This window comes from Neodiprion lecontei, chromosome 1 (assembly GCF_021901455.1).
Source record: "Neodiprion lecontei isolate iyNeoLeco1 chromosome 1, iyNeoLeco1.1, whole genome shotgun sequence".
Taxonomy (NCBI): Eukaryota; Metazoa; Arthropoda; class Insecta; order Hymenoptera; family Diprionidae; genus Neodiprion; species Neodiprion lecontei.
In genome coordinates this window covers 2,485,112-2,773,469 of record NC_060260.1, presented here as the reverse complement: position 1 = coordinate 2,773,469, position 288,358 = coordinate 2,485,112, and the positions used below count along the sequence as shown (strand labels likewise).

Genomic DNA, 288,358 nt, shown 5'->3' with positions numbered 1-288,358 from the left:
TGAGTAACGATGTACGAATAACTGAAAAGCTTATGCGTTTCGATTTTGAACTTCCTTTTGCAGTATATATAACTCGCCGCGGTTTATTAAAATGACAGAATTTACGAATGCGTGAGAAATTTCGAATGTTACAAAAATGCAGAAACAAAAATAACTGGGTTAAAAATCGAATGATTTCTTCCTCGCGTTTATAATTCAATCTTATTCATCGACGATTCATATTGCAACGCTTGCGCTTGCTTTGGCACTAATTTTAACAACATTATACGAGTATACATATATCTTATTATTGCACTTCGATATTGTATGTAATTAGGTATAGTATATGTATGTATAATAGGAATTAATAACTGTTTAACCACAGTATAACAATACCGTACCTGAATATTTTAAGCTAATTATAAAAAATTAACAGAAAATACGTAACATACGAAGTAAAAGGATCAAAATATTAAAACTGAAATAATTATTATTTTTTTGTTTCTATTTCAAACATAACAAACCGAGATCACACGTGAAATATCGTTATTTTATCTAATTTAAAATTTTATATTTCCTCTCTGCAGAAATAAACCGATTATCGTGTAATAATGAAATCTTGACCACAAATCAACAGATCTGTGTATAAATTTCAAAGATGAGAATGGCACAGAAAAAACTAAGTACGTATCATTGCAGTTTTTTTATTATTGTAATTAGTACGATTGTTCACTTCGTGAAAAGAATGAATATATATAGAGGAAAACCGAATCGACGATTAATATCTTGAAAATTTCTTTATACTTGACTGGTTTTAACCAGGAGTTGTTAGACATTTTTAAAAAATACGAGGAAGATGATGCAGCTAGCTAATAAATCTCTTACATTTTTTTCATTCCGTCAATGTTTTTTTTTTTTAATGTCGTTTTGATTTTTTCTCATGCCCTTTGCCACTGGATTCTATAATCAGTCATCTTTAATCAGCTGCGTGGTGTCGAATTATACAGTGTAACAAAAATGCTAACTAATTGTAAGCGAATCGCGGTACGTATTAATTGGGCGATAAATGATGAAAAATAATGTAATGAAAAAAAAAAAAAAAAAAAAATTGCTGCGAAATTACGCGGGATGTTAAAATGCACACGTTTCTTATTTGCCCGGCCTTGACCGAAGTTCCATTACATACCTAATATTCCTTTTTACCGGTAAATTCGAATTTCTAGAGGGTTTGCCCCCGCGAGCTTTGGACTTTATGTAACTTCTATAGCGTTCTAATATTATTCATGTATAGTACATTACATGCTACGTCTAGCTTGAAATATTAGCTCATAATAATTAGATTATTGTACATACATTATCAATAAGCGACATTGACGGTGACGAGGGTTCAAGGACTTGGATTTGGATTTGGATTTGGATTTGGATTCCGATGCCTCGTTGATGTTGTCTTCGTGTTTTTTCATAATATTTCAAAGTGATACATCATCGAGAATGGAGAAGCGTCTTTGCGGTGATGGAGTTGGTGACTACACACCGGTATATCATAAAACGTCTCACAGAGCACTGATCGAGTTAATTATGTACACATTTAATAACATTATATTCTTTTTTTAATCCTCTTTGCATTGGGTTTTTTTTTTTCTTCGCATCCCTTCTTTACGACTGGATTATACTTTCATAATAATAGTAATAATAATAATAATAATAAAAAGAATAATAATAATAATAATGATAATAAGGTGATGGAGTTATACATTATACAGAACAACACACAATAAAAACAATAATAATATAATATCAACGTGACGCTCACAATAATAATGCTTTTAATAATAATGATAACCTTAATAATCATAATCTCCGATACAATGCGATACAATAATAATGACAGTAATAATAATAATAATAATAATAATAATAAGAAGAAGAAGAACAACCAACGCTTACAATTTTCTTAAACATTTTCGATTCCTGCGAAGTTGAAATTTTATTTCGTCAATTTTGGTCAGCATGATTTGAGTGTTGACTGTTTTTTTTTTTTATTTTTTGTCTAACGTAATCACTAATTATCATTACTACAGTTGTAATTTCCCTCGAAATTTGTTTCCCCTTCTTTCCTCGCAATTCTCGGATCATAAACAAACTGCGTTTATAGATATATTATTATTAGCATCATTATTATTATTATTATTACATAATAGTTATTACATCATTCATACACACTTCGGTACCGTGACGGAATTGTACAGTTACGCTGGAGGAACCGAGTGCAGAGCTCATCTTTCCACCTTGCTCCTATTCGTTCTCTCTCACACCCTTTCTCTCACAAGTGAACGAACATAATCACGCGTGCTTACTTCTCCTCGGCTCCTCGGCGGTCTTGAAGAAAATAAATTGCCGATAGAAACGCCGTTTCAACGTCTTTAAACTGTGCCGATTTAACGAAGGTGCGGCAATTGATGCGGATTCTAATTGATTGGAAAAATTGAATCTATTTCACACGTCGTATGTTCGCAAATATTTATTTAATATATTTACTCTTCTTTTGTCCCTTCGTCTTCGTCAGGAGTCATGTGTAATTAATTCAAAAATCAATTACCTACTTGTCAGTTAAACCAACCGAAATACCATCCGCTTAATTTTGAAAATTATACCTTCGTATAAAAATTATGTTCATTTAATAATTCAACAAATATACGCATATGAAAATTTTTCATTTCAGAGCAATGAATTTCACCCGTAACTGATAACGTAACGTACGTGGGGGGAAAAAAACGCCGATTTCTAAATGCACGTTGCTGTATTATACATGTACATAATTATAAATAGCTATGACGTTTCGGTTAATTGTATAATATAATAATAGCTAATAACTCTGCAAAATAAATTTCGATGTCATGTTAATTACCTCGAATTTAGAACGATCGGTTTTATTTTTCATTATGTTTTCTATGTCGCTATTGCTATTGCTATTACTATTGTTATTATTATTATTATTATTGTTATTATTATCATCATACTATTATTATTACTATTATGATTGGGGTTACGTGTATCAGAGAATGACTTTGCATAGGGTTAAATTTAGTCTAAATTTTTTATTTTTTTTTTTTTGTTTCTTCGCGTCTCTTCTCTTATTCTCTTTCCTCGTTTTTCTTTCATTTAATTTTATTACATAATATAATTATAAGAATCATAGGTAGGTACGATAGTTGCGATCCTTGGTAGGCAATGAGTACGACTTTTTTTTTTTTTTTTACTTTTTCGCGGATACTGCAGCAGGAGCTATAACGAATAATATATCTCCGTATTTGTTTGTTGCTTATTTTTTTCTTTTCTTTCTTTTTCCTCTCCATCCAACGATTAATCCTGATTTTACATTATTTTATTTTACTTTTCTTTATTCTACACCTTATCTCTTTCATCCCATACTTTATTATCACTAAGAAAAAAAAGAATTTCTCTCCAACTCTGCACACATTCGCTTGCACGTCCTTACGATTTTCAATCAATAGTTTGTTATCATTACTATCATTAATCTATCAAACACGCGACTTACTTCCGGATCTCTCGAGTCTCAGAGGTTTGACGTTTTCCCAGAAATCACACGAATTTTAAATTCACCGGGACAATTATTACGAACAAGCACGCGGCAAAATTATATTTAAAATAATTCCGTGTCTATATCAGATCAAATCACATTTCGCAAGATATTCGAAGGTAATTTTCAAGCGAAGCCAATGCGCGGGATTTTTTTTTTTTTTTTGTCCTTTCTTAATTTGGAAACAGTTCTTTCAATCTTCGTCTGTTGTAATAAAAAAAAAAAAAAAAATCAAAAATCTGTTCGAAACACGAGCTCGTCAATTTCTCATTCTCGAAGATCCGTTCGTAAATCGACGCAACGTGAAACTCAACAACAAAGCGTACTTGGGGTAATATTACACAATAACAACAATAATAATAATAATAATAATAATAATAATATCGTTTAACCTGCCGTGCAGGGCTGAATTTATTTCTTGTCTGTCTTTCTTGCCCCTAAAAGCCGCGAAAATATAGGCTCGTGATCCTTGATCACAAGGTACATCATGTAGACCCTGCATATACGCCGAAGAAGAAAAATGGGGATGTGGGTGGAGGATTTGCCCGACCGGAAGTTGCCTAATTAATTACAGATAATACACGAGAATGGTTAAGAAACACTAATTAATCACACTAATTACTTAATGCAATAAATTTTTCTTTCTCGTCGTACAGGATATTATAAAGACCGAAGGAACTACTACTCCTATATATGTACGAATTGTATATGCATCATATACAAATATTTACGGATTGGACAGATTGCTTCGTGATTCTTGTTAAACTTTTTTTTCTTTCTTTCTTTCTTTCTTACTTTTTTTGTTCATACTCCTTCCCGCACTCTCACTCTCGCGCACGCACTAAAACATTATTCGCCCTATGTATGATACATATACACATTCACGCAAACACAATCGCACATTATCGGTGTATTGTTATATTTATACATATAGTTGCTTACACATCATTTTCGCAGAGGCGTATATTGTACGCGCGCACACACACACACACGCACGCAAACGCAGAAATATACATGTTACACATTATTACACGTACATTCAACATCCGCGCATGCGTATCCAAAATACACGCTCGATTTTTCACATACAGTCGCGTAGTCGGTTGGCGATATATATGTAAGCGTACAATTTTCTTGTACATATCGCGAGGCGTATTAAATCAGCAGTATTGAAATCTTCTAACTATTCCATTAACTTTTTAATCGCAAGACATTGCGACGCGTGTAGGTATATAACATTACCGTTAGCATAATCATATTATCATTATTATCCGTACAATCGCCTATATAATATATGTATATGTATATATATACAATATATAATATACAATATATGTATATATATATATACATATAATTAGTAAATTACCGTTAAAATTATCGTTACAATATATAATCGTTATCGTTTTATACATATACACAGATACATATTTTTATTGCATATATATGTATGTATGTATGTATGTATGTATGTATGTATATATGTATGCACGTGTGTACGTAATATCGCAATTTGTCAATTAACATACGCGCACTTTGCACACAATAACATCGACAGTCCTATAATTCACCGCTGTCTCTGAGTATATATATATATTATATATAATTACATATACACACACGTATATTATATATATGTATACGTATGTGTATAAATTATCTACCGCAGGTTTGAAAAATGGTCAACGTTCTCCGCGATAGTAAAAACTGCGTCACGCGAGTAGACAGAAAAGTGCCGATTAAATAGAGAATCGTGAGGAAGAAATGACGAAAAGAAAAAGAGAAAAAAAAGAAAAAAGAAAAAAAAAAATCAAACGGTCAAATCGCGTATCGACAAGTACATTTATTAACGGGGTATCAATTCTCTGGGGTTGATTCGGCGTTTTGAAAACAGTGAATCCAAGGTGAAAAAATAATACGTCGTTAAGCCTGATACAGGAGGCGCACCACTTCACACCCTGAGACACCCTTTGCGGTATAAAGTTTGAGCTTGAATTTCACGCGGCGAGTCCGTGGGAAGTCTGATGAAGCAAGTGCTGCTGAGCGGCGTGAGCCGCGTGAGCAAGCTGATGATTCCGCGAGTGTATCGCCGCCGCGGCGGCGGCGGTCGATGCCGAATGGGCCCCGATCTGGGCCTGACCAACGCCGTGGAGTCCGTGTCCGGGGACGTGGGCCCCTCCGCCCCCCGGTATCAGGCCGTGGCCGTGAACGCCGACGCCCCCGTGGACGCCGGGCGCCGCTGCGGCGTGGCCGTGAGGGTGGTGGTGGTCGAATACAACCCCGGAGTAGGCCACGGGTCACTGATGATGCTTGGCGGGTCCGTTCGCGTGGTGCGCCTGCGCAACTACGTGGTGACCGGAAGGCGGATGGCCGCCAGGGTGGTGGTGGCTTCCGGCGGCCCCGTGGTGATTCGCGTTGTTCGCGTTGCTGTTGTTGTTGTTATTATTTTGCTGCTGCGACTGCCGCTGGCTGTTCTTCTTGTTCTTCATCCGCCTGTTCTGGAACCAGATCTTGACCTGCCGCTCGGAGAGGTTCAGGTTCCGGGCGAGCTCCCACCGCTTCTGCTTCGACACGTAAGCGTTGAACAGGAACTCCTTCTCCAGCTCCAGCGTCTGGTACTTCGAGTAGGGTTTGCGCTTCTTGCGCACCGTCACTTGGCCCGTCCATTCCAGGGGATTCCCACCGCCGCAACCGACCCCCATTCCTCCGACGCCGACGCTCACGCCGACGCCCGCCAGTGATGCTGCGGGAAACAACGAGGATGGGGAGGAACCCCACATCACTTAACACAATTAGTTTGCCTGATAGAGGTTTCTTTTGCGGGGGAGGGGGGAGGGGTGGGTTTGCACACATTCACGATTACTTGAATCGGTAACCCTGGAACGGTAACCTCGTTATTTTATTTTGTTGTTTTTTTTACCTATTTCAGTAACGGGGGGTGCAAAAAAAAAAAAAAAACAATCCAATTTTGTAGATTTCATCATATCGTCGAGGGTCCCCTGTAGGAGGATCTCATTTTCTTCGTTTTCTTACAAAGAATCACGTGGGTAAAAAAAACTTGTCTACTCTCGGATAATGAAATTGAATTTTGGTCGGTGTCTCGAGTCGGAAAGTTGAGTTGTTCTCCCGTAGCGAGAAATTTAACTTAACGGGGGGGTTGTTTTTTCACCCCCACCGTTACCGTTCCAGAGTTAGTCGAGTTGAGAATGATTTTTGGATATATTTTACTCGACCAGGGGATCAACGAAGATATCCGTATTCACATATCTCGTCCGATAACTTCGTTAGATTGGATTAATAGACACGCCGATTCCCTGGCGCGTTTATCCACCGCATCAAGTGTAGGTAGGTATCTATTACAAGGGTCTGATGACTTTTTGTGAAAGTTACGGGCTGGAGTGCTGGGTGGATATTGTAAAGCTGCGACTTCTTTGTGATTTTTTTTAGAAAGTCGAGATTTTCGATAAAACCGATATCTTCGAGGCATTTTCTATTTTTAATTTTTTTCCTTCTCATTTCTGTTATCCAATTTTTTTGTTTCATAAAACCACAGTGTTGTTAAAAGAATTTTATAGACTTTCCAAGTATAATGATGCAGGTAGAGAGATAAAAGTGAGAACTTATAAATTGTTCGCTCTCACGGCTAGAGGCATTCAAAGTAAAAGTGAAGCTATTGAACTTATTGAGAATATAATAGACCGCGGAGTTATTTACCGAGGAGATAATATAAATATGGCAGCTATATTCCATCTCGCGTACATTAGGTGATATTTGAAAAGTATAGTTGTTAATTAACGTAGTATCTGCGTGCATAAATTGATGCTGATAAGTTTGTATTTCATTCCTTCGTCTCCGTGATATAATTGGCCAATATTCGTTTCAGAATCATGAAATCGTCTCTGCGAGAAAACTAAATGAATATCGTTTTATTTATTCTTACATACTCGAACAAAATTACACTGAGATGAAATATTGATTCACAAATTGCAAATAGTCGATACCGGGAAAGTGTGTATCTACGAAAAATCCAATTCTCACTCGGTCCAAATACAGGAAAATATATGCGTGAATATTAATCACTGCCCAGCCCGTGATTCTCACGAGTTATTCAAATTCCGTAACAGATACAAATCGTTCTACATATATAATGTGAAATTAACAGTTTTACCGTGATCAGGGAAATGGATAGAATTTTCTTAATAACCGTTCGAAAACAGCAGAAGAAATATGCCAAGAAATAAGTAGAGAAAAAATATACAGCTCAACAACTGCTATTCTTAATTGCACGATAACCGTCTGGCGAAAAAAAAACAAAAATAAAAATAGAATTGCATTTTTACATGCAACTATAAAAAAATTAAAAAACAAAATACCTGTGTGCAAGAAGATGGAAAGACAAAAAAAAAAAACGGTAAAAAAAAAATTCATAAAGTGAAACGTAGATTTTGCGAGAAATTTTTGATTAAAAAATTGAAGAGAAGGTCTCTCGATATTTGGCTTCCGTTTCATCTTATAATAAGGCAAAGAGGATCTCTGTTGCGTAATTAATTTCCCACGGCACAGAATTATACGTACGTATGTATGCGTGTATGTAGATAGATACAAGATGCGTGAAATACATGTATAGGCATAATTCCGCGTAATTAGAAAAATATTGAAAACAGTTAGGTAAGTCGGGATTGCATGCAACGGGATAATATGACAGCGAAATATGCGGAAAGAGTTGCTTTGACGTAATTATTCGATTCGGCGTGGTCGGTGTGTCATGCAGGCCTCGGCGTACCCAATATTAAAGTTAAATAAAATTTTAATAATAAATTAACGACCGTCCCGCGTGCCGTTAAGTCGATCCACCGTCGTTCGGTTGCAAGAAATAACGATTACAATATTAGTATTTCTATTTTTTTTTTTTTGTTTTTGCTTTTTTTACATTTCTCAGTTACTTTTCTCCCTCGTTTGCACGCTACTTAATTAATTTTTTACTTCAAACATACGGTTATTCGATTCTTGCCGATCTCTTGTTCCTTTCTTTATTCGTTTTTTCTGTTTTCTTTCTCATCGATTTTTCTCTTTCTCTTTTTCATCGTATTCCTTAATTTTGTCTCATTCTCGGCCTCATTCATCGATATATGTATATATATATATATATACGCACATATATATCCATCCGTATAACGTACCGCAGGACGTAATTAGCCATTTCAAATTTATAACCACCGCGCATTACGTTTACATGTATATATAATACATGCGTATGTAATGTAGATACATATTTACACACTTCTGTGTAAATCGTTATTTATAGTGAAATTAGCCGCCTGACCGTGTCGAACAAAATTTCTACGTGTATATATTTGTATTATTATGTATAATATAAATACACGCACATGTATATCCTAGATGCAGGTAATATCGGTGCCTGTATAACCCAAGAGTGTGTGTCGCTGTAAGTCCCCCCCCCCCTCTCTCTCTCTCTCGCTCTCTCTCTCTCTCTCTCTCTCGCCGAGGAGATGCTGCGCCGTGTGGACCACGTTGGGATGGAAACGATATAATTGGACCAACGGCCTACTGAACGGCTCGGTAAAGGTATTTCGACCGGAATACGCCGGGACGGTTAGTATAATAATCGACGATGCAGGAAGACGCGTAGGCAGAAATCCAGTCGAACTTACCGCGTGATGCATATATTTGGAAAGGCGGCGGAGTGTGTAAGGTATTTCAATGATATTAACGGATATTAAATTCCGCGTGATGCGCGCTCGATTCCTTGACGAAATTGTCGAGGGGGGCGATTATAACCGATCGAACGAGTACCAGAAACGGTAGAATCGCCGTCAGGTGCAGCGTTAACCGATTATCGAACGTATGTAATATCTTTATACCGTGCAACATATTTTTTCCATCCTTTTTCGTCGCTCTTTTTTTTTCTTTTTTTTTTGTTTTTTTTACTTCTCTATATATAAATATTAATAAATAAGTAATATATCCCGTATAGCGGTTTCTCTCGGTTATTAGTGGATATTTAGCGTTAAGCAACGCTTTCGATGATATATTTTATGTCCTATCGCTTATGCACGCACACCCTGACACCGTGTGGTATATACGTAGAACTGTGATACGTGAATTTATGAAATCCGTTACAAATTGTGAAACAGCGTGTCTGAGCCCTGTAATAATTTTACAAAGTTGCCTTATTCGGTGTTTCAGGTCATAATTATATGCTCCGAGCTACGCGTGTATTCTCTCATCACTTGCAATTAACGCGTAAATAATATAGTTGTAATATCGGTGTCCGCATATTAATTTCGCAAAAAAATCACTGCCTTTGATTTGAAGTAAAAACTGGAGTGGTGTAATTAATCTAGAATCGCAAATTAGTTGGAACTGCTTTCAAATTCCTACGTGTAAATATATACAAAATTATACCGCACAGGCAACGCATACCTCGTATTTTTCCTTGTTTATCGATACATCTCACAATCAGTGAGGCTCGGCAAAGATTATACTGATCTTGGGATAAGCACGTATGCAAATCCGGATACCAATTAGCGTGAAAATTAAACCTCTCTCTCTCGGTCTTTATATCCTTATTCAACATTTTCGTCAAGTTTTGCGTTTCTTTTTTTATTTTTCATTTCAACGCAAATACCTTCACGCGTAACGATTAATTAGACGAACAAAGAGAACAACGATACAAAGAAGGAAAATACGATCCAGGTTATATCTGGATATATTCTGAAGCAAATCCTACAGACAACCGCAATATCGTTTGTAACGTGAAAATATTTTGGTATTCGTGCAATTCGTTTCGACGATTATTGCATGGGTCACGAAGTCCCGATAATTGTTGCCGGAACTCTCGAATGCTTGAATAAAGGAGAGAAAAAGGAAAAGAAAATGATAAAAGATGAGAAAAAACAGAGTGGAATTACGAGTGAAAAATTTTTAAGTAAATAAAATAAAAATTTATTAATCGAGTACGTCGCGCGAGGTTTTGTATCAGCCTTGGTTTGTAATATATATATATACAGATATACCGCGTGTATGAGAGCGTGCCTGGAATAACTTCTGACGTAAATCGATCGTTGTTGCTGTTGCTGCTGCTGCTGCGTGAAATCCGCAATTTTACAGAGAAATCCTGAGGCTTCAAAGCCTGGCTCTACACATGTGATAATATAGAAAACAATAAGCTGGCAAATTGATCGATGTGTCAACTCGTTAATTACGTATGATGAATTTTAATTACTCATCAGTTATCAATTGATATTCGTGTGAGTAACAATTGAACGATGAAAAGAATAAAAACCCATCGCGATAAGTAAAATATCATATCCATACCTGGAGCGTTAGAAATTTCTATTTTTCTTCTTTTTTATTTATTTCTTTATTTTTTTATTCCATATCTTCGTACAATAAATTCCACTAGGACTACGAAATATCCTAGAAGTATCGACGAGTTGTGTAGAAATTGCCAGGAAAACTAAACCAAGATGAAACTGAGGAGAGCAAAAGGATGAAAAGGGTTGCGAGGAGGGGGATGAGAACGGAGAGTGTGGTGGTAGTAGTAGGAGGGGGGGAGGAGGAGGAGGAGGAGGAGGAGGAGAAGGAGGTGGATGTGGGTGCGGAGGGAGGGGGAGGTATTTGAGACGAGAACAAGTTCGCCACGTCGGGAATTTACTTTTGGTTAGATATAGGAGAATAGAAGCTCGAGTGCTCGACTGGCATGATGATAGCCGAAAGATAAAGAGGGAAATGTAGCTGCGCGGCGCACTAACAAAGTGAGAGAGAGAGAGAGAGAGACGCACATACCGCACAAATACGAACAAAAAAGCAGATAGGCAGGGTAAGCGAGTAGAACACAGGGGTTGGAGTCTCGCGTGTGACGAGGGAGTCAGCTTCGAGCTTTTCGGGTAAGTCGATATTGTCCGCATTATTGAGGCTGATTTACTGTAATCTGGTTGGTACCTACTTTCCATTTCCGGAAATGGAAAACTTACGTAAAACCGTGAAAATCGTTCCTGCGAGAAGATCCATCCACCTCTCGTCTATTTACACGCGTTACGTAATAAAAATTCTAATTTCTTTACCCTAATTTTTCTTATTCAACCTACAACGATTTCTTAAACTGTTCGATAAGAATTTCTAAAAAGTAATATTATATACCTAAGTACACATAAAAAAAAAAAAAAAAAAAAATCCTGATCCAGACACAAGCGTTTGAAAAAAAAATTTTCGGCTTGAAATTTTTAGCAAACGCAATGTTGTTTTTTTTTTTCCAGCTCCTGATGCATTCTATGAAATAATTCTGTGGTTCGGAGCGGTGAGGAAATAGAAGGACAGATGATACCGCGGAGTTGTTGCAAGCAAACGGCAAAAGTGAACGGAGGAAAGCTGCGAGAGATAATACAGCTGCCATCTGTCGGCCGGCGTTTGTATCATTCCACGCGCATCCGCTACTTTGAAATGCGCGGCTGCCGCGTTATGCGTTGCATGTGATATGTTTGTCCCATATATCGCGGCGAAGAGTAAGAGAGAGAGAGAGACAGAGAGATTTGTAGAAGTAGAGAAAGCGAGAGAGAAAAAGAAGAGTCGGCGCTCTTTGGATATATATTGATAATAATAATGGTAACATCAATAATAACAAGTTACCGTTTAATTATATCGTATAGACTGGCTTACGGATGACGTAAACTCGAAAATTACACGCGAAGTGAGCCGTCCGCGTATCCTCACGATCAGATTTCTTCGACTGTTACAAGGTGAATCGTCGTATCGGTTCTTATTTCGATTGAGTCTTCTTCCTCTTCATCTTCTTCCTTTATTATTGCCGACGGATCACGAACGACGATTTGCAAGATCTCTCTCGATCTCTTTCGGCTTTATACAGGTCGACGAAACGATACTATAAAGAGATGCAAAAGTACGCCTCGAGGTACGACGGTGGTTACATTTTTGACGACTTTGAGCGAAGATCTACTTGTAATTAACCGCCGATTTAAAAAAAAAAAAAGACGATTTTGATTTTCCTTTTTTTTTTTCCGAGGTACGTATCACGCACGTGCATATAGAGTTGTAAAATATTGGCAATCACGAAATATGAATATAATATTGTTGATCGAAGCGATAATCGATGGAAAGTTTTTGCCTCTATACGCGTGTAATTTCGTTAATTATATAGTAATATCACGGTGTCCGATATTCGGCAATGATATTTATTGTTTATAATAACATATGCACCAGAATTATTCACATCGTCTTCTTTTTTTCCTATATTTTAGGATCGTTTTTTATTCAACCACCGCGGTTTTTCATTTTGACCTTTCTTTTTTTTTTTAGTTATGTTTTCATCTATCTTTTTTTCGACAGATTAAGCAATCGATAGGACGCGGAGTTGTAGGTACCTGAGCGTGAAACGGTGCCGGTTAGCTGAGGAAAAGACCGGTTTCTAAAATTAATAATGTTGCTTCTTCGTTTTTTCCTTCTCTCTCTTCTCACTAATGAATCATTTTTGAGTCACGCATATCTTGTTCACGGTTCTTCACAGAATATGAAAAAAATAAAAAAGTTAAATAAAAATTACAGATCTTCGACACGAACGTCTCGAAGCATATTTCGCAAACCGGGGATTGGAATAGCTAAATACAGAAATAAGACCTCAGAGGAGAATAAAAATAAAAACATAACATTGGTTAATTGACTTGTAAAACGTTATCGATTCTTTTAACGCTTTAGCTGTACAGCGACTAAATGATTTTATTGTTTCTTTTCAATTATGATTATAATCGTCTCCCCTTCCTCGTTCAAGTTAATAACTTTTCCACAGTTATCAACGATTGAGTTTAATAAATAAATTAACCGACCGACCAGTTGTCCTATTGTATAATACACGGATCTTGATATCAGCCGATCGTAAAACTCTCGTATATCATCACAAGATCCTTGCAGAGTGATAAAATAATCGCTTCACGTGTTCCATTGGTAAAAAATAGGGCACGAGGACAAGAAACAAAAACTAGACAACAACAACGAAAAAGTAAGTGAAAAGAAAATACAAAAAAAAACAAAAAAACCAACCTACACATGATCGACAGTAATTACTTTGTCGTAAAAATTTTTTTCTTTTTCGTTTGTTCGTCAGGACTATCGTAAACGTTAGAAAGTAAATACAATACAACCAGAACATTAAAGCAGCTACACGTTATACGGAATAAAAAAAAAAAAACTATTAAAAATGTAATCATAATTATAACATATCGTACGTGTATGTATATCATTCGGGCTGAGAAGAGAATCACGTTGTGAATTCATGCGGTCAAATATTTGCTATCGGACTGAAGTTTTTGATCGGATCGTGGATATGTCGAAACGGGGTCTTAAAAACTACCGGAGAGAAAAATAGAGAGAGAAAAAGAGAGAGAGAAAGGGAAAGCAATATAAATAATACGAACACAAGCCTTGGCTAACGATAATACGAATTAGCGTGCGTGAAAAAGGAGTACGTTGAACGATGAAGAGCAGAGGAACCGACTCCGAGAGAGAAAGAGAAAGAGGGAAGGAGAGAGAGAGAGAGAGAGAGTCAGCGTATACGGAGTAAAGGAAGGCAGACGACGGACCAGCGGGTCGAGGAACGAGGCAGATCAGCTGATCGGAGGCGCGCGCCAGGGTTTACGAGTTACGGCCGCCAATAAACTCACCACGGGCCGTTGTTCGCTGCGACGTTTCACGGTTCGTAGGGGGACGAAACGGTGGGGGGGTAGAGGGAGAAGGGTGCGAGGGAAAACGCGTTCGAGCTCTCTTCACCTACGTACGCACACGTACGCGTACCTAGGTGTACCGGTCTATACAGGCGTGAACGCGAAGAACGCATGAATGAACGAACGACTCTCACACACGTATACTTTTACGTCGTGCGTCGATCCCACTCGGCGTTCGTAAGCGTACACGCACACGCGTGCATTACGCTGCAAAACACGTGGAACACGACGTTCCGCAGACGTCGAGCAACTCTTTTCGCGATCAACGAAACGACGGGAATGACGAAAGTGTAAGGTCGCGGGGGTGGCTCGAAATCGGCATCGATGCTTACCTGGAGGCGGATAAGGGCTGGAGGTGACCGGTTCCGGTGCCCCGTAGTTCCTGAGACTCCCGTATCCGTCGTGAGGAAAGGCCCCCTCGGCGGCGACCATGGCGGCGGCGGTCCTTCCCCGATCGTCAGCCGCCGAGGGTGTGAGGTAGGGTATACCGGCCTGGGAGTGGGGGTGGTGATGACCGGCGGTGTCGACGGGATGATGATGCCTGGCCGTCGAGTAGGGGGAGTAGTTGCACCAGCTTGGGGAGAAGCTCTGGTGGCAGGAGACGGCGGGGTCGCCGGCCGAGCCGGAAGTCGATCCGCCCCCGCCGGCGGAGGAAGTCGCACCGGTGGCGCCCCCCGACGAGTTGTAAGACTTATAGTCAGCGGGGGTGGGTCCGCCGGCGCCCCCCGAGGAGGCCGTGGCCGCCGCCGGTGACCAGAAGCTGAGAGCGGCGGCGGCCTTTCGGCTGTCCCTCGAGGATCCCGTCGTCGAGCTCGGGTCGGCCGCCAGGTTGTAGTAGGTGGGGGGGTTCGCGCCCCCGTAAGCCTGGTGGTGGTTCAGCGGGTCCGCCGCGGGCCCCGAAGCCCCGTAGTGGGCAGGGTCCTGGGGGTGGTGAGGGCTGTAGCTCCAGCCGCCCTGAGAGCCGCCCGTCGAGGAGTGCGAGTGCCTTATCACGCCGCCCGCCCCCGCGCCCGCCGCCCCTGAGGGCTCGACGCAGGGAACCTCGCCGTAGGTCGAACCGCCCCCGGGGGTGGCGGTCAGCCGCTTCGCCGGTATGTGGAGAGGACCCGCCGCGCTGTTGCTCGCGACCGACGAGGCGCTCGGTGACGTCGAACTCGCGCTCGCCGTAGGCGGGGGTGGAACGGTGCCGGCCGATGCGGGGGCGCCCGGGGAAGTCGGTGTCGTCGCCTGCGGGTGAGAGCCTGGCGTCGAGTTCTGCTGCTGCTGCTGCTGCGGCTGCTGCTGCTGTTGCTGGATCGGCAGGAGAGAGGAGGTCGGCGGTACTGGCGGGGAGCTGTCCTCGTAGAAGCCGCTGTTCATGATGTTCCACCAGGTCGTCACCCCGGCGGAATTCCCCGCTCCGGCGGCTGCACCCATCGGCGTGACGGAGCCAGGGTGGCCCACGCCGGAACCGCACAAGGGTGCGGCGTGAACATTGTCGTACAGTGTCGCCGTCGAACAAGCCACGTGATCGGCGATGGTGCAGATGGTGACGGTTTATTGCCGGGGTTATAATGATCGTGGATGAATCAGGCAGCGGGTTTTCGGTGATACGGATTTCTCACAACACCGGATACGTCGGGACGAACCCGATTGGTGGTTTTTAGTTTTATTTTTAGATATATGTTTTGTCGTTTTTTTTTTGTTGGTATATTTTTTTTTTTGTTTGTTTTTTGTTCACGTCAAACCGTTCACCACGATGATGATGACGATGACGAGGATGAGGCGGCGAGGAGGTCGGCGTTCCCGTTCACGTTGCGGCACAGCATCGTCGTCGTCGTAGTTCGCGGTGTAAATAAAGGAGACAGTCGCGTGTTGACCGGATGACGTGGGGTGGGGTGAAGGAGCGGTGGAGGGGATGGGGTGGACGGGGGGTGGAGAAGGGGGGGGGGCAGAGACGACGCGGCAGACAGGTGGAGGGTGGCGGCCGTGGGGGAGAAGAGCGGGAGACAGACAGAGAGGGAGAAAAAGAGTGAGTGAGTGAGAGAGAGAGAGAGACAGAGAGAGAGAGAGAGAGAGAGAGAGAAGGACGTGTAGAGCGAGAGCGTGGGGAGGGTGGGAAGGTCGACGACCAAAATAAAAAAAGAGGAGAACCGTGGAAGAGAAGTCGAGTTAGAAAAAGGCCGTTGATAAGGATGCGGAAGGGTTATTGTTGTTTGTTTTATTTTTTGCGGTGGTGGGGGGGGGGGGGGGGGGGGGGGGAGGAGGTAATCAGATTTGCATCATCCAGCAGCGATCGACGACGAGTCGGTCCAGTTTTGTTGTAATTATATATTCGTAATTTCCAACGAAGCGAAGATTTTTAGATGAAACAGAAATAAGATACACACACGCGATTTAGTATGTTGATCGTGTGCAGGTATTATTATTATTATTATTATTATTATTATTATTATTATTATTATTATGAACGGTATATTTTATCGTCAACGAAGGGACTCGATCGTTGTTGTATCGAACAGTTTTCTCTGCTCTTTGAAACACTTGTCTGTTTTTTTCGTCGTCTCTTATTGTTTATCACGCACGGTTATATGGGAAAAATTTTACCCCCTGCATACATGTATACATATACGTATATGGATATATATATGTACACACACACATATATATGTATGTAATGTGCATGCATACGTATAAATCAGTCCGTCATTTCACAGGATCAACGAGACACTTGGCATGGAAAAAAAAATTACACCTGCTGTGGTGTACTATTTTGCAGAGAAGATGAGAAAAAACTACATATATACACACACATATATATATATATATATATATATATATATAAATATCACTCCGAGCTCTGCACGTACTTTTCCCCTAACAACTGGATAGTCGACGATCCCTGGCGATAAGCCGAAGTCGTACAATCATCACGGTGTCGTGTAATTTATGCAAAACTGTCACCCCGAACATCACAATCTTCTTGCCTCTCGTTTCAACGAGAATTAGCAACGTTATTTGTGTACAGTTTGTACGGAAAGTGAGAGCTAGAGTGAGAGAGACAGAGGTGAAAAGATAACGAGGAAAAAAGAAATGGTTAATCTTCGTCTCGTTGCAGTTTATTATTTTTCGTAAATCTTTATTTACGTTGATGCTTTTGCTTGTCGTAGTTTTTTTCTCGTTTTTTCTCTTCTCATCCGTAAGTCAAAAAATGCAACAATCGCACTCAACCCCCCCGACACTGCGTGCAGCAATTAAATATCCACTCAAACGCCGAGGAGCGCGCGCGCGCACGCCTTTTCTTTTTTTTTCTCTCCCTCTTTCTCCGTTGCTGCTGCTTCTTTTTTTTCTTTTTTTTTTCCTCCAACGCCTTTACAAGCGGAACACTGGGTGTCCAAAAGCTGGTCCCGAGTGTTCGGTCGAGTAGAAACGCTCCGTTACGATCAGACGGCCCAGGCGGTGACCGTCCGTCCGTCTGGCTCCGACGAAAATACAGCAGTAGTAGAAGAAGCGGCTCGCAGTCCTTTCTCCCCCCGAAGGGCTGAGCGCCGGGGTGACTGACTGATACTCCAGGTTTTCTCCCTCGCGTTATATCGCGCGATAAATTCTTTCCCCCGAGTTTGTCGGAGGGTCGAAGAAGGAAGGGTCGCTCTGGCTTGTAGGCGCGCACGGTTCCAAACCAACGTCAACACGAAAGGGAGCCCCTTTCTTCTCGCTTAGCCTCGCCGAGCCGTACTGAGCGCTCACTGAGCTCCGCCGGCGCGAACTCCCGACGAACTCGATGAGCGCCGACCGCGCGATCTGTCGGCGCGCCCGTCAACCGCTCTATTCTGTCGCCGCTCACCCCTCCGCCCCCCCAATCTCACGACGTCTCGCGCTCTCTTTATCTCAACGTCTCCTTCCCTCCCGCCCAAATTCTCGGCTAGCTTCTCTTCTCGCGAGATCCGCTACCGCTGCGGGGAGAATCTCGATTCCCTCTCCTTGCGCGAACGGCGATCACAAGATTCGGGTCGACTTGGACGGTTTTTTAATCACTTATTTATTTGAAGAAATTTCTTTTTACCCTCGTTTTAGGAAAAAAACGCGATCCGTAACCCCAGGAACAATTACGTTACAAGGATCACGCGTGCTACGAATTAAAAATCCTCCCCCCTCCAACGACGCCACGCGAAAGCTCTCCCCTACGAGCGGAGAAATTAAACTTGACCGAGTGAGCGAACGGCGTTTGACGGTAGCTTGCGGCAAAACCCCGTGGGGGCAAGGGAAAAGCACCAGCGTGCTCAGTGTACCGCAACAATACGTCGTTACGTCACGGTTCTACTGCAGTCTAAATCTCGGTACTTTTATGGGCAGTAAAGTAAAACGGTCCGACAACAATGCCTCTCGGTGGTTGATGTCGCTCTGTCCCGTGACTCCTCCGCGGCTTCGCACCGCCGGACCATACACGCGCCGTCACTACTTTGCAGCGATGCGCAAGACCGTTAATTTCTCGATATTACTCGTGTTGCGTGACGAAAATTTTGGCGAACCGTCGTTTCGGTTTTGGATTTGGACTCGAGTCTCGGCTACCGAATCATCATATTTTTGTAACGAAAACGGAGAGATTCGTTTCGACATGCCGAAAACTCGATACAAGATACAATTATTGCGGTCAATTTCTCTGTGCAGTTGATAAATCCGAGCGTCATGAGTGAATTTATGAGCCACGGATCGGAGAGAACGACTTCTGCAGGTATACGCGGCGTTGTTTGTTGTACACAGATCTGCGTTGGAGATCATGAATGGAGTTTATAGCGATCCGACTACCGCTAGGCAGGCGGTAGTAGGTTGTGTGTAGGTACGAGCGTCGCTCGCCTGCTACACGATTTAGTAGATATACGCTTCGCTATGACACCTTTATATCTCGTTACAATAAAATTCCCCCTAACATTTGCCCCTCGATCTCTCTCCTCGCCCAGCCATACAACAACCGCGAGGAATCTCTGCACCTATAGCGTATTTGCACGAGAATCAAACGAATCCGCGTAAAAGACAGTGCAAGAAATTCGATAAAACACAGACGCTGCAATTAACGATTCAAGTAACATTTCTTTGGCAATAGAAAAATGTTCGCGTATTCCTCGATGATAATGAATTCGATGAATTCACGTTGATCGCAAGACTCACACCTATGCTGCCGATAACTTCCTTGACGAGGAAGTCTGCCTACCCCTGCCATTAAACTACCGATCCGTGCGATTCAATCGAGCTTTTTTACAAAGCGCACAGTCTCGCCTGAACGCAGTTAGATCTCCGAATCCGTAGACTTGAAAAAGAAGAGATGCAGGGCAACCGATTACGCCTCCACGATCCCTTGAAGGTTGAAACGAGGCACAGGATATACTCGTATTCAACGGAGTCTCAGCCAGACTTGGCCACCGGAAACTGGTACATTTCGTTCTCCAGTGTTATTAGTATGCGCGACGTGCAAATCGTCCTCGATCACCGGTCTCCGTGAGAGTCGGTGTGCACGCGTAAGACGTTTTGACGATCATGGAGGCGGTGCGTGAGCCGGACGTCTTCGTCTGCCACCCGCTGGAACATCACCGCCTTAGTATCCGGTGGGCGCAGCCAGGCGGCCATTTTTTTCCAATAGGTGTTAACTCGGTGGTATTATGTTATTAACCTCCGAGTATTCTTCTCGACTTCGAAGCCTTGGATCATGAATTCGATCCACGCGTTTCCATTGATAGGTAAAAGTCAACCCAAGAGAATTGCAATCGAGTTGAGACAGTAGAATAGTTTTTGTAAAAATATTACGTGAATTAATAAGGAAAAATAGTTGGAATAATTTTGTATCTGATTATTCTAAGACGAAGGAAAAAATGATGGTTTTTAAGCTGTGACAAAACTTTTTGAACGTAAACATGTCGGTAGGTATATGTTCTTTTATCCGACCCTGATCTCGTGCCTCTACCTCTCTTTTTACAACAGATACCGAGAATCCTAACTACTATGCCAATTAGGGATGCAGCTGAAGTGAGCTTTATCTCTGTATACGGTTCCAACAAGCGTTGAAAAAATACTACCGTGCTACCGTAACCTTCCGAATTCTAGATCTCGGATTGACCCATTAGGATAACAATCAGTGATGGAGGACGCTCCAGTCTCCTTTTAACGGATCTGGATCAGAGGATCAAGGAAGTGTCGAACACTCCTCTTGCGCCTAACGTCCTGACCCTTACATTAAACGTCAGATAAAGTTTTGCCAAGTGTCTCGTGTACGGTAGGATGAAAATGACCCGACACACATATTCGGTAATCGATCGAGTCGCTTCGATGCTGATTTTCACGTCGAAACGGATATTCACTCACCTGGCAATCCGGCCACTGGTGCGGGAGGGAACACGTGGGAGAGCCTGAAACGTGACAAGAGAAAAGTTTAGTGAATCCGTGAGCTTGACCAGGTCGCTGGGCTTCTTCGGTCGATGTCAGGCGATTGTTGAGCTGCTCGACGTAACAACCGCGTACGGGGTTTCGGGGTAAAATTGTTGTCGGAAGGAGAAAATCGCAAAGAGAGCGATGCGTAGGCGGCAAAATTGCACGGGACAGTAAAAGGCCCGCGGCTCTCGATCGGTTCTCTCAATTCATTTTCCTCGCGGATTGGCGCGTGCAATGGGAACTTCCCTGAGTCCTCCTCCGTCGTTTCGACGTATCGCACCCAATAAGCTCGACACTCGGCTCCGGTGGTAATAAAAGGCTAAATTCGTCGGGAGCGGCTAAATGGTATCCAGGCTAAAGCAAAGGTAATCCACATCGAGAGAGGCTCAGGCACGTTTTCACGTAATATTCGAAATCACCAACCCTCGACAGCCATCGCGAACCCTCGACGACTAACGGGGGGCGTTGACGAATCTATTCCATCTTTTCTCCTCCGTTTTTCCCCGGCTCAATTATAACTCGCGACTGTTTTCAAAACGAGACACGTTCTTCGATTTCGATTGTACAATAAACGACAGTTTAGAATATATACGAAGGAAATAAAATCTCACCTGCGTAGCTCGTAAGAGTACGTGTTTTCCACGGTGCGGTACACTTTGAAGCCTTTTATTTGCCGCTTCTCGAGGGAAAAAATCAGCCTGAAACATAGAAACAGAAAAAAAAAATCACATCACGATAGAACTGGGCCAAGTGAGATGGAACGAAGCGCCTTTGCGCCCCGATATAACGTCGGTAATAATGTTCGCACTCTTGCGGGGTGGCGGTTTTATATACAGGGTATCGGAGGAGGGAGGAAGCATTCCTTATACGGCAGTTTGTGTCGCACCAGGTATAAAGACCCATGGCTTGTCCGGCCCTTAATGGCTGACACCCCAAACCAGGTTACAGCATAAATCGCTACCCAGACCTGGCGGAGCTGGAACGATTCGACCGGAATCTCTCACCCCGTAAATTGTGCCAGGAAAACAATATCCCGAGTTTAAAAAAAAGGGGTGGTTAAAGAATTTTCCACCCTGTTTTACGGCTGATATTTCCAAGGACTGTAAGAGGAACAAAAAAAGAAAAAAGACCAGATCGAGATCGGAAACTGGCTCGTCGTCAGCCGACTTAAAGATCGTGGACATCTGCATCTCGCGCAAAGTATCGATGGTGCTTCGGGGCAGCACCTCGTGATCCCGAAGGGATGTCGGCCGGGAGGGGCGAAGTTTATGGGGACATCTCGGTCGACGACCAAGAAGAAGACGTTACTCATTCGCGGCGTTGCGGGAAGTTCGCATGGTGCAGACCGTGTGATAAATTTGAAACAGCTTAAAAAAGAGTAATAACAATCCCCGGCTCGATTTCCTCCCCTCTGCGACTGGCTACAGGTGGATTCTTACGATCGGCGTTATTGCCGTTGTATTATAATTGTCACGGTTGTACGCAAACGCCGCGCCTGTTATATCCGGCGCCGTATTAAGCACAACGGCTGTGCAGTGCAAGCTTGCAAGCTGAAAGGGAGAGGGCGAAAAGTCGCCGGCTGCGGTCTCCGCATGGTTAAAGCGATTTATTACTCCGAAATGGCGCATAAACATCGCATATATTATACATACGCATATAGGTGTATATATGTATAGTACGCCGTTATTGTTATTGCAGCCACTGTTCCGCTGCCGCCTAAAGGCGTCCGATGACAACTCAGTCCTCGAGTATGAGGTACAAGTGATGAAAAATAATTTTCAAAAATTCTACACTTGCGTTGATCAGTCAACGATTCTCAAGCAGCGTGAAATTGAAAACCTTGGGAAATGAATACAGGGTGGGCGGTCGTGTATCTCTCCGCCTACTTAAATTTTTGCCCCGGATTTATCGATCGGCGGAAGCTCGCCACCCGTGTGATGCACCCCTTTGGCGAGCGGGGCTGAAAGGGGGACGGGGGTGGGGCGGAGGGAGAGCGGAGGAAAGTCAGAAGATTGCAAACTTTTTCGCATGGAGCGGAGCAGAGATTGGATTCCGCAGCTTGACGGTAGCCGGACACGAGAAAGCTTTTCCCCACTCCGCTTGTAACCCCTTCCCGTTAAATTCGCCCTCGCACCGAGCTTTTCCCGAGTACAGAAGGAACCCGTCTACCCATAAAGATATCTTCACTCTATCCGAACGTCTTGCAGAACCCGGAGTTTTGTACTCGTTAGAAAAATAAATGTCCGAAACTTGCAGCGTAAGCTTGAAGTGAGCGAATTGAAAAAGGAGGCGATATATTCTTCATCCCCCAACTCGTGATGTTTTCTGATCGTGCCGCTTTTTTCCTGCAATTAAACTGATGAAGGCATATATATGTGTATATATATATATATATATGTAGTCTGAGGTCTTACGAAGAGAGAAAACAGACAGTGACACCTTAGTCTCCTTATTTAGGTGTCTAACGGTTGTATAAGCTGCTGAACGGAGAGAGGGCGGATTTACTGCCGATAAAATCAATCATTAGTTTATGACCAGGTTACAGGTACACCTACATACACCGAATCACCCATCTATACAACTTGTTTTCCGAACGGTCCCAGCTTCTGGTTATACGATAAACGGCCCGCGGCTGCAGCGCTGATATCCTGCTGTATCGAAGATAAAAAAAAAAATCCCTTGAGCAACGTTAATTATGTAGCGCACGTTACACCGAGGAGAAAAGGATATAGAAATTTACTTATGGCGCAAATTGTTATTTTCTGCTCGTTTTCAATTATAATATAACGCGCAATAACGTGCAACGATCGATTATTAATTGACTCGATCGAGTGTGTAATTGATTTAGTTTCATTTCGCACGGCTCGGTAACTATTCGTGTTAATGTTGAACTAGGAATCTAGGCGATCTAGGATATTGGAAACACTTTGATAAATGACGGGACGTAGTTTAATCACACGACTCTGCTTCTTAGTCTCTACTTACGTTGCTTAAATTTTTCGTTTTTGCATTGCGGTATTTCGATCGTCAAAAACTGATACGAAATATATTTATGAGTTAAATAATAATCCCCAATAAATAACCCCGGCAGTTCTCATTACGTACAAAATGATTGTACAGAAACAAAGGATTGTTTCCTCTACAAATACGAAATCCCTAATATATATATATTTTCCATCTACCACAAAAATTTCCATAAAAAAGATAACGGATGTATTGTTTTTCCAGAGCTAGTATACACCGTTAAACACCGTACAACAGGATAACAAAGCCTAATGAAAACTGGGTAGATCTGCATTGATTAAAAATGCCAACCCTTCTCAGCTGCAGGAGGGGTTCCAAAAACTCGTCAGTGCCGGAATTAAAATGTATCTTGAGAAAACTACCTGTCTACTACAAAGAGGAAAATTTAGTTAGAGATGTATTATATGCGGAGGGAAAATGCATTGAGAGTCTGAGCGAGAGGAGAATAGCGTATTCGGATGGACTGGAGGAAGAGAGAAAAAGAGAGAGAGGCTTCGGACAGTCGTCGAAACGCGACGCGTGCCGTCTTTAGCGGACGTCGGGACGCCTCTCTTCGTCTCTCCCTCCCAGAACGGGACTCGCTGTCTCCGTCCCCCACTTTCGTTCTCTCCCTCGCTCCATCTCCTCGGCGCAATCTCTCTCGCTCCGACCAAAACCGGAAAGTAATGGCCGATGGACCAATGAGGCGGGCTTCTTCGGCGACGAACGCGGTGCTCGAATCCCCCGTCCAATATGGCAGAGACGCGCAGAGCAGAAGCGCCGAGAGTCCCGAAGCCGCGCATCGTACTCCGAATGAATTTCTTCCGCTCGATCCGGTCGGATAATTGGGCGCCAATTTTCGCCAAACTTTCATACGGGAAAAACAAACCAGAAAATTGGGTGCCAAGGAAGAAGAATAAAATGTGACGGAGATCGATTGCCAAGTTGCAAAAATATTCTCTGTTCAATCGTAAGGGCATTTAAATTTTTAGACAAGATACGGAGGATGAATTGAATATCTACTGTCGTATTTCATTGGACGTTGATTCTTTGATACTTTTGGCCGCTTTTTTTGATGTTCTCCAAGGACTTCTAATTACTCGAGAAAAACTGCTGGAATTCAATTACAAGAGAGAAAGTTTTTGAGCTCCAAAAATCGCGATTCAGACTTTAAAAAAACCAACTCAGGCTGGATGGTTTTGATTTTTCCCAGAATTTTGAACGATTTTGAAAAACACGAAGATTGAATTTTGCGTAGTTGTGCAATATAGGCGTATTTTTCAAAAAGAAAATGACGAAGAACAGTGATCAATAATTTGACGCATACAGCCAAAAAGCAAATATATCTTGTGGTATTTTCTCGTATATTGAGCCTAAAATGTTTTGGCTGCGTTTTTTTGCTACTGAATTGTAAATGCCGGTTAGTCGGGAAAGACGACGACAAATTCATTTGATTGGAAAGAAAGCAGTTTCCAAAAGTTTGCTTTTAGTGTTTCTCGATAAAATTATGCGATCTTTTGAGGTGGATAATTTCCGTCAAACAGAGAGCGCGGAGCACAGAGGGTGATAAGTTGGCCGTCGGGGTATACTCGAGCAATTACAAGAGAGAAAGCGCGAGACGAAGAGGTGATAACGAATTTCGGGTCGACGGACCCTGCATTATGAAACACGGAGGATGATATAATAAACGGAACGATGATCCGAGGGTGGGATATACAGCACGTGTTGATGTAGCGTCAGCTGTGCCGCATATGACAACCCTTAGCATAGCGGTGCCGAAGCAACGTGAGATATTCGAAGATCCGGGGCCGCTATGCCGGCGACGAAAGGGTTGAAAAGCGAGAGAAATCGAGGTGGAGAGAAAGCGAGGATGAGAGAGAGGCTTGAAAATGGAAAGGGGTTGTCCGCAGGCGGTCTCCGTGGCGCCATCCAGTCCAATGTCCACTCCTTTCTCTTCTCGTTGCATTCGCGCGTTTAATAAACGAAATATACGAGACGGGGGCGAGAAATATCAAACCGGAATTATTTAATCAAGCACGCGACCAGCGACAGCGAAGCTCAAACCATTTCAGTACGAATTTGTCCGCGGGTTAATGCTTCGCGTTTTGAACAAAGGGACGTGTAACCCCATTCTTTCAAAAATTTCGGTGTATGTAAACGCAACGCGAATTATTATACGCAGCGCAAAAACGGAGCAGAAGAAAAAAATTCCTCGAAAATCCCTTCGCCGTAAGATACGATTTAAAAAAAATTACTCAATTCCTGCGAGCCTTTTCTGGCTCCAGGTTATACCGAAGCTCTCGAATGGCACGCTAATATTCCCGCTGCAGAGGCTACAGCTGGGAAAAAGAAGAAGAAGAAGAAAAAGAAGAGGTGGAGGGTGGTGTATATACGCGAGTATACCGACGACGAGTGAGTATTGAGTCAAGGATGCGAGGAACGCGCTCTCGTCCTCCAGGGGTTGCGTTTCCATGGGAACCGTCGTCATTGGGCAAAGCCTCGGCTAGCTTCGCTTCCCCCTCGACCTCGCGCAACCCTCTGCCTAGATTCTGCCATCGCTTAGGCCCGACAGGCCTGTCGGTTGGTCTGTGTGCCATGGCATACGTCAAACTCTGGTTTACCTACGTGCACCTATACTTGTGCACGTATCGGGACAGGATCAGTAAACACAATGTATATCGATGTTTGCGTTCGCTGAAGTGAAGTGTGGGCGGTCGATCATTGCCGTCTTTCTCAAGCGAGGAATTCCGGGTCCCGAACTCGCCACTCGACACCCCTTCGTCGTTGCCCACATTCCGCCCTCTCTACACGTGAATCGACACGTAAATAGCTCCTCCAAAAACACCCTGGATATCAGAGGAAATGTAATAAATTTATGCGATTCGATTATTTTGCAGAGTGAAGACGAATCACAAAAGGCTATGGTAAGAATGGATACAATGTGTAATTAACATGTTTTGCCGGAAGTTTTCTATCATGAAAAATACATCGAAGATGTAGTCGAGAAATGTTTCGCCACCGGAATACAGGGGTATAAAAATCAGCCTTGCATCAAGGAACGATGTAGCTTCCCGATTCGCAAAAATAAGGAAATCGAGCCCCGGTTCACCGCGGTTGAATAACAGGAGAATCTGAGAGATGACGGGAAGGGTGGGAGAGAATTCCTGGCTCGTTTTCGCTGTCCTGTTTATCGCGATGATCGATGAAAGAAGTCGAAGATTACGAAGGTCGGCGTACCTCGGATATAGCGTAGGGGGAAAAGAACTCGGGGTGGAGAATCAAGGCGCGAGTTATCCTCCCCTTCCTCCTCCTCCTCCTCCTCCAGGTCGTCGTCGTTGCCGGGGTTTCGTCACTGCATGGTAAAGTGTGGGTGTAAAAATGGGGTTGATGGGGGTTGGGGTGGGTTGGAATAGATATACCTGGCGAAGATTACAACGGCAGAGTTGCCGAGGTGCAAGGAACCGGCCGTGGAGGATACTCGTTGAGCTGAGGCCATATCGCCCTCTGGGAAGCTCTCTATAAATAATTCAAACCGAAATAATATCATCCCTGGGCGCTGCTGCTGCTGCTGCTGCGTGAGCTCAATGCAGACGTCACCGCCTCCTCGGAAGACGGCGGCGTTTTTCTCTATTCCTTCTCAGCCCGCGCCCGCCTTCCGGCTGCTGTATATTTATGTTGCCCACGGCGTGCGACTAGCAAACAACACGCCGTGCGAGAGGTGACCAAAGCTGCACGGGCAATCCCGAATTCGAAGCTCTTTTCCTTCTTCTTCTTCGTCTCCGGAGCTTGCAGCATGAATTATAAATGAGAGAAGACATCGGGGACGCGTTTTGGAGTGTCGACTATAGCCGCGCGCTGCTTCTCTTGACGTTTTTTCTTTTTCTTTTTGTTTTTAAATCTCTTTCTTTATCTTTTTTCTTCTTTTTCCTCGTCTCGAGGTATGTAGACTTTTGCGATGGGGGCTCAAAAACTCGAGATCTCTGTTCTAAAATTCCGAGGGTTTCACGTACACGACCGGGATGGAGATTGACTGATCGCGGCGTAGGAGACGCCAAGATGTTTCCCATATCGTGAGCCGAATGCAGAAGAATCTAATCGAATTTATGATTATACCCCGAAACCCAGCCACCCCTGGAAAGAAGGCAGAATAAGAAAACGCGGCTAGTCATTGGCCGTAAAGCCGTGACTGAGACGCCGCGATCGATTCTCAGGCTTAGGTTCTTTCGACAAAAAACACACCCCCTCACATACATTTTTGGCCAGTCTACCCTCAAATGCGAGCGGTTAAATATTGAAGCCCTGGATGAAAAAAAAAGCGTAAATCGATTTGATTATACAACTGCTTGAATGTGAATCCTCATCAGAAAAGAAAAATCATCAGTCCCTCGTTTGCGAATCGCGGAAAAAATGTTAGGTACTGTTGGAATTTCAAATCTCCCGAAACCCCCACGGCGGTGGAAAGCTGAGATTTCAAAGTTTAATTACTGAATTCAACTTGTAGGGGAAAGTCTGAGCTATAGAGAGATCTAGAATAGGCGTAGAGTTTATCTCCGTAAAGTTTTCCAAGGGCGGGCAAAGTTCCCCCTGTTCTATTACACAGCTCAAGGAGATTAGAAGAGTTGGTATAACAGCTTCGGTCTCTTCTTCGATTTTTGTCCGTTCTTCTGTCCCTAAGTATAATACTTATACCCCATTATATCGTTACATCCTATTTCATCCTCGCTACAAGCGGCCGGTTTTTCTGACCGAACTTACGTACCCGCAGAAAAACAGCGAGCGGACTACAGAGATAGGAAAGTTTAAGTCTCAACGCTTCGACAGTCTCGATTATTTCTGCAAGGAACGGTTCTATCGAACCGCAACGCGCAATATTCCACTCGGTTAAACGCCGTGCCATCGCGGAACTCAACCGGCATCCCGCACCCTTCCAGCTTTCGTTCCAATTTTTTTTTCCCCTCGCATCTCCTCTCAATTTGTGAAAGTTTCCTCAGTTCGTATCCCTGCAGCAGCCTGACCTGGTTTTCAATGAAATTTTCCGTGGGCAATTTTTTTCTCGTCCGACCGCTGAGAGAAAGTTTCAGCCCCAAAGGATCGGGACCCGCCTGCTACTTTGCCGCAAAAACAATTTTTACCCTGCAATTCTCACTCTCTTTCTCTCTTTCTCTCTCTCTACGAAACTGCATTTCGACTCAGTCTCAGTTGGACGATGCGTGCGAGCCAACAAGCTTCCCCGTGATCCTCGAACGTGTTCGATTCTCGGACTTTGCTACGTTTTCCGCTGTTGTCCGGTTCCGATTCCGAACGCAAACCTGTGATCAGTGACGTTCTTTCCATCTCGCGACTGACGCAGAGGTTGCAATTACACTCAGTTTACGAGTGTTTTTTTTCTTCTTGGTCTTGAAGTGACTGTAATGAAAAGTGCTATTAACAATTATTACGGTGAAAGTGGTGATTGTTGTGCCGGAAGACAGTCGCGACGACTGAAAACGCGGAGGTATAAAGACGGGAAGAAAGGAGGAAAGAGAAGAAGTTCAACGCTTATTACCCGCAGGCTAATTTTTTCCAATTCCCTGTACCGTGGTACAGTTATACGGGACTTGGATGGATCCGGTCTGTTTATCTCCTCGATCGGTGCGAGACGAGCTCTGCGGGCCCAGGACAAAGCTGTTGTCGAGAGTATCGCGCTTGGCGGATGAGACGATGCGTCGCACGACGGAAAGGACGAGTGGCATGATGCACCTACGAAGAGGCACCGAGATGAGAAGTACGTGGGACTGCAGAGCCGAGGGCCAAGCACGAGAGGAGCGCGCGCGCGCTCCACCATAAAATGATCGTAAAAACTTAATTTTACGAGAGGCATAATATATTTGCCACCACCACCACCACCACAACCACTACCATAACCGTCACCATCACCAACGCCGCAAGAAAGTGTGGCACGAGTCGACGGATGTGCGCCAAGGGTGACGGCCTGCGGATCGTGTGTCCTGTAGCACCGGGTGTACCGTCTGGTCGTTATAATCGACCTGCACACCCCAAAACCGACGGGAGACTTGTTGTAACTCTGTTGAATTGTTCAAACGAGAAACCATCGGACCGTTTAACGGCGTGTTTGTAGAGTCACGGAGTGTAATTAGACGAAGAATCGAAGGAGGTAGAGGTTACGGGAATTAAAAGTACGGAGGGTCTTTCATTCCCGCTGTAATTCGTCGGCCAAACTTTTCTTCTCGGTGGGTACGTATGGTTTGTGGTAGTAGGCCAGAGTCTTTGGCTTGTCTCTCGGAAGCAATAGCGACAATTTTTCAGACCGAGAACTTGTAGAGGCAATTTTTGAAGGTTGGCTGGACCGTCGAGCGTCTGGCCAACCAAAGTATGTTGATTAGAAAAACTCCGTCCCGTTATCGAGACTAAAGGGGGTTTGGAAGCTGCAGGAACGATTGGAGTGTCGAGTAAAAACTGTGCATGGGTGGTCGGATGGATGAGGGAATGTTAACACAGGTTTTTCTGTTTTTTCGTCCTTTCCTTGTTCCTGGGACCGAGGATAAGGAGGAGGATGAGGAGGAGGAGAAAGCTGACGCGAGGCGAGAGAAATCCGAGGTTTCGGTACGTGGACATCCAAGTTAGGGCATAAGCTTTTGGGAATGACGGAACCAAAGAGCTGCGAACGGTCTTTCGACTGTTTACGAGGCCGCGCAACCTTGTATAGAATCGTGGCCGGCTGGTCGGAGCTCTTAAACGCGCTGACGAGGCGTTTAAAGTCTACGTTAAGAACAGAAAGACCCATTAATGGAGGACAGATGAGGACAGATGAGACCGATAACTTATACCGCTCGTATAACCTCAAACAGTAGATTCATTCACGTCGTATACCAATGTCAACGAGTTTGTACGCTTTCACTATCTACCGCAGGACAGTCGACCAGGCACGTACCATCGCGCGTTCTCAAATTTTTCACCTCAGACGTCATCGTCTCTTTCCCCTCCCCATATCCAACCGTACGAACTGAAACAATCTCATCGCCGAGAGTCGTTGAGTAAAGTCGAACAACGTGAGAGAAGAACGCAGATTTGGTTACAACGAATATTGTAAAGTGTTAGAAAAAACTAGCGTTCCAAAGACCATTAGGCACGTCACACTAACGACAGAAAGTCACGCGCACAAATTCCAATTGCGATTCCATCCTCGAGCATTAAACCGTATTGCGGGAAAGATCGTTCAGGCAGCGATGAACTGTGTGTATTTCGGAGGTGTTTACAATGTCGGTTATGACGGCGATGTTAAAATGGCATGTCGCGTGTCGCGCGCCCCCGCAAAACGTTGTGTAGTGGAACACCCCGTTATAGGCGCAAACAGGATAGTCTGGGCCGTTGGTGCAATTACTTTAACGACGCATATTAATTGGCACAATAAAGCTAAGGAATTACGAGGGTTTAATTATAATATTGAATTACGAGTGACGTTTATTCTTGTCAGGCAATATTAACGGGTTTGTTGCTGCGGCCTGGTGTACACGTAAAACTGAATCCCGATCGCTCTGTGATTCCATCGACGTTCGCATAACGGAAACCCCAACGATGCTCTTTGGGGTAAAAGTGTCTTTAGCCGAACGTCATATCGCCGCTTACCCTGCGCACTAGTCGATAAACCGTCTACACGCTGTACAAAGCTTTTCGTTCAATGTACGCGTGCCGTTAAATCTTAACCGTGAAGCGTGCAAGGGCTGCTGCACAAGACAGGCGAGGAGCGCATCGAGGATGGAAAAGACCGACCGACACGTTTGCACGCCGCGCTTCTCCGCAAAGGACATCGGGTGCTGCCGTACCGCACAGTTTTGCACGGAAGCTCACTTAAACATTTTACGAGGTGGTCGGCGTAATTTGATGGCCCATAAAAATGCCTAGTCTAGTTTTTCCCGAGCCTCGACCCGTCATCGTTCACCCGCCAGACCGCGGCACGCAACAACCCTCGATCTTCCCATACTTTCTGATTCATCGAACTGTGATGAAAACTATCCAAACGAATTCGTAATTGCTGTACCCGATGAGGGGTTCGATATTTTAACACGCGTCTTTCATCCTCTGTGCTTACTTCGTCCCTCCAGAACTCGCGGATCGGCGATTCATCGGCTTCCGTGTCGATTTTCGCGAGGACTCGGAACGGCCGAACCGTTTATACGGTCCAATCTAAGAGTTAAGAATCTCCTTAGGTTGATAGATTGTATCTACGTCACGTTCGGAGAACTTAAGGACGAGGGACGCGCGCCGAGGGAGAATCGGGGTTATCAATCGGTCGTTGGGAGTATCGTAGCCAGCTGCCGGAGAAGAGCTGCGAACGGGAAACGCGGTGGAAATTGAAAACGTAATAGACGATGACGTCCAGGACCTCCGGGATGTACGCTCCAGATCGCCTGGCGCCCGGGTCCTCGCTCGGGTGCGCAAAACCTGCGGAAATTACTGAACCAACCCTCCTCTTCGACCCTTTGGCACTTCTCGTCACGTCCCTCGACTTTCCTGATTGGTTCGCTGGTCGGCCGCCACCGTCGAGCGACGGAAATCTATTTCAGGTAAACTCGCGCTACTCTCCGGAATAACTACGGTGCTGCAAAATCCGTGCAGAAGGTCTGGATCATCGCTGCATTGCCGAATGATCGACGTCCAAGTTCGAACATCTACCAAGTCTCAACGCTGGATAAATTGGATCGGTTCCTTAATTTTTTTAACCATTAGTTCTCTACTTTGAACCTGATTCCCGAAGAAATTCCCGTTTCTTTTATTTTAGGTCAAGCTTGAAAGGTCGATTTTCCCAGACGAAGATCCCTCGAGGCGAGTCTGAGGTACTTTTGCGAGCCCTTGAAAATATGAGATCTGAACTTGTATTCTCGCCAGACAGAATAGGTAGTTTCGAAGATTAGGGGATGATTTACGCGTTCATGATCGTAACGCGTCACCCGTTAGACACAACACGGGTATACGTATCGCCCGGTTTATGCACGCGACGAAATATCAGCGTGCAGGTTATGTTTATGGCTAAATATGTATGCATAGAGTCCGGCTGAGCTCCGAGAACTCATTACCTAGCGCCTGGAGAGAATTACCATATTGAGAGAGAGAGAGGAGAGGAGGAGAGAGAGGAGCAGTTTCTCCGAGCTCATGCCGGTGGAGTTTCCCGGTGGCGAACGACCCTGCCAGATCCCGATTTCCATTTTTCACCATTGCACGGGACAGTTTTATTGTTGTTTTCACTATACGTATACCTATATACACATACTGTATTTATCAACTCCCGTTTTTCCCTCTTACACGCTACTATGTAATACAATCGTGTATACATATATGTACCGAATTTTCAACCCCTGCAGGTAGAATACACGCGCATTAACGGGTATCTGGTTCGCCGTAGATACTCAGACCCGCCGCAGACAGGCTCAGGGATAGAAAATGGAGACATTTTCGACTCCCCCAAAGTTTGAGCATACCGTAACCGTTGGGGGTCGGGTTCCCTTAACGGTAAACAAAGTCGATAAATCTGTGACGTAATCTTTGAGTTGAGAAAAATCCCAGCAGCCGAAGCTGCGATACCGGAGGTATTCTTTAAGATTGAATTCTTCGCTTCTCAATCTCTTCTGTTCAAACATAAAATACCATTCCTGAGTCTTGCGGTGATTCGGGGTAAAAAAAAAAAAAAAAAAAAAACAAAAGAAAATCTGAGAGGCAAACGGCGACGGTGTTTGCAGAGTAAATTACACCGTACCCTCATGAATAATTCACGATACGCTGCAGCACTGTAAATTTTAAATGGCAACGTTAAAAAAATGATTAAAACGAGGACGTAATTCCATTGTTCAAGATCGGGGTACCAGCTTCCATTATTTCCCTGCAGCCGACGACGACGGAGAGAAAGAGAGAGAAAGGCCGAGAGCCGAATGACCGGAGACGGGATCTCGAATAAGGAGCTTGATATCGCCCGAAGCACTTCGCGCCGCAGCGGGGATTTTGGAGTAGGAAAACTCCGGGGGGTACGATGCGGAAACGCCTCGAAGCTTCTCGGGACGCGGAAAGGACATTCCGGAACACCGCGATCCCCGCGGGGAGCTTATAAAAGCCCATTATCACCGTCCGCAAGGGTGGCTTTTCTTCATTATGCAGAGTGTGGGTCCGGCCATCCAAGTTGGAAGGAATTCGAGTTTCCCTTCCGCTTGCCAAAACGGACTCCGACGTCTGCACTGAGAAGCCTGAAGGCGTTGGCGATCATCGCGATATCTAAACTTTCCCATCGCTCGGGGGTGTGCAGGTCGCATCTCAAACCCACTTATGGATATAAATTTCTACTGCTCAGAGTCGTAGTAGGTATAACGTAAGAGGCGTCGCAGCGATTAGGTTCAGGCTGGTTTTGATTCGGGGTAAAAGTTAACGTCCCGTAAGTTTATTATATAATTTCATACGTTTCAGGGTTTCGGGATAAGAAAGGGGCACGTCGCTTGGGCGCCGGGGGTTGAAACGGATGTGCAGAGGTAAAGAGGTGCAGGGATCAGCCGCGCCCGGCGTTCCCGGCTCCTCCCTCCGCGGATTCGTGACGCCCGGAGGGCGGAAGGCACGAAGGAAGGAAGGAAGGAAGTAAGGAAGGGAGGAAGGGCGGGAAGGAGGGTAAGTAATTAAGGAAGCTCATCCTGGGAGACAATTTAACTTAATGAGAGGCAACCAGTTCCACCCCGGGTTTCGCCCCTCGCTCCACCCCCGCGTTGCCCTCTAGGCGTAGTGTCTTTTATGTACCTCGTCTACCCTTCTCCGCCCGGGTTGGTCGGTGTATGTATAACGTGTCTAGTACATGGGGCATGTGCCTGCGATATTACATAAATCCACCTCGCACCTTATATACAAACCGGCGAGGCTCGAGCGGCGGCTCTGCGCTAGAAATATCACTCCCGAGATGATGATAGGCTGGGGGTATTTAATCGGTCCCCCTGAACTTGCCCCGACGCTCTCTAATCTTTTCATCTTCCCCTCTTTTTTCTCTCCTTCTTTTTTTTTTTTTTTGTTTTTTTTTTTTTCTTTGTTAATTTAGACCCGGGGGAGAGATTTTTTCCTTCAGAAAATATCTTTGCCTCTGCATGATTACGCGTTATTTCGTAACGGATGATCGGACCGCAAGACGAAAAGGTAAAGCGAAGCTGTAAAAATAATATACACACATATTCGCGTGTAAAGCAAAGTATAATCTGATAAATCTAAAAATCGTTATATCTGTGAATGAAATTTGTTCTTTTTTTTTTTATTTTATACTTGAAACGAGGTAAACAATTACAGAGCAAGGTTGGTAAAAAATTTATCACTACAGTCAATCCAATTTGAAAAAAACATGTTAGCTGTACCGACGTTTCTTTTTCGAATAAAAACCTGCAGAGCGTGAGAGAAGTGGTTTTGGAATGTCTGTGTGGAACGGCGATAAATACGCTGTAATATCATAACACGCGGCGTTGAGATATATATATATATATATATGACATACTGGATACAGAGAGAATTTTTATACATTCCTTCAGAGCGGTTTCGTGGCGATGGTTTATTGCCGTCACTTGTTGCTGGATTAGTGGAGAACCTTTGGAGGGGTTCGCGATGACGGCGATTAATTAGGTCGGACTGTAATAAAGGGTAGGCTGGAAACTTTGCCCGGCGTTCGTATTTCTTTACTTTTTTATTCTCCTTTCAAGTATCGGACGATGCGCGGTAATCGCGAGGCACTAAACCGAAGAGTAGAATTTCCAACGTAAACGATACTTGAGTTGTTTCGAGCGACGAGTGCGAGGATAAAAGATGCGTCGGATGGACGAGAAGGATCGTTCTTGTGGCGCTAAGTCAGTTCAAAGATTTTTCCGTCCACGTACGGAGGGTGCTTTTCATTTCCAGTGAACCCCACACCACTCCTCTTACCATTCGGTCGCATCGGGTGGGTAATTTTCCTTTTTTTTTTTTTTTTATGACACTTCGTATAAACAGAGCCAAACAAACGCCTGGAACACGCTATAACGTTGTATAAAGCCACCCCCGTTCACCACATATTATATATACAAGCGCGAAAAACGAATCTCGCAAACGTGTCGGTGTATACTTTAATACACTTCGTATCTCGCTTTATCCTTCTCTTCTACCTCGTTTTTTTCCCCTCCATCTCTCTCCCGTCGTTCCAACGTTCTCTCGTCTTACCCTCAAACCGCGTCTAAATTACACCGAGGAATTCCCTTCGGGGGTTGCGTTACGTATCTGCCTTGTCGTGCATAAATACCGCGTAATAATTCATCCCGTCGGAATGCACTCGGCATGTCGGAATCTGCTATTCGTGAAAAACTACCCAAATACGTCGCCCCGTAACGCGTTACACATTTTTTCCCTCCCCTTTCCGTCTTCTTTTCTCTATTTTATTGTACATAACTCCCGATCGTCCGCACCTAATATCCACGCCGTTTCATACCAATAATCGCGGAATAAATTCTTTACGAATCGAGCAGCTTTTTACTTCCCGCTTTTCAACTGGGGTAGGCACAGACTTGGAAACCAGCCTATGATTATCTAATCGAAAAAGAGGGAACGAAAAAATTGATCATCGTATTACTGAGTGTAACAGTGGGTCTCGTTGTCGGTCAATCTGAATATAAAATTTCGTTACACAGTGCAGGACGAGGGATTACGACACTCTGGTCTATTTCCTATTTTGCGTTTGGGTATGTTAGATGTGGATGAGAGCTGGAACGTGGGCGTGGGCGTGAAAAGTAGAGTGAGCTAGACGGAGATGGAAGGAGGAATAGGAAGAGAGAGAGAGAGAGAGAGAGAGAGAGTCGGATATATTTGGGATGGAAACAGAGTGACCCTTGTATTACGAGTCTCGCAGCAGCCATCTCATCCCGTCTGGTTAGCTCTCGCTCCATCGAACTTTGTGACGGTAACCAGACACTGAACAGATTACCGAAAGGCTGGCCCGAAATGGTCGCCCTGTGCTCGTTTACTAACGACCCTTTTTCCTCGAGCCCTTCGCCCTCGCCCTGCTCCTCCTTCTCTCTCGTTTCCACAGTTCACTGCTCCGTATCATGGTTGCGGCATATATCGAGCACCCGGATTCAGTAGCCACATGACTCGTCGATCAGTTGACAGGTTCGGTTGTGTAGTGGGACATAAAATTCCAACGTAATATGAGGAGAAAAAAGAAGAGAAAACCAATTAAAAAAAAAAAAAAAACACTCCAACAACAACATTGAAATTAGTCGAAACCCTTGGAGAATGTAAATTATACGAGCTTTATATCGCATAAGCATTAAATATACGACCCCTCCTGGTCACAGCAAACAAGTGAAAGCCGTGCCGAATTTTTTCCAAGAAAAGGGCATACAGCATAACTCAAACCCCCGTCAAATTCGTGCTCGGAGAGAGAAAAACCCGCCTAACTTGGTTAGGAAATCTCTAGATCACACACCCGCACCATTCCGTGCAGAAGGCAAAAACGTTGAAGGAAATTCTATAAGTCTGTACGCGAGGCACGTGCGGCGTTAAAACTCTATGGCGACGGGGAGGATGGATTTGGCGCGCAAAGCACGCGGCCCGGGACGAAGGAACGGCGTTAAGGGTGAGAGAGTTTCAGCGGGCAAGTTTTGTTCGGGGTGGCTGCGAGGGTGGAGCCTCTTTGACGGCGCGGGTCCCGGGCTTTCGGGGGAAACATTCGTGAAGAGATGGCGAACAGGGTCGGGGGAGCGGTTTAGGGGTTGAGGTGGAGCCACGAGGGGTGGGGGAGCGATAAATAACGCCGAGAGGCAAACTTTGCATTTTTTTCCTTTCTTTGCTTTTCGCTTCCTTCTCTTATTCTTTTTTACCTTCTCTCTCTCGCTCCCGGGGAAAGGGGGAGGGATTTCTCTCGTTTCCTCCCTTCCGTTCCCCTCGACTTCCAGGACTTCTACCGCCAAGTTGCGAAACTCGAGCAAAAGGGGGGAGGGGGCGAAGGGACCAAGGACGCGTATCATTGTTACGGAAAATAGAAGCAGAGACCCCTTATACTGCTCCTACTGCCTTTTCTGCAGTAGCCCGCGATGAAATCTTTTTAAAGAAAGTAAATGGAACGGAGATGGAGACGAGGGTATAAAAATGAGACCTCCCCCCCTCCCCCTTCCGAGTTGGCGCACCGTACCCTGCGTCACTATATACATGTATACCTGAAATATACCTATATACCCGAACTTACATATATTTACCTACATTTATTTACATAGCGTATATACGGTGTATAAATTTTACATGTAAAGTTACGCCGCACAGATTTCACCCAGGAATGAAAGTTCGCAAGGTGAGAACTTTGATTTCCGTCGCTAATTCGTTTATCATCGAATATAAATACGCCATGACGATACATCTGTACTTTTTTCAATTTTAAGTAATTTTTTTCGATTTAAAATACTTTCTTTTCTCCCTTTTCCCAACCGAGCCTTGAAGATATTGGTACAGCGGAAGGCTTCGGATTAATTTATGAGACCTGCGACACTGATACAACTTATTTCCATAGTAAGTGCTGTGTGTTCGTAATTTGTTACAGCTGGGTTCTTACCAACAACAACCAGGAGCTTTCTCGGGACGAAACAAGGGGTTCTTTTAGCTCTGCACCCTCGCTCAACCGTTCGATGAGAGGGAGGCTTGACCGGTACTTGAATATTTAAAGGGTCTGGAAGGAGAAGAAACTCGCTTCTTTTCCTGCAGAGGATACGGGAGAAAAACAATCATCGTTTGGTTGGTACCGGCCATTATTTATATCGGGTCAAGTTTCTACCCCTAATTTGGCGATCGATCGTCTCAGAGACGTAGAAAAACTCGATTTGTACTATCGCCCGAAATTTGTCTTCCCAAAATTTCCCCCTTTCCCACGATAAATATTCCGTTGCATGTAATAGAAATTTATCGCCTGCATAAATCGGCAGAATCTTCTCTTATGCAAAGACACGCGTCGAGCGTAGATACAACTCGAAGGCTAATTTTACCAAGTGGAATATATACATGTACAAGTATAAGTGCGGTAGCTTTTGTCGAAAAGTAAATAAATCACACTCTCAGACTGTATCTCGATGTTAGATATGGTATACGGTATGCAAACGAGCCGGTATACTGTACGCCAACCAACAATACCCATTCTCCCATGGTGCACCGCTTATATATATGGGTGTGCGTATAGCGCCAATATCGAGGAGGTGTTATCAAGTTATTTATTTATTTTCTCCTTTTCTTTGCCGCAGGGTGAATTTCCATCAAGGGGAGTACGAGGACAAATAGAATAAGGGCGGCGCGGTGGGGGGGGGAGCAACCCCGTACGTATAAAGCCGCTGTCGCAAGGGGTTTGTTTCTTCGCCCCATCCCTTCACGCAGGAAACGCAAAATGGACTCGTTCGGTTTTTCCTTCGTCTATCTTCGGATGGAATGGGATTTTTTTTTTTTTTATTTTGATCCGAATCGTCGGTTGGAACTGTACATTGTATGGGAGAAAGAAAGAAGATGACAGAATTGTCAAGACGAAAACATACGAGTGAATAAATGTTGAATTCGTTCTTTGCAGAGTTTAATTTCGGAATGACTGTGTAATGGGCGTAATCTATGTGTTCGCAGAAAGAATGTCGTGGTGATGATTGTATATATATATATATATATATAATATATATATATACATATGTACGTAACGATTCAACGGGGTTTTATTGCTCACTCGAGGAAATATATCGCGTGTTTAGATACACATCTATCATTTCACCGCGAGATCAAAGAATTAGCCAGAGATAATAATTTACACCGCTGTTTGTCACCAACCATAACGTTTGATTTACGACGCGATAGAATTACCATTTCGCTCGCTCGCAATTAGCCCGCTACAACTTTCGAGTAGCTGCTGTTGCACACTCGTACCAACCTAATATTTTTTCACATACCGTGATTTTTACTGCCTTTTTATTTCCGCTCATTCAACGTCGCAGCAAATCGGATCGTACCGGAGTTTTTGTATATTTTGAGGATGGAAGAAAATTTTTATCTCGCGAGCGACTACAAATCCGGAAACTTCAACGGTATATCTTTCAATTCTCTGTAATTATCCGCGCTTCCGCTGCAGACAAATGGAGATAATTTGTACGAGATTTACAAGCGTTAGATTAGAACAGTATACGCCGATTTTTAATGTTATAAAATAAAAGAGTTTTAATGACTACGGTATCGTGAATAGTCTATAAATATAAAATTAACAAATCTTACAAGTATGTATGCCAGTGAATAAAATTTCGTAATTATTTTATCACACTTGGTATTTATACGTTCAGTGTGTAGGGCATAATTTATTATATCAAGTTCTTGAGTCCAAAAATATTAGTTTATAATAACCGAGCCTAGCAAGGCAAGTGGTATATAAAAAAAAATAAAATAAAAAAAAAAAAAATAAATAAATAAACGCTTAAAAATATGCTTTCAGGAGAAGATACTCGCTTCTGTTGAAACACTTATGTACCTCCGATATATAATACATGTATAATACGGCCAATGCCATTGGCGAGTGTGCGCCTAAATATTGATACGAAACCTGGTTTTCGGTCACGCCCAAAATTTATCTGTTAAAAAAATTTCCACTCGTGTATCTAAATAAAGCTTTTTATTTTCAAATCCAAGCATAGGTATAGGTATACAAATGTACCAGGATTAATTACAATTAAGGTATTATAAACTATTGATTGAAATGTTTGACACTAAATTCAAAGTGTGAAAAATTGTGAATTATTTTGAAACACGAATCGCTTAAAATTATTACCATTTTTCTTTAACCCGAGCTTGCGGAAAATTTTGGCGATATAATTCCTCGATTCGTACCACGGGCAGGACGAGGTGGCGAGCTTTTCACGGTGAAACGGCCAGAAGCTTTGATCGGCTCGGCAGAGGCGCCATCTAGTCGAAGAGCGTTAAAACCGGGAGCCGGAAGTCGGTAAAAAAGATATTTCCCGTAGTAAATGGTTGCGGGTAAGATAGAGCTAGCTCGATATTTGAAAGGTAGAAAGGCGCCGCTGCCTTGATATGTGCCGGTAGATGAATACGGCGGCACGTCAGAGGGTGAAATACATAGAGCCCCGTGTATAAAGAAGCGTATTCCGCGCTTCGCTTATTATGGAAATACATAGGTATGTACGTGTGTATGTATACATAGATAAGGAGGGTAGAGAGGGGGCGTATAAATAAGAGGGTGGCTCCACTATGAAGATGAAAAGTTATTCCCCGAGAAGAAAAGAAGTGGTCTCATAAATTCCGCTCGCCTCCGGTATAAACAAAGGGGTCGAGTCCCGAGTCGACTCGACTCGTTTAGTCGAGATTCACCGAGTCTCAAGACTCGAGAGTCGAGAGTTGAGATTGCATTAGCTAAACATGGCCGTGCGGTTCCTCGAGTGCCTTGATATTCTTCTTCCCCCGACCTTTTGCCCCCTCGGTGGATCATCTTCTTCTTAAGTATACGTCACGTCTCGAGTGGATTGCCTCGTTTCGAGGACCGATATAATTATGATACAGTAATGACGGTAATAACGCCTCTCGCCGAAGCACGAAAGCTCCGTTGATCGGCAAAAACGGAAAATCGAAAGGACGGACAACTGGGTGGCGAAACATTTTTTCGCCTGGAAATAAGTCGGAGCTTGCAGTACCGAGTCGAAGACTTCGTAGGTACGCTTTTCCTTGCATTCACCTCTAAAATATCCGGCAGCAGGTTGCGAAATGTGTTGCAAAATCGGGGTGACCTGGTGTTTGGATATAATCGCGAGCGAATCGCGCGTCGATTTGGTCGATGTGCTTGCAAGCCAGGCCGACGAAGAAGACGGGAACGTAGGTATAACGGCCAAGCGGAGGAAGTTGATACGAATCTATTCTTGCTCTACAAATAATCATCGCTGTGCAGCTTCTGCAGAGCGATGCAGAGAGAAACGGATGAGCGCCGTTTTCGTCCTTCACGATCGAACAAACTCAATTTTTGTATTTTCTCTCTCACTGTCGATCCAGCCGCAGATGACGCGATTTCCGTGTCGTTGAAAAATGCGCCAAGACTCGATCTCGACTCCGAAAAACTTCTCGATTGAACGCAATTTTGGAAAAGCTCGAGGCGAACTTTTTCCCGCTAACAGTCCACGCTTCGAATCATAGTTGGCATCGTGCTGGAGGCCGCGAGCCACTTCCGGGAGTAAAATTTTGTTTTAATAGCTCCGCAAGTATATTTCCGGCACAAAACGTCTATGTAACAAACACAGCGCGAGACGCAGGCTCAAAGTCTGCCGTTGGCGTATTATATATATTATTGACTAAAAGCGGTTTTGCATACCTACATACGTACGGCGTTTGAAAGAGGTCGGTGGAGGATATTCGCTAGGAGCGAAGTGTAACTCTTCCGCAAGAGATGTGGATATACGTACACGTAGCCGAAGGTTGGTATATATTTACATTACTTACGTATAAAATATATTTATACACAGCATCGCTGGCTGACCAAAGTCCCCCGTAAATCCCAACCCTCTAACGTCAGCGGCTCGTTACCCACGCGGCTTCCGTTCGCGGCTTAAGGAATGGACTATAGACCCGCGCTTTTTCTACCGCCGCAAATAATAATTTCGCAGCAAGCTCGGGCCGTTATCGCAAATAGGACGTGACAGCCGTGATTCATGCGCAAAATCCAAGAGCTTTTCCACGTTCGTCATATATATATTTTTCGAGCAATTTCACGTTCGCGCATCAAGGTTCGCAAAACTTGTAAAAATCATCGACGATCGTGAATAAAAGAGATTACACGGTGTTTTTTCAAGAGACGTACAATACCGGCAATGCCTAATCTCAACGATGTTTTCCAAAACCTCCGCGGATTCATATCAACCGAAGCTTTTTCTTCGGCGAATAAAACGTTATGGGAAAATGTATGGTAATAGTTTGGACCTGAATAACGTCAATAATTCGGATACCGTACTTTCGCGGATTGATCAATTCATGAATGAATTTATCCTCGCTGGTCTTGTGGACGAGTGTTTCAACGTAATGCCTTGCCGTTATTACTATTATCCTTTTTTCGCAGAGCAACGATGACCCAGTTCGATATAACGAACGGTGGATAAATCCTCAGTGAGCCTAAGATTCCTCTCGAGCTGTTGGATCTGAGCGCTACGTTTCAAGGATGGTAAAATGGCTGGGTGAATATTTCTGTAGGAACCGCAGCTCGCCGTTTTTCTCACGGTTTGCGAAGAGCTGGTAAGTTATAGAACATTTTCTTAGGCTGCGGGGATCGCCAAGCAATTTGCAGAAGTGAAAAAAAGGAAAGTTAAATTCCTCCGTTTTATTTTACGACAAGTTTTTTGCAAACCTAGGATTCTCGACCGAGTTTGCGTTGACAATTAACCGTGTCTTCTCTTATTCCCTGGGTATATCAATTCTCAAGCTTTGCAGCTCTTACTGACTGTAACTTATCGCCGAAGTTAACCTCTCGCAACCCTATCGCCGTTCAACGTATGTCCGAGCAGCTGGTACAGAAATGATTTATGATTTTTACCACGACACCGGGAGCCTTGAGTTTGTAAATATAAGAACAAATTCTCGCTGTTGGACAACGCTGGCTCGGTTTTGACGATGCCACGGACAAGAAACGCCAGCTGCGATTACGACAAATAAAATGCTGCTTGTATAATAACGTGGAAACGAATATGGAAAAGTATAATCGAGACACAACAACGGTATAATCTCGTCTATGCGTCTACAACTTGATACGAAGTGTATTACATTCTCGTCCGTAAACGATTGTATTATCGTTGCAACAAAGTTCAGCCTGCATTTTGTACCGCAGCAAATACTCGCGTGTCTCGCTAATTAAACCTTACCTCACTTTAATAACCGTACATTCGTTTAACAGCCGCAATCACAGACTGAAATCACCGCGTTGTGTATCTCTGCGTAAGATTATCGGCGTTTGTTAAGGATACACGTAACACGGTGTTGAATGGAGAACGGAACGAATAGTTTGTTACGTCATAAGGCGAACGCTTGTTCTTACATCGAGATCATTGTTTCGGTCATTGGAAGCGAAGGATGAATGTGTAAGATTCTCATTGTCTCGTTGACGCATCGTTTGACTTGTCGTTACGCGAAGAACAAACCCAAAGATACTGATTAGCGGACACAACGTATAGTATTCGCCGTTCATTCATTGTGTTGAATATTTTTTCCCCTCTCTCACTCTCTCACTCTCTCTTATTTTTACGAGGCATAACAGTAAACTGTCGTAACTCAACGGCTTTCAAATAAAAAAGTAAAACACAATGCCCGTCCGCCTTAACTGTATACGTATAGACTTAAGGGCCGATATGTGTATTATAAGTAGACCGTAAAGTTCTATTTACATAAAAGATCCCTAACGGCTTTCCCCAAAATTCAAAAACTTGATATAATAATTCTTCTCGAATAATCAAGACGGTATAAATGTAACATAAAACAGTATCTTAACGTTTAAATTTCTCAGGAAAAGTTATCTCCTTTTTTAAGAAAAAAAAATCCGAGCCTTCTTCCGACCGTCCCACGTAATGCAGCCTTTACAATCAAGCGACATTTCATTGGACTTCGATCAAGGCTCAGGGAGGAATCTATTTCCACATGAAACCACGTCACGAGTAAAAGTCGAAGCTAACTCAACGTGAGATCGGTTGATTGCAACGCTCACAAACTATATGCAATAATAATTAACGACATAAATTACAAGCTGACTATATAGTCGCAGCGACCTGAGCATGAAAGTATCGGAACCCGAGGTACTCGGGTATATTATAATTACGGAAAGAGGTATTTACGGTATCAGATCCAAGATTTATTACACGCTTGTTAGAGCAAACGGTTGCGCAATTCTTATACTCATTTAACATTCGACCCGATGCCAACAAGCTGAATATAGTTGCAGATATTCGAAAAATATCTGGAAGCGCGGTACGATCGGTTAGTTAGCCGCACGATCGCGGCTCGAGTTAAGTATAATGCAGGGTAGGAAAATTAGACAGAATAAAAAATCCTCAAACAGCCGACTAGTTTACGGCCAATTATTATCCTCTATATCTTGAGGATAAATTGCACTACAGAAACACGTACACCGCAGGTATATAACTCGCAGGTAAACTATCCTGTAGGCCAAGCGATCTCTCTTTCTCCTTCTCCGTCTCTGGCCCAAGACCAGCGTCTACGTATTTTCCAAAGTCTTGTGCCGCGGCGAATCCTGATCAGCGACCTTGCCAGCTTCCGGCTGAATCCTTCTCCCAGGATTTATTGGAGCAAAAAATTCTGGAGAATGTCCTTCGACCCTGAAAGCAGCTTACGTCTTTCCAAGGATTCTCCTCTAGCCTCGTCTAATTGATGTTGCGGGAACTTGGAAATCCTTTGAAACCGTTAACGGCAGTCCTTGAAGCCAACATCGTTGACGAATCGTAAGTGGAGTGACAAAAAAAAAAAAATTCTTCAGATCGTTTTTCGGAATGACCTGATCGACTGCCGTTGATTTATTAGACGGATTAGCGGGGACACGACGGTTGAGTGGATCACAAGAAGGTGTACCGACTTGTAATTATTCGCATTGTACGAAGTTTCTAGGGTCAAAACCGAAAACGGATATATTTATTGCACTCCGTATAATTTATGGCACCTGACGCGGGTTAAAGACGCTACATTATGGACCATTAACGTTTTATACGACCGCAAGTATCGGTGACTTGACTCGAACTGCTGCTGCTGCACAACCATGCGCGGTAGGTACACCTTCGAGTACTGCAACAACGGTACGATACGAGCAAAGCGTCATAGGACCAGGTTCTTGAATGGGCGCCGATCAGCTTCCCGTCCGCGTCCGACGGAGTGAGATATTTTTTCGTTATAGTAAAATAATTATCTCTGTTTTCCTTTTTCGTCGTTTCACATCGTTACATCAAGCATCCGTAAAGTCGTTCCAAAGACGCGAACCTTCCGCGTCTAAACTGTTCTACCGAAGCCGCGCATCGAGCGGTACCCGCGTTAAATTTGTACAAAAAGTCTCAATATCAGAAGCGAATACCCACACGTGCCTCCGCCAACCTAACATGTAGCTAAGAATAAAGAAATACGCGAGAAGACAGGGCGACAGATTTACGGTAAGCGATCGTCGTTCGCCGCACGACGTCCCGTTGAATTCTCAAGAAACGCTCGAGTAGACGAAGCGAAACCTGGCTGCAACATCAAGTATCAACAATATTGCCAGCAAGGGAGTGTCGGATTTTTTCTAACCATACGTGCAGGCATGAAACGCGCTTGGAAGTCTGAAGGAAATAAAACGACTTCTTCGAGAAATACCAGCGGGAGAAAAGAATCCACTGCATCAGCCTTGCCTTGCAAATACATGCATATAGGCTGGAGTTTGTAGAGGAATTCAAAATGGCTGAACTTTAAGCCGCAGAAAGTTTCTTCGGGATCTGACGTCACTTAGCTCGCCTGTACTCCAGTTGTATTTGCAGTTCACTCTCCGTGCTCGTATACCTATACATACACGTATACAGTACACAGTATACGGTATAAGCGTAATGTATCCAGTGTATAAACATACATCGGGATCACAGCTGCGGTACTTGCCGGACTCGCGTGCATGTGCATCGTGCACCGAGTAACATGCGACTCGTTATCAGAATCGTGGACCGTTTGAATCCATCGCGATAGCTGGCCGCGATTTTTTCATATTGAAACCGTTTACACAAGGTCCGTGTACCGATGATGTGGACCAAACTACCGATCCAACACTCCCCTACCTCCTATCAGTAGGCCAGTAAATATTCGTAATGATCCGAGCAGTGATTTTATTGCGGAACCGATTAATCCTTCTTCGACATTTTGTATAACTGTATTATTTTTCGTTTTGTTACTGGGATTCTCTATAAGTTCCTTATACCGTTCTTCTTTTCTTCTTCTTTTTTTTTTTTTTTCTTTTTTTACAACCCTAAACTGTATTGATTCGAGAATGAGATTTATCGGCAAGGTTTTTCTGGGATAATGTAGATACTGGTTAGATACTTTGGACACCGTGTTCAGCGCCTGGTAGAGTGTGAACGGTTACAGCCCACCTTCGAGATAGCCTCCAGACTCGGGCTACGTAATGGGCTATCCCAGGCGGGTTTATTCCGTTAACAAATCTGTATAACTGTACCGGAGATAAGAAAACTACTCGATCCGTCTATGGAGCTCTTGCATAAGCATCGGACGCTGTATACCATTTGTCCACGAACGAATACAAATGAGTCAAACCGCACAGTTTGTGTGCATGAATAAAATTATGATTCGTTAGAAAGCTCATATCGTTCCACACATAACAATCAATCGCTTTGTGGCTTACCCGCACGTCGATCGTCTCCGCGAAAAACCTTTGTAAAAAAAAAAAAAGAATAAAAAAGAACAAGAAAAACAAGAAAGAAAGTAATTCAGACTGTTAGGAAACCAAAAAATTTTCTCCAATACCGTTGCCGGTAAGAAGTGCCCGTCATCGCAGACCACCGTTTGTAACACCTGCCCAACCGTGATCGTCTACCTCGTTTGTAGCTAGGTGATGAGAAGTTTGTCGATGGTAGCTAGACCGGAGAAAGGATGGCGGATGAGACGGGACCACGGGGACGGGTGGGCGGGTGGGTTCAGCCACCCGGAGTTTCGAGGAGCTTTAGATTCAAGACGCGGCGAGCAACATGGCGGCCCTCCAAGCTTCAACGCAGCTCTCGGGTTAGCCTGGGTTGAGCAGGGTTCCATTTGGCTCGGCTGGTTCGGGTTGGGTTAGATCCAGCCGTTCCGGTCTGGCCGGGTTGTCTGGCTCTGCTCGGCAGGCGGGGCACGGCGACCGAGATCCCGATCCGCCCGCCCCATGCCCGTCGGCATCCATGCTTCGATCTCTGTGTAGTCCAAGCTTCGTCTGGATATTCCAGCGAGCAGCGCGTTGTTACAGTGTTTGATCGGTACGACGCTTTGATGAACAATCAAGGTCAAATTGAGAGATGGGGGAAATGCGACGTTGGATGGACGATGACGATGACGATGACGTAGGTAAGGAAAGTATCAATAACCATTGTGGGATAAGTACCCCGTGCGAGATGGAGTATCTTGTACCATATCGTCAAAAATAAAAGACATGTGTCTACGAGTACACGTGTGCAACACTGTCGGGTAAATCGAGGTAATTTCGTTGACTTGATAATGCGGCGTTAAACCCCAAGATAATTAACGGATGTTCCGATATGCTGTAAGATTGAGGGTTCGTATCCGTAGTCTAATTGACGTTATATACCTATAGACACTGAAATTATACGCGACGTGCCGCTGGAATTTCCTGCTGGTGCTAAACCTGACTCCAAATCGAGGTGAACCTGGTGCGTGGGAGAAGCGACCGGCAGGTATGGTAACTGGCTGGGGTCATTAACGATTGATTTATCAATCGTTTTACAGCCCTCGAAAGGCGCACCGCGTTCTCCGATTACCGTGTTGCAGGGTGTGGTCGTGACTGCTAGGAAAGCAGGCTGCGTGGAAACGAGCTTTGAACACGGAACGAAATTAAGGGTCAATCCAAACTGCACTCGCAATATTTGCGTGCGTACAAATTGCGCTTATATCAAGTGGAAACTATTTTTGCGAATAAAGTTAGAGTTTATCTAACGGCTAGAGCTTGATTAAAACAAGTCAACCACCTTGAACTGTGCTGGCATTTTTTTTTTAATTTCATATTGGAAAATGTATACGCTAACTGTGAGAGAGAAGAAAAAGAAGAAAATAAAGTTATACACCTACGCTCCCCTGAGCGATGAAAAAAGGGTTGAAAAAGAAAAAACGACGACAGATCCCTAAAGGCGTTATTTACAGTCCGCTTTGGAGTTTAATATTTGGTACCGGCGAAATGTGGACTTCGTTAGTAGTCCAACGGAATCCGTGGTATGTTCTCATTAGCCGTAACCCCCGAGTCGGCCGGTCTCATAGGATGCTGGAGCTTAAAAGCGAGAATCCGCGGCCCCTGCGGTATAATTTGTGCTTAGGGCATAACACAGATGTGGCGCACTCATACTCGGCGTCGCAACGACGAACAACGGCGATGCAAGTTCGTTGGCACCGTCGTCGGAGCACGCAGGCGAGTCGAGTCCCAGTTGGTCCCTGATGTTCGGTCCAATTTACGATCATCCTCCGGCATCTGAGCAGCAACAGCAGCAGCAGCAGCAGCAGCAGCAGCAGTGGAAGCATCGGCATGAGCTTTTCAGAGACGAGAGACCGAAACCACCAGGTTTCAAATTATTTCCTTCACTTTGTCGAGTCCACCAGAGAGGAAATCGGCGTCAGGACGACGACCGGACCTTAACCACCACGTAGCTGCATCTCTACGCTCGCACGGAATGAGTTGAAGATATAAAGTGTATAAAATAGCACCGCTATCTAAATTACCTCGGAGCTGATTATCGTGGATGCGTTGGAAGGCTAACGCTCATCTCGACGCGTTGCGCTTCCACATGTTTTTCTCACCGACGACGGCTCTCCGCATGCCCTTCGCTTACACGCACGCACGAATTTACGCGCGTATGTGTGCGCGTGCGTCTGTAGCCGAGAGGGATAAAGAAGACGCACGAAGAAGACGCGCGGGCGAACCGGTGCGGCGGCCCGAATAAAATTCAGAATTTATGTAAAACGAGGGAAGAGAGCGAACGGCTAGGGGGTGAGAAGAAGTCGGAGGGGGGTGAAAGAGGCGAAGGAGAAACGCGGTGGAAGCCGTAACGAGCGAACTGGGAGTGCCGGCTTGGTAGCAGCCAACGGGCATCTCCCGCAGGGCTTATTTTCTTATTTTCTTTTCATTTTTCTCTCCCCCGTTTTACTTTTTTCCTTTTTTCTTGTTGTGCTTCTTTTATTTTTCCTCCTCCTCGTTTCAGTTTTTTCTTGTCGTTTTTTTTTTTTTTTTTTTTCATCTTCTTACAACTCCCTGACCGTAGAATGAATTTGAATAAAAATGGAAACCGAAGAAAGAGAAACGCCTGTATCCTACCTGTACGTAGATCTCATGTACCGAAAATGCGGAATCTCTTACGCGCCTTTTATACGCCTTTCGGATTATATTCGTATACGTATGCAGATGCACATAAACGTTGGAATTTAATCCTGATTCACGCAACCAAGATATAACTGTGGGTAGTAATAAGACATCGGCATGTTATCGTTATAATACAATCCGCACACGTTCACTGACTATCGCGGATTTAAAACTTAAACCCGAGTTATGTACCGTATACGTTATTCGTACAAGTATTATACCGAGGTATCAGATGTATAAATGTATAATATTCTCGTCCAAACGGAAATAATGATTAATTTTTATTCATGCTTTTAAGAAATATTTTACGACGGAATTGTGTGTGTGTGTGTGTATGTTTTTTTTTTCTTTTGCTCACTTTTTGAGCTAATGCGTTATTTATATACGTATGTCATACGGACGTGTATTATACCTATGCTCGCCTAATCAGTTGACATCCATTACACCGAGGGACACTGCGAAGGGTTTGATTTACGATCAGGCAACGATATTATATCTGTTTACGCATTAATACTGCCACTTATCTCTGGCTGCAGGAACGAAAAATGAAAATAAATACATGGATTTGAAAAAACAGACGATGGAAACAAGTAATACTCGAGAATTCGTAAAGTCAGTCAGGTTCCATTCGATTCCTTATACGCGTCGTTAATGATCACGCGTTGAAACGCAGACTCTGTAGTCCACAATTGCTCAGTTATAATTGTCATTAGCATATTTGCAGAGGAGTGCAAACACGGCACGACACAAGCGCGAAAGCTCCGGTTTAAATAATGTCACCGTTTTCTCAGCGGGCATAAAGCTTAATTAAACGTATAAAATCTTTCGCGTGCGCTTTTCAATTTCTGCCTCCGTACGTAATCCGGCACAGCTCTTCTTTTTTTCATTACGCGCGCAAAACAGAGGTATAAATATTTCGAAATACCGATATTAGTTCAAGTTCGCAAGCATCGACTACCGAACCCGAGCAAAAGCACAAAAAAAAAAAAAAAATTACACCTCATTCGGAGATGAATGCTTCAGACTCCTGATAATCTTGTGACGCAATATGACATTGTTGAAAAATAAAATTCTGTACACACGACGCAGACTTTTCTTGCGGGTCAATTGTTCAACTGGAATGTACATACGACTTTTTAAAATATTTCAAAATTTATCGTGGAAGAAGAAGAAAATATTTCCGATAACTTTATCGTGTTACTGAAATAATTAATATACCGTAGAAAAAAATGCTGCACGTTATACAGTCTGCATAAAAATCCTTAATGTCATCGGGCGCATCAGCACGGCATATCGGTATGAAATGGAAGTAAAAAAAAAAAAAAGAAAAAAAAATACGTAGGTAGATATAAATATATTCAAAAATAGAAGCACGAAGGTTTTGGATCTGAATGTTAATTGAAAAATATTGCGTAATCGATAGGTCTCATCGCTCAGATATCCGGGATTGTTTGAGCACTTCCTACAAACACGGCGCCACCCGTAAGAGCCGGGGCTTTTTGTAAAGGAATAAACTTGGGAATACATCGACATTTAGATAACGATACGATTAGATGCCGAGGCTACCGTCGGGCAGCCTTGACGTCTAATTCCGGGTATATTCGATGCCGTCAACGATGGGATATACAGAAGTATTCCTCTACATGTGAATTTCTTTCGCAATAATACGAAGAATTGAGAAAACAAGTCGTCCAAGTCAGTCTGACCTAATTTTATGGGACAAAGGAATTTGTTCGCAATTGAGATTACTAGCAATAATTCCGGTCTCATAAAAATCATCCTATTTTCCTTTGTTCCACGTCTTAAAGATAGTTCAAAATTAATTAAAAAAAAAAAAAAAAAAAACATCAAGTTTACCATTGAAACCACAATTAATCACCAATGTCGCAAACGACTTCCACCACTTGTATTCTCAACCCTTCAATTATATCCACGGATCGTTCGGGAACTGCCAAGAACAAAATCGCAGGTCCACGCATACAAAGCGCGCAAATATGAGAATATACCTATTAAACAAGCACCGCGAATGCGTCGACTCACCTTGCGGCTGTTATGGCGTCGTGGAGGGCGTTGCGTCGCGGGGCAACGTCCAGGGGGTGAAGGGAGGTGGGGGTGATACCCTATTCCCTCTTGTCTGCGGGAGGGGTTGGTGAACCTGCGATGGCAGTAGCTAGTCCATGACGTCGGGTCCTTGAGCAGCTGTAACAGGAACGATTCACCGGGTCACAATCACAACTGGTTGCGGCGGAAGGATCGGCCTCACAGTCAGAGTAATTCGGCCTCATTTTTGGGTCCGTTCGACTCCCGTCGACGGCCTCGCGCGCACTGGTCCACGATCTTTAATCTTACACCGGCAAGGAATCGCGGGCAAACGACTAGCCGCGAACAGAGGTCAAAAAGCGTCTAACGTCCTGAGCGCGAAACTTGGTCGTTGCGGTGTATTTACGGCGATCAGCGGTAACGTATCCGAGCACGTGTGCCGGGGCTCTGGTTCTGGCCTAGACGCCCGGCTGTAATATCGCGTGGCCGCGGAACTCGGCTCTGTAGGTACAAACAAGACGTAGAAAATCGCGTCGGCGACGCGGGTTGCGAGGCGGTTCCGAGGGGAACCAGGTGGAACAGGCCAATCAGGCTTCAACGCCGCGTGTGTACGTCTACCTGCGGTCGACTTCGGACTTGCACCGGAGGCATTTCGATCGGCTTCGGCATCGCGGCAACCGTCTGTATTATGCCCATGGATACCAACCTTGGACTCGTCCGTCCGTCCAACGACGCCGCTGGACGTCGAACGTCGCGACGTCCGCTTGACTTTACTACTTTGTAAACGCGGAAAGAACGGAGGGAGTTCGGGAGGCGAAAAGTCGACGATGGATACGACGTTGCCGCACGAAAATTCATCCGGTTGTGTGAATTCAGCCTAGAAGGCTGGCGTTGTGTACAATTTTCCCTGGAACCACGCTGATTGAGTCACTGGACCGTTTTACCTGACCCAACTCGGTTCTAATGGACGGCCGTTGTTATACCCTTTCAACGCTTTTTTAATCTCGTTTTTAATTTTAATGACCGAGGGATTTCGCAAACCAGCTCTCGCCACGCTGGTCTCTTATCTTTTTCTCCTTCTTTTTCTTCAGGTTCCGCAGCGCAGTGACCAAGAAATTAAAGGTTTTCTGATGGACAATGGGAATCCTGCATGTATTACCAAGTATTTACATACCCAGACTGTCCCTGTGGAATCCGAAGTAGGAGAATTTTGGGAATTCGAGAAAACGACACGACACACCGTGTAGTACAACGTAATCTGTAAATTATAAAATATGTTTTTGGCACGATTTACAGTCACGATGTACGGTCGCGTGGCTGAACGCAATGGCGATGTTTCACCGACTTCGTATATACTCCAGTTGCAGCCCTCGGGAGTATAAATTCGTCGGGCGCATTTGCATGTTTTAATAAAGTTTATAGGCAGGCAATTGTTTGCTTGACAAGCAAGCCATTCGCCGGTACCTACTGTAGCAGAGTTTGTATACTGCAGTATATACATGCGAATGAAAACAAGGGCGTATACCACGGAAAGGGGAAGACGGAGAGAGTGTGTGTGTGTGTGTGTGTGCAAGAGAGAGAGAGAGCGAGAGAGAGGGAGGAAACGTGGGGGATAGACGAAGGGTGAAACACAGTTGCAGAGAAAATTTGAAGGAAAATCGGAGAGAGGGAAACGGTGAACGGAAGTCTAACCTCCGCGGAGGCTGCTTCATTGTTCGTCCTGAGTACGTACGACGGTGGAAATTGTAGACCGAATAAATTATAATTCGTACGCGTATATCTACAAGGGCGGCCTCCCTTCTTCTTTTTCCTCTTCCGCGATTTTGCACCGCTCGAGGATTCAAGGATCGTTGGGTTTCCTTCGCGACGCATAGATTGCAAAGCACCGCGATGATTTACGGCCCCGCATAAACAGCCCGACGTACGCGTATCGTCTTCGTATAATCCTATTTCATTTCGCCCCATCCTCCTCCGATATTTCGCGGGGGATTCAGCCGGATAAAATTCCCTTCCAATTTCGATACACGCAAGCCCCCCACGACAAATATGGATGAGACTGAAAAAACGAAAATTCGTTTCTTAGATAAAGAAGAAGTCAGAGGCAAAACTTATCACGCAGAAGATGGCGTTTTCACGACTTTGCCTATATATTTACATGGCCGCATTGCGAGATAGTGATAGAAATTTACGAGAGGTGCAGATTCGTCGGAAATTGAATAAAATCGTACTTTACGTGCCGTCCGAATTGTAACGATCGAATTTAACAGACAATGAATACATCGGTTGCACAATCCATAGCACAATGGCGACGTGCGGTGTTTTCTTCCAAGCTGAACGAAACCTTTTCGACGTCGCTGTTGCGAATGTCTGGAAACACGCCCGCGGACTGAAAGGTGAAAATCCACTCGTCTGTAACAAGCAAATGCTAAAGACAAGGCGAAGGTCTACAGTTTTATTGCTTGTTCGTGCAGTTTGAAATGCGAGCAAGAAAATGTCGCTGAAATACCAAAGATGAACGTTGTGCGCGAACATCGTTGAAAAATATTCATGTAATGCGAATTGCGCTTATTTTGAACCCCCGCAAGTTTTGTGTCCGTGAATTTTTTACGACCAGTTCGTATACAAGTGGTGAGAAATGGTCGATTTTGACACGCGAGTCGGGTACGAAATTAGTTTTCTATTTTTACCCGTATACGTACACAATAACGATACATATTTCCCCGTGTGCACGACGAAAAGATCGCTCAATGTGTATTTGTGTACCATGCGAACGTGGACACCGGATTGGGGGTAGGTGGCATTCAACCACTTACTGAAATTGCCCTCTGGGAAAAGACAATAAAACATTCATTGCTGGGCATCAAGGTTGATTGCAGCCGCGGTTAGCTGCCACCGCGACTCTCTGGCGTTTAAGCAAAACCCTATACGCACATGCATAGTCGGGTATGAGGTAGCAATTTGTCAATTTATACGCGCGAAATCAACCACGACAGACAACTAAGGAGAGTGATCGACGCGTATCGCCTATAACGTAGAGAGAACGACGATGATCGCGTTATTGAGTCGCGTGGCAGCGATTAAGATTTTATCGAATCTGTTTTCATAATTTTAATCAACCTGTAGCGGCTACCTAAACACGACGTCGAGGTATGTTAATAAACGCGCGTAAATTATTAACGCGAGTCTAAAGCAGTGTAAGCTGCGTGTAATAATCGGATCGCTAAAAATAACCGCTGCACAAACGGTTTTACAGCCCGTGTGCGTACACACACGTATATAAAACGCTTCGGTTATCGGTAATTCGTATTTTTGATTCTCCCTCCTCGAATTTTCTCATCTTCGTATCGTGTTTTTTACTTTACTTTTCTTTTTCTCCTTTCTTCATCACTACTCGAATTTACTCCCCACGGTAATAAAAATGTCGAACATCTTTAGTACACGGTCTGTATAACGTATTACACACGCTTACAGACGTGCGAGAAGCAAAGTTCGAGCGCATAATAAACGAATGAAATCCTCGTCTCACCGATGGTCGCAGACCAGGAAGACCCACACCAAGAAGACGCGAATAATTAACCTAACCGAACCGAAAATTTCAATTAAATGGCCTCTCGAGATTGGTCAGCGATTCGAAACTCGGCTGGATAAGCCGAGACAAGCTGCTCTTGCCGCCGCAACGAATATCTGGAAATATGACTGCGCCATCCCCGCAATTTGAGTACCGTTAATTTCCTCGATTGGTTGTTCGCTCGGCTGCCTTGTCCAGAAATATTCGGTCCAACCCACGAATTAAGAAACCCAGTCTGGGATGTCTTAATTGGTCGGGCTCCTTCTCTCCCCCTGTGGTTTTTCTCCCGTACAGCCGAACTTCTCCCCACTCGTTTCATTCGTGGCCAATGCCAGATACAGCTTCGCGTTCCGATAGTCTCGTTACTGTATTTCGGTTCAAGAACCGCGCCAACACATTACACATATATATATACAAACATATACCCATATGCATATGGGCTCAGGCTCATCGTCGCCAGAGTTTCAACGCATGAACACATCTAATAAATCTAAACACACGCTGCATTTCGAGAGTATAATTCAGCCCTTTGTCTGCCGCGACCCGTCAGTGTAATCAAAAGAGTTATTGTCGAGGGTGACGACGTTCTTCAACGAACTCACGCGAGTAAAATCAACGCTAGTTTTCGTTAAATATTAACGTTTGAAACGGGCCTCAATTCGAGTCTGAGGTCGAATCCAGTTGTAGAAACTGATTGTATCGACAGAAATAGAAGAAAGTGGTTGTATACAAGCCGTAATTAGACCCCGACAGTTTTACAATGTATGAAAAAGTGCAGGTTGGGCTTTAATGCGTTGGGAATTACAAGGGATCAAGAATATGGTATATACCTGAGGTGCGAAGTGCGTGAGGAAGAACACGAGCCTATCTTTATGCCTTGTACCTGTATAAACCGGCGCCATAACCGTGTACACAATGGTCTTTCACCTTTATGATTTTATAAGGGGTAATCTATCAGGAAACGAACGCTAAGTAGGCATTCGTAATTGTGAATACAATACCGTTTCAAGAGTCTCCGCGTCATGCAAACATCGAGTCACGGTCACAGCTCGAGGTTTAAGAGTAGTTGTAACGTTATTTCGAACTATATCATATCATTCGTCGGATGCTTTTCTAGAGGTTTTAAATTCGGGCCACATGGCTTTGGCATGTGACTATTTTAAACTGTTTTTCAAACGGATATCTCAACTACGTGTCTGCAAATCCACGATCCCTCTCCAAGCGTCGAAACCAAGCCTGATCAACGATTGCCTTTATGAAATCTTTGGGCAAAACGGGCATATTAAGTACGGACAAATGTCCGTTCGTATCCAAATACTGCCGCGGAGGTTTGACGTATCGAAATATAAACGTTCAAGAGAAGTAAAAAGCATTACAGCAAAGAGAATTGCAATAGCAGCTTCCTGCAGTTGAAGTTGAACAACTTTAGGTACCTACTTTGGCGAATGGGAAATGCATTGTTGTAGTAAGTTGATATAAACGAATGTTGATGGACGTACTACGGTTAGGTAGTTAGACAGGTAGGTACATAATAAAATGAGTGCCCATTGAGTGTTGAGTGTTATGTGTTTCGCAGCCACGAGTTAATAAAAATGCGAGAACGCTGCTTTCCATTCGTTGTAAAAACAAAGAAACAAAAAATAAAAAAATAAAAAAAACCACAATTACGATGATACAATTCTTGGATGTATGTATTTATCGTAATGTGCATTATACCTATGTACCGTCATATTTATCACCTACTTAACTCCTTACGCCGATTTGTCTTAGAGGTAACCTCCTTCCCTACCTCGACCCCTTCAACTTACCTACGTATAACGTTACTACGTTCACACTTCTCGCGGTCCCTCGAGCATGGTGCGGGAGAGCATATAAGAGCTCATAAATGTGAATTTAAGAGGCGCAATAAAAACACATTGAAATCGAGAGTGAGCGACCGTATGCAGAAGCCAGATTGATCGTTCCGCCTCCCTCACCTTCCGTTTTCCGTCTCTCACTCTCCTTCTCTTTCTCTCTTTTGCGAATATATTCGCGGGCTTGACTGCACCGGACGCATATATATAACCGAAGTGTTAACTCTTTTCACCGGTGAAAAATCAGGCCGGAAGGATAGGCCACGGCAACGTATTTCCGAAAATTTTTCAAGGACACTACCATCTATTCCGCGGGGACTTATACCTACCCCGAAACAACATTATATTCCTGTCAGCACGACCGGCGTTTATTTGGACTCAGACTTTACCGCCGTGACGGCGTTAAGCACGTCGTAAGCAAATGGGAGTCGAACGAATGGAGGTTACGGCAATTCTTAAATCTCACTTGCCAGACTTGCGCTTTCCATTTCATTTCTGAGGTTTTGCGCGCCAGGAGAAAATCGACCTACAGCGGCGAAAATTGGAGAAAATAAGTAAACAAAAAATATGTTTAACGCGCCGTGATTGTTCACCCCTTTCAGTCTTGTTGATACTCTCCAAACGAGATGTTTGTCCCAAAGACATTAGTCACAACGAGGTATTTTCTCACCGAGTCCTTGGGCCCTTCTTTTAGGGGCCTGAATACTGCTTCGGAGAATCGACCGAAACCAGCTGCGGGTCTTCCAAGCGTAAAGTTCAATTGGTATGATTTTAATTTTTTTACCGTCGACTGCGACGATACGTAAATGAAAGGCCTGGGGTCGAGCTGGCAGATATTCGAAGCTGAGACAGAGAGCGGCCATGATTTTCTCCGAGGTTATATGTACAAGTCTGGATCAGCTTTCGTCTAGCAATCTTTATTGTGCATATAACAGGCGTGCGTTTACATCTGTTGCACATCGGGTCTATGTACGTAAGTCGAAACGGCAATCAATTGATTTTTATCTATCGTATCCGTGACGTCGACTGTAGCGATACGGTATAAAATACGATAGACCAAGGTAAAAGGATAAAAATACGAGAAAAATCGAGATTCCGTAGGTAAATTTTCAATAATTATTCACAGTCTTGATGCTGAGAGAAGACGCAGGCCTTCCGAGATCGGACGAGCCACCGATTCTTGGACAGCAAAGCCAGAGCCCGGCTGTTTCTCCAGGCATAAATATCGACCGACACACCGACTCCGTGGACACGCAACAATATCGGACCAGCGAACCCAGCTCGCTGTCGGTTCTCCAGCTCTTTTCATCGATGAAGGGCAGCGACGTTAGTTCCCGATAACTTAACGTTCGTCCGACAAGAGCGTGAAACGTTTTTGAATAAAATTCAAATAAAACACCGGTGACGCTGTCGAGTCGTGGTAAGAAAACAAAATTCTGAAGCTATCAGCGTGGCACGTTATGGAAAGTGAATTTGAAAGATACCAGGACCCAAACCACACTTCCAATTCCATTCTCCAGCCCAGCTTGCACGCGGCATCGCATAACAGAATAGATAACACGGCGAAGTGAAGAAGTGAAGGGTTCGATTCACTGTCGGCGAGGCTGAACACGGATGGCTCGAACAGGGAGCACACGTATTGCGACCTGGTACACCTATACAAGTTTCCGTTCCGGCGTTCCGTGTCCGTGCTCACGAGCTGGAAGTAGCGGTGAGACCGGCGAACCTGGACGAAGTTATCTGGAAGGCGTGCATGAAGACCGCTCGCAGGTTGCCAATTACATGCAAATTCCTCGGCGAAGGGGTATAACTTTTTTCATCTAGCTGCCGCTGCCGCTGCCGCTGCTGCTGCCGCTGCCGCTCGGCTATAAAGCGCAGCAGAAACCTCGAGCCGATTGGCCCGCCGTCGAACCCTGACATGTGGGTATTATATTCACGGAGGAATCTCTCCACGTCAGCATCTGCATATTCCAGGCCTGTTTCCGTAATAACTTTCAGCCGCGTTCAATGGATAGGCGTGCATTGAAAATGACCAAGCCCCGAGTTTCCGTTTCACAATCAGCCCTTAGTGAGTACATCGCGCCACTTCCGTTGCGGAATTTGTTCCTCGCGTCACGGTATCGGGGCGTAATAAGCGGAATGGAAACGAGCGAGGCAGGCTGGAATGGACTGCGAAGCCGTCTGAAAGGGTATCGGCAGGTAGGTGAGTACTCGGATACTTAGAAACGACTGTTAGAACGTCTGAGAAAAATTTCCTTCTACCTCGTCATCGACGTCATCACAATTACAGATATTTACAACTTGTTCGGTGTGTACACAATGGGTGAAAAGTAATTTGGTAAATCACTCGTCAAACATGACCCCCGTAAACTTGTCTGAAATATTTCGGCTGCTGAGTCAACAAAGTGTCCGAAACAGGTATAAGTCGAGGGAATTGAACGAGCTTAACCGCATCAAGGAAAGTTTACAATACTGCGGTAGTTGTATTCAAGTTTCTCTACCGACGTACACGCGATGTCAGCAGTTCGGTTCGACCTGGCCATATTTGAGGTGAAGAAAAAAAAGCACACGGAACCTTGCGACTCGTTGTCCGAGCTTTCAAACCACACGGCAAATAATACATTGCCAATTACCGCATGGGGCAGGTGAGTATAATGATATGGTATTCATGCTCGGCACACATGCCTGGTCGTGTGGCGCACGGCATCCGTGTATTGTACGTGCCGGCAACGTTTCCCAAAGGTTATAACAACCGCCGTAAAACAATGAGCCCCGCGTCGCAGGTGTAGGCGGTCGTGTTTCGAGCTTGCAAATGTAGCGCCATCATAAACAAGGCGGAAGGTAGGTAGGTACACTGTAATGCAGGGTATGCATGCGGCTGACCACCACCTAACCCAAGACCCCCGTCACGCGGTCGCTAAGCACTCAGAAACCAAGCTCACTCAACATTAGACCCACGGGTAGGTGCATTACGGCGATACATGTCAAGTCGGATCGCAGCTCAAATCGGATCACGCACCTTGCATCTCGATGGCTGCTAATTGCGTTCAAATTTCAATACTGTGCCAGGTATACACCTTCGGATACTCCAAGTACTCGGTACCGACTCGCGTTGTCCGTACATTCATAATTGTGCCGAGCGAATCTCTTGGATGATCTGGATCACTTGCAATGGTGGGAAATGGACAGAGATACTTCGGTGATTATTAGTGCCGATGATTACCGTATACGTGTGAATAAGTACGCAATGGCGCGGCTCTGCTACTGCTGCACAGGACGAAGAGTTTACGGTCTCTCAACGTTATATTGCCTGTATATCGCTCACAATTCTCCGCTAATGCTTTACCCATTAGTTTAAATTGGTTGTCAAACTTTTGCTGCTACCCAGACCACGCGGCTGTATGTAACGGTGTCGGGTGATTAAAACGAGAATAGATGAACTTTTCGACGAAAAAATAATAAGACACCGATTCGCCAATTTCTAAATACACTCGTATCTATACTGCAGAAATTTTCTCATTACGGAGGTCATAAATATTCAAATATCTCTGCACCAGCACCACACGCGTTACGTTATATGAAAACGGATCGTAATTAGAGATATGAAGTCGAAACGGTTCAAGTCCCGAAATGAAGCCGTGTGGAGGATTACCCTGCAGGATCGTTGGTTAAATACAGGAGTTATTAAAAATGTATATCAGGATACCAGAGCGAACGGAGATTCGGACTCGTGAATTGCGGTACAGGGAGCCCAAAACGGTGCGGTGAGCATAACTCGGTGTTATTACATCCGTTAATCTCCAGGGTTGTTCCGGCGGCGTATAAGGGGTGAAATTGGTGAGGGTAGAGGGAAACTATAACCACGGGTCTGACAGGAATCGTACAGCCATTAGGCATGGTTAAAATATTCGAAAAATTCGTGTGAACAAAAAACAAATTCCTCCACCGAGGATTTCAGTCTAATCTCTTCTCGCGGACTAAAAGGGCTGCATAGACAACGGAGAGGGATGAAAAGTGAGGAAAAGAGGATAGGGGAAGACGAGCTGTAACGGTGAAATCATTTCTTGGAATTTCGAACCTTACGTAGGTTGCACAAATACGTGTTTAGGGTTTACGTAGGAAGCTAAATACACGCGGAGCCGGAGGATGAAGAGGATGAATAAGGAGGTGGGAAAGGCTGCATCCAGCCTAAGGTAAAGGGGGAGGCGGGGAGGGAGAAAGGGCAAAAGAAGCGAAGCATCTAATGGATGCGAATATATCGCAGCAATAAATTTCACAAAAAGCGGTGAGAGTGCTTCGGTGCACGGGGAGTGTTCGGGAACTTACTTCTTGTCGGACGAGAGGCGAAGCTGAGGGAAGAAAGGAAGGTAGGAAGGAAGGAAGGAAGGAAGGAAGGTGGAAAGGAAAGATGGCGCAAATCGAAGAAAAAGGAGAAAAACCGTGGAAAGCTAGTCGAGAGCGAGCCGGACTCCCCGTCACGTTCACGCTACGTGACGGCGGCCATCTTGGCTCGACGAGGCGACGACCAATCCTCGCGCCTTCCGTCTCTCGGCGGCAAAAGCGAAGCAGGGGTGCGCGGTGGGGCGGAATAAGGGTGGGAGCAGCCGCGGAGGGCGGAAGGGGGTGAGGGGCGAACAACCCCCGACGCGAAGCAACATCCCCGCCAACAGAACCACCCGGCAGCCACGATCAATACCGGCTATGCTCCACCCTCCACCCTCGCAACTGCCGCTGCAGGGGTTCAAGTCGTACGGAAGATACATTCTCTTAGAATCCAGGGGAACGTAAGTAACAAAATGACGCAACCAGGCGAATATATTTTACCCATACATATTGAACCCAGCTTCTGATATTATATGTACAAAGCACGCGTTGCTGATATTTGAAAATTTGAAATAAATTGAACAGAGAAATTCCAGACTTTATTCTTCGTCGTATTAAAGAAAAAGATGCGTTCTAGAAAAATTCTTTCTCTACTCAGAATTATTTTCAACTAAGCAATGATATTTTTCTCTCAAAATGGCAATTAGGTACCAAAAAAAAAAAAAGAAAAGAAAAGAAATTGATAATTCTTAAATGCGAAAAGTTTCTTCACAGCTTTATGAATATATTTATGAGATATGTACTGCGCAAAGGAATGGCGAATTCTGCGCGACAATGATCAAAATGGGTGCGGTCGTCGGTGGTTTTCAAATTCCTCGGTTTCTTTTCATCCTTTATTTTACTTCTTTCTTCAACTTTTTTTTTTTTTTACACGACCAGCCCCATTTTGCGACCGCAATAAAAAGGCTGATTTCTCGAGTGAGGTACCTATATCTCAATTAGAGAAGTAGGTAACTACCTGAACGAAGAAGATAATTTTGCGTCTCCGCTTTACGAGTGAGTCCGTGAGTTGGGTTGATCGTGGGCGATAGCCTGGGGTTTTTAAGATATCTGCAAGTTTCGTTTTTCTCCGTCCAGTTCCGACCATAAGATCGAAGAGAAAGAGTCTTGTGATCTTCTGCCTGGTTGTACATTCGCTTGTGAAAATTGCACCGCTGCGGTAAGAACGCTTGAATTATTCCGCGAGGTGGAAAAAATTAAAATTCGAACTCGGTACGGGCTCGTTCGGGAACGTCGCGAAGCTCTCTCGAGGGATTCCGCGAGCTCTTTGTAACCCGACCGCCTCGCAAGCTGCCGCGGTTGGGAGCCACGTACCTCGACATTCTGGCTCCCTGAACGAGCCTCGAAACAAAGGGGGTCGAGCTATTCCAACACTCTAAATACAATATGTAATGAAAAGTTTCCTCATCAACGAAAGTTACCCGACGTATAGCCCCCGCTGTTGTACTCGTGGTTACCCACTCCTCTCTTTCTCGTCACTTTGCAGTAACGGAAGAACAGGGAAATGCAGGACCGACACTACATTACGGGTGTATATACGGTATAGTTGTTGGGGGATGAGCTTGGCTGATGAAAAACGAGAATAAGGATGATAATATTAACGTCGCCGGTACTCTGGACGGCCACAAATGTCAGAGGGAAAAAGTCTCGGGGTTTAAGGTGAAATAGAGAAATTTCAGAGTCGTGAAAGTGTAAATTAAGATTTTTGTGAAGATCTCGGTGGAACGAAACGCGGACCAATCGCACCGGAGGAGGATTAACTGAGACGTAAAATGGGCGTAGTGGAATATAGCTGCGGGAATAACCCACACTGTTCTTCGGAACGTGTGTATATACCTACTTATGGAAAAAATCTGGTATATGGGAGCCGAGTAGAGCAGCTGAAGAATTACGAAGACGTGGAAAGCGGAATAAGGGTAAGAAGAAGAAGAGGAAGAGGAGCGTTGTGTGGATTATGCGTGAAGGTTGAACGGCACCGAGTTGCCTCTTCTTCGTCTTCTTCTTCTTCTTCTTCTGGCGGAGGGAACGAAGGAGAAATACGTCGAGGCTCTGCCCTCTGATTATATCCACTGGTGGTTCGTATAATAACAAGTTCATAAAGACGGTGAAGCGCATGCCCACCGCACTCACAAATGTTATGAATAATATTACCATTGCACGGGGCCCCCCGAAGCGGAGGCCGTGGCTCCTCCACCGCCGCTCGACGAGGGTCCAAGGATCCTCCGAAGGCAGCCGGCCTATCGTCGATCCTCAGGGCCGCGTGGGAGGAGGACGAGGATTCATCCGAAAAGGTTATATAGTAGGGACGGCCTCGAAGACGTCTTATTTGAAACAATGTTTCTAGTCGCGGAGCCGCTCCTCCAGGACCGTAGTAAATCCTCATTCGAATCCCCTTCCTTCTATCCCTCTCGGAACGCTCATGCCCGTATAAAAGGATGAAGAGAGAGAGAGAGAGAGGGAGGAAAAAAAGAAAAAGAAAAGAAAAGAGAAAATCTTCTCTCATCCGCGCATATAGTCCTTTATTTTATTCGCCGAGTCTTGACGTCGGTCAAGCTTTGATGTAGGTCTTCCAGTATGGGTGCCCGCATCTCACGCACGGAGTCCAATTCAACCGTCTGAACAGGCCGGGGAAATTACATCGAGCATCGGCGATACGGGATAAGCTACGAAATTCGTTTCTTCCTTCGTCTTGTTTCTGCTATCTTTTCTAAAGGATCGCTCTCTTTCGGCGTCACGATTCTGCTCTCGGCCACGCCCAGGCACCGTCGAATCCCGTTGGAACATGAGAACGGGACAAAGGGTGAAGCGCACGAGGTACCGAGTCCTGAATTAATTGTAAGACGAACTCTTGGCTCCGTTAACGATCACCTTAAAAGCTCGTACGACTAGGAGCTTTTTGGAACGAGGGTGATCCTACAGGTAGCCAAAAGTCGAATCACCTCGGCATATGGATCGCAGCTTTTACATATATCCAAAGTCGCACACGAGATAACTCGACGAGTAATAAATCAGATGGCAAGTCTGCACGACACGCGAGTCGTAATATTTAAGTTAATGGCTTCGTGATAATAAAGTTAATGGCTTTATGATAGTCGTTCGAGACACCGGCTTACGTGTGTATAAACTGTACGTAGAAATATGGAGGAGGTGTGCGCATTCGTACATGGATCACCTTCGCCACACCTGTCCGACGATATCCAGAAGCCGTCAAGTCCTGATTTCGACCTCGCGTTAACCAAGAACACGTGACCCATGCCCGGCATCCCGGACGAGGCACGGGACCCTCTTCCAAGGGGTGGTGAAGGATGAAAATGCTCTTCTTTTGAAAATTGGGCTAATTGAGCCACGCGTTGATCCGACGATGATCGTTTACGAACATTTATATCAAGAGTGGATCGAGTTTCTGATGGCAAATTTAACGCCAATCGGCGTCGCTCGTAAGGGGTGGATAACCTGGATGAGGATGGAACCGAATCGCGTGTCGAAGAGAAGTGACAAAAACGAGAAACACGAACGGAAGAAACTCGAGAGGAAAGCTCGCGAGTAAATTGCTCCCTTATGATGTTCGCGTAAGTATGGCTGTGGGTTAAATATTCACCACTCGAGTGGCGTGCGTTCTACGAGAGCGAAATTATGCCCCCACCTAACCCGGGCTTAGGTGCGTGGTAGGTACTACGGCGTTTCGCTTTGACGATTAAATCTAACTGCCACGGTTAATTAGTCCCTGAGCAAATTGACCGCGGTCAGTCGGACGGCTACTCCGAGTCGCAATTCTCGATAACTCGAAGCGTACTTTACCGCACGAACATCGAAACCATATTCAGCCGCATGAAAATGACCAGCCGTGGATTACGTTCCGGTAATTTGATAGCCAATCCGTTCGTCCGCGATAAACGAAAACGCGACGTTGGGACGGTTTTCCGTGAATAGATATAGATTCGGACCGTCGAGAGAAAAAATTATTTTCTATCTTTTCTGATTACCGTGTCCCAGCTAAGTGTTCCGACGATATTGTGGAGTTCATTGGAACCGCAGCGGGCATATCGGGAATGAAATTGACACATGGACAGGGGTTGAATATCGAGAGATGCCTAATTGAATCCAACAGCGATGGCTGCGGCACGGCTATATAGACGGGGAGAGATACGGCCGACCGTAAATAAGTTATTACGACTTCTGACAGTATTTACTAAATTGATCCAATAATCCCCCCAGCGCCACATAAAGCAACGTGGCAATATACCTGTAAGATATGTACATCTACGTATGTATTACATGCATAAAAATATATACCAAATCCGTATAATACCTTCATTATTTCTACACCGCTAATTAATTATGTATACAAGGGAGCCCGTTTCCTTGTTTCTATTTTTTCATTAGCTTTCAGCTTTCATACACCTTTTTGTCTGATGATAATTCCTGAAGATGAACGTTTGGATAAGTTACCAAGAGATACTACCGAGTTTCAGCTTAATTAATCCAGGCGAGGTATGTTAAGTGTGCATACATCCAGCTCTGCACCCACGTAAACACGATGAAACCGAACTTAACGTCGGTACAAAACTTGATAAGAATCTCGTTAGAGTCCCGGAGTGTAATTAACGTCTGCAGGTTGACCGAAGCCGATGGCGCAGAGCTTTATGCAAAGCTTCCTTGCGATGTGGTTGGAAGTGAGCAACTGTGGAACACATCGGAGGCCGCCATTTCCCACCTTCGGAATTCATTTTGGGGCAAAAAGTTCGCGCTGCTTTCGTCGCGTATGAAAACGGAGCTTACATGTAATCTGAATTTGTAATAGACCGAATGATTACATTTAGACGGATTGCGGCACATGAACCTTATATTCCTGCACTCCACTGTCCGCTGAGTGATTTATACATAAAGTTGTTTTTGCAACTCGCACGAGTCGGCGGAGTCAAAGAAATATCAAACATTTCTCAACAGGCGCGATTTATAACAAGACATGTGCTGCGTACATTCAGAAAAAGAAAAAGAAAGCTAAATATATATGTATAAATATAAACGAATAAATCAGGAAGAAAAACAAGGACTTTGGCATATCCTTGCTCACGTACAACCTGTCCTGCACTTTTTATTCCTACCAAGCGTACGGCAATTAAACGTTTAATTACCTTGCAATTTGCAGTCGTGAAAATTTCACGGAATGCACGGTTGTCGTAGCAGTCAAATGATCATAAACGCGAAAACTTAATGGGGGTGCGATGTTCGATTTCGACGTTGACGTAAATATCTCCAAATATCAAAGTTCACGTGTCTCAATAGCGAAAGAAGGCTTGACAGCCCCATTCTATACACAATTCTGAAGAAAAACACTCCAATGCTTTTTCATTTGACGCAGGAATAAAGAAATGGTGTAGATTCTACAAACTTAGTATCAGATCCATTGAACTAAGAATTGCGATTTCGTAGAATCCATGCCATTTATTTATTACTGCGTCCAAGGAAAACGTATTGGAATGTTTTTGTTCAGAGTTGCACATAGAATGGGACTGTTGGGCCCTTTTTCGCTTTTGAGACACGTGGACTTCGATATTTTGAGATACATGCGACAGGGACACTCGCTTGATTTCCACCGCAGTGATCGACGTGAAATTTCAGATCCTTCGAATAGACCTCCTCCTCGAATGACCTCTGTAACGATTTTCCGAACACCCGAAGTCTCGAAGGGTCGGTGGATGGATCGAGGATGCAAAATCGAGTTTCGGTTCGGTTCGCGTCGGCATCTGCACGCTGTTCGCGGTGGTATAACACGGCTTCGTATAAGTATTATTTTGTTGCGTTTAAATGAGCTGTTGGTCGCGGCCGGTTAACGCGTCTAATAAACATGAAATATTACGACAATAAAAGAATCATCATATAATGCCGAAGTACCGAAGTCCCGGTGCTCCCGCACGAGAGTCAACCTCTCTCCGCGCCTTGGTGCCAGGCCGTTCTCCATCTCTCTCGGCCTTTCGTTTTTGCACTCATTCCCTCTCTTTCTCTCTCTCCTCTGTTCTCCGCAAGCTTTATCTCACGCGTTATTCTCGTCGCTCAGGTATCCAGATTCGATTCGCCTCTCAACGTATCGTACTCGCTGTATAAGGAGCTTTTCGGGAATCGGGCGTGAAATTACGCTGTTCGCACCAATGCAGGTATAAACGAATTTTCGGATCAATAATCGTGGGAACGCGATTCAGCGCCGGTTCGTCTTGCGTAGGGGAAAAATCTTGATGGCCGATCTCATTAGTCGTCGTCGTTAGAACCCGCGTCGCGTATTGAAACGTCCAAAATACTCGACACTTGGACGCTCTTATTACCCGGGAGCGACGTTCCGCGTTATCGTCATCGTAAGTCACGATAAGAGAAACGTGGTGGCAGATTTATTCAAGCCAATAGTCGGACAAAAACGTCCGTTTGACATTGAAATTTAGAAAAATATCATCCACGCAGAAGGAGACTCCTCGTATTCGCGTAGAGAAGAAAAAGATCAGATTTTACTCGAATTTTCTGGAAAAGAAGGACACGTTAAAGCTTGTGGAAAAAAATACCCATGTCACCTATATTTTTCACTATAAATTTACCAGATTTTATTCTCCACACAGTGATTTTCACTACTATTTACCTCTAGAGTAAATTCTGTATTTTACGAATTATATTTGACCAAAGACCCGATGTGTTCTTCTTTTACTCCAGCTTGCGTAAAATCTGCTCTTTAATTCTCTCTGTGAATCATTCTATAAAAAATTTGCCTACTCACCTCTGATTTCGAGAGACCGTTGTTGCGGAGGGGAGCCAAGAGGGCGAATTCCTCGTCGCCGCATGAGGAATCCTGAAACAAAAAGCACGCAAAACGTCATTCGATTAAAATAATTTTCACGATTGTTCAGAAAGATTTCAATTGTAAAAATGAAACGGAATCAGTTCGATCCTACAAGTCAGATCGCGTTTTACACCAGTCACGAATTCGTTCCATTATAACTACGGAGTTGGCTGCCTCATCTAATTCGTGGATATTTCGGTGTTATTTTAAAGCTTCGCGGAGCTTACGTTCATGACTGCATATTCATGGCGAGGAAACAGCGTTTATCAACGACACAATGGCTCCGCTCAATGAGCAACAACGTCGTAAAGCTGCACGGTCCAACGCGCAGACTGCAACGCTTTGACAGAAGCCCCTCGCACCTATCCTAGCGATATGTGACATCCGGCATTGCGGCAGTCTGTAAACGCGTGCGATGCACCGCTATTTTATCTTTAAAATTCAGTCGCAACTACGACTTCCCTCCTGGCAGCTAACAGCAGAACGGAAACGGTGCCAAAAGTTTTTGCATCGCGTAAAAACCGAGTCCCAAAATATGCCGAGTGGTCTTCTGTGACACTAGCGACGGTTTGTCTCGCAGTACATCGAACTATTCACGCACCAAAATTGGTGAAAATAAATAAATTACGCGATTCGAAGTTCCGTCGCCATTATCTTGCGATTCATGCAAAAATCTTGAGAATATACGTTTTTTTTTATTTTTATACGTATTCATTCGCGTACTGCAAAGCCTGTCGACACTTTTCCGATGTTTAACCCGTGTCTTTTTTCCCTCGTCTGCAGTCTATGTATACACATATATGTGTATATTTGTGATATATTTATAAACTGGCTAGCACTTTTGAAGTGTAAAGTGAGCGCGTTGTGTATACGGAACGAAAAAAGATATGGAGTACAGAAGAGAGGAGTGAAAAATAGGAATATCCTACCCAGTGTCGTCGGAAGATGAGCGTCGGCCATTCCGCGGCCGTCGGGACGCCTCGAAGCGTCGATGCAAGATCCGTCGCTGGAAGAGCGTGGATATTTCGATCCGCAGCGCACATCCCGAGTCCACGAATCGTACCGAATCAAAAAATCCGTCAGTCTGAGACGGAGTCGTGACCAAGACTGGTCATTCCTGGGTCGAGGAAGGCAACGCGACGGATCGTTATGGGATGAAAAACCCGACAAATGGCGGAAGAGAGGCAGAAGCGAGTGTAGAGAAAAAAAAGATCAGAAAAAGAAAACAAAAAAGAAAGAAAAAAAAAGCAATAAAAGGGAAGAATGAAAGAATGGGACACGACGTTAAAGCGACCTTGGAACTCTATTAGCACCCTACTTAAGTGCGTCCAGTGCCGACCGGTACATGGGGGAAAAAAAATTGGAGTATTGACGGAAGACGAGAGGCCCATTTGCCGGCCTTGGAGAGGAGAGAGCCGGCCGAATCGAGGGCTCGCCATCCCTTTGTCGAGAAATTGGACCCGGCACCCCTTCCTCACAGCCAGACCGCGAAGAACCTTGTTTCCGGAAACCGGCGGATGGTTCACGACGTTTTCTCGCACCAAGTGCAGGGCATCTGCCGATATTTATAGCCTGATTTCGAGAAAACCGTCTCGTGAAAAGAGAACGAGGGAGAGAGAGGGAGAGGAAAATAGCGTAGCTTGAGAGCTTGCGGCAGAATGTTGTCAAATTAATTTATGCCCAGTTAAATGGTAGTGTATACGGTACCCTAAATGTCAACTGCAAGTTACAGAAGTGACGAATAGCTTCTCAAACACGCTTTCTTGCTCGCCTCGCGTTACATTTGGATTTTAAAAGCCACACTTCTCGTTTCCGAGATCCTTAAATCGTGATTTCAGTCCCGGAATATAAATTTGGGAATCGTAATTTGGGCGAATAGTTGAAGAGGGACGAAAATCGAAGAGAAAATCCTTTTCAAGGCTTAAATTTAAGAGCTAGAAGATTTTTCTATCCGCACCAAATGGACCTACACACAATTTTCTTCACGATCCTGGGACGTGTTCAAGAGAGCATTTGTTTTTCGGCGTAGGGTTGAAAATACTCCCTTAAATATATCGTCAACCTATTTCGAGCGATCTAAATTAGTTTTCGAGCGATTTTCCCACCCGATACAAATCTAAACAGCTACGGGAGACGCGTCGATGTCCGTGAATAAATTTATAGGCTAGACGATCGAAGTTCAGCGGGGTGTTTTTTGGTGGGTTTGCTAATTGGCCAATCAGCGTTTCTTTCACCCCTGGGTTAAGTCTTTAGTGTAAACATAAATAAATTCAACGATGCAGCGGGCAATTAACATAAGAGTTCGAGGGCAACCCAGCTGGAGATGTAAAAACAGCCGGCCAAAGATTTATAAATACGATTGTAGAGTCAATTACATCAAAGCAGCACATATAGGAAAAAGGAGATTACGATATTTTTCAAACGGCACGATAACAAATAGCGAGAACATCAAAACGACGTGGTTCATCTTCTTTAGGGTCCCTTCTGTCTCCCCTGTTGCAGATTAAAAAAACAAAAAAAAAAAAAAAAGAAAAGGCGACGGTTTCGAGCCGCGGGGGTAAATTTTTCTCTGGGACAAACACGGGAGGCGATCAAGCTCCTTCGGTTCGCACGAGTAAGCCGCCGCTAGTGTTGGCTGGCAAATGGGAATTCGCTGATATCACGGCACCGTGAGCTTGATGGGGGCCCGACCGGTTGATAAGGGTTGTTACTCGGCCATACGTGCAGGGCTGCGGCTGGAAACGAGTCCGACATCGTAGCTCGTCCGTCTTCGCCGCGTCTCGGCCTCTCCCCTCATCCAGAAAAGCAATCATCCTTCCGCGTGACGTCATAAATCGAAAGCCATAACGGCGATGCCGCGACGTTAGGTGGCGCCTGGCATCCCTTTGCCCTTTGCCCGGAACCCCTAAACCCAGCCGAAACCCAGCCAAGAGTAATTTCACCTCGCGGCGCTTGTCGCGGGTGAAAGATTTTCCGAACTTTCTTACGAAGGGTAAAACTCGCGCACCGTTCCACCGGTAACTTATTACACTGAATAAAAGATGAAATATATTAAATCAAAAAAGAGAAGGAGAACGAGTATAACAATAACTTGAGAGAGGAAAGAACTCTCGTCTGGCACCTGCAGGTTCGGTTGTATAAAAAAATTTATTCATTCGTTCTAATGAATGAGTAAACGTATAAAATCGTGAAAGCTGATGAGCTTGCGCTAATATTTCCTACAGCGGCTCTTCGCGCGTGGCAGGGTCGAAAACTTCCTTCAATAATTGGCACATCGATCAGGCACTAAAACCGAGAGACGGTAGCGGGAAAAAAGGGTGTTTGCTCGTTTGGGATCGCTCGGAGGGCGGAAGAAGCCCTGAGTCGGGTGGCCGGAAAAAGAGGGAGGGGTCGGAAAAGTAATCGGTAGCATTCGAGGCACGCCCGTGGGGATTTACCCGCGTACCTACGTTCTTGCTCTGTAATATACGACTTCCGTACGCTGATGGAATATTTGAAAAATCCTCAGTCAAGCCGGCGATAAAACTATACAAGGAGCGTCCCTTTCTCTCGACAGCTACGATCGGTATGGTAACATTTGTACGTCCACCTCAATTCCCGACGGCTCGGTCCACTTCGTTACGGATTCTGGACCCGGGCCACTTATATTCTCGTACAATGCTGCCGCGCACTTCTTCGCTCCAGGCTCCAGCATCGCGCCGAGATAAAGGACCAGACGCCTCGATCTTATCCCTTCGGATGGCATGTGCCTGGCAAATTTACAATACCGCTCTGTTCACCCTCGGCCGTGTTACCACGTATACGAATATCTGTATCAAGCGATCTCCTTCACTGTCACGGGGCAGCCAGGCCTAGTTCTCAGTGATAAATTCATAGACCAGGCCCTTGCCCAAGGATTTTCTCTATCTTTCAACTTTTGATGGATAATTCATGGCTTTATTTTTCAAATCTGTAGGGTGGGGAAACTGTAGGTATCTTCGTGGAAATCGAGCTTTAGGTCGTAAAGGTGAAAACAAAAACCATGCCAATTCACGAGACTCGTCAAATTCTACATCGGTTCACGTTGTTAATCTAGTTTCCATATCTTTCCAACATCGTCACGCGGTCCGGGATATCTAGCGACGAATCGGAGTTTCTTTTACGAAGCGATCGGTGTTCGGAAACGTTGAGTAATCGCGCGGCGTTGGAAATGAGCGTTATCCCGAGGTGAGTATACGTAGGCTCGTTATCGAAAAAAGCTGGAATATTATCTGCGGGGCGCAAAGTGCCTCGGCAACCGGGGAATGTTGGCAGGCATGTAATATTCACGAGCACTATAGCACAGAGTCCCGAAGCCGGAGGGCTGAGCACCGTCTGGATGGAATGTACGAGGCACTTTGGCCCCGCGTGCGAAGAGCGATCTCGAAGCGAACTCCGAGGTCCGTAGAAACCCGCCATCTCGGACCACCGAGGAGTGCGAGATAATCCGAGTGGAAGAGGATGAAATCTGAGTTACGTCCCACTGCAGCCCGTGCATAAGGATGGGGAGAATATTTTCCTCGTCCTGAATTCAGCTGCTCATTTTAAGGTCCTCCGTAGTCCGCGTAATCTTTCAAGCCATTCTCGTTATCCTCGGAACCAAGACGGAGTGAAAATATCTTTTATTTTTCTCTCAGTTGTCTTCGTTCGTATTTTTTTTTTCTACTTCTTCTTCTTCTTCTTCTTCGTTTCAAGCCGGAAACGTCACGCCGTATAAATTCTAGGGCTCAGCCCTCGCAGGGCGAGAGACGTAAACCGTGTTTCTGGGGTTAGTTTTGGTTGCTACGCCTAAGCCTCGACACGTGAACACAATTATTTTTCTCTCGGTATAAGGTATGGACTTAGCTCGAGTCGGGGAACCAAATGCTGGGCGTGTACGGTATATTACATATTCTAGAGTCTTAGAAGCCCTTATCCTAGAAAAATGGAGGCAAAGAGAAGAGAGAGGAGCTTTTTTCCGGCTGACGTGTTAAGCTGCTGCTGTGTGAGTAAATGTAGTCTGCACACATGAGTTTGTATCTGCAGGACGCTCCAGGACGAGGAGGTAGAAGACGTATAAGGTGGAGGATACATAAGAAGAAGAAGAAGAAGAAGAGCGGGAAAGACGCGAGTCGTAAAACGCTGTACCTACTCCCCAAAGAAAATACGAATTAAAGCAACGCGGACGACGCGAAGGGGCGACGGGAAGCAGGAAACTTTCGTATATAATCAAAGCCGGAGGGAAACTCCGAAGCTCGCTTGCCTCGCTGTCTTTCTCCCGGTACCTATGTATAAAAGTAGCTTCAGGGTATTCGCCGATATAGGTACATAAGCACCTCCGTCGAGCAGCTTTAACGCATAGACCGTTCCGGATCTAGCGAAAGACGGAAAGGAAAAAAAAGAGATGAAATAATAAAATGGAATGAAAGTAAAGAATCTGCCGAGTGAGCAATGCGTGAAATTGATCCGGCGATTCGCCGACGTAGCCTGTATTAACGATAACGCGTTCTTGTCTCTGTAACAGAGCTTGACGATGATGACGCCGATGACGATATAAAATCGAGAGAGCCCGGGGCCGGAAATTCGATCAATCGGAGTGCGGCGGGCGAGAATTGTAATCAGCTGGAGAGAGCGTTAAATTGACCAAACACGAAACAGACATTCCTGCAGGATCCGTGGCTGGTGTACACCTAGCAATAAAACGTAGTCCAGGGTGTACGGTAAACAACAGCCGTGACCAAATCCCCCTGATTGAGGACGCGGTAAAAGCAGAGGCAGGGGTTGCGAGGGGGAGCGAGGGAGGAGCTGCGGAAATGGCACTCATCCCGGCAGAAACCCGTTGCGTAAATGCGGGCGAGGTACACGCCGCCGTTTCGGGGGTAGATAACTCATCGAACCCTCCCCGGGGGTAGGTACGGGGGATGCGAAATGCGGTTTCCAACCCTTTCGCGAGGGGTGAAGAAGCCGAATAGTTATAGTGCGAGGCCCCTCCCAAACGCGACAATATAACTTTGGACCGTAGCGGGCGCCGTAAAGCCTCTGTATTTAATTTACTGAATAATTGGAATCAAGCTGCCTCATTTGTGTGCGGGCCACCCCCGTTCTCTTCTCTTTCCGCCTCTCTGCCCGGCAGCCACGGATCCTGCGGGAGCCTGATGAGGAGATTTGTGCGCGGCCGTAAAACCCACCCCCTTTCCACCCCGCCGCGGGAACGGGCTTCTCCTCCGGAGCCGGGGGGTGAATAAAGATGGCCAGATAATGGAACGCTTGCGACGGGTCGCGAGGCGCTGGGGCGGCGGTCGCTGGATTAAATAAGCCGCAAGGGCTTCCAGAGTCGCCATGCGCTTCGTCCCCGTAACGGTGCCTCGACACGCTGCAGCCTCGCCTCGCCTCGCCGTGAGCGGCGTACGTGACGCGAGCTTTCGGCCGGCTACGTCATCGGCGCAGAATTGTGTGCGCACTCCGAGCCGCCAATCAGGGGACTCCTGTAACGCGGCGCATCGTCTGCGCAGGCGCAAAACCTGTTCCGTAGGATCGATGGCCGCGATCACCGACTGCTCAGCGTGAGAGAGAGAGAGAGAGAGATAGAGGGGGAGAGAGAGATGCTGAGGAGCGGATTGCGAGCGGATTGGATGTGCCGAGATGGCCACGCTTTCCTCTCGCGATTCGGATCCCACGATTTTCACGCTGACAGCGGAAATTTATAAATTATTAGAAATTATCGATCGCGAAGAAATTGGCGTCACGATTCGGGTAATGGATAATTGATTATCTGATAGAATACGGTAATCTTTTCCGGAATTTTAAAATAGCTAAATATATATTAAGGTAGTATTTTTAACTGTAACATTGAATTATGGATTGAGAAAAGGAATTTTTGAAAGTTCGCGGAAATCTGCAGCAGACTTGAGAGGTAGAAAAACTGCGGGCAGAAATTAAAACCAATGAAATTCCGAGCATCCTATTTACTGTACATGTTCACGTAACGGAAATATTACGATTGCTTGTCGGAAGTAAGATCGACGATCGCTTGTGAGCTTCTATAAGCTCAATACTAACTCAAGACTGCCTCTATTTGCGTTGACTCTACTGTGTTCAGCCTTCTATGGATGTGGATGAAATAATTCGAAATGCCATTTGCCTTGTTAAAAACTAAACTGAACTGAAGGCGATATTCAAAACGATTGAAGTAAATTGACAGTTTAGTAAGACGCGTAGTGGTAAGCTGTAGCTTATATGCGATCACGTGTGAAATGAATGCTTGCGTCACTACAGGCATGACTGAGTTCTCTTTCAAAATTGTCGTTATATAAAAATTGTATCGCAAAATTGAATTCCAAACGATCGCCTCGCTCTATTTTCATTCTAAAATCTTTGGTATTTTCAGAGAAAAAGCATAGTGCAAAGATAGGGTAGAATGCCTGGCTGCCTGGCCGCTTGGAGAAAAGAAGCTTGGGTGGTCCCGATTTGAACGCAGGCGCGGGGAAGTCCCGGTCGAACATCCACCACACTCTCAAACACCTCATAGGTACAGTATATGCTGTATTCAGGGATTCAGAGGGAGCGGTAACTCCCACCCTGCACACCGGTGAACGAGGCCTGAGTGTGTAGAGCTTCGGGTTCAAGGGATACTGCGAAACACACCACCGTGAAGCTTGGCATGCAGGCATTGCAGCGAAAAGAAGAAGAAGAAGAAGAAGAAAAGGAAGCGAGATGCGTACGTTCGCTTGGCTACAAATTAACCTCGCGACTCACCAGCGGATTCCCCCCTTGCCACTCCCTTCCTCTTCCTTTTCCTCCTCCCTTTCCCTTCACCCTTCCGCAATAGCAGCTTAACCAGTCAGGCGAATGCCTGATAACGCTGCATTCAGCCCGCGGCGCTCTCCTTCCTTCCCTTCCCTTTCCTTCCCTTTTCTGCAGCCCATCCCGTAATTACTCGCGGGCCCTCGTTGCTCCCTCATGGCGTGGATAATGCCTGTACTGGGCGGACGACGAGGCGCCCGGGGGTAATGAAGTTACCTCTGCGTGATCCACGCGATTTTCATGTTCGCGGTGTATTTGCAGGGTACTCGATCGCACGCAACGTGCCAAATTTCTAGCCATTCACGCTCGGTAATCGGTGCGAAAAGCAGAAGGTGGGATGAGAAATGGCAGGATTATTACAGCTTATGGAACATATTCAGCTTGAAAATATTTAGAGAGATAATGGGGAGGAGAATTTGGAGGTGAAAAATAATTGCTTCATATGTTTCAGACCTTGTTTCTTGCTTTTCAAATTTCTTCTTCATTTTTAGCATCACTTAGTTAATTCCATCTCATTATTCGAATCGCTTGGAAATTAGCTACGTAAATATTCATACCAACTTCATTACAGGATTAAATAATTAATACAGAGGGTTTGAAAAATTATTCGATCCAAACAATTTAACGTCTAGTGATATTGAAAATCTGTTTTCCTTGCACCCATTTTATAATCAAATATATTCACGATCATCGCGATAAAATATAAATATGTTAGGGAATTGTTGAAGTTTTCAAGTAACGTTATGGATTGAAGTGCATTTCAAGGCTTGTCAATAATATTAATTTACGGTTTTTGAAAAATTGCAACAAGGTGACGAAAAAAAATTTTGGGAATCGTTGGAGGCGTTGGGAACCCGAGAAGCGAAAACCTCGTAGGATCGATATCGGGATACAGCGCGCTGCAGCATCCCAGGAGATGATGCAGCTGTATCCCAGTACCCTTCGCCCCAGGGAGTCGTGCCGACTCCCTACCTTACCGCCAGAATACGCCTTACTGACGCTAGGTAACCTCGAGGCGACGGGTATAGCAAGCAGTTTTTTTCCCTTAACGAGAACTGGTAAGCCAGGATCATTGTGTCGGTCGAACATTTATCCTCTTGACTAAAAACCCTCGGACAGAGATTAACAACGGCGGACAAACTGATCCCTCTAAGGAAAGGAAAGTTTTTTCACTAGTAGAAACAAAAAAACGATTAGTGTTACCAAAGACTTGAAACTAGAAAAAAAAATTCATAAATTATCCGACAACTGTGATTACAGGCAAAAATACGACCAAGGGTATCCCGGTTGTGACGAAGGTAAGAGTGTGATATTATCGTCCGAGTTTTAAGGTGTATGCCGAACATTTGTTACCGCAAAGATTTACGAACATAATAAAGGGTGTAAATTGGAACAATAAAGATCGTTCACGCGTGATGAATGTTGGCGAACGCGTGTCCGTCCCACGTGCTTATCAAAGAAATCACGGACGTAGGTGTCTCACTGCTCCGTTCATACAGTCGAAGCACCGGCAATGCAGCGTTCTACATTCTCATTTGCCTAGTGAAAATATCCCTGGTGGGTAAGACCGGCTGCATGTCGAAGCGGTTGAACGCGTGGGGTGATATTTAATTGCGAATGATTTATAAATCACGATAATTTATCACTTTAATGAGGGGAAATAACGGTGATAATGACGAATGAAAGAAAGACGAGAAGCAGTAGTTATAGACATGTCGAGACTAATGACGAAGTCCGATTACTCGCCATTAACGACGTGATATAATAGCAAGAGAAAATTCATGTTATGTAAATTAATCAACTGCTTAACTAATGTGTCTGTCGGAGTCAATACTCCTAGTACCAATAGTTACACAACGGCACGTGGCGTTCTTTGGTATTCCGATGGAAAAAAAAAAAGAAAAAAATTCTCGATCGGAGATGCCGAGTAATTAGAATCGCGAATTGCCGAAAGCGGAATGGAAAATTCGAGGAGATTGAACAAGTGTCAGTGAATACGAGAGAACGGCGATGAAGGGGAAAAAATTCAGCTTTAACGGATCGATCCTCGAGATTTCCCCGCAGCATCCCTTCGGCGTCACGGGTGGGGAAAAACGACGCAAGCTCGAATCTTGCGCACGCAATGTTACAGAATGATGGCCGCCGCGGTGCGTCTCGAGCTTTCAAAGCCGAAGAAGGGAAATTGTATGGGAGCCAAGGAGGGATAAGCGGCGGAGAGGCTTGGGACTTCATTGGCAGGAACCCCATGGGGCGAGGCGTTGCTACGTGCACCGGAGGTCGCAGCGGCCATCATGGATTCCAGTATGGCCGCCGAGGTAGTTGCTGCCAGCTGAAACCGCGCTGTGGAATATCAGTGTGTGGGCGAGGCGCGTGTGTGAGCTATGAGCAGGCCACACCGAGAAACGGGATAAGCAACCCGTTTCGGGTCTCGCGCCTGCAGCGATGGAGGGAATAAGGAAGACGGCGAGTAAGGAAGGAAGGAAGGAAGGAAGGAAGGAAGGTTTGTTTAGGGAACCGAGCGAGACGAACTGCGTTAATAAGGAGCTCATATTTGACGAGCTAGTTAAACTGTTGGTCCATAAAAGTTAAGATTATAAATAAATAAGTTTTTTAGTGGAATATAATAGCCGGGCAATTCATCAATCCAACACTTGACTTATCCTATACCTATTTAAGGTTGTAAAGCAACAAATATTAGCACAGCGTCGTTAAACAAACACTAAATTACCTTCTCCCTCACAGCAGCACAGACTCTTTATACACAGGTACCTACCATGCGGAATGATCGTTAATCTCGTGTCCAAGCTAGAAAGTACCAACGCACATATTTCTTGCAAAAATTTATTCCTCTCGCAATCAATGACGAGGAGATTTAAATTTGAACTTTACAAAATTTACGACAGACAAATTGCGGATACTCCTTTGGCAAATTTTTCAACATTGTTTGGAACAAGCTCGATTATCATTCTAAACAATTCGAGAATTATTTCAAATGCATTTTTTCAAATCGTCAATCTAGCGAGTTGATGCATTTACAATTCGTAATCGCATAAGAACGAATTAATGCCGCTCTCGTTTCGTAATCTTTACATTAGAGAGTAATTAGTAACCATACTAACTTACGGAGGGAATAAACGGGACCATTATCATCACAGCAGGGCGTATTATAGTTGAAATAAAAATAAAGCCTGTCAACTTGTCACTCTCTTGTTATTTAGCGTAAGGTGACTCAAGTTCAAGCTGCCCCCCGAAAAGAATAAATTATAACCTTTCCCCCGATCTGAAATAATGGCCACTATAACAACCGGATAAAGTTTTATTGCGGCGACCCGCACGATTATAATAAATCTTCTTTTTTTTTTGAAGAATGAGAAGAATAAAGAGTGCCTAAAATATACGATTTTGGAAATCGGAATCAACGACAGCCATAAAATCAGACCAAAATGTGAAATTCTCGCGTGCGAATTGCGTAGCTGGTACAAGGTACAATAATAACAGAAAGAAAACAACAGTCGAAATAATGGCCAGTTAGATTGTCTTCCTTTTCGTGGACATTAAATTGTATCGGATACAAGTAGAAGATATCTAAACAGCTAATCACATATTCATCAATAGCGTATTACTCACATTTGTCCAGTAGCAAAGATCGGTGCAAAACACGGCATAGATTTCCACCTTCAAGCTGCACCGCTCAGAAAACTCTGGAGCACCTCAGCTAATCTCGTACGACTCGTCTAATGGCTAGAATATGCTCACAACACAGCTCACACCGATCGCATTGAAACACCATTAGAGCAGAAGAAATACGGATTTGTTGGAAATGCTCTCGCAAAAGTGAAAATAGACGCGACTCGTGGGCGCCGGAGAAGTGAGTAGTACAAACTCGGGTGAGGTCGGACAAGCGGGGCGACGGCGAGGCGTCTTTGTTTACCTCGACACGCCAGTTTCGATTCGCAACCTTACCCGGGCGAATGACGTAAACGACACAACAAGTATCGATTCGAGGAAATTATCTGCGAGTCCGACCCCAACAGTCGCTACTACTTATCCCTCGGTGAGTAGAAGCGGACTGGCGACGCCGGCGTCGCATCGAAACGGATGTTTTCCCTGTTTACCTTGCGGGAGGTGATTTTCCGAGAGTTTTGATACGGTTCGGAGTGATTCATTAGTTTTTAGTGAGGTGAATTGTTAGCGGCGAAATTCTTCAACGATCGGCGACGCCCAGGGATCGAAACACGTGAGTATAACAGTGACCTTTTTCTCTCTCTCTCTCTCTCGTTCTCTGCGTACTTGGGTTCGAATAAACGGTAGGTCTGAATTCCTTCCATTGAAGAAAATATCGGCCATACAACCAACCGGCCGGTATACGTCGAAGCGACGGAGGGGCAATAATAATTCGCCGGCAATAAAGTCGCGTGAAGGCATTTTTACAGCTACGGTTTCATTACTATCATGTTTGTTATTATGGGATTGAAACGCCTCATAAATCTCTGTGTCCACGTGGCCGCGAGGCTCTGTATACTTTTACCGAGCCCTGCCTCCTCCACCTTATTGCCGATATTACAGTCTCTGGTACGAAGGAGATGCCACCCTTCGTACGTTTGCAGTCCAACTTTTTTCTACAAACACAAACTTTGCGATCCTGAACGTGTGTTTTTCTGTCCATTGTCAATAATCCGTTGCTTGAAAAATGTTCTAAATTAATTTTTGAACACAACTCATCTTATTTATCATTTTTGATTCTAGATTTTTTTTTTTTGTTAAATTTAATTCAATGCGCGAATGTTGACAACGGTTAAATTTACCCGCAATTTCGGGCAAATTTGCTTTCGAAATGGAATAACCCTTCAGGCTGCAAGTAATTTAGACTGCGTATACTTTACTCTTAACCCTTGATTAAATTTATGCCCGTCACGTTGCGTAGTAAACCGCTAGGCCTACTCAACCGATATCGAAGGTGAGCCAACCATGTTTATTGAGCTTTTACTCTCCGCGAACTTGCGTTACTTTTAAAAGTGAATTTATGTCGCGCCACTCCAAAACCTGTTACTTTTAAACTGAACATTATACGGAACACCAAATCTCTACGTTTTTATAGTGCGCAATCACGTTTAAAACAAATCCTGAAAAATCTTGGTATATTGAGAATTTACAATTATCGCAAGGTGCTAATCTGGTCATGGAATTACTGTCGCTGAAATCAATTTAATTCTTTTTCTCTCTTTCGCTGAGCCACGTAAAACAGATTTGAAACCAATTTTAATTCAGCTTGTTGATAAAAACCGGAAATTCGTACGATCGTCCGTACGTGAAACAAATACTTTAAGCACCGTTATCAACAGCCTATTCTGCCTCTAATTAACCCACCGCGTTTCCAATTTTTATTTTCCAACTGAAAGCAGCAATCATTTATACTCGCAGTGGCTTGATATCGTGATTGAATACATGGCTTGGCTAATTGTAAACAAGTTTCTTGACGGTACAACCTGCTCATTGCTTTGTATTATACGACGCGCAGTAATTTCCAGCTCGCTTATTTAATGCTAGACTGCAAAAACGTGAGCATTTTTTTTTTTTTATTTCTATGCAAATTGCATTCCAGTAGATCAAAACTAGCGAAATCATAGATAACATAATTGAATGTAAATGAGACCTTGTGAATACATTTGTTTTTTCAACCACAACGTAATTTTATACATAGTTTTGTATAAGTAATCGGTATGCACGGATTTGAATGAGTTAAAATCAACGTTGGAAGGTTATCCCGGAATCAAATACCATAAGTTGTTATAAAAATGGTGATTAACAAAACACGTTCGCGGTTGATTTTGAAAGTTTTGTATAAGACATTCGTCACGCGCGTACGCGCAGGTGTTTACGTGTAAAACAATTACCTGCAGGGAGCTTTATGGAGTTCAAGCAAGCGCCATGACATCCCTCGTAATTGCAATTATATTAAATCATCATCCGTGATTACGCAGCTGCTGGTAGAATTGCAGCGCTACGTTACCTTAAAAAACCACAATATTTTTATCCCGTTCGTACGGACGAGAAACAAAAATCTAGTCGTTAATTTTACGACGAAGATGCAGTTGTGCTACAAATTGTGTACAGATGTTAATTAGCGCTGAGATTGATGATACGTGGTGAAATAATATTTAAACGCAGCGCGCAGCGTAAATGCATTCATGTACGTTATACATGTACGAGATGAAAACGTTGTGTGAGAAACAGGAACTTGAATGAAAATGATTTATATTCACGACGCTCCGCGGCAAACAATGCTTCGGTAGTAAACTTTCATCCCATTTAATTCTACAATTTAATTTTCTGTTATACGCAAAGTGGATTAACACACTGCCCGCATTTAATTCTCCGCGAGCTATGTCACGTGAAATTGTATGTCTCGAAATTCATACCGTGGGATAGACAGTTTTCATCAACGAATAATTTCTCCTCGGCTAATATTATTCTGCATACCTTTCCGTATTCGCGTCTTGATGGTTAAAAAATTTCCGAGCGAGTTACAAAGTTGTGCAGACAATATCACCAAAGAACAATACGGCAGGCAGCACTTATCACTCGGAGGTTCTAATTGGCAATTTATTTTTACCACCCGAACGCTGTGCGTTAATTACTGAATCTCATGCCTGCATCCGTCTAATCGTCTTTTAAAATCAATTGCACAATCAAACTGACGCAGATAGCGTCCCAGATAATCTCTTTCAGCACCGACTGGCGCGTTCCGGACTTTTACGAGCACTGAGCACATGTGCTCGCGAAGATACCCGCGTACATCTTTGTTCGCACGAAAATTAATATTAGTAGGTGGGCGCGTCGTCGACATCTTCGAAGCTTGCGCTACCCTTTATCAGTCAATGTTAGGTCAGGATAGGTTGTAAAAGCTCGCAACGACGCTCGACGAAATCGGAACGAGCTGACGCAAATCGTGTCATTTTCAAGGGTAGATATTTAACACGCCATCGTGATGTGGCGTAGTACATTGTAATTTTAGTAACAAACAATGCTGAAATCGTACCTTTTTTGTCTTGGATGGATGCGTTGTGAGGAGCTGAGTTGAATCGATGAAATGTAAAAATAAAAATATATATATATATATGCAATAAATAAATAAACAAATATTGAACAATCGTCGAAACACTGGAGTTTAAACCACTGCAACTATAGATCACTGTCCGTGAAGAGGGTTTGGTGCGATTTACATTCACAGGTCGAAAGCACAGTCGAATATTTTCAAGCTTAGGTATACATATGCGAAACCGATATTAAGTAAAAAGTACCGAGACAAATTACGGGGATATTAATCCTGATCAGCACGTGGCGACTGCCTTCCGCGTTGTAAATGACAGCTGGATGTGAAAAGCTTCGGGCTCCCGCGTTTCGTTCGGGGTTGCGGTGATCACTACTCCTGGTGGCTGATCGCGACCAGCAATGGCGGCGCGGGCAAAGAAGGCGCGATCGGAGGGGTCTTGGTCCGCGCGAAGCCGTCGTCAGAAACGGACAAGGGAGAGGACGACGGGCCCCGTGGAATCGCGGTAGCGGACCAACAGCGCACCAATCCTCCTTGATGAAACAAGCCTGATCATGGTAAGCAAGCGAGATAGGAACGCCGTGCGCACTGAGACCGCCGTCGCGACGCGCGCCCCGGCGCCGACCCCCCACCCCTTTCTTCCCCTCATTCCCCCTACCCCCCCGCCCCACGGAGAGCTTGGTTCCTCCTCCGAGTCTCCCTCCTCCTCGGTTTCGTTCCAACTGCGCCTCCTCCGTCGGCTTCTCGGCGTCCCAGAGATCGCTGCCCTCCTCGTCTTTCTCTAACACCGCGAGGGTTACTCGGGGGTGTCTTAGGACCGGGGTGTGGCTTTCCGTGGTGCCCGTGCCGAGGTTCACTCGGGGCTTCTCCTTTTTAGCGAGCCGTTTAGCCCGCCAGCCTTTGTTATTTTTTCTAATGGCCAATTGGATCGGGTTCCCGGCCCGTTTTCACTCGTGTTCTTTTTTGTTGGACGGTTTTTGTACTTTTTCATCAACACCACCACCATTCCACCTTACGAACCACCGCGTAGGTACTGTTTTCTTCCCTACTTCGCCCAGTCTCTTGACCGTTAAAATCGTGTCGAGGACCATCCTTCGGTTAATGTAGGTACTTTACACTGCAGTTTAGATTCTCAGAACGATACAGGCGGATATGGGATCCCGCAAGATCGTGTTTTCACCTTGTCGCGAGGGTCGTTATGGTTACAAATCAATTCTTCAGACGCGCTGTGTGTGTCTGTATATATATATATATTACAAATCTAACTTGAATTATTGCCGCAGATCTGTGGATCTTTTTCTATTCGAAATATCTACTTAACTTGGATACAATTTTCGCCCTTTACGATCCACGCCACTCCTTGTTATGTCTTGTATATTGTCGTACATTGGCATTATGCTCACCCCGCGCTATTTCCTTGTGCTTTGCCAAAAGACCTCACAGGGCTTCGGCCCCGTCCGCATCTAGAATCTTGAATTTTCTCAACCGGGTTCATCGGAACATTTGTAGAAGTTCTTGAGAGAAAATAACGAAGACACGGATGAAGATATTTTTGTGAAGGTGAATTTCGCAGATTACGAACGTGAAATTCTCTTCGTTCGTAATTAAAAATTCATCCCCTATTATCACAAATCGATGTAAAATATTTTATAATCTTGAATCGTCGATAATGAACGAATTTTGCAAAGAATTTGCGAAAGTGAATTTTGAACGACGATCTAAATGCGTAGCCAGCTTGAATACAAGGCGTTCAATCAAGATTTTTACTGTCGAAAATAGCCACGGAGTAATAAAAGTTCGGCCGGATTGAGATTATCAAACCATATATATTATACATGTTTTTGATTATTTTTTTTTTTTTCTTTTTTTTACCATTCGAGAAGCTTTGCAGTATAATCTGTTTTTTTAATCCGAGTAAAACAAAAAAAAGCTGCCGCTCTGCCCGAATCCCTGGTCTCAACTCGATCTAAAGCCTCGCTTGCCGAGAATTGCTGTCGAAACGTTTTATCTCTCACGTACTTATCTGACCGTATTCCTTTTTATATTATTTTCGTCCCATATCCTTCTTCGAGTCCTTCCCTTTTTCTCTTGTTAAGTGTATTTCGAGAACAGGGCTGCGGCACTCTCACGCAGAGCCGAAGACAGTACATCCAACGCATCCAACCCAGACTGAACCGACCCACCGACCTGCCACTTGCACTAAAATACGAGCTGGTCGGTTCTGTCTCGTGTCACCGGCGAAGCCGGCCGCACCTACACCCATACACGACACCCAACCCCACATGTCGAGTCGTTGCAGGTACACGTGCGAGACCCGTTCGTCCATATGTCACAGCTCCAGCTCGCAGGTTTTCTTGTACCAACGAGATACGTTTCAACGGTCGTAACTCCGCGTCTTTTACCTACCCAAGGCCAAGTCACCTGGGTAACGATGATAGTTTATTACGATATTCCCGGAATAAATTGAACCCTTTCGATACTTTCTTGGCCCGCAAGGGCGTGAGATATTTTATACACCAAACGGCGGGTCGAAAGATGAAGATTTTTTAAAAAGACAGATGGCGCTGGCTCAACGACGTTTCTCGCTGACGATCGATCGCCGTTTTCAGGAACGTTGAACCGAATTTATTATTGTATAGAACGAGAAGCTGTTTGAGCTTGCGCAGCTCTCCACTTCCCTGCACCCCTGTCGAACCGCGAGGAAAAAGAGAGGAAATTCCTCGCCTGCTAGAGAAACGAGGGTGGCCGCTCGCGTCGTTGCAGGACGAGGAAGAGAAGCACAGAATCGATCACCCCGCCAAGGTCCAGGGCAAAGCCTCGTCTCGCCCGGGCTTTCTCGACTTCCTCTACACCCTCCGTTCTCCCGCTCTGCCACTCCTCTACATCCACCTCCCTCTCTCTCTCTTTTTCCGGATAACTCGAATCGCGGTCCGTCAAAGCGGAGCGCGTTGACGAAAGGTTTTAGAGTTTTAGAAAATCGCTATATTTTCACAATATAAAGTTCGAAGAATCCATCGAGTCAACGCTTCGATGAAACTCGATCGGGGAAGTGGAACCGATGAACGACGACCGCGTAGGCAATGGAATACGCAGAATCGTTTGATGGCGGTTTTTCAAGGCCCATGAATACGCGGTGCCTAGTCGAAACCCTTGACCGGGGTGATAATGGCCGCAGGGGCGGAGGGCTGGAACAAGGTGAATATAGCATCGCAGGGTGCAACGCAGCTAAGCGCAGGGCTAGGTAATATACGTGCAGCACGCCCGCGGGATGATCCTCCGTCAAGAGTTGTTATATTTATCGAGATACTCAAATACGCTTTACGATCTATTAAACACCATGCGAAATGCTCCGGTGCCGTTGGACACGGCCAATGTCTCACATCCCGAGTTCCATAAAGGTTTTTGTCTTGAATTTCCGGTGCTTGCGATCAAGCGCGTATCTCAGGCGGCCCTTTTCAGGCTGAACTTGAAATGAGGATCGATCCGTTATGACGTGGATACGTATAAACAACTTCTGCCCTGGGTATTGATTGGGTTGCTCTTTTTACTTGTGTACGGAAAAACAAAAGGGGATGAAAAAATGAGGCGGGATTCGAAAGGTGAGAGGCTGACATTTTTGCTACTCGCATTTTCTTTTCCGTCAATATTCCTGGGCCGGTCATTTGCGAAGCGTGAGCGTCTTTCTTGCTCGGATGGCAATTTCGAGGGTGAATAGACCGTCCATTGTTCCTCCTATACCGGCAGTATAACCTTTGGCGAGGGAAGCGATGCGGGCTTTGTCGTAGTGCGAAAGGGTAAAACAGCGTGACCGTAACGCGGATTTCGGACAAAGAATCGCGGTGAGAATGTTGCCGGAAATACGAGCTACCGGAGCTGAGTATCCGAATACGGGTCGAGAAAAAAAATTATGCAGCGAAAATCAGGCTGCTTGAAGGAATTGGAGAAATCTAGGTGAAGGTCGGAGGATCCGTTTCACCGTATTGCTGACAAAAGGGATTCGTCAAACTCGGACACTTCCGTGTTCCAAATTAGGGGTGAAAAACAAAAAAAAATTTACACCCCTCTGCCGGGCTACCGAAAAGTGAAACTCGGACGTTTTTCGTTTCGGAATAAAACTGTGTTTGTTCCTGCTGCTGCTGCTGCCTCAATAAAATCTTCGCCTCGTCGTCTTCGGGGCAGAAAAAATTTTGAAACGAGGTACAAGACCAGCTCCGTTTATTCTTTTCGGCGTCTAGTTAAACCGCGTGTTCAATTCACCTCACGTATTTCTTCCTTGTGTAACTTAATACGAGGAAAACCACGTGTTTGATTTTCGACAGTCTCGTTTGTGCCGCTTACGTCACTTTAACGCTGTAGAAGTTGAAAGGAATTGTAGATAGTAACGTTCATCGTGCGATATGGACATCAGAAACAGACTTTTTCAACAGTGGTAAAAACGCAACGCATTTCTTTTTTACACCGTTTTAATGCGGGCGTTTGGCCGCGCTAGCCATCCTCGATTACTACTTAAACAGATACCGAAGAGCCTGACCTACGAGAACGGGAAGTTTGCACCTGTTGGTCGCGTGATATTTAGCGGACCGTAATTACGGCTGAAAAATTATACCGGAAGAGAGGACCGGTTGAGGTTTGTTTGCGTGAGTGTGTCCGCGGAGTGAAATGTGGGTCGCTTTCGGTTCTCGCCTATAATCCGTTGTAACATCACCGCGCGGCAACCAATTTTTCACGAATAAATCCTTACTCTCGGATACTGCATACACGCAACGACCAATTAAACGGCGATCATTATGTTCAGGGTCAGCTGATACCGGCTCATTTAATAGTCTACTTCCACATTTACAAGCCATTGAACCAAACGGTTATACACGTAGACGTAGAATTGGTGCTACTGCGCAAAGTTATTGGCCCGGCATTGTAAAATTTAACCCCGTGTACCTTCCCTCAATTCCCGATCCATCGTTACCGGCTTTTCTAACTCAACTCTAAGGCCCGCGAAGCTCTTATATTTACTTACTTGCTCGTATTGTATATCACGTTTACCTTGTACAGTCTCCGGGTCGTCCGACACTCGACGATGTCAAATACAGACGTCGGGAGACGGAGGAAAATACAACCCGCCTCCTCCTCATTACCCTGCATACTCTGTTTGTACACGCTTAAACACCTGCCGTTACTTCCCGTCTCGTCTGACCGCGGCACCACTTCATTATCGAACCATAATCGTAACGCCGATTACAACCGCCATTTTATAACCCCTGTGACTAATTATTCGATCGTATAACTGACCAAGGGTCAATTAGCCATTCCGACCTCGGTGCCTACACGATTTGCGGCTCTTAACCATCCGACGGGTAGGAAATCGAGATGAAATTATATTTGCTTCCGCGAATCAATAGATTTAAAAACAAATTATAGTGTACGCTTGTCACGAGATATTTGTGCGATTAATTTGTGCAGCTATAATATAACAGCAATAAGGATGTTGAGAAATGTTGGAGAAATAATGTTAACGAAAATTGGAATCTGTGATATCAGTTCTATTTTATGTGGCACAGTCATGATAGCGAAAATTTCGACTATATTCAAAAAGCTTGTCTGAAAAGTTACATTTTTCTTCACGTAACTTGACAGTTTTGGAATTTAATTATACGCACAATGAGTTTATTGCCGAGTAATTTATGAACAGGTTTTTCCACTGTCAAAATCGTGTTTAACTGAGCTCCAGTTTATATACGGATTTGCAATTTAGATGCCCAATAAATATGTAACCCACTTATCAGGGTGACTGAGATTTTTAAAAATGTTTAAAATTCTGTACAGAAATGAAGGAAGACAATTTTAGAATTGATAGTCAGTCTTCAGACCGGCCTTGCCGAACGCTAAAACGAAGGTGATAAATGCAATACGACTGAATTGCACAATGTGAACACGTGGATAGCGTAGGTTGGTACATACATGAAGGTGTTCTTTGTTTGCCGCAGGTGAGCTTATCAGTTTTACGTACAAGGTGAGCGCACGTTGCAGTGCGGCATGGAGGAAAACGATAGCTGGTTGGATATGCCCACATTTCGCGTTATCTGAACCGCCATAACCGCAAGCGGTTAATCGACAATTGATACAAATATCGCCGAGATCGATTTGTTGCGGGCTAAAAAAGAGAACGCTGAATCCGACGGCGTTCGGCCGTCGAAAGCTCTTGACGAAATATCATTCGAGAATTTTTTTTTTACCAACTTTCGTAATTAACGATTCGATACAACCGGTGGCGGACGTTAAAAATCAGAGGGAAGAAGTAGGAAAAGAGGTGAGAAAATCGGGCTTTGTAGAAATCCGCCTGCGATAGACGCGACCAGATGTGCTCGGGAAGCGGTGTGTTTTTACTAACGACTAACGTTTCCTTCCAAGAAATACAGCAAAAACCAATCAACAGCCGCCCCAGAACTTCCCGAGAACTTTATTTTATTGTAATAGAAATTTCTCGTTCTTGGAATAACCGGTAGATCGATGTGTTTTTTTTTTTTTTCGTTTCTTTCCGCGCCCAATATCGCGTCGGTTATTTTTTTCTCACGGTAATAGGATGCATAATTTACCCATCTTACCGATTACATAATATTCGGTATCGAAAAAAGACCAGACAAAAGTTGAACACTTTATTCTGAAACTGAACCGAACACTCCGCGGAAATGATCGGGGTAAATTGTAGAGATATTATTAATCGATATCGGAGCAAATTCAACTCTGGATCCATCGATCATTCGTATGTTAACGAAAAGAGCGACGCGATGCTGATCAAATATGAGGCACAGAGTTCGGTAAAGCGTGTTAAAAAATTTCTTTGCAGTAAGTGCGGACCACGTTGCCAACTAGCCGTAAATTATTGACAGCTTAAAGTAATTCACTCACCGATTTGAATCGATGCGAGGGTTAAAATATCCGTGGAAGCGACTCGGTCGACGTCTTCGAGGTCTCGGGGCGAGATTAGAGGAGATCTTGCGAGGCGAGACCGAGCGATCTTCCTCCCAAGGCCGTCGGGAGCAGAGGGTGAAGTGCTTTGGTATAAGTAAAAGTGTTCCTCACATCCCCAATCGAACGCGACTCGCCGCGTGCTTCGCGTCGGCGTATCGTCGGCGCTCCTGCGCGCGCAAATATTCGCCACCCCTGATACGCCGTCATCCCTGATATCCCCAGCCTCCCTCTTCTCTCGCTCGAACCGCCTTCAAGGCGATTCTTCCCGGCGAGGGTGGTGGTGGAGATTCGCGCCCTTATCGGCCCGCTTTCCATCCCGCAGGGCCACTCCCTTGCTCCGAGAAGAATTGCCACTTTACCCGCGGCGCACCGAACCGCATGAAAATATTTTCGCGAATACCGGAGGAGGGGTGAGATTCAATTCACCGCTTGATTAAAGTTCGGCTTGCTTGAAAAATGTTCCTCGAGATTTCACTACACGTGCACCGATGACACAGGTGAACAAAAAAAAATTTTGCTTCTCTTTTTTTGGAGCTTATATTTGAACGAGTAAATTTTGATTCTACACGCCGAACGATAACTAAAATTTTCATTTAATATTTATAGGGTTCACTTTTGTCTTTTTTACGTTGATAAATATAACACCGGTCGAAACGATTTTTCAGTCTGAATTCTAGATGTCAAATCTTGATTTCTTTTAGGTATTAGTGAAAGAAAAAATAGTTTTGTTAGATAAAGTTCACTTTTGTTTAAGAAGAATAACAATTAAACACACCGTAGTTTCGCATCTAAATTTTTAAATAATATTGAATTGATAAGAACGTCAAGAAATCATAATTTGTCATCTAGAACCCAGACTCAAAATTCGTGTTGACCGTTCTAATACAGGTATAAAAAAATGTGCACATGTTTTTCTCTAAAATTCTCAAAGATTGTTCGACTGTGGAGCAACAATTTCATCCCCGTAACAAAATAATTACGGCAAAATGCGAGGAGGTTATTTTTTTCACTTTACTTTCTCTCGCGTTAAATTCTACTCGTTAGCTTGATGTTTATGTTATTTTACTTCCACCGTTGCGTTCCTTTATTTTTTCATCTTTTTCTTCTAATTGGACGTAATTGGCGAGAGGGTGATTACCCCGAAGTGGTGACAAGGAGCGATCGCTCAGCCGTCCGAGCGCGTGATTCGTTTATTTTTTAACAGCAGTCTCGGACTCGATATATTTCCGACATGTTAAGGAATCCGTCTTGTTTATTTCTCCAGTCTAAGGGTTAGCCGTCTATTTGTTGGGTCACCCGGAACCCGATTTATTTATATTACACGCCTCTGCCTCTGCATGCGTCGGCGGCTTGCGGAGAAGGTTTTGCAGGCATCACCAAAGCGCCGAGCTTTCTACCTATGCCGTTGTCTTCGAGAAAAAGTCCCGTCAGCCTATAAACCCTCTCAAAAAACGTAGAGAAGTTGACGCGTTCACGTATCGCGTCTGAAATCCGGAAAACTCGTTCAGATTCAAGGATCGGACAAGACCTGAAACTCTCACCCCCTGACGAAAATCGTTGTATCACACCCAGCGAAGCGTGGAATAATTTCGTGGTCATTTACTGTCGCACAAGCCGGTGTACGCGGTGTCGAAGAAAAATAAATAACCATCCTGATTTCAATTTCTTCACGAGGTAGAGAGCGTAAGGTGACGCTCTTTTACTGCCTCACACTGCTGGGATGCAGGGATGGGAATCGAGTACGCATCTCTCTTTGCTTCTATTCCACGTTCGTCTTGCTATACCTATAAAATTAACGTCTAACAGCTGAGGACAGATTTACAGCAGATGTTTTCGCGCTTGGTGACACGTGATCGTTCTCAAAGACTCAAATCTTCGCTCGTCGTTGACACGAACTTCGTAAGACACGCGAGCGCGTATGACGATCGTTGTTTGAAAGAAAGAAAATTCAGGATCAAGTTAATAAATTTAGGTCAAATATTTATCCAACGATTACTTTTTACATTTTTATACCAGACAGGGCAACGAAAAGTTAATAATCCCGAGCTTGTAAAAACAAAGTGAGCCAACAGTTACACTCACTCGAGTTGCGGTTGAACGGTATTATTTTAATGTGACCAAATGGAAATAAATTCAGAAGGATCGGTTAATGGGTTGCACCATTATAAGATATAACTGAGGTATAATATCCGTTGGGAAAATGGAAGACGGAGGATATATAGGATAAAGTAAAACGGTGTTGAGCGAGAAAAGAGCTGATGGAAAAAAAAACGTAAATAAAAAAAAAAAAAAAAAATATACTTTGGAGCGTCTCGAGACGTGTACGCAGGATGTTTTACGAAGGTAAATTACAGAGCTCTTTTTGCCGCCTCTACACTCGACCGTCGTGATTCTCGAACGTGCGGAACGCGTTGCGATCGGTGAGAGCTGCGGTATGCTTGAATTTTTCGAAATTTAACACACGCCAGCAGGGCAGCAGCCCTGCGTAATCTCTCTTTGCTCTTTTACAGCTCCTGCCGATAATTCGAGGGGTTTATGTAGCGGAGCAGTTAAGTGAATATTAAACGTCGCTCTAGTGCCTCGATATTCCTCGGGAAAAGAACACCTCGTACCCTCGATTTCCCTGCCCTTAAGGAGGAAACAAAAATTCGAACAAAAACGAAATTATCCTTCGACGAGGGCAGCAAAATGGCGGCCGGATCGCCCGCTCCGTTCCATTCTCCAGACAAACCTGCACCCTGGCCTTGGTTCTCTTCGTAGCATCTCGACGTACGTTTCCGCGTTTAATTAGCCCGGCTATAAGCCTGCGGAGTTTCGGTCCGCGGGGGATCCCGGAGATATTAAATTTACGAAGGGAATTGTGGGCCGCCTCGCCGCCTCGTCGGGTTGGTCTAGGTCTGCAATTCGGCTCCGCTCTTCGGCCCGGATCAATGTTTGCCATGGAACCGTTGAGGCCGTCAGACTCGCCGGAAATTAGGCGCAAGTCAAAACTAACGCGAGGCGAGGACGCGTTTCGCTTTGATGCGATCTGATCGATTGATTGCGCGTTGACGCTGAAAAGGGAGGAAATGTCGATGAATGAACCGTGGAAAAAGGGGTGAGCGGAAATTTACTCGAAACGATTTGTACCTCGTATTGAAGAAGATATTAGATTGCAAACTACGATAATGGTGACGAGGCTGTTTCGATGAAAGTGTCGGCACCGGACTGACCGGTCATTCCCGTTGACTGTCGAACTGTACCGCTTCATCCCACTGAGGTGTGGGTGCTCCGCTTCTCTCCGTTTCACTGGACAGCCACACTTTTCCCCGTATAACGACACATCCACCTGGATTTATCACGTCGTCAGGATTTCAAACGATTGTCTCCTTTACAAGACAAATACCCACTCACCTATATCTTATATATATGTATATGTATATATATATTCCTTATACCCGTTTCATTCGAAAATGTACGAAAGGACGCGAATCGAAGTCCAATTGAACGGAATATTTTTGATGGTGTATAAGAATAACGCAAAGTTGTCTGTTGCTTTTATTTATTTTTCTTGTGTCGCTATTTCACGCCACGAAAGAGTAAATTTTTTTAAGAGACAAGGTATATTGAGTTTTGTAACGACGTGCACTTTTACTACATCTGCACCGTTGATTAGCCTTTAAAAGTCAAGACCTGTCGTCTCTCACATTTGGATAAAGAGACAAGGGTAAAATTACATGTCGCAGTTTTTAATCAGGTCATCCACTTTGATTCGGTCTCGAGCGTTTTTGTCTTCAACCGAATAAACCTGAACCATCAGCCGAGCATGCGTATTTCGAAAATCACCGCGTAGAAGGTTTTCCGATGCATCCAAAACCCCATCTAACCACACGAAATCGTTCGATCAATCGTTGATAAGTCTAATTGAAATCAAATGTGATCTTAAACATACGCGAGACATTTTTCTTCCATTATCTAGCGCCAACGTAAATCCGTCGGAGAGTGATTCTCCGGGTTTATAAAAAAAAATCGTTGAATTTTTCCTACTTATACACGCGGCAAGTATGCGCCCGTGCTCCCGATAACGTAGGCGGAGGCTGGTCCCGGGTCGATGTTGTATTCAGCTCGGCGATGGTGTTATGGAGCGTAACGGAGCACAGGAACCATGATTGTGTTGAACGGCGGGTTGCGCGGGGGGGAGAGCAGGGGGATGGAACGAGAGAGGCCGCAGGGGTCGTGAGAAAGAAGGAGAGAGAATCTTTCTCGGAGGGCGGGTCCGGGCTGCAGGGCAGGGCCAGGAGAGAGGGAGCGGGAGATCCTCGCCCGGGCCGCCATCAGAGGGTGAATTGGGAGCCGAGGGCATAAATAACGGCACGTAACCACCCCTTTTGCCGGTGGCGGTGTTGCTGCCCGTGAGGGAAAGGCAGCGCTTTCCACACCGAGACGACGAGAGGGCGAGCTGTAAGCAAGGATCAACTTTTTTTCGGCTGACGTTTCCTCCCTGCGAAAGAAACGTACCAGAAACTGTGGTACCGAGTTAAGGGAGAAATTAGAAACACGCCAAGGACACGAAAGAGAGACCGGTTGGCTTCACCTTTAACTAACAGCCCCGGTGCTAAAGAAATTGAGAAACTCGGATTGGAGTTGCTGCTCCGGTGTTCAACCTTTGTCTCGAACCGCTGTTGTGGATGATTAAAGGTGAGTATCGTTTCGCAGTTTTTAGAAAATCTGTGGAGGGATTGGAATCTTCGGTCATTCGGTTTTTGGTGACGTTGATTCACCGGCGGAGTTTGAACAGGGAATTAGATGGGTCGGCGTACCTCACGCTCGGCCTGTACCGCTCGAGGCGTAGGCAGCGAGAGATCTTTAACTCTTTTTTGTGAGGGACCAGCCCCCGCATGGACCACGTCGTAAAGTAGCATTAATTGAAAATCGTGGCTTTGCCGTTGGACAAGAGAACGGAGCTGGGGAACCTGGCTCGTGAATAAGGCATGAGCTCCGGTTGAAAAATAAACCGTCGAAACTAAACGCGGGGGAGCTCGTAGGGAGGAGATAAAGGGGATAAAGAAGGAAGAAAGAAGGATAAATTCCGCCCTGTGGAACCGACGGACACCGCGCGGGGGTCCGAGATGTGGTTAAGTCACGAGCCGCCCCCGGTTTCTTCGTTTCGGCTGACAAGCCGGCTTACTGCCCCATCAAAGTGAAATATATGTATAAGGCAGCTACGAAGTTCTCAGCTCGAAATCCCGACGACGCAGACAGCTCGGGGCGTAAAAGCAGACCAGCGGACACCTTCGCGATATGGACAAAGTAGAAGTTCACCGCGATTCCGACAGACCGCAAGCCAAACTCGCCCTTCGTGCTCGGCATCCGCCGAAGCTGTGGTCTGGCGAGTGCGATGAGAAAATTTGCTGGACATTTTTTGTTTTGTTTCTTTTTCAGATGAGCTCGAAGCGCCTGGAGAAGCCAACAACGGATCGGCGTGGCTCTCGCGAACCTCAAGCATGTGTCCGTAATAAAATCTGGAGAGTCACCGTCCAACGGGGGTGTAAAACGAGAAATCGTTGTCTTCGCACTATTCAAATCCTGGTGATCGTTCAGGGACGCAAAGTGAGACTAACGATGAGCGACCGTGCAATTGATACCACGTACCCACAATGTACTACTTTCCTAATTTATAGTGCAGTCCATAATAAACTGCCGCCATCAAGTCGCGGTTCGCGCTCGAGTGATGGGCTTGAATGCAGAACCGGAGCCTCCGCCAGCGTTTCATTGGAAAATAAATATGGCCGAACGCTGCACCTTGGACGGATCCTGAATGTTGGGTATTGGAAGGAATTAAGTGCCCGACGGGTTATTCGCGAGCCGCGAATCCCAGGCCTCGGCGATCATCTGCCTATCGGCCGCGCTCCGGCTTCCAGCTCGTTTACATTGAGCCTCAAAGTACCTCGGAGGCTGCACCTTGTTATTTCTTTGTGCCGAGCCTCAAGGTCCGACGCCATCCTTGCACAGGTGAGCGAACTCTCTTCGGTCATACTTTTTTATACACTCTCCAGGTCGGCTGGTCAGTGTTTGGTACCTGGTAATGGCGAACGGCCGGATGGATCGAGGCGCAACGAAATCTCAATGAAAAGCTTTGCCCAATTATTATTATTGTTGTATTTATTATTATTATTATTATTATTATTATTATTATTACAGTGTGCATTACGGAGCGGAGTATTTGTTGTATATTATACCAATGCACAATGTTGAACTAACCGCGGAAAGTTACGAGATATTCAAATATTGACACTATAAACATAACACCTTCATAAAAGTTACCGCGCATAACGAGCTCGCGACAACTCACAAATACACCGGCAGCTGTCGCTGTTCAAGATACTCCAGTAATGAAACCAGCTGTATACACGTAGATGTGGTCGGAGGAGCATGATATGCCTGCAAATGATTTATCTCAAGTTCAAGACGGTTCGTTGAACACGATTATCAAGAAATTTGGAGAGTGCTTCACCCACATGATCTGTACCTAAAATAGTCTAGTTAAAATTCTTTGAAATGTCATCCAAAACCTAAATTAGTTGATTTACGTTCAAGTTATACTCGGAGCGATACCAGATTCATTTGTACCAGTGAACATTTGATCAAAGTCTCGAGAGCAGGGACAAGTTTTGGTAAAGAAGAATATCTTGGCCGGAGGAGGAGCTGGAGGACCAGAGTTGTTATCACGGGAGAGGAGGATCGGGAATAGATGCACTTCGATACGAGACGTTGGAATGTGTAGACCGGAGGCGAGAGGACCCCCTCCAGCCGCTTTGTGCGTGGAGGTGCAGTAGGTATCTGCGTTTTATACGACACCCTTCGTCCATAAATTACGTTAGTCGTTATTTTACGCTTCCAGAGCCATCTTAGATTCGGCTCGATACTTCCTCGCCGGTTCGTTCTTCGTCCGTCCTCTGCTGCCTGAACAATCGCGTCGAGTTCCCGCAGCCTGATCGCGAGTCCAACGGATGATCGAGGGGAATTCCTGAAGGAGTTCAGTTCGCCGATGAAGATGGAGGGCCGATTGAGTCGTAAGCCCCGATGACCGGTCTCGAAGCGAGATAAGTGATAATTGGCCGAGACGTGGGTGGTGGGTGTTTGTCGCTTCTTGGTTGTTATCCGGTTTTTTCCCCCCCCGTTCCGTCAATTAAACGCTCTGCACCACGATCCGGCGATTAGTTAGGCTAATCAAATTCCGGGCTGAGAGAATATGCACCCAGCTTATATCGTCCTCCATTTCGCTCGCGTTAATTGCTCCCCATCCTCACCCGACTCGACGCCACTTACGGGGATAAACGTTGACGCGACGTAGGCGTCGACCTGAGCCTCTTTATCTCGATCCTGGCGTGCTGGGAGCGGCCGCGCGGCTCTTCGGTCTATCTTTCGCGTTGAGTCACGCGAGGCAATCACCGAGAGTGTGTCGAGCGTGCGGAAAGCCATCCCCCACACCATCCACGATCCACCCTTTCCTCGATCATCCTGACTTGCACGAGTTTCGCGATGGAATTCGGTGTCGCGGATTCCTCGAGCCTGCTTCTTTGGACGACTTGAGAAAATATGTGCTTGCGCCGCCATTCTTCCCTCCCGGTACGCGTCGGAGACGTTTTTTCCTCGAGTGAAAGAAGAATACAGATGAAGTCGTAAATTTCTTTTCCTTTTCCCCCGTCAGCCACTGTGCACTCGTTCCAAGGGGGAAATTCAGAATTAACGACGTTACCGTCGTCATCGGTATGAATGCAAATGCGAAAGATAATATTCTCCGAGGAAAAGAGAAAAACTGAAGGGGGGATCCGAGCCGCCAGCTCCTCGGATCGAGTTCGCATCCCCTGTGCCGGAGGGATCCGCTCCGCACCGGACCCCATGATTCTATTAGCGATTGTGCGCATTAACGGCCTCGGGTTTATTATGCTGAACGGTCGGTTTTATAGCTATATCTTGAAATATATACCCTGGAATACATATACAGTCGGCCATCCGTACCCCACAGACTCGAGCTCTCGGCTTGGAGGGTGGTTGACACCAATTATGTCTATGATATAGATGTATCTGGTGATTTGTCTCCCGATTCAGGTCCACGCGTTCGTCTCGAAGACGCGCAAGCAAACCGTATCGCATTGTACTCCCCCCCGCCCCTAGTCACATTTTATCCCCTAAGTACATTGCGTTGGGTACCCGTCCTACATCTCGTTAAGAGTCTGCCTTTCCGCCTGTTCTGAATGCTGGCAAAATGGGGATTGGTTTAGGCTCTGTCTGAGGGTGGGATTTGTATATCCAAGAGTGATTCAGGACGAGATTCAATCCGCAGAAGGTTGCACAAAGTTTTACTCACAGATTTTAAGTTGTTCGATAATCTGATTGTGCTTGTGGCAGCTATGATGAAACCGTCGTGGTTGGGTACCTTATACACAATGTTTGAAATTGTTTGATCAATTTCATCAGCTTTCTTGCCGCTTATCAAAGACTTGAGAGTTGATTAGATAGACGGAGAGAATTCAAAGCAGATGAGAAATGTGGGACGTTTTTTTTTTTTTTACATCTATACGTTATCACGGGAACGTTACATTTGTCATCTGTCAACCTGAGGTTCGATGACTTGTGGACAAAATGGCTAAGTGACAACGTGACTCTTCTCGAAACGGAGAAGGAAAATGTTTCTGGTTTTGGAGGGTTGCTAGAGCGAGTAAAGAAGGGTCGCTCCCCCTGCAAGTTTCATCTCCGGGATCTACGAAGGGGATCTCCGGTTCTGCGAGCCGCGATGGCGGTTGTTTCCTGACGAGGGGGATGCGCGGAGGCCGAACGACGAGTCGAAGGGAAACGAGAAGGGAGAGAAGGGAAGAGGGTCGTAAAACAGCGGAAGTCGACTCGAGAGCCGGCGAAGCGCGCTGGCATCGCATCGCATCTCATCGCATCGCGTCGCGTCGCATCCCGCGCTTTGAGAGATCCGCGCTAAGCTCTGCGACTTTTGTGTTAGTCTATCCGCGGCCTCTACGACGACACACCGATCCTACGGCACTATACGGCGCAGTCGAGGCAACCCTCTTCCTTCACCCTCCGCCGATATAGGGCGATTCAAGTATAAGAGCCTCCGGAGAATACCGTCTTGGCAAACAAGTCCCAGGGGATGAATTGACGCCATTTTACCCCGGCCTTCCATCCGCCTGTTTTAACTGCCGACGCAGTTTGCGGTTGTAATTAGGGACACGCGGGGTGTAATTATTCCGGAAGCTCGATGCCTGCTCGACTTTCCCTATTTTTTTTATTTATTTTTATTCTTTTCTTCTCTTTGTTCGTAAGGAAATTAAACGAATAAATAAAATTGCCGCTGAATTCATTGAGTAATCTCTGTAATTATCGAGATTCTTATTTAAACTAAATCTACTAATCAAGGTCCAAATGTCGCGTGTGAAACGTGGTGTAGGAAGGGAGACGCCGCGTGACTATACGGCAAGAAGCCTTATCGTCGAGTGAATCCTTCGCGGAGCGGCCGTTAAAACTGAAACTACAGAGATAGTACAAACGGAATTTTAGAGAGGCGCTAGCGCAATTCCATTCTTTGAATACCACCCTCTCTTCTCCCCGTCTTCCCGTCTCTCTACCAAAGTCCCTCTCAGCGTCGTCTCCACCTCTTTCCTTCTCGTATACTCACTTCAGAATCTCTACGAAACGACCGCTCTGATTACACATTTGCATTCCGAGTCATGATCCACGCTGGCTCTGCTGATATATACGTATAATTCAAACGCGAAAGTTAACCTAAGGCTAAACGAAAATGCAAACTCATCTTCTCTGATGAGTTTGTGATCGGACAAAGTTTACCGATGAGGTTGGTGTGGTTTTTTTTTTTTGTCAGAATTGAACGTTCCACGCGAGAGTCAATTTCATTTTTCTTCTCAAAGAGGAATGATGCAAATTATCGGACACGGTTCAAACCAATTTGTATAAATCAACTTTGACAAATGCAGTAAGCTATCAAGACAATTAAAGTCCTTTCAATAAAATTTCAAGCTTTTCGAAACTCATTTCGCACAGTCAACGATCAGTCGGACTTATGCAAATATTATAATTCACTACTTCGAAAACTTGTCATTTGCTTATTCCTGTACAAATGTTACTTTCAGCAAGCCTGAATACTTTGCAATTACCGTTATTCATTTTTTTCATTACTTCAAGAAGTTGAGTTTCTTCGGTTTCAAACAATGTTATACTACAACCTGAGTCAATCTGTATTTTCTCTGTTTGGCAAACTTATTTTGCACTGATACTTTTATTGGGCCCAAAGAATTCTTTAAAATGTTCGTACTTATCTCTTTTTTCATTCACCGCGTTCTGAATATCGGTTATTCGTACTTACAGCGAGCCTTCTCCGGTGTAAATGTATATCCGAGTCCAGGGTGTGCGCTTTTTGTAACTACTTTAACGTTCTTGAACTTGCACTCGAATCCAGATCGACACATTCGGTGCAGATGGGGTTGCGAAGTGCAGTTGTTGTTTCGGTTAAGTGAAGTACTTCATGCCCTCTCGAATATCGGGGGCAGTGGAGTGACGTTTGCCAATTTGATGGGCAATACGACGTGACAAGAGCGTCCTTGCTTCGGCTTTCCTTTCCTTTCCTTTCCTTCCTTTCCGTTCCGTTCCTTCTCTGTCTCTCCTGTTAAACGATTATTTTTGTTGACGTCGTAAATCCCTTTAACCGCGCCACTTCGAGTGCTTCAATATCCCCGTGACTACCACCCCCAACTTCACCCCAGAGACTATCACGTCTCAATGATATCTCACTCCTTACCACGAACATTGCCGCACGCTAGTAGGTACCTGGTAATCTCTTTCCAAGTGTCGCTATGTCGTTCCTCCATGATTTCACCCGCGGCTGAATAAACCGTTCCGGAAAATAGCGCGATTCGTGGATGACGGCGTCCGGTCGAGACGACCGCGGACGAAAACTGCGAGTTTTCATTCCTCTCGGACCCCGAGACCCGGAAGTTCCAGTCTCTCTTCACCCACTCCCGGGCCGATTCTCCCTTTGACCTTAATTGCCGGTATTACAGCCTCAGGCGTCCCACGCAGGCTGCCAAACAAAGTTTTTTTTTTTCTACCCCAAGTTTCTAAACCTTCGCCGGAGTGAAATCCTTCCGGGTTCGTTATTCCTGACCGCCGCCGCTTATGCTTCCAGATTTCTCTCTGCGGTCGGTCAGGATTGTCGGTGCAGGTTAGGTATCCACGGGTTTATGATGCGGGGTACCGGGACAATGCGACCTGAGAACAAGGAATGCCGGGCGGACAGTCAAAATCGCTCATAAATGCCGTGCCTCGCGTTTTTTGCGGAAAGAAAGAGAAAAAACCTTTGTCTCTCATTGTCCCCTCCCTTACTCTTATAGAATCCGTACTAATTAGGACCGCCGGATGACGATTAATTAGACCCTGTCCGACGCAGCCGTCGACCTTATCTACTCGCTGTCGTCGCGACGGAATTCGGCCCAATCCAAGAGGGTGATTCACTCCACGAGATTTTGAAAACTCACTCTACCCGTTCCCTCCGCCATCGCTGTTTCGGCTTCTAGTTCCTGCGCAACCGTAAAGATAAAAAAATAGGGCCTGGAGGAGGCGACGAGATGAGAAAGGCCATTAAACTTGTCGAAAAGGAGACACGAATCCGTTACAGTCCGCTGCTCTACATCCTCGGGATTTTCTCCTAGAGATAAACTCGAGACGCCGTTCGAGTCTTCGACTACATCCCTATCAAATCTGGAGCCGCATTCGACTTTTTATCATCTCAAGTGGACCTGTTCACGTGTTGCCACGTCTATGGCCCAACTTCCGTTGCGCCAGTATTCTCATTTGTGCGTTTGAAGTCGTTGGAATTTTTCTCTGTTTTTCGTCGCGACGGTGTTCGTCGACAAAATTCACCCCAGATCTCCTTCGCCTGGACGAAGAAAACCGCAGCGACGGGATGGAGGCTGGATAAGCGGATGAATTTTGAAGCGACATCAATTTTACAACGAGCAGTATACCCCAGTGCAGCCAACTGCAATATATTTACACGTGTATTTATGGGCAGCCACTTTGGCTTATGGGCCTGGCCGCCGCGTTGCCGCATATTCTGCAGCTGTGTAGCTCGTTGCCCAGGGGCCAAGGAGCCTGAAACTTTTGCATTTAGCAGCTTAATGTCCGAGACGTATAGGCACAACTTAACTAAATTGCGCAGAGAATAATTTAACTCTCAGTCTCTCTCTCGCGAAGCTGCTGCCCAGCACTTAGCACGCTTGCTGACGTTTATTAGCCACACTTACCGTCCGACCAGTTCGCGCGCTCCAGGTTATTCTCCTGCTCTCTTTTCTCCTCTCGATTTACCCTCGCAGCCTGCCTCGCGAACCTCCTTGAACACATTTCAAAAAAGTTCCTCCCTGGATCAGACCCGAGGTTTATTATCGTTTATAGGTATATATTCTCGGGCTCGGTGAAAGGGGTCAGTATATCATATCTTTCAGGGGAGCTGATTTTGGTGGTGGTTTTTAATTCTTTTATTTTTCACTTCTAAATCACAGCCGCTCCTCGAATTCCGGCTAAAGATCAAGGAGCGGACTCCATCTCGAGAGGATGCCATCGGCCAAACGTGTTCGAAGATCGGGTCTCGCCACTCCCACGGATGCTGCATCGGTGGTCCGGAGGATTCTTAAAAAGCAGAAAATCCCACCCACTTGAGCCACCCGCGTATCTCGTTTCAAGGGGGAGGAATCGGAGCTCTCGGAGGAAACGAAAAAACAAAAATTAAACACGCACAAAGAGAGAAAAGGGAGAGGAATTTAAAAACCAGTTCTCCTCGCGGATACAAATCATGACCCTAAACTATAATACCCAGCCACACCTCTTCCCTTTCTCCCTCTCTTTCTCTTCTTCTCTTCGTCTCTTCTTCCCTTGCCGCCTCTCCCCTCTCGACTCTTTGTATAATGGACGACGACTTCAGCCTAGACTCCGACTTTTTGACTCCGTGATACTTTCGAGCTGTCAGCCTAGCTTCAAAGTCGATAAATTAAAAAACCATTTTTACATTCAGAGGCATATACACACTGCGTCGCTTATATATACCTGCCCGCGTTTAGTGCACTCTTAAAACCCCGAGAGTTTCTTTCCCAAAAGCGTGCCGCCGCGATCGAGTTATACTCCGAATTCCTTTCACATTCCTCTCGGACATCTTCATCCCTGAGACTGATTCGCAGGACGAATCGCTTCGCCTCACGAATAAAAAATCGCACCGAACACTCGATGGGGGGTGTGAATAAAAACCGATATCAACGGCACCAAGAACCTCGTTAAAATAAAACTCAGTATGTGAAAGCATGCTTCACAGTCTTGAGAAATATCGCGTTACTGAGAATCCGCAACGGTTTCAAGGCTTGTCAATTAAAATTAGCGCTGCAAGATCGCTGAGCTCGCTATCGGAGCTCGTTTTCCATCTTGGAAAAAGACGACGAGCGATGAGGTGCGCATTCACGACTCCACGACGACACGCGAAGAGGTACGGACATGCAGATGTGCTCGAAGAGCCTCCTGATAAAAGGAGAAAGAAGGAGCTCGCGTCGGGTTTCATTCGCGGCAGGACCGCGGCTGCGGGAAGAGACCGGGAATAAGCTCGAAAGGACGAGCCAGGCGATCGAGGAGAGCGGAGAGGGTCGTAAAACGATGAGTGCACCGCGCTCGACTCGAGATCCCGCACGCAGATAATTGTGTAAGTGGACCCTCTCGACGGTCCCCTGTTTTTCTCGACGGTGGTCGAGCCATCCATTGAAACTCCTTAGTCGCCTCCCAAAATCCGAGCACTTTTCCCAAAGAAGCCGAACCCGTCCACCAGGTCCCAATGTCCTCTGAACAACCGACTGAATTTTCAATTAACTGCGAACATCCTTCCGTTTTTGAGGCAATCAAATCAGCTGCATTTAACAAATTTTGCGTGAAACGCAATGATCGGCTCTAATTGTTTACTTTTATTTTTTCTTTTTTTAATTACGTTCTTCGAGTAAGAATATTTCCAAATTCAATCCTCTCGTCTGCAGAAATTGCAGGGCGTTGTTTTTCCGCAAGGGAATTAAACCTGAACTACTGTTACAAAGTAGAGGAATGCATCTTACGGTTGATCGAGACAAGACTAGGTGCGGAGAGTCGGGTTTAATCGCCGAAGTAATGTTGCAGGTTGGTGAAAATTCTTCACCGCATTCGCTTCCTGCGGGCTGCACCAGGCAATATTAAAGGCGAAGATGCCCCTCGTGCTTGCACGCATGGCGTAATGCCCCGCTACACCATAGCTGCAGAGTGCAGCACCGAAGGAAGAGCGTTTATGGCCGTTGCTAGCGTGAATATTTACGTCCCGACCATTATTGTCTACATAATAGCGGATAGGCACGCGGTGAAGTTGGGTATGGGTTGGGAAATGAGGATTAGCTCAGAGGTGATGCGACATCCTTATGCAGATTGCCGTTTATCCTGGAGGAAAAATTACCAAAGTCACAACCCGCGCGCGGCTGAATTCCCGGAATGAGTTAAATTTTTTGGGGGAATTTCCGGGCGATGGAATTCAGAAAATTTTGTTGCTTTTTTCCCCAAGAGAACGGTTCACCCCGAAGAGGGTGAATCGAATAATATACAAGACGGGGGAATTTCACTGCTCGGTATAAACAGGAGAGTTTGTTTTATTACAGTGAGCAAGGATTTATTTACACTGGGAGTAAATTTTACTTCATTTAAATGAATATTTATTCATCTTGGAGGATATTTAGTGAGCGATTAAAAAACTCCGTGCTGTGGGTTGAATGTTTTCAAACCATGCGCGGTACAGTGGCTTTGTAGCGTTGAGTTTAATAATTGTGAAGCTTGCTTACAAACGAATTAGAGAAAATACACTTCATGAAAATCAACCATTACGCAAATTTGAAGATCTATTAAAACGGTATCATTTTATTAGATGATTTATAACTCGAGAAAACCTCTTTGGTTCTATTCTTCAGGCTTTGAATACATCTTACTCCTTCGCTTCACATTCTTGTAATTAAAAAAAAAAATATGGAGGACCTTTTCGTTCTTAGAATATTCAAGGGAACGAATTCCAAGACCTGTTCTACAAGAACCAAAAGAAAGAAAAATAACCAGTCGGTTAAAAAACTTCGAAAAAGTTGGAACTGTTCCCGAACGTCAAAGTTCGTTCGTGCAATTAAGGTTAACATACTTCGTCCGAAGAACGGAAAGTAAAAAACATATCAGATCTACGAGTCAGTCGTTTTTATTTACGCGTTCTGGAGAGTCGGCATCGCGATCTTCGATAAACAAGCACAAATCTATCGAATTTTTAAGCAACGCATACCGCATATCTCTTTTTAAAGATAGTTACAAACAGACTCGATAATTCTGAAACGAAATTTTCCGCAGCCTGGTAATTATGCAATATACTAATAAATGATCATCCTCACGAGTGTTGTACAGATATAATTATGGTTCACTTATCTGTCGAACACTGACTGTGTTTATTTTTTATTTTTTTTGCATGGAAGAGATACGTGCGGAATGTAGAATATATAATTTCAGAGAGAGAAGATTCTGAGACGGATTTACGTAACGCGACAAAGCTAAGCGAACGTAAAAAGGCCGCCCGATAGTCAACGAATGTCGGTTTCTCTTCCTTATACCCACTCTTATCAATTCTCAGATAAACAACCCGAGGCTTTCGGCAAAAGAAAACGGCCTTCCGACTAATCTGCTATATTCTTTTCGTGAAAAGTCGATTGGGCGGAGGCGACTGACGTGTGTGCGAGGGTGTGTCTGCATGCGTGAGATCGATCGAGCCCTCGCCAAGGGGATGTTCTCGGGTCACCAACGGAAACTCTGTTACGGGGATAAAAAAATCCCCATGCAATTCTCAAGCTATCAAAACTTGATACCGAAAGTTTGCACTGCACTGAGAGAAATTTTTAGTTTTGATTACCGCTCAGTCCTTAACTATTTTCATCTTTTACCACAATCGAAAAATATAGTTCTAGGTAGAAAATGAAAATTAGTTCTTTAGCTAGTGTCCGTTACTATTCCTTCTCATTACGATCACTGTTACTGTATTTTCTTGTAACCGTTGCGAAAATTTAATGCTTGTGCAAGAATAAATTGACGTTAAAGCCTTATTTAACTAAAGAAGTACAGTCAACCTCACAAATTGATTTTGCTGTGCAATCACCAAAAAAGGATCGACAGTAGCGCAAAATGGTTACGCGCATCTCGTTTTTCGTAATTCCAACGATATTCAAACATTTTTTTTAACAATACCTGTTTTACTGAATATTTCTAGTTACTGTAACAAATGAAATTTTTCTATGCGTGCACTTAACGTGTATCAAAAATTTCGCATCACAGTGTCCAAAATTCTGTTTTGATTTGGCGATACGGTTTACGCCAAGTCCGAACATGCCGTAATGGAACCGTCTTGAAAAGTGCGAATGGAAATGTGCCTTGAAATTCAAAGAGTATACGTGTGTGTAAAAGTTCGCTTCCAACAAGTGTAGAAAATTTGGTAATTGTTGACTTTAATTTTTTTTCAGTTTCCTCGAAAGTTTTTTCTTTCTCTACAGCGTGTTTCCGACTGATTCTTTGCGACGCGAACGGCGTTGGTGCCATAAAAGTAATAATTGTTATTATTATTGTATACAGCTGACCGGACGAGTTGTGTTTGTGCAGGCTCTCCGGGCTGCTCGTCATCTCCGTAACTCCGGGTCCCGGGTCCAAAGGAATTTATTGCATCTTGCCCTCGTCGCGCAGCCCGAACCAGCTTCTCTCGCTTCTCAAAAATAGAAAATTCTCAACTGCAGCAAAAACCCTCGGCTCCGGAGACGCGAAGCGATGCAGGAGGAGCGATATTCGAGTTTGAAACGAAACAAGAACAAGGTACGACTCAACATTTTTCCATCCGATCAGTGAAATACGGCGGGTGCTTTGAGCAAGATAAATACAGCAAAGACGTGTATTTATTCCATCTCTCAATCTTTACGCTCTTTCGATATTATTTATCGCCATACCCTGCTCTGGAACGATACATACATACGTGCGCAACGGAGTCGTCTCTAGTTGAGCTTGGATCCCTGGACGAGTAACAAGCCTAACGCACCTGTAAATTACCCAGAGACACGTACGTGAATATCCTGCGGTGCGACACGAGACTCTCGGTGTGCGTCGGAGCGATCCGCAATGAGTAAATCGAATATCCGAGGTATCAATGGACTCGTGATCACCCAGGATCACTCCAACATCATAAATAGGGATCCTCGAACCGTTAACGCCGCGTTATAAGAACGGAACATTTTCGTTCTTAGAGCCGATTCGCCTCGTGCGTCAAAGAGAAAGAGAGAAAAAAAAAATAAAAAATAAAAATAACGACAACGACAAAAGAAACAGTATTAAATCAACAACGAGACGAACGACGATGACGTTATGCTCTCGACTCACCATAGAAGACACGGCATAACGACCAACCGCTGGCTCTTCGTCGAAGGTGCGCCATGCACTAGGACCAACTTCTAAGGACGAAAAGCGAAGCAAAGCTGATCCGTCGGGCGCCGAATCGCGCGAAGCTCCGAGCCGGGCAGCGGCGTCTTGTTTCACGTGTTAATAAATAGCCGGGTTATTACCCACAAGCTAATTTCTCAGCCTCTCTGTTCGTTTAACGGAGCCAATTATGACAGGCATAAATGTAAGCACTTAATTGTTGTGTACAGAGGCGCACGCGCTCTGCACCCCTGCACAAGGACGATCCTGACTCGCCGTTCCGTCGGTCAAGCCATTGCGAATCCACACCGCTGTTCCTCATTTTATCCAAAAATTTATCGCAAATCAACCCATTCGTCCGTCCGTCGCTGCTGCGCACTGCACTCCGAAACACTTTGATTCATCCGAACGAGCTTGCAAGCTTCTTTGGGTCAACCCACCTCCACCTTACAATTACGATCCGATCGGACACTTAACTTTGAACCACGTAACACCTCGATTAACACAGTTTTTCCTCGACCTCGAAACCCGCGTCTTTATTTTTATTAAATTTTTTCTTACTTGACACGTTTTTTTTTCCTTCAATTTTCCGCAAGCAAAAGTGAGGGCTGAATATGAGAAAGAATCCGCGGCGTTTGCGAGGCCGGAGGAGAAAAGACTGGATGTCGAGGTAGCCGACGACTCGCGGCGGGTTGAGCAATTTCTTCGCTTAATTGCCGACGTATAATATTTTTATTGTTCATTAATTCCGCGATTGTGGTTATGAAATCAATTTGCCCCGATACTCAGGCGTCGTAAAGTTACGTTTAACGTGGATTATAAAAACATGCTGTTGCAGCGGCAGGACAACCGCGACGTTGCCTCGACCCTTTTGTAGGTGCGCATCTCTCTTTACGTACACAAATCCCGGTTGTTCTTGCGGGTGGCTGTGTATCGTTGAACAAGACATTAACGGTCAGTGGTACTTTCCCCGTCACTCAGCGATCGCACCTACTTTATCGTGCATTCTTCAGCATTAATACTTCCCATACCATCGACACTTCACCCCCGGATAGTCTTCAATCCCGAAAGAGGATAAAACCCGAAGCTCAAAAATCTGATTTCTCCATTTTAAATCATCTCCACTCAAGCTTTGTTCAAATCAATTTTGTTCACCAGATTAAACCAGTTGCAGTCGTACTTCTTAGTTGGTCAAAATTTATTCAAATTACAAAAACTCCCGGGCTTTCGAAACCCTTGAACACGGTTTTCCGAGCTAACCCAATCGAGATCCCAAATCTTGATCCCACGACTTCCGGAATTGATGCGAAGCAACTGTTCCTCGAATTTCGAAAAGTAAAATACTTTGGGGCAGATGCAATCGAGCCGCACCTGCAGCTCGCGGCTTACTGTCCCGTCGAGAAATGGAAGGAAGACGTATCGTCGTCCCGACGGCCGTCGCATGATCGCGTCCGCCCCGCAAGTTTACACGTCTAATTATCACTTGTCCCTCTGTAAACAGCCGAGGAATTCCTCGACGTCGCGCGTTCTTCACGGGCCGAAACTCGGCTTCGAGCCGAGTTACTCGCAGCCGTCGCGTCGGCCAAAGGCTGCAAGCCTTACACACATCGACGGGAACTCGTCAAATAAAATATCGAAGAGTTTTTCAAGGACTTTGAAGAATCACCGCTAGCTTGACAACCGGACTCGCCGAGTTCAGTGTACCCTTCGAAGGATGTTGCATTGCCTTACTCCAACGATCATCTTCTGTACACTCAACGTTTCTGTTTGGCTTGCTACATCGCTCATATGTATCCACGTCGTGTTTGAACTCGAAACTCCATTTTACAAATATCGACCCTTCACGCCTGGCTCGCAAGCTCAATTTAGGTCTTCAGGTTATCCCCGAGATCAATTTTTACTTCGTATCGAACAATCTGAGGCCATGTAACGAATCTACGAATTTTATTCCTCGAGTCTTGAAATGCGATTGAATTTATCCGACAGCTTTGAGCTTCGAGACAAATTCTCAAACACGTTCAGACCAGAAACCAATGAAACGAAAGACATAGTAAATTAACCTCACGTTATTTCTGCAAAATTGCGGCATCGACCAATTTGCTCTATCGATGTACGAGGGTAGGTACTAAATTTTAATCGCTCGTTGATATTTTTCGGTAAATCAATTAACGTCGGGTTATATCGATGGGTACTTATATATTATACCTACTCGATCCCGGGGACCCACGGCGTGTTTATTACTGTGTCGCGGAGATTATCATTTATTGTGCCAATGTCGCTGATATTCTTGGCGATGGGAAATCGTTCGGTACGGATATGAAATATACATAAAGAGAGGTTGTGTCAATTAATAACAAAGAAGATTTGCTCCTTGAGCTGTTCGACCGATCGGTTTTCACCTTTTCGTGTACAATCATTCTGAAGTCCTTACAGACTAGATTCTCAAGCAAATTAACGATGTTTCAAATATTCACTAAGTCTGATTTGGCGACAGATTTATGAGGATACGGTTATTCGATACTTTATTATTAATATTGTAAGTATAATTAGAATTCCGAAAGACGCGTAAATATACTGAATATAATTTACCGCAAAAATATCAATTGAATTAATCTAGCAAAGTTGAGACTTTTCAATTCATCCACTGGTTCGTTTTTAAAATTTTTTCCCTGATCCGTTCTGATCCTACGCCATTTATCACATCGCATATGACAAACATAAAATCTCAATATTTACGGTGGGAAAACGTTAAAGCTGGCATTGTGGTGGGCGGAAAGTTTTGCATAAATTTGAAACATCTTCATGAATCTTACGATTCCTCAGAATACGTGGATGAATATATACATAGGCGTTAAACTATTTTCTATACCATAAGTACATTGGAAACATGCGGTTATACTGTACTCCTGTACTTGCTCAGAAATATCCACGCCACGATAAGTTAATACAATGATCGAAGACTCGGTGAGATTTTACATCCTCTTCTGGCTGAAGAAAAAAATTACGTTTTTTCTTATATTTTAACCTGTAAAAGAGTTTTTAACGTTGTAATTTTCGTATGTGAGCCGAGGATACTGGTCGGTAGAATCTCGCCGTTGACGGCTGGTCGCATCTTCTCAGTTTGTTTACACATACGGTGCTGGAGTCTTGGCTTCGAGACCTTTTTTCCCCGTTTTCTTCTTTTTTTGTTTTTTGCCTTGTTTCCTTTTTTTTCCTCTTTTGTCGGCTATTTCCACCCCGAGTCGAAACTCTCTTCATTGCCAGGGACAAAAGCACCGGGGAATAGCACTTGTTATTGTTATTATTACTATTATCATTATAATATAAAGCGGCGTGCGTTTTGTGCACCGCGTATAACGTCGAAAACCGCTTTGATTCGCCACCGGCTGCATTCTTTGAAGTTTCAAATTATAAATACCTACATCAAGTTGAAGAGATGAAAACGTCTAAATGCCATTCCTCAAAGATGAATCTAATAATAATACCCGAATGTTTTCAATATCACCTTCAACGCTGTCCAACCATTTCAATCCGCGTAATTAATACTGCCGAATTTTATCGATTCTCGCGATCTTTTCATCAGGTGTCACAAATTACACCTGGTTCGAATTACCATAGACACTAATTATTATCATCGTATTATATGATTCGCGTTATTATACCCATACCCACGCGGCTGATCCCACGCGTAAATAGATGATAATACCGCCACACCCACGTACCTTTCGATTTTCTCATTTTACGCCTTGGTTGATTTATACCGTCTCCTCCTAGTCTGATGCAAAATACTATTTTTTCATTTTCTTTGTTCGCATAATTTTTGCTCGTTGGTAATTTTGTACGCAGAATAATTTTATAAAATTGGTAAAATAAAATTTGAAATTAAACGAAGGCTTTTTTGAATTTCTCAAAGCTTGATGTGCACTGCTAAGTATTATTTTGTTGTAATAGAAGGTCCCTGTAAGCTGGCAATTCGAGTTACACCAAAGTGAATTCAACCATCAGTTTTCCGGTTTGTTGAGCATCGCCATCTATAGTTAATGCTGTTAGGATTGTATCCGAGTGGCAATATTGCTACGGTTGGTAAGGTCAAATCCTGTAGGTTTCCTATATCCTTACCTACCTTATACACTTACCATGCAAACTGTAGTTGTAGGTATGGACATGTAAAGAGACACCAGATACAGGCAAAGCAATGATGATCCCCTGTTAATGTGAACCCTGAACGGTGAAAAAGCTCACGTATCAAAATCTCGAAATTGTCATTTTACCACCATTTCACTGCAAAGCACGCCATATTTCACTTAAAATCTGATAAATAATCACAGCTTAATAAAAGAGAAAATTGATTGTATAAGAGAATGAAAATTGAACGGAAAAATCTATTTTGCAATAGATCATCTTGATCATTGCGGATCGAAAAAGGTGCGGCGATGATGAAGCGACAAGATTAGACCATAAAAAGGTTAAAATTACGAATTTTTAGAAAGCTTTGATAACGCAGAGACGATTGGAAAGATGTCATTTTTACGAAATTCCTCTATGGTGGTGGGGGTGGATTCGATGGGGTGCGTTTCTTTACGTGAAAAAGAATGCTCGACGAGAATGTGTAAGTTGGAGGAACCGACGTAGACGAAGGGTCCGACGAAACGTTGGCTGCGCGTGTTATTACCCTCTATAAAGTTTTACGAACCGAAAATATCAAGCATTACCCCCATAGATTGCATCCTCTACGGTCCACCTTCCTTTACTCAGGATATGTCTCTGTATTTCGCAAACTGATCCGAGTCCCCCGCGATCGAAAGTCCCTACGAAAAGCCCGATTATTTTTCATAACTTGACCCAACTGTCAGACTTTAAAACGACTGAATAACTTGGAGTGACTGCTAATCAGTTACACTTTGAAAAATAAAGATTTCGAACAATTCATCTTCAGTTATTTTATTTTCGCACGTTTGAAATTTCGATACATCGGTCATTCGAAATATTAACCCTTCCAAGTTTTCACCTCCATCCCTTGAAATTTGAAGTTTCCTCTCACCCAGCATTTTCATTAATGTTTTTTTTCTGTAAAAATCTGGATTTACGTCAAATTATCAAATAATGTCATGCAACTTTAGATCACATTTTGACAGATTATAGAAACGAATGATATCGATCGATCAAGAGGTCGAAAAAACCCACTTTTTAGAGAAAAATCCATTGGGCGTAGCTTCAAGTCGCGGCGATCATTTTCTGAACAGTTAAACCCGAAAAAACAGAAGAAATTTCGCAGCTATTTGTGCAAGGAAGTGAACTCGAAGTTTCTTTCAAGTTTCAGCAGGCGTCATTATTTGGAAAGGGATCCTGCAGACCAGTCTTGAAACTGAAAATTTGTTGGCTTCCAAAATTTGCAAAAAACTACCATGCTTTTCTTGCGACTTTAACACGACATTTTGGCAAATTCGGAAGAACAATGAAATCGGATATCATGTATCGAGTACCATTAATATTGATAATATTAATTTGCTTCCGGATGTCTATGATTAGTGTGTTCACTGATCACTTACTGAACGTTACGTGTCGTGCGTCTCTGAGTCATTACATCTCATTCGTTCGCATTCGATTGGCGAAAACATATCACAAGTCCATGTTGAAACTCGAGGCTTTAGTGCATAAAAGATTTCTGTAAGTAGTCGAGCAATTGCGTTAAGCATTGAATCAACGTTGTAAAATTATCAAAGTAACCGCATTAAAATCTGTCTGTTGTTGTTCAGAACAGTGCCACTGTACACTTTTCGAACTACGTGAAACTTCATGCTGTTTTGATCATTTTTTAAATTTATTCGTAGCGAGAGCTGATATTCCAGTAAGCTGAAATTTATACCGAACTGCTCAAATAATTTTGATTTTCATAGATTTACCGACGTTTGAAGCAGTCAAAATTTCTTATGAATTTAAGCTTTTTACCGACGTGTTAAGAAGATTTTGGAGCTTTGAACCTTGTTCAACGAAAAGTTGCAAAATGTTTTGAACTATTTTCAGTCGTTCACTTTTACGCAACGACATTTTCACTATCCAAGCCGCAGATGCTGACCCGCATATGAAATTGCGATATTGCACAGCGGAAAACTAGTTACATGTTTTAAATATGGTGCATCTACCGGAAGCGAGATTATACTGGTTAGAATTCTGCTTCTGCGGTGACGTCGTTGCGCAGTGGCTACGACAGCGAACTTTGCGTGGCTATTCGATGTTCATGAATTTCAAAATTTGTCGAAATTCAGCTATCTTGTTATCCTGGTAACATTCTGATCGCACTTGACGCTAATTACCGTGAATTATACCCGCGTTTGAACGGATGCCGGTATCCGTATCGACAGTTATTGCAAAATTCCGTTTCACTTTGAACAACGATGTATAATTTGCGAATTATTTTCACTCATCATTTCATGACACGGTTGGCTACGCAGCCCGAATAAATTATCAGGAATTGATAACGCTCCGCTTACGGTATTTCGCTTTGTTAGAATTAGCGGGCGCATATATAAAACGAACGCAATCCTGGCTCGGCTCACATTCCGTTCAAAATGTCCGGACTTTTACCGCTCTTAATTTCAATCGCCGTGATGTGGCTCCACGATTCGAATTGTAAGTTGATTTTCGTACTTTTCAATACACATTTGGCCAACAACTTTCCTTCTATCAAAATTTTTACTTATTACTTTGATCGAAATTCTTTATTTCTTTTATTGCTTGATTTGAGTTGAAACAAATTTTTCACCAGTTATTGGGAAGCTCTTGCTTAATATTCATCAACGATCCACCGCTGATTTCTGTGATTTCGTGATGCGCAGGTGCAAGTTTGCCCGAGAAATCGGAAAGCCGTGTAGCCGAGACGGAAGACGCGTTCCGCGAACTGGAGGATGAATTTATGCGAAAAATTATTGAACGATTGTTTGCCAAGTACACGAACGAAGAGTCATCCGGAAACGCGGGAAAAGCAGCCATCACTGATTCCCTGATACCGGAAGCGCTTCGAAATGCGGTTAAAAATTTCACGGAGAACGTAATTGACCGAGATCAATTAAGACTCGCCAGAGATTCTAACAGCGATCCAAAATTTTTCTCCGGCTGGGTCGACAAATTTTTTGAATTTGTATCAAACGAAGTTCCCCACGATCCGGTCGATTTCGAACGTCCAACAACTACGAACATTAATTTAAGCGGCGATGCGGAAAAAAATCAGCAAGTTTAGATAAAAACATGGCTGTGAAATCATCGAATGATTTGTTTTTATAATTCGTTTTTAAATATACCTGTAATCTGATATTTCATATTTCAAAGACGCAAGTATGTGCAATCAGGATTATAAATTTCGAATAAATTTCTTACCCATTCAATTATCGTTTACAAAATTAGTTGCAACCTAGAATCCAAACAGTCTAATCATCCTCTTCATTTTCTATTCCAATCAGGTAAAAACCACGTGCAATCTTATCGAACATTTTACCATAATTCCTTATGTATCCGCGACTCGCTCAGCGTGACTGATTTCGATTTTTCCTTTCCCAAATCGTGGGAACGCGAAAGCAGTGCGAAGTTGGGTATATAAGAAATCAGTGCAGAATCGAAGACTGCCAAATCCGCGTGAATATTTCGCAGACGAGAATGAATTTTCGTCAAAATATTTGCCTGTTACTGACTCTGCACGGCTTCGTCGTAGGTAAGTGATCACAAACGCAAATACAAATTTTTCCTCAGACTTGAGGGTAGGACGTACATCGAGAACAGGAATAAATTTCACGAGTCCTCTGGCAGGTTTATTTTGTGGCGACAATCTCGATTACTTTTACCAGTTGTATCAGAGCTGTTAACGTTATCCAATAATCGTCCATATTATTTACTGCGCCGTAGAAAAGTACTCGTATAATTTCACCTCCACGTGCTTCAGCACCACACTTCCAACGGCTCCAGATTCCGTGGCGTTTCCATTGCCAGAAATCATTTTCTTCTTCATTTTACATCATTCGACCTTAGCGAATCACTTTTTTTTTTAATCAACTTAAAAGTGTTTACTTTGCAAAGGCACTGAAACTTGAAACTTCAAATAATCTCGTGTGAAATTTTCAAAAAATGTTCAGGCATTGCGTCAGCGCCGACCAGCATAGATCTTGAGAAAAGTGAGAACACCCAGAAGCTGTCAGACGGTGAAACGGAACTAAAAGAAGAACCAAAATCGGATCCTCGAGCTTTGTCAGTCCCGTTTTTGTCCTCGAACGACTCGCCAGTATCAGGATCAGGGCTTTCTGGGCTTCCTGGTGTCGGCTCGATGACTTCCGGGGCGAAAATGTATCTTGGGGCTTTCCAGGTGATGGCAATGCCAATGCCGAACCTGAGCGAAATGGCCGGAATGCTCGGGAATCTCGCAAATCTTCCCGCGTCGATATCTAGCATCGGAAATCTCGGCGGACAGAGCAGCGGATTTTCGAATCAGGGATAAATATTACACAGGTGGTCAGAAAAAAATTTATTGCTTCGAGTTTTTATTCAGATGAATAAATTTCGATTCTATACATCGGATAATAACCAAAACCTTTATTTATTACTTGTAAAGTTTGGTTCCGTCTTTTTTACGGTGATAAATATGGCTTGAAGTTTTTGGTTGGTAGCTGATTGGTGCCTGTTCGGAAGAAAAGGGAAACCGCGTTTTCACCAAGATGCGATGGACTTTATCGTTATTAACGTTATTAGGGGAAGTTTAATGAGAGCGTGATGGAAGATTATGTTTGGGGTTTGATACGAGAAAGTCCGTACAATAATAGAAGTTCAAAAAATATTCATTTTTAAACTTTGTTTATCAATTCTTTTACATTTGCATTTCATTATTAGTTATTATTTCTGTATAACAGTGATTTAAGTCTGAAATTGAAGTTTGTTTAGTTGTTATTTGCAATAAGTGTTTGAGAAGCTAGGTCATTTTTCTTAAAATCTGAAACATCGTTCCGGTATCTAAAAAAACAAACCTTATCTAATAAAACTGTCTTTCCATTTATCATTTACATAGAAGAAATCGAAATTTGACATCTAGAACCCAGACTCAAAATTCGTGTTCACCGTTCTTACAAGTCCTCTGTAAACTGTATAAGCTTGAAATAAAAATACTGTTTGAAAAGCGAGTAGAATAGTTCCTCCAGTTTACGAGTCTACGCGAGTTGCGTGGCAATAAAATAAATAAAATCTGGGCCTGAAGCAGTTTACCGAAAAATCGGATCGGTACAAAACAGTTATTGGCTTCGACTCAGAGCGTGACTTTTTCGACGGGCGAAGCAAAACGGGCCGAAAAGGAAGGCACGACGTTTGAATGCGCACGTTTGCTTTTTTCGCTCTGCAGTTTTATCGTTATATTGCTCTTTTAACCCTTCGTGGTCGGGGCTTCCATTGTGCTGTTTGAGCCCGGTTTGGTCCAGACTGGCCGCAGCATCCGTCGCCCGATCCTCAACCGCGGTTTCTGAAAACTTCGCCGGTCTCGCAAAGCCGTGCGGTTTGGCTCGGCTCAGTATTCGGCGATCCTGCGGCGCGACGGGCGATTCTGAGCCCGATTTTTTCTCTTTTCACTCTTGCTCGTACGTGTATAATTCGTTTTTAGTCAGACTGCAGAAATGCGGGTACCGCGTTTCGCTTATCCGCACTCAACTTTGGCGCGAAATGCTGGCCGGAGGCGTTTCGCGCGTAAAAGTCCCTCGGAGAATTCGATCGAGCCTAATGTCCGACTTAATTATTCTGCACGTATTACGTAATAAAAAGAGTTAGTCAAAAAAATTAAAAGCCAGACAAATACACCGGTGATTTCCTACCGCGGTAATGTTGAATAAACATTATACGCGGCTGTTAAGATCTCGTAATGATAAGCCTCGGATACGCGATGCGATCTCGTCGTTTCACGCCGTAAACTATTTTCAAAAAAAAAAAAAAAAAAACCCTCGCCTTATCCTCGCGCGATTAAATTAAATGAGGACGATTAGATTCGAACCGAGCTGATGATTAGGCTGATTATAAATATATATTTACACTCTACGTATCTGAGACCCGGAATTTAAGTCCAAACTAAACAAGCTGCGAAATGTCAACTGAATTTGGCAAAGGCCATTCGGCCAGCCTGATGCTGATATGAACCATTGGATCTCGCGTCGTAACCGTTGGATCGATCCCACGCCCATAGGCATTATGGGAAGCAAGGTGTTGCCATGCCAACAACAGGGGAGATCGCTCGCATCCCTCTGTGACAGCCTGAAATTTATCCGAGGGTCAGGAAAGTAATGGCGTCCACTATCCAGGGGATATTGTCTCTGGAAGCTCAGTCAGCATCTTTGGTATTTCCCGTCTAATGCCCGGTGTATAATTTTGGGAAGGATTATGACGGCTACGTGTCTAGAATGTTCTTTACCCAGGTAGGTTAAGTACGAGAAAATTTTTAATGGACTCAACAAAACACCGAGAAGAGAATTTTTACCAAAGATAATGAGGCGGAAACAGCATCGTTGCAAGACAGTAGTGACTTGGATATATTTTCTTTTCTTTTAATTCAAACGATACTCAGCTAATTGATTCTTGTACTCCTTGATTGGTTTATGACCGACTTTTTGCCCGTATAATGAGACGCGCTAATTAAATTTATTGAAAAAATTCACTCACCTGTACCAATTAACCGGCAATACGGAGCGTCGTGAAATGAATTTGATGACTTATAAATTGATCCATCGCTAAAATGTTTTGACGTCTTCAGATATGCACTTACAGTTGTTTACTTTACTTTTTCTACCGGTCTGACAACTCTTGGACTGTGCATTAAGTACTAATCATATATGCCAATATCTAATCATCTTCTTTTGCGGTCAAAACGAGTTTTAGCAAAATAAACTCTGCATGGCTAATCATCGCCTAACGATGCGCTGCCGCAAGAAGTGAATGTATTTATAAAAGCCTATTACGGCAAAGCTTGACGGTTTAGAGGGACAAATCATAGTCGAGACTCTAAGAGTGGAATTTTTTTTATACCTGTTTACTTATTGCTCGGAATAATTAAGGCGAAAGATGAATATATGTTAAAGCTGTAGTACGTTGAAGTTTTTAAAACGTTGCGGAAACAGAACGTTTGATTTATGCATATAAGTCGCATATTCGTGTTTTGAATGTAGGTGATGCAAACAAAAAACGATGTGGATGAAATTTCTTTCATCGATAGAATTCAGTTAAAGGCTTAAAATACTCCAGAACTGAATGCTTGCATGGTTTTAATATTCCTTAAATTTGTCTGAAAAGTGTTTTTTGCACACGAACAGCTTTGGTGTGAAAAAATTTTCAAAAATAGGATAATAATGTTTCCGTTTTGTTTCATCAAGGAAAAACCTGCAGATTCTCATGCTTGGTAGAGTCGCAGCTTCTTTGAATGTATTGCGAATGTTTGACAAAAATGTAGTAACAATAGCTAGAACGTTTCGGTATTTCACACAACTAGATTCATCTTCAAACAGTTTTTAAGACGCCAGTTGAGGTCACAATTTTTAGTACCGATCTTTTTGCTAAAATCGCAACAACGCTTCACGGTTGGTTTAAAAATTGGATCCAAAGTGGAAGAGAAACTGATCTTTGAAATAAGCCAGGAAACAAACGCAGAATTTCGGTTCAAAGGTGACTAAATTTTGTCAAAATCCGGTAGCAAATAAAGTATACTGGTTACGGTTTTCGCGTCCAGCCTACCGCCCGTAAGGACTATATTAATAGGCCGAATAAGACGATCTTATCACCAAAGGAGAGGCCGGAGTCAGCGATCAATTTAACGAGATTAATTTAGGAGGAGTTAATATTTGACGATGGAAGCTTTACGAGGTCGGCGGGGTATCCATCTCGGGGTTCGTCCGGAATGCTCGCCATTACCGGGTCAAAGTTGGCTTGACGACCGCCTCCGAGGACCGGGTATCCCGGGGGCCGACGAGGCGATCCCTCATTGGCTCGGAACCGGGTTTACGAGGGAGCTTGATCACCCTGCGACGGTAGCACCCCGTGCGAAACGCGAGTTTATTGGACCGCCGGCCGTTCCGTCGAGGCCTCCCCGTCTCCCGTCTAATAAGCTCATCTTTACAAGTCTCCCCTGCCAATATCCTCCGGCGAAGGACGCACCCGGTCCCCGGATTTTATGCGCACACATGCAGCACTAAATTTACCGGGAAGCCCCGACAATACCCGCATATTGCCCGGTTTTACGCCCCTGCGAAAGCGCGCGGAAATGGAAGAGGGTTCGCTTCCTCTTCCGCTCACCCTTCTTCTTCTTCTTCTTCTTCTTCGTCTTCAACTTCTTCTTCTTATTTTGCTCCGACAGCATCTCCGAGCGTCTCGCCCCGTCCACTTTCAGATAGCGGACCGGTTTATAACCCCGGTTTTACAACCACCATCTGCGATGAACCTTTCAGGGAGAAATATGGGTGCCGGACCCGGCCGAACTCGGCACCCAAATTCTACTCGCCCTAGGCTTGAGTCATCCCGATCTGGTCCCACGGCTCCCGATGGACGACGGCGTTCTTCGGGACTCGGGTTACTGACCGACGACGCCGCTTTTTCCGGACCGTCAAGTTGACGCCCGAGAATACGTGTGAAGACTTTGGTGAGCAAGTAACAGAGGACTTCCTTATCGTCGAGGCAGCGATGATCGCACGAAATGGAACGGAATGATCAATGTCTGGCCTCGCCTCGAGCAGCGACCGCGTTTCGGTATTCCTGCATTGCCGAATGCTCGCGGTTGTGCCGCGGAAAGAAAGGACAAGCACGGATCGAAAACTGCTATTGCCGACTTTCAACAAAGAAGAACGACTCGAGGTTCGGCACTTGCTCGTTCCGAGTACAGTTTTTTTACGCTTGAACACGCACCGACTACCAAACAAGCAAAAATGGCTGACACGTGCGTCGTTTCTTGGCAGGTGGTTCAGCTTCGCCGGAGCTTTTCGCGCGATGTTCATCGTGGTTGTGCTTTTTGAGTGTGCAGAATCGGGAATCGGTCCTAGGAGCAGAGCTTTCGGTGAGTGACGCTTAGCTTTTAACACCTCGTTATAAAATCGTCGCAGCTAGCTTGCTTCGTATTTACTTCAATAGCCAATAATCAGCGTCTGACGTCTGTCAGCCGTCTTAACAACCGCAGATTTTCGATCAACACGAGTATAACTTGGAATTTCATTGCTGAAAACACTCGGTCGCTGATGTTTGCAATCTCGAAACATCTCGCTCAACCTGTCAAGCTTTGAAGTTTTTAAATTACAGCGCTAGTAGTCGACAGACGTCGACTTGTTATTCCCCCAAAGGCTGATCAGATTTCTACAACCTTTCATTGATCCTTGGAAAAAGTTTCTCGAATGAAGAAGCAAGCAGAGCACACCTCTGTTTTGATCCGTCGATGCTCGTTACCATGAATTAACAACGAATGCTGCTCAAGCACAGCTTGCGATGACAGTGGTGTACGTTCTCGATTCCAAGCCATTGCCATCCTTATCGGTGGTCGAGCATCAGACCCGCGGTCGGTCGAAAGGCTTGGAGTATTGAAACTACAACAGTTTCCGTCTTTAACACTGATTACTGTCACTCGTGGTCCCCGGCAAATACAGATGTCACCGAGACGGTGTTACGCGTTGGCTCACTCGGCGTAATCTCCGTCCTCTGTCAACCACTGCAATCGGTTTTGCCAGCGTATTGAACAGCCCAAGTACCTGCCGCAATAATCGATTGACATACAAGCCATAAACTTTATCGCCAATTGCGGATTTTCGTTGCTTGAGATCGAGAGAGGTGATCTATGATCCAAATTCCAAGAACATTGACAAACCAACCATTGTTGTTAGCCCATCTTTCCCAAAATCATCTTTGATATTGTACAAATCGGGCGTCTTCGATCAATTTCGTCGCTGGCACTGGATTGTACATTATCAACATTATTCGCGTGACGCCAAGTGACATTCGGACCGTCTTCGAATTGACGAAATCCAAATTTCGCCATGAAATTTTACTGCCCTGAAATTTGCCGACCGAATAACCCTTGGTGTTCGATCATTGCTCCAACACCGTGAAAAAGACGGTGTTAAACGTAACACCGAAAATATTCTATCAAAGTACAAGTCCGTCCCATTTGGCGTGAAAATACCAACCACCCATGGGTGTTATTTGGACAATTTCCTCCGATTGGATTTGAGTTTTGAACCAGAGGGTGTGGACTTTAACACAGACGCAGGAATTCTTCAAGCAGTGAATAATTGACAAAAATAGTCGTAATACGGAGGGTGATGAACGAGGGAACTCGTGCGCGTCTTATCAACGTTAGGACGTGTTTACACATTTCGGGTTAGGCGTACGTCGCTCGAGTCTATCTCTCAGCTCGTTTGGAGGCCTAGACATCGTCGGCTAGAAACTAGAAAGAATGAAAAGTCCGAGTTTATACCAGAGCAGTGGGCCCCGCGCATCATTCTTTATGCGACGGTCACTCCGCTATACGTGTGATTAGATAAGGCGGGGAAGGTTCATAGTGCGCCCAAGATGCAGAGCTCATAAGAAGCAGAGATTCGACCGGCTCGGTCTCAGTTTACCCGGTGTGTGCATGCCGACAAACAACGTTTATTTTCACCTTTCTTCGACAAAACTTATCTCTCTCCCCCTCTCTCTCATTCGCTCTCTCTCTCTCTCTCTTCTCCACACGTTATCACCGCCGCGTTGCCCGACCCTCTCAAGTGTGACACCCACATATTTATTGACTTAAGACAATAAGCACCGTTAATTGCGAGGAACGCTCGTTACTGTTTATTTTGTGCCCGTTTACTCTTGTGGCGAAGGGAGGCAAACGGAAAATCTGGACGATTGACGGCCTGAAACAACCGTCGCGGATGGACCGAAGAGGGCTTTTATTCGTGTATCCTGTCGAGGAAATTATCGGCAATTAAGTGTGATCTCCGATTCTAAGGAAGAAAAGGAACATCGATCGTCGGGTGAACCGTTCGAAAGAAGAGCCGAGCAGCAAAAATCTCGTCCGCAGGTATGAAGAACAAACCATCCGGCGTTTCGGAGTTTCGTCAACTTGTTAAACTCAGGTGATAGCTTGCACGTTTCAACGAAATTTAATGCCAGTTCGTTATCGCGGTTCAGAATCGATTTTCGCAGCTGAAATATTGACTCGCTTGAAGACTGTAGCTCGAGTGTTGAAAAAAAGTCAGCGATAAATATCAGACATGCCTTCTTGCGGCAGTGAGAACGTGTCGAGATTCTGGGGCTCGAGTCCCCCGATCTCAAGGCGGAACAGCACGGCCTCGTCTCCGTCACCTGGATCACCTCTGTCAACGTCGCCCCCCGACGTCTCCCCGATGCTGACGTTGAAGCGCTCGTCATCGACGGTCTCGAGCGCCTCGGTCTCCTCCACGATATCCAGCGCCTCGAGTACCCAGACGACGATTCTGACCTCGAAACGGCCCAACCGCCATCACCACCACCACCACCACCAGAACCAACAGCATCCGACGAGCCCGATCCAGGACCGCCGACGATCAGCGTCGAGGGAAATTCCGTCGACGAAGAGTCGCCCGTTTATCCTGACGAGCATCGGTCACTGGTACGCCGGTTTGGTGATCGGCGTTTTCACCGCCGCGTACAAAATCGCGAGCTGTATAATCTGGGCACCGGCATTGTGGGTCTCGGCGTGGGTCTGCATGCTATGGGCGATTCTGCAGCTGCCGTTGACGGCCCTCAAGTGGTTCCTGACCGCGCTCTACACCCCGGCCTCGGAGAGAGTCAGGCCCAAACGATGCGTCCTGATCAGCGGCGGTAGCACCGTGCAGGCCGTCCACCTAGCAAGGAACTTCTACAAGGCCGGTGCCCGCGTCGTGGTCTGCGAGGTGGAGGGCCTCTTTGGGCTGGCCCGTTTCTCAACCGCCTGTTCGCAGTTCCACACGCTTCCCATACCTGGCCCAGACTCCGCGGCCCAGTACGTCAAGGCCCTCCGCGACATCGTCCAGCGCGAAAAACCGTCCTACTACATACCGGTCAGCGCTTCGACGACCGCATACTACGACGCCCTGGCAAAGCCTCACCTCGAAGCCCTTGGATGCGAGTGCTTCGTACCCGGCGCCTCTGAGGTCACGGCCCTCGACGATCCGCTCGAGCTTTTGCGTCGATGCAGGTCTGTCGGGCTTCCGACTCCGTCTCACTTTGTCCTCCGGTCCTCGGCCGACGTGGCCAATCTTTACGAACGCGGCGTCCTCCGCACCGGAAGACACGTCATGCTGGCCGCCGGGCCCGCCGGGATGCGGGACCGTGCCAAAGTCGTGCTGCCCCCGACGGTCCGGGACTTTAGGAGCGAGAACTACGAGCACGAGATAAGCGACAAGCGGCCCTGGGTCGTGGTTCGCGATCCGGGTGGCGCCCATTTTCTCACCTGCACGACCGTCAAGGACTCGAAGGTCGTCGCCAACGTGACCTGTCGCGTCGACGAGCATCGGGGCCTCATACCCGAAGACAGACCCGACGTCTCCCGCTGGTTGGATCGCTTCTTCGCCCGATCACCGGGCCACAAGATGTCCGGTCACCTGAGCTTCCGGCTGGCCGAATCGGGCCTCGACAACGATCTCGTCTCCATCGGTTGTCGCGTCGGCGTCTCTTTCCCCTACGTCTGCCACACCGGCGTTCATCCCAGGCTCGTTTGGCGACCCTGCAGGCACTTTTCGAGACAGAATTCCGAGCATCTCGCGAACGGGGATCGCGGGCAGAATCTCAACGAGGCCGTCGCCAACGCCCTGAAGAGGCCTCCGACGGACGTCGCCTCCCATCTTCTCGGCACCGTTCTCGACAAGCGGGAGACCCTTTTCGTCTACTGGGACCCTCTGCCCTATTGCGCTTACTACCATCTGCAGCTGCCCTTCAGGCGCATCGCTGGCGTAATCAGGGCCCAGCCTGCCGGACAACACGCCCAGCCCTTGGCGCTGGTGCAGTAAAGGGAGGGTCGAAGAGGGTTCAAGGGTTTGGGAAGGATCGAAGGTCGATCAGCCGCAACGGTTAATCGGGTTCACACGAACATTCGGCGTGTATCGAATACCCTCGTGTTTCATGCGTATTAATTAATTTTATCAAATTGTAAATACAGACTCGTATATATGCGTACAGACTATACATTATATACGTACATTTAATGCTTTGATATAACTTTGATGGTAACACGATCATAAGATTCACATATACACAGATATACGACGTATAAGATATCTGAATAAAATTTTTGGATATAATTATATTTATACATATATGTATACGAGTATAACGTAAATTAATTTCGCAAAAGTCGTACGAAAGGTTGCTGAATGTATGGATATTTCGAGTTAATTATTAACTCGAACAAAGATTACGGTCTGTCGATATAAGGTATAATATATTTTACGAAACGTACATACGTATGCGTGTTTGTACGATAAGTATCCGCGCATACGTGTAAAATAACACGGTTGTAGAAAAATTAATCGAAAAAAATATTCACGACGAATCTGAACCTTAGATTACGTCGTCTCATAATGGAAATTATTGCACGGTATTATGCAACGCTTCGAAGATTATCGTCGTTACAAAATATTCCGCAATACGTGATTGATGTTCGTTTGAATTTTAATTTTTCATTTTCTAAAGTTTTCTCTTATTTTTATTTTATTTTTTATTTTTTTTCTTCTTGCTTTTTTGCGTTCGATGTTTTGTATTTTCGAATGAATCGATAAGAATTTATTCAGCTTACAGTTAGTTTGACTCAACGGTGCTGAAGTGTGAGAGAATATGTCATATATAAGTATAGATTTTTGCGAGATTCACTGAGCGCGACGGTAGACGCAAGTGTACAAATAATTTTAGGATCAATGCCCTACGAGTCGCCAAATGTTGTAACCATCATTATATACCAATTTTATCATAGTCGAGATAAAAGTACTCTGCTTATTTATAATAGACTTATATTGTGTTTCTCTTACTCACTCATATTGTATTTATATGTATATGTAATTATCATAGTATCGTGTGTTTGCAAGAATTTATAAAATAAGATTGTGTGTGGAGACTATGTTTTTTATAACAACGTTGACTAAGAAATTGTAATACGATCTAAATACTTGTTCTGTTCTTTAATCGCATATACATGCATGTATGTGTGGTACATGTACGTTTCTTAACATTATACCATAGATCTTGCTAAATCGAGAATATAACATATATAGTACATACATTATGTATACAGCTAGATTATTTACTAGCAATATTCTCATAAGCAATTTCTTGACGTAATTAATTGAAAAGAAATACAGATTCCAAAGTACAGCCGTTGAATGATAACTAATAATTTAACCAGTGAATCGTTTGGTTAGTTTTCAGTGAATTTACATCTAGAATTCCGAAAGTTACTGGGAAAAAATTTCGTTACGTTCCGTCTAAAAATATCTTATTCAAGACAGCATGTAATAGATCAAAGATACAATAATTTCTCGTGCAATAAATTTCTGGTGAAATTTTACTCGAAGAACTTACGAAAATCGCGACAAGTTATTTAATCGACATGATCAATGTTATTGCGATTAATGTATTTTTTTTTTTTCTGAGTTTTTACAATACAAATTTGTGTAAATCAATTCTCTCCCGTTTTGGGAGTGATGAGAGGGCCGGCGAATTCACCGAAATGCTTCGCATTATCGGCACGTCTGTTGTAATTTTTGTGCTATATAAACATGTAATTACCGTTACACGAAACCCTGAAATCGCTTGCGGCTTACAACTAAAAGTTCATCAAACGTTAATAGAAATTTTTGGTATTAAGATTCGCGAATGAAGTAATCGCCACTGCTGTCGGGAGTTAAAGAAACTTGTGCGTAAATGAAACGTGTATAAGTTATTTGAATATTTTTTTTATTTTTTTTTAACTTTACCGAGAATAGACGAATTAAGGTTTGAGATTTTTTAGAAACCTGAACGGTATAAATAGAAGATTAATAATTGTCTCATTCAAAAAATAACTTTCTAAAAGAAAAATGAAAGAAAAAAAAAGAAAAACAAGTCTTCGAGAGTAATCTACCGGATTATGAATACGTTCTAAAAATATAGCAGCATTATTGCATCGATAAGATTTGTCCGACATACGCGCCGTTTCCCTTGACTCGGAGGAAAAAGAACGAAACATAGTAGAAACGAGATGACGATGAAAACAAATTGCAGCGGTAAACATCGAGACGTAAGCCTAGGCTCAGCAATTTCTACGGTTAAAAAAAAAACTAACAATAAACCTAATCTTACGTCTAACTGAGACAAGGACGCGATGTTGCGTTACGTTCAGATCTTCCGATATTATTCGACAAAATAGGAAGAGCGTCGCACCGCCAACAACGTGCCGGTCGACGCGCGCCTGTGCAAGCTCTCGTTTACTCTCCATAAATTTCCTCGTACCCATAGCAACACGGAGCTTTTATCGAGAGTCTGGACAACTCGACGTAAAACTTTCGTCCGCAGACGCAGACCGCAGACGCAGTCAAAGATCCAGGCCGTTTCTCGACCATCGGACTTTGGCAGCCGGCTCCGCGTTACTATCGCCCCCCATCCACCCCTCCTCATTTCCGCCCCCGCCCGCCTTCTTGACGGCATTCGATGGTGCGCTTTGCACTTTCACGTCATTCCCCCGCCCCTGTCTCATTCCGACAACACATGCGTGCATCATACTACGTGGTCGTAGGCGCCTTACGCGGATTGTGCAACTCTGTAGGCTTGCATGCGTTGCGAGTTTTCGTTTCGGTGCAGTTGTACGGGTATTTTTTTTTTTTTTAAACTCTCTTTCTTCATTCAAAGGTTTTTTTTTTCCAGAAACTTCGTTACAGTCGTATGAACATTATGTCTGAGGAAAGAATCGTTGATATCCGTATCAATGAAAAATTCGTCAGAGATTTTTACTGTCATCATACGTTGTACGTGACTCGAGATTCAATGAATTTTGTCGGTGCTTGATTTGTTTCGTTACAAGTTGATATGAATTTCTTGAATATCAATTTTTTTTTTTTTCCCACAAATTATTTATAATTTATTTTTTATTCGAAGAAATTCTAATGCCAGTAACCACGGTGCAAGAGCTTTTGTCAACCGTCTATAGCGAGAGTTGAAGTTTCGAAGAGATCCGTTTATAATGAGGGCAGGAAATTGGGGCGGGAGAATATCGGCACGCAATGAGAATAGGAAGGGAAATTGAAGGGAACGAAAAACTTGATCGTTAAACGCAGGCTGACTGTATATTATTAATAATGATAATAATTTCTGTAATTATCAATAAAATGTTTATTCAACCAGCATAGGTATAGCGTATTACAGTATGTACGTATAATATCTCGAACAGCGGGATCAGTCCTTGTAGAATCTGAATATACACGTATTAACATATACCTACAGAGCGGGTAAGGTTGTAAGAGAATCTTATCATGCAATAATATTGAAATGCAGTTCCTTGACGACGAGATGTGACCGCGATCGATACATAAACTTCCAAAGTAGCGTAATTCTTTCCCCGGTAAACACGCAATATACTTATATTGCATAGGATAGGGGGAATGTATACAGAAATATGTACCCAATTTTTCTACTAGCCTAAGAATTTCTTGAACTCGCTTCTGTTGAATTGGGGAATTACGTGGGTCTTGAACATTCAAAATATCCATTTTTTCTATGATTTTTTCTTGTTGAATATAACGAAGTTTGAACTATATTTCGTAAAATCTTTATCCCAAAATACGACAACGTCAACTACCGTTAGCTTCATCTGAAATCAGAAAATCAAACATTTTCTGTCAGTAGGTGAGTGTACGAAGTAGTGAATGAACAAAGGATTTTTTTTATTTTCTCGCTCACAACTTATTTTACAAGGCAATAAATACATGGAGTAAGATGTACCGAAAATCTTACATTTTTCAAAAAGCTCTGCCAAAAGTTCAAATTAAATTTTTTTTTTTATAAATTCATCGTTCCTTTGCTGGCCATATACAATTACGTATTAAGAGAAAATATTTTGTTTATTGATTTTAGATAAAGCTTGCAGGATTTATTGTGTCGTATTTGTAAAATGTAAAAATTTTACGAAATACAGTTCAAATGTTGTTCTCCCGTATACCTTAAGTTTGATTAGAATAATTTTTTTGTTATGTTTAAAAAAAAAAAATTATAGAAACAATAGATTTTTGGAAAGTTCAAGATCCACGTACCCAATGGTTAGTGTTGAAAAAGGGTGTATCGTCGATTACTTGGCATCATCTCGAGTCGTAAGTCGGGAGTGATTATCGGGCGAAGAATCAGCAGTCTGGTAAGAGAAAATTGCGAAAAGGATTCTCCTGGGTACAGACTGTACCATGTGGATCCAGGCACGGGAATGTGGGAACCAATTCACCTGACTCTAAAGTCACAAACCAATGCCTCGATTTTACTACCAAAGCCCCACTTTGCAGTGATATCAAAGTGCCTCCTTACCGTTCCCAGGTTTTATTCTAAGAGGGGTACATTTACCAGTCACCGTAATTCATCGAATCGTAAGTGCAGGTTTTCCCACCCCCAAAATCACCGACTCAAAACGTGCTTTCGTTCGCTGTACGAGAGAAGCCAACAAGTGTGAGACTAAACGTACAACAGCGGGTATATTCATGTGTGCTGATTAAGTTCATTATCAAAATGGCACAGCCTTGACCCTCGCGGTTTTCAATATTCACGATCAAGCTGCAATCCGCGCGTCTGCCAGCGAGAATATTACAACTCATCTCTCTGCACTTGTTTGTACATCGTTGTTGCTAAAATTCTGCTAAATGATTGGATCGAAGCATCGTTTTTCAATCTCGTCTGATAAATCATTTCGAAGCTTAAGATGATCTAGTGACGAGGAGAGGATTCGGCAACGAAGTCACGAATGACTCGAAACTTTGAATTGCAGTTATAACCGAGTGCGTTGTGTTGATATTTGAAGGGGCTGCCGGTATCTCTGCTATTAATACATCACAATATTGGCTCGCAGCATAACACCGGCGCAGATAAAATGTGTTTTTTCAGCACGATCGAACACTCGGATCATCGAGTTTCTCTGCAGCGGTGAAGCAAAACAAAATTATAATTAATTACATCATAATTACTGCAACGTGAGCAACAACTCCGCAATATCCGCAGATTACATTCCCCATTTCATACGACGAGCTTCTACGCTTGCAATAATAGTAGCAGCCCGGTTCTTCCATCTTCCACACTTTCTCCCCGAGTCATTCTCGTCTCTTCGACTTGTCGCGTTACTCGCTCTGTCCGCCGCCATGCTGTCCGCAAGTGGATTTCGTGCTTTCTTCGCGATCCTCGCCCTGCCTCTGGCCCTCGGAAATCGCTTCTACGGCGACTGTCCGGCTTCCGGTCACAACGGGGACCTCATATGGCAGTACGAAGTCCGTCGCAACTCCAATCCGTTCTCGAATCAGGTAAATATCGAACGAAGCACCGGCCGAACGGGCTTTCCGCAAGCTCGTCGCCTCCGGCGTATCTCTTTTACGCAGTTTCGGCATAATTTAATCATTCGAAAGACCGCAGAGGCGCAGTACGGACCCATGAACGTGAACATCAGTTGCATCGAGGTGATTTCAGACCGGACAACCGAGAACGGAGAGGCGACGATAACTTCCGGTGGAGTCGGATCGAACCACGTGAAATTCAGCTTCGCTACGGATCGCGGGAAGCCGATGCGCATCAGGGTTTTGGTCTACAGACACCGGTTGTACGACTTGCGAGCGATTTAATCAGTTGCCCACTAGCGTGAAAAAGTCCAGCGTAATTTTTATCGAACAATTGGCGCCATCGATTTTTCCGCGTATTATAACAACGAACCTGTTATGGTACATAGATTCGCAATTTATTACTACATAATTCGCTGTTAAACGATTGTGTTTATACAGCATTGTACAACGTTAAAGATCCGGAAGTCGGAGCTCGTTTCTACATCGTTCTCTAATTATCGAGTCGTATTATTTACCCCGGAAGATTCTTATCTTTCCTTGACGTGACTCAATCTAGTCTTGTATACACTACGTTATGTGCGCACAGATTACTGCGACATGTTCATGTAGACTTTACTCGCGGTTGAGATGTATGGATAATGAAATTTAATGAAATAATAATAAAGTAACAATGCGGAAAGAAAAAAACAATGCAATCAAATATTTATTCATTGTATTAAAGAGCGTCTTCGCCGTCTGGCGATACACAAAATACTATCAGCAACTTCGTTACAGGAATTTTATCCTGACTCCAATTGTTACATTTACCAAATTAATCACTTTATAAAATCAGACACACGCTTAAGTCAATTATATGTAACCTCTTATTAATATTCGTCGATTTTTATAATACGTAAAACGAATTTAAGAATAATTCTAAAATTTTGTATCGTGTAAGAGTATTTAGAAAATGAATCGAATAAACGATTTGAAATCGCATCAAAAATCAATTCGCTGCACAGATTGGATAATAACTGACATGAGAGTGAACAGTATTTAAATACAAGTTTTTTCACCGACAGTGGTGCAAAAACGTTTCTAATTGTTGGATGAGAAAAGTCGTAAAATTACTCATAAAATGATTCGCTGTACGTGAAGGTATCTTCGCCGTACCATTTCGTACGTATAACAAAGGCCGCAACAACAACATTGCATATCTGACAGGGCTGATTAATCGCAAGGGCCGTTGTAAGAATTCGCCTTGTGTTACGCTATCGATCCAACGCTTTTGTAACCCTTCTTGAAAATTTTCTAAGGAACTCTTATTACGGTATTTAATAACAATTTTCGACAGCAGGAAAGAGCTGCTTAGTCAGTCGTCGGCGGTTCGTTGAGAAGGACGTCCGGTCCTTGAGTCAATTTTCGGCGAATAGGCAAATTTTGGCCGTTTTGAAAAACCCGGTCTCACCGGCACTTTACGTCGCATTGGAAGAACCGACTTCGTCGCGTGATTTCGGTGCCGTTCGATCCTTGAGTAAATTTCGCTGCTTAATAATGACCGTCATCTTTAAACAGAGAAATGGAATGTCCTGTCATTTGTGTGGGATTATAAGCGGCATTCGAATCAAATTTACAACGGTGAATTCATAATGCTCCCATTCCTCCTTGATGTTCTATTTTTGTTCGAGTGGTTCTTCCGTCTCGGTTAAACCGAAGGCTCGCGTGTCCCACTTCGCTGTACCGATTTCCGATTTACCCCCTCGAAGAGTCGCTGTTCACGACTCTAAAATATTGTCCGATATACACGCTTATTTATTCAACCATAAATACATGCAGGAATTTACTCGTCGGGCTGAGACCCTCGTGAATAAAATTCCTCCCCCTCGCTCTTCTTCTCTTAGTCCCCCTTCATAATTCCGTAACTTTTTCACCGCAACCTTTATACTTTATCGACTCATCCTTTTCCCTCTCAAACGCGTAGCTTTCTCCCTCGTCTAAGAAATTATACGAGTAATTTAATTTCTTCGCGTGTCTTTCCTCGTTTTTCAAAAAGCTTTCACTTCGCTTTGAATTACGATCGCACCACTCAACACCGGCTAATTAATAATCCTACGATCATCGCGATCCTCGCGTAATTTAAATAACCAAAAGTGACCTCGTCCAACGATCTTCCCGATTAGAAGAAAAGCGGAGACTCCATCTCCTCGCAAGTCAATCATGGTCGATCTAATTCCAGCAAGATGCAGAGCTCCGCTCTGCTGGCCCTCTTCCGATCCGTCGCTCTTCCTCCCCAAGTAAGTCGTCCACCTCTAAAATAATCCTCCCAAGCCGCATCGAAGAGCGTAACTTCTTTCGAATCCAACCGAAGCTGCACCGCGGCAAGACAGCTTCCGGTTCCTTGAACCCCGCAACTCGGAGGCATAAATTTGTTGCTAACTTTCTCCGATAGCCTTCCCGAACTCGAGGGGGACGCCCCCCGGTGTCAGCCACCCCCGGAGGGCCGAGGGGGCGGTGAAACGCGGATAGGCACCGTGACACGCGATCACGATGGCCAGGATGTAGGAGGTAGGAGCAGGCCGGCGACGAGCAACGTTAGTGAAAGCTCAGCGTCCGCCCCGAGCGCACCGGATCTTGCGATCACCATCCGCAGGGCCTCGTCTCACCCTCCGACATCTCTGTCGCCGCCGCCCCAATTCAGAGACCCTTCGGCCCGCCGTCTACGGCGTTTTGTCACCCCAGCCGAGGAACCCGAAGCCTCGAAGATGCCAAGGGTGAGTTTTCCACCCTCCGAAAAAATCTTTTGCACGCCGCGCCTGAACCAAGGCGCGCAACAGATTTCACTCCTCGAGTGGGCACTGCGTCGTGGTTTGTACATGTTACATATAGTTGGTAACTAGCTTCGCCTTGCATTTGGCTCTGCGAAATGGGGAATTGATCGACAACTCCTTATCTCGGATCGCTTTAGACCGGCTAGCGGAGACACCACGCGTTCTTAGCGGGCAGGATACGTATGCGTGATTCGTTGATTGACTATCAGAGGTGTTTCAAACTCTCTCTCTCTCTCTCTCTCTCTCTCTTCAAATAATTGCGGCTCAGCCTGCCTCCCGCACACATGCCGATTGACTTCGAATCAAACTTACACTCGTGTTATACCCTCCGAGTTAACTGAATCTGAAGAGCCGAGCACTTCGTTAGCCACGTTTCGAGTCCTTTGTTGTCCCGAAAGTTCAAATTCAATTTCAAACCTCCTCGACTCGCACTGGAAAGAAAGCGACATTTCAACCATCGACGCGATCTTCGGGTGCCAATTCTCGCACCATTTCTCATATGTATTTCAACCTTTACGGTTCGACCGCTTCTACAAGTACAAAAATATATACCTATATCTATACGGTACAAAACCTTTGAACCTAGCTTAAATAATAACGCAGGCTTGGAATTTCGTCAGGTTTACAAAGTGATAATGCCGAGGGTACACTTTTACCTCAGAATCGATAAACACGACATGTGGTCAGTTGGAGATAAGGGGGCGCCATGTGCGCACCCCTGACGCAACTCGCACGCAACATACATGTATACGTACATACGTGTATAATATTATACATACGCGTTGGAAATCTTGATCCCGGTTGTATTATCCAATGTTTTACGCATCGCGGTTTTATTAATAAATGACCGTCCATCAGCGTATCGATTAAATGACCAAATCTGATCGTTCTTTGTGGAAAAAATGTTTCACTTCGAGACAGTTAACGATACCAAAAAAAGAAAAAGGAAGATTGCGTTTTTAAAGGCCGGCTTAAGGGACCCTGCGGAATGACGGTGGTCACCCTTGCGCGAAGGTGACGCACCGCGTGGTCATCCAATGCGTGTTCATTAAAGGGTAAAAGACCAGTTGGGGTGGCCGAGCACGTGTCCAGGGACTGCTCGAAGGGGTGACTGAGCGGTTGTCGAATCACGGGGTGAGAAATACTCGAGTAATAAATGCGTTCTTGTAAAAGAAACGAGATTCAGAATGGAATATACTTTTTACTGTAGTTGTACGTATTAATTTGCCGTTTGCTTTGATCGTTGTTTCGATTAATGAATCCAAGTGCCTCGTCGCGATGTCGAAAATCGCGGCCTGAAATGGGAAAAAAAAGCAAATTGTTGTTATGCAACAACATGCGGCGTTACATGTAAGTTTATATAAATTTTTCGAATCGGGGGTATTACCACATTCCCCAAATTTATAAGATTACGCAAAAAAATTGAGAATCGTGACATTTTATAATCTTGACGAACTGTTTGTATATGAAAAATTATGATTAATCATATAACATGCAAATGGTATGTGTTAATGTTATACCGAAACTAATTTGTCAAATACCTCCGTACCATGTTGCTAAGGATCAATTAGTTCTTCTACCATTTTTTTCTTTTTCATTTTCTATTTTTTTTTTTTTTTTTCAACTCGTCGCAACGTTAAAAACCGCAGAGAGTGATAACTTGAATATTTAACTTTCGCGATCAATGGAATATCCATGGACTTGATATAATGGGAGGGGGAGTTGAGGCCGAGAAATGAATGATCATTTACACTGCTACTTAACATCGATCGTGATCAAATAATTTATTGGTTTAAAAATATTCCAACACATCAGCGTGACATTTTTATTACAAGATAATACAGATATGTTATACACATCTATCCGAGAAATGCGTGCACTGTGATATAATAAATGAGTCTACGGTGCTCGTTAAAAGAGCAAAAAATACATTGAATGTTGTTTATTACTAATACATGGTTTGGTCAATAATTAATCATTTGAGATAAGTTTATTGAGCGGTGTAACTCGCTAGCATATTGCACTATCTGCGAGCATGTGCTCAGAGAATGCACGGACATAACACTTCTTTTATCATTTCACTAGTTTGCTCGATTTTTTCAATTTTTTACTTTCTTTTTTATCGTATTAAAATATTTTTTTACACATGCCTCGTGGTCTTCGTACATAATTATCTTTCAGCATCCCGGTGACATTCTATTTACTTGAACTGATTACCCTCTACATATATATATTATATATTATATATGTATATATATATACACGTTATAACATCCAATTCATTAGGTGGCATGTAGGAAATAAAACGACTTGTAGGTGGGTGGGAGATTTATATAAAAGACTTGATTTCAATTTTCAACGCTTTTTAGCAACTTCACCTTTAAGTAAATCGTAGAATTACTTATTTCGCCATTCCTGAAAGAAAAATATAATTAACGATCGAGAGAAACTTTTACAACACACTTTCCAAAACCAAGGTTCAAATTTTGATCACATTCACCCGTGTACTACATAATTAACAACAAATAAGTATGTGTTTCATCGAAGCCTTCAACGAAATCGGGGACATCTAAATAAAAGGTTAAAAACACTTGTTTTTTATAAAAAGTTTCTTGTATTCGAACTTGTGTATACATTGACAAGATTCAACCTACCAAACGGCACCGTTTGATATGCAATAATCCCGCGGTATCGGATCCTTGGTATTTCCAATTTTAGATCACAAGCAATAAACTGGAGGTCAAGAAGGAGCATGCAGTAAAAGATTTGCATAATTTTTTGTCCTTTTTTTTCTCTCAAAATCACCGATTCCGATGTACAAATTAGCGATAAGCCCCGGAAATTTTGTAATTTACATACACGCGCATCGTAAAAAAGATGTGATCTCCCTGGTAATTTTGGTATTTTCGTTAACGAATTGAGGTTGATTTGATATCATTTTCTACCATTGATCTGTAATAAGAAAAAAATAATTAAATCGATGAAACGGTAATGCCCGTAATTCACTTATATCGCACATTAATTTAATTTCACCAATCGTTATCTTCAGGTTACGCCAGAATACCGTTAAAATTATAATACATACATGTATAATATACGTAGTATCCAAAAATAATCTGCGTACTAGAATGCAAAAACACTTTTGATTAAGTAATCAAGGTGTCGAGTGATTTTTCTCTCTTGCTTTCGCTTCGAAATTTAATCGTCTGAAAATAATCTCTATCCAATTACGATAAATTTTTCTCGACCCAAAAGTTATAAATTTGAATTATTGTTGTATTACAGAAGTCAGGACTCTTCGTCGTTGCTGATATTGATTGTACGAAACTGTAAGAGGAAAGATAAAAACTCTAGCAGTGTATTAGGCGATCACTTAGTTTTAGTCTTAGTTTTTTCGCATAATTATCGTTAAATTTTTTTTTTTTTTTTAATATTTTTATTTACACGCCCTTCATTTACGACCTGCATGACCGTGACTGCATTTATTGAACGGCACGTGAAAAAAAAAATAAACAAACTAATACTGAAAAAATGAGAAACTCGACAGTTATTGGACTTTAACCGGCGGTAGTTGGTGAAGTATGAAATTAGTCTCTAAGAAATAATCTTCATTCACCGATCACGTCTAAGGTTGAACACCGAAAACATTTTGTCACGCGTTTGCGCCATTCATGTTTTGCCAATCTTCTTTGCTCAAACGTGAAATCAGATCCAGTTCAATTCCTGGTCACGTGATCGTCTTAATTGGCTAATTAATCTGTCCAATTAGCGTAGCAATATATCAGAACTGAATTACACCATTAAAATAACACAGCGAGATGCACGAGGCGTTTCAGACGTTGTCAAGACTTCGTTTCACGCAAGAAATTTCCGATCAGATGACGCAAACGGGGCTGGAAATTGCTGGTAAAAAAATTCTCGCTTCGTAATTAAAGAGCTTCGTAAATTATCGGTGAAACTGTTTCGTCTTCCCTTAGCACCGAAATAACACTCAAGCGGCCCAAGGCAAACATTTATTTTATTCAGTGGACATTGACCGCGACTATTTCCTGACACCGTCAGGCGGGAAAACACCGGACGGACTTTGAGCCAGACGGGTTACGTCTCACAATCAGCCTCCACCCCGTTTCCCCGACTCTCTTATCAGTCGTCGATACCAACGAATTATCCAGCGCACGAGCCCTTCGTACATCGTCAGGCTTTAACGAGACTTTGAAACATCCAGGGTGTAAAGGTCGCAGGAGAAGCCGGATCATTGGAGAAGGAAAAGAAGACGCCGCGTGAATTCGCTGACGGTAAAAAACGTCGCTAAAAACTTACGCGACTTCTTCGATTCGAACCCGTTGACCGGGGTTCCGGATTCGCGAAACTCCCGAGATTCGGCCCGACGGTCAATCCGGACGGTTTGTCCCGAGGTCTAGGACACGCTGAAGGAGGAAATTGGCCGAAACTATGCGGCAACGAGTGTGTCAGAATTCTGGAAATCAAAGCGGAGGGGAATTCCTTGAGGCTAGACACGCGTGTCTGTGTGTCTACGTTGCATGCATCGAAGATTCGAATTCCGAGATCCACGGATGGAAATTTTTCCGGTAACGATACGCCGGCGAGTCGGAACACACCGCGAGCAAAGTGACCCAGAGAGCCGTGTCGGTCTGTAAAAAATTTATGCATGGAACGTAGACGAACGTCGGTGCCGAGATACAATGGGACGCGGTTCAATCCAGTTCATTGGATTGCTGAGCTGGTAGTTCACGTTAGCGGCGGTTCAAGTTCCAACCGTTAACCGTTTCCCCCGGCCGATACGTTGTGCGTGTGAAGCGTGTCTACACATATTAATTTGTCAATTCTCGTTTCAAAATCACAAAACGAACGACTGATTTATTGTTCGATCCAAAGGTCTTCGTCTAAAGTCTAAACGTACCGAGACTCGCGAGTATGTGTGGCGTTAAGTGTTTGCTGACCACGATTATGCCAGTAGTGCGAGTCGCTTAAAGGAGAGACTGCTCGCTTACGTTATAACGTATACCGACTTGATCGACAAATTGCAGATGTTTATTTAACTCTTTTTCCTCGCGCAAAAACAAGAGTTGTGTAGACAAGTTGATGCACGAATCATAGCTATGTCATCACGTATATTATTACGTATACGTAACTTTGAAACCAACACACAAATATTAGGCTTGATGGAAATTAATTTAGGTCGTCTGATAACGACGCGTTTTATTTTGACGGCTATTCCCCCCTTCAATGCCCTTCCGCGCCGGTTCACATCCCTTTTATTTCCAATCTTTTACACCTTCTATATCAGCGCAGCCTTCCAATGCGCTTAACAACGATAAAGATTATACACCTGTACGTCATACCCGACCAAGGCTAATCACCGGTGCAATTAACTTTTGGTGAAATTACATTGATGCTGGACTGAGAAAAAAAAAACAGTCATTGAATCAACCAAACGTGTGGTCACATGCGGCGGAGTAAATATTCATTTGGCTCGATTCAAGGTCTGTAGGTCTAGCAAAATGTTTTGTTGATTCAACTAAATTTTGTTAGACCAACATAATTATTTTATTTATCATCTAACGGAGTAAGTATATTGCGTTCCCCGCATTTAGTTGAATCAAACGAATATCACGCGACTCAAAAAATCCTTTCACTCAGTACGGAATCGTGTGAAATTTTTCTACTCAGTATCCAACATACTTATTGTATGGTAAAAAATTTTCTACATCTTAAAAATGTAATCATTGTGTTTCTTATTCTTTCAATTTTGAACAAACCTTGCAGATCGACAACAAGCGTATCGTTACGTTGAAAAATTATGTCAACCATAGATGAATAAAAATCGATTTGACGCATGTCACAGTATCGATTTTTAATTGATCACCGATTTCTCTCTGTACCGCACACCTTGAAATCAGAGACGAATAACACCGTCGACGGTGCTTTGTTCGACTTTTCCACGCGAAGCTGTTTTTTTTTTTTTTTTTTTTCTTTGTGGGAGGTAATTAACTTGGCAGGTATTTCTGGCGGCTTAAAAATCGTTGGCCGATAACTCGATCGATCGAAGGGTGGCTGCAATCGGGGTTTATCTTACAAACCAGGTGCAGGGTTCCCATGTTCGACGATATTAAGCCAGCTGGCAGTCCTCGCATGCGATTCCAGGAGTTAATCGTTCGACGGAGATTCGGAGGTTAGTCCGAAATCTGCTCGACGATTCCCGGATTCTGGGTCGTTGATTAGCCCGAACTGTTGCGATTTCCGCGGTTTGATCAGAGCGCTAATTCAACTTAACACGACTCTGATTAAACCGTGAAAGTTTTAATTCGGTATTAGATTCTTCGCGAACGTTATCAAATTCGCCGTTAATTCGACGACCATGCCCGGCACCAAATTACCATCCCATAAAATACGCGGGTGGCGAAACCAGAGTCCAAGCTCGATAAGCTCTCTTCTCGGGATGAATATACCTGCAGCTATCGTACCGGTTAAAATTACATCTAAGACCAATAGCCCCCGAGTAAGTTTCTCAAGTCTATTTCAACCACGCTACGCCAAATTGCGAACGATCAAACGATTTGCAAGTATACAAGGTGCAGGTCGATAGTCAATTGCAGGAGGAAGAGACGCGCTTCACCTAATTCGGAGAAACAGGCATCGATCCTAGATCCGATAGGTAAGCGGATTTCCGTGCACCAAGACGCCGACTTCCTCGAGTTCCGCGTCTCCGCGGTTTCGTCCCTGAAATCCGCAGCACTCATCGTCCTCGATATCGAGGGTGGTAATCTCTTCGAAAATGCCCGCATATCCGGTATCGCCTCACCTCCGAGGCGCAGGGAAGCCGTATAACCCTGCAGGGATAGTATTCGGAGCGTATATCGATTGGTGCCGTTCAGTGCCAGGTGGTAGAACGGCCGCCCCCCTTTTCCCTCGGGGACTGCCTGCCGAGTTCAACACCTGAGAGTCCGGCAACTCGGTTCTTCCGATAGAAAGGGCCACAGCCACGAGGTTGCCGGGCATGCCCGTCGAAAAAGCACGAGCACCCCTCAGTCCGGGCTCAGCTGTTGAATTAGACTCGACGGACTCACCAACGCGACGATATCTGGCCGATGTCCAGTCCTGATGGATCCTGCCAGAGGTGCAACTCCGAAGAGTGAGTAAATAACCATTCATAGCGATCCGCAAGTCGCGAAGAACGAGTGTTCGGTTCCCCGAAGCGCACTGTCATCGGTTGGAAAGAAAATTACTATTATCGTCGTCATTGGGAGGATAGAAACCGTTATTCCGATCATTATACCGAACCGGTTCGATGTAAAATCGGAGAGAGATCGATTGACCAATTTGTCTTATTCGATAGTCCGAATAGCCGAGGTATAAATACGCGATTGATACGGTGAAGTATAATACTTGCATATTTTTTAAAAGATAGAATGAACGGAAGCGCAAAACTGGCTTTTAATTAACTAGTAATTGTATTCTGATTAATTGCTCGCGGCGCGTACAAACCCGTTGGACTTTGTAACCAGGCGTCTACACTCTCTTATCAAATTGTCTGTCCGCCCCAGACGATTGCAGTCACAGAGTCGTATGTACTTTGTAGTTCGAACGAGTTACAGTATATTTCCAGGGTTTTGTCTCCCGCTGCACCAATGAACGGATAAATTTTCGTGATATCCGTCACGTATGCGGGTTGGCCGTACGAAGTGTGCGTGCCACTTTCCCGCACAATAATTCCGATGAATCTCGTATTATTTATTATGTGGGCGACGTTCAAAGTTCACGACAATTTTCTGTTTGGAGGTATATGAATTTGTTTTGTCTCGACTGCCTTATGATGTTTCTTTCAACTGCTCCGCGTGTTTACGCCACCCTTCAAGGTCCAATTTCCGGAAATCAGGTCGTGCCGCAAAACGTTCTTACCGCGCATTCTTTTCCCGGGGATCGAAAAACGAGGGAATCTCTCGTAAATGCAACGTATTTTGGAAAGTTTCGTCGAACCTCGAGAAACTTGAAGAACTTGATGGCTCATGGACGCACGCATTTTTTTTCTCACGCAAGACACCGCCAGTCACGGTATTCGTACTGCCGCCGTAATGCTAGACCAACATCTCATCCTTGTCTTTATCGCGTGTCTTGTACTAGTTGCAGCTCGACAAGATTGTTTTGTCAATAGGCAACGCGTATGTCTAATAATACTAGACTTTGGGGAGCTTCGAAACCGTCAATGAAGAATCACCGAGATCCGGAAGTTGGAATCGATTTTATCGTACACCGAGCAGGGCCAAGCCTTAAAGTCTCAGACGAATCAACCATAGTCAGATCGAATTCGTCATTCGATCGACAAGCATCTCGATCAACTCTTGCTAAATGTTTTTTTTTTTTTCTTAATTTTACGTTCCTTTACTTCGCCTCGAAATACGCTGAGCTACTCTCATCGTAGTTATACCGAGGTAAACTTATCGATCCGACTGTCTGGTCACCACCAATGTCTTACTGTTTTAGGTGCCAACCAAAAGCGCCTCTCACCTGACGCCCCGAGGGCAGATGGAGAGACGACGACCCCCGTTTCTCAGAGGAAGTGTGAAATCTAGAGAGGTTTGTAAACATCTGTCATGCTCGCGTCAGCTTCGCGATCGATCATTTTTCGGTGCTTTTCACAGTCGGACAGAGGAACCGGAGGCAGTGGAAGAATGGAATCTGGACGCAGTGCGATTTTGGGAAGTGGCGGTGGGGACGGAGGCAGTGATGACGACATGGCTCCCGATGCTTTAGTCCGGCAAAATTTCGAGCTACGCCATCGTCTGGAGGAGGAAGCAGCCAGCTACAAGAGGCGACTCGACACCTACAGACAGGCGCAGCAACATCAGGCCACCTTAGTTTCACGCCTGCAAGCCAAGGTAAGTCCATATTGTTTATTCGCGAGGCAGAAGAGCCTTTTAGACTCGTCTCGTGATTTCAACTTTTACTCTTCATTTTTCAGGTGCTGCAGTACAAGCAGCGATGCTCGGACTTGGAGAACCAGATGATGGAGTCACTGCCAATGGACGCTGGCAGGGGACCATCTTCCTCCGCGCCCAGTGGATCAGCTCTTGATGCCGCACATCAGACGCTCCGAGAATTGCGAGACGAGCAGATCCACGACTTGGAAACGGCGCTTAAAAAGCTTGCGGAGGAACGCAGAAGGCGAGTGAATCTTGGAAGTAGAAACGTTTTTCAATGCGAAGACGCGCCGTCAGTCGGAATTCGATCTCAAGTTACTTTTTTTTACTCTTAAACGGTGAATTGGTATTTCTAGATGTGAGAAAATCCTGCAGGTGAATGCCTCCCTGAAAGACCAACTGGAGGACGCTCACCAGACCAACGAAGCTCTGACGTCGGATCTTCAGAAGTTGAGCAACGACTGGGACGCCCTGCGAGAGGAGATGACCGTTAAAGAGGACGAGTGGAAGGAGGAGGAGCAGGCTTTCAATGACTATTACACCTCCGAGCATAACAGGCTGCTCAATCTATGGCGCGATGTAGTCTCTGTCAAGAGATTATTCTCCGAGGTGAAATCCGCAACGAAAAGAGACCTCTCCAAACTCCAAAACGAAATCTCTCTCACCTCAAGGGAAATGGCGACCGCTTGCGGCAGCACTAATTTCGCACTTAAAATGCAAGCCACCAATGCGCAGTCATCGGTATGCATTCTTGTATGATTACTGCGTAAGATACAGTCTTAAATAGGGGGCGGGGTTGAAGTTCCGAATTTAAAAAGCTCCGAAAGCGCCTAATTGCGAATTATTTGGTAGCGAAACTTGGAGTAAAGAAATCAAATTTTTGCGAAACAACAAAGTTTCAAATGGTCGGTACTCACCCAGCGTAGCTTACTCGACGAGTGGGTGTGAAAAATCAGAAAAATCAGAATGGCCAAGATGTCGAACGTAAAAATATCGAAAATCCAAAACAACGAAAGCTCAAAGTGGTCAATTTTCGCCAAGTCGGAAATTCACAGACCTGAAAATTTTCAATAATTCGGAATTGGATGTTTCAGATTTTTAAATGTTCGCATTTTTGCACTTTCGGAACTTTGACTTGTCGGAGTTATGCTCTTTTGGCATTTTGTCCTTTCGGAATTTTTCTCTTTCGAAACTTTGCACCTTCGGAACTTTCAGAGTCGAGTTTAGAACCATTCGAAATTTTGTTGTTTCGTCAAAGTTTGATTTCCTTACTTTAAATTTCACTACCAAAAAATTCGGAATTTGGCGCTTTGTGAACATTTCAAATTCGGAATTTCAACTTCAAATTCTATAGCGTTCATTTCAGCAGCATACACAAGCAGTATGAATCTATTGTTTCACGAACAGGTTACCTCCATTTTCCCTACTAATACTGATTTCTTCGCTACTGATTCAGGTTTCCCAGCAGTTCCAGCAAGCTCAAGAAGCTTGTGACATGAAATCTGAGATAGTAGCTTTGAAGCAGCAGTTCGACGCGGCTCAGAACGAGATTCGATTGAAGGAAGACCGGATAAATCAATTGATACGCGAGGTCCATACCCTGGTGAGTGGCTCGTCGTACCTCGTGCTAAGTCCTGGTGAACCAGAACCGGCCGAGACAGCTTATTAAAGAACATAGTTATTTCCCGCAGGAGGAAAGATGCGGGGAAGCAGAGGCGGGAATGGGCCAAGTCGTTCGCATCCAGGAAGATGTCGAACTCCTACAATCAGCCTTGCGTGACATTGCTCATGCCGTGATCCAGGATGCCGAGTCCCGGGACGTCGAAAACACTCAGGCTCCACCTCACATTCACCTTTCGCCGACAGGAGCTGTTCCTCAACGGTCACCTAAGAGGGGAACGCGGAGCAACACGACGCCAGCTTTTGCCGAAAGCACGATAAGCGCCGTCCAAGCGGCATTGCACAAGTACCAGCTTATGATACACGAGCTTCAGGTACCGATGACCAGAGATGGCTGGGAGGTGATGGAAAGATTAATGGTGATGGATAACTTTCACGGCTTCTAAACTTCAGGTAAAACTTCAAACGAACAAGGAGCAGCTAACGATCGCTCGCAAGCAGTGCGAGTCAGCCGAAGAATCCAGCCAGGCTTTGGAAGAGAAGGTTTCCGAATTAACTTCGCAGTTGGACGCCGCGAGGTCTCATTGCACCCAACTCACGCAGGAGAAGGATCTTATTCAGAAGAATCTCGATGCTGTAAAAGTGGAGAAGAACTCTCTTGACAAAAACAGACTGGAAATCAACGCTATGGTCGGTTGCAGACCAAGTTTGACCTACGTTTGCATGAACAGTTTAAAATTCGGTGTTCGATAATATCCGCTTTGTCGGCAGGTCGAAGCTCTCAATACGGACTACGACAAACTCCAAAAAACGAACAACAGGTTACAAAAATTGGCTGACAATCTCGAGGACGAAAAAATTTATCTGCAAACCGAACTTGATCGGGTCAACAAGGACGCAGAATTGAGGTAAGAGAAAATTTGTTCGGTTCAGGTTCTACACGATCATCAAACGTACGTATTTTAATAGCTTGTTAATTTCGCAGAGAAATAAGTCTTCGGTCGGAAGAAGATCGGTGCAGTAGAATGCGAGAAGAGCTTCTGACTTTGAGGGAAGAATTGAACAAGACTTACCTCGCCAAGGACATGTTGGAACAACAGAAAATGGAGTCCGACGGTCTCATATCACAAATTGAAAAGAGTAAAGGTAAAGTTGTAACAATTAATACCTCTTCAGAAATTATTTCAAATTAGCTCCCACGAATTTGGTGCAAATGTCTACTTCCAAAACCAGGTGATCTTGAGCTGGAACTGGAACGTATCCTCCTGGAAAAATCCGACACTCAAGAAGCCTTGGCGAAACTCGAAGCCATGTGCGCGAACAGTGAGCAGGATAAGAAAAGGCTACAAGATGAACTGAAGAAGGTTATAATATTCTTTACTCCGAGTAATTAATCGAGAATATATATTCTTCACATGGCCGTAAATATTTGTTGCAGATGCAAGACGAGAAGAGTAAACTCGGAAGTCAATGTACGGATCAGCAAGGCGACCTGGGATCCTTGAAGAAAGAACTGCTTCAGGCGGAACAGGCCCGCCTCGATTTGGAATCCGACAAGATTACGCTGAACGAAAAAGTCAAGTTCCTAGAGATCGAGAAAGAAAAGGTTGAGATGGAGCTTGGTCAAGTGTCGCGGGAACGTGGCGATCTCAGCAATCAGTTGTCCGTCCTTGCCAGGAAGAAAGAGGCTCTGAATGAGGAGCTGATGAGGCTCAGGCAGCGTTTGGAACAAGCCAATGAAATGAACGCGAGGATCAACAGAAACCTGGAAGATCTCGTTAAGGACAATGAAGAGAAACAAGTGAGGATCGTAGTTTGTGCTCGTTTGAAGGATTGCAGCGCTTTTCTCCTCTCCTTTTTCTTATAGGTACTGCTGGAAACCACCGACAAAGAACTCCAGCGCGTTCAGGAGCAGCTTGCTTCCCTCCGTAGCGAGAAAGAAGCACTGGAAGGCGTTCTGTTCGATACTCAAACGAACCTTGAGGCGACGCATGCGAAAAAAACACAGCTAGAAAAAGAGCAGCAGGAGCTATTGGTGAGACAGGAAAGTCTGAAGGGTCAGGTCATGAGGCTTACGAAGGATTTGGAGAACAGCGAGAGGCGAGCTCAGGATATAAAACAGACGCTGACACAGCAGAGCGGAAACCAGGAGGCGGAGTTCCAGCAGATTATTGCAAACATGAAGAAGCAGAATGACGACAACGTCAAGAAGCTGAATGAAGAAAAGGTGAATATTAAGCAATGAACACTTTTAGGTATGATTTTCATGCGACCGACATCGTTTTCCATTTTAGGAACAAATAAGAACATCTTTGGAGAAGCGTCTGCAGCAGTCAGTTTCGCAACTGGGCGGTGAAAAGGATGACGAAATAGCACAGCTCCAGCAGAGAATCGAAGATCTTCAACAACACATTGAAAATCTGTGCCAACAGCACGAGGAGGTCCTTCTAAGAGCAGAAAACGACAAGCAACAGGCCCTCCTGATAGGTGAGTCGAATCGCCGTCAAGTGAAATAATAAGGTCAAAAATTAGTGACTCAATGACAATATACGTTTGCGTTTACTGGCTAAAAATATCAGAGAAAAAGAAGCTTAAGACGGTACAATAACTTTTGTAAAAAATAACACACCGCGACCGCCTCACAACTTCGCGATTTACTGCTTTCCGAACTCAAAGTCTCGCGAGGTACTTGATTTTCATCATCAGTGAGAGATCTGGGACGTTCAAGTTCATCGTTCTTCGACAATTTTCCTCGGGAATCGTCGCGCTTTTCGGGTCTGTAGTAATCGGAGTCACTGTCCACACTCTTCACTGACCCCATTCCAAGGCAACAGAAACCGTTTCGACCACGATCCCGTAGCTTTGGCCCACGTCCGTCAAACTGAACACTTTTATTCTCGAACTGATGGGCACTGAGCTTTTTATCGTCCTCATTTGGTTCTTCGTCTTTCCCGTTGACAAGAGCATCGGCGACCTTTGTCAGAGTCTCGACAACGGCTGAAAGCTTTTCTCGCATATCCTGCATCTCGTCCTGAACGGCTTTCAGTCCTTCAGTTTCAGCAGTTTGTTTCGTTTTTTTTTGATGAGGATTCTTCAAACGTGGACTCGAGTACGCGAGGTAATTGCTTCCCTCACAAGGCAGGTATCCAAGCGTGACTGGGCAACAGGTAGTGTATCGGTTATGATAAGGACTGTTAATTAACTTGTCGACCGCGTAATTGAGCCGCTGCTCTCCTGGGTAAAAGGCAGAAATAGATTTTGCGAAGTGATTCTGGTTTCTGAACTGATTACGGGTGTCGGTTTTTAATTTTGTTAATCGTCTTCTCGATCGAGGATGTCGAATCATGAAAGATTTATCGTTCGTTGATATGCGCTCACCAACGCTGTCCATCACCTTTTACAACTCGATGAAACGATTCTGCAATTTTTGCAGAATATTTACGTCACTGTTAGTGTGAATTTCTCCGACCATTGGTCCAGTATTTCGCGGAATGGATACATAATATCATTTCTCTGAGCACCGATAACCAAAAATTTCATCACGCGTCAGAACGTGAAACTTTTACGAAACAAACTGAAGTTTGTCACGTTATGGATTTATCTCATTGGTAACTTTCTTTTGTATATGTTCCTCTTTGTATTTATGTGATCCAGCTCATCACGATCAGCAAGCGCTGATGGAAAAACTTGAAGGCGTGTACCGAGAGCTTGAAGAGGAGAGAGGAAGCTTGGATCGCTTGCGCAGAGAGGCAGGTACTCGCGCGGATCAAGATCGCAATAATATAAATCAGCTTCGCGACGAGGTGGCTCGACTGCGAACTCGATACGACGAAACAAAGCTTAAAGCGGAGGAGGAAAAAATGCGGCTCGATTTAAAAATCGAGGAACTCTGGAAGGAGAAGGAAAGCTCTCAGCGAGAGACCGAAGAACTCCAGGTACAGCTACACATGGCCGAAGACAAGGTCGATGGTTTACAAAATCAACTGCAGGAGACCGGCAGAAAATTAAAAGAAGGTACGTTTCAGCTCATTTTTCTCATCGACACTATCGCCAAACACTCTTGAGGCAATTCCTCACGAGTCTAAATTGTTGCAGCCGAAAATTCAATCGAAATGTTGCGAAAGGAGCTAGTCGACGTTCGCCGACAATTGACGGACACGAACTATGAGAAGGAGAAGTACAACAGTAGTAATAAGGAATTGCGGGAATACGTGAAACGCACGGAGGGTGAAAAACGAGAGCAGGCTCGAGCTCTGGAAGAAGCTTATCAAAAGATTGCAGGTAAATTCCAAACAGTATGACACTTTTGAGATCCGTTTCCACAAAGCTTGACTGCAAATTGTCGTTCTTGCAGGTCTGGAAGACCTTAGGACTACAATCGACAACGAAAGATCACGACTCCAGTCTCAGCTCCGAGACATGGAGCGAGATGCGATGCAGCTGCAACAACAACTCCGAGCTACTCAGGACGAGCTGCAAAAATCCCAGGCTGCAAATGCTCAGGGACAAAACGAGGAGAGAGAGTTGCAGGCGAGATTAGCTAACGAGACCGAAGAAAGGGAACGTCTCCAACTGCAACTGCATCAACTGAAGAAACAGGTCCAGCTCAATTTCTTATTCGCTTCTGACGACCGGTAGTGAAGCATTTCGTAAAGTCACTTTTGGTTCTTTGTATTTTCTCCATAGGCAATCGACTTGGACAACAGCTTGGAAGTGACTCGCCAAGAACTTGGAAGACTTCGTTCCCGAGGAGACGAAGAAGACGAGAGATGGCGTGCTAGAGAACAAGAGCTCCTGATCCGACTGGAAGACAGTCGATGTCGGGAACGAAAACTGGAGGATCAGAAGCACAACTTGGAAGTCTGTTTGGCTGATGCTTCGCAACAACTCCAGGAACTCAAGGTATGCCTAACGTTATTCTGATATCCCGTCGAGAAAAAAATCCTTTGATTCTGACTTCCAGGCCCGACTTGGCGGTTCCGAGGGAAGGGTCCGTGCTCTGGATGCTCAATTAAACCAACTAGAAACAGCCAAGAAAGAAGTTGAGCAAAAGCTGAGCAGTGTCGGATCGACTCTTCGTCGTATTGCTGGTATTCAACTCGACGGCAGCGTCAATATGCCTTTCAAATTAATGAGCCCCTCGCGAAGATGGAGCCCCGCGCGTGGTACGTAGTTCATAAGTCATCCCCTTGAGTAAGATTCTCCATCTTCAATGCTGGATACATGTTGCAGCAAGCCACGCCGATCACGGAGACGGCGGACGAGACGTCATACTTGATGTTGATCCGGAGGCTGTGAGAAAGGGGGTTCGATCTCTTATGCAGCAAGTGGCTCAAATTGAACGAGAGCGAGTAGGGCCCAATTGCAATCGTCCATTCGTTCAACGTTTTCTGCTAATTTACACCTTGACGTGTGCCCGTTTTCTTGATGATTCCAGGACGATTGCAGAATTGAAATCAACAGTATCAGGAAGCAGCTGACAGAGGCACAAGAGAACCAGTCAAAGGCTGATTCGAAGCTCAACAATTTACTGAGCAACCTGCGATCTTTACAGGATGAAAAAAGTACACTTGAGGCAAAATTGTCCCAGAGACAGGCCGCCTTCCAAGCGCAGGTATGCACCTCATTTTGTATGCAAATACGTATAAAGGTCAGCTGGTAATTTGTATGTATTCCAGTCCGAAGCCTTAAAGCAAAGAACTGAGGAGAACGAACAAATGCGGGAAAAAATGACCACCCTTGAATTAACCATCAGTAGCGAGTCTGAAGGAAAGAGTCAGTACGAGGTGAGAAAGGCCCCAGATCAACTTCAACCTATTACCTTAATCGTTACTGGCACGTAACAACTGTTATCTGCGATAGGAAAAACTTGAAAAAATGCGACAAGCACTAGCGAAGCTGGAAAATGAAAAAAGAGGCCTCCAAGATGAATTGGGAAGAAATGAATCCCGCTCGACGAAGCTAGAGCTTCAACGCATGTCGCTGGAGGGAGACTTGCAACGTCTGCAAATGATACTGCAAGAAAAGGAAGGAAATATTCAGGTATCGAACATCGACAGTGCTAAAACTGAGGGTGGAGGATGATTTATATTTGAATCTTGCACCAGGTTTTTATAAAAAAAAAGAGTCCCTGAGACTCTGCTGGATCTTGCGAATGCGCAGACCTAGCGCTGAGATTTCGTGAGGTCCACGTGGAACTACCACCGAAGCTTCGCTACATCTGAACGGAGCTTCGGTTAGCGTTCCCACGGGGTCTTCGCGACGCCTCCGCGCAGCTCGATGCATCGGCAAGGGTTCTGCTGAAACTCTGGGATTCCCCATGTACCCTGTACTCGGATTAGCCTGCGAATATTCAGTTGATTGGCTTAGTTTCACTACGAAAGAGTCACGATCATTGATTACTCTCCTTCGCGTCTGCGCCGCATAGCGTCAAAGCTACTAAAACTTGCTATGCGAAAAGGCGCGCATTTCGAATTTCAATTCGCGGGAGACTAGAACTTGCTTGGTAGCTGTTGACGTACATCGTGGATCTTGTTCTTCGCTCCTGTCGTGCAAGCTACCGTTGAAATTTTTTCTAGAAATTGCAAGACAGAGTTGAAACGCAAAGCCGAACGACGGCTAGCCTAGAAGAAAGGTGCGCTTCGTTGAAAACAACGATTGAACAACTGAACTTAGCTTTGGAGCGAGCGTCGTCCGGAGAAAGTGAATTCAGGAATGAGATAAACGCCCTGCAACGAAGTCTCATGGAAAGTAACGCGTCGTCTCAAAGCCAGAACGAAAAACTGAAACAGGTTGAGATACAGCTATAAGTATATTGCTTTTAGATGGTCGTAGATGGAAGAGTTCATGTGTACACTCATTGCATTCCTCCCAATTAAAACCAGCTGCAGAAACAACTATCCAACAGCGAGAACGAGCGCCGCATATTATCAGAGAGACTGGACTCCACGCAGCAAGCAATGGCTGAGCTCAGACGCACAAATCAAACTTTAGCCGACCAGACAACCAGGCTTCAGAACGAATTGGCCAATAACGAAGTACAACGATCCGGCCTGGAATCTCAACTAAGATTGGCCAGCTGGCCTCCGGAAGGCTCATCAAACAAAGACGAAGAACTCGTAAGGCAACTCCACAGTGCACAACGAGAAAGAAGTGAACTTAAAGGAAAGGTCGATGCTTTGAACGATAAAGTAAGTCGCTCTTTCTTTTCGGATTCAATCGGTTCGTTCGTTACAGAGACGTGATGGAATGATAGAATGTGAATATCAGATATGAGTTAGAAAAGATACATTTCTGTTCGATGTTGTATTTTCACAGGTAAAAGCTCTTGAAGCAGACAAACGGAACATGGAACGACAGCTTTCATCATCTCGATCGAGCAATATCCGTAGCAAGAGTTACGAACGTCCCGAAAAGGCTCAGATGGAGTTGATGGGTTCTAACATAAGCGTGGAAAATCTGGAACAAGAGAACAGAGATCTGAGATTGAGGATTCGCAGATTGGAGACGAATCTCGCGGAAAAGGAAGCGGAGCTTATTCGGTTGCGAACGTCACATTCGCACTCCCATTCGCATTCGACGTCAGATCTAAGCAGGGATAGAAGCGGAGAGATCGAAAGATTGCGAGCAGCTCAGTTGCAGGCGGAAAAATTGCTAGAGGCCAGAGAGCAAAGCCACCGTCAACAAGTGTTGCGACTTGAAAATCAGGTATTTTTTGTGTAACGGTATTCGGATTTTTTAGTAAACATTTATCTCTTATCGTTCGGCTTTTGACGCGTCCAGATTCAATTGCTGAGAGAACAACTGAATCAAGAAATCAAACGCCGTCAACTTTACGTGCTGCGAAGTTCTCGCGCAGGGCGAGAAATGCAGCAGCTTCGACAAGCTCTGGGGGATTCCTTGAGGACGGTGTCGCAGGATCCATCCTTGGACGCGGTACTCCTGGAACACGAAGCCAGGAAATTGGACTCGACTCTTTCCAGCACCGCGAGTTTGCCGCCTTCTTTGGCCTTGCCTCCGTCCTCTTCGTACGACAGAAGATCTCCGACGCCGACGCGGCTGAAATAAACCTGAAACTAATCAATAGAGGATGAATCCGAGAAGAAGGAAGGAAAAATGATAACATTTGTTCAATCAATGTGTAATGAAAATTCGGTGCCTTTGCCGAAATGCGTTGATCGAGAGGGCATTGCACAATATTTAATCATATTGTATAGCGGTACGTGTATTCTTCGTTTTGGGAACTGCTATGAGGCATTCTATGATAGTTGAGGATACATTTAGAAGTTGTTCTCTCTCGATGCTCGGTAGGCATTGCGGACCGAAGAAAGTTAGTCGATCTGAACCGGAAGGGACAGATGTAGATATATTATTACGTAGATGATCATTCAAGTTTCTTTATTATTGATACAAATTATATAACTACATTGATTTATTTGTGTTTTGTTGTGTAACTGTGCGTCAGTCGATGTTCTCTATTCTTCGTAAATCACGCCTAAAATTTCGTTATGTGTACGTTATATACATGGGTATACACTTATATTATATTATACATTTACAGAATTGATTTTTTTTTTATCGCTTGTTTTATTATATATTTTGCTTCCAGCATATTGACTCTGTGAAGATCAATAATAATATTATCACCGAAAATTACGCATTATGTCGTACGAAAGAGACCAGAATATTTGATTGACCTCGTTGTTCGAATTCAGAATTAATTGATTCTTTTCACATAAATCTGATACAATTTGACTGAACTGGAAAAAAATTATAGCCTTGAAATTTGAAGATCTTATTTTGAGTTGATTGCAAGAAAAATTAGGAAAAATTGTTGAGTATATTTCAAATTTTACAACGTTACAAATATGTTCTTCATATATATATTTATAAATATATATTGATATTATTTATTCGTATCAGTATAATTCACGAACTTCAATTATTTATTGTTAGATTCATTTTATAACTCGTTTTGTTATGCCTCCAGTATTATTTTTTCGATTAATTATCTAGCGGTATACGTATCGTTCATATTATTTACACAACATACACATTACATATATATATATATATATACAATATTAATATATATTATAGTTAAGAAATTGCGAACAACCGTTTCTAAGTTAATAGCAAATAGTTTTCGAAATAATCATTTTAAAGAGTCTCTCTATCTATCTTTGCTCTCTGATCTCTGAACAATATAAATCTATACATGATACATATGTTACGGAATAATGAACAGGCTATCTTATGACAATATTCAAAGTTATTTTTTAAGTGTATTATAATATTGCCTCGTTCATGATCGATACAGTGGAAGAGGCTCTTGCAACACAGAATGTGCATACAATAAGGAAATGCTATGTTTAGTCTCGTCCCGAGACCAAACTTTATCATCTGAGGAGAGCATAAACAAATAACATGCATAGGCTTTTACAAGTTTTCAATTCAATCATTATGAGTTTGCTTGAATCAGATTCACTGATTATATAATTGGCATAGATTACCGATAGATCAAAATTGTAACTTATTATGAGTATATGTAGCCAGAAGATGTAGATGGCAGAGAATGGATTGTGTCAGTTCTTTAATATTGAGAATATTGACATCCAGTCCAGCCATATCATCTACTCAGACTTAAAACTATACCATTCGACTGTATCGGAACATGAAGAATTCACACGTTTGGTTTAAATAAGTCTACGTTTCATGTCCTTGTACAACTTTATATACCAAAATATCATATACGGCATCATGTACTATACATACAATACATAGTATAATAATATATCAATTCCATACAACTTACATCGGTGAATGATAATTTGACTCGACGTATATAAATATAAGTTTCACTCATTTTCATGAGATTCGAACGACATTTATAATTTTCACTTCATATTGAACATTGCATGAGTAGATAATAAAAGTTTAACTCACAACCCGAAACTCTCTATATTTTCATACTACAAAAATATGTCTTATTTTACGAATGGCTTGATGATCGTTGTTGTTAATATAATTATCTGTTTGATTAAGAGTCAAACGTTAACCGCCGTGCAAAGAACTGAGGAGAACGAACAAATCCGGGAAAAAATGACCACCCGAATTAACCATCAGTAGCGCGTCTGAAGGAAAGAGTCAGTACGAGGTGAGAAAAGCCCCAGATCAACTTTATCTATTATCTTAATCGTTACTGGCACGTAACAACCTTTATCTGCGATAGGAGAAACTTGAAAAAATGCGATAAGCACTAGCGAAGTTGGAATATAAAAAACAGGGCCTCCAAGATGAATTGGGAAGAAACGAATCCCGCTTGACGAAGCTAGAGCTTCAACGCATGTCGCTGGAGGGAGACTTACAACGTTTGCAAATGATACTGCAACAAAAGGAAGGAAATATTCGGATATCGGACACAGACAATACTGGAACTGAGTGCGGAAGCATCTGATGTTTGTATCTTACACCAGGGCTTTTTTTTCCTATAGAGTCCCTGAGACTCCGTTGGATCTTGCAAATGCGCAGAGCTAGCGCTGAAATTTCGCGGAGTCCCCGCGAAATCCCCGCAATTCTTCTGCGCAAGCTCCGTGCACTTACGATTTATGTTGGTTCTCTGGAACTCCCGGTGTTCGCCGGACTTGGATTAACCGGGAAATATCCGGTGGTTTGGCTTACTTTCACCGCATGAGAGCCACGATCTTTGATTACTCGCCTCCGCGTCTGCGCCGCATAACGTCGATGCCGTTAAAACTCGCGTCGCGATGCGAACGCTGAGGCAACGTTGCATCGCAGAATTACGAGTCAATCGACAGAGTTGTCTAATTTCGGCTGTAATTTTTCGTTGTTTTATAAAACAAGTGTTTGACAGAGATGTGACACATGATCACCAACGTGAGTACATGACATTTTAACCGAATTTAACAAAAAGTAATGTGAGGCTTATTATAAAAATTTGAAATGAGTCGCATCGCTCGCGGTAAAGGTGTCAAAGCAAAGCAGATGGTCCGGAACACTGCAAAATCAGCGAAATCAAACTCGTCATTTTTATGGAAGATGTATAGACGGATGCCGAATTGCTCGATAAAAAAACTCGCCAAGATAACTGGTTGGAAATGGAATAGCCTCAACAAACCAGAAAAACCCGCACGCGCAATCACACAATCGTCGGGTAAATGCGCTCGTCCACATCGCAGAAGACCTGCAATTCATTTATCGCAATTGAAATCGGATGCCATCGCCAAGGATGTTCCAACGCTAAATTCTCATTGCTGGAATGACAAGCTGTGCCGTTTGTCTCATCCACTTTTGCGTACGTCTGTAATGAATCATGTCCTCCTAGGAATCGAAGTTGTCATTAGTACACTATTGTTCAATAAATTTTTCTACAGATAAGATATCTCCTTTGATATCGTCTCTGATGCTGTACTTGTAAATTTGTAGTAAAATTTTCACCTTACAATATCGCACTTGTCACCCGACCAACCGCAATCCGACTCATACAGCTTCGTTGAATGCGCATAAAAATTCGCTGCGAATTTTATAGAAATCGATCATTTCTTTCGGTAATCAGATGAGTAGTTCGAGTTGCAATTCGATTCTTCTTCAAGGTAACAGCACACGGTTTTTCAAACTGTACAAAACATTATCGGAATTTAGATTGACCTTTGTCGGATGTATAATCGAATTTGAAAAGACGCGCTCTTTTCACAGCCGCATCAAACGCAGCCTCTGAAGGACGCGCGTATATTCGGTAGGTCTGGCAACATTGGAAAGAGCGCATGCGTGGATGCAGTCGTAGATGGGATCGCCATCTTTGAAGTGTATCGAATTTTTTTCTGTTGCTAACTCCGTTACAGTGTAACATCGTCAGCAACGCGGTGCCAGAGTTTAATAATAGGTGTAATAATCGTGCGCCTGCCCGTGAAGGGAGTCAGTCAGCGATGAATCAGTCTCGGAATTTCACGTCCCTGTTGAATCCAAGTTATTTACAAAATGCGCAAAATGCCGCTGCGGCAAACGCGGCCGCCGCAGCAGCCGCTGCAGCTGCTGCTGTGTCTGCGGCTATCGCCAACGGGACTTCGTTAAGCTCCAGCAGTTCGTCCCAGAGTAGAAAGCGGGAAGCTGAAAGTAAGTAGTGAAATTCAGGAGCCTCGTTCGATTTGAATTAGCCACTAAGTTCGCGCACAGGTTACATTTCGATTCGATGATGAAAACCTGGGAGTTACATTTCACTGACTGCACGTATTTTCAATTACCCAAGAGAGCTACCCACTAACACTTATATTTCCCTTTTTTTTTTATCCTTCTTAAACTCAGGCGATGGAAAATCAGACAAGGAGTCCAGAGAGGAACGGCGTAAGCGAAGGAAGACCAGATGGGGAGGTAGCGAACACGACAAGACATTCATTCCAGGGATGCCGACGGTTCTCCCGACTAATCTTACCCCAGAACAGGAGCAGGCTTACCTCTGTAAGTTGTGTTTTCTTGCCATGTCTTATCAGTCGTAACTCCTATAAGCTCATAGCCTCTAGGATACATTTAGGTGGTACTGTATTATTTATGCGAGGAAAAATTTTGGAGCTCGAAAAGCACTTGTTCATTTGTTTGTTTATCTCAATTATTATTTATTTATTTATTATTTTTTTTGCTTCACATTAGATGACCGTTACGATGTAAGTATGATAAATTTATTTTTGGGAAAAAAAAAAGTTGGAAAAATTGTTAAACTGTATAAGATAAAAGTTATTTAGTGGTGAAGGTAAGCAGTTTTATTATTAATTATTTGATTCAAGAAAGAAAAAAAAAAACAATCAATAAGGAAAATAAAAATATACATCGTTCAACGTTTGGGACGATCAAAACTTTGAAGAGAACCTTTTTACGATTTTTTTTTTTTTTTTTTTGTATCCGATTTTTTCGGAGCTGTATGTTAACAACGAATACCGTTGACCTAGATTGCATATAATCTCAATCCCGTGGGTAAACCTACTTTTGAGAGAAAGCCGTTGTGATGGAATAATGTGAACAATGTGCGATGAGTCAGGATTGAACTTGGTGATACTTTTTGATAGATTTAATCTTATAGACTTATAACTCATGCTATTAACCAATTCCACTCAAGGTTTTGATTCTCAGGCTGATATCGTACGATTTATGAAAAGAACATATGTACATATATTGCTATACATTAGCAATGTATACCCTTTTGACAAATTGGCATTGTCTAACTGTTGGGGTTTCCGCCCCCTCTAACCCGTTGGTTTACAGTTCAGCTGCAGATTGAGGAAATCAGCAGGAAACTCCGTACTGGCGACCTTGGAATACCGCCAAACCCCGAAGAAAGGTTTGAACGAATCTTACGTACCAAAAAAATGACCATTACAATACCTACAGTATCGACTGCCGTCACTGAGCAGCCGCTAACTCATGGTTGTTAAAAGGTTTTTAAAATGGCTCTACATAAATTAGTCGGACCCCTGACGGCCAACTGAGAGCTGGGGGCTTGGAACCTCGAGCTCTGATGTTCACCGAAGATGAATTATGATAATATTGGTTTGCTCTAATCAATTTATCTTACTATTTCATTTTAATTGAATACTGCTACACTCTTCTAGGATACTTAACGGCAAGGAAATTTATGCCTCAAACTTTTAGAATGATGCAATTTTTTTCAATGTTATCGCTTGAGGTGGATTCTCTTTTCCATCGATTGCGTAGCAGTATTTAATACCTAAGGGGCATTCCTGGCACCTTTTTCGTCTAGTATTTAACCTTACCCAGTACCTACTATAGCAACAGGTTACGGTTGCGGGATGAGTCGGGTGGCTGAATGCACAAGTTGCGTTTACCATTGCTTCAGACTGCTAAAGACAGGCAGGCAAAGACCTAACGCAGCTCAAGCGCAGAAATATTTACAGAAAGAAATCTCACATAGCTTATAATTGGATCAAAGTAGGCTTCAAATCAACGCCCTTGAGTGGCTATCCTTGGTAGTCCTTAGGCGATGAGTTTACCAATGAATTTCGTATTAGATTTGGATATTTGAGTGCACACCGTTCATGTAGAATTAGAAAAGTCTAAAGTAAAACAATTCCCTATCAAGAGTCAACATTTGTGACTACAAAATACCTGGCTAAAAGTATGGTATTGGCAAGGCGAGTACTATTCACTCGTCGTGCTTCTCAGGTTGATTTGCATAATGAAACTTGACTTGAATGCATTGAGCCGAATTTGTAGAATTGTAAATGTCCCGTTATTCTGTGTCTAATGAATATTCATTGGCCACCTTTGTCATTATTTCGTGCGGTAACTAGACTGCCGTGATTTGCACGGCAACCGAATGAACCACTAATGATGATTACGACTTTAATGCTAAGAACCAGGTTGTACAGATAGCATACAGCAGCACATCTTTACTACTAATGAAAAATTTAATGGGCAGATTACAGGAAAAAGAAAACAATGAAAGCGTAAATGTTAATAATATAATCGTTTTTACTTTACCCATCGATCTAACGTTACTTTCAGGAACACAACTTGAATTAATCTTCACAGTAATTTCTTAATCTCTTTGATTTATTCCAATAGGTTTTACTAATTCAATTTTAGCTGGACGCATTCTTGTATATTATTGTATTATCGTTTTAGTGTTTGTATACTGTTTGAAAGTATGCAAGAAGCGTACATGCATACAGCTTTGTGATATATGACTAATTAAACAAAAATTATTATTTCCTAATAATCACAGGATTTATCTTAGCAGCTGACATCATATCCATATCTGCCGTGCACAATCGTGCAGTCTACCAGCGGTTCACTACAATATGATATAATCGATATACGCACAATAGCTAAGCCATTGTGTTTACGGTCAATTGCATTAATATTTCAATACATTGGCAGCGTGTTTCAAAGACCATATGTATTCTTACAATCGGTTATCGTGGGTCCTTTAATTATCAATTCTTTCTCATTATTTTCTTCTGTCTTCCTCTGTCTTCTGCATTTGTGGGGCAAACTAATCATGTGAAATACTATAATACGCTGCTACGTCATAAACTGGTATATAATATGAATGATGCCCAACCCATAGAAATAATTTCTCAAAGTTTCGCCTATCATTTAGTCTTTTACTGCATTGTTTTACGATATACTAACAACGCCACAGAAACAAAAGTACAATATCTAGACTTGAAGTTGTTTTTCTTTTTGTGCAAGTCATTTTCTTAAGAAATGCAATAAGAGTTGTGTGACTGCCAAATATCATCTATGTGGAAAATTTATTTTGAAGCAAACTGTGTGTAAATAGGTACAAAGGGAACTACAAAGAAATTTTTGGACATTAGTCAGCGAAATGAGAGCATACACCGTATAGAACAGGCCTGTAAAGCCTACGTAACGTATAAACAAAAAATAACTGCGTTCAAAATGATGAAGTGAAAACATAGAATTGTTATCAGCTCTTCGCTATGTGAAGTTGAAGTTTTTTCATGCATTCAGAGAAAATTCCTTACAACTAGCTTTCTATAATTAAAAACCATAAAAGTGAGAATCAAGTTTGAGGTAGAGTGAGATTAGAAAGTCAGGTCGCTTGTACGCTAGTACCATCTCCCTATGTCCGAGGCACTGATCTATGATTACTTTTTTTTTCAGGTCCCCATCTCCGGAGCCGATTTACAGTAGCGATGGTAAGCGCTTGAACACCCGCGAATATCGAACTCGACGAAAATTGGAGGAGGAAAGGCACAATCTTATTCAGAAGATACTGAAAATTAATCCTGAGTTCAAACCGCCACCAGATTACAAGTGAGATTTAAAAAAATCCTGTAATCAATTCACCGTTTGATTGAAACTGCGTATCATCAAAATACTATAATTTGAAAACTCAATTACTTATACATCCTGATGGAATTAAAAATGATTGTAATTTATAGTCTAACTTTATTCATTACAGGCCACCAATAATCCGTGTACATGATAAAGTTATGATTCCACAAGAGGAGCATCCGGACATAAACTTTGTCGGTTTGCTTATTGGACCACGTGGGAATACTTTGAAATGTACGTAATTTTGTTTATGCTAAACTTGTGTCATGACTGCACTGAATTTATTTGGTACAGAGTAGCTGAATTTTTTTTCCTATTCCATCCTTTTACAGCAATGGAAAAAGAAACCGGCGCCAAGATTATTATTCGTGGAAAGGGTTCAGTAAAAGAAGGTAAAGTTGGTAGAAAAGATGGTCAGCCTTTGCCAGGAGAGGACGAACCGTTGCATGCGTACATTACTGCGAACAATCTTGATGCTGTGAAGAAAGCAGTTGAAAGGGTGTGTATGCCTCTAATGAAAACCAAACGAAACCATCCCAATATTTAATCTATACTCCAGAAAAATACACAAGTGTATCGTTGTTGTTAGATTCATGAAATAATTAGACAAGGAGTTGAAGTACCTGAGGGCCAGAACGATTTACGTCGCAATCAATTACGCGAATTAGCATTGCTGAATGGAACACTTCGAGAGAATGACGGACCTCGATGTACGAACTGTGGCGCAAGCGACCACAAATCTTGGCTGGTAAGTATATCACCACTTTTCGTCTTCTGGTCCGCTGCAGAAGCTCTAATCTTTATTATCTCGCAACTTATTTCCAGTGTCCTGACAAACCCAATGTTACCAATAACATCGTATGCTCGAGTTGCGGAGGCGCGGGACATATAGCGCGAGATTGTCGATCAAAACGACCTGGTCAAGGTGGTCCAGCAGCTGCTGGAATGACTGGAATCACCCCAGGTGGCGATAAAGCAAAGATTGACGAGGAATACATGTCACTAATGGCTGAGCTCGGCGAGGGTCCACCCCCAGATCGATCCAAGGGACATCAACGCTCCCAAAACACAAATTATCCGGGTCTATTCGATAGGTAAGTCGTCGACTCCCTGACTTGACCAGAATTATGTTACTGATATTCTTCACAATATTAGCTATAAAAATTGATACTTCTTTCAGACAACAAGCGCCTCGTGCTTTGATGGCAGCTCCGGCACATCCACCGCCGCAGATGATGCAAGGCGGTCCAATGATGCCTCCACCAGGCATGGCGCCGCCTCCCTGGACCCAGAACGATGTGAACAGCATGAATGGTATGAATATGCAGTGGCAACCTCCGGTCAGCATGCCTCCGCCTCCAGGTGTGATGCAGCCGCCACCTCCGCCCCCCGGCTCAACCACGCAACCCAATATTCCACCGTTGATGCCGTGGATGACTGCAAACAACCAGCCTCCACCGCCCGGCCAAATGCCACCAAGCCAAATGCCCCCGGGAATGGGAGGAATGCCACCGTGGCAACAAGGGCAACAAAGTCCGATGCGTCCTCCGCCTCCTGGAACAGCTCCACCTCCTGGATATCCGGGATGGCAGCAGCAAACCCTGAGCGGATGGCCGCCAGCAGCCCCTGTACCTCCGCCACCTCAGCAACCGGCACCTGCACCGCCGGGTATCGATTTGAACAGCTTACCGACATTGTTGGCGCAACCGCCGCCGCCACCTCCGCCAACCAGTTAGTGCAAAACTGAGTCGAACCACGAAATTTAATTTTGAATTACCACTTAGGTGTAACAGCCAAAAGGGTAAGTTAAGTTTGCTACTTCGTTAAGTGTGAGAAATTAAGGTTTCGATAACGTCGGTTGGGTGTCCATGCCGATCGAGATGTGGCTGAGATTCGTCTTTTCTTCGTTTTCTTACGTTGTTTCACGTGGGTGATCTTACTTTTGAAACACGTATTTTCAGAATGTGTATCACAATTTACGAGATATCATGGAGTAGACACTAAATAACACAAATCAGCCGATGAAATTTATCATTTTTATTGTGTGAAAAACGTTATCTTGTTTTTTCCAGTAGTAAGCGTCCCTTAAAATTTAATTATTCAATGTTAGTTATTTAGATTTGTTAGGTACAATCTGATTAATTGACAAATGTTTTTTTTCATCACTTTGAACGATCATCCGTCTGTGTACAACAGAACCACTTGAAAATTGATTCGAACCTCACCTGATAGGAACGATGTTTTGTAACATTATTTCTCCTGAATAGATCCAAAGACAAACAGTCAAGCATGTGAGTGTTTTTATATACTGTACGTCAACATCTGTTGGCTGTTTAGAAAAAATTTTGCACGGGGTTTTTGTCTACAATGTGAAAAGCCTCGAATGACGTTCGAAAATTTGGAACAATTTTCTATATTATAAATATAATTTTTGTTTGTGGATTTCACAACAGCAATAGTATAAATTATCATATACTTAAACAGTATATATAAGTATATACATACAAAGCACGATACAGAATCAAAAAATGATGCAAGAAAAAGAAACAAGAAATTTAACAAAAGATTAATTTACTAAGTAAAACATAATCACTTCTTTAATTAGCGCATGCGTATATAATAGTTAATAAGTAACTATATTCATCAACCTGCGCAGATTTCTAATTATTTTATTCACTATAAATCTTCCTAATTTAACAAAACTTTTACGTGGAATGAAATGTCATTTGGGTTATTTTCAGTGTATTGTACTGCATATGTCAAATATTACTGAAAAATAAAATTATCAATAATAAAGGTATAATTCTGACGAATGGGACCAGCATAGTCGCATAATTAAACCAGTCGTATGGAATTTGGGCGTACTACTTGTCCATCCTATGTATTGCCATAGAGAAGACTGCGCGCTTTGCGCACAGTGTTGAAGCTGTGACAAAACAAAGAACGACAGCTGCAGGCATTTTCTCTCACTCTAATCGGTGACTTGGCAGGGGCAACACATAGGACTTATACACGTAGCCTCCCCACCTTGCGACTGCTCCCCACTCTTGCGCACCCTGCGCAAGGGTTCTTGGGTAATTTGAAATTCTTAATTATATCATGCTGAAAACATTGGTTTTGAATCTTGATACATTCTACTAATCATCGACACGTATGATGTTTTTGAATGAGTATTTCTCTTCCATATGATGTATTGGCTTTCTGGGACGTATTGGACGACCCGAGCGACTAAACTGATAACGAATGGACAAACTGTAGCGACTTGGCCCAAATTCATCACGCCGACTTTCGGCGCACGCGCGTTTGTTTCACCGCTCGGTTCAGACGGGTAGAAACCTCCGATGCGACGCTTTGCATCGACGTCAGTTCAGCAGCTTTAGCAATTAGCTAGCCAAAGATGAAATAAATAGGTCGTGATGTGATCAGGTGACTTTGGCGTAGTGCGAAGAGTTGATGGACAGACAATCGCGAATTAATATTAACTCGAAGTCGATATCCGTCTGCACGGAGGAACGATGGAGGAAATATTTCAAAACGGGAATTACGACGATAGACTAGGAAATAACATCTCAACAATAACAACAACAGCCAACATGACTACATCAGAGGAAATAATACGGAAAGAGGTAAATACGCATCGATGATTTTTAGTATAATATCACGGGGTGAAAGAAGATTGAGAGACGCGTCCTAGGTACAGTGTCTACTTGTAATTTCTAAACATTATTCCTACATATGATTACAGTTCGATCTGATCTACATATTTAAGAGAGGGAGAATCAAAAATAGGTAACGCGATAATTCTAACGGCAGAAGATAATTCAAATACTCTAGTCGCACCCTGACATGTGTACAAACAATATTATCATGTATACTTCGCCTGTTGACTTTCTACGATAATCAGCAAAGTCCTCCTCCTGTTATGTTGACCCAGTGACCCATCTCTCCAATCAATTTTACTCAACTCTGATTTGAACACGAGTTTTGCAATAAAGTAAATAAAATATTTTCAGTAAATAACGTGGGAGTAACTGAAAAATTTCAATATCAAAGAGTTTTAACATTCTTCCTTTAGATCCCGATTCAATAACAATTGCTAAAAAACTTTATGAGCATTAGATCATCGATAAATAATATTACTCTAATTCGCCATTTCAGGATTGTCTTCTTGATCATATGGAAATCGTGATAGTGGAGGCAGAAAAGCGTGCCAACGGAGCTTTAAATCTCAGAGAATTTTACACGGTTTATTTGGTGGAAACCAAGTGAGTGGGTCTTGTTATTCTAAACAAGTATATTGATTTCAGCCTGAGATTTTACCCCACTAATGATACATCGTGTGTGTTTCAGAGTAACCGATCCAGACTTCAAAGGCGCTCTGACACAACTTAGTTCGTTATGGAGACGCTACACCGAATTTGAATTGTTACGGGCTTACCTGGAGGTATCTTATCCTTACATAGTGTTACCTGCGCTGCCTGAGAAGAAGGTACTTTATGGATGGCAAAAGGTAGCTTCCGATACGTTCGATCCTGACTTTGTCGATCGCCGTAGAGCTGGACTTGAGGTAAGGATGTAGACTGTAGATTATGTTTGCTTAATAAATTATTTAAATATATACTATATTTCCCGCTGCTTATTGCCTACAGAATTTCCTGTTGCGTGTTGCTTCACATCCAGTGTTATCACACGACGAACACTTCATGGGTTTCCTGCAGCAGGAAAACGATTGGCGAGAGAGTATCAAGGAAACTGGTAGGTATAAAGTTGGCTGAAACTTTTGTGCCACTGATAAAGATAGCAGCTGAGTTTTTCAGGTCAATTTTATTCAGGATACATAATTACAGCACGAATTTTTCGAGCCTTGCATAGTGTGATACGGTTCTTTCTTTCTTCTAGGCTATCTGCATCTAGCAGAATCCAAGCTAAAAGCTCTTAGCGTAGCTGTGAGACTGAAAAAACCTGATAAACGATTTGAAACAATAAAAAACTACGGAATTGAATTACAGGTAAGGGGGTACAGAAAGATTCATTGTTTATTCAACCTTTCCGCGATCATGTCCCGAATTTATCCACCATTCATCATTTCAGAGCAATTTATGCAACCTACTTAGAGTTCGAGCACGTCTGGTCGAAAAGCAATATGGACTGTACAAATTACACGCTAATTATGGACGTGTGTTCAGCGAGTGGAGTGCTATAGAGAAAGAAATGGGCGATGGTCTGCAGGTACTTTATTTATCCTCGCTTCTCCTCACTTCATCGGTATTTAATACCTTATCCTGAATGATTTTTACAGAAATCTGGACATTACTTAGACTCGATAGCCGCAAGTATTGACACAGCTCTAGAGGAGGAGGAGCTCATCGCAGACCAATTGAAGGAGTGGTTATTTGGGGCTTCTGCACTACAGGCAGTCGTCAGACGAAGAGAAGCTTTGCAACTGGTTAGCGATGAGACCTACGATTCTCTCACCGCGACTTGTGAGCATAAGGATAAATTGCAGCAAGGTATACGAAAATCTCTAAGAATAAACATCTAATTCTCAACAATTTATTACACGCATTGTTACATCGTTTACAGGTAAAACTGGGCTCATATCCCGTCTGTTCGGGTCTGTGGATACAGAAGAGGTGCGTGAGCTGAAGGTTCACCAGCTGGAGCAGAGAATTAATCAAAGTGAAACAGCTGTGAAACAGGCGAACGAAGACTTGGAGTGAGTTAAGCTCTTTTGACTTTCATTAATATCTTGATGGCTGCAATGTTATCGGTTGGGACGTTGATAACGGTCGACACTTTATTTCCAGATCTTTCTCCATCAAAGCAATGGTGGATATAGAAAGATTCCAGCACCAGAAAGTACTAGATTTGAAGGAGACTCTCGCTGCATATTGTGTTCTACAGTTTAAGTTAGCTAGAAAGGTAATAAAAGCTGTACTTTGGTTCTGTTGTTTTTGGCATTGCAGTCTTGTTCGAAATAAAATGGAAATAAACTAACATTTGATATTTTCAGGGTCTTCAAACTTGGCAACATATCAAAGATTGCCTTGAGAGTATTCCTTAAGCTATTCAAAGCACATCCTGCAAGTACAATATCTCTTTATCAAGTGCAACATCACAAAACAACCTTAATCGTTCCATGTCACCCGATGTACATCTACATTCCTGCATTTATAAGCTCTCCAGACGTTTGATGTTCTAAGGTTATTTAAATATTCTTATTTAATAGATATTAGTTTGTGCATAATACATACTGAGCACAGCGTATACGCGTTGTGTATAAATACCTGAAAGACGAGCAGCACCGTTTAGTATTTATATGTACCTACATCTATATATTTAAAACAAAAAACATATATATATTTATGAATATAGATATATACGTGTATATATATATTCCATTGTTCGGCAAAGTTTAAGTAAAAGCGTCTGCGTAATTTGACGCAAAATTTGCTTTAAAAATTTAATAAACTTCGCATATGTACGTACAACGTTCCTACGCTTAAATCAAATTATTCAACGAGTTTTCGTTCCTTCATAAAATACTGAACCACAGTATAACTTTTTGTTAACGATCAATCATGCTAAACTTCCGGTTATGACGTGTTCGCACGACCCGCGAAAATATTTAAATAACATCTTGCCGGAGATTTGTTACGATTAAAATGGAAGTCATGCGATTTTCCAACAATACTTATCGACTTAAGTATGATCGAGGCAAAAGTTTCGGATGGAGTTTTGCCTGAGATTATTTCGCGCCGCTTTCTACCGCAAGTGTGAAAGTTCAAACGACGTAGGATGAGGTGAAATTTTTGCACAATCATTTTCAAACTTCTACCTAGTCGACCGAGCTTTGATATAAGCTTAATCCGTTGACCTAGAGTATTTCTCTAATCAAGTTTTTTTTTTTTGCTTCACACAAACTCTAAATTCCCAATTTACATTTTATAAACTTTGAAAACAAAATTTATCCTCTCAACACGCAAGAATAATTATTTTAATTCAAAAATTCACCAATAATTTATCCTCAGTCTGTAACGAATATCGGGGAATAGAATTATTCAGATTTTTATTAACAATAGAAAATTTTCTAAACCTTAAATCGTAACAATCGTAACGCGAGGCTTGTTACGCCTCTCACACATTAATTATCCAAAGTCGACGAGGCTGCTGACACGTTCCTGCTTTGATAAAAAATATCACGTGCCCACTGTTTGTGAGCTAGTATATGAAAGTGATGGATCGTTCGTCCTACAAACGTTTCCGCGAGATTTGGTTCAACAATTTCGCAACAAAAAATTACATGTAATTGATCGGTTCGCAAAGCGTGCGTCATTTTTTAGAATAGAATTAATTAATCACGTGAGCAATTTTAGTATCTTCTTTTTCGTTGTGTACCGTGATTGTCGTATTAATTTTGTGACGTGATAATATCTCGCCTTAATCTGGGAAATATATTTTTCACATGGAAAAAAACGTCGGAAAAATCGGAATCGCTGATCCGGCCGAATGATGTGCGTTAATTTTCGCATTGACATATCACAGGAGCGTCGGTAAAGCAGAAAACTTCCGAGACGCAAAATTTCCTAAACGTTTCCCGGCTCGAATAACGAATGGAATGTTGTAATTTCTTTGGCAAGGTATAACAACGAAGTCGTAATATTTGGATGTATGTAATAGCCAAATCTTGGATCAAAAATATAAAAATTGATTGTCCGTGAAATACGAGTAAAAAAAATTCCCATTATCCATCAAGATCGTATTTTTCAGTTTTATTTCTGAGTCACAGCATAGATGCTCGTCATAAAGTTTTTGGCGAAGATTCTTTGTAAACAATAAATAATTGCAGTTAGTTGTCAATTTGTGTGAAAAAATAATCCGTGGATTGTATAAATCAAACCGAACCGAAATTCTGGAAATGGCGTGAAACGCATCACGTGTATGGAAATCATGCGTATCCATGAAAAGCTAATTTGCATATACCTACAATTATATTCCATTTGCTGTCGAGGGTTTCTCGAGACACTTAAAACGTTCAATATCCACGAAAATGATTTATGGCGAAATGTATGAAACCACGTACGAAGTGCCTTTCAATTGCCGTCTGGTTCTACCCTGGAAGCATTTTACGTGTTTATCAATCTTCCGAATATATGCCTTTATACATTTCCCGTACCTACTTCGCGTGTTCAGCTATAAAGGACCGGTATTACGAATGCCATTTGACCAATGGAAGGAAATCCATATTCAGTAACGCTGTGATTAATTTATCGCAGGAAAGCAAAAATTTCAAATTTCGACTAAAATAGAACAATGTTACTGAAAAATAATCGTTTCTTGTTTTCTGAATCGTTGATGATCGGTGGACTAGATTATTTGTCAAACCGTTTGTCTTTCGTTTGAAAACGATAGAAGGCGATCGAATTTGGTTTGAAATTTTCCAATCGGTCCAAATTGTTAATCACACCAATCCACGTTTGAATGACAAAAAGTTGAGGGGATAAATAGATAAATAAATAGAATTTTATATTTGCTTTAAAAAACAGCTGGCTTTTTTCCAACTATTTCGAACGGCGGTTTGGATAAACATTGAAACGAGATTCTCCGTTCTCCGAAAACTCGCGTCTCCGAATCTCGATCATTAGCGAGTGATTTCGGAGCTAACGAGATCAGCACGGATCGGTTTAATCGGACGCTTCGAATTAACCGTTCACACGAGTTTTATAGGAAGTTCCGGTTGAACGGGGAAGCATTGGTTCAGTTTATCTGGTTAATCACGTGCTTGTTTCGCTTCACCGCAAATGGTGCAAATCCGGCGCCAACTGGCACGCTTGCAGCGTCTCTGTCGGGTTTTCACGTTTGTGCATACCTGTAACGTCTGTATGTATTTATCTGCACGAGTGCAGGTGGCGCGTTATCTCTCGAAATTAATCTTGTTAATTACATTATGTACAACGTTGTGTAATTTCTGCATGTATAGGTGTACCGAGCTTTCGCAAATTCGAGGTAAACTTCGCCGCCTAATTCTCGTCGCAGTTGCGATTTTCCACAACAGAAACTCTCGAGACGGAAATCGAAGCCTGCACAAATTCACGACCCTTGACCGTCTTCGAGGGTCTCGAGAATCCTGCGCAGCGTGTTTAAATTGGCCGCACTGAAAACGGAAGCTTTCTTACATCAAGGTTGACCACACATCTGGAAAAACTGGAAATGTCAAGGTATTTAAAAGCTCGTGGAAAACCTAGAATTCTCATGTGATTTTTAATTTGGTCACTGAAAAAACTGAAAATATTAGTTATGAATTGACTTAAACTATCTTTTTTGTGCATTATATTTTTCTTCAATTCGAATTGAATTTCAACCGAATATAGAGTTAATAGCCTGAACGATTTGGGTTTTAGTAACTTACTAGAACTGGAAAAACTGACAACCTTGAAACGTCGTAACATTTTTTTCCCAAAAATTTTTGCCCACCCTGTATATGTACCAGAAATTATTTCTACCATCTGGCGACTGGCCAGATTATTTCCTCAACTTCTTATCCCAATTGTTTAACGCGTGAAAGCCCTGCAATTGGTATATCTACTCGTAGTTCCTTGATAGCGGAGTTCTGAGGGTCCGCGTCACCCGAGGCAAAGCTTAAAGTTTCCAGAGAACCCAACATCTCCGTCTATCCAACGGATCGAATCCCTCTATCGCTTATACGTACGCCGTATCGAAAGGTAAAAATTTAACGGCCGTAAATTTTCCCCAGTTTTCGAGTTCAAGTCTTCGTATTTTCAGGCGTAAAATGAAACTCGAGTGTCGTGCTAGAAAAATGTCCGTTTAATCGAATCTGCAGAGAATTGCTCGCCTTACGTTTCACGGTGCAGTTTCCGATAGTCGCCAGATGGACTTGAGGCGAGCGGAAATTTATTAGCTCGACACTCGTACAAGTGTAAAGTAAACTTTTCCGCTGTACGGATAGATAACGAAAGTTTTGAAACTTATAAGCGATGCGATAGATTCAGTCGTAACGTAGAAGAAAGCGTGTGTCGCTTTCCCCCGATGAAATAAATTCCGAAATGTTATAATCACCTGCAGAATTATAGATCAGAAAATATTCTCGTTTCAATTTTTCAAAATTATACCGTAATACAAGCCTCTGCTGGTACTTCTAACGATACGTCACGTTTCGGGATCTGTGAGAAAATTAATTGGAGAATCATCGATGCCGGTGACCCGATCAAGGTTTGATCGAATATCGCTATCGCTTGAGCCTCTCCTAATTCGCGGTTTCTTTCAAGTTTCACATTTATCTTCAGCTATCGCGAATAAAGAAGATAGCTTCGACGGTTTTCCCTTTCAAGCCTATAACGCGATATTTCGAGGTTGCGATTTATATCCGTGGGATTGCACACATATATTGTATTGCCTTTTTACAGCCGATTAATCGAAAACCGAGTGAGAAGCATGCGAAATTTTTTTCCCCCCAGTTTGTAACGCAAATATTCGCACACATACAACCCGACCCGTTTTATGGGGTCGCGGGAAGGTATTGAGCTGTTTTTTGTCCTGTATCTCTAGGAACCCTTGCTTCCAAGGATAGGAATTTACTCTTCCGCACTTTCGGCTCCGCGTGGCGACACTCGATTTTATTATACCAAACCTCCGATAAAAACCCGAGGACAGAACGCCCGACCGACCGACCGAAGTAAAAAATTGGACTTAGATTTTACGAGTAATCGATTTGTGCCCAATATTTTATAACTCCAAGTTGTATTCGGTAAATTCAAGTGCTCGAGTTATAGCCGCGCTTCCGACCTATTATGGGCCGCGAATTAGGTTAGGGGGGGGGGGGGGGGGGGGGGAAATTGTATACCCAGTAAAAATATGAATAAAAAAAGATATATATACATCCTGTACCGCGCCCCTGTTACGAGGGGCGTAAAACGAGGATCTTCAATTCCGCGGCCTCGTTTTTACACTTTGAAGCTCGTAAAATCTAACAACATAATTATTGCAGTAACGGGCAGACTTTTTTTATTCAGGCTAAAATAACCCCGCGATATAAAGTGTTTACAACGATCGACTCGGGGCGGGGTTTAAGATGGAAAAAAAAATCGGGTGATTTACCGGGTTCGCGATGTAGGCAGCTGAGGTCCGGAATTGGGGAATTTAGGTCTGTATAAACCGGGTTGGCGGCCGGCTGCCTCCGAATTTCACGGGGCCCGATCACCGGTGTATCGATAGGGAGGAATCCACTTTGGGAGAATGAAAATAGATCGGAATGTAAGAAGCGTGGGCAGCCGGCGCGATGATAACGCCGTATGCCAATCCGTGTGATATCCAACCTCAATTCGTATTTCGGCCCTGATATCGGAATTGCTATAAGTCTGATTCGTTTCTGGTTGTCTTTTACCCCTTGGAATTCGCAATCGAGGTTCTTTAAATTTTTTTCCACGAATCGTTGCAGAATAGCTAAAGCTTCGAATGTTCCAACGTTCGATTATTGTTTACCTTGTACCTATACGCGAATAGAGTGACGGTAATCGATGATATTGTAGGCGGAATTCCTGTCGATGAATAAAAGTGGTTTTTACACGGTGCAAAATACAGCTGATTGTGTCTGCCAAGTGGAACGCTTAAAGAGAAGGGAGAAAAAAAAATATAGTGAAACGAATACAGAGGTGAAGAGGTAGAATAAACGCTTTCATCTTGAAGAACGGCGTCGCGCTGAAAGCCTCGTAATTCAATTTGTCGAGGAGGAATGGCTCTATCCCGACTGCTCCTTTTTTCGTTTCTTAAAAAACTCCTGTCCATAGGTGTCAAAATCGTTCCCCATCAACGTCGTCTGTTCTATTTTCAACGCTCTACAATTACCGCACAACTTTTAACTTGGCGTAATTAATTGCGAGTATATTTGTTTAAATATGCGTACATACATATTTTTTTATTCGATTCCACGATCGTTTCTGACTGCTTTTTACAGTTTCCGATGTGCTACCGATCAATAACGAGAAGTAAAAAAATTGCACGATTTTCCGCACGTGCTTATGTGACTCGCTCACATAGCAATGTAAATAAAGGGGATAAAATTGGCGCTGCGGAACTGGATAAGATGATATTCGTACTCAGGGCAGTGTGTACGATTATGATGAATATCTCCGGGAGATTCTCTTGAATACAACAGCCGTTCATCCAATTTGATTTTCGGGCGATTCCGGACATTTCTCGAGCGCTGCGTCGTCTTTGGCTTTTCCGAGGCCCGAGTCAACGAGTTCGGTCTGTAACAGCAAGACGGCAGTTTGTATGCAGGGTCGCGTCGCGCCTCCCTGATTACAACAGTTTGTTCGTCAATTTGCCAGGCTCGTGCGGTTAGCCGTGACAAAGCTCGGAAAAGCTTGGACCCAACCGATTTCACTCGAGTCACGAGTGCGCTCTGATACCTCGTCGGATGACAACGTCTCTCATCCACCTCGTTCAGCCTCGCGAATGACCCCGGAAGAGGTATAAAAACGAGCCACAAGTACCTATTTTCACGATGTTACGCAACAACACGCAGAAGCTCTTTTAACCACCTCGATACCTACGCCAACTCCATCGCTCGGTATTTTCCTACTCACGATGTGCTGAAACCGAGAAATCTAAGTCAATGTTCGAAATTAACCTCCCCTTACGTATTTCGCAACAGTTTTGTTGTCAGATTTGATGGTCGGGAGAGAATATTCGGTGGATATAATATGAAGATATTTCCAATCATCTAATCGCTGCAATAGTTAATAGCGTGATGATAATTGAAAAGAAGACTGGCGCGTACTTGACTCTATTGTCAACCCTTTCAGTCATAGCGGTAAGTATTCTCACCACCTATTTTATAGGAATTTTTTGTATATTTAGAGAATTTTGAAAACATATTTCTTTGCGCCTTTTTGCTGTTTCTGGTAGTATGCTAATAGCTTTTCAATACTCGAGGGTAATTGTTGCGATAATTATGTAGATTAGTGTTGTTAGAAACAAACTGGCTGAAACAAAAAAATCGTGAATATTTAAGGAATAATTCATTTCCGAGAAAGTTACCCCCCTATACGTATATATATTTTACATAAATTATAAGTTTTTGGAGTAGCTGTTTACGAATCTGAAAACAAGTTACAAAAATTCAAGATGGCGGATCCAGTATGGTGAACGAAAAAAACTCTTTGCAGGGGTTTTCGAGGTCGCTGATTGGATTTGCGATACTGAATTTTCATAATCTGATTTCCGATTCGCAATCAGCGACCCTAAAAACGATTTTATTCCATCTTCTCGTAGAAGTTGATTAAGCACATTAATGTGTGACTAAAAGGGTTAAATCTACAAAGTTAATTTTCAATCAAGAACTATGTAGTATAAACCAATACTAAAAAATTCTCTCAGTGAGCTATCCTGTAAAATGTTAATTGAATAAGGAATGAGGAATTTTAGGATTTCGGTGAGACTCAGAGGGTTGTTTAAAAACTTTTGGGATTTAGGGTAACAACCTAGAGCGTGAAGGCCAACTTCCTTTCGTTTAAATCGCACCCGGAATTTGCCCGAAATAATTATCCGCGCTTTTGGCTCCGCCTCCTCGTTCTTGAGAAATGAATATCCTGCGCCTGAGAAGGGAGCAAACGCGTTTTCCCGACTGTGTCTGCTCGATGCAAATTGACTCTCGTTTAATAGGGCCTGATTAAGAGAGTTTTATAAACAATCGTCATGGTTTCAGCTGTTGCTTCGACGTGCCTATATACATACGCAAATAGCATATTGTTGAACGGGCTGAATTTATTCACCCGTTGAAAATCCGCATTTTCTCTTCTTTTTTTCTTAGAACGTTCCGTTGTTTATGTTCGAATAAATGACACGAAGAAACCTCGCTGGTCGTTGGAACGACAAAGTATACAACAGCAGTCAACCGACCCTGTATTACATACGTCGAAAATCATTATCCACGATCATGTCTTCTCATCCGTTTCCGAGCTTCTGACGAAATGGATTTTCGCATCGAAGAAAAAATAAGTTTGCGAAACTGGCAAACTTTGCTCTCTTGAGTTGCTATCATACGCAAGAATTATATTATATATACCTTATACTTGAATAATTCTGCCGGAAAAACTTTCTCATCGAAGTTGTCAACAAAGGGAGAATAACTCGATTTTCGCGCGCCGTTTATCGTTGTTGATCGAACAAACATCTCAGATTTTTCGAATCAACATGAAACTTGATCCGCCGAAAGTATTCGGTGTAATAATTTCCAGGAAGTTTAGAGATTGATATCCTGTCCCAAGTATAACACACTCAATTCGGCATGCTTTAATTCCGAAAATATACTCTCTAGGGTAACGGACTTAACGGGGCAAGGATGATCACTTCAAACGCTTAGCAAGCTAATCGTCTGCGACCTCGTTACGGTTAAAGTTGCGTAAATTGACGCGAAGACCTGGAAATAAAGCCTGGACTCAAGACTGCTCGAACCGCTTGAGTCTAATCAAGACTCTTCCAGTTTCCCTGCAGAACTACAATTAATGGTGCAGGCGAAGAGCGAGTTTGAAATAAAATAATAGCAAAAAAAAAAAAAAAAGAGCAAGAGAAAATTAACAAAAAAGGCAATCAACTCAATGAATTTTTCCGCGCTAACAGCAGTTCGAAAACTCTTTCAGCCTGCAACCACTGACATTGATAAATTCTCTACAGAGTCACGCGTTGCTGGCTACTAAATTATAACGTCTTCATTCGCAGAAACACTCGGTTGTAGATAAACTGACGCAGCTTCCAACTTCGGTCCACTCATCCTCCTAATTAATCACCAAGCGGCGACAGTGACACGAGAAATTCCCTTTCAATTCGATGATTGTAGCGTGTAATAATGTACTTGACTGATGAACGAAACAGTTCTCCAAGTGGAGGGCTTGTGATTAGATGGTCCGTTGAAATCGGCTAATTTGCGTCTACAAGCAGATCTCAAACTACCGAAATCCAAACGTCCAGATTTCCGACCCGATGCAGCGGCTGAGAAACATGGAACTAATATTTCTGTGAAACTGCAAGAAGATCAGGGCGAGTAATTCTTACATTGTTAATAAAGTCGAACAGTAAATTTATTTATTCGTTTATTTCGCGCCCGTCGCAGCTGATTGCGGTTAATTGAGGCAGCGATCAGGGTAAATAGAGAACAAACAGAATTTCGGTCCGTTTGATTCGTATGCATACATGTGTAGAAGAGACACACCTTCCTCGTTAACGCGAAGAAACTGACCGGCAACTATTGATCTGCCAAGACGCGTATAAAATTGATACCTAATACTTTGGGAGTTTCCTAATTCGGAAGCATATTATCGGTCTCGCGATTCTAGTCGGGCAATTGTGACCGAAATGAAGTTCCTCGCGCATGACAAGCGGGAAATTCTGCCAATTCATCGAGTCTGTACGATGATTGCCGCTCCATTACGCACTTACCGTCAAATAATAAGCGATCCCGAATTGAACAATTGGGTATACAAGAATAATATAGGAGAAAAAGTTAGAAGAGAGAACGGCAGGGGGTGGGGGAAGAAAAAAGGGAATTACTTAGATTGAGGGAATTGCGAAGAAGCTGTCGAGACGGTCAATAATCAATACTTATCCACGTTGTGCCGGGCACCATGGGTCAATTGACGTGTGGACACAATCGGGAGAGGTGAATTAAACGTCATGTCCGAGACAGCAATTAGGTCCGAGGTTCAAGTTCCGAATTTGAAAAGTTCCGAAAGCGGGTAATTCCCCGAATTATTTTTTGGCGAAACTCGAAGTGAAGAAAGTAAACTTTTAGGAAACAACAATGTTTCGAATGATCGGAAAACCGACGGCTTAAAGTTCCGACATACAAGATCCCGAAGATACAAGTTACGATAGAGCAAAGTTTCGATAGAGCGAAACTTCTATAATTGAAATAAAAAATTACAATGACCAAGATTTCAAATGTAAAAACGTCGAAAATCCAGTACAAAGAAGATCAAAGTCGTGAAATTTCAACAAGTCGGAAATTCGCAGATCTGAAAATTTTCGATCATTCAGAATTTCGATGTTCCAGATTTAGAAATTTTCTCATTTTTGGAACTTTAACTCGTCGTAGTTACATTCCCTTTCGGCATTTTGACCTTCCGGAATTTTACCCTTTCGGAACTTTGAAGCGTCGGCTTTCAGACCATTCGAAACTTTGATGTTTCGTCAAAGTTTAACTTCTTTACTTTAAGTTTCGCCACAAAAAAATCGGAATTCGGCTCTTTCTGAAATTTTCCAATTCGGAACTTCAACCCCGCCTCGCGATACAGATCAAGTCACGTGAGTCTCTAACTTCAAGCCGTCTCTCCTGACGCCGGGATCTTTTGATTCCCGTCTACGAAAAGTAGGTACAACATCTGTTACAAGTTAATCTCTTGCTATTTACGAGCGACGCCGTGAACTAAATGAGGAACGTTATTAACCCTGTAAATTAGACCGCGTTGCTTGTGTGCTTTGAAGCGTTTGACCCCATTTTTGCATTACCTCCAGTTGAAGAAATGTTCATCTGACAATTAGCTAAAGTATGTAAATTATCGCGTTTTAAAAACAATTTGCCTTTGCCGCATACATTGTTCCAGATTATTGTTAGTATCAGGGAGAAGAGAAGCATAAATTTTTCCCACAAGAAATGATCAGTTTGCCCAATTTTCTATCCAAGGCGCTACGTGTAACGTACTTCACCCCGTGTAATAATTTCGTCCTCATTCTCGTAACGTTCACGGCGAAAAATATCCCTTGGTTTAGCTTCGCAGCTGAGATTTACCCGATAATTTTAATCACGAGGTACGACAACAACAAAATCGTCGTCTCCTCGTCGTTATATCGCTGAATTAACAACCGCTCGTATAATTTTTATCGAGCCTTTCGTTCGCGCTAAAGCTGTCCAGCCATCTCGATTTGTCACGAGTCCCTTATAATTTCCCTTTATGAACACGTGCGAAAGTTTATGCAAAGTTCGTCCAGGTTAATTCGCAGTCCGACAAACACGCGGCGATTTGCATAATTTCATTTGAAAAATGCGACGAGCATCCGGAGAAAAATTAACTACAATTTCAAAATGACCAGGACTTGGTCACGAAAGCTCGCCGGGATTTTTAAGCGGATTCATCCCGTCAAAATTAAACCACACAGTTTCGGCTGTCGATTCGATATTATGCATTTCCAACCCTGTACCAGGTAGCGAAACTTCTTCAAGTCGCGTGCCGGTTTCATATCTCACAGACATTATACGCCGAATCGGCGGAACGTTGTTGTGTCAGATCTTTATCGGAATTGTGGTATAAGGTATGCGAAACATGTTTATGAATAATGGCCGTGCGTTTTCACAGAGGGAGAAATATCGCGGACATTAATAGCCGCCTCTTCCCATCGGGGGGTAGAAATTCTTGGAGGGGGGGGGGGGGGGGATGGCCACGTAAGAATTGTCAACAATTGTTCACGCTGACAGTTTGTGCAGGGTCACGATTTCCTTATTTCAGTGTGAATAAATTTGTTTTATAGCTGATACGTACGTACTCTAAGGAGATTACATTTTACCGAATGGTTCGTTGTTGTCCCCCCTTGTTTATCATTGTTATTGATGTCGTTATTTATTATTTTGTTTTGATCAAAGTTTCACCCGAAAACTTGGAGCTAACGTACGATGTAACTGCGACAGGGTGATATAAAGGAGTTTAATTTTTCATACTCCGCGAATAATTGATTACGGTCACGATCGTAGCCAATTATCCCTTTTGCGAAGTTGTTGGGTTCTTTTTAAGGGGGGGATTAATGAAGTGGGAAGTAAAAAGTACACGCCCTTTGTAATCGGTCGGTTAATCTTTCTGCAGCGAAGGTTTCGAGTTTCTCGCCTTATTCTATCGCCAGGTATATCCTTCTGCTCTCCCTCTCTCCTTCATTTCAAAAAATACATAAGCGTTATTTGAGTATCCCCCGAAGATCTGGAACCTCTAACAACCCTCATTACGCTTCTGACCTCGAGAACTTTCGCAATAAACGGACTTTATGTTGCAATTACAAGCTCACCAAGCGTAACAACCAGCTCTTTATACCCACCTTCTTTACTCGAGTGAAAAACTCCCGGCTTGTTCTTGTAATTTGTGCCGCATGTAACTGCCAACTCCGTGCATCGTTGCGCGAGGTGAGCTTATACCTTCTCATCCCTGTCGCGTTGTATTCAAGATAAGAGAAAAGGAAAAAGAAAAATAAATAAAGAAAACTGTATCCGCGCGATTCACGTCAAGGATCGGAATCCACCCTTCGAATTTAGTCACATAACACACGGAACAAATTTATATACCGTGGAAGGTAGAAAACGAGGTCGACGGATAACTTTTCTCATGCAAGATACTAAATCGAATTCGAAGCCCGTTTTCCGATCCATTTCATAGTAAAATCAGTCAGTCGACCCCTCGCGTTTTCTCTTGAAAGAAATTTTCCGCGAGTGAAATGCAACGGCTTCCGTATCATTTCCCACATTTACATAAAAGCACGGTCTACCTCTGTACATAAATTAGAACCACCAGGGTGGTTAATCTCTTAGTTTCGGGGTTTCGACGCCTCATACTCTTCAACCTTGTAGGTATCCGCGCGGTCGCGAAAATGGTACCTTGGGAAATTATATCAACCCTCGAAGGTTACCCAGTTATATACCACCGACCTCAATTCATCCCCCAAATCCGCTTTCAAGGGTTTCTGATAAATTTCTCCAAGTTTCATTTACGCTAGTGTGTTTTGCTGTATGATCTACATGAGCGTTAATCGCGCTTGCGATCTATATTCTTAACTTAAACTGATACCGAGGAGTGGAAACTTTTTGGATTATCACGTTCTGTAACTGAAGTTTAACCAAGTATAACTCGTCTTGTAAAGTACGACTGCACGGGCGTAAAGCTTTTTTTAGTCATTGCAACCTCGGGCATCTCGTGACTGACTATCTTCGGGGAAACAGTGGCGATGCAATTATCGTCGGACGTTTTATTCAAGGATTGACAAGCCTCTGATCGATTAACGCACGCAGCAGGAACCGAAAGAGATGAGGGTGGAAAGAAATAATTTAAAACGAGACCGAAGCCGTATACACGAAGATGCAGACAGTCGCCGAGTCTTGTTAAACGAAAAATAGATCCTTACGTCCGACGCCCACCACATTCATTCTCAATTCGCGTTTGTGAAACCAGTTGACAAATTCAATTCTGTAAATGACGGCTTTCATTTGACGGGATTGTCGTAATGCGTTTCAGACGATACGGACGAGCGGAACGTACCTACTAAATGAAAAAAAAAAAAAAAAGAAAACAAAAAACAAAAAACAACAACGTCATAAAGACGGGACTCAAAGTCTCAGAAGGGGACGCGAATTTCGGTATAAAGAAAAAGCCCAAAAAGCTGCGTTACGATCGACAGTTCGAATCCGTCGAATCCGAATCGTCGGCCGGAATTTATGACGCGAAACAGAAGCTGAAGAACGAACGGAGATTAAGAAATCCTCGAGTCTTTAATCCGGTGTTTATGTTACGGTGTTATCGAGACAGCCGATCGGCAACAACACTTACCGGTCTTCGCGCATGCGCACTAATGCCTGGAAAGTTGAGAGTCGAAAACTCGGATAGTGTTCAGTTCACGTCGGAAGAATCGAGCGTAAAGTCGGTCCAAAGTTTCCAGTGGCAATAGTGAACAGAATGGTGATTGGAAACGCGATTCGTCCGGTGTTGGGAGAGTTGAGCGATTTTACGCTTACGTACGAGAGAGAAAACATGGGTGTTTTTGCGCTTTTTCTATCGCGCCAAAACCCGGCTCAAGATATATCAAGACGTCATTCTTTCGCGTACTTTTTCTTCCGATATATATAACCGAAGAATTTATGCAGCTCGAGAGTCAGAAGCCGATCAGTCGGTGCAGAAAAAGTGAATAAAATATTGCCGGGATAAATCATCGCTGGCTCTTTTCTAGCATTGGGTTATAGGTGGTCGTGAACACCGTGTAGGTATGTGTAAGGTGCAAGGGCGACGCGCTTGCGTGTCATTGTTCCTGCGGACCGCGAGTGAGCTTCTCTGAACTAAAGCTCGCGTCCCGAGGGGTATCCAGTTTCACCAAAACCACGCTTCGCTTCTCGGACTTTGTGAATGAACGGCGAGACGCGCGGGTCTAGAAAGTGTAGAGCTTGCAAGAGGGGAAGATCGTTGCGCGTGTGCTTTTATTAAATTATTACATAGGTAATCACTTTTTACACGTTTTCGTTTCGCTTCGAAATCCCAATTCCGACGAGTCTCTTCGTATTGTCAACCGTGCGCGGACTTTTTCTAACCCGTAAAATTCACGGTGTTGATAAATGATCGCGTAATTTGCAAAAACTAACTTATAAATTAATGGCTAAACCGATGTGTGAAACTTTCTGTGCGAGATGATGAAGATCTCGACGTGAATTATACGGAGCTTGGGATTCTCGTCTACCGTGTGCAAGGTGAGTCTATGCACAATCACATTTGTTACTTAAACAGAAAAAAAAAGTTTGATGAAAATCAAGGATCTCCTCTGAACAGCATTGCCGAAAGCTTGAATTGAATTTATCGTTCAATTTTCTGTGCTAGAAATTCTCAGTTCGCTAAATGCCTCGAATGTATAATAAAGTACCGTTCGCGAGTGAATTATATTACAATCTCGAGTCTTTTCTCTTTTTTCGTTTTTTTCTCCATTCACCCTGCGAAATTTATTTCGCCAATTACCCCAGGTCAATAAAAATCTCACCCCCTCGAAATTTGTCCTGCCCTGCGTTATCGCGAATTACGTAACAACATTGTACGCGGATTTGTTTCTCTCCCGCGTTCAAGAATCGCGCCCTTTGTTACAATAAAAAAAAAATAAAAATACATTAAAAGGTGCGTAACAAAAGCTCCCTCATTCCAACTCATCATTCGTATAAATCAAACGAAGAATATTAGGTACCGGAACAATGTGCCAGGTCGCAGCTGTACGTCATTAATCAAATTATATACATTCCTCGTACCGGTCGATTTCGAGAGTGCGAATCCAGCACTCTGGCTATTATTGCATGGCCATAAACTACGGAATGCCACATCGGCATCGGCAACACTGACGTTGCACTGCACGGTTCCATGGGCTTTGAATTCCCTCCGCCGTCTCATCGCCCTATCAAAATTATGCGCTGTTTGCACAAGGTTTGTCACTGAGAAAACAGTCTTCAACAATCCGGATTTCCACCCTCCGATACTCCCGCAAACAATATCACGGTGTTTATTGTCATAGCTGCGCGCTGACGCTGCCCATTAAACCGAACCTCGTTATAGTTGCAGCAGTTTGACGGTAACATTTCGTGTATTTTGGCTACTTCGTTTGGTTGTAGTCGGTTATTTTTTTCTGTTATTTTTTTTTTTTTTTCGACATCGAAAGAACGATTTATTTTCCCAACGGAGCAATGTATGCCGCACGGCTTCCGAGTCAAACTAATTGGAGTTCTCGCATTACGTGACCTGTCGTGAAAAATAAAAATGGTTAGCTTCACGGGTGAAATGTAGCTTCGAAAATTAACACCCTGGTATCGGACAATATGCTGTTTATTTCAAGGTGACAAGTGTAATGTTATGAGAGAGAAAAGTAAAATGATGAAATTGCACTGATTTTCCTTAACTATTTTCATTTTTCACCAATATATTTCTGGATAGCAAGTAACGATTACTTTTCGAGCTATGACCAGGAAATCCAGTACCCGTAACTAGTATTGATCACTGCTACTATTTTTATTTTGATGCAACAACAAATTAATAAGACATCAAGTTTTATTCAACCGAGGAAGTGCGGTCTAATAAACATACTGATTTTGCGTTAAAACAAGCAGAAAATAAAGCAATGACAATTACAATCGCCTTAAATAGTTACTCGTCCCTTGTTTTCTCGTAAAAGTTCTCTAGTAACAATGAAATCAAAATAAAAAATCGACCAAATGAAATTTTCCGCAGTTTGAATACGTTTTTGGCCGCTTTGCTTGCCGTCGGAAATTTACATCCAATTGCCAGTCATCAGTAACGCTCGTTGTTAATGCTTGCACTGAGAAAAATTTTTAGTTCCGGCTACCGCTCAGTCCTTAACTATTTTCATTTTTTACCACAACCGAAAAATATAGTTCTAGGTACAAAATGAAAAATAGTTTTGTAGCTGTTACCAGACGGTCTAGTGTCCGTTACTGTTCTTTCTCATTACGATCACTCTTACTATATTTTCTTGTAACTCTTGCGAAAATTTAATGCTTGCGCAGCAATAAATTGATGTTAAAGCCTTACTTGACTGAAAAAGTACCTCGTTTTTCGCAATTTTAACAATATTCAAACAGTTTTTCTTAACGATACCTGTTTTACTGAATTTTTCTAGTTACAATAACAAATAACATTTTTCGCAGTGTGAAAATTTTGCGTAACCGGAAAGTTTCAAGAATTATCGACGATCACGACGTTACAAGTTCTTTTATATCTACTCGTTACACTTTGTTCCACCTCACAAGCCGAGGTGTAAATTATTCTAACGCACTTCCTTGGGGTCCTTATCATGCGAAGGACCGCGATGAAAGTCAAGCAGGCAACTTTGCTACCGCATATAATGTTGGAATAATGCTTGAGGCCCAGAAAACCGTATCCGCGATCTTCTAATCGATGGCTCTGAGAAGCAGTGAACCGATCCGACGTCGATCTATCCTGAGACTTAATAACGCTCCGGTTTTTCCTTCGAGAAATAAGATAACAACAAAAAAAAAGAAAAATATCCATCAAAACTCCATTGGATTTGTCGCTGCAGCGCGCGTTCAGCTTTGATTTTCCTTCTTCTTTTTGCTTGTTATAAAAATCTTTGTAAACGGCCAAACACGCTAGAGCATAATTTCCACGCTTATTATTGATCCTAGGACTTGTGTTTTTTTTTTTTTTTTTTGTTTTCTCATTCGGGTTTATTTTTTTCCCCAAGTAATTTCACAACTTGCCATTTATAATTCTGGTAGAAGCCATCGCTCACGCATTAAATGGCGGAGAAATCGTTAAAGGGCGAGTTCGTAAAGAGCATTCGTGGTTTAAATTGTGGCCGAAAAAGTTTTGGAGAGATCGCTATTAAGAGATGGAGTTGAAAAAGTGATATTTTAACTTCTCCTATATTACATTATCATCCCGGTTCAGTTGCAGTAACGAGACTGGAAAGCGTCCACGAATATCCAGTACCGATTTTTGTCTATTCTTTTTATGTTTGTGTGGTTAGCAATAAATTCAATTATTTATAATTTTTCATGAAACTTTGTTTCCGGGAAGAGGGAACAAAAAAATCGTCAATCTTGCGGAAGTTTGAACGCGATATTCAATAAGTCGGATTTACGAGGTGCGATACGTTATGCTTCTGATAAAATTTGAAGAAAACTGTTCGAAATTTTAACCATAAATCAGAGCGATGCGAACGAAAGTTTTTCAAGCATCGCGCCTCCCGCTGTGCGATGAAAAATATTTCATTCTTATTTTGATAACTTCAATCTGCAGAGTAACCGGAATAAAGCACATTTCAATTTTTTTTCTCCTTCAGATAAAGCTAGCCTCTGTTTGATTAATCGAGCTTATCTCATAAGCTGTTGAAAAAATTTATTTCCCGCTTAAAACCGAGCGCGGAAGAAAGAAACTGACTGCAATTAATTCCTCGACAGGATCAGTGGCGGTAGCAGCCTCAGGGGTTAAAAGTTTTCCGTATAACCGACTGGTTGAAAAAGACAACAAAGACCACGGAGAAGAAAAAACTCGGGGAGGGGCGAGAAATAATGCGGAGAGAAAATTCCCCTGGGATAATATAACAGGTTCGTGGTTGAGACGATTCGCGTCTAGCAGGAAGACACACATGCAAATTTGCAACCCCCTGGATGTCGGTCGGTAGATTCACGTGGGTAGCGAGACGTGAATTCGGGGTGAAGTTGTAAATTTTGCATCGCCCTGACGCACCCCAGATATATATTTCCCATTAAAAACCGACCATTTTTATCCTCCACAAAAATGTTTTTTGTTTTCTTTTTATTTTCAATCGGTTGATGCACATCGCTCGATTAAACATGTGCAACTATACACGGTGATCGCAACGACGCAACCTCATCGAAACATTGTACGAAATTAATACGCGTTGTTGTAACGTCGGTTGAAAGTGGAAAAGCAGCGTGATTACCGAAAATTATCGCTCGTCGTTTGATTTTTCATTTTTTCTACAACGTTTTCTTTGCTTGCTCAGTTATTTCAATAAGTGAAATTCGGAGCGGGGTTGACGAATTATTTTAAATTTTCGAATGCTCGAGAGATAGAATTTCTTTTCATATCGGTATTCCAAAATGTTGAAAGATGAAGTATAGAGTATAGTCTTAATACCTTTTTTTCTACCCTAGATTCTTGAAAATCTTACCAACTATACGGATATATACGGCTGTTTTTGAATATTTTATATTTCAAACCTGTTATTGTGTGTTCCACTTTTTTCATCCCCGACGAATGTTTGAACTGGAAAATTGTTAACAATGTATTTTGAGCTCACCGAGAAATCAGGACAAAAATTATTGGGGTGTGGAATTTTTTTTCCGGAAGGGACAACGAGGGGTTTATTGTTACTGTTCACATCCCTTTCACTTTTATCGCTATCCATTGATAACAGCATCCGCAAGCTCGGACTATTGCTTACTCGATATTAATAATTTCACTGGCTTCCGGTCGGAAACTTCCAGGGTTATCATCCCAACGTGTATAAGTAGACCAGGTACGTCACGTCGCGGTGCGGCGGACAGATTGAAGCGAAGATGGATGGACAGATGGCTACTTCTCGAATATAATGTACTACTTGTCGAAACTCGGGAAGGCAATATTTTTCCAATACTCGATAACACGGCGTGTTTGCCCCAGAGTATTACAGATACATTAGGGTGGTCCTTAATAGGGTTGTTTTTGAATTTTTATCCTCCCAGGGGCTTAAACGCTTTTAAATTAATAAAAACGAATTCCCTAAAAATTCGTGCACTTTATATCAACTATGAGATAGTCCGCTTTGATATCGAAGTATCTTATGCAGGAAGTAGCCTGGTAGAAAACTCGTTTTGCTCTTTGAAATTTTATAAGTCGTTAACGAATATACCGACAATAATGGAAAATACAGTGCAATATATTTTACGATAGAGTTGTTTATTTCGTAGCTATACTTGACAGAATAATAGTTTCATATGAATTATACCGTGAACGTTAATTACCATACGAACGCCTTCATTTACAAATTTTAAGCAGTACAGTTTTTTTTTAGAGCGTTTCATTCTTTATTAAAATATACATTTTTCAGTATTGTCGGTGTATTCGTCAACGACTTGTTAAATTTCAAAGAGCAAATAATTTTTTTTCCATGACATTTCCATTAGACAGTTGGATCACAAAGTGGAGTATCTAAGATTTGATACAGAGAACTCTAATTCTCCGGGATTTTTTTTTAATCAATTTGAAAGCATTCACACCCCTGGAAGCATGAAAATTCAAAAACAACCGTATTAAGGACCACCCTAAGCTGGATATACTCACCGTCGTACAAACGCAGAAATACTTTCTGAAAAGATGCAAGCAGGCATATTAAAGAAAATATCTCCACCCGAGGTGCTCTTTAATCATTATCTTCACCTAGTTACTATCCTTAGTATAATTCACTAATTGAAGTGTAACATTTACTATGTTGCGATGTGCGATACGGAGTTAATAAATTAACTAATTTGGAAAATATCATTCGCATTCGTCACAATTGAAATTCTCACGCTATAAAAAAACAGTACGATGGAATGGATAGGCGACATTTTCATCAAATTGTAGAATAAAATCAACACACCTTTGTTAGGAAAGAAATTTCCTTAACACGTGACGTGCACTAAATGTGTCGAATGAAGAAACGCGATTCGTGACCCTTGCGTCAGAAGATTGGAAACTTGATACGTACGTCGTGAATCGATATGAAATCGTTTTATGTTACCATAAAAGCTAAAAGGCTCCGTTATTGATGGTCATTTCTTGAACAAGTAAGAGCTTTAATTTTGCCATTAATAAAATATGTGTAATTACGCACTCCGCATAGTTGCAGTTTTCTGTAGGTATTAAATTGTGCAGCTAGTCTGAGGTACCTACCGATGACCTACTGAGTTAATAGCCCTAAGGGCTAATCACTCTCGAGAAAATGACCACCTTCCACAAATTCAGACGTATTAGGTCTTTGCCCAAGGAATCGCTTTAGCCGGTATAATTTCGTACACACAGACTTGATCGATATGCGATAATTTCGAGTACCGTACCTCCGGTATTCGACTCTGTTTTTATAAATCAATGGGCCCTACAGCCACGGGACTTATCTGCGTATACGAATGTGTAGACTTCAGATAAGCCAGGCTCGTGATTGAATTCCATTACGTGACGCGCCTCCGTGTACGCGGATATTCGGCTGAGAATATTTGGAAACAAAATATCGGTGACGCTTCTGCGATGTATTTTTGCGATTCATAAAAAAATATCTCTGAAAACAATCGTAGAAACTAAATTTTCCCCCCGTTTTCAACGGCCGAAGGTTGGAGTGACGAAGTAATCATTCGGCTCAATAACGCGATAGCTGACAGCGTCGATGGGACGGAATGTGACAGACAAGAATTTTGGCGTACGGTCACGGTTAAAGCTTTCGAAAGCTCGACTCGCGAATTCCGAAAATCGCTGCTTCAAGAGAGTGCTCAAAAGTTAGACAGCCTCTGAAACGCGTCTCTCAATTTACTTTCAACTCGGTATTCATTGTGTTTGTTTGCCGGTTAATGTTCTCCCTGAAGTGAACTACACCCATCGCAATGAATTCCGGAAAAGTTTATCCTTCTCCGACTAATAGCGTAATTACGCAAGGCAAACTTGAATAAATATACAAACGAGCCTGCACCGAGTGTTCTTGATAGTGCGGAGTTAATGCCGTCCTTATCCCTTAAAAGGCGAGACCCGCATCCGGGTAAATGATTTTTTAAACTGAACGTTACCTCCGGATCGTGGCCGCGTCCGTAAACGCCGCAGAACACGAAATAATGCGTGAATGATCGTTCAGTCCGCTTGACATTTCGCTATAACGAGCAGCGGTCCTCGCCAAAACTCCTGATTTCCTCGCACCGACAAAGGACAGGTTTCTATTTATAGAATGGGAAGAAAGAATAACAATCTCGACCCTCGTCCTTCCTCGCTGACGCAATTTTTAAGAACTTGGAAGAATATGCCCCTTTTGAGAGCTAATTTTTCGCGGGTTAGAAGGAGAATTTTGTCTTCGTAATCGTAAGTTTAACGTGAAACTCCAAGGTGTCCAGTTTACGAGAATATAGCCATGATCCAACGAAAATAGCTTCCGTTATTTGAATGAAAGGGCTGGGCCAAAGTGTAGGCAATTACTCCGAAATGCTCGGGGCTTTTTCTTGCCGAGGCCTATCTCGCGGTTACAGGTCTTATCGAACGATAAGAGGAGCACAACCAGTAGGGTGTTTCAAAAAAATAATTTACGATTTTCCACCGTCGTATCCCCGAAAAAGTTTGTTTACGTTAAAAGAAAGGTTTTGTGAAAAGATGTGCGTTTTAAGTCATGTGGAAGATAGCGCTTTATTCACAATTTGTTGAATTTCTGAAGAAACACGTTGTAGCACTTGAATTATTATTTCTTTCCTGACGTTTATGTTCAACCCAAAGATCACGATCCATAACACAACAATATATCAACTGGGAATCTTATTCTCCTAAATTAAAAGTTCATATTGAATTATAACTGTTTTATGAGATTGAATTAACAGAGAAAAAGATCGTCTGATATGCTTCTCAAACATCAACCGGAGACTAAATACTAGAAGTGTGGGTCTTTTGTGTGATGTAAGTTGATATTATGTGCGATGTAAGCAATAAGGAAAAAAATTTATTCGGGATACTTTATAAATTTTTAAAAACCTACAAAAGTAAAAAATCAACTGAGCGCGATTTTCTACCTACCGTAGAACGCTCATCTGTTGACAGAACCTTTCTTTTAACGCAAACAAACTCTAAGGGGGCTCCATGGTAAAAATCGCAAATTATTTTTTTCATCACACCCTAATAATCACCGTTGATTATGCATTTTCTTCAATAACTTTAATCAACCCGTGAAGCGTGTGAGACCCTGACTTTCAGACTCGGAAATGGTTCTCTCCCAGCCCCTCAGTGCTTGGAATTATCAAAGTCAGCCAAAGAAGCTAATTGGTTAACAAATTTGCTAAAATTTCATCTTCGCATATTTTCGCAGAGTGCAGAGATTCATCGGAATGTGGAAAGACACTTCAACAGTCCCTCAGTGAATCACGTCAAGGCCGATGATGGCTCCTCCATGCTTCCAGACACGAGACATTCCTTTCCCGACGAGTGTCCTGAGGGACGAAAGCGCGGCCTTCAAACCGGAAGAACCTCCGGTGGAAGATTATCAGGCCTTTTATTCCTGAACGGAAAAATGCCCGTAAAGCCGACCGGACGGGGTTCGACAACCTCGTCCAAAGAAGGTAAGAACCTTGTCTAAGAACCTGGGTGGCATGGTTCCTCTGATCCTGGAGGACGGTAGGTGGCTCTACAGATACCAGGAGACGGTGAGTCCAACGTCGCTCTCCTTCTCGGAGGCCGAGGCGGCCTCATCATCCTCTGGTCTCTTCTTAGGTGCAACGGGGACGCCGGTTCCCTCTGGGTACCGGAGCACGTGGGGGGCGCGCCGGGACCCCCTCTACATCGTGATCCCGGTGACGGTTATATACGCGGTGATATTCCTGACCGGCGTCGTCGGTAACGTCAGCACCTGCGTGGTTATAGCGCGTAACAAGTCCATGCACACGGCCACCAACTACTACCTCTTCAGCTTGGCGGTCTCCGACTTGCTTCTCCTGGTCTCCGGACTTCCGCCCGAGATGTACTACATCTGGTCCCACTTCCCGTACGTCTTCGGCGAGGTGTTCTGCGTGATCCAAGGATTTGCCGCCGAGACTTCGGCCAACGCCACTGTGCTTACGATAACAGCGTTCACCGTCGAACGCTACGTGGCCATTTGCCACCCTTTCCTCTCGCACACGATGTCCAAGCTGACAAGGGCGATAAAGTTCGTCGTTGCGATTTGGCTGGTCGCTCTCTGCCTCGCCGTTCCGCAGGCCATGTCCGTTGGCATCGTTTACGAGACCTTCGACGACGGTAGGATTCCGTACGAGGATCACTACGTTTGCGTTGTTAAGCGGGTCGTCATTCCTCACGCCTTCGAGATTTCCACATTCGTATTCTTCGTCGCTCCTATGACTCTTATCACCGTTTTGTACGTACTTATTGGACTCCAGCTTCGACGCTCCAGCGTAATAGCGAGAGGCGGCGCAGCCGGAAGCAGCGTTTCCCTCAAGGCCAGGGGCATGTTTAAACGAAAGGAACGACCGGCCACAGAAGTCGTCGCCGTTATGCTGCCAGAGACTTGTCAGGGACAGGGAAACGATGCGAGCCTCAACGACGATGGAAGGAAAAATTACTCCAAGAATGTTCAGAACAAGGCGACGAGGCACGTCGTCAAAATGCTCGGTGAGTTTCCACTTTTCTTTCATTCATTTTAAAGTCATGTTTCATCGGTGCCTTTTGTCAATTTTATTACGAATTAGTCGCACATTAAATATCTTGATGTTACTTCTCGAATTATTATCTTTGTAAGTTGTACGAAAATAGAAGAATATTGAACATTTAGAGACAACCTTAGACATCGATGCTTTATTTTGCATAAACTCAAAATTCGATTCCACTACATACGATAGCTGATTTTATTCAGACGGCTGTTCTCTATAAAGTCACTGAAACATGGATTTCCCCTTTTTCCAATAGTCAATTCACTGTTTGTCGACCATAATTATATCCTTGCAATTGTGTGAACTAAAGTACTTAACGATATCAGCATAATAGAGAATCAAGTGTTGTGAATTTGCAATAAAAAGTCTTCAAAGTTGAACGAACATTCGTAGAGTCAAATCGAATAAATCCAATTGATTTTCAACCTATACTTTGAAACGATTTGAAATAAATCGTCGATGTCAAAGTGTTTTTGTTATTTTTTTTTCATTTTTAATACCAATATATTTTCTATTTCTGTATTTTTGAAGAGATCTTCTCAGCTCACCGCAATACAATAGAATCTGATAACTGTTCAATCTTCGACTATCTCGTAATAAAATAAATACAAAATATCCATTTTTTTTGCTTACAAATCACCCCAACTTAATCAGCTTTTTTTCTTTCGCCGTATATTTCTTCCAACAAATTTTGTTTTTTCTTCTCTTTACTTATCTTCACGTCTGATGCATCGTTACGAGCCGCCCTTATTTAAGGGCAGGGAAATGAGTAATGAAAAAGTGAGTCGCGTACGCTGCGACGAAGACTTTATACGATTTTGAAACTCGCGGGCGCTGTTTCTCCTGAAGTTTTACGACTTTGGAACTAGTTGCCAGCGGTTTCGAGGGTCGAAATATACCTACCACAAGTCTCAGACTTAGTAACCCTCCCTCGGTGTCAAAGTGCTACCTACTTTGTCATTGGTCCATGCACGCGTTCAGCTAATACTGGATGTTGTACGTCAGAACCTGCATGCGGTGCTTCACCTTCTGCGAGGGTTGAAATATATCATTGTAACATTCGCTGCGAGCCGGTGATTTGCGGCGTGAAAACCTAGAACGTCAGAGTCATTTTTCACGGTATTTTCTAGCTACGAATTTATCTGTTTCACAGGCGGAACGATGCCGAGTCCTGGAAAAAAAATCGATCAGGCTTTCATTTTATATACCTGTAATACATACACTGGCTTTTCGGTATATCGTGTGAGCATTTGTCCAAAATCATGTATACACACAGTATACCTATATCCACTATCATTTTATTTCTTGCTGTAAAAAAGTAATCGGGATAAAGTCAGTGACGTTACTTTAACGATGCATGTTTGGGAAAAATCGTTATTCCGCACCCTTAGCAATGTTCGAAATTCAATAAACGATAACAAACAACACATAATCTTATTTTGAATGTCGTTATGAAATTGTGAAACATAGATTTTTCCCTGATGTTTCAAATGACAATGTATGAAAAATTTATCTACATCACGGCAATATCTGTAGCAGGGATGATCGGCTATCGAATGTCTATTTTTACCAGACGAGCTGCGAAAGTTACTCCCCGAAGAAAGGGCGTTATTCTCGCCATTATGTTTCGCGGCTTCGTAATCGACGGCTCGACAAGATCGTACCTATTCCCTTAGTTCTGGCCTCAGGCTGCAGACGTTAAATCGTCGCCAACGATCATTAAACTTAAGTGCCTCGCTCCGCGAGGGATCGACGCGTAAAGTTACGCTGGGCGAATCTATATACGTGTGTTACATAAACGAACTGTTGCTACGCGCTTATAAGTGCGAACATCGAATCTGCAGGGTGAAATTGCAATTTATACAAATAATAGCGGAACTACGAGGAAAGAGAAAATTTCTAATAAATCTTTCCACCATTCTCTGAGGCTCAAATTTATCCGAAAATTGTAGAATTTGATAAATTGATGAACTAAATCTCCTCCCCGCAACGAAACTTGTGAAAACAGCAAGATATCAAAACGTTAGAATTCCAACTTGTCGACCGATTTATATTACACATTCGTATATTCGTTGGAGATTAATTATTGGGTTTAGAAGTAAACCCTCGCTGAACAATCAACTAGATCACCGGTTAACTACGAACGAGTTAATTGCTGGTTACTGTTTAATGTCATTGATAGTCTGTAATCCGAGTTAATGAACCCCTGCCTCGAATAGATACGAGCCAAATACACCCGACCTTTAATCGTTATCACGCCATTAATTTCGCACTACAGAAATTCTGGACCGAAGGTCCGCGCTTAAGCCGATAACTTTTGAGCATCGCGTTAAATACGGGGAAAATTTTCCGTCACGTGGGTATAATTAGTTAGGATTTTCTACCGTAATTCTTCGTTCCTCATTTTTATTTTTGTCTTTAAAGAAAATTTTCGCGGAATATAACTTTATATTTGTGACGGAGAAAATAATTTCACAGAAAATCTCTCGCTGTGATATTTCGAAGTGGACGACGTGTAATATCCACGACTATGAGGGGAAGTAAAGTATTGTAGAAAAAGATTTCCTTTCTTCTCTCAATCTCCGTTTCCCTCCCGTTCTTTGGATTACGTTCGTAATAGCTCGTGTAATATAAAGTCGAGTCGACGTGGATGAGCGGGAACACGAACATTTTTTTTATCTTTTTCTTGTTATTTTCCTCTTTTCTTTTAATTTCTTATTCATTTTCTTTTTTTAGGCGGTCAACTTTTTCGGCAGGAAATAAGAAAAGTGAATTAGGAGAGATTATCTCGGTATCTCGTGAGCGTTTAACTGACGTGAGGTAATCTTATTGAAATGTACGTGCGGGTGTTTCTAAGTCGATGGTATAACTATACAAACCGTGTGTGATTTCAAATTCTACGATCCATCTCAGTTTTTAATTTCTAGTTGTAACGTTTCGTAGTTTTAAAAACTAATATTTTATTTCAAACATGAAAATGTCGGAAAATAAAATCCGTTAAACGATTTGCAAATGAGATTTTTAGTCTTCTTTAATTTCACGCAATGAAAGGTTATTGGTTAAAAGTGTAGATAAGTATAAATTTGGTAGTTGAAATTTGATAGTTGCTTTTATAAACATGTATGCTAATTATTTCCGGTTCTGTTCGTTCTGGAGTCACACAGCTCGATTTATTTTTCTACTTTCTATTAAAGGTTAATTATTTTGAATCCCTACAGAGTTCGTAGATTTTTGTTTAACAATTTTATTATCATCACAGACTACGTAGTTTAAACTTTTTAATGATATTAAGTATTTTATCTACGGAAAGAATTATGAATTTACAAGACTTAGGCAACTGTCGAATGATAGATTTACCGATTTTCATGTTGGTCGACCACATAATTTTGATCTATATACCGTTAAGTTTAAATTTCATTGTCTCTAGCCTATTGCCTGTTACATAATATCTTATATAACAGTAAAGCCCAAAAATAATAATAATTTTTTAATGCTCACCGTGAGTAATAAATAAAAATGAATTCAACTCAATAATAAATAGTGACGGTAAACGGGCGATTAAGCTAAGCTTGGAAACCGAGTATCGTAAACGTTGAAATATAACGTGATGAAAGCTTCGTTATATACAGTTTAGTGAAAATTAATTGCAGAAGACTGTAAGCATCGCCCTTTGAATCTGTGTTGGCAGAAACCTTTTGTCATTAACGATCGCATGTTTCTAATCTAATGTTAGAATTTCTCCGGGTAAAAACTGTCAGCTCATTGATTAAACAGAAAATTAAATATTACCGCAAGTAAACAAGTCGTAGAGTTTCTTCTTTTTTTTTTTATGTTGAGAATTTATCCTCCTTAAGGCATTTGCCACACTATATATTATTTCGCTCCTGTAGTTATGCAGCTTAGGGAACAAACGTGGGGTAATTTTGACTTTTACGCACGTCGCTGACGCGGAGGTCCATCTAACATAATTTTAGAGGGTGCAGGTTCTCGCTCGGCAAGGAGACGAGGTGGCAACGAGTCTTACGCTCTTGTACTACCTACCTGGGAAAAGCGAGAAGATATGTAAGCTGGTTTCCCTTTATTCAGGGAGCATGGAACCAGCCGTGCAGACACCGGAATACTAAAGCAGAACACAGCCGCGGAAAATCCAAGCTGCTGCAGGTGAAGCTGGGGCGTTGAATAAATGCGGAAAATTTATTCCTTGAAATTTATATATGTATATACAGGAGCAGGGAGAAAATTACAGTGAAGAAAATTTCAGGTTTATACGTATTTCTGACGGAAGGAGGATTGGCGAAAAATACTTTGCCTTGCAATTTTCTTACTCTCTTGAAAAGCACCAATGATCATTGACGGTGACTTGAGAACCTGGCATCAATTTTAATTCCATACCTTAAATATGCTCAAGCGTATAAGATCGAAGTGTGACTGTTGAACGAAGCGAGGAAAATAAATCACAATTTTATTTTCTACGCCTGATTTTCAATTTTTATAATCGATTGACGCCGAATTTTCACATTTTAAAAGAAATCTACATGTTCATTGCCTGATACTTTTACGAACAGCATCCAATCCATTAAAACTTGATCTCAAACGAAGAGTAAATAAAAAAGTAACTTTAAAGTGAATTTTCTCGTATTACCCAGCAAATATCGCTTCGTCTTTTGTTACCGACTCTCTTGCGCAAGTGGTGAGCATTGAACAAGGACCTTTCCCTTTATCTGCAGCTTAATTGTTCAGCAAAATTCAAGTCGCATTAACGAGGAACGAAAAGCTGCCTGGTGGACGCTTGAATTCGAGTCTAAGAACCGCACTGTTTACCTCTCAGAAATTGTCGCAACATTGGTGCATTGCGCAAAGTTTATTCGGACAGAGTACTCGGTATGTATACCGAAGTAATTCTTTGAATCAACGGTACGAATTCCAAGACTTTGCGCAGAGCACGCCGCGTGCAAATTGAATTTTATCCATCCTGCATCGTCGAAACGAGAGCAGAATAATTCCAAACTTTATAAAATTGTTTGCTGAAAAGCAAGGGTGAATATTTTCAACCCCTTCCTGTGGCTCGAAAAACAGCGGAACCGTAATTAACGATATAACGTGAAACGGAAATGCGCGATTTCAATAAAAATTTCCAGGCACGAAGGGTCGATCAGGAGTTGCGAAGTACGTGAAAATCGCTGGCTTTATCTACCGCAAAATCAATCTTTCCGAATGGGTTTCAGCCCTCGATAACGGGCCCGTTTCTCGGGTCACAAATCAGCGAGCGGGACTCCCCTGCCGAATTCAAATCGGCGAAAGATCCATCGTTCCATTTGTCAGACGCAGGCGCTTTCCGCGATTTATTACGCATACGTCCGACTGCTTCATCCTCCCTATTTTCTATTTCCAGTCGCTGTTGTCGTGGCGTTCTTTATCTGCTGGGCTCCCTTCCACGCTCAGCGATTGCTCGCCGTTTACGGCACCAACCACGCCCCCCACATGGTCGCGGTCTTCAACGTCCTCACCTACGTTTCCGGGGTCCTCTACTACCTTTCGACGACCATCAACCCCCTGCTTTACCACATCATGTCCAACAAGTTCCGCGAGGCCTTCAAGGTAATTTCAGCTCAAGTCGAAACCCTGGTGGTAAGATATTTTTGCACCCCTAACGATCGGACAAAGCGGCATCCCGAATACCCCAAACCCGACCGAGGGTAAGAACGGAATCTGTTCCACCATTTTTAAGGGTTGGAAATCCCTCCCTTGGTTAAATATCAGCCGCTTTTTCGATGCAACTTGTTACCGCGATCTTGCCCCTGAGACATCTAAATTTCAACGCAGTGGTCGGTCAAAGCAGTACCCTAAATCCGTCAAATCTGATCAAGGGTGAAACCAGAATCTGCAGTACCGATTGCGAGGGATGAAATATCTTCCCTTACCGACTTTCGGCCTGTCCGTAACCTGTGGACGATCCTTGATCAGAGGTCCGCGTATTTTTCTGGCGCAATTTGCTATCGCGATTGTACAATTTTTTTGTCTAGATTTCAAATAAGAAGGAATCGGACCAACGAACAAACTGAACCGCGAACAGCTCGTCGAGGGTGGAAAATTGCCAATTATGAAAAGTTTGCCGTGTATTGAAAGTCCGGGCTTTGGGATAACGCCAAACTTTTAATTGCTCATTCCTGATCACGTGTTTAATTACATAGTCAAAGAGTTTTCCCTTTTCAGAATTCGTAAAATTTGGTAGCGATATAATAATAACTTGCTTGCGTGCCCAACCGGGCTCCGAGATGCAACAAAGTTCCGTTTAGTCACCTGTACCGAAAGTTTATTTGTACATGATAACGAGGACAAAACTTTGTCAAGTCTTTGGAAAATATAACATTCGCTTGGTTCAAGCTGCGCGAAAAGTTTTTCACCTTATCCGCTGGCTCGGAATATTGCGGACATTGTAAAAGCACCTGATTCGCCGTGTTTTCTTGGTATAATTTTGATCAGAACTCCGACTGTCTCTTTGAATCGATAAACTCTTCCTGACACATCATTATCAGATTTTCGTGAGGCAAGCACACCACGATAATAATTTGAATATATTTTTATTTGATTTCTTAGAAATTTGTGATTTGAATAATTAAAAAAGTACTGGAGTGGTCAAAACCAAAATCTGATTAGTTCTATGTATAGAAAAGCCGCGTCGATTGAGACCAAAATCATTAAAACGCGACAATTTCTTTTCGAGATATCGTCGGATCAGAAAATTGATCATATAAATGCACACACACATCGTCCGTCTGAAAATAGTCAGGGATGGTTATCTAGACCTTCAAAAGTCGAGATCTAGTAAAAACTGAAATTTTCATTTTAGCCACGATTGCAATAACTTCCTTTTTTCTCAGAAACCAGAGGAATGGGAAGTTAAAAGGAATCTGGTGAATTTTATTGAATATACGAATCTCGTTTCTCTTTTAAAAAACCAGCCACGGTTTTGCGTAACCTTTCATCTACCCGAAACGAACTTTCCATCATTCGAGAGACCCGAATGTAATTTCTGTTTCGAGAACCACGTGCCGTGTACGTACATATGTATACGAGGACTTTAAAGTCGGGAGAGAGTTTCATTTTACATATCTGCTGAAAAAAATTCGGAATTCGTGTTAACCCACGTTCCCTCCTCCTCCAAACGAACGTCAATCCAGAATTTTCTTATTTTCAGAAGAACAAGCGAGGCCCAGCCTCCGGTGGCGCAGAAATCTGTTCCGCAAAGTAAAAGCAGAGTACACCTGCATACCCATCAAATCCTCCCAAACAAATCCCCCGGGATTAACCGCTTCGAAAGGTGGATGAAGTAAAACTCCCTCCTTCTCATTTATGTTGGGACAGGACACGCTCGCCCGATGCTGCGGCCGAGGTCGACTTGCGCGGCGGAGAACGGGGGGCGGCGTCGGGGGCGCCACGGGAGGCGTAGGTAGGTGCTACTCAATCCTGTCGGGGCGATTCTCACAGAACAACAGCACGAGCAACGGAAGTGGGAACGGGGGTGGCTGCTGCGTCCTGGAGGACGACGGAGGCCTGAGTGGTCCCCGGTTCCCGCAGGACTGCACGGAGGTGACGAGCTTGCGAGAGTTTCGCCGACCCTTGGTGGTGTCCTTCCGTCGGCGTCACGCCGCGTCCGCGGCGAAACCGGAAGCTCCGAAGCTGGAGAACGAGCTGCGGGAAGCGTTGGCCGACCTGGCCGATGACGCGGGAAAAAGCGCCCGGTCGCGGAGGTCTCACCTCGAAACTACGACGCGGATTTCCACCGCCTCATCCTCGGCAATCGGGAATAACGGTATGCATTTACGTCTGATTTCCAGAGGGTCGACTGCCGTAGAAAAAGACGACGAGGTCCTCGAGGCCTGCAGGAAGACGGTTGTTCTCTTGGAATCGTACCGGACGCCCGAGGAAACTGGCAACAACGAGGGTGACGACGACGAGGACGACGTCGATGCTGACGGAAAGGTCTCCGCTTGTGATCGAGACGAGGAGCGATGTCCGACGACGATAACTTCCGGAACTTTGGTCGGTCGGGGGGTCGGTTGTGCGGATAACTTTGCCAAGGTTGAGGACATAGAGATATTCCACGAGCACAGATTCGTCATGCGGGATCTCAAGAGGAATAATTCGGCCAGAGTATCTGAACCCTCAGGTTTTTGCCACGGTCAAACCGTCTGTCAGACGAGCTTTGGTTCAGAACGCTTTTTAGGACTCTCTACCGCAGGCCTCGAGGGCTGATTGTTAATAGGTGTAATACCGAGGGTCGCTGTCTGCTTGGAATTATTATTACGGTAGGTCTTCCGCTTGTTTTTTTGTGACATTCGTGTTGGTGGGTACAATTTTCGAAAGCGAAGGAGCGATCGGTTTAACGGATTGATCGACGGAGGACGAGGACCTTTTTGGAGATTGAAAAAGTTTTTCGAGGTATGAACACGATCCGTTAACTGAAAATCTGCCACTCATGTGTAGATACATAAGAAGATACATGTAAAAATCGCACTGGAGAGAAAAAAATCTCGACTTTTAGATCTTGAGGATTGTGCATTCCGAATGTAATCGCATTCGTACTTCGAAAATTAAGAAAACCATCGTTAAGCCAAGCAAATAGTTTAATGATCCTTGGATTATGTAGAAAGTAAATTTCTGACCGTGTAGGTACAAAACCAGAGTTGCTAGAATGGCGAGATTTAATTACGTAATAGGCATAAAATGAAGATGAAATAAATAAATAGACAGATATAAATATATATATAACATAAACAGGTATATAAAGGCAAGCTCGAGGAATAATAAATGGTGCGTACCTACGTATGTAGATATGCTTGGCACGCACAATTTACCTTTGAGAAAAGGCTCTCTTCCTGTTCTCTGACTTACATTTATATACCTGCGTACAAATAACGTTGCGTCGTAGATATAAAATTCCCATGTGATTTAAGACTTCTCGTCTTTGGTCGGAACCCGCAAGAGCTTGTTTCATTTTTTATTTATTTATTTTTTTTTTCGTTTCGACTTTTTCTAAAGCATATACGTACAAAGCATTCGTCAGCAGCGTAGGTTGAATTTATTTCGCTACTGTTGTTGTACTTGAGGTGAGATCCGGTAGCCGCGTGTTTTACGATTATTGCTGGAAGTTGGAGGTGTACAAAAGACAAAAAGCTGCTTCAACCCTACATCGCCAATTTTACTTGGCATGTTATACCTATGCATGTGCATAGCTTTTAATCAGCTTTACATCGACGTGTGTAATTCGAGGAACGCTGCGAGTTTATCTCGATAGAATTTACTTTAGAGGGAAAACCCTCTTATCTGAGTGAAACCTCTAATTCTGAGAATACGCGAACAAGGGGATTACTTAAGATATAAATCAATTTATATACATATTATATGTAATAACGTTACGTTCACAATATTATAGTAACGTGTTTTTGTAAATGTAAATATATATAGTACATATATGTATATACATATGTGTGTACTATATTATATTTTTGTCGCTTATGAATAAAATTTATGCATACTCAAATTAAGCAATGTACGCGGGCATGTTTGAGGTGGGCATGTTAATTATTAATCTGAACAGTCCTTAGTACGGATCATAAGAAATGATGAGAAAACGAAACTGTACTCATTAACCCGCCGTAAGGGCAGGTAAAATTTGCGATTCAATTTCTAGCATCGAGATTAGGTTCGTCGTGGATGGTAAAACAGGTAATGAAAGAACAGTCTTGCAGATTTATTCAGACAGTATATATCTGATATATTAAACTCGTTAAATTTTGGTCGCTTCTCAAATGGGAAACTGTCAGAATTACCAAAATTCAAAAAGTTACTGTAATACATACATACGCTTTACATTTAACACATGACTGTCACAAATCCGTTATACATATAGGATATAGTAAAATTCATGGAACACATAAAATTAAACATACAGGAAGAGCGAAAAACTTATAACAACATCCCCCGTTAAAAATTGATGCATAAACACATAATTATAGTAACATAATATCACAGAATTTCTCAATCATTTTATACCTGCATGTAAGAATTGAATTGGTTTTTTATTTTTCCATATTTGCAAATTGTCTTTTCGTCATACATATTCATGCAATAGCTATCCGTTGATTATTTATCACTTCGGTAATTCTACTTATGCGCTCATTACTCTCACCCTTACACAAACATAAATTTTTGCAATTTCACAACACAGTAATTGCGCCTATTCCTAATTTTATATCTCAAATCGTTGTCCGTCTGATTGACTTCGTTTTTTTTAAATATTCGTATACTTCAATTCGATTCTTTTCACTTAAGGAATATTTGAATTTATTATAATTTTTTTTTCTACTTTGCTTTTTCACAGAAAATTTCCAACAAATTAACATCACAATAAAGCCATTCAACTGCCGATTACTTTCAACAATAAACATTAAACGTACAATGATCGATCGATTCTCCAACACATCGTATATAATTGGTCAATTTTTTTTTCCCCCACGGTATAATTACAACTCTAACTAACAATCGCGCATACCGCGATCGATCACACGAGTCGTTGATGAGTAGATTAAATTTATTTACATTAGCGTCATAAAGTGCCATTGCGTATATACATGCAAAAATTTCCCCTATAATACTACGTTCATAATTCGTTTTGTCAGTTTGAGCTTGAACGTTATTTCAATCGTCCTATACGCGAGACATTGGAAATTGGAATTAAAAAAATAATTTGCGTGAATAATTATTGACGTGATAAGTGTCGACTTTTTTATTTCTTTAATTGTTTTTTTCTTTTTCTCTTTCGTTTCCTTCGGAAATTTTAAACACACGCACGCGCATTATACTTATAACATAGATAGTTCATTAATGCGAAAATCGTGAATTTTTTCTCACTCTTTAAAATAATTATGATTATATTATAGAGTAACGAAAAATACGTCACGTTAACGCGAACCGTATCTGCCACTAATTGTAGTATAACGTCTTTGATACAGGATACAATCATGTACAAACAGTCGATGCGAAAATATATTACATATTATATTAATAATCAGTTATGTTTATACAATTTACACTATTCTTGTCAGCTTACGAACGCTACAGCAATCTCAAATGACGCGTGAAAACAATACTGAAGAAGAAAGAAGAAGAATGAAAGAAAAAATGTCAAAGAAAAAAGAAACACAAAAATTACCAATAATGAAATATACTCAGCGAAAATATTCTTGTCATCTCTTCCACGCGAACTCGACGCTAATCCATCATCGATAATAATCTCATTATCTGGATGACCGGTTTGATGTGAATTAATCACCGCAAAAATCGAGTCTGTAATACGTCGTTCCTCAAAACAGCAGCTATATAATATAATATAATATAATATAACATAATATAATCCGTCCAATCAGGAAACGACATGATGAATTTTCTTTACATTAACACACCGCATTATTATAACAAGGAATTTTAAGCACCCGCACTCTAATTAATAATCATTTTCCGCACGCACGAATCTTGTCTCCGGAGTGTAAGTAAAAAACTGACGGGACGCAAATTACGCGTCCTCATCTCGCAGCCTGCGCACCAATTAAACCAGACGATCTTCTCCAAGGGCAATTTGTTAAACCCACTACCACAGTTTAACCAGACGAAACAGCTGACTGGCCGCGATTTCGACAAAAAGACGAAAGAGTCCCTAGCCTAGCCGTTCCCCGAGGCCCTAATCTCGCCCTGAAGCTCCCTCCTCCTGATCTCCTCCATGTACGCGGAAAGCTCCTCGTCCATCGCCCTGTGATCGACGTCCCTGAGGCTGGTGTTGCTGATGTTGCACGGGGTCATCGAGTACTCCTCGGGGTTTATCTGCACGTCGACGATGACGTTCTCGAGGGGCCCCGGAGGCGAGTATGATGCCCCGCGTCCCGCGACGGGCTTGCGGCCCGAAAGCCACTTGAAGATGTCCCACCACCGTCGGTTCCGCGGCCTGCCGCTCCTCCTGTAGTAGACGATCGCCGTTCCCCGAACCTTCGCAGCTCCCTCGGGACTATGCGGACTCCCCTCCCTTCGCGGCGAGCTTTTACGAGCTTGCGACCAACGCCCGCGCTGACTTTGACTGCTGAGCTTAACGCCGCTGGGATTCGCCTCGCTGCTCCCGATTTCCGTGCTCAGCGTACGACGAGACGAGGAACGCTTTCCCGACATTGGTAGCCGCGAATCGCACGATGGGTTCTTCGAAACCGCGTTGCAACCACCGCCCCCCGATACGCTCTGCTGCAAGCTGTCGTCTCTTATTGACTGGGAGTTACCCGAACAGTCCGTGCTTTCTTGGGCCCCGTGTGGGCCCCCGTTTCGACAGCCGAAAACGCCGTTTGCTCGCTGCTGGGACCGCGACAGGGTCGAATAGGAACGACGCTGGCTTCGCCTGCCCTTGTAGCCACCGATTCTACAGCAGCGTGAGAGGGTTTCCTGGAACACATGGATACGCTGATTATACCGAAACACGTGCCGAACAATGAGAACGAAACGAGAGGAAATTATACGGATCTGCTTGCGAGGTTCGGGGCGAAAAGTTTGTACGATGTGGAATTTTTAAATATGCAATAATTTATCTCACATAGAATTTGAAAATGTGGAAAGGTCAGTGTGTGGAAAATGAAAATATAGAATCGTCACAGTGATTAGGAATATAAGGATAGTCAAAATTTTTTTATGGAATTATCAGAATTATAACGATCTTATCGAATATTTTAGTCTTCTGTACTTTATCTTCATACATTTTGAATCTTTGAAAATCCGATGTTATGAACCTTCTATTTTCTCAATCTTTCGACATTTTCACCCTTGTCCCCTTACGACAAACAGAAATAATAAATAACTATATATATACATATGTATACAAGTAGGATCAAATGAAAAAGAAATAAACGGGTAGAAGGCGAGCTGAACCCTCGCGATAAAAGGCCAATACAGCTGGATTTATAACTCTATTTGCTGAATTTACACGTGGGTGAGTTATAACGATTATACTCTGAACTGGCTCTCTGGTAGTTTAATATATAAACCCGATTATTTCCGAACAGTTTAATAGCTACGTATAATATTTTTGAAGTAAAATTTACAGCTGTTTTAATATTTGAAAGAGTAGAAGAAAAATTGAAAGAACATTCTCGAATGTAACTTCAATATAATAGTGATAGGTATGTAATTTTGAGTATAATTATCTCTGTAATTTTGACTCCAAACAAAAGAATGTGTGTTATACATACCGGGCATTCCACGTCAACTCGACTAATGATTTTCCCTCACCATTTTCGATTCTTCCTACAACCGTTAATTTTTTACGATTATTCGTACCTGTCTATAATTGGCATTTATTAAAAATCCCAAATAATTCTCAACAATCACAAATCCCATCCCGATCATTCTGATACCGGCCCGTGATGGGACGATTTGTTTCGATTTTTTCTAGCACTTGAAACGTTTTGACGAAATAAGAAGTCATGTTCCAACGTTCTGAAAATCCTCAAAAAATGACCAAAAATTCTGTATTCAACACTGAATCTTTCGACGCAAGAGTGCAGAATTTTTATAATTTTTTTTTTTTTTTATGTGCGTTTTTGGAACGTTGAAACATGGCGTTTTGTTTATTCAAGATGTGTATACAGTGATAGAAAAAATCGAAATAAGTCGTCCCATCGTGGACCGATATCAGAATGATCGGGATGACGAACAAGATTTTTGATATTTTTAAGAATGATAATTTTAGATAGATTTGAATAATCATAAAAAATCAACTGTTTTGGGGAATTACCTATATCGTGATCCACGAGAGTGGGGGAATCAACCGAATTTGATTTGACAGCGCGATCGCGGAACGAGGGCAGTTGGAATTTTGACGAGCTCCGAGTCGGTCGTGATAGCGGAAATTTATCACTGAACACATTGCTTTCCTTCGTCGACAACTATTGCTGCTACAGCTGTTTCAGCTGTAAGGCCAAAAGACATGTTTTTTTTTTCGTTGCAAATGCGTTTCGATTTGGATTCTGCTGTCTCTGACCTCCGACATATTCGATCCCGCATATCCTTGTCTGTTTTGCCTTAACGGTATTGAATAAGCGAAACATTAACGATTGTGAGAAAAAGTTTGAAAAAATTCAGCAGCGCTTCTCTGCGATTGGAAAATCGTACGTAAAATCCTCAAGCAAGTTGAAAATGGTGAGGGACAATCATTGGTCGAGTTTACACGGAATGCCCCATATGCTATTACCGTCTCGCATTCTTTTTCCTATCCCTTACTCGATTCTCCAGTACGTATAATCCCTAATGATGAAATGATTTCAGGGACTGCAACTAGGAACTTAATTTTGGTAATAAATTGATTAAAGAATCATTTATGACTGTAACGCGATATTATAGAATCGAAATCAGACGTTTAGGATTAGTACAACCCATTTTTATGTACTCACCTTCGGCAGTTGTATATTTGATAGACGTTATTCCGAATGAATGAATTATCATTTTTTCCCGACTAAATCCACATTTTTTCGACTCCTTTTCATTTGCAAAAACATTTTTACCCGCATTATCGTAACTTTCTTTTTTAAATAAACGTGTCATTTAACGCGTCTAAATCGTTATTCACAGCGTTTACAGCTGTAAAATTCTACCCCCACGTTAAGCTTGATCGTCAACAATCGATAACATGGCACGGTAACACGCCTCGACGTTGTTTTCCACAAGATATTTATTATTTTATTAGGCTCAGCATTCGTTCGAATACGTATATTATATTTAATATTGGGATAAAAAATTCAAGTCCGAAACGGCGATCGAAGACCAGAGTATGAATTTGGAATTTTATCGTGTTAACGCTGAAAATCGCGAAACGAGGCAATGAAAAAGTTTCGTACCTTAGATGTAGCGCTTGATGATCGACTGTTTGCGTTATGGGATATTATAACTACAGCTATTTATGGTCGGTATAACCCATAGTCGTTAAAGATGAACGACTTGATTTCGCACCGGTTTGTTTACTTTAAATTCGCTTCGAGTAAACAGAATCGTTGCATAAGTTTCGAGCAGAACTTAATTCACTTGGAAAAGTTTTTACCGAGATTTTTCAAAGCAACGGCAAAAGCTCTGCGGCTTTCTGTAATTATCTGAAATTATTCGGGCATTATCCTTTGCGACGTTCCCTCGTTCAGGATACTGTGAAATATTATCCCGACAATTTTATAACTAAGAAGGGTGTGAAGTGTCAAGTTATTACACGTCGTATTCCTCCAGGCGGTTGATGTTACCGTAGCTCAGAGCTCGTTATCGCTTCGCGAGTCAAATTCAGGCACCGCGATTCAACCGGTCGGAAATAAATAAGAAGAGAAAAGTGAACCAAAGCTGGCGGCTGGCCAGACGCGGTCGATAGTATTTATCGATCGATTTATAAGGAAAAACGCTGTAACAATCCATCAACGAATTACGAAAAATCGAGCACACGATCGTTATTATAAAATTTCCTCACATTACGGCACTTTTTGAAACTGACTTTTTTTTTTTTGTTATCGAAGAATGGAATTAAAAGGAAAAAGGCCTAACCTGTTCCACGTTCAATAACTGGTTTTTACCCCCAATTAAAAGTCAACGTAGCGTATTCAAGTATTCACGGTTCTTGAAATACTCACAGATTCTGCATTTATAAAACTCTGAAAGGATAACGGGATTTTACAGTTGCAGATAACGGTCACACTTTTCTTGTTCTTTTTCTGCCTCATTTACTCCGTTTCTTGGTCGTATTTTTTTTTTTTTTCAACCTCCTTCATTTTCTTCAATGAAGTGAATCGAAAACGAAAGTGAGACTGAATCTCAGCACTGTTCTTTGATTTTCACGCTTTCGTCTCGTTTTTTAGTTCGCGGTAGACTTCGAGTGTACAACGGCTGAACCACTCTCAGTGATTGATTTTCCCTAAGCGTTATTACACCTGGTGTTGGTCAAAAGTTCGGAGCTTACGATCAGAAGAAAACTTTGGTTTTGTTTGAGACTCGAACGATATTTCACGAGCCTTATCAAGTGTCACGCCCATCAGGAAAACCCAGAGCCTAACTGGCAAGTTTTATTTTTTTCGACTCTTCGCCAATGCCGAAAGACTTATTCTTTGACGCAGAAGGATTTCGACGTCGGGACTCACCATGAAAGCCTCGCGGAACTTGTTGGACATTATGTTGTAGAGGATGGGGTTGACGGTTGTCGAGAAGTAGTAAAGAACCCCGGATATGTAGGTGAACAGCAGGTACAGAAAGGCCATCCAAGGGCTGTTGGAGCTTATGTGGTCCACCGTGTTAGTCCCGTAGATCGCGATCAGTCTCTGGACGTGAAACGGTGCCCAGCAGATGAAAAACGCCACCACAACAGCCACTGGAATGAGAGAAATCATAATTCGCGCATCATTGTATCAACGAACATCGATGTATACCGACTGCTTACACAGGTTTCCCATTACGAAAACCATTACGAAAGACAGCGGTGCAAAGTACGTTCAACTTTATGCGAACCATGTGCGATTGCATTTAGTACCAGCGATGCATTGAAGTTCCACGTGTGCCACGCGCAAGCTCGTAACTAATTGAAAACATCAGGTTTACAGATGCTCGATTCAACGATCAGTCAATAAAACGATGGAACGATGCTACGTTGCAAGTGTAGCCCGTTTTAATGCGATGTGATCAGAGCATCCGCCCCCGGCATTTTGTATGATCAGTGAAATAGGAAGACTGAGGAAAGGAAAGCGCGTAGAGGACGAACGGAGTCGCTTAATTAATTCTCTTGACGTGAAAGAGAGGTAGACTTGGTGTTAATTATGCAGGTTAGTCGAGCAGCACTTTGATTATAATTGACCACTATGCCGGCTTCGGATCAGAGACTGTAAATAGGCTTTATTACGCGTTGAATCGTAATGACTAGGCACAACCCGGGTTCGTGAAAGGTGATTGAAGCGGTGATGTTACACGTGGTTTATGCGTGGAAAACTTGGGCAAGTCATCTTGCCAGTTGACAGCCGCCGCTCAGCGTTCCCGCTGTATGAGAGACCGATAGCTCGATATTCCTTCGCAACTATGCTATTGATTTGCCAGTCAAAGAACACATTATGTGCTACAAGAGTATAATTAAAAATGCTAATTCGTAACCGTCTCGCGTCCGTACCGTGTCACGAATTTATCGCACTTGCGAGGTTTGCGCGAATCGGATCTCGTCGTCTGTGCAGGACAGTGTGATGTTATGGTATTACGAGTGCGGAAAATCACTGCCCACATATTCAACATCGTACAAAAGAGGCGTAACGAGCCACGTGAGTCGTAACGACCACCTGATCATGGCTAATGGATCCGTAATTGAACAGGGTCCTTAACACTAAACGAACCGGCACTTCAGATATCCGATGATGATATTCTTAACATGTAACGAAACCAACATTCGACCGGACATGTGTTCATTTTTCTTTTCTTGTCGAGTCTGTATTCTTTTCGACTGTCTCCATCATCCATGTTCGATCGTGTCTTTATCTTGGCTAATATTTCGCATCGGTAATTCGAGCTAATATTTGAGCCAATTTTTACGCTCGAAGATCGCTTCAATTTATGCTCCACGCATTTTCACGACGTCTTACATCCATCGGTTCTTCATCCGAAATTATAACTCGTACGCATATGTGATTATTCCTGGATATCGATGAGGCATAAATTATCAAGGGTCAAATCGCGTTCAATTTAGCCGAAAGTATTGTGTACCTGGTATATTCATCCCCGAAAAAAAAAATACCCTTCGTCAATGTTTTGGGAACTAACAGTATTGCGGAAACGAGGCGCAAAGATTGGAACAAACGTTATCAAGGGGGTTGGTTTACCCCATTCAAACTTCACCTCCTGATGCGTTATGTATGTCTTCATGGTGCCTGGTGCCTTCGGGATTTTGACACGGAGTTACCTCGACGTGGCGACACGATTTTGTAACGAGAACTCTGAACACTTCGTCTCCTGTGGTCTCATGGGTTACCAACTAAATTAGTCAACTTTCGAACTGAGGAAAGTTTGATGGGTGGGCGACGCCGAGCAATTTGGGTCCGTGGCATAGTCATTAATTGGAGACAAGAGAGACGGAGAGATGAGTATAATATTGACAGTGCCGAACAATTAGCCCACATCTCGGCGATAAAGGTGGTCGTTAGTTACGCATTCATCGAAACCATTATTTTACTGTTTGGTCTGTAAGGCATTTACGTTTCAACGCGTTTTCCGAAATTTTCCCCTGATCACATTGAGCTCGTCGCTGATTCCGAGCTTTCGGAGGAAAATTGTTGTTTGTCGTATCTGCGGAACAGAACGTGCGGGGGCTTTTTAATTTGCTTTCAAGCGTCTCAACTTGGCCGATGACAATGTTGCGCGTGACGATTGCGTTGATTGTGTGATTCGCACTAGAATATTCAAAGTGGACGAATAGAAGCAAATTAATTGCCGAAAATTGCCGATCGGAGAAGCTGTGTAATGTTTATTAACGTGAATAAATTAAATTTGTGCGCATAATTATCACGCCACATCCTGAATCATTATTAAAAATCAAACAACTAATTGGTATGCGTATTATAGGTATGTGATTTTGACGATTTGACAATGATTTGCCTCGAATATCATACGTTGCAGGTACGATGCGGTGCCGAATTTTTAGCGTGTATCGAATTCGAACCATCGCTCGTTCAGACTTGCAAATTCCGCGGAAAAATGTTATTCTACATATACATATATTACACACTCGAATTTATTTACTTGCGAGCTGGTGCAGACCCGTATAATCCTCTATCTTTCCTTGAGCTGAATTTTCATTACGCGAACCATTAGCAAGTGTACGTTGCAAAACAAAGACGTGCCTCGGATAATTAACGAAAATTTCGAACTCAAAGGCAGGCTGTAAACCGTGCAGCAGCTGTTGAGCACATCCAAATATGCAAGGGACGTCATATTTTATATTCTCTGTTCCTTCGGCACTTTAATTTTTTAAAATTATCATCATCGTTATTATTTTGTTCGCTCAAAACGTTGTTCACTCTGCTCAGTTGAGTGCGCGTCGTTATAACGCCGAAAGTTTGTCGCGTGTTTGTAATTTTATTCATAAACGACAAACTCACTGGCAACGTTGTTAACGAGGAGGAGTCACGACCCTTTTGATCTTCCTGGATAAAAAGTAAGAAAAAAAATTACTTGCACGCTTTGACGGTGATTTTTTAAGATATACGCGTCCGTTCAAGGAAGTTACTGTAGGCAATATACGGAACAAGCTTGACAAACGAGCAATTACAATTCAATTTACATGATTTATTTCAATATCTATACATATGTGTGTATGTATATATGTATATCTCACCCACGGCTTCGCGTCGCCGTATTATGTATACATAGGTATGATGTACGCAGTGCATATAGTACCTGATGTCAAAAAAAGATACGTTGAAAATTTTTTGTACCCTGGTATTAAATTTTCAGCTTGCAGATGAGCTGGCTTCTTTCAATTTTTCAGTAATACGCAGCACGCGTACCGACATATTTGTATAAATTTTGTGAACACGCGCGAGATTCGTGTGGTTAATGGCGCATGAGCAGCGATGTAATTAAAGCGATCATATCGGGTGATTTTATATATGTTCAGCTGTACAATAAACTGCAGGCGCGACACGTCGAGGCTTTGATCTTGTATCTCCCTTTTTCTTTTTCGAATCGATCAGCACGCTGAGAACGAGTTATCTTATCCTTTCGCTAAATCGAACCATTACGCGTATACAAGCGATTCGAACGAGTGTGAAAAGAATGAAAATAAAAATACAACCGAAGTAAATAAATAACAGATCATCGGGTGTCTGCTCGTAGATAACGTAAACAAATTCCAACCATCTCATACGGCCGGTTTATAATGGCTTCGCACTATACAATTATAATAGCTTTTGACCTCATGTTCGTCGATATATAATGAAAAACAAATTTATTTACGACGATTGTTTTACTCAGCCTGCAACTCTGTGCAAAAACTGGTCACGCTTGCTTCGGCGTTAAAAAAAAAAAGAAGAAAAAAAAAAAAACGATTAACGCCTGCATCGTTATACTCATTTTGCAATCGTAATTGTACGATATATTCGACGCTTCATGTTATGTTCACTTGCTCGTGTATCATCGAAAATCGTTTCGTGATACGCAAGTGTTTCCGTGGAAGAATAATTCATTATTTTGTCCTTTTCCTTTTCTACTATTTTTATTATTCATCCTTTCTGCTAATTATGATTGTAAACAGAACAAATCGAACATACTTACTAAAGAATAATACCAAGATGAATATTCGTAATGACAATTTTTCCGAATGCTAATTTGTTTACTTCGTTTTTTAAAAATATCCTGCTCTCCATTGCCAGTCCTGTGTCTAGACCCATGTTTCGCCTGGCCGACATTGTCTACCACATATGCTAGTCATACATATCATTAAAACTTTAGCCGCAGGCATTTTTCAAGCGCATGAGCGTTGTTTATTATAACCACTGCGGTATAAATCCGCGGGTTTATGAATCAACGTCGATTTTATTTTTTTTTTTTGTTTCTTGAAAATAAAAATTAGCAGACAATTAACTGCGATTCAAGTTAATCGGGAATCCCCTTGAGGTTTGTTTATGACTTATAATATATTCAATTTCGTTATAACGATGCATCTGGATGGCCTTCGCATCGATAAAATGTCGATAAGGCAGCAAATACCAAATCGTTAAATTTGCAAAAATTTGTAGCTTTAAAAAACGAATGATTCCGAATTTCCGCTCACCTCCAGAGCTACGAACAAGAATTTAATCGCATAATGGAAGGAAAAAAACTGCAGCACGTGTGTAAAAACTGCTGCACGGGTAAAATACATGCAGGGATTATTCAGCTCCAGGTAATGTTCGGACCTCACGCAACGCACGCGATTAGAGGTGTTGACCTTGATACACATTCAAGGGAAAAGCCGACTTGTACCGCGGGCTTTTCCCAGTCACGATTGTGCCGCAAATTTTTATACCTCATTAAATGTTGAATGAAAAACTATCGGAAGAATGAAATATCGAGAAGATTAGTCGAATGACGAAAAAATCGTGAAGCTAAAAATATAACAATCGAATAATTAAACTGCATATTTCAGTTTAATCCCCCATTTCCCACGATAATTAGCATTTCCTGATTCTTCGAAAAATTTGTTTCGACTAATTTACTCATGTAATCAAAATCCGCGGCCGCGACTGAAAATCTACCTCACTTGAAAAATGATAACGATTAACAATCGGAATTTTATATTCCGGTTCAGTTTACGATTTCCAACGATAAGTAGGTGTTAAAATTGGAGAATATTCGGCTGGAAACGGAAAGTGAAAATAATCAACGTCGCATTTATCGACCTCAAAAAGCTGCAATTGGATGTACTTGCGGGTAAAGTCAAATCGACAGATATACGTTGAAGGTAGGAAAGAAGTGTAATAAAAAGCGAAAGCTGAGCCAGCTGCCGAAATATGTTTCGTTTGAACTTGTTGAATGGTAGCAAGAAAGCTGAGAGCAAGAGATGTACGAGTTTGCTGAAAGCTTGTAAAGCCTAAATCTACTTGAAACGTCGCAGTCGGGGCAATACACGCAACGACGTTTCGACGAAGCAACGTGTAAGAGCTTTTTAAAGAGTCTCAAAGAGTGTTACAAGTTGCGAAATAAGACTCGACGCTCATTCCGATACAGCGTTTTTTTTTCCATTGGCAAAAAAAGCAACTATTACATAGTGGTTCAAAGACAAGTTTCCCTCGCTTTGTGATAAATCTGTATAATAAATAATCCATGACGAAGAATTACAGAGATTCATTCACTCGCAAAAATTGGATGCCATCGCCACGTAATTTCACATCTAATTTCCGGTTTAATCCCCTGTCAAAGTTTACAATCTACAATTTTGGCTAAAACTTTGATTACTCGTCACATTCGAAGCGTTAGAACAATAATTTGCAAAACCGCAAACTAATTTCGAGCGCTGAAATGGACATGTGCAAAAACAAAAAAAAAAAAAAAGTAGCGCTTCAATGAGGAGGGGAAAAATTGGAGAAAAAAAAAATAAAACAACGCGGCTGTCTGTTGCGGTTGATTATGAAAGAGGTTTTTTTCTCGGCAGACCTTATTATACGATAATTCAATTTGCTACGTAAGTACGTCTCTATAAATGAAAGATATCACCACTCCGCGCCTCTTTCTTTTTACTGTAAAACCACTCCCCCAGGTAATAATATTCTCTCTCGTCCCGCGTGGGTTTAATTTTGATTACATGCGTGCGCATATTATATAATACTTATTTTTTTGAGGCAGGTTTTCCGTCAGATTTTCACGATACTTTTATCATGCAGGGAACGGGGTGAAGATTAAATAAAAAGAGGATAAAATTTTCAATCATCTTGATGTACGAGTATGACATGTTCCTGCTGTAGCAATTTTGATACATTGGTGGAAACGATTGTATTTTCACCGCATCACGTTTATCTAGGTTAATCATAAAATAATGTTGAATAATTTGACAATAATCTTTCCAGAAATCTGACGAAGGTTTTCCAAATCAAATATTCCTCGGAAACTTTACTTACTTGTATGAAAAAATTCGAATACTAAATCTTCGAGAACAACAATGTATAATTGTCGATAAATTTGGACTCGAAAAAGTGTCTGTAATTCGAAGAGAAGCAAATATTGCACGAGGTAAAAAGAATGATAAAAGAAAATCCTCTGCGACCATTATACGAAAAAGGCATCACGCTGATGTGTTTTTTTTTTCTTTCCTTGTCGCCACTGCGGACGAAGAACATCAAAGCGAGAAATAACTATACCGATTAGATTTCAGTACATTTGTATAATACGTTATACGTTATAATATAAATAGCTAGTAGGTTATTCGGAGAAAAAAATTGAACAAATCTGGAAATGAATGTTGATTCAGAATACGAAAAGAAATGACGGTAATTGGATGAAAATGTATGTCGTTGAACGGATTAAAATGCTCTTTGAAGAATGATCCATACGTGGAACGAAAATTGGTTGAGGGCCAATCTGGTCGTTATCTATGCGTAATGTACCTTTAAGCTCTGCTTATTGTTAGTAATTACCCGAAATGACAAGCCTGTGAAGCTGCACGTGCTCGGAGCGTCCAACTAAGTACTCATTCGTGTTTTCGGATAGCGCGCTTCCTGGCAACGTACTGGAGCTTTATAAAGTTCACCGAGTCTCTCGTTGTGTGGATAAATAATTCAACCGAAGCACCTGGAGGGTTTTCAGGTATAATGTAACAAAATCCGTAATTGGCTGACGGTTGACTTTTCATATATTGACGTTTCTCGGAAATGATTAAGGATAGTTGATTCGCTCCGTTGGCGGGATCCAATTTCACTTCACCTGCGCATATCGGCGATCAAGAGAAACCAGGATACTCGGAAATCTCGAAGCGACGTTTCAACTTTAGACAAAACAAGGGTTTGGGCTTGAGGGCTTTCGCGGAAGTTGTAGCCGGCAGCGCAATGATGGAAGGTATCGCTAATTCACTGAAATAGACCGTGACAGATGTACCCAGGGCTCGATTGCCGGAGGCACGGAATACTAAAGCCTCTCGGATCCCGTTTACTCTCGACGCGAACAAGAAGGACGCGTCAAGATTCGATCGGGCGGATAGTAGTTTATCCCCAGGTTCTCGGGATTTCAAATTTAAAAAGTTCCGCAAGCGCTAAGCTCAAATTTTTTGCTGGTGAAACTTAAAAGTGAACAAATCGCAACTTTGACGAAACATCAACGTAGCGTGTGTTTCGAAACACGACGCTCAAAGTTTCGAAAGGGCGAAATCCCGAAAGTACAAAATGCTGAAAGGGCGTAACTCCGACGAGTCAAAGTTTCGAAAATTCGAAAATGAGGAAATTTACAAAATCTGAAACACTGAAATTCCGAATGATCGAAAATTTTCATTTCTGTGAATTTCTAGCTTGATGAAATTTCACCACTTTGATCTTTCTTTGATTCAGATCTGCGAAATTTTTACGTTCGGAATCGTGGTCATTTTGATTTTTGGGTTTTCTGATTTTTTACACCCACTCGTTGAGTAAGCCACGTGGTGCGAGTGTATTTTAATTTTCGGGATTTTACTCTACCGATACTTTATCTTTTGGAATTTTTCTTTATCGGAACCCTGTGTTTCAGATCTTGACCCGTCGGTTTTCCGACCATTCGAAACTTTGTTGTTTCGTAAAAGTTTGAATTTTTCACTTCAAGTTTCGTCACTAAATAATTAGGAATTTGGGGCTTTTGAAACTTTTCAAATTCGGAACTTCAACCCCACCCCGACTGTCGGGACAAGTGCAAAGTTCGTGTGTTTGACAAATGGACCGTGAGTTTGCGAATTAGGCACAATTTTTTTCAACTTTACATTCGTAATGCTTTGTCTTTGCTCCTTTTCGTTACTTCATTTGCCTCTCACGGAACTTGGCAAATTTAGAATATTATCTTTCAACGAAAATTTTCGGCTACAATTATCATTGAGAAAAAAAAAACAAACTTTTCTACGAAAGCAGAGCTGATCTATTCTCGGAGTTAGTAAAACAACAAATTTTCTATAATTACAAAAGCATCAGAGATGCGGAATTGATGATATTCTGCAAAAAAAAAATCGCACATCGAAGAAACGAGATTTCATTTTGGGTGCCTGAAAAGTTAAACAAAATTTGAAAACTCCGTTTCCGGATAAGACTTCCTGGAAACTCTGAGCGGGAATAATTAACTTCGACTGAAGAGCACAACGAGGTTCCAAAATTGTCCCTAATGCTATTTGGTACGGAGATACAGACGTCATGCCGTCGTCGTAAGCGGGCAAAATTGGCTCACCGTAAACTTCGAGTTGAAAAGTACAGCGCAATGTACATTAACGGGTGTAATTTGGCCGATTTCGAGAGCTGCCAACTTGGCGAAGAATCTTCTCCCGGGTATTACATTATGCTTTGGCAAATTCCGCGAGGATCTGAAATTGCGACAATATTTATCGCCGTGTCGACACTCCAGAGATACAATATTCCAATGGACGCGTAATTCTCCAATTTACGATTGAATAGAAGAAACGTGTCGATTATTAACAACCGACGTGATAAAGTTTGGCAAAACATTATCGACTCGATACAATAACGAGGGTCAAATATTATCGTCATTGTGTAACGAGCCTTGAGCCGTTTTACACCCATGAGAATTACCCTCATAACACGAATAAGTAACTAACAATTAACGGTACTAATCTCAACGACAAGTCTGCGCAAAAATTGCCACCTCTTACGGCATGGATTGCAAAATAGTGCATTTTTACAAGCTATCTTGACCCGAGACAACAAAGATTCCTCGGATAAACGCCTTTCTGGCGTCTTTAGCCGTTTTTTCGGCCCGTTTGTAAGTTTTTTTTTTTTTTTCTTATTTTCGACTCTTATTCTTTTTCGCGAATATTTAAATACAGCCCAATCCGGTCTAAGTCTTAAATCAGCAAGCGTCAGAATTATTATTATAATTATTACCATCGACTCTTTTTCCACGTATGATAGATTCTCCAAAATATCTGAATCACCGTCTATAATTGTGTCGATACAGAATTGTTCGCAAAATAATGAAACAGTAAATTTTCCTCAACAAATATTTGCATCGTACGGAAAAGATTAGATGTGTCTTATGTTCGCTTACATGATTGAAACGATTTTTACAACTGACAATAAGAATGAAGATTTTTCTAAATAATCTAATGTAAAACAATGTAACACGTGTTTAATTTTTGACGTACATACAAACTCATCAGAAGAGGTTTTCGGAAAACGATTTTTTCAACGTATATATTTAAAACCAATCGTTCAAGCATAACGGATATGTTCGAATTAAGGCGAATAAAAGATAAAAAGAAGAAAATAAAGAAAAAGAAAATTTTCACGGTCAAAGTTTTTGTCTCTTCTCTTTGTAAAACGATATTTCAAATATATATTTCATATTCTCGACAGATCCTATATTACTTATTATGTACGTATGTATCAAATTTATCTGTCATCCTTAAATTAATGGAATTTAATACATAAGTCGAAAAACTCGTTTAAGAAAACCTCTTCTGGCGATAAAATTGAAGAACGAAGGATACCCAATCAATATACAATTTATCGTTTCGGCCATGATGAAATCACGATGATCGACAAGTCTTTTTTCTGCTTCTCTTTTTTGCTCGCATAACAACGCCGTTATTTTCACCTGATCGCGTTCGTTACTCAACGGACGGAATAGATACGCAGAGATAAAAGTCGCTAGATATCGTTATACGTGAAACGACCAGATGCAGGTTGAACCTAATAAATGTAGATAAAATATACATTATTCGCACGCACGCGAGTGTGCAACGTCTGTCTGCGTGAATTGATTGCGCCACCTATATCGCTGTAATCTCTCATTTACAACGCACGTTTCCCGTACATCCAACCTTTACTGAGAAACGAAGGCACAAACCGGTCGCCGATGGAAGTCGGCAACGCCAAGCAGACTGAGAACCTCGCGTTGCAGGGAGAAAAAAAGAAAAAAGTATTAAAAATAAATTAATCGAGTAAAAAGACATCGAATAATAATGGAAATCCCGTACCGTAAAAAATTACGGAGAGAAACGACTGAAAATCTGTACGAGTTCTGCTAAAGAATCGAGACGTCGATGTATGTCGGATATTATACTTTGTTACACTAAAATTTATAAAATTTGTTCAATAACTGTTCAGCGATTATTTAATTTTGGAACCGAGTATTTAAAAAATTTTTTAATAACCAGCTGCGAATATGGAATTCAATTTTTGACCTCTTTTTATTCATGTTTCACACGTTCATGTACATCAATTTTATCTGCCGATGATCCGCGTCACCGCGTAGTTGAGATTTGCATCATCGATTTTTTCCTTTTTTTGTTTTTCTCTCCACTTTTTCATTTCCATCAGCACGTAATATTGCATTATCACTATTCGCTGTCACGATAAGCAGTTAAAACTTAAAGGATTATACATCCTTGTGACGTAATTCGATGATTATCACTTCAGTTCTCGTTCTATTCTTTTCGAAATTTACTTCGTTGATTACCGACTTGTTGAAGGCGAAGTTTGAAATGCATTTATTATTGATCGGTTTAGCTTCTATACACTCGGGAAGTTGATTCGCTCGAGCCTAGCTGCGATATTATACAGCTGTGAAATAATACAGCGAGGCTAATGACACCTTCTTCCTGTACATACCTGTATGTATACGAACTTGTAATTACAGGATGAAAGATACACCGAGGGACTAATCTAATTCTCAATGGGAATTCTCCTTCCATTTCAGTCTCTAATTCGTTCCATCTTGTCGTGTCTTTTTCCAAAATCGATTATATCGCGATCGATAATGTCCAGACTTTTGCAGGGATTATTGAAAATAAATTTAAAAAACAAGCATGTGTCCGATACAAAAAACCCGCAACCTTGTCTCGACTGATTATTTGGTAAAGAAGAAAGAAAAAAAACCATCTATTGGAAAAATATTTCATCAGACGCTGCGCGAATGATAAAAAAAAATTTGCAAAATAACAGATTATTCGTGCTCTTCGAAAAAAGTAGTAATAGAGTGAATTATCACGATTGAAGAAGGAAAACGGAAAAGAATTTGCATAGAGAAGTAATTGATCAAGTCAACTCTGACGGAAACGAAGACGAGAAATATTTTGTAATAATTCTTGCCAGTACGAGTGTTTCTTGTTTTTTTGTTTTTTCCTTCTTAAAAATCATACCCTGTGTTACACGGGTGGACGATCAAGCAACTGTCCAAGATTAATGCGCCGATATAATAAGACGGTGGGCAAACACAGCTGAGCATTCATTTTGAAACGATACATCATCGTTTCGTGATCTAAATAAATTACCCGCGAGTATTAGCATAGACCGAAAAACACCTTCGGAGTCTAGTGGCTTCCAGGTATACATATACACATATATATACGTATATATGCATGTGTAATGTACGTTCAATATGCGAGAGCCGCTTGAAAATTCGACTTGCAAATGTATGTACGAGCATCACCGAGCTTTACGCCGCGAGGGAAAACAAACTTTGCATTACATTTCGCTACATGCTTACATACAGCGAGAAAATTAATGCCAAATTAATCGACGCTCTAAGGATGATTGATAAATCTAAACCCAAAGCTAAAATTAATGAAATAAAAAGAAAAATGATTCAACCTAGTATTTGAATCTCTTCTCACTTCACTACCTTCTTTTTTCCATTACATTTAACTTCTCGTTAATTGCTCGTTCAGAGATTACGTCTCGTTATTTTTTTTTCCATAATTTTCTCGATTCGGGGAAATATTATACTAAAAACCTTTCTAATTGCAAGCGTTTCTACCAGCTGCGGATTTCAAGCGCATCGATTCGGTTTGTCTGAGTATCGTTAACGGGTTGTATATTAATATTCCTGACTATTCTTCGTACGTTATTCCCTGGATTATCCCGCCATCTGTTCGTAGTTTCATGATATATTACGTCGCGAGCTTTCATGTATTTTACGTAAGATAATATAAGAAGCCAAGATTTGTATTTTCTTTCTTTGTTCCTGACACATCGGCTACATTTACGAAGCTTTTCGAATTGCCGGAGGAAATTTCATCAACGTTACATAGGCTCTGGAGGGAAATATTTTCCAATAATATTAACGATGATTTGATAAAAATGAATATTGGAATACCTGGCTTCAAAATTACGGATTTTTAGTACGATACTCAGGCTACACAAGCATTATTAACATAAATATACTTCCGAACGTTATACGATATCCCACGGAAAAAGGGGAAAATTGTGAGCCAGCAAGGTGGAAGAAACGAGTCCTATTATGAAAATTAGTGTGATTTAACGTAGCGTAATTTCGCATCGGAATTCCTCTGACTCGAACCAAGCGAGAAAAAATTACTCCGGCTTCTCTTCCTAAAAGAATAAAATAAATCAGAGAGTGAAGTCTAACTCTGTGAGAAGAACTCGTCAAGGGTATCGGCAAGAGGTATGCGCCTAATAGAAAAATGCAGACTCGCATAGAAGCCACGAGAAGAGAATTACCGAATACTTGTCCCCCAAGTCTGCGAAAATTCCACCCTTGTTACGAACGGCACGAAACGTGGTGTTACGTCGATGGTATGAAGTCCGGGCGATTTTGACTACAGAAAAATTGATCGGATCACGGTTCGTACAGTGATCCCCAATAATCGTAATACAACAGGCATTTTTGCGAGACAGAAAATTCGAGAGACGTAAAGTTTGTTTTATATTTCACAGTGAAGCCTTGTTCGTACCCTTCGCCCTTTTAAACTAGTAAGTTTTTCTCTTTTTACGAACGTTAAATTCCGGTGGTTCCATCAGGTTCTCCTTACAAATCAGGCTAAAATGTTGCACTTGTAGGTTATTCGTTTGCATACATTTTTCGCACTTGTAAGTTATTCACAATGCATTGCGTGGCTATTATTTGATCTTACAATCAATATAAATACGTGGATTTAAATTCATCGTTGAAGCTACGGTCGAAATGTAAGTGCGAAAGAATGACGAAATTTACCACATTCGTGTTAGTGAGTTTATTAATATTTCTAATTGAACCATAATTCCTGGTGAATCAGTTGTAATTTTTCATTATGACTCTGAAAGAACTTGTAATTAAATCTAACAGTGAGATATGCTAACATCAACCAAAATACCATATTTTAACTGTAAGTTCTGCATCTAATTTCGCTTCGTTCCTTATTACAAGCGTTGAGCGTGATTGTATTAAGTATCATGTACGAACCGATTTGCAATTAATGAAGAATCAATAACGACTTGAAATCGTAAATTGAGAATAAATTATGAATGAAAAATATGTTTACTTTATAACGTTATTCTCAGTTATTGTGCGCGACAATTGCCATAGTTTGAAACAAAAAAAACAAAAAAAAGAAGTAAAACAAGAAACAAAAAAAGAAAAAGTCGAACGGATACCGAACCGCGGTATCGAAAATGACGCAGCACGAAAAAAGTTCCCTGCTCCTTGACATCTCGCAAAATGTCAAAGCCGTTTACAAACAATCGGCGAATCGAGATTCTGGCCGAACCCTCACCGAGCATTTTCAGAACACGATGAGACGACCTTCCGGTGCTGTGTCGACAGTTCCTGCTGTCCTTCCTCAGTGTTACGACGGCGCCCTTCCGGCCATTAGGACCGCTGCCCGAAACTCTCTTCATCATGTTCGACTTCCTGAGCTTTAGTCCGATCAGAGCATAGAGAACGGTGATGAGGGTCATGGGAACGAGGAAGAAGAGGAAGGTCGAAAGCTCGAAGGAGTGCTCGAGGATCACCGTCTTGTACGTGCACATAACGATGTCCGATGCTTTGTCGGGGTGGACGACGATGCCGAACTGGAGGGCCTGCGGGACGGCGAAGCAAAGGGCGACCAACCAGATAACCAGGATCAACCTTATCGCACGGGAGAGTTTCGACATGGTGTGGGAGAGGAAGGGGTGGCAGATCGCCACGTAACGTTCGACGGTGAAGGCCGTTATCGTGAGCACGGTAGCGTTCGTCGACGTCTCGGCTGCGAGTCCTCTCAGGACGCAGAAACCCTCGCCGAATACGTAGGGGTACTTGGACCAGACGAGGTAGATTTCCGGCGGAAGTCCGGAGACCAGGAGAAGCAAGTCGGAGACCGCCAAGCTGAAGAGGTAGTAGTTGGTGGCCGTGTGCATGGACTTGTTACGCGCGATCACGATGCACGTGCTCACGTTCCCGATTATACCCGTGAGGAATATCGACGCGTACATCACCGTTATCGGTACCACAACGTAAAGCGCGTCTCGACGCGGACCCAGCATCTGGTAAGCCGCGTCCCCTCCGTCTTTCGACCACGCGGAATGGTTATCGAGGGGCGAAAAAAGCCCCGTTAAATTAGCCCCGGAGTTGTTCCAGGCCATCTTTAACTCACTGATAATCGCCACTTTTCACCATGGTTTGTGTTTGTTTACGGGTATTGTTGAGGATTGTTTGAATTCACTGGGATATTATCACCGCTCGGTAAAATTTTATTCCTTTGCTTTATTTGTCATTCGCGATTCAAACCGGCCACCGAGTTGCCGCCGGTTCTCTGTATCTCGCTCCGCGAGTCACCGCTTCAATGGGACAACTGCGACGGCGGGAAAAGCGTCGCGGCGGAGGCGTCGAAGTTCGCGTAGTGGGAAGGGAATCGTCGGTTGTGCGCGGTCACGCGAATCACCAACAGCGACGCAGGTTTCGCACGCTGATCTCGAGTCGATGCGGAATTCTATTGTTATTGCCCGATTCGCGATAACTCTGATTTGCATCCCCTTTGGAACTTCATCTCTCCTGCCATGCCGGTCTCTTTTCTCTCCTGATCGTCGGCTTCGTAATTGTCGCGCAAAAAAAAATTAAGGAAAACGATTTTATACGTGCAAGTGAGATATTTTTGTAGACAACATTCGGAGATCGACGGAAGGAGAAATTGAAATGATTTTATACAACGCAAAAAGTGTGTACACATTTTTTAACCTGATCGATTTTTCACGGTCTTCTCAATTGTAAACCAGAGTCTATCACTGCTCGGAACTCAATTACGGGTAATCGAAATTCAGAAGGGAGTTTTTTTCACCCGTATTCTTTTCATTTGGTTGGATAAAACGTACTCCGTTGAAAAACCGATTCAGAAAGTTTATAACGAGAGAAAAGTTAGCTGCTTAAGAGGATCCAATATTGAGTTGAAAAGATCCGATTGAATTATTCAATAAAACGTATATTGTAGATCGGAACTTGACTTTTCAGAAATTTAATGTTAAACTCGGTAACAGCCACTTAATAATTCCTCACGTCAAGATTTGAGCCAATTTTTTATTCAGAGATTGTCGTCGATACAGAAACCGATGAACCAAAAAGTGTATTTTTAAGGAAATTGTTTTCCAACGGATATGAAAATTCTCGCCCACTTGATACAGTGGCATATATATTCTTGCGTTGAAGAAGAAAAGAAAATTACAATGCACGAGACTCCAGAGGCCGTCACGTCCGATTTACATAATTCCTGTGATAGGAAAAAGAGATGAGAGTCCCGCGGGATTTGCAAATCCTGCCCATATATTGAACCGAAACAAGTGTTAAGCTACGTTGAAAAACTTGCCAAACATGTATTACAGCATTTGAATATGCTTGAAACTTTTTAATAACCTTGCAGTCTTGTAATCGGCAGCCTTCGCAAGCTCTCTGTTAAATTTTGAAAGAATAATCTTAACATAGTTCATCGATGCACGAAAATGAGTTCCTGGATGTTTCCAGACGATGTTTGCCTTGCATGCCGAGTTTGAATTCGCAAATAAATTACGCAGATAATTTCAGACGCGGCGGATAGCGGCATGAATGCAAATATCTGCATCGTTTGAAACGAACCGCGACGCGAATCGTACGTATATAACCACCTTACCCATTTTACCCAGAGGCTGAAAATCCGAATAAACCTGTTACCGCATGCTGGAATCTGCGTCGGAAGCGCCGGTGATATTCTCATGAATTCCTAACTCGAGGTGCATCTGTGTAAATAGATCGTTATATTTTCATCGTACATTGACAGCAGATGTGTTCACGGTCGTATTATTATACATAATATAGCGCAAGTGGTGTTACTAAATGAAAAAAAATTCGTCGGTTGCGTAAAATAATCATCAAACACTCGCATGCGTCAGTTTCTTTTAATTTCTGTGTGAAAAAAAATGTGGGTATTATTCCGTGGTCGAAAAACAACTTTAAAGAAAAATTCTATCTTACGCATACGCACTTTGTACAAATGAGGAATGATGACAATACGACGACGATCCGTTCCACCACCAATGTCGGAATACATATATTTATACACGCCAGTTGTAAGACTGCATCGTATCGCTTATCGTGGAGTGACCATGTGTCAGGTATCTTGAATCGATCAATATCCGTCAAATTTTATGGGGAAATGATCGAGCGTAAGAGAAGAATAATAGGAAAAAACTGCGTTATAGTTATACGTGCCATGTGGAGTTTCTGCAACGATGAACAGAAATGATCGAGCGAGGGAAAAATGGAATTTCGGGAAAACTCGATTATTTTGGAGAGGCACGGTTTAATTACTCACGTAATATCCAGTCGACACTTTTCCTTATTTTTCTCTGACGACGGTAGTTTCTGAAAGTCTTCGGGGAGGGAAAAGGGTCCAGGTCTGGGTTACGAAAAGCTCCGTGACAAGGGTGCGTTGTACTAAACGATTTCGCACTACAGCCACGGAACCGAGAGGATCTGCCGCTGCTTTCTCAACTTTGGCAATTTCTCGGGAATTGAATTCTTGCGGTTGGTATTCCCTAAAAGCGCTCTCGAGCTTCGCGGTTCCACACGTCCCATTATAATGATTACTTAAACATTCTGATGTACGGTAGGCGAGCTTTTCGGCAGCTGGGAGGGCTTGCTAAATCACGGCTTGAATTAAAATCACAAAAGCCAGACTTCGTACGGTTCGTAGGTTTGAATTATTCCTTCGACAATGGGACTCGTGCTTTCATAGCTCGGCTTCAATTCCGCTGCGGAGAATTCTTCTCGCAAAATTTATTTAAGGATCACGTCAAACGATATTAAAATATCTATCAGTTGAGACGAGAAGGTTTCTCGTGATTAATTCAATCGATTCCAACAGTCTTCGATTGCGTCAATTTTTCAACAAGTCGCAACCGTTCGCCGTTCCTCTACTGAAAAGTCCCGTCGTCATTTTCTATGGGTATAATATTGGTAGTGGATCGAGGTTATTAGGGGCGGTGAACATACTGCAACCTTCGGTTTTATGTGCTTAAGGAATGACGAGCGCCTTGACCCTTTGCAACAGACGTCTAACGTAAAGGAAAGACGTGTTTCATCTTGAAGGTTTGTTTTCCCAGCTTGTCCCAGTTGTGTCGCCAAGGCTCATACGGCATTGGATTAATGCAGTTTCATCGTAACATTAGAAAAGCACACCCTGCAGCCCCCCCCCCCCCCCCCCCCCACCCCTTTGATGATGGATAAATTCACGAGAGGAAATACAACGAGGGTGATAATAAAATTTCGCACTTTGGCTGATTGTGCGAACGCAGAAATTTTACCCAGACAATGGCCGTTTCCATGTAAGGAAGTAAAGAATCGTTGTATTGTATCTTATTTGCAAGTACGTACGTATAGATCGACATATTCGAAAGGCAGGAGAGGATTCAGGCGAATTGTAAAAGACACTTGACGCAGCTTAACTTCTCTTTTTGCCAAAAGTTTAACTTGAATTTACTGCCTCCAGACACAAACGAGTATTTCATTCAGATCGAGAGGCTGTTGGTAACTGATTGTGAGATAAAAATACAAAGTCAACTTCTCCCTTTTCTCGTCGTCGCAAACGTCAGGTTCGTACAAAAATTAACCCTTTCTCTACCACATTTTTAATTAACTTCGAAGGTTAATCGACGCTCAAGGCTGTATGTATGACAAAACGTATCAGCCCGCGAAAAAAGCTGTCTTTGGATGATGTAAAGCCTTTGTTCAAACAAATTATAATTTTTCTACTCACGCGATGAAAACGTATAGCGGAGGGTATATCACGTTGAGAACGCTTGTCTTCCAGATAATGCACACAATACTGCACCCTCTCATCAGACTGTGCAAAATTTATTTTCGAGAAATTTAACGCCACGTGTAAAGTAATCGTCTCTTGACCCTCGCTTGCCAACTTTATCGTTCCCACATGTCACATTACGTACAATCAAAATCGTTCCCAAAGGTACACAAAAGTCTAGACGTCCAACGGTTTTGCGATCCAACTGATTATGACCTGTCCACTGTTGAATTAACGCTTCGTAAGAAACTGCGTCGGTAAAAGCATCAAATACGAGCCACAGTTTGTTCGAATCGTCTGAATATTTCTTGAAGAAAATTCTAAACTCATCTTAACAATTAACAATAAGAATTAATGTTACTTTCCTGAATTTTCACAGCTCGTCTGTTCATCTCCTCTCTATAAGAGCCAAAAGCATTTAAAATTATTACCGTTCTATTTCCCCTCGCATTTCTTTATTCGTGTTTACTTGTTCAAATCTTTTTTCATCAAGTTTGCTTTTTTTCGCGAAATATAAACGAGTCGGTGGGCAATTTCGGCAATATCGATGGAACGAGTGTTGTTCCAGGAACAGATAAACGCCGTCGAAGTGGTTGGGAAAACGGGATCGCGGCCGATTTGGTGAAATAATAACAGCGAAGCCCTTACACGATCTAAGCCAACAGCCAAAGGGTCAATAATTGAATTAGCACGAAACGATCGTTAGTTTTTTTCCACCCAAACTCAAATCGATCAATAACTTTATTTCCACAGGCTGCCGATGCTGAATCAGTCAATCTCTCATCTCCGGTGCGACTGAATAACAAACACGATTATCGTCCTGGCATTCGAGGCAGGACGAATCGTTAAATTTAACGACTGAGCTTTCGCGTAGGTGCCTCTAAGGTGTCAACTTGAAGCGTAGGAGAGTTATGTTAGGCCAGACCGCGGCGGTCAGAAAAAGCGCGAGATCCGGATCTATGAATATGCAGAAGCCTTGATAACGGGCGAAGTCACGGCCCTGAAGATTAGCGGAAATTTATCCCGAGCTTTTTTGGAGCGCAGTGAAAGGATGGCGAAGCGCGGAAATTCGTGCGAATCACTTAACGAATCGCGAATTTATCAGGCTGCTGTGAATTTCACGGAAATTTGCACTCTAATTGTCAAGTGGAACGTTGAACTGAATCATTCATAACCCGATAATTGTTCGGTCCGATTATTATATAATAAGGATGAAAAATGAGCGAAGAACGCTGGAGGAGAAGAGAAGAGGATAAAATTTAGGTCAGCAAAATATGGTTGATGTGTGCTCAGACAGACGGAGATGCGGAGTTGCAATCAGCCCGAGGCATTAGTCGCTCAAATCGTTGCAATTCAAACTGCATGGGATAAGAAAACTTCGTAATTTAACCGGAACTGAAATTGTATGGATTTTAGTTAGAAATTAGGTATACTAAGCGTAAGGTTATATAACTATTATTTTTTCCTTCTTCTTCTTCTTCTTCTTCTTCTTCTCATTTCTGTAAATATTCTATTCCGTCTTTAAGGTATGGAATTAATTGAAGCGGATTGACGTTAATAAAATAAATTGTTATGAAATTGAATTTGATTCTAATTGTACAAAACACTGAACAAAAGCGGGCATAGAAACAAATTTGAGTGCGAATTGAAGTATGGTTCGTTTTCAGTAGATTGTTTGCGAATTTTTTCTAAATTTGCTGGGGAATTTCGCGGTGCTCCCAAAGTGGTCTGAATATTTATAACGATAATTGACGAACAAGCTTCTTACACATGGCTAAACATAAATTATTGCGCGTGATTAAAGGAGATTTACGTACGCGTGGCGTGAAATTATAAAGAAAATTCATCCCTTAAGTGAAAATGGTGGATAAAAAGTGATTGAAAATAATATCAAATTCGCCATGAAACACCGTGGGATTCATAAGTGAAGTTTAGTTCTCGTATTAAATTCCATGGTCATGTTGTTGGAAAGAAAAAAATTTGGACAAGAAAGAATCGTTCTAGCGTGGGGCGAAAAGTGACTTTACAAAAGAATGTGTCATCATCCAGAAAAAGACGGAAAAATGCATTGCATGGCTAGAGTCAGAGAAGCTTTACATTCCGGCGACGGGGGCAGTCGAACAGCTTTTTCCCTTCCCGGAAAATCCCTGCTGTGGGGAAAATGCAAAAAAGAAACTGTATCCTCGAGTTTGATGGCTGTCATAAACCCCCTTTTTCACTGTCAGTTGCTTCGAGTGACCCACTCCTCGTCCCATCTTCTTCCTCCGTTTCAGCTTTTAACGGGAAAAAAAAACTGCAACCCCACGTTGGAAACTCGCGAAATTTGCGGGGATCACGAGATTTTAGAGGAGCTGAAAGACGTTTAACGCCGGTAAGAAGATTCTCTTAGTCGCGGTATTTTCTCAAACATATTATGTCTTCACTCAATGTCGTAAACAGGCGACGCGAGTTCCCAGGATTTTCAACTTCGTTTTATCGTTAGTTGCTGAGAATTTATGCCGTTTTCGAAGTCGTGACAAGTTAACATTTATCCAAAATTTCCAACGAATCGCAAAATTCCTTCACCCTTACATTTACCTGGAGCTTCACGCTTTTGAGCTTTTTCGCCTCCGGGTTTCACGATTCTTTACAAGCTACCGTTCCCTCTCGATATCGAGATAATCGCTTTTCCTGAATTAACTTTCGGCTCGTAAGTCAATGTCGGCGGCCAATTTTCTCGCCTATCCGAAACTCGGATAGTCTCTAGATTTTCTTTTTATGCTTCGTGATAAATGACGCGATTCAGTGAAATCGTCTGCCGAAATGATCGACAATTTTTACCAGTAACCGGCTTATTCAAGTTAAAAAACCATCACATCACTTAAATTTCAGCAACAAGTTGATGTAAGCGACAGTTAAATTCAACTGGATTCTTGGCTGAGCAATCGGATAAGTTCTTCTCCTCATGTATGTCATTTATAATATCTGACCGGAAGTTTATTCTCATACTATACATATTATCTATAAAGTGTGTATATATATATATACATGTAACACATAAATTTACCCGTTTGATAAATACGAGAATAACATTGAATCCAACCGAAAAGTACTGGCAATGATGCGAGGCTGCGTATATAATAAGGTATACAAAGTTATTGCAGAATTATTCATCGAAGCATGTCTTCGTTTCGACGTTATTCCGACGAGTATATTTCTCGGCCAATTACCCTCCGTGGGAGGATTGTTTAAATATTCATACCGAATACCGAATGAAATTTTCATCACTTAAAAATACGTAACCGATAAAAATAATACTTGGAGTATGACTGAACGGCGCACAGTAAGTCAGATTAGATGCAGATTACCGAGAATTCCACCTTGAAATAATTTCTCAAAAAATTATCGTCTATTTATTCTTGAATCACTCATGCGACGATATAAGTATTAAAATAAAATCTTAGTGGCTAATTAATTACATAATGTGTAACGATGACTGGGATACCGTTATGACAATAATTACTTTTTCACATAACATACAATTATACATGTAAATCACGTGTATAAATAACTGGCAAGCATCTTCGAACAATCTTTGCCATCCTTTCTAATTCTCAAAAATTAGGAAAACTAGGCAAAGTAGTAACGTTTGCGTCGACTCGATCCAAAGGCGACCACCTGAAACGAATCCGGAATATAAAATCGGGCAATTCGTGAATTTGTAGCATGACTCGACGAACAATTATTTTCAAATGTAAAAACATTAGCGTGACACATCCTTACCTCAAAGTGATTACTGACTCCTTTATAGGGATAAATACCACCAAGGATATATCTGTAGTTTCCGTTATGCCTGATGCGGTATTCGCCTGGCTCGACGTCGTCGGGTATCGTCCACGATATGGTAACTTCGCTGGATCCCAAAAATATCGAGGTTCGTTTCCAGATAAATCTACCGAACAAACATATAACGCAGATTATACCCATGCATTGTACACACAGGGAGACAAATAGCCGTCAAAAGTTTCGGTTACGATTTATCGCGTTACACTTGTCGTAGAATGCGAACGGTTTTTTTTTTTTTTTTTGCTCCTTTTTGTTTTTATTCTTTGCCCCCGATACCAGCTATCAAAGTTAAAATTTATCCCCCAGGGAGATATATCTCAGATTTTTAAGACACAACGCTGAGAAGTTGAGGGTAAAAAAAAGTCTACTTTTTCACCGGTCTATAAACTTTATATTGGCGTAAACAGATATTATATGAAACCACTTGTAAAGTCTGCGTGAATTCATTTGGCTCGTATTATAGTATACGGTATTCATGAAATCAGCTGGAAAGTCGCAATAATATAAACGATCAACTCTGGCAAATTTTTTTGCCTATCCACATCTTGCGAGCGGGCGAAAGAAAATTTGTCTCCCGAAATTCGAAACTCACTTTGTCTCCCAGTTCGCGTCTGTAGCCACCGTTTTCCAACTCTCGTCGTCTTCGAGCCTCTCGATAAACAAAAACGAGCCACCAGCCATCGGATTATTTCTGGGGTGACCAGCAACCTGTAATAAGGGTGAAGAAACAGTATTTTGTATAATTGCACGAATTATATTTGTATAAAAAACAAAGAGGAGACTCAAAATAGACTGCAAGTGTGACGTTTGAAAAAGAAATCCAAAAAACCAGTTTTTTCCAATTTATTTAAATATTCTCCTTGCAGCTTTTTTTTTTAATTCTCCTCTTCAAATATTCGAGGAGCGAATGCGGGTGAATTTATGCTTATCCGATAATTGCTTTTTATCGCGACACGCGGTTCAGCGTGCGAATAAAATTTCGCATAACCTGTTCAAAGAGCGTTAATCTAACTGAGTGCTTTTCCCGGTGTTCGTAGAAGGCGATAGATCACCGACGTTGGAAATATTGAATCGCTGATACGAGTTTCCGTTGTGCAACGTGCAGCTTATGCAATTTTCACTCGTGAAAACTTGCAGTGACACTTGCGAAATAGAGTCGTTTGGTTTCATTTGTTTTATTATGTATGTATACAAAGTATACATAACGAATTTAGGTACACCATGAATTCAAACGAAAGAAGCTGTATCGTTGTGAATTATTAATGATCCCACGTTCGTTCTCTGTACGCTGCTGCCTGCGTCGTGATAAATTTTTAATACCACTCTCAAAAGTTCTGAAATTAATCGCATACATATATGTTTGGCTAATAAGCAGACCGACAGTTCGTTAATTTCAAATTTATCATGGAGTTAACGTTTGTGTTTTTTTTTTTTTTTTTTTTATTTTTGTTTAACTCTTTTTCAAGCTTCGCAATCATATTTTTTTTTTTTTAAACTTTAAAACACTCCATTCGCCTTCCAATTTGCGAATCGACTGAGACGAATGTTTTAAAAAAATAATTGAGGATAAGTAATTTATCGAATTGAATTTTCAGGACTATGCAGGTGATAACAATAATCCTCGATTAAGCTTGCAATCTTTTGAACACTTCGACGTAATTTATCCAATAAAATTATCATCACTCCTGACAAAATGGATTATAATATTTTTTTTTTCTACCCCACAAGTAATACTCAGAGGAAGAAACGTTTCTGCCATAAAAAATTCCATCAACGGTTTCCGCAAGGAATTTTGCACACTGAATACACGATTCGTATTACGCATATACCTATTCACGTTCACTAAAGAAAAATAGTCCCGAGATTCCAGGGTGATGGAAGAAATCTCGGCGTGTATCATGGGTGATAAGTTGCTGCGGATTCGCAAGCTCGCATTGAATCTCATCCTTGTAAATGCGACGGTCAACCGAGATTCGAAGGCGTCCCATCAATCTCCGGTAATCCTCTAACCGATCTGAGTAAAAATCGAATTTCGATCACAAGTCACGACACGGTGATAAAATCGCTGGTCTAATGTTTTTGTCGCGACTCAATTTTAGGTAGCGAAAAGCGTTTTGTACAGCTATCGACTCCGAGGTTTGCTCTGAGAAAAACTCTTTTTCCAGCATCGATTTTCACCTAAGGTGAAAGGAGGTGACGCGTTTTGCAGTAGAGACGAAAGCGAAACGAAGGTCAGGACAGCCATCTTCTTGGTCTCTGATCAGTCTATCGATTCGCACAAGGTTCCATAAAAACTTGTAACGACCATCGGAAAATTTATTACAGAAACGCGATACGGGCAGTGCAAGGTGACGATGATAAAAGTCTCGTCGTTCCGTCAGGCTCATATTCGTCTCGCTTTTCCCCGGATCCTAGATACCCTGGAAAAATTATTGGGAACCATAGATTCGTAAAGAATACTCACGAATCTTGCCGTCACCGTGTCTCCAGCTCCGGCGACTTTTGCTGGATGCTCAAGACAGTCGCCGAACTCGTGTCGCCACTTAGGAGTGTCAAAGAGGACCGGCGTCACCAAGGATATCAGATGACTCGAGTAGAGATCCGGGGGCTGCGGTCCGGGAACGAGTGACTTCCGCTGGAAGTTTTCATCGCCGATCAAATTTCCGACCGCACGCGCAATGCCCGTGCCAGGGTGAGTTTCTTTTTTACAAGGGCGAAATTACTAATGCGATTTCACACTGGGTGAAAAGTTTTTACCGAAGGTCGGTTGTTTGTGGCGAAGTTGAAGAATTCTTGTTTTTCTACGAAAAACTTTTTTTTCAATCGTTAAATAAATATTTTGCAAGTAGAACCATATGCCGATTGTACAAAATAAGAAATTCGTACTTGAACGAAGTCTAATTTGACAACTTCCGTCGAGCATAAATCAGACGTGACTAACAATTTTCTTTCGACATGGACTTTTGCCAACGTCGAACTTTTCACGGTATAAGACGATCAATCAACTACGCGTTATAGAACCGTCATGTTTTTTAGAGCAAAGAAAAAAGCAAACACCCTTTCCCTTGATTCCCTATCGTAGTGTAAGAACTCACGGCCAGAAGTGCTGTCACCAGTTCCTTGTACTGTTTTAAATAAATCGTCAGGGTGTGGGGTCCGTATATAGTGGAGGCACCTTCGTATCTCTGTATCTAAAATAGGAAAGTGAGAAGTTTCAGTGCGCAAAAGTGACAGTGAGGTGGAAGGTTTCGAAGGTATTAAGTAAATCGATTTCGAAGTATCCGGTGTAGGTACCTGATATTCCTCCGGTGTCGTTACGTAGTCGCTGTAGGTGTTGCAAAGCCCGGCAATGACAACGACGCCGTCATCGGATGCCGAATTCTGCATCGCACCCTTTATCGCATCCCTCAGTCTCCGACCCGACATCGTTGTGAACTCTCCCGGCACTCCGGCGATTATCACATCCCCTAGGAGAGCCACGTGGGTCGAGACCACTTGTGGCTGCCATTCGTACGGAAAGACCATCTGCGGGTGAGTGAAAAAAGTCGTAAAAAATTCTCTCACTTTTTTTTTTTTTTTATTAACAGAACGTCGTTCTTTCTCGCCTCGTAATATCTCTAGCCTCAACAAATTATCCTACACAGACAAGTATCAGAATGATAAACAATGTGTCTACGTATCCTAATACAGAGTCACGCGAAATTCCAAGAGGCGTTTATAATCTTTCGATTCCTTTTTCTTATCATTGCGTATGCACGGTATTTATCGCCTCGATCGTACGTTGAAATTCGATGAAAAGAAAACTTTCCTTTAAAAAGCTGACTCGTTCGAATTTCAATAAAAATTCAGCCAAATGCCGGATTCTCTTTAACCTTCACCTCTCCTTGCATAATGTTGTTATTACGCGACAAATTTTCACCGAATTTAAACCAATTCGGGGTATATATCTATGTTTACGAAAGTGTTACTGACGACGGGAACCCGAGTAAACGTTTTCCCAGAACTTCAAATTCTACCGAAGCGAAATATCCCGTATGCCCCGGAGTGTTTAACAGGGATCATTTCCGGCCCCGAAGAAACGTCGGGACCTTCGTCACTTCCGTTTTCATTCAGCTCTTGACTCGATCCTCTCAGCCGCCACGCCCCGAGCGGATCTTGGGCAAGGATATCACGCCGAGAAAGACGTTCGCACGCCTCGGTGTCGTTTCAAGTTCCAGAACACGGGGAGGAGGCGTGCTCGCGTAATTTCCTCGCCTTGAAACGATATTACATGATCTCACCTGACGCACGGCAAACGCTGTGTAGGATTCGTCGTTGACCATGCAAACGAACTTTTATAAAGACCCGAGAACGGCCGACTATCCTGTCTTGATTAATGTTGCGGACTTAAAAGCGGTTAATCCTCGGCGCCATTCACGCTCCAAGGTTTTTTCGTTCTATCGGTAACACCGCGATGGGTTTACTAAAAATCGACTTCACGTCTCATGAATAAACCCTGAATCCCGTTCGACGTGTAAATTGGGACATTTTTCACTTGTGTGCAGAAATTTACCGCGTTTAGATTACCATGCGTTATTACGAAGCGACGGAAGTTATCGATCTTTTGTAACGCAAGATCGTGTTCTACTATTGTAAGATACGTCGAATTGCGACAGTACTTTTCACTCGAATTTACGCGACCGAACTTTTTGACTTCTCTGATCGATACTTCTCGCGTATTCACAAATTTTCTCACTCATATTGCGGACAATGTTCGCATGATCGATTCCGTCGTCTGTTTCTATTTCCACAGATTTATTGAATCGAATGTTCATCACCATCGAATTAGCGAGTACCAATAACATTGGATTACGAAAGTGTGACTTGAGAGTGTTTAACCGAACTCGAATTATTCGAATGACGTAAAACCACGTTTCATTAACGACTGGAAACTTGTATCGTAATCCAGGCGGTAATTGCTTTTATCATAAAAGCTGTATAATTTCACGATTCGTTCGACTTTGACAGACAAAGAGCTTTGACCTTCCATACCAACTTACTCGTACCGGTACTGCTCTGTATTGTAATTGATATTTTCCGTACTGAGGTGAAATTTCGTCAATTCTGTTACCGCCTGCATTCAAAAGTTACTTTCCAAGTACTTCATGCGTGGAATCTGACGTAGGCATGGCCATTTAAAACGGGTCGTAAACCGCTGATGTGGAAATGTCCTGAAACCGTGACGAGGGTGTAACGAAGGGTGTGAAACATGAGCGAACGGACTCGAATTTCAACCCAGCGAACCGTGGCAATAGGAATGTCATCAATAACGCGAATCAATGGTGTTCGTTTCCCCCGTTGAACAAATCGCGTACTCAAAAAAGAGCTTCCACCTACCGGGGAAAATATCGATTTATCCGATCATTTTGCAGGTCGACGAGTACCTAACACCGGAACCCAAACATATAACACAGAGCCGGTGGATATAACAAATCGTATCGAACAGTCGGATGACTCTCGAATTTCAAAGAAACTCGCTTTGTCGGGATCGTCTGAGACTCCCGAAACGTCAAAGGGTTACGATTTTCGAAATTCTTATTTCCGATCCTTTCTTCGCGACGATTTTAAATGATGAAAATTTATTAAATTCCTGGAATCAAAAAATCGCCAACTAATTGGATAAGCAAGTAGGCCAAGTCGGTGCCTGCAGTGTCGCAAGTTTCGTTACGTTCGGTCGTTACAAGTTACATGCATATACCTGCATGGCCTGAAAGCGAAAAGTAACGGCCAGTTTGTCGTAACTCACGCATCCGATAATAATTAAGTCTGAAGCTATTAAGCACACCGTCCGCAATAATCGAGTCGGGCGGTAGCGATTCTGCAAATTTTATTACGTGTAATACGAATAAGAAACGAAATGGCTTCGAAGCACCAATTCTCACCCGTCCAGTTGCCAGCAAAATCGGCTTCGCTCCGTGACAGAGAACGTCCTCCTTGCTCGGAGCGGCGAGAAAATCGCGAATGGCGTTCCACAGCGGGTTCGAAGTCGTCGTTCCCTGTTCGAACGAGAAGGAACCAGGACCGTCCGTCGTTCCGGCTGCGAAGCTGTATCCCATTGCGGGAAGACATCCGGTAACCTGATCGAGAGAAAGAGAGATTGAAATTGAGAAGATCGGTTGGCGATCGGTGATCCAATGAGACCTACTCGAATTACGGTTACGCGTTGCGTTACTTTTTTATTCAATCTTTTCGCAAGCTTAAAACGTAGGAACATACCTCGGTTAACGTGTGGTAATGGAACGTGCTAATTGGGATACCGCTCAGCTAGCGTAATTGTAGATATGTGAGACGTTGTAGCGAATTAGGCAGAAGAACAAGCGTTTAATTAAGAGGAAGCTTCTCACTTTCAATTCCGTAAGAACTTTACTCGCGTAACTCGTACGATTATACGCGTATATTGTTCACGCCTCAAATAATACCGTAGTAAATTCTGTTTCAGCTGCGCTCGTGATATGTGTGCGCAAATTGAGAAGTTAGGAAATACCCGACGGAATTCATTCGATTGCCGGTATAAGGCACACGATATTATTACTTATGGGGCGTTCCACGTCAAATCAACGGGTCATCGGCCTGACCGCCTGGGACTCTGATGTTCGTTGGATATTTTCGTTTGTTTGGGTCGAAAATAATACATGTCATTTTTTTTGTTTTTTTAATTTTTCCGCCACTTTTTAAAAGTGTGGCGACCCGAAATATCCATGACTTGAAGATAGACATTTCATACATCGATAAAACGTTTTCGTAAAATCAGGTACTCGAAAGTACATCACTTTGCCATGATTCAAAAATGAGATGAGAATGCTAAATATGTTCTTTCTTTTTTTAATTCTTTTACAATGGTGGTTCTTTGTGGTAAAAAATAAGATAAAAAGAAACTTTCTCTTGGTGAAATTCGATTTTCTTTTTGTTCACAACTTTTTTCTCTTTTTGTTTCGTAATTCCCTGAATAAATGATGTACTTTATTCAAGATTCCTGTTGATTGAGCTTTTATTATTCTTCTTCGCTTTGAGTTTCGTTACCTTCATTTTACTCTTGAAACAAAAAGAGCATCGAATTTCACCAAAGTGGAGTTTCGTTTTATTTTATTTCTTACTACAAGAAATCATCATTAAATGTAAATACCAAGAAAAAGATGTGTGTTTGAAAAACCGAAACTCTCAAAAAATAGAAATAAAACTTAGCATTCTCATCCCACTCTCGAACCATGACAGAAAAATGTGTTTCCAAGTCTCTGAATTAACTAAAACGTTTCATCGATTTTAAAAACATCCATTCCCATGTCAAGAATATTTCCTCAGTTAATGAGGTCACCACACTTTTACAAAATGGTGAAAAAAGTTCGAAAAATTGAAGGTATTATTTTCAATTCATTGTAAATCAGAATCCCAGGAGTCTGGCCGATGACCCGTTCGTTTGACGTGGAATGCCCCTTATGCGCCAATAATTTTTGCGCCATGTGTGCATATACGTAACTCGCTCCCGTACGAGATGATCGCAGGAAGTCGTGAACCACACTCACTGCTTTCTTTTCCCTGCTACCTGAAGCAACGAATGTAAACGAAGGAAAAACTGTTCTTGGTAGCGAGATGCGATTGCAAAATAACCTCTGTCAAACCTTCGCGCGATCATGTAACGGCGAAACCTGTCCAAATCACTCTGAAGGGTCGATTAGTGTGCGTTAGACAGGCCATTATTAGACAACGCGGAGCAAAAAAAGATGTAATTTAAATAAAAAAATGATATTCGAACTCCGTGCCAAGATATTGCTCTCCTTAGTTTTTTTTTTTTTTTAATTTTCGATATTCACAGTTCCTCGCTCAATCCTATACGTAATACCTATACAACAGAAACTCTCACGACCATTTAGCCGCGATATGATCGTCGTCGCGGGGCAAAAATACCCGGTAAATAGGCCAGTTATACCTATAACGTGTTACTCTAGCATCTGGGAACGTCACGACGAAGACTCGTTCGGTTTCGTATTATACCCACGTATGTTCCTCGAAATGGCAACACAATCTCATAGATATACATACACTGTAAAAAATTTCATTTGTTATAGTAACTAGAAAAATTTAGTAAAACAGGTATTGTTGAAAAAACGGTTCGAATATTGTTGGAATTACGAAAAACGAGGTACATGTAACCATTTTCCGCTATTGTCGATCCTTTTTTGGTAATTGCGACGCAAAATCAGTTTGTTGGGTTTGCTCTACTTTTTTAATCAAACAAGGCTTTAACGTCAATTTATTGTTGTGCAAGCATTAAATTTTCGTAACAGCGTTTGTTTGTCCGTCGAGTAGGTTGCGCGTATTTTCCCGTCCATTTATACTCGCCGTTGTTCAAGTCTGTCTTAAAGGTGAAAAAGGACGGGACGACGAATTTTCTCTACTCATTAGAATCCGCTGGCTATTTTTGTGAGTTTCTTTTTTTAACTTACGTTTTCGACGTTTCCGGTCGTCTCGTTGAAGAACTCGGCCTCCTGCTCCGGCATCCGGATGTATTGGTGGATCACGCGGATCGGTCCTGTGACTTCTTTCGCTTTGCCGCCGTGCCAGAGCTCCTGAAACACAGTTAAATATCGAGCGCTGTAGTTAGCCGTGAAAACGAGTGATCGTGGTAATGGTTGGCGACTAGCGTGTCGTACTGTACGGCAATTGGAATATTCATGTGGAAATTCCTCCACGGTCGCTGCTCATGGGGTTCAAGACTAGGTACGCGTTTCTATTACATCTCTGGGCCAAGTTTTTCCCAGCCAATTTTCCCTCCGCGAAGAAGCAGGAAAGAAAAGTGGAACACAAAACACACGACGTTGTTCTTCCATCTCACAGAAAACCTGCGTAACCCGTTTCGGCATAACGCTTTTCTCGCCACTTCTTCGACAAATATTTTCGAATCGATTATCGTGAATGAAAACGGCGGGGTTGAAATTCTGAATTTCAAATGTTCCGAAAGCGCCAAATTCTGAATTTCCTGACGGTGAATCTAAAAGTAAAGAAATCAAACTTTGATGAAGCATGAAAGTTTCGAATGGTCCGAAACTCGAGGCTCAAAATTTCAAACATGTAAAAATTTAAAAATCTCAAACATCGAAATTGTGAGTAATTGAAGATTTTCAGTTCTGTGAATTTCGGGCTTCGCAAAATTTCACCACTTTGATCTTTCTTTGTTTTAGATTTTCGATTTTTATTTTTTCTGATCTTTTACACCCACTCGTAGAGTAAATTACGCTTTGTCAGTAAACTTTAATTTTCGAAAATTCACTCTATCAAAGCTTTGTTTTCCAGGATTTTGCTTTATCGGAATTCTTCTTTTCAAAACTTCGCTCTATCCTGTCTTGAGTCTTCGGGATCTTGCATTTCGGAATCTTAAGCCGTCGGGTTTCCGACCATTCACAAGTTTGTTGTTTCGTAAAAGTTTTATTTCTTCACCTCCAGTTTCGTTGCCAAATAATTCAGAACATTTCAAATTCGGAACATCCACCCCGCCCCGAACAAAATTCCGCCAACAGAGCGATGCCTGAAAAGTTCATTACTCTGATTGAGAAAAGGCAAGATTTTTATTCGTATCACTTTACGATGATTCAGGCAAAACGTGAAGGAGGAGCGACCGAGTCGTCAGTTTCTGTCTCTCGCCTCAAGGTGCACGCTTAGAAAAGTGAGAACTCGATCCCCGAAATTATCATAAGTACACAATGGCCGCGTGGCATGTGCCACGAGTTAAGTAAAGCGTGTAATTATCGAGTAAGCCGAAACGCCGTATGGTCGAGATTTTCTCCAGCGTGTGGCAAACGGCGTTCCCGAGGCCGCGATTCAAGGCGCATTGTACAAACGGTTTTGATATATTGCAAACTGGGTCTCACCGGCTGACCGATTATTGACATGATAATGAGCTGCCTAAGCAAATCTCCGTATATAATCTCTCGAACCTTCCTTACACTTGCCGCACGCATACGTGTGTTCTACTTCCGCGTTTTGTGTTTTCACTAGGATTTTCTCCAGCTCCGGTTATGTACAGTGATATACATTAAACATAGGTGTATATGTGTAACTCAATTAGACATGGTTAGCATATTTACGTCACGGACCGGAAATGGCGAGGTAAGGAGCTTGATTATTCAGTGAAAATAGCTCGGTTTTCTTCGTTCGAAATTATACACCTTTCCTTATTTTTTCGGCTGTATTATTTTGAGTCTTTTTCCAGAGTCATTGCAATCCCGAAAATCAGTCAACGTCGCTAACGGAAAGAAAATCCTCTCTCGCAGGATCCTGCCGGGTTCTGGAACAGCGGCAATAAAGTATAAAAAATATATATATCTATATATATACACAAATACACATGTTACACACTTATATATGTATACATGTACGGCTTGTGGAAACAGCGGCGAGATTCATGCGGCTGGGATCGTGAAGGCAAGGCCGACGAACAAGGACCCAGAAATGTTTTGTTTGGTTTTCTTGCGAAAGGGAAAGCTAGACAAAAGGTTCACAATAAGTAATCCAAGCAACGCAGATAAGATACACGCCGCGCCGTCTCAACGCGGTTACTTTTTTGCCTAGCTGAATTACGAATGGGGTGCTCAGAAGATCAGTGAAAAACGAGGGAAAGAGTAATCGGAAAAAATCGAGGAAGGAATCCGCCCGTTGAATATTATTGAATGCCAGTAAGGTGCGAATAAGGCTGTAGATTATTGAAAATTCTTAATAATAATTTTCTCTCTCCTTTATGCCAAACATATTTCTGCTCAGCTTCCAGAATTCCATCCTGCGTACACGGAATTCCACGCTAGATTTTGATCAAATCTTACGCCATTAATCAGATATATTGCTGGACAGGCGTCACTTCCGCCTTCCTGGGATGAAAATTGTTTGGAAGAGGGCGCAGAAACGTTTCAGTTATAAGTATCGATTAACAAGAAATGCTGTATACACGGTATCTTTACGCAGTCGTCGAAGTTTAATTCCAATGAAGCATAATATTGGAATTCGTCGTTGTCTCTCCTAATTAACAAATTGTATTAAGCCAGGTGAACAGCGGATTTTACAATTCATTGGGTATTATTAATAAAAACTCCACGATACGCAAAGTTATGCTGATTAATGTCAGGGCCTTGTTTCTGCGTGACATAAAGAAATATAACGATATAAATTCCGGCTGCAAAGTAATAAACTCGGCTAATTAATTATCCGCGAAGGTGAATAGAACAAGAAGCAGAAATATACAAAGGAAATAATCATCGACGGTCAATAATGGTTATTATTATTGTGAGAGCGGACATCTGTTGTGGTCACACGCAATTGTTATTTATTATAATTGCAAGATCACGTAATGCACAATTTTTCATAGCGGATTGTTGATTCGTGGGCCGGCAGATCAGTCGTCCCCCGCAAATCGCGATGAAAGACGTTGAAACTCTGGAAGTAAAAACCGTATCGCTTTACGTTTCAAGTTATACATCTAAAGCCTAATTGCATTTCGATCTCTATTATATACACACCGGCTTTATTTAATTTCAACGATCCGAAGCGGCGTCGAAAATCGAGTTGAACGTGCGATAAAATTCAGAGGTCAGAGTACGGCTTTAAAAATATTTTATGCGTAATTGAGACAGGTTTTATTGTCAGCCCTCGTTCGGCAGGATTTCGTTTTACAGATTACTACGTAGTAAATGCATATATGCTGCAGTGGAAAATTCGAGGAACGCAGACGATCCGAGTAAAGGTATAAACGGGATTTGTCTTTGGTTACCAGTTCACGTACACATATATGTACGCGTGCAAGGCGCGTAATAAAGCTGCGGTTTGAATCATCGATTTTCATCGTTGTGAAGGTAGCCGAGAAAACGTGGAAACCTTGGGTCTCACGCCGTTCGAGTATCACAACATTATATAGATCGGGAATGACTGCGAAGTTAGATCAATGGTGACACCGCAATATCTCCGTGTCACTGCGTCTTCCGTTTCGCGAAACCGCGGAATAATTATCCATATGCCCCATAATACGCGAAAGCTCATCAGTCGGAGGTGAATCGACTTTGGAAGCGCTCGAAACGCATCCATCTAGGTGAGATTATAATGCGTTGCACGAGTGCAATATCTGTCGAATCGCGAAAGTGCGAGGGGCAATTTCGGTGCAGCTTGCGCAATTTCACACGGTTGTTTACTTTATGCATAGATAGTGGCAATCGTGTGTTTCTGTGTCAATTTATTCTTACAAGTATGCAAAAAACCTCGGCTCATTTCAATTGTGTAACGATGTGATACGGAGTAAGTAGGTTGCGCGGCGTACAGACATTCACTCGATTCTTAAAGGTTTGTGATTATTGCGGGATGCTGCCAAGACGCATCTTCCTTTGCCCGGCGTAAGCTTGCGGAAAGAAAGCTTAGGGCTGAACGATGGAGAATTGAGACGCTTAGACGAGAGGAGATTACTGTAAGAAATACATATTTGTCGCCGAAAAGATATTGCTAGTCCAACAAAAAATATTTCAGCTCCGTTCAACGGCCGAAACTGCTCGACAAAACCACCAGCTTTCGAGGTTTCCGATGATCCCGTTCCGGTCAAAAGCAAATAAAACTTTGTTGCCAAGTTTTGAACACAAGCGGAAAGAAAACTGAACGTTTCGAAGTATTTCCTGAAATCTTCCCGACGGTCTGCTAAAGGAAATTGGCTTCATGTGGTGTTTGAAACTTTGTCGACAGGCTTGAACGTTGCAGGAAACTTTTTCACCACTGAAAGTTCGAAAGTTCTAAAGGCTCGTACTTTGATCCTAAACGATGAATTATGAATAGCTTGACGCGTGTTTTCTTAAAGCTTGGAGGCAGTATTAAAAATGCCATCATTCAAGAACAAGATTGCGATCTGAAATTTGGTACCGAGAGCTCGAAGCTCACCAACTGTATTCAACGAGCCGTTATTCAATTCTAGGTATGTGGGTAGAAGCTGCGATTCCGCGGTCTCGTCGCGTTTCCTTATAGTCCCCGAGATCCAATTGGCCTCGCCCAGGATTGAGTCGGAGTGCGGCTGGCAGTCGGAGCCAAGGATAAGTACGTTGAGACATTTCTCTCCGAAGTTACGAGAGCAAAGTAAGGCAACTGGTTCACATCATTGTATTGAAATACTACTCGCGAACAATATATTGCATAACTCCTCGGCGCTAGCTGCGCCATCCGCTTCCACCTCCACCTACCTGCGCTACGGCAGATCTAAGGTAAAGGTGTCGGAACGGCGACAGAAGCGCAGGATCGGATTCACCAGGCGCTCATTTCATGACCGTGAATCGCAGGGTGGCTCGAAGGCTGGGAGGCGAGAGCCTCTAACATTCGGTAAGGTATCGAAAGGTTCCAGGAAGCGTGGGAGACTCCACGCCCCAGTGCAATCTGCCCTTTGGCAAGAATCATTGTCATCGGGAACCGGCAAGCGAGTGTTCACACCGGAGCAGGAATTCGCCTGGGAGAGTATTCGCTGTGCAAAAATCATGCCCCCTTTAGCGATCAGCGTGTAGTATGGATCACGAAGGAGATAACGTTACACGGAGAAAAGGGTACATACATTTAACATTCGCAGATGGTACAACAACAGATGGATAATGATTTTCCCGTCCCTCTAACGCAACTGTCGGTACAACTGTAACGGTACAATGTTTCCAAATCCATCCGAATTACCATACCACGCGTGAATTTTCAGTTAATCCTTTTCTTCGTTTACGTGAAGCCGAAGCCACGATGATCGGTGGGTTGGCATTCCTGTCGCAATCTGAAAGGTTCTCGCATGGAACAAACCGCACACGTACTCTCCAAGTGATGACGGGGAGCCTCGGTTCGCGAAGCGACACTTTCTTATCTCATCAGGGACACCGTCACGTATTCCGGAGTAATTAGCGTCTCCAACGGATCGTCAGCCCGGCCGACGCGTCAAAGAACGACGACGAGGTATCCTGGGTGATGCGCTGAAGGATCTGAGCAGGAAAGCAGGAAAAATGGCGCCACGTACGCGTGACGACGAGGATCGCTTTCACTCCCTTCATCCAGTATTGAAGACGTTGTAGTTTTCCCGGAATTTTCCACTGTCCGCCGATCTGGAAACTCCCTGTGATCCAGGAACCCGAAGAGTTGCGCAATCCGGAGTGACTACTCATTCAATGTGAAATTTTAACGAAGCTGCTCCGTCTCCAGAAGACGACGAGACGCCGGGATCCGTTCTGTAAATTTTCAGCTCCCGCTCGTTCTGCCTAGACTCGAGTCTCTAAGTGGCCCGAGAGACTCGACTTGCGAAATTGGTGTTGCTTCACATCCCGGAGTTGATGGGTATGCGCAAGACGTACGGTTCCTATCGCGAAAGGGTCGGCGGAGCCACGTAAAGACACATAACTGATCTATCGGAGGATGTGGATGTTTACATGCTAGACGAACCAAGACACGCTTTCGCGTCTATTTCGCACCGCGTCTTCTCGCGTTACGCACCGGGACGTCGCTCCACGCTTCGTCTATCATCGCACGAAGCATCTGACTCCTCTGCGATCTATCTCGTTAGAACGAAGATCACGTCCCTAACCAGACACACGGGTACCGGTGCTCGTTTGCTCTTGGAACGATTGTTATTGGCATCTCGCATCACGGAAAAACGGTGCTCAGACTGTCACCGAACAGCTCGATCAAAATTTGAATTAATGTTTGCACGAGGTTTTCAAAAGCACGTTTATGTCTGTCTGTCTGTTCTTCAGCTGTCGATTTGTACGTGGACTTAATTGCCGTGGTTTCATTCGCCACGGACGCTATTTTATCCCGTCCGTATCGTGCGTGACCACCGAGGTCATTAAATATTAACAAACATTACGGTAAATCGAAATTGTTAATATTCATTAGGTTTTCACATGTTTTGACAAGTGCCGCGAGTCCTGCAAGGATATTACGTTTCAATCTGTTTCGCCATGATATGTTTTGTTTACTTTTACTTTAGTTATTGATTTTATGCTGGTTTATAAAACGAGCTGTTTGCCGATACGTAAAACTTCTGCTTGCAAGGGTGCGGAGCACACGAAAACCCCTATCGGTATATTCTCCACGCATATGGCAATGTATTATGGGTATACGCGTAGGGCAAATATACCGAAAAGTGAGGATATAATATTTCCACAGTCGTAAAAGGGTTCCACGGTTTTTAGTTTATTGCAATTTTTTACTGTATTAACTCGTAGAGGTTGACACAGGTTTAACCCCGGAGCTATTTTCCGTTTCGATTCGTTCCCTTTTTCATACACATGATACTCCAGAGAATCATACTAGAGCGATAATATAAAATCACAGTGAACAGATGCTTTTTTGGGCTTACTTTTCCATCCTCGATGGATCAAAAACACGCCCAAAAAATTTATACTTTCGTTTTTTCAAATCACATTCACCCCGCGTATTTTTTTTGTCAGTGAATTTTATTACCTCGTTTCTACATTGTGAAAGAAAATTTTGAAGATGTGCCATGATTTTTCTGGACGCAATACTTTTTCCGTCCTCTCTTTACACCTTGTAAAAAAGTTGATTTACCTAAGTCAATGCTGTAATCAATGTTAACAATGTTACGATCGATCCATCTGAGGTCCAAGGTATGTACGTATTGTTTCGGAAACAAGCGAGGCGTGTTTAGATGTAAATTCACCTGGACAATCGTTAAACCGATTATCATACATCGGTCGATAAGTATTCGATCAGTTGTGCTCTGTTGCACCGATTCGGCGATCGGATTTTACACATGATCGTATTATTCACGTGATATTGCGTTCCGAATACAACCGCTAGCTGCTTGATTACAAACAGTGCGTATAAGCTCCGCAATAATTACATATCATTCCGTTTCGGAGAATGTCTGAACAGATTTCTGCGAAGTGTGCAACGAGTCGCCTCAGATTCAAAAAGTATTAATGGGCTCAAATCCTGAGGAACGTTGACACCTGCATGAATACTTTTAAGCTGGATAATATGCTCGGTGATCAATAATTCAATCCTCTGAAAAGATGAATTTTCAATACCAAAAATAAGATTTTTCTTCCTCTTTCCTTTTTCCAAATATCAATAACTGAATCTTTCTCAAATTTTTTTTTTTCTCTTCTCTTTGACACGGAAGGCAAGTCAGTTTCACTACTTTTATAAACAATTTCTAGAAAAAAAAAAAAATTACGGCTTTTGAATCGAGCCTAAGCATTAATTTCACGCGCGAAAAGTGAAAGAAGTAAAAACCGAAAAAAAAAAACAAAAAGGAAAAAGCGCTGCTACGACACACGCGAATGCCGGTAAAAGACCTTGAGCTAAGCCCCACCGTGAAGAGAAGCAGAGGGTCGGGCGCTTCCTCGCTTCTACTTGGAGGGAGATGCATATAAGCCAGGATCCCGGGGATGATGGTATCAGTGAAAAGACTCTCTCTCTCCGTACGATATACGAGATTCTCGCGTCGAGCACCATGCTGAAGGTACCAACGGTTCATATTATCGCAGAATTACACGCGTGTCGTGTCAAAAACCTGCAATATGTACCCGAACATTTTCACATCACATTTTCGCAAACTGCCATCGAGCAGCCGCTCAGTGTTCCCGCGGGGAAGTTGAAAAAAAATTTTCACAGTGCGAGGAAAGGGGGTAAAATAAGTAGAAAAACAAATTAACTGTGATACCTGTTCTGTGTGATTTTTACTATGTTGTTGTTATATTATTCATCGCTCGGCTTCTTCATTCATTTATTCATTGAACGCGAACGAATCCGTACGTTCAAAGCGAATTGTATTATACGTGCCGCCTATTTTTTGCAATATGAATGAAATATTTCATTCGAATCACGCATCGAGCCAGGTCCGCCAACCAAGAGAAGTTTCATACCGAAGCCCAGCTTTTCGTTTTCGTATTTATTTTCATTTTTGTATTTTCCCCCTTCATTTTAACCAGACACTGGAATTTCACCGCCGTCGAACATTTTCATTCTACCGGTAAACGAGTAGGTGTGGATTACAGAAGTTTCATCATCCATTCAATGAAACGTCTCGTTGTAATTCCACACCGAAATTCCAGTAGTGCGTAACGCCGTAATTATTCGTTATCAGCTCTACTCTTTGAGGAGAGCTCTTCAACGCTATTTCTTATGGAACTTTGTATTCCTTGAAACGCAAACAACAAAATTCATCACGGATGGTAGAAATGCGAAGCATCTCTCGAATGCAAAAACTGCCTCGAGTTTTGCTACGATCTGGATTTATCCAGAGCTTTATAAAATCGTTCCATACGGTATACTCTCCGCATTGCGAACAACTTGTCACGGGGATGAAGACGGATTGCAGGAACTAAAATGCACCCGAACCGCAAGACCTGCACTTCTGTTGATTCGATTTATTGTTCATATTTTCATGTTCCTGAGCCCTAAATAAATCGCTTACGTCGCGGATACTTTTTGCTATCGCGGTATCAAGTTCAATTTTCCCGCGGTAAATCATCGCTCGACTGATTTATTACCACGTACAATATATCACATCACTCGGACACGATATATTACTCGTAAAAAATTGCTAGAGAATATTGTCTCGGTTCTTTGAAAACTTTCTTCCTTTCTTTTGTCTCTCCGCATTATTCACCCATCCACAATCGATAAAAAAACCACCAATAACAGTATCAAAAACTTTGTTTCACCCGTATAAAAACACTCTTCGACCACCTATTTTCACAGGTTACAAGTTTACTCTGGGTAGTCGCTGCGACATGCGACGCGGTTTTAATCAGCGGGTATGACGGAGGACACGCCGGTTCGTATTCCCCGGAATATTCGGGCCACGAAGGGTACGTGAACCCTTATTCATCACACCAGGTTCTTCCCACCGTTGCCGTGCCAATCCACTCCGTTTCGGCCGCACCTCCGCTACATTCTGCTGTTCACGCCGCCGGACACGGATACGATTACGAAGAGGAACGCGATTATTACGTAAGTTGAGAAGGCTCGAGACGTGCGAATAAAATACGCACGTCTGAGAGAACTAGCGTTACCGAAACCCAAGCTTATCACAGCGAGTTACGATTGTCGCTTATTAGGGCGATCATGTTTCGCAAGTAAGGTTACAGGTCTTGTTTCCAATTAGTTAAAAGTTTCCCTGCAACGTCGAAAACAACTTTTTGCTCATCAATCTTAATCGATCAGGCAGAAAGTAAAAGCAGCCGTATAATACATCGCTGATTAAGCAATTTTCGAGGGGGTGAAATTTTTTCATTTGTCTCTACAACTGTTTTTTTCCTGTCAATCTCCGAAACTTGAGAAGCGATACCTCTTTTAATTACGTACCGTTGGATCATGTTTCAGGCGCACCCGAAGTACACCTTCAACTACGGTGTTCACGATCCTCACACAGGTGACGTCAAGACCCAGCATGAGATACGCGACGGCGACGTCGTCCACGGATCTTACAGCGTCAACGAGCCCGACGGCAGCGTTCGCATCGTCGAATACACAGCCGATGATCACAACGGTTTCAACGCGGTTGTGAAGAAGGTCGGACCTGCTCACCATCCGGCACAAGTTCCAGTAACAGTTCCGAAATACGTTACGACTTACGATCATGATCAGTTCAACCGTTACGCGTACGAAAAGCACTACTGAACCTTAATTTTGCCGCTGGGAAGCAGAGAGGCGGTATTTGCGTGAGCTTGAATTTTTCATCCTATTCTCAAGTTTTCTACCAACCTTTCAACAATCACGCAACGACGATAATTTACCTCACGCACGTTTATGTTTATATAATAATATACTATATTATGCGTATACATATGTACAAAGCGTCAAGCATTCATGTAATAAAAAAAATTCACATATTTTTGTTATACATAAACACAAGATATTCGTTATTCGTTCGTTTATTTCAAGGTGCGACACGCGAGTTGTGTCGATTTATCAAAAGAATTTTTGCGTACCTCGAGCAGATTTAATATTCATGGGGGAATTTTTACCCCTTATTTTTTCGGAAACTGAAGGTAGAGAGACTCGGGGTCGGAAATCCAGTGACACTTTTCATCAGCTCGTAGAATATGCCGCAGAATAACGAAATAAACCGCAGGTATCAGTCCGACTGGAGGAGGTCTTCACCTCTGGAAATGCTTTCTTCTGTATATAGAAACTCGGGTGACGGGAGAAAAATAACTCGGTATTAAATGGAGGCAATAAAAATGGTTTTGTGTAAGAAGCCCGGGAATGAATATCACTGCTAGCATAAAGAGAGGAGAAGAATTCATCGGTGATTTAGCGGAAGATTGAATGTTTGTGATTTCCCTGGCTTCCAGTTCCAATGTTATACCTCCTGGACGGACGACGTATCCTTTTCTCAGAAAAAAGGGCATCTTATACGTGGTATATTTTCTTTTCGCGCCTTGTTATTTCTATGGACTCGTGGTTTCCGTTTTCTCCGTCCAAACATTTCGGATAATCCCAAAAAGAACGCATCGAATGCTCGACTAATCTAATCTTGTTTGCGAATCAAGATTCGGAAGGATCGGCTTCGGAAAACAAAGAACGCCTGTAATCACCAAGCCTTTGTAGAAGGTCTTCATTTCTAGCCGAACATTTTGCAGAACGTTTGTCATCTGCAGGCCGGAGGCAACGCCAGCTTCAAAGGACCCTGTCGGTATGATCAAGTTATGTTGCCTTATCCAATACAGCCATGATTCGACTTTATTCGAGAATGTGGCGCGTGCGAAGGATGAAAAATTTGACGGAACGCCGACGAATGAGGTCAAGATCGATTTGCCAAACACGGTGTCTCGGGTTTTCAAAACCGTCCGACTGTCTGAGCGTGGGTATAAAACAATATCCGAGATTAAAACGTCCTCCGTTTCGAAAGCGCTGAGAATTTCCGAAGATCCGAACAACGCTGACAATTGTGTGCGAAAACCATTGGACCACTCCGTTGGACATTTACGCGGGTTGTGTTTCGTCAGATCCATTGTGTCGGAGGACAAAAGGACACTTTGTTCGTACCGAAAGCCGGACTTGGGAAATGGAGAGCCTCCGAAGAACGCGAGAAAAATTCTAGTGTACACATTTTCTGTCGCGAACGAGGCGAAGAACTCGGCGCCTCGCCCATTGGGCAATTTTCTGACTATAGAGCCTAACGTGAAGAGCTGCGTTCAGGTGTCATTGCTACCGGAACTTTTACCCGCGGATAATACAACGAGCGCTGCGACTTGCGCTGAACCGTTTGCGTAACGTCTGGGTCAGCATGGCGAGTCTGTTGGAAGTGAGAAACGCGGGTCTCTAACGACCTCGTGGTTGGGACAATTAAGGTGCAACGTTTCGTGTTTCTAACGCAATGTGACCGCGGAGCTTTTTTTCAAGAAGGTGAAAATTTTCCTCCATGCAGAACCTTGGCTCCCTTCATTTTTACTCTCATAATTACACAGGTAGCGTTATGCATCCCGTTTTGACCTCTGTGTTATAACAACTGTTGCACACTGCAGTGCAGAAGCCGGTTGCATGAACCGTTGGGCTAATCACACGGGAATGTTATTTGTATGCTTCTGGCTTGACGATTCCTTCACAACTCGATTAGTTGCCATCCTCGTATTTCGCCTATTCATCATATTCAACGACTCTAACCAGGAAGGTATCCCAGATCGATCTCGCAGATTTCATTTCTTTTGTAATATGTTTTTATTTTTCATTTTTCTTCCATTAAACACCTTAAGAGGGTAAAACCACCTTCCGAAGTAAGGCGTGTCAAGGGGCGATTTGGCAGTTTTTTTTTCTCAATTGAAAAAATTACATCTTTCATATCTCGTTATGAGAAAACTTTTCCAGTCGGTATGGTTAAAAAATTATTATGTTCTTGTCGGTGAAACTGCCGAATTGCCCGTTGACGTGCCTAACTTTGAAGGGTGGTTTCACCCCCTTAAAATGTTTAATGGCACGTTGAAAAATACGTGTCGCTTAGTTTTTATTGAACTATAGCTTATTACAAGAGAAGTCAAATCAGAGAGATCGACCTGGGATACCTTCCTTGTAAGTCAGGGAATGATTAAGCCGGTCTACCTGATTTGGATCTCTCGGTCAAAACACACGTTTAAACGTCTTTAATGTTAATTCTGTACGTCGAGTACTTTCGACTCTGGGCACTGTCTCGTCACGCGATCTCGAGCATTGTAATCCTTCTCCGGTCAAATGCAACATAAGCCAGGTGATTTTTTTTTTTTCTTCTTTTTTGCCTTATTTTTAGCCAGTGAAAAACCGAGAGTTCAACCTTCAATGTCATTGCGGAATGAGGCAACGCGATTTCTGGGATCAGCCTACTGTGACCAGTTCAGGATCACAGGCTGCATATTCTCTGGGTATATAAATTGCTTCGTTCGTTTTGTCCGGACGGCAGTGATCCTGTACAATTAGCACCATGCTCAAGGTACATGAGTAACATTACTCGGTATTAATTCATCAGCTTTACGGATAAAACGAACTTCCTCATTATTCATCAGTAAATTTCACGTTCATCGTCGGGCTCGACTAAGCAGCATTAAGATATCGTATCAATCATATTACGGTCGCTTCAATCAATCTCATCCCCAAAAAATCGGCAAAAGTATTTCGATCAGATGTCTTGACATTACATTCCAAAAGAATCTTCCCTTTTTTTTCATTCAGCTCGTCGCTCTCCTCGCCTCCGTCTTCGTCGCATCCGACGGCATTCTCGTCGGATACAACAGTCCTCCAGTCGGCTACGAGGCGTATGCAGGATACGAAAACCCGGAAGTAGACGGAAGGGCGACTTCGCACGTCTCGATGTCCGGTCCCGCTGTCCTCCTCGAGGTCACAGGCTATCCCGCAGGGTACGGGAGTTACGGGAACGATGAACTCTACCCGAAATACGGAGACGACGGTTCCCACGATCATTACGTGAGTAGTTTCATTAAAAACGCAGAGTAAAAATCGAGCGTGGCAGTGATTGTTCGACGGCTTTTAACACTCTTCGCAATCTCGCTGCAGGCCTATCCCAAATACGCCTTCAGCTACGGTGTAAACGATCCTCACACCGGCGACGTCAAGAGCCAGGAAGAGGTCCGAGACGGCGACGTCGTCAAGGGATCCTACAGGCTAAACGAGCCCGATGGAACGGTTCGCATCGTCGAGTACACCGCTGACGATCACAACGGATTCAACGCCGTCGTAAAGAAGCTTGGACACGCCATACATCCGGCTCCTAATCCAGTGGTGAAATACGTCGTTGGGGAACCAGCGAAGTACCACGATTCCGAATACGAAGGATACCGCGGACGCTATTAGGGCTTGATTGTTTATTCGTATTGCCGGTTTTGTATGGAGAAATAAAATGATGAAAATGAAAACTGATTTTCAGAGCAGAAGACTTGAAATCGCTGAATCTTCATTCCGAAACTCTTCGTGTATAATCAAAAAGAATTCGCATCCGTATAAAATAAAATTATTTAAAGTAATCGGAGCTCCGTTTTTTCTTTATCGCAAAAAACGGCGCAGCTGGGAAAGTAGCCCATACGATGGAATTCACTTGATTTCGTTACGTCGAAACGAAAAAGAAAAAAAGATAAAACTGATGAAATTATTCTACCTCAAACTAGTAAAATGTAAGATACAAAAAATTCATCAAACTTTCATAGCAAAACCATTTTTCTTTTTTCTCAGTCTTTCGAGCGCTATGCAAAAAAGCATTATTTAAATACCAGGCATGTTGTTACAAATATACGAACAAAACAAGGTGAGGTAACAAAAAGTTGATACAGAATTGCGTCCGATCGTATATCGTAAGGCAGCATAGGTGGCGTGCTTCGGTATCAAAGATCACGACACGCGCTTTCTCTGCTGCAACGACAATAAACTAAACAATTTTCATTCGCCTAATAATCTGCAGCAGCTGGCAACGAGTTGTACTTACAGTAAGCTATACGTGACTTTGAAATATCGAGTCATTATGTCACATAGAGGCCAGGTGGCTTTGCATTGCGTCGTAAACCGAGGAAAAGTAATTAATTTCGTTATTCGGTTTATACGAAGAAAAAAAATATACATATAAAAAAAAAACACCACCTAGTGTGAGCTCGGATTCTGGACCAGATCTCGAAATCCGTTTTATACGGTAGGTTAAATTTCACGCGACAACTCTGCGTAGTTGGGTGACACGTGCGAATTATTGTTCAAAATCAAATGAAGGTAATGACTGAATTTCACGCTGGGTTAATGCTGGCTATTGAAACTCAAATTGGCATCACTCCCAGTCAGTATTACATGTATTCTAGAACAGACACGGAAAACTGTGAATCCTGGAAGGGTTTCAGTGGAGAGTGAAATTGGCTTCTAACTGACCGGCAACCGGAAAAGTGCGACGTCGTTTCACGCGAAAAAAATATTTGACTTTGTTCACAAAATGGCCTTCATTTTCTCCTCAATTTACTCCGGTTGATAATTTCACTCTCATCAAAGGAATCGATCCTGTTCCGTGTACAGACCAAATTGAAATCTCAAAAAAATCGAAGCTTTTTATCACGTTATACCGAATTTTTCTCGTCAAATACACGGTACAGGCAGAGAAAGCTCGACTAATCACAAGTCATGTATATTGATGTTAAAATTGTTTCCGATAAAAGGGAAACTCTTGCATTATTTTCAATGGTAAAAAAAATCGAGCGCTGCTCATGCCGGAGGCAAAGTAATTTAGCAAGTATTACAAACTTTGTATATTGCCAGATGTTGGTATTTATAATGGAGGGAAATGAAAGAGTTAAAAATTTTGGCTGAATTACAACGACGGCAGACTTGATAAATTTACCGGTGAACATCACTTCCCATATTAGCCAGCTTCTTTTGATCCGAGCTTACGCTTCGTGACCCAAATTTTTCCGCAATATTGAGATATTCAACTTGTACGATGCAGACCCGAACTATTCACGCAAGCTCGCATGAATATACGAGAGCATTTGGTATTTCATTCGCTCCTCCATAATCCAGGTAGGTATCAATCATTTCGATCCCGTGTCAGATTTCGCACCAAAGGAGACTCGGTAAAAACGCACCCTTGCTTGTACGAAATTCATTTAAAACTTGTCTCCTCTTCGCGAATAATAAAAGCAAATTTCATGTCCCAGACTTGGCGATTACAGTTTTCGTAAGCGCCGCTGGTCGAATTTGCAACATTTGCTCGAGTCAAACTTACGAATCGTCGATCCTAGCAAAAACTTGCAAGGTTGATTTTTTTGTTTCGTCACGTTTCGTCGATTACTTTTAGCGCTTGAATAACGACTTCGAAGCTCAACCTTCGAAAACCACGCAATCAGCAGCTTTTTTCCGCAAGAAAAATAAAACAACGTTGTATTCCTCAGAGCTTTCCTGACGTTCTTGGAGCGAAATGCTCGTCTTGAGAAAGATGAGGTGACAGAAAAAAAAATAAAAAAAAAAAACGTATTCAGATAATCGTCTTATCTGCCGATCATTGCTGGAGTGTACGACCTGGGTACAAGTGACAAATCATTGTGTATTAAGTAGTTAGTACGGGCCGAAGGTTGACACGGTGTATAACGAATTGGTGTTCAACGCGAGGATATCATTATCGGGGGGTTAGATTAACTGTCTTTCCAACATCGCCCTTCTGCCAACTGCGACCTGCCGGCTGAAACGAGAAAACTCTCTCGCTTTTAAAGACGAAAGACTGATCCCAATTTCGTGGGATCTCTTAAGAAAATAATTCTTTCTAAGACCGGGAACTCCTTCGAGCGTAACATTCAAGTATTGTAATAAGAACAACTTTTACAACCTGACATAAAATTCTCATCCCCTAATCGAAATCAACCTGTCAAATACATTGAACGTATAATGATAGAGAAGCGAGACCTGTATTTCAGAAGTATTTGGTACGAGACTTTTTTATTCTCTTTTCCTACATCATTTATGTACAATTAAGTATATATATATATGTATATATATACCTATATATGTATATATCGAGTAATCTGTAATTGATTTATCATTCTCATATTTCTCGCCGTTACTTCCGGTTCGGCGTAACGTTTGATTTCGAAGCGATTGCCGGCACACGGTATGCCTATACGCCTTTTGATCTGAGAAGCAGCTATTACGCTATTCCACATTCAAATTTATAATCTTCAAATTAGGAATAAAGTAATGGCTGCGTGCCAGCCAATTTGGTGCAGTTTGTGGTATGCTATTAAGGTCAAGTATTTTTAAAAGTTAGAAGATTTTATCGATGTAGATATTTTATGCCATATGTCCTTCCTCCTCTCAACGTCTAGCGAACGATACATGTTTACCCGTACTTGAGACTTGAGACATTTCGCAATCTCTACACGCATATATACCCTAAATGTCTTAACTTAAATTACAAATTACCGCTGTATTATAGCGGAGCATTTTTTTCTTCCGCAATATGATTCTTTTTACATGTATGTGATATTCTACTCCGTACAAATTAAAGAAGGCTAAAGATTCTTGTTGGCACGATTGCAGAATAATTTATGCGATGAAGATTGACGAGAAAAATATTTTCAAACCATGTTACTATAAATTTTCAACTACGTATGACGTTATAAATTTTTTTCCAACGTTTTTAATTTAAAATTTGCAGCTGTAATGATATTTTGTTACTCGCAAGTGGGGAAATAATTTGTATTCAACCTGGTATTTCCTTTATACATTTAAACAACGCGAACTCAAGAGAGCGTAAGTCACGCGGTAAGCGACTTTATTCCAGTACACAGGCTAAAAACAATGATAAAAACTTTTGATCCGGGAAAATGTGAAGCGTATCAAGACTCATTCCAGGACACATGTTATCGATCGACGGGCACCCGGGAATTGCGAAGGTCGCACAATTCGCGAACTCGGTGTAGGTATACAAATGCCCAGTGAAAGAATAATTGATCTCTTTGAACAAATCGGATTTGGCTCATTAGGTGAGTCTGCAAGTATCGAAACCACGTACGCGTTGGATACGAAAGTAAGCCTCGGGGTGGCTTGTTTAATATAATAACAATGATAACGATAATAACAGTAACAATAAACCGATACTATGCCTGTACACACAGAAATTGATTCAATCGGCTAACCGATCGAAAGCTGCTTATTAAAATTTTATGAAGTTTGAAGAAACGACTTCTTTGTTGAAAAGACAAATTATACCGATGCAACGAAAACTTATAGAAAGTGGATCTCGGTAGAAATGGAGAAACTTTTTCATAGCGTGTTTCCTTCGAAGTTGGTTGATCAGTTTTTGAGAAGGAGAAACAGTTCTGATTGATATTTTCCAATCGTTTTTCCTTCTTCGTATACGCATGTAGCGTCGTATCGTACGTTTTTCGCTTAGGGAAGGATACATTGCACTTTGAGATATCTTTTACATTTAAATTAGTCACAGTCCGAAACTCTTACTGCAGCGAGTGTGTAAATATAATTAAGAATTCACGCAACGCAACTGAACGCGCCACGCCGCCTTGATATTAAGACGGTGAATCAAAAGTCCGGAAACGAGGACTTTCCCTAAAAAATAATATAACATCGTGCAATAAGCTTCGAGATACAAGCTCCTTACGAATAATTAATAGTTCGATGAATGACCGAATAGGCTTTTAATTAGTGAATTTAACTAGGTGGTTCGTTAGCAAAGTTAGGAAAGCAGCCGTATAATGGATATGATCGGAGACCGACTGAAGCGGTAAATCCTTGATACAGTGGATGTATAAATAATATTTTATTCACAGCCTCGAACTCGAGTGTGTGAAACTCTCGAGTTGTAATAATTATTCAGCATGGTGTTATAAACACGCGTATTGTACATGTATAAACAAATACGTGCGTAGATAGACGAAGTACAGTGATATTGGGCAAAACGCAACTTGCCCGCATTCTTCAATTACTTTCGTGAAGTGACGCCAGTTCTTTACCGGGGGGCGTGGAGGCAAAAGGTATCTACAACGTCCTTCGGAAACGGCGTGCCTCCTCCACCTTCGCCGGACAATCGTGGTAACGCGGTGCAGAGGTAGTAGGGTTAAAGTGGCATGAGCTGCCCAACTGGGAGTTTTGCCGGAAAGAAACAAAACGATTTAAGACGGCAGTGAAAAAAACTGACGCAGTGTTACGGGAAGAAAAAACACCGACAAGGCCTTGAATTACACAACTGGTGATACACAGAAGGAGTCGTTACCGTGATCCGCGTACGCTGGACTTTTGCGCTATAAAAGCAACGCCCCGGACTTGAATGTCATCAGTCCGCTCCAGAACTGCTCCGTAAACACAAGCGCAATCATGTTCCGGGTTAGTAGAAGCTGCGGACCAGATCCTCGGCCACTCGAACCTCCAATTCATTCTCTATCTTCTCCTCGATTTTCAGTTCTTCGTCGTTGTCGCCATGGCCGCAGTCGCCACTGAGGCTAGTGTTCTCGGATACGAGGGTGCCGGGTACTCCGGACTTGCAGGCCACGGCTACGGAGGCTACGCTGGCTACGGAGGATACCCTGGCTACGGTGGATACGGCAACGCCGTATCTCACGGAGCCGTTGTTGCCCCGGCCATCGCCGTCGCTCCGGTTGCCGTCGCCAAGGTTGGATACGGAGGATACGGAGGATACGGAGGATACGGTGCTGGTTACGGAGCCGGTTACGAAGGTGCCCACGACAGCTACGTGAGTACATTTTTTCACACAGCATTCCCCGAGTCGCCAGAAATTCATCCTGACGATACCTGACCCCAGTGGTCAGTTCCACTCTCTGAGTGAAGTATTCGACGTTGGTTGGTGTGACTTAAAACATCCCCTTATGTCACTGCTCATCGGTGAAGACTGCGAACATTCGTTAATCTTTCGCAATGCGCAACCTTATACCATTACGCCGACTAACGTCACTCTTCAGCACTGACGATGAAGAGCAACACACCAACTAGTGTCTTTTAGATCCGTGACAAAACCGTGGAACAACGTTGAATCTTGCACTAGACTGAACGAGCTAGTTTGTACTGTTTGACCTCTACCACTAACCGACCATCCCTTTTATTCAAGGCCTACCCAAAATACTCCTACAACTACGGAGTCCACGACCCCCACACCGGTGACGTTAAGAGCCAAGAGGAGGTCCGAGACGGAGACGTAGTCAAGGGTTCCTACAGCCTGAACGAGCCCGACGGTACAGTTCGCGTTGTCGAGTACACCGCCGATGACCACAACGGATTCAACGCCGTCGTAAAGAAAATCGGACACGCCGTCCACCCCGCCCCGACACCGGTTGTCAAGTACGTCGCGGCGCCAGCTCACTACGATTCCGGATACGGATACAACAAGTACTACTAGACGTTATCGAGGGCCGATAACACCGACGCGAATTTTGAACGGTTAAAACGATCTACATGTAAATAAATTATTCGAGCCTTAATGTATCAATGCGACAATAAAAGAAATGTTCTGTATTCCAATTAAGTACCTACTTTGTTGAACTGAAAACTTTATTTCGCATACTACTGCCGTTGAGGTAGTTCGACCATGGTGTGCAGCCTTACGTTCGGCCTTAAGTAGCGCCAGGGCGTGACGTGTGTGCACAATAAGTGATTGAGGGAAAAAAATTGTCGAATCATTGCGTGTGTCGGGTATATGAAGGACGTTCTGTAAAGTTTAATAATGGGTGTTTGTGAAATGCAAAGCGTATCACTCACCAGTGCCTTTTGGTACATTTTATTTGCTATCATGCTCGTACTTTCAAACATGTCTCTGCCGGGTCCTGATGCAAAACACATCTCGTGCTTACCGGGGCACGTGTCGGCGCCGGAGCAGGTTTCCCCTGTAAATTCGCATCTTGGTCCTCTCGTGTTTGGCGACACGTCCCCGAGATTCGTTGAGGCAAAAGCAGCCACAAAGGAACCCTGTCAAGCAAATAGGGGTGTCTGATATTTGGATACCAAGCCTGATTCGATAGTCCAATTTTCTGCCTTTTCATGTGATATTATGACGCAATCAGACAATTATTTTACAAATTGTGTACGTGCGCGAGGTCGCGTTCTTATCGTGGTAGGTAACAAAGACTCTAAACCATATTACAGTGTCCGGAATTAGACATTCGTTATTGAATGCCAATGAATGAGAAAGTCAGAGTACATGGTAATTATTTATAAACGGATGAATTGAATTGGTTTTTGTTCAAAACGCTGCGTGCTTCCAGCCCTTTAAATGAATACAATCATCAATCCTGACGGGATGAGTACATCATTTTTTAAATGCTCTGTTCTTATTCGGCAGGAAATTACTAAAACACGAGTTCCAGTTAATGCTGATTCAAAATAATTCGACATTACGCCACGTCATTAATTATTCTGAGATATAATATCACGAAAGTGGCTATTCGACTTATAATATTGTACATCGTATTATTATCATCATTCATTATACTAATTAGAGGCAATTTTCTAGAGCCACGAGTGTACATGAAATTGATATCAATCTGGCAATGAGAAATATGGGATTACCTTCCCAACCATGGAATTCTTGTTCATCGTTTTCTCAAACAGAATGGAGGCGTACCCGACATTGTCGCTGGACACAAGCTTGTTGGTGTTGTTCATGCTGGTCGGATGAACAGGGAACCAGTTAATTACACCTAGAGATCTGTCATCAGCGGCGATGAACTGGAGCTGAATCATTGTCTTGTCGACGTTGTACGCGTACCTGAAAAATATAGAGGAACGAGGTAACTTTGAGTTGACGGAGACAGATTCAACCGGATTCATTTGCAACAGCTATTTCGCTGTGTAGCATCAAATTCAGCTAATCTCTGCTGGTGTAAACAAGAGAGTCGTTTTACAGTCAAGGAGGGTAATACTCGGAATATATACGTTGGTCACAATGGAGTAGCGTGCGACTCCATCGCTAGGTTGGACAAACAATAAACTCTCAACTTACTTGGCCCTTTCGGTTTCAGGATTATTCAGGTACGCTTTCGGACTTCTGTTTATGTTTGCGCCCATTAGCTCTCCTTGAGTAACGAAAATTCTCCCCGGCACAAGGGCGTCGTGAGCTCGTTCAATACTCTGTGGAGAAAAGGTTAATCCATCAGTCCTTAATCGAGGCAAGACATCGACAACTAATCCGATTACATTTCCGGGCTCCGTTTAGTCGTGAAAAACAGGGTGAACGACCCTGCGCATGAAAAATAACCGGTTGCAATAATCTTGACCGGATGTCAGTCATTCTAATTTTAACGCTATCGGCCTTACGAATATCGTTCGTATACTAAAGTGTCCAACGTCAGGCCAGACTGGTCGAACGTAATGGATTCATCCAGGGGGGTGACTTTGACAAATTGAAAAAATATACGTGTCGGTATTTTTTAATAGCTTTGCGAAAAAATTGAGTTTTATAACCTGGTAAAAAAATCTCTGATCCGAACGAAGATTCGAGCTCTATGCGAAAACTTTTTCGAAATCGTTCGTCATCGGTATTCGATGCAGGCAGATGAATGTAAATGATCGAATTACCACTTCCAGTGAAATTACATACTAGCTCATTGTAATAACAAGGTTCAAAATTGATCGTTAATCTGATTTTCAAAAAAGCTTAAAATCTTAAAGTCGAAACTCCAATCCTCTGAATTTGAGAAATCTTGACGGTATTTTTCTCCGACAGGCATTCCTGTTCGAAATTGAAATAAGATCATTTAACTAATGTAATTGTTGAGATCTGACGGTTAATGAAAAAAAAAAAATAAAATTCACTCATGTCGGAATGAACCCAATGTGTTTATCTATCCGCTGAATATTTCAGCTGAAACTAGACCGCGATCACGGTGGAAGTAATTGATCGCAACCAACCTTCTCGAGACCTAGCGAAAAGGGACCCTCAAAATCCAGCATGATTTCAAAGGTCCGTCCTACAAAGGGAGCGCTTGAATCTCCCATAACGACCTTGAACCCAGTTCGATTGATTCTGGTCAAACCGTAATTGTAAAGCCAAAGTCCCCTGCGGGGTTCGGCAAGATCCGAAACCCTTGCCCTATTTGCGTTTACATAAATTCCCCAAGTGACGATGTTCCTCGCTGTTGATACAATGTATTCAAAGTTGAACGGGTCCCTTTTAAATGGCGCCGATGATGTCCTCACCTTTGTGATCCCGTTGACGATGGCGTTAAATGATTCTTGGACGAAGCCGAAAGTGGTGAGGTCAAAAAGGACGTCCATCATGTACCCCCCAGGAGCTGAGTGAGTGTGCGTACCGCTGATCATTACGTTTTTATCGCTGTACATATCGTCGAAACGCCCTGACAGCTTCTTCAATACCTGTAATTAGAATTGAACCTATCAATTGTCGTCGAACGTAAAACGAGTAACGACGTAGTTACAAGTTCCACCTGATAATTCGTATACTGGGATCATTAAAACAAAAGTTCATCGGACTTTTCCACCGGAGCTGGGGGAAAATTTCGTTGATGTATTTTACACTGAAACTCCAAACAGACGATTATATCTTTGACGCGATTGAGGATATTTCAGAAGTTATACACCTTCCATCAAGATTAACGTTTCATTAACGAACTGTAATAATTTTATGTGTAACTAATCGTGTTTTCATTAGTCAATTAAAAATCAAATAAGTCGTTTTCAGTTTCGTTGGGAAAATTCTTTGGTGATCGGAAATTTTTCAAAATAATTTAGGAGCAGTAGCTATCGCGTTGCGGATCGATCAATGGTTTCTCTACCACGACGACGCAAGAAAATCCACGTAAAACCTGAGACCTTGTATTTGATTCATATAAATATGAGACCCGATTTGTTAGACCGTGATATTTGTTTCACGGTCAGTAAATATTAACCAATCATATTTGTACAAGCCAACATGATACAAATTTACATACCACTTAGGATCAGGTTCTAAGCACGCTCCGGTAATCGTTTAGCACAGATTTTTCTGTCTAACAATAAGATACTAATTGCAGAAGCCTGATACATCGACCATGAAACAAAGTATCATCCAGCGCATAATTATGGCATTTTGGAAATTTCTCGAGTCACTCTTGTAGCGATACATTGTTTGTCTTTTTATTTCAAGATACGGATAATGAGGAAATTCATCATAGCTGAATGAAACCAGCGTGACTGCACAGACCGTGAAAAAATATCATTGACCATCGTGAATTAAGATGTTTGATTACCGCCAGCCTAACACCGTGTCCAATCATAGCACTGTCTACGCTGACGAAGACGAAACGTTCCTCTCCATCATCGATGATAAAAGCTCGGGAAAAAGTCCTGAGATGAAGTCCCGATCCCTTTTGCTCCGGCCTGGCATATCCCATCTGTAAATTTATTTTCACAATATTAGACGTTTGATCGTCAAAGGTGTCGCGGAAGAGCTTGTATCTCTTGCAATATCGCTTCTTCCTCGAATATTGATGAAAAAATGAACTCCAAGCTTGATGAATACTTAATTTCAAGCTCGAATTTACATCAAACGCGGCGTTAAAACGTGAGAAAACGAGCGAAACGCGGTTTTGCCTGATGCTATCCGCTGATATTTGACACTAATTTCCGTTTCCAAAATATCCCCCTCATGCAGTATCTAAACTCCGACCACATGCCTCAGCAATCTCTGCGGTTAAATTTTGATGAAATACCTTGAACACAAAGCCCATCTTCCCACCAGCTGTTTGGAGGTTGAGGCTTTTGTAAACTAAAGAGAATTCACGGATTCCTTTCAGCAAGACTGCAAGAAGTTTATCCAAGGTCCTCTAAGTTAGCAACTGTTTATTAATAAAATAGCAAAATAGTTGGCAATTTTTTCCATACATGCTCGAATACGAAGGCAATTTTACAACCCGTAACGCAGAGAAGCCTTCCGGCTTCGATGAAAAAACACGAAAGATCACTCACAAATACGATCTCGGCCACGGGTCCTGTGGTATCGGCAATCCCGACACCGACGTTGTACGACGCCTCCGCAGCGCACAATGCCGTTAACAAGAAGCATAGCTTTAGCAGCCGGTGAAACTTCAACATCGAATCCATCAAGCCCGGCTTAGCTTCCTGCAGCAGCTATTTACTGGAACGAGAAAAAAAATTAGAGTGAGAGCTGTGGTAGATACTTGAAAAGCTCGGAGGATCCTGGCGATTTTTTTCGTTGCAGCCGTGAAATAAATTGGTGAGAATCCCCATTTCGTCCGGCTTCTTGGAAGGGATGTTCAGGCATGGAAGCCGGAATGAAGGAGGGCGTCGAATTACTATTGAGCGAATCCGCCAACGCACTCTTCCCATTTGGAAATTACTTTCGCGAAACAACAACGCTCCCTCAATTTCCTACCAGACTTCTATTTCTCTCGCCCTTTTCCCATGACTTTGGTCATCCGTATTTATTTCTTTTTTTATTTATCTTCCCCTTCCAAAATTATCTTGTCGCATCTTTCATCACACACTTCCCGAAAAATTGCTCAACAAGAATCTTATCAAGACACTTACGATTCTGACGTGACTATCTGTGTTTATTCGTTGATTTTTTTTTTGTCACGCGCGCACGTCGATCAAAGACAGAATCAAGGACTTTCTTCCATCCTGCGGAGGATGTACTTTGGAAATAAATTTACGATGTTGGCAGGATAAAATGCGGATTTAACATTGATTTCTTTGTTTCGGATACGCTACTCGGCACAGCTGCCTTCGCATGAGAATCCAGCTGAAGCCCCTTTTCGGAGAGACGGAACGAAGGGATGGTCTTTGCCCGAGAAACTGGCACAAGGAATTGACGTGTAATTATTCACTAAACCGATACCACTGCTACCTAAAAATCTCACTCTCTGTTCGACTGTGACGATATTAATGATCAAAGAGCGAAGTCAAGTGCGTGACGGTGCGTCAGCCCAAAAGCCAAATAGGTAACCATAATTGCATAAATGATCAGAGTCCGTCCATTAAATATTCAGACCGCAGGACAATAGCTTCGAGTTATAAAATTTGAAAATTTTCCGTGTCTCTTTTTCCTTTCCTATTTGTAACGTAAGTCCCCAGTGAAAATCTTCTTTGCGTATTAGAAGATACTCGGCATAATTTCCGCATGATTACGTATACTTATTACCTGTAAATATACTTCCGGAGAAACCTGTGAATCAATATTGCGAGTATTGGACAAATGCAAACTGTACCGCGACCTCGCTTGAAACGCATAAAGAAAATAATAAGCCTGTTCATGCATCGAGCGGTTGATGAATAAATTGTTGGCTGAAAGAGACATTGAATCGGCTCACCGTTACAAAGCGAGCAAGGAAAACATCCGTTACACCCACACAAGAGCGGAAATGGTTCTCGGATATCCATAATACGACGGTGGCTTTATTTTTTATTCATAAATTTTACTCACAAACCGCGATGAATGCGCAATACGAAAAGTTATTTTGTACGAATATTACGTGCCTCTGTATTTATAAACAGTCTCTTATTCCAAAAAATAATAGGGTAAATTGCCCGCACGTGCACGGGAAGATATTTTAGCTTCAAAGCGCCGAATTTCATTTTTCACATGTACCCTAATCGGCTTTCAGACTTTTTGTTGAGCTCGCGACTCGCATTATAATTATCCGACGATACGATATCCATTATTACATAATACCGCCTCCTCATCTCAACCGGCGTACGAGGTATGAAATATTGAACTTGCAAGTTAATTACAAAACATCTGCATTAATGCGAATTATTCATAATCCGTTTATATAAATACGTACGAGAGACGTAGTAAATTCTTCTCTATCTGGACGGATTTTCACGAAAATCCTATTAAATTCCAAAGAGTTGGAAGATGATTTTTGTCATCTTTTTTATTTCGCTGGGAGTTTATAATTACGGAAATACTCGAAACTCGACTTACAGACCCCGGCCATCGTAAGTACGTAAAGCATGAAGCGTCAGCCTGGACGTTGAACATCGTCGTAAAAATGAGTCAAGGTAAAAACAATAAATATTTTTCACTACAGGTATGAGTGGGACGTTCACATTGGAAAGCTGAACAGGTTTTCGCTGTTAAAAATACGTACCTATACCTGTACCTATGATAAAATACTCTATAAGCATTTTACGCAAACTCACGTTATCCATTCAAGAGTTGAACGAGCGAGGAAGAAAAATGGAAACCAGAAGAAAATGAAAAACCAAAACAAAAACAGTCAATAGAAAATCGATCACAATTACCGCACTAGATGATCAAGTCCGAAACTGCTGAAACGTGCGGCGTCAAAATCTATACAACAATCCCGCCAACGATAAGCTCAAACAATAAATCAAAGCCGTGATGATCGCTATAAATGAAACGATTCCCGATAACGACAATGACGCAGAACCGAGTGTAAATTTCGTAATTTTTGTACCTCAGAAGACGACAGCTGACTATTGGATCGTCGGATGATTACTTTTATCAGATATAATATCGCGACGGGAAAGGGACAGAGTAACAGTTCAGCTCAAATTCTCTTCACAGTCAGCAGTGCCAGATCGGATTTCGGTCGGGTATTATCGCGGCAAATTATACGGCGTAGCTGTGCCTGCACAATTGTATACTTGCCGGTTATGCAATTATTCCTGTAATTCACGATCTCCGTTGCAGAATTGGCAGAGCTTCAGAAATCGCGAGATGAAAGTCTGCGGTCGAGAGACTAGCAGAGTAATCGTGATCCTCTCATAAAGCTTTCGAAGTTCCTTTGTCCCGTGAACAGCTTAAAGTGGTCGGCTCGTCCTTCTCTGTTCTGGTCTGGTCGAATCCGGCCAATCAATTACCGGACACCGCAAGAACGTTCATAGTTATTTAAAGAAAAACTTGTCACGTGCCAAAGTCAAACCGTTGCGACGCGACGCAGAGAACGCGAATGTGAATGACCGGATCAGACCGCGAATAACAAACGAATGATTAAATCAACCGCGCTGCTGTTAATTCCACTGACAATTTTCACCGATGCTGTATCGTCTATAGTCATTTTAGATTCCACGAGGCGACAACAAGCCGGTAGTTGCCATGAATCATTTCTATTTATGAACTCCAGCTTATCATGAGAAATTGTCACAAACAAGGATGAAGAATGTCTCGTCGATATTGTTTTACAAGCTTTTTACGTCGAAGAAGATTGTCATCTCGATCAGGCTTCGTGTCTACGCTTAGCGCTTCACGTGCGCTGCTCGGCAGAATAGCACAAGCCTAAAACGCATGTGGAGTAGACGATAGTGTGCTCAAAGATGCATCAGGCTACCGCCGGAAGTTTGTTACAACGTTCGAATCAAACGGCTGACCTAGAAACCCGATGCCTTTGTGCGCCGGACAACTTTTACTTTTTACCTACCAGCTACGGTCTTCACGATTACGTTAGTTGCACCGCAGTGATACGGAGATTAAGAATTCTTTACAACCTAACCGAGTTTCTGCGGCTCACGTCTCACCGGAACTTTTACCCGAGATAAAATACAGCCCTGATAATGTCGAGAATATTCAATTCAATGGCTTTCTTTGATCGTAACTTTACTAATGAATTAAATCGATTTTTTTCAAAAGGCGCGGTAATTGAATCGAATTATGGCGGAGGGAAGGGAGGGGAGGTGATGCTGATAAAGATTTTTGGTTAACAACCCTCGTGTCGAACAGCTTGTCGGAAATTGGTTTATATTAGTCAAAAACGTGGGAGTAATCCATCGGCGGGTGTATAATTAATAAGAATCGAGGCTTGTAGAAAAAAGTTGCATGAGGTAAATGTTCGGAGTCCCGCTCTTACCTGTAACGCGAATATAATCCTTTCTTGAAACGTGATTTTTCGAAGGTATCCGATGCATGGTCACGATCCTCACAAGATGTGAGCCTTGTACTCGGAGATTTGTCGGCAGTACGAGGACCGCGAGATTCTCAGCACTTCATATCTCGATCAACGTCACTCTGGAATTAATCTTCGTCAATAACAGTTCGACGAGGGAATTTCAATCAAGAGAATAAAATTCAATCACACATATACAAACAGAAGCTGTATAAGGCCAACGGTTACGAAGAGCGCGGTGACGCGACTGAATTTATATTATACACGTCAACTGTTAGAAAGCGAGTGTGATAATTCGTCGACTAGGTATACATGTACTGTAACACTTTTGGCTCTCATTCATTCCGCTGGTATTTTTATATCATTCTTTTTCACTTCTACTTGCAACCAGTTTTCTTCACCTGTTAAAAATACCGGCACGGTTTCTAGGCCGACAACTCGGTCCTGAAATCGTCGGCGAATATTCACCGAGGTTCGGAACTATGCGATTATTATTCCCCCTCCGATGATTCTAGCTTCCGTAGCTAACTGTTTAATCCAACGACAAGGTGGCCGTCATCGCGTTGCGGTTGAATTAACTCCGATCAATATCACACCATGGTAACGGTACTCACACACGGTGGCTGATCATTGTTTTACAGTGTCTCGACCTCCGGTCACTTCGCCGTCTTTGCTCCCCAGTCACTCTGTCTTGCGGATCAACTTGATCTTGCGCCGGGAAAAAAAGGCGAAATCAACAAGCAAGCAAGAGTAATCGGAGCACTTTCACCTCTGCTTGAAACTGGTTCAACGAATCACCGATCGGGTTTTTGTCGCCCCCTGCTTCGAAGTCTCTCGCATCCTTTTACAGTGCCCGGGACTATTTCCGAACAGATTTCTGACCGAACGAGTATTATTATCAGAGATACACGTTATATTTCACCGCGGTTAAACTATCGGAAAGAATGACACGACAGCCGTCCACAACGCCGGCGTCACCTGGTCTGTTAAGCAGCGGAATCGGTATACGAGTCGCGAATAATGCGAGTGTGATGACGTCGACTACCTGCCACCGTCACGTAGGAGGAGAAAAAGGTAAAACCTGGGGAAGGGGCATGGTCGAGTAGCCCATCACCCTTCTCTACAATGACCATCAGCCTCCAATGCATCTTGGACTGGAAACGGAATGCAGCTGGACCGGTGCACGGTGGTGGTGATGGACCTACAAAGGCCGATAAACGGGGGCAAAGTCGACTCTCCGTCGTTACGATTCTAGGAGAAAAGAACCCGGAGAGTTAGAACTGGGAACGAACAAAGAGAAGACCACGATTTGGCGGTACCTGTAACCTTTCTCGTTTCGTAATGATGTTATACCTGAAATATGCATTGCCTATAAGCGACTACTGGTGGTGATGAATTTTTGGTACGGAATTTGCATTTACGCGTAGAGTATGAAATGAGATATACGTACGTAATCCCTTCTCTTGGGACTTTCACTGCGAGTATATTTGGTATCGTGAATTTTAGAAAATAAGATTGCAGCTCGCTTTTCAAATTTGCATGACATGTGCATAGACAGTGTTAACGATTCTTCGACGGTTCGACCGAAATCCATTTTGCGATATGGATGACGTACACGCGTCGTTTGCTTTCTGGTTCCAGGTATTTGTGCTACTTGAGAAGAATCTGTAAACAAGGACCGTGAAAACGGTGATAGAACTCCATGTATTTATATGGCGTAATTAACTACTGCGTAAACTTGATCACGCACCAGAAACGGCAAACGATAGCTTCGAAAGCAAGTTGATAATTAGGATGAAATTTCTCTGACGATGAGGGATTAGCACAAAACCCACTCGAGAAATTAAGTCAAGCGCTCATCTTCAACGTGGATAGAATTGGAACACGCTTAGCGTTTCTCATTCCGAAACTTTGGGTAGAGACGGATGGGCAAAAAATTGTAGTTTTTTTTTAATTCTACGCCTGGGTGAGGTGACAAAGCTAATCTTAAGTCTGAGGATTTAATTGTTAACCAACCTTCCTACCATCTCATCAACCGATGAATTATTCTGACTATTATTCAAGTCTATGTAACTTGCAGCTTTTACTTCAGCCAACACATTCGATAAATTACGACCAACAGAAGAGGCAAGATTGTGCAATGTAACAGTGTCTCCGTTACCATACAGAGATCGTAATTGATTTTTGTAAAGGTAAAACTCAGCCGCTTGTTGGAAATTTATTGAAATATTCAAGTTTATTCTAGGGGGGATACAAATGCCTCCTGAATTTCTTTTTAGTTTCTAAAATTTTTCATTCGTTTTATCCGAGGAATGGATTTCACTTGAAACACCAATTGACTGCGATCGTCACCGTATTCGAGATACTTTCATCTGCAGATAATCGTAAACCAGTGTTTGAAACCTCTTGCGAAAACAGCTTCAGCCGAGATCAAAGAATTACGGTGTTATTGGAAAAGTGAAACGCAATCTCTGGATGATTTTGAAATTGCAAAGCGTCGGAATATCGCAACCTACGGTTACTTAATAAATAATGATTAAAAGCGCGGAGGACGCTTCGTTCCGCAAACATGTATGACAATATTTTTTTCACCGAGAGAGGTGGAGTCTCTTTTACCTACACGTAACGAATGCATACGAAGCGTGCAGACCTTCGCGCCGCGGTTCCTCGAGATTTATTGCACACCGTAATAAGTGGGTATAAGCTACAGCCGTAGAGGTGTGCCAAACTCTGGACCACCAACATTACCATATTCATGCGATAATGCAGGTCGAGGAAACGTTTGTCGCATACGGCGATAAATCAGAGAGGCAAGAATTCGGTGTGGAAAGATATTGCAAAATGCGTGTAAGCTCCGGTTCAACATGCAGAATTCCAGGTCTAGGAAACCGTGACAGTTGATTGACAGTCGCAAAATTGCAGGCCTCGCATTATTCCCGCATTTTTTAATATTTTTAATATTGAATGTAAAGCGAATGTCGACGACGGTAAAACGACTCAAATGTCATTCCTTGCAATCGCAGAGAGTCAAATAATTTTTTCCCCTTTCTCACTTCTCCCACTTTGCATAATTATTTCACCATAAATCGTTAACCTCATTTTAAAAACACAGTTTAAACGGGCTTGCTCAATAATCTACTCTGAACAGTTTGCTCATGTTCGACTCGTTGAAAAGTCACATCCTTCAAGTCATCCGTAATACTCGAAGCCAAAAAAATTTTTATTGGTACGATATAAGTAACGAAATTCCACCGAATAAATGTACTCACTGTGCGACACGTGGAATTCCGTGGAAAAAAAATTTTAATCTAGAACCATGTGTGCCTGGCTCGAAAAATGGGGCAAAACTGAAGAGTATGGAGAAAAATTTGTGATCGCTTACAGCCAACGCAGCTGTGTTTGACTAACGCAATGATAAACAATATTCTCATTACTTGAATACAGAGCGCAAATATTTCTTCCTCTATTATGCTAATAATGATTCACAAAAAAAAAAAAAAAATGTATTGAAGTTTGGATAAAATATAATCTATTGTCAGTGACAATTCACTTGACAAAAGGTTTGTTTTTCTGACCGGTACTCCAAACGGAGAAAGACCGTCTGTTGAACTAAGATGGAGTAAAAAGGAGCCAATCACTCCTCAGACACAAACATTAATCGTCGCCTCGAAATTCTATGAGGTTGAAAATCCTTGCCAGACTCATCGTACGCATCACATCCAGACAGATAACAGGGTCTGCTCTCTTCATTAACACGTTAGATAAAGATCCATGAGGTCTGAACGGAGAATTCCCCACACCACTTGGACTCTCCCATTTATCGTCAGCTAAGAAAACGAACGTCGGACTGAAAAAATAAGACAGCTCTCTGCGAAGCTATGGCAAAAGCGTGTATCGGGAAATTGAACGAGAGCCAGTATTGTGCTCGGCACAATCAATTCGAAGATACTTTCTTCGACGGGTAGTCGTCGGCCCGCATGCAAGAGAAAGAGAAAGTAAAAGTGTTTCCGTTGCGCCACCATTCACGGTTGTATCATTTCCCAGTCGGCACAAAATTACCGCCAATCGTTTCAACGCCGCATGCCAGCCGCTCCACCCGCATGTCAATCAGCATATATCGTTAGACGAGGAAGCTCGACCACTAATATATTTTGTGATGGTAATTCATTTTTTTTTTTTTTTTATCAACTTATCATTTCCGATGCAGGCTCATATTTTTCCCCATGAGATAGACATATTCTCCGTTTTGTGCTGGTTATATTTCTATGGGCATGAAAAGGGGAAGCAGTTTCCCCTGACGTAACGGATGACGTGCTTCTTAATTATTTTATATTTTTTAGTTATTATTATTATTATTATTATTATTGTTATTCATTTAAACTCTTAGTCAGCGGCCATTCCCCATTTGAGTGCGTTTTCATTGACGGCCCACTCAGACACTAATTCGTGTGATAATGGCTTTCAGCTGTGCTATATCGTCACCTTTTACCATGGTCTGTAGGGTCGACCGTTTGTCGACCGGACTGCTGATGATGATTTTCATGCAAGCAGACTACCATAAATTGATTCTCGCCATCATGGCATTTCGTTAGATAATATATCGCTGCAAATTCATAATCATTTTTTTTTTAACGAACAGGGTTTCTTGTCTTAGCATATCTACCTATTTCTACGTTCGCAATTTGTTCAAGGATTCAGGATAATCGTTGAAGTAGTTCGAGGGAAATAAACGAAACTACAATACAGGTACTTCGAATGAAATAGTATATTTATAGATAGATATGTGAGCATGCGTAGCACGTCTATAGAATAATCGAAAAATTATGCTGTTGTGCAAACGCGAATTGGTTTCCGGGATCAAAAGTTATGTATATCGTATGAATGCGTGAACGGGTTATTTGCTTCTTTCGATTTATGTTACAGAGTTGTGAGCCTTGAGTGAGGTCTGACAAACAGGCGAGTCACGGAAAATTTTCAAGTGTACAGCATCGCAGTACTTGGAATACCGAAACCTCAGCACGTACGCTGGAAGATCTTGAATTTAGATTGACTGACAGGCAATACTGAGCAACCTATGTTACGTCGTACTCGTACAGCATCATCAAACGATGAATTATTGGAGATCTGAAGTGAGTACAGCATACGGAATTTCACAGCTACGACGTGTATGAACCGATATAGACTGGTGTTTAATTTTCCAGAATTTCACATGCATGAGTAGCCAAGATTTGGCAGTATGGAGAACGTCGAATGCATTTTTTACTGGAGAATAATAAATTCGCGTCAAGTTCATCGGCTGGAAGTCTTCAACACAAACGCATGATGTCGAGCAGCACAAGATGAATGAACACTGCAAATCACACGGATTTCAATGGAAGAAGGTCCTTAATAAGTGGCACGGAAGACATATAACAGTGATCAAGCGTTTATCGTTAAACTGAGCAGATTCAAAATATCTGAAAATGTGCTTAAACGATTTGCTTGGGAAACCACGTTTAGTTCAATTTAGTTGACGTTAATTGGATCGTGGAGGTGAAAATTTATGTGCGTGATATTGATGGGTGTTAATTAGTTAATTAGTTAGTACGTTACCCTATAATCTGCATAGTATCATCAATCATGTATTTCTAATTAAATATTTTGTACTGATATGAATATGGGAAATGATGCCAAAACTATGTTGTATGAATGCTCTCTGATTAATTATTGATACGAAGGTCGCGACGAGTCTGAAAACGCGTCTCAAACTGATTCTAGGACCATTGGTTTTTCACCGCAACAGACACGGAATGAATCTAACACCTGTAAGATTTTTACGGACGAAGTTTAGCTACTTATTTTTTTCGATAGAGAACCGTTGCGTAGTCTGAGCTCGCCGCGAACGGCGTATTACAATATGTCGTGATTTTTGCCCAAAATTTTGACAGTTTTGATAACGCTGGAAACAATTCTTTCATGCACTTTCATACACACGTAATTTTGAGATAAAAATCGATTGCGCGCAGTCCGAACACGCCGCGCGCAATGGGTCAAGAGATTCAGCCGACAAACAAGAAAATCTTGCGGTATTATCAGTTGTTGGTCCTTTGCGATTGTATGTACCCATTCTTCATTTTCGAGGGTCCGATTGGAGTACAAACTTCGCAAAGACAGCAAGTTTTACCTAACAAAGAAAGGTTCAGAAGTACCATCCAAAATACAAAGAAAATTTTGACTGGGTCTCGACAAGGTGATAGAGAAAAGTCATAAATTCATGGCTCAAAGTTTCGATTTATTCAGTATGACTTAATTCTAGTACAAGTGTTCCTGTGTCAGTGTGTAGTTATTTAACAGGTTAACAGATAGAGCTGGAGTTGAAGACTAAGGAAAAGCAATAATATCATTGAATATGTGATCAGTAATCTAATTATTGGATGAGAAAATATGTGTGCAATATACACTGTCATGGGCAGACCATGAAAAATATTATATCGGATGATTATAATCATAGTTTGAGTACACAGCTCAAATTTCGGCAGAGGTACGCTAGCGAGAAATGTATGCACGAACGATGAATGTTGTATAATATTGTATGGTCTTTGGTTTAGGTGTCCTGAATATTAAAAATACATAAATTTAGTTTGAACAATGTTACTTTTGTCTATCCTGAACTCTTGATCGCTTTCTTATCTGGATATCTCTTTCGCACTCTTGAGGATACAAAAAATTTAACGATAGTGGCTCAGATCACCTCTAGAAAATAGGATATTTCACTCGAGCAGAAAGTAAGGCTAACCCCTTTGCATTTTTGGCGAAAAATTTTCGAGATTTTGAAAAGCGCTGAAATGAAGTATATGTAGCACTATTCCGACGGACTTTTGCGAAAGAGATCGATTGGCCGCAGTCCCAATACGCTGCGATCAACGCATCAAAAGTTGGAGCCGATCAACGAGAACCTGTGTTTTCGACATTGTTCAGCAGGTGCTTGTTCGCTCGCCTTTTCTCTCCTGTTGGTCCTACGCTGTTTCCGTTGCGTTTTCTGAGTTCCTGAGGGTCCAATCGGTCAGGTAAGGGTCATTTGAATCGAATCTGAGACCAAAAATTTTCGGCTCCAAGAATGAGAAAAAAGTAAGGCTAACCCCTTCGCATTTTCGGCACGAAGTTTCAAGATTTTGAAAAGTGCTGGAATGAGATAATTGTAGCACTATTCCGACGAAATTTTGCGAAAGAAATCAATTGTGCGCAGTCCCAATACGCTGCGATCAACGCATCGAAAGTTACAGCCAAAAAACGAAAACCTGAATTTTCGACATTTTTCAGCAGGTGCTTTTTTCCTCGTATCTTCTCTCCCGTTGATCCCACGCTCCTTTTGCTGCGTTTTCTGAGTTCCTTGATGTCCAATTGGTCGGGAAAGAGTCATACGAATCAATTCTGAGACGAAAAATTTTTTGGTCAAAAAAAAAGGAAGGTTAACCCCTTTGTATTTTTGGTGAAAATTTTCGCGATTTTCAAAAGTGCTGGAATAAATTAATTGTGGCACTATTCCGACGTAATTTTGCGAGAGAAATCGATTGGGCGCAGACCCAATACGCTGCGATCAACGCATCGAAAGTTACAGCCAAAAAACGAAGACCTGAATTTTCGACATTTTTCAGCAGGTGCTTTTTTCCTCGTATCTTCTCTCCCGTTGATCGCACGCTCCTTTTGCTGCGTTTTCTGAGTTCCTTGGGGTCCAATTGGTCGGGAAAGAGTCATACGAATCAATTCTGAGACGAAAAATTTTTTGGTCAAAAAAAAAGGAAGGTTAACCCCTTTGTATTTTTGGCGTAAATTTTCGCGATTTTCAAAAGTGCTGGAATAAATTAATTGTGGCACTATTCCGACGTAATTTTGCGAGAGAAATCGATTGGGCGCAGACCCAATACGCTGCGATCAACGCATCGAAAGTTACAGCCAAAAAACGAAAACCTGAATTTTCGACATTTTTCAGCAGGTGCTTTTTTCCTCGTATCTTCTCTCCCGTTGATCCCACGCTCCTTTTGCTGCGTTTTCTGAGTTCCTTGGGGTCCAATTGGTCGGGAAAGAGTCATACGAATCAATTCTGAGACGAAAAATTTTCTGGTCAAAAAAAAAGGAAGGTTAACCCCTTTGTATTTTTGGCGAAAATTTTCACGATTTTCAAAAGTGCTGGAATAAATTAATTGTGGCACTATTCCGACGTAATTTTGCGAGAGAAATCGATTGGGCGCAGTCCCAATACGCTGCGATCAACGCATCGAAAGTTACAGCCAAAAAACGAAAACCTGAATTTTCGACATTTTTCAGCAGGTGCTTTTTTCCTCGTATCTTCTCTCCAGTTGATCCCACGCTCCTTTTGCTGCGTTTTCTGAGTTCCTTGGGGTCCAATTGGTCGGGAAAGAGTCATACGAATCAATTCTGAGACGAAAAATTTTTTGGTCAAAAAAAAAGGAAGGTTAACCCCTTTGCATTTTTGGCGAAAATTTTCGCGATTTTCGAAAGTGCTGGAATAAATTAGTTGTGGCACTATTCCGACGTAATTTTGCGAGAGAAATCGATTGGGCGCAGTCCCAATACGCTGCGATCAACGCATCGAAAGTTACAGCCAAAAAACGAAAACCTGAATTTTCGACATTTTTCAGCAGGTGCTTTTTTCCTCGTATCTTCTCTCCCGTTGATCCCACGCTCCTTTTCCTGCGTTTTCTGAGTTCCTTGGGGTCCAATTGGTCGGGAAAGAGTCATACGAATCAATTCTGAGACGAAAAGTTTTTTGGTCAAAAAAAAAGGAAGGTTAACCCCTTTGTATTTTTGGCGAAAATTTTCGCGATTTTCAAAAGTGCTGGAATAAATTAATTGTGGCACTATTCCGACGTAATTTTGCGAGAGAAATCGATTGGGCGCAGTCCCAATACGCTGCGATCAACGCATCGAAAGTTACAGCCAAAAAACGAAAACCTGAATTTTCGACATTTTTCAGCAGGTGCTTTTTTCCTCGTATCTTCTCTACCGTTGATCCCACGCTCTTTTTGCTGCGTTTTCTGAGCTCCTTGGGGTCCAATTGGTCGGGAAAGAGTCATACGAATCAATTCTGAGACGAAAAATTTTCTGGTCAGAAAAAAAGGAAGGTTAACCCCTTTGTATTTTTGGCGAAAATTTTCGCAATTTTCAAAAGTGCTGGAATAAATTAATTGTGGCACTATTCCGACGTAATTTTGCGAGAGAAATCGATTGGGCGCAGTCCCAATACGCTGCGATCAACGCATCGAAAGTTACAGCCAAAAAACGAAAACCTGAATTTTCGACATTTTTCAGCAGGTGCTTTTTTCCTCGCATCTTCTCTACCGTTGATCCCACGCTCTTTTTGCTGCGTTTTCCGAGCTCCTTGGGGTCCAATTGGTCGGGAAAGAGTCATACGAATCAATTCTGAGACGAAAAATTTTCTGGTCAAAAAAAAAGGAAGGTTAACCCCTTTGTATTTTTGGCGAAAATTTTCGCGATTTTCAAAAGTGCTGGAATGAATTAATTGTGGCACTATTCCGACGTAATTTTGCGAGAGAAATCGATTGGGCGCAGTCCCAATACGCTGCGATCAACGCATCGAAAGTTACAGCCAACAATCGAAAACCTGAATTTTCGACATTTTTCAGCAGGTGCTTTTTTCCTCGTATCTTCTCACCCGTTGATCCCACGCTCCTTTTGCTGCGTTTTCTGAGTTCCTTGGGGTCCAATTGGTCGGGGAAGAGTCATACGAATCAATTCTGAGACGAAAAATTTTTTGGTCAAAAAAAAAGGAAGGTTAACCCCTTTGTATTTTTGGCGAAAATTTTCGCGATTTTCAAAAGTGCTGGAATAAATTAATTGTGGCACTATTCCGACGTAATTTTGCGAGAGAAATCGATTGGGCGCAGTCCCAATACGCTGCGATCAACGCATCGAAAGTTACAGCCAAAAAACGAAAACCTGAATTTTCGACATTTTTCAGCAGGTGCTTTTTTCCTCGTATCTTCTCACCCGTTGATCCCACGCTCCTTTTGCTGCGTTTTCTGAGTTCCTTGGGGTCCAATTGGTCGGGAAAGAGTCATACGAATCAATTCTGAGACGAAAAATTTTTTGGTCAAAAAAAAAGGAAGGTTAACCCCTTTGTATTTTTGGCGAAAATTTTCGCAATTTTCGAAAGTGCTGGAATAAATTAATTGTGGCACTATTCCGACGTAATTTTGCGAGAGAAATCGATTGGGCGCAGTCCCAATACGCTGCGATCAACGCATCGAAAGTTACAGCCAAAAAACGAAAACCTGAATTTTCGACATTTTTCAGCAGGTGCTTTTTTCCTCGTATCTTCTCTCCCGTTGATCCCACGCTCCTTTTGCTGCGTTCTCTGAGTTCCTTGGGGTCCAATTGGTCAGGAAAGAGTCATACGAATCAATTCTGAGACGAAAAATTTTTTGGTCAAAAAAAAAGGAAGGTTGACCCCTTTGTATTTTTGGCGAAAATTTTCGCGATTTTCAAAAGTGCTGAAATAAATTAATTGTGGCACTATTCCGACGTAATTTTGCGAGAGAAATCGATTGGGCGCAGTCCCAATACGCTGCGATCAACGCATCGAAAGTTACAGCCAAAAAACGAAAACCTGAATTTTCGACATTTTTCAGCAGGTGCTTTTTTCCTCGTATCTTCTCTCCCGTTGATCCCACGCTCCTTTTGCTGCGTTTTCTGAGTTCCTTGGGGTCCAATTGGTCGTGAAAGAGTCATACGAATCAATTCTGAGACGAAAAATTTTTTGGTCAAAAAAAAAGGAAGGTTAACCCCTTTGTATTTTTGGCGAAAATTTTCGCGATTTTCAAAAGTGCTGGAATAAATTAATTGTGGCACTATTCCGACGTAATTTTGCGAGAGAAATCGATTGGGCGCAGTCCCAATACGCTGCGATCAACGCATCGAAAGTTACAGCCAAAAAACGAAAACCTGAATTTTCGACATTTTTCAGCAGGTGCTTTTTTCCTCGTATCTTCTCTACCGTTGATCCCACGCTCTTTTTGCTGCGTTTTCTGAGCTCCTTGGGGTCCAATTGGTCGGGAAAGAGTCATACGAATCAATTCTGAGACGAAAAATTTTCTGGTCAGAAAAAAAGGAAGGTTAACCCCTTTGTATTTTTGGCGAAAATTTTCGCAATTTTCAAAAGTGCTGGAATAAATTAATTGTGGCACTATTCCGACGTAATTTTGCGAGAGAAATCGATTGGGCGCAGTCCCAATACGCTGCGATCAACGCATCGAAAGTTACAGCCAAAAAACGAAAACCTGAATTTTCGACATTTTGAAGCAGGTGCTTTTTTCCTCGCATCTTCTCTACCGTTGATCCCACGCTCTTTTTGCTGCGTTTTCCGAGCTCCTTGGGGTCCAATTGGTCGGGAAAGAGTCATACGAATCAATTCTGAGACGAAATATTTTCTGGTCAAAAAAAAAGGAAGGTTAACCCCTTCGTATTTTTGGCGAAAATTTTCGCGATTTTCAAAAGTGCTGGAATGAATTAATTGTGGCACTATTCCGACGTAATTTTGCGAGAGAAATCGATTGGGCGCAGTCCCAATACGCTGCGATCAACGCATCGAAAGTTACAGCCAGCAATCGAAAACCTGAATTTTCGACATTTTTCAGCAGGTGCTTTTTTCCTCGTATCTTCTCACCCGTTGATCCCACGCTCCTTTTGCTGCGTTTTCTGAGTTCCTTGGGGTCCAATTGGTCGGGAAAGAGTCATACGAATCAATTCTGAGACGAAAAATTTTTTGGTCAAAAAAAAAGGAAGGTTAACCCCTTTGTATTTTTGGCGAAAATTTTCGCGATTTTCAAAAGTGCTGGAATAAATTAATTGTGGCACTATTCCGACGTAATTTTGCGAGAGAAATCGATTGGGCGCAGTCCCAATACGCTGCGATCAACGCATCGAAAGTTACAGCCAAAAAACGAAAACCTGAATTTTCGACATTTTTCAGCAGGTGCTTTTTTCCTCGTATCTTCTCTCCCGTTGATCCCACGCTCCTTTTGCTGCGTTTTCTGAGTTCCTTGGGGTCCAATTGGTCGGGAAAGAGTCATACGAATCAATTCTGAGACGAAAAATTTTTTGGTCAAAAAAAAAGGAAGGTTAACCCCTTTGTATTTTTGGCGAAAATTTTCGCGATTTTCAAAAGTGCTGGAATAAATTAATTGTGGCACTATTCCGACGTAATTTTGCGAGAGAAATCGATTGGGCGCAGTCCCAATACGCTGCGATCAACGCATCGAAAGTTACAGCCAAAAAACGAAAACCTGAATTTTCGACATTTTTCAGCAGGTGCTTTTTTCCTCGTATCTTCTCTCCCGTTGATCCCACGCTCCTTTTGCTGCGTTTTCTGAGTTCCTTGGGGTCCAATTGGTCGGGAAAGAGTCATACGAATCAATTCTGAGACGAAAAATTTTTTGGTCAAAAAAAAAGGAAGGTTAACCCCTTTGTATTTTTGGCGAAAATTTTCGCGATTTTCAAAAGTGCTGGAATAAATTAATTGTGGCACTATTCCGACGTAATTTTGCGAGAGAAATCGATTGGGCGCAGTCCCAATACGCTGCGATCAACGCATCGAAAGTTACAGCCAAAAAACGAAAACCTGAATTTTCGACATTTTTCAGCAGGTGCTTTTTTCCTCGTATCTTCTCTCCCGTTGATCCCACGCTCCTTTTGCTGCGTTTTCTGAGTTCCTTGGGGTCCAATTGGTCGGGAAAGAGTCATACGAATCAATTCTGAGACGAAAAATTTTCTGGTCAAAAAAAAAGGAAGGTTAACCCCTTTGTATTTTTGGCGAAAATTTTCACGATTTTCAAAAGTGCTGGAATAAATTAATTGTGGCACTATTCCGACGTAATTTTGCGAGAGAAATCGATTGGGCGCAGTCCCAATACGCTGCGATCAACGCATCGAAAGTTACAGCCAAAAAACGAAAACCTGAATTTTCGACATTTTTCAGCAGGTGCTTTTTTCCTCGTATCTTCTCTCCAGTTGATCCCACGCTCCTTTTGCTGCGTTTTCTGAGTTCCTTGGGGTCCAATTGGTCGGGAAAGAGTCATACGAATCAATTCTGAGACGAAAAATTTTTTGGTCAAAAAAAAAGGAAGGTTAACCCCTTTGCATTTTTGGCGAAAATTTTCGCGATTTTCGAAAGTGCTGGAATAAATTAGTTGTGGCACTATTCCGACGTAATTTTGCGAGAGAAATCGATTGGGCGCAGTCCCAATACGCTGCGATCAACGCATCGAAAGTTACAGCCAAAAAACGAAAACCTGAATTTTCGACATTTTTCAGCAGGTGCTTTTTTCCTCGTATCTTCTCTCCCGTTGATCCCACGCTCCTTTTCCTGCGTTTTCTGAGTTCCTTGGGGTCCAATTGGTCGGGAAAGAGTCATACGAATCAATTCTGAGACGAAAAGTTTTTTGGTCAAAAAAAAAGGAAGGTTAACCCCTTTGTATTTTTGGCGAAAATTTTCGCGATTTTCAAAAGTGCTGGAATAAATTAATTGTGGCACTATTCCGACGTAATTTTGCGAGAGAAATCGATTGGACGCAGTCCCAATACGCTGCGATCAACGCATCGAAAGTTACAGCCAAAAAACGAAAACCTGAATTTTCGACATTTTTCAGCAGGTGCTTTTTTCCTCGTATCTTCTCTACCGTTGATCCCACGCTCTTTTTGCTGCGTTTTCTGAGCTCCTTGGGGTCCAATTGGTCGGGAAAGAGTCATACGAATCAATTCTGAGACGAAAAATTTTCTGGTCAGAAAAAAAGGAAGGTTAACCCCTTTGTATTTTTGGCGAAAATTTTCGCAATTTTCAAAAGTGCTGGAATAAATTAATTGTGGCACTATTCCGACGTAATTTTGCGAGAGAAATCGATTGGGCGCAGTCCCAATACGCTGCGATCAACGCATCGAAAGTTACAGCCAAAAAACGAAAACCTGAATTTTCGACATTTTTCAGCAGGTGCTTTTTTCCTCGCATCTTCTCTACCGTTGATCCCACGCTCTTTTTGCTGCGTTTTCCGAGCTCCTTGGGGTCCAATTGGTCGGGAAAGAGTCATACGAATCAATTCTGAGACGAAAAATTTTCTGGTCAAAAAAAAAGGAAGGTTAACCCCTTTGTATTTTTGGCGAAAATTTTCGCGATTTTCAAAAGTGCTGGAATGAATTAATTGTGGCACTATTCCGACGTAATTTTGCGAGAGAAATCGATTGGGCGCAGTCCCAATACGCTGCGATCAACGCATCGAAAGTTACAGCCAACAATCGAAAACCTGAATTTTCGACATTTTTCAGCAGGTGCTTTTTTCCTCGTATCTTCTCACCCGTTGATCCCACGCTCCTTTTGCTGCGTTTTCTGAGTTCCTTGGGGTCCAATTGGTCGGGGAAGAGTCATACGAATCAATTCTGAGACGAAAAATTTTTTGGTCAAAAAAAAAGGAAGGTTAACCCCTTTGTATTTTTGGCGAAAATTTTCGCGATTTTCAAAAGTGCTGGAATAAATTAATTGTGGCACTATTCCGACGTAATTTTGCGAGAGAAATCGATTGGGCGCAGTCCCAATACGCTGCGATCAACGCATCGAAAGTTACAGCCAAAAAACGAAAACCTGAATTTTCGACATTTTTCAGCAGGTGCTTTTTTCCTCGTATCTTCTCACCCGTTGATCCCACGCTCCTTTTGCTGCGTTTTCTGAGTTCCTTGGGGTCCAATTGGTCGGGAAAGAGTCATACGAATCAATTCTGAGACGAAAAATTTTTTGGTCAAAAAAAAAGGAAGGTTAACCCCTTTGTATTTTTGGCGAAAATTTTCGCAATTTTCAAAAGTGCTGGAATAAATTAATTGTGGCACTATTCCGACGTAATTTTGCGAGAGAAATCGATTGGGCGCAGTCCCAATACGCTGCGATCAACGCATCGAAAGTTACAGCCAAAAAACGAAAACCTGAATTTTCGACATTTTTCAGCAGGTGCTTTTTTCCTCGTATCTTCTCTCCCGTTGATCCCACGCTCCTTTTGCTGCGTTCTCTGAGTTCCTTGGGGTCCAATTGGTCAGGAAAGAGTCATACGAATCAATTCTGAGACGAAAAATTTTTTGGTCAAAAAAAAAGGAAGGTTGACCCCTTTGTATTTTTGGCGAAAATTTTCGCGATTTTCAAAAGTGCTGAAATAAATTAATTGTGGCACTATTCCGACGTAATTTTGCGAGAGAAATCGATTGGGCGCAGTCCCAATACGCTGCGATCAACGCATCGAAAGTTACAGCCAAAAAACGAAAACCTGAATTTTCGACATTTTTCAGCAGGTGCTTTTTTCCTCGTATCTTCTCTCCCGTTGATCCCACGCTCCTTTTGCTGCGTTTTCTGAGTTCCTTGGGGTCCAATTGGTCGTGAAAGAGTCATACGAATCAATTCTGAGACGAAAAATTTTTTGGTCAAAAAAAAAGGAAGGTTAACCCCTTTGTATTTTTGGCGAAAATTTTCGCGATTTTCAAAAGTGCTGGAATAAATTAATTGTGGCACTATTCCGACGTAATTTTGCGAGAGAAATCGATTGGGCGCAGTCCCAATACGCTGCGATCAACGCATCGAAAGTTACAGCCAAAAAACGAAAACCTGAATTTTCGACATTTTTCAGCAGGTGCTTTTTTCCTCGTATCTTCTCTACCGTTGATCCCACGCTCTTTTTGCTGCGTTTTCTGAGCTCCTTGGGGTCCAATTGGTCGGGAAAGAGTCATACGAATCAATTCTGAGACGAAAAATTTTCTGGTCAGAAAAAAAGGAAGGTTAACCCCTTTGTATTTTTGGCGAAAATTTTCGCAATTTTCAAAAGTGCTGGAATAAATTAATTGTGGCACTATTCCGACGTAATTTTGCGAGAGAAATCGATTGGGCGCAGTCCCAATACGCTGCGATCAACGCATCGAAAGTTACAGCCAAAAAACGAAAACCTGAATTTTCGACATTTTGAAGCAGGTGCTTTTTTCCTCGCATCTTCTCTACCGTTGATCCCACGCTCTTTTTGCTGCGTTTTCCGAGCTCCTTGGGGTCCAATTGGTCGGGAAAGAGTCATACGAATCAATTCTGAGACGAAATATTTTCTGGTCAAAAAAAAAGGAAGGTTGACCCCTTCGTATTTTTGGCGAAAATTTTCGCGATTTTCAAAAGTGCTGGAATGAATTAATTGTGGCACTATTCCGACGTAATTTTGCGAGAGAAATCGATTGGGCGCAGTCCCAATACGCTGCGATCAACGCATCGAAAGTTACAGCCAACAATCGAAAACCTGAATTTTCGACATTTTTCAGCAGGTGCTTTTTTCCTCGTATCTTCTCACCCGTTGATCCCACGCTCCTTTTGCTGCGTTTTCTGAGTTCCTTGGGGTCCAATTGGTCGGGAAAGAGTCATACGAATCAATTCTGAGACGAAAAATTTTTTGGTCAAAAAAAAAGGAAGGTTAACCCCTTTGTATTTTTGGCGAAAATTTTCGCGATTTTCAAAAGTGCTGGAATAAATTAATTGTGGCACTATTCCGACGTAATTTTGCGAGAGAAATCGATTGGGCGCAGTCCCAATACGCTGCGATCAACGCATCGAAAGTTACAGCCAAAAAACGAAAACCTGAATTTTCGACATTTTTCAGCAGGTGCTTTTTTCCTCGTATCTTCTCACCCGTTGATCCCACGCTCCTTTTGCTGCGTTTTCTGAGTTCCTTGGGGTCCAATTGGTCGGGAAAGAGTCATACGAATCAATTCTGAGACGAAAAATTTTTTGGTCAAAAAAAAAGGAAGGTTAACCCCTTTGTATTTTCGGCGAAAATTTTCGCGATTTTCAAAAGTGCTGGAATAAATTAATTGTGGCACTATTCCGACGTAATTTTGCGAGAGAAATCGATTGGGCGCAGTCCCAATACGCTGCGATCAACGCATCGAAAGTTACAGCCAAATAACGAAAACCTAAATTTTCGACATTTTTCAGCAGGTGCTTTTTTCCTCGTATCTTCTCACCCGTTGATCCCACGCTCCTTTTGCTGCGTTTTCTGAGTTCCTTGGGGTCCAATTGGTCGGGAAAGAGTCATACGAATCAATTCTGAGACGAAAAATTTTTTGGTCAAAAAAAAAGGAAGGTTAACCCCTTTGTATTTTTGGCGAAAATTTTCGCAATTTTCAAAAGTGCTGGAATAAATTAATTGTGGCACTATTCCGACGTAATTTTGCGAGAGAAATCGATTGGGCGCAGTCCCAATACGCTGCGATCAACGCATCGAAAGTTACAGCCAAAAAACGAAAACCTGAATTTTCGACATTTTTCAGCAGGTGCTTTTTTCCTCGTATCTTCTCTCCCGTTGATCCCACGCTCCTTTTGCTGCGTTTTCTGAGTTCCTTGGGGTCCAATTGGTCAGGAAAGAGTCATACGAATCAATTCTGAGACGAAAAATTTTTTGGTCAAAAAAAAAGGAAGGTTAACCCCTTTGTATTTTTGGCGGAAATTTTCGCGATTTTCAAAAGTGCTGGAATAAATTAATTGTGTCACTATTCCGACGTAATTTTGCGAGAGAGATCGATTGGGCGCAGACCCAATACGCTGCGATCAACGCATCGAAAGTTACAGCCAAAAAACAAAAACCTGAATTTTCGACATTTTTCAGCAGGTGCTTTTTTCCTCGTATCTTCTCTCCCGTTGATCCCACGCTCCTTTTGCTGCGTTTTCTGAGGTCCTTGGGGTCCAATTGGTCGGGAAAGAGTCATACGAATCAATTCTGGGACGAAAAATTTTTTGGTCAAAAAAAAAGGAAGGTTAACCCCTTTGTATTTTTGGCGAAAATTTTCGCGATTTTCAAAAGTGCTGGAATAAATTAATTGTGGCACTATTCCGACGTAATTTTGCGAGAGAAATCGATTGGGCGCAGTCCCAATACGCTGCGATCAACGCATCGAAAGTTACAGCCAAAAAACGAAAACCTGAATTTTCGACATTTTGAAGCAGGTGCTTTTTTCCTCGTATCTTCTCTCCCGTTGATCCCACGCTCCTTTTGCTGCGTCTTCTGAGTTCCTTGGGGTCCAATTGGTCGGGAAAGAGTCATACGAATCAATTCTGAGACGAAAAATTTTCTGGTCAAAAAAAAAGGAAGGTTAACCCCTTTGTATTTTTGACGAAAATTTTCGCGATTTTCAAAAGTGCTGGAATAAATTAATTGTGTCACTATTCCGACGTAATTTTGCGAGAGAGATCGATTGGGCGCAGACCCAATACGCTGCGATCAACGCATCGAAAGTTACAGCCAAAAAACAAAAACCTGAATTTTCGACATTTTTCAGCAGGTGCTTTTTTCCTCGTATCTTCTCTCCCGTTGATCCCACGCTCCTTTTGCTGCGTTTTCTGAGGTCCTTGGGGTCCAATTGGTCGGGAAAGAGTCATACGAATCAATTCTGGGACGAAAAATTTTTTGGTCAAAAAAAAAGGAAGGTTAACCCCTTTGTATTTTTGGCGAAAATTTTCGCGATTTTCAAAAGTGCTGGAATAAATTAATTGTGGCACTATTCCGACGTAATTTTGCGAGAGAAATCGATTGGGCGCAGTCCCAATACGCTGCGATCAACGCATCGAAAGTTACAGCCAAAAAACGAAAACCTGAATTTTCGACATTTTTCAGCAGGTGCTTTTTTCCTCGTATCTTCTCTACCGTTGATCCCACGCTCTTTTTGCTGCGTTTTCTGAGCTCCTTGGGGTCCAATTGGTCGGGAAAGAGTCATACGAATCAATTCTGAGACGAAAAATTTTCTGGTCAGAAAAAAAGGAAGGTTAACCCCTTTGTATTTTTGGCGAAAATTTTCGCAATTTTCAAAAGTGCTGGAATAAATTAATTGTGGCACTATTCCGACGTAATTTTGCGAGAGAAATCGATTGGGCGCAGTCCCAATACGCTGCGATCAACGCATCGAAAGTTACAGCCAAAAAACGAAAACCTGAATTTTCGACATTTTGAAGCAGGTGCTTTTTTCCTCGCATCTTCTCTACCGTTGATCCCACGCTCTTTTTGCTGCGTTTTCCGAGCTCCTTGGGGTCCAATTGGTCGGGAAAGAGTCATACGAATCAATTCTGAGACGAAATATTTTCTGGTCAAAAAAAAAGGAAGGTTAACCCCTTCGTATTTTTGGCGAAAATTTTCGCGATTTTCAAAAGTGCTGGAATGAATTAATTGTGGCACTATTCCGACGTAATTTTGCGAGAGAAATCGATTGGGCGCAGTCCCAATACGCTGCGATCAACGCATCGAAAGTTACAGCCAGCAATCGAAAACCTGAATTTTCGACATTTTTCAGCAGGTGCTTTTTTCCTCGTATCTTCTCACCCGTTGATCCCACGCTCCTTTTGCTGCGTTTTCTGAGTTCCTTGGGGTCCAATTGGTCGGGAAAGAGTCATACGAATCAATTCTGAGACGAAAAATTTTTTGGTCAAAAAAAAAGGAAGGTTAACCCCTTTGTATTTTTGGCGAAAATTTTCGCGATTTTCAAAAGTGCTGGAATAAATTAATTGTGGCACTATTCCGACGTAATTTTGCGAGAGAAATCGATTGGGCGCAGTCCCAATACGCTGCGATCAACGCATCGAAAGTTACAGCCAAAAAACGAAAACCTGAATTTTCGACATTTTTCAGCAGGTGCTTTTTTCCTCGTATCTTCTCTCCCGTTGATCCCACGCTCCTTTTGCTGCGTTTTCTGAGTTCCTTGGGGTCCAATTGGTCGGGAAAGAGTCATACGAATCAATTCTGAGACGAAAAATTTTTTGGTCAAAAAAAAAGGAAGGTTAACCCCTTTGTATTTTTGGCGAAAATTTTCGCGATTTTCAAAAGTGCTGGAATAAATTAATTGTGGCACTATTCCGACGTAATTTTGCGAGAGAAATCGATTGGGCGCAGTCCCAATACGCTGCGATCAACGCATCGAAAGTTACAGCCAAAAAACGAAAACCTGAATTTTCGACATTTTTCAGCAGGTGCTTTTTTCCTCGTATCTTCTCTCCCGTTGATCCCACGCTCCTTTTGCTGCGTTTTCTGAGTTCCTTGGGGTCCAATTGGTCGGGAAAGAGTCATACGAATCAATTCTGAGACGAAAAATTTTTTGGTCAAAAAAAAAGGAAGGTTAACCCCTTTGTATTTTTGGCGAAAATTTTCGCGATTTTCAAAAGTGCTGGAATAAATTAATTGTGGCACTATTCCGACGTAATTTTGCGTGAGAAATCGATTGGGCGCAGTCCCAATACGCTGCGATCAACGCATCGAAAGTTACAGCCAAAAAACGAAAACCTGAATTTTCGACATTTTTCAGCAGGTGCTTTTTTTCTCGTATCTTCTCTCCCGTTGATCCCACGCTCCTTTTGCTGCGTTTTCTGAGTTCCTTGGGGTCCAATTGGTCGGGAAAGAGTCATACGAATCAATTCTGAGACGAAAAATTTTTTGGTCAAAAAAAAAGGAAGGTTAACCCCTTTGTATTTTTGGCGAAAATTTTCGCGATTTTCAAAAGTGCTGGAATAAATTAATTGTGGCACTATTCCGACGTAATTTTGCGAGAGAAATCGATTGGGCGCAGTCCCAATACGCTGCGATCAACGCATCGAAAGTTACAGCCAAAAAACGAAAACCCGAATTTTCGACATTTTTCAGCAGGTGCTTTTTTCCTCGTATCTTCTCTCCCGTTGATCCCACGCTCCTTTTGCTGCGTTTTCTGAGTTCCTTGGGGTCCAATTGGTCAGGAAAGAGTCATACGAATCAATTCTGAGACGAAAAATTTTTTGGTCAAAAAAAAAGGAAGGTTAACCCCTTTGTATTTTTGGCGAAAATTTTCGCGATTTTCAAAAGTGCTGGAATAAATTAATTGTGGCACTATTCCGACGTAATTTTGCGAGAGAAATCGATTGGGCGCAGTCCCAATACGCTGCGATCAACGCATCGAAAGTTACAGCCAAAAAACGAAAACCTGAATTTTCGACATTTTTCAGCAGGTGCTTTTTTCCTCGTATCTTCTGTCCCGTTGATCCCACGCTCCTTTTGCTGCGTTTTCTGAGTTCCTTGGGGTCCAATTGGTCGGGAAAGAGTCATACGAATTAATTCTGAGACGAAAAATTTTCTGGTCAAAAAAAAAGGAAGGTCAACCCCTTTGTATTTTTGGCGAAAATTTTCGCGATTTTCAAAAGTGCTGGAATAAATTAATTGTGGCACTATTCCGACGTAATTTTGCGAGAGAAATCGATTGGGCGCAGTCCCGATAAGCTGCGATCAACGCATCGAAAGTTACAGCCAAAAAACGAAAACCCGAATTTTCGACATTTTTCAGCAGGTGCTTTTTTCCTCGTATCTTCTCTCCAGTTGATCCCACGCTCCTTTTGCTGCGTTTTCTGAGTTCCTTGGGGTCCAATTGGTCGGGAAAGAGTCATACGAATCAATTCTGAAACGAAAAATTTTTTGGTCAAAAACAAAGGAAGGTTAACCCCTTTGTATTTTTGGCGAAAATTTTCGCGATTTCCGAAAGTGCTGGAATAAATTAATTGTGGCACTATTCCGACGTAATTTTGCGAGAGAAATCGATTGGGCGCAGTCCCAATACGCTGCGATCAACGCATCGAAAGTTACAGCCAAAAAACGAAAACCTGAATTTTCGACATTTTTCAGCAGGTGCTTTTTTCCTCGTATCTTCTCTCCCGTTGATCCCACGCTCCTTTTGCTGCGTTTTCTGAGTTCCTTGGGGTCCAATTGGTCGGGAAAGAGTCATACGAATCAATTCTGAGACGAAAAATTTTCTGGTCAAAAAAAAAGGAAGGTTAACCCCTTTGTATTTTTGGCGAAAATTTTCACGATTTTCAAAAGTGCTGGAATAAATTAATTGTGGCACTATTCCGACGTAATTTTGCGAGAGAAATCGATTGGGCGCAGTCCCAATACGCTGCGATCAACGCATCGAAAGTTACAGCCAAAAAACGAAAACCTGAATTTTCGACATTTTTCAGCAGGTGCTTTTTTCCTCGTATCTTCTCTCCAGTTGATCCCACGCTCCTTTTGCTGCGTTTTCTGAGTTCCTTGGGGTCCAATTGGTCGGGAAAGAGTCATACGAATCAATTCTGAGACGAAAAATTTTTTGGTCAAAAAAAAAGGAAGGTTAACCCCTTTGCATTTTTGGCGAAAATTTTCGCGATTTTCGAAAGTGCTGGAATAAATTAATTGTGGCGCTATTCCGACGTAATTTTGCGAGAGAAATCGATTGGGCGCAGTACCAATACGCTGCGATCAACGCATCGAAAGTTACAGCCAAAACACGAAAACCTGAATTTTCGACATTTTTCAGCAGGTGCTTTTTTCCTCGTATCTTCTCTCCCGTTGATCCCACGCTCCTTTTCCTGCGTTTTCTGAGTTCCTTGGGGTCCAATTGGTCGGGAAAGAGTCATACGAATCAATTCTGAGACGAAAAGTTTTTTGGTCAAAAAAAAAGGAAGGTTAACCCCTTTGTATTTTTGGCGAAAATTTTCGCGATTTTCGAAAGTGCTGGAATAAATTAATTGTGGCGCTATTCCGACGTAATTTTGCGAGAGAAATCGATTGGGCGCAGTACCAATACGCTGCGATCAACGCATCGAAAGTTACAGCCAAAACACGAAAACCTGAATTTTCGACATTTTTCAGCAGGTGCTTTTTTCCTCGTATCTTCTCTACCGTTGATCCCACGCTCTTTTTGCTGCGTTTTCTGAGCTCCTTGGGGTCCAATTGGTCGGGAAAGAGTCATACGAATCAATTCTGAGACGAAAAATTTTCTGGTCAGAAAAAAAGGAAGGTTAACCCCTTTGTATTTTTGGCGAAAATTTTCGCAATTTTCAAAAGTGCTGGAATAAATTAATTGTGGCACTATTCCGACGTAATTTTGCGAGAGAAATCGATTGGGCGCAGTCCCAATACGCTGCGATCAACGCATCGAAAGTTACAGCCAAAAAACGAAAACCTGAATTTTCGACATTTTTCAGCAGGTGCTTTTTTCCTCGCATCTTCTCTACCGTTGATCCCACGCTCTTTTTGCTGCGTTTTCCGAGCTCCTTGGGGTCCAATTGGTCGGGAAAGAGTCATACGAATCAATTCTGAGACGAAAAATTTTCTGGTCAAAAAAAAAGGAAGGTTAACCCCTTTGTATTTTTGGCGAAAATTTTCGCGATTTTCAAAAGTGCTGGAATGAATTAATTGTGGCACTATTCCGACGTAATTTTGCGAGAGAAATCGATTGGGCGCAGTCCCAATACGCTGCGATCAACGCATCGAAAGTTACAGCCAACAATCGAAAACCTGAATTTTCGACATTTTTCAGCAGGTGCTTTTTTCCTCGTATCTTCTCACCCGTTGATCCCACGCTCCTTTTGCTGCGTTTTCTGAGTTCCTTGGGGTCCAATTGGTCGGGGAAGAGTCATACGAATCAATTCTGAGACGAAAAATTTTTTGGTCAAAAAAAAAGGAAGGTTAACCCCTTTGTATTTTTGGCGAAAATTTTCGCGATTTTCAAAAGTGCTGGAATAAATTAATTGTGGCACTATTCCGACGTAATTTTGCGAGAGAAATCGATTGGGCGCAG

General features: G+C 42.7%; 13 protein-coding genes and 1 long non-coding RNA gene across 31 annotated transcripts; 11 read left to right on the top strand and 3 right to left on the bottom strand.

Moving 5' to 3' along the window:
* Window positions 1-4,886: 4,886 nt before the first annotated feature.
* On the bottom strand, window positions 4,887-16,789 carry LOC107224286 (homeobox protein abdominal-B-like). Of its 2 annotated transcripts, none has more exons than XM_015664283.2 (2): window positions 14,667-16,789; window positions 4,887-6,362 (listed from the first exon to the last, which is right to left on the bottom strand). In XM_015664283.2, the coding sequence occupies exons 1-2, from the start codon at window positions 15,748-15,750 to the stop codon at window positions 5,878-5,880; spliced, it is 1,569 nt and encodes a 522-aa protein (XP_015519769.1). In that variant the 5' UTR covers window positions 15,751-16,789; the 3' UTR covers window positions 4,887-5,877. The 2 variants fall into 2 exon arrangements, with proteins under 2 accessions (XP_015519769.1, XP_046594718.1); XM_046738762.1 differs by having other exon boundaries at window positions 4,887-6,323.
* A 97,636-nt stretch (window positions 16,790-114,425) lies between these two features.
* Window positions 114,426-115,249, top strand: LOC124292869. The gene is made up of 2 exons (XM_046731297.1): window positions 114,426-114,498; window positions 114,705-115,249. Exons 1-2 carry the CDS (start codon window positions 114,438-114,440, stop codon window positions 115,103-115,105), a joined length of 462 nt encoding a protein of 153 aa, XP_046587253.1. The 5' UTR covers window positions 114,426-114,437; the 3' UTR covers window positions 115,106-115,249.
* Window positions 115,250-115,493: 244 nt separating this feature from the next.
* LOC124292842 lies at window positions 115,494-116,970 on the top strand. Its single transcript, XM_046731098.1, has 2 exons — window positions 115,494-115,573; window positions 115,992-116,970. Exons 1-2 carry the CDS (start codon window positions 115,519-115,521, stop codon window positions 116,348-116,350), a joined length of 414 nt encoding a protein of 137 aa, XP_046587054.1. The 5' UTR covers window positions 115,494-115,518; the 3' UTR covers window positions 116,351-116,970.
* A 3,819-nt stretch (window positions 116,971-120,789) lies between these two features.
* Window positions 120,790-152,523, top strand: LOC107224291 (rootletin). 5 transcript variants are annotated; one of them, XM_046742984.1, is made up of 28 exons: window positions 131,953-132,676; window positions 132,832-133,153; window positions 141,713-141,805; window positions 141,871-142,107; window positions 142,191-142,393; window positions 142,506-142,890; window positions 143,606-143,752; window positions 143,841-144,143; window positions 144,223-144,459; window positions 144,541-144,677; window positions 144,755-144,915; window positions 145,003-145,133; window positions 145,208-145,570; window positions 145,637-145,996; window positions 146,064-146,256; window positions 147,424-147,783; window positions 147,865-148,050; window positions 148,124-148,368; window positions 148,456-148,671; window positions 148,733-148,934; window positions 149,002-149,120; window positions 149,207-149,383; window positions 149,448-149,555; window positions 149,632-149,811; window positions 150,348-150,560; window positions 150,654-150,959; window positions 151,087-151,476; window positions 151,552-152,523. In XM_046742984.1, the coding sequence occupies exons 1-28, from the start codon at window positions 132,600-132,602 to the stop codon at window positions 151,834-151,836; spliced, it is 6,336 nt and encodes a 2,111-aa protein (XP_046598940.1). In that variant the 5' UTR covers window positions 131,953-132,599; the 3' UTR covers window positions 151,837-152,523. The 5 variants fall into 5 exon arrangements, with proteins under 5 accessions (XP_015519774.2, XP_046598946.1, XP_046598940.1 ...); XM_015664288.2 differs by lacking the exons at window positions 131,953-132,676; window positions 132,832-133,153 and adding an exon at window positions 120,790-120,919; XM_046742990.1 differs by lacking the exons at window positions 131,953-132,676; window positions 132,832-133,153 and adding an exon at window positions 130,051-130,370.
* LOC107224289 lies at window positions 122,360-126,228 on the top strand. 2 transcript variants are annotated; one of them, XM_046743086.1, is made up of 2 exons: window positions 122,361-122,914; window positions 123,125-126,228. In XM_046743086.1, exon 2 carries the CDS (start codon window positions 123,240-123,242, stop codon window positions 124,860-124,862), a length of 1,623 nt encoding a protein of 540 aa, XP_046599042.1. In that variant the 5' UTR covers window positions 122,361-122,914; window positions 123,125-123,239; the 3' UTR covers window positions 124,863-126,228. The 2 variants fall into 2 exon arrangements, with proteins under 2 accessions (XP_015519772.1, XP_046599042.1); XM_015664286.2 differs by having other exon boundaries at window positions 122,360-126,228.
* Window positions 152,524-154,343: 1,820 nt separating the features above from the next.
* On the top strand, window positions 154,344-162,744 carry LOC107224296 (splicing factor 1). Of its 2 annotated transcripts, none has more exons than XM_046743077.1 (9): window positions 154,344-154,665; window positions 156,091-156,243; window positions 157,042-157,117; window positions 159,427-159,579; window positions 159,728-159,834; window positions 159,933-160,099; window positions 160,190-160,348; window positions 160,426-160,694; window positions 160,781-162,744. In XM_046743077.1, exons 1-9 carry the CDS (start codon window positions 154,536-154,538, stop codon window positions 161,334-161,336), a joined length of 1,770 nt encoding a protein of 589 aa, XP_046599033.1. In that variant the 5' UTR covers window positions 154,344-154,535; the 3' UTR covers window positions 161,337-162,744. The 2 variants fall into 2 exon arrangements, with proteins under 2 accessions (XP_046599033.1, XP_015519785.1); XM_015664299.2 differs by lacking the exon at window positions 154,344-154,665 and adding an exon at window positions 155,573-155,901.
* A 200-nt stretch (window positions 162,745-162,944) lies between these two features.
* LOC107224300 (sorting nexin-4) lies at window positions 162,945-166,097 on the top strand. Its single transcript, XM_015664302.2, has 10 exons — window positions 162,945-163,226; window positions 163,759-163,865; window positions 163,951-164,167; window positions 164,250-164,355; window positions 164,500-164,609; window positions 164,692-164,829; window positions 164,900-165,110; window positions 165,184-165,316; window positions 165,408-165,522; window positions 165,614-166,097. The coding sequence occupies exons 1-10, from the start codon at window positions 163,116-163,118 to the stop codon at window positions 165,662-165,664; spliced, it is 1,299 nt and encodes a 432-aa protein (XP_015519788.1). The 5' UTR covers window positions 162,945-163,115; the 3' UTR covers window positions 165,665-166,097.
* Window positions 165,671-200,623, top strand: LOC107224298 (pyrokinin-1 receptor-like). Of its 4 annotated transcripts, XM_046743028.1 has the most exons (7): window positions 165,671-165,803; window positions 168,581-168,818; window positions 187,963-188,212; window positions 188,364-189,257; window positions 194,688-194,893; window positions 196,661-196,745; window positions 197,134-197,301. In XM_046743028.1, exons 3-7 carry the CDS (start codon window positions 188,044-188,046, stop codon window positions 197,148-197,150), a joined length of 1,371 nt encoding a protein of 456 aa, XP_046598984.1. In that variant the 5' UTR covers window positions 165,671-165,803; window positions 168,581-168,818; window positions 187,963-188,043; the 3' UTR covers window positions 197,151-197,301. The 4 variants fall into 4 exon arrangements, with proteins under 4 accessions (XP_046598984.1, XP_015519786.2, XP_046598972.1 ...); XM_015664300.2 differs by having other exon boundaries at window positions 196,661-200,623; XM_046743016.1 differs by lacking the exons at window positions 165,671-165,803; window positions 168,581-168,818 and adding an exon at window positions 179,282-180,103 and having other exon boundaries at window positions 196,661-200,623.
* Window positions 198,342-220,603, bottom strand: LOC107224299 (pyrokinin-1 receptor). 2 transcript variants are annotated; one of them, XM_046743071.1, is made up of 4 exons: window positions 220,395-220,603; window positions 219,534-220,331; window positions 205,495-205,721; window positions 198,342-201,778 (listed from the first exon to the last, which is right to left on the bottom strand). In XM_046743071.1, the coding sequence occupies exons 2-4, from the start codon at window positions 220,282-220,284 to the stop codon at window positions 201,017-201,019; spliced, it is 1,740 nt and encodes a 579-aa protein (XP_046599027.1). In that variant the 5' UTR covers window positions 220,285-220,331; window positions 220,395-220,603; the 3' UTR covers window positions 198,342-201,016. The 2 variants fall into 2 exon arrangements, with proteins under 2 accessions (XP_046599027.1, XP_015519787.1); XM_015664301.2 differs by having other exon boundaries at window positions 219,534-220,603.
* Window positions 220,604-227,432: 6,829 nt separating this feature from the next.
* On the bottom strand, window positions 227,433-265,479 carry LOC107224292 (neutral ceramidase). 6 transcript variants are annotated; one of them, XM_015664293.2, is made up of 16 exons: window positions 265,333-265,479; window positions 264,683-264,840; window positions 260,817-260,985; window positions 260,099-260,242; window positions 259,050-259,226; window positions 257,854-257,981; window positions 257,421-257,619; window positions 256,614-256,820; window positions 236,372-236,494; window positions 233,813-234,007; window positions 231,186-231,416; window positions 230,987-231,082; window positions 230,356-230,526; window positions 228,484-228,599; window positions 227,829-227,997; window positions 227,433-227,723 (listed from the first exon to the last, which is right to left on the bottom strand). In XM_015664293.2, exons 3-16 carry the CDS (start codon window positions 260,949-260,951, stop codon window positions 227,676-227,678), a joined length of 2,139 nt encoding a protein of 712 aa, XP_015519779.1. In that variant the 5' UTR covers window positions 260,952-260,985; window positions 264,683-264,840; window positions 265,333-265,479; the 3' UTR covers window positions 227,433-227,675. The 6 variants fall into 6 exon arrangements, with proteins under 6 accessions (XP_015519779.1, XP_015519775.1, XP_015519780.1 ...); XM_015664289.2 differs by having other exon boundaries at window positions 265,120-265,464; XM_015664294.2 differs by lacking the exon at window positions 265,333-265,479 and adding an exon at window positions 264,911-265,094.
* Window positions 244,284-246,788, top strand: LOC107224294 (cuticle protein 19). Its single transcript, XM_015664297.2, has 3 exons — window positions 244,284-244,392; window positions 245,634-245,885; window positions 246,258-246,788. Exons 1-3 carry the CDS (start codon window positions 244,294-244,296, stop codon window positions 246,552-246,554), a joined length of 648 nt encoding a protein of 215 aa, XP_015519783.2. The 5' UTR covers window positions 244,284-244,293; the 3' UTR covers window positions 246,555-246,788.
* Window positions 249,208-250,306, top strand: LOC107224295 (cuticle protein 19). The gene is made up of 3 exons (XM_015664298.2): window positions 249,208-249,339; window positions 249,579-249,830; window positions 249,921-250,306. Exons 1-3 carry the CDS (start codon window positions 249,331-249,333, stop codon window positions 250,215-250,217), a joined length of 558 nt encoding a protein of 185 aa, XP_015519784.1. The 5' UTR covers window positions 249,208-249,330; the 3' UTR covers window positions 250,218-250,306.
* LOC107224293 (cuticle protein 8) lies at window positions 255,182-256,380 on the top strand. The gene is made up of 3 exons (XM_015664296.2): window positions 255,182-255,227; window positions 255,304-255,594; window positions 255,967-256,380. The coding sequence occupies exons 1-3, from the start codon at window positions 255,219-255,221 to the stop codon at window positions 256,252-256,254; spliced, it is 588 nt and encodes a 195-aa protein (XP_015519782.1). The 5' UTR covers window positions 255,182-255,218; the 3' UTR covers window positions 256,255-256,380.
* A 269-nt stretch (window positions 265,480-265,748) lies between the features above and the next one.
* On the top strand, window positions 265,749-271,293 carry LOC124295042. Of its 2 annotated transcripts, none has more exons than XR_006904937.1 (4): window positions 265,749-266,033; window positions 269,358-269,464; window positions 269,642-269,847; window positions 269,920-271,293. It is a non-coding gene; the product is annotated as an uncharacterized LOC124295042 (long non-coding RNA). The 2 variants fall into 2 exon arrangements; XR_006904936.1 differs by having other exon boundaries at window positions 265,749-266,910.
* The last annotated feature ends 17,065 nt before the right edge of the window (window positions 271,294-288,358 follow it).

Excerpts from the sequence above, each read along its gene's own strand:
- LOC107224294 (XM_015664297.2), top strand. The coding sequence starts at position 244,294 with ATGCATATAAGCCAGGATCCCGGGGATGATGGTATCAGTGAAAAGACT. Across the intron at positions 244,393-245,633 it reads CGTCGAGCACCATGCTGAAG|GTTACAAGTTTACTCTGGGT; the intron begins GTACCAACGGTT and ends CTATTTTCACAG. Across the intron at positions 245,886-246,257 it reads AAGAGGAACGCGATTATTAC|GCGCACCCGAAGTACACCTT; the intron begins GTAAGTTGAGAA and ends ATCATGTTTCAG.
- LOC107224295 (XM_015664298.2), top strand. Across the intron at positions 249,831-249,920 it reads ACGGTTCCCACGATCATTAC|GCCTATCCCAAATACGCCTT; the intron begins GTGAGTAGTTTC and ends ATCTCGCTGCAG.
- LOC107224292 (XM_015664293.2), bottom strand. The coding sequence starts at position 260,951 with ATGGATTCGATGTTGAAGTTTCACCGGCTGCTAAAGCTATGCTTCTTG. Across the intron at positions 260,243-260,816 it reads CCGTGGCCGAGATCGTATTT|ATGGGATATGCCAGGCCGGA; the intron begins GTGAGTGATCTT and ends ATAAATTTACAG. Across the intron at positions 256,821-257,420 it reads AGAATTCCATGGTTGGGAAG|GGTTCCTTTGTGGCTGCTTT; the intron begins GTAATCCCATAT and ends TTTGCTTGACAG.
- LOC107224300 (XM_015664302.2), top strand. The coding sequence starts at position 163,116 with ATGGAGGAAATATTTCAAAACGGGAATTACGACGATAGACTAGGAAAT. Across the intron at positions 164,356-164,499 it reads AGAGAGTATCAAGGAAACTG|GCTATCTGCATCTAGCAGAA; the intron begins GTAGGTATAAAG and ends TCTTTCTTCTAG. Across the intron at positions 164,830-164,899 it reads AAATGGGCGATGGTCTGCAG|AAATCTGGACATTACTTAGA; the intron begins GTACTTTATTTA and ends TGATTTTTACAG.
- LOC107224289 (XM_015664286.2), top strand. The coding sequence starts at position 123,108 with ATGCCTTCTTGCGGCAGTGAGAACGTGTCGAGATTCTGGGGCTCGAGT.
- LOC107224296 (XM_015664299.2), top strand. The coding sequence starts at position 155,715 with ATGAATCAGTCTCGGAATTTCACGTCCCTGTTGAATCCAAGTTATTTA. Across the intron at positions 155,902-156,090 it reads TAGAAAGCGGGAAGCTGAAA|GCGATGGAAAATCAGACAAG; the intron begins GTAAGTAGTGAA and ends TCTTAAACTCAG. Across the intron at positions 157,118-159,426 it reads CCGCCAAACCCCGAAGAAAG|GTCCCCATCTCCGGAGCCGA; the intron begins GTTTGAACGAAT and ends TTTTTTTTTCAG.
- LOC107224286 (XM_015664283.2), bottom strand. The coding sequence starts at position 15,750 with ATGGGTGCAGCCGCCGGAGCGGGGAATTCCGCCGGGGTGACGACCTGG. Across the intron at positions 6,363-14,666 it reads CAGCCCTTATCCGCCTCCAG|TGATGTGGGGTTCCTCCCCA; the intron begins GTAAGCATCGAT and ends AATTGTGTTAAG.
- LOC124292842 (XM_046731098.1), top strand. The coding sequence starts at position 115,519 with ATGAATTTTCGTCAAAATATTTGCCTGTTACTGACTCTGCACGGCTTC. Across the intron at positions 115,574-115,991 it reads TCTGCACGGCTTCGTCGTAG|GCATTGCGTCAGCGCCGACC; the intron begins GTAAGTGATCAC and ends AAAAATGTTCAG.
- LOC107224298 (XM_015664300.2), top strand. The coding sequence starts at position 188,044 with ATGCTTCCAGACACGAGACATTCCTTTCCCGACGAGTGTCCTGAGGGA. Across the intron at positions 189,258-194,687 it reads GCACGTCGTCAAAATGCTCG|TCGCTGTTGTCGTGGCGTTC; the intron begins GTGAGTTTCCAC and ends TTCTATTTCCAG. Across the intron at positions 194,894-196,660 it reads AGTTCCGCGAGGCCTTCAAG|GACACGCTCGCCCGATGCTG; the intron begins GTAATTTCAGCT and ends ATGTTGGGACAG.
- LOC107224293 (XM_015664296.2), top strand. Across the intron at positions 255,595-255,966 it reads AAGGTGCCCACGACAGCTAC|GCCTACCCAAAATACTCCTA; the intron begins GTGAGTACATTT and ends CTTTTATTCAAG.
- LOC124292869 (XM_046731297.1), top strand. The coding sequence starts at position 114,438 with ATGTCCGGACTTTTACCGCTCTTAATTTCAATCGCCGTGATGTGGCTC. Across the intron at positions 114,499-114,704 it reads GTGGCTCCACGATTCGAATT|GTGCAAGTTTGCCCGAGAAA; the intron begins GTAAGTTGATTT and ends CGTGATGCGCAG.
- LOC107224299 (XM_015664301.2), bottom strand. The coding sequence starts at position 220,383 with ATGGCCTGGAACAACTCCGGGGCTAATTTAACGGGGCTTTTTTCGCCC. Across the intron at positions 205,722-219,533 it reads TCGTGTTCTGAAAATGCTCG|TGGCTGTTGTGGTGGCGTTT; the intron begins GTGAGGGTTCGG and ends CTCTCATTCCAG. Across the intron at positions 201,779-205,494 it reads AGTTCCGCGAGGCTTTCATG|GAAACCCTCTCACGCTGCTG; the intron begins GTGAGTCCCGAC and ends CATGTGTTCCAG.
- LOC107224291 (XM_046742984.1), top strand. The coding sequence starts at position 132,600 with ATGGTCGATCTAATTCCAGCAAGATGCAGAGCTCCGCTCTGCTGGCCC. Across the intron at positions 146,257-147,423 it reads GCAACAGGCCCTCCTGATAG|CTCATCACGATCAGCAAGCG; the intron begins GTGAGTCGAATC and ends TATGTGATCCAG. Across the intron at positions 148,935-149,001 it reads AAGATGGAGCCCCGCGCGTG|CAAGCCACGCCGATCACGGA; the intron begins GTACGTAGTTCA and ends TACATGTTGCAG.